The 288,358-nt window shown below is 42.8% G+C and overlaps 5 protein-coding genes, 2 non-coding genes and 5 pseudogenes across 10 annotated transcripts; 8 read left to right on the top strand and 4 right to left on the bottom strand.

The window, feature by feature from the left end:
* Positions 1–5,145: 5,145 nt before the first annotated feature.
* Positions 5,146–5,809, bottom strand: LOC135272307 (putative uncharacterized protein encoded by LINC01356; annotated as a pseudogene).
* Positions 5,810–54,385: 48,576 nt separating this feature from the next.
* Positions 54,386–92,833, bottom strand: SLC16A1 (solute carrier family 16 member 1). Of its 2 annotated transcripts, none has more exons than XM_012466606.2 (5): positions 91,909–92,833; positions 68,934–69,194; positions 61,586–61,729; positions 57,954–58,820; positions 54,386–56,331 (listed from the first exon to the last, which is right to left on the bottom strand). In XM_012466606.2, exons 2-5 carry the CDS (start codon positions 69,148–69,150, stop codon positions 56,057–56,059), a joined length of 1,503 nt encoding a protein of 500 aa, XP_012322029.2. In that variant the 5' UTR covers positions 69,151–69,194; positions 91,909–92,833; the 3' UTR covers positions 54,386–56,056. The 2 variants fall into 2 exon arrangements, with proteins under 2 accessions (XP_012322029.2, XP_012322028.2); XM_012466605.3 differs by having other exon boundaries at positions 92,671–92,833.
* On the top strand, positions 59,926–60,032 carry LOC135273447 (U6 spliceosomal RNA). The gene has a single exon (XR_010341251.1). It is a non-coding gene; the product is annotated as a U6 spliceosomal RNA (small nuclear RNA).
* Positions 79,065–79,641, top strand: LOC105726981 (small ribosomal subunit protein uS13-like). The gene has a single exon (XM_064371923.1). It carries the CDS (start codon positions 79,183–79,185, stop codon positions 79,639–79,641), a length of 459 nt encoding a protein of 152 aa, XP_064227993.1. The 5' UTR covers positions 79,065–79,182.
* LOC135273570 (U5 spliceosomal RNA) lies at positions 84,779–84,834 on the bottom strand (annotated as a pseudogene).
* A 3,530-nt stretch (positions 92,834–96,363) lies between the features above and the next one.
* On the top strand, positions 96,364–279,682 carry LRIG2 (leucine rich repeats and immunoglobulin like domains 2). Of its 3 annotated transcripts, XM_064372698.1 has the most exons (19): positions 219,369–219,815; positions 238,614–238,679; positions 241,477–241,551; positions 241,706–241,840; positions 242,397–242,540; positions 242,665–242,808; positions 243,606–243,749; positions 243,954–244,097; positions 247,454–247,534; positions 249,267–249,338; positions 249,476–249,544; positions 257,869–258,032; positions 261,477–261,797; positions 263,717–263,998; positions 265,878–266,327; positions 267,450–267,599; positions 270,334–270,624; positions 273,550–273,672; positions 274,917–274,985. In XM_064372698.1, the coding sequence occupies exons 1-18, from the start codon at positions 219,577–219,579 to the stop codon at positions 273,654–273,656; spliced, it is 3,078 nt and encodes a 1,025-aa protein (XP_064228768.1). In that variant the 5' UTR covers positions 219,369–219,576; the 3' UTR covers positions 273,657–273,672; positions 274,917–274,985. The 3 variants fall into 3 exon arrangements, with proteins under 3 accessions (XP_064228769.1, XP_064228768.1, XP_012322031.2); XM_064372699.1 differs by lacking the exons at positions 219,369–219,815; positions 273,550–273,672 and adding an exon at positions 96,364–96,377 and having other exon boundaries at positions 274,917–279,682; XM_012466608.2 differs by lacking the exon at positions 273,550–273,672 and having other exon boundaries at positions 274,917–279,682.
* On the top strand, positions 157,599–157,892 carry LOC105726982 (large ribosomal subunit protein eL37-like; annotated as a pseudogene).
* On the top strand, positions 158,216–158,336 carry LOC135273516 (small nucleolar RNA SNORA32). Its single transcript, XR_010341306.1, has one exon. It is a non-coding gene; the product is annotated as a small nucleolar RNA SNORA32 (small nucleolar RNA).
* On the top strand, positions 159,116–162,471 carry LOC105726959 (pyruvate kinase PKM-like; annotated as a pseudogene).
* LOC110568685 (large ribosomal subunit protein eL33-like) lies at positions 208,580–208,979 on the bottom strand. The gene has a single exon (XM_064371917.1). It carries the CDS (start codon positions 208,937–208,939, stop codon positions 208,607–208,609), a length of 333 nt encoding a protein of 110 aa, XP_064227987.1. The 5' UTR covers positions 208,940–208,979; the 3' UTR covers positions 208,580–208,606.
* On the top strand, positions 216,212–218,162 carry LOC105726983 (eukaryotic translation initiation factor 2A). Its single transcript, XM_012466607.3, is given in 2 exon segments — positions 216,212–216,599; positions 216,601–218,162. Coding segments are annotated over 2 exon segments (1,761 nt in total). The 5' UTR covers positions 216,212–216,221; the 3' UTR covers positions 217,984–218,162.
* A 92-nt stretch (positions 279,683–279,774) lies between the features above and the next one.
* Positions 279,775–284,308, top strand: LOC105726985 (ADP/ATP translocase 2-like; annotated as a pseudogene).
* Positions 284,309–288,358: the final 4,050 nt, after the last annotated feature.

Below are 288,358 nucleotides of genomic sequence, written 5' to 3'. Positions count from 1 at the left end.
CTTTCCATTTTGATTCAGTGACTCCATTGCTTCTGACTACTTTAACAAAGGTTGGCAAGTGACCAGAAATATAACTTGACCTGACTTGAATAAAAAGAAAATGCAGGCTGGGTACAGTGATTCACAGCTATAATCCCAAGGCCAAGGCAGGAGAATCACTTAGGCCAGGAGTTCAAGACCAGCCTGGGCAACACAGTGAGATACTGCTTCTACAGAAATAAATAAATAAATAAATAGCCAGGTATGGTGGCATGCCTGTAGTGCTAGCTGCTCAAGGTGGGAGGTGGGAGGGTGGCTTGAGCTTAGAAAGTTGTGGCTGCAGTAAGCTGTGATCATGCCACTGCCCTCCAGCCTGGGTAACAGAGTGAGACCTTGCCTCAAAAGGAAAAAGAAAATGCTTTTGGCTCACGTAACTGAGAAATCTAAAGTGAGGTTCTGGTTTTAGGCACAGCTGAATTCAAGGACCAAATAATATTGGTTTTACTTTCTTCTGAGTTGGCTCCACTTTCAGACATGCCCTCAATTCACTAGTGCAAGAATTGCTAGTTAACTCCAACTTACTCTCCTGTAACAATTCTAGCTTCTTTCCAGGCAACAGAATTCCCGGGATGAACATTCTGGGACTGTAATTAGTTTTGAGTAAGTGCTTCGTTCATTCAAGGCCAAGCTTTGACTGGCAGAATCTAATTCACATGCTTACTCCTGAAGCCTGGGGTCTAGTGGATAGAAAGTAAAGCCAAAGTTTTTTTTTTTTTTTTTTTGAGACGGAGTTTCGCTCTTGTTACCCAGGCTGGAGTGCAATGGCGCGATCTCGGCTCACCGCAACCTCTGCCTCCTGGGTTCAGGCAATTCTCCTGCCTCAGCCTCCTGAGTAGCTGGGATTACAGGCACGCGCCACCATGTCCAGCTAATTTTTTGTATTTTTAGTAGAGACAGGGTTTCACCATGCTGACCAGGATGGTCTCGATCTCTTGACCTCGTGATCCACCCACCTCGGCCTCCCAAAGTGCTGGGATTATAAGCGTGAGCCACCGTGCCCGGCCAAGCCAAAGTTTTAAAGTGCTACAAAGGGTCTACATAATTTGCCCTGACTTCATATCCTATTTTATCTCTCCTGGCTCATACTATTCCAAATACAATGACCTTCTTACAATTGTTCGAGGATGTCAAGCATGTTCTTTAGGATTTCTCAACCCTAAAGGAGTTATGTCTGCTTGGAATTTTTGTTTACCCAGGTATCACTTCAAGTCAAATGTCTACATATCAGGGAGGCTTTTCAGAACCATCCTGGATCCAATATCAGCCTTTGACTTTGCACTCCTTACCTTGCTTTATCTTTCTCCGTAGCACCTATCTAAAAGATTATCTAAATAAGAGTGAACACTCAGCCAGAGCGGTGGCTCATGCCTGTAATCCCAGCACTTTGAGAGGCCGAGGCAGTCAGATCACGAGATTGGAGTTCAAGACCAGCCTGACCAACAAGGTGAAACCCTGTCTCTACTAAAATACACAAATTAGCCGGCATAGTGTCGAGCGCCTGTAGTCCCAGCTACTCAGGAGACTGAAGTGGGAGAATCAGTTGAACCCAGGAGGCGAAGGTTGTAGTGAGCTGAGATCACGCCACTGATATCTCACCGCTGCACTCCAGCCTGGGTGGCAGAGCGAGACTCTGTCTCAAAAAAAAAAACCAAAAAAATAGAGTAAACACTCACATAGTGCTTTCTATGAGGCATGAATTAGATTAAGCACTTTACTTGATTAACTGATTTAATACTTTCAACAACCCTATAAAACAAGTACTATTACTCTTCCCAAATTAAGAGCTGGGGAGGCCAGTTGTGGTGGCTCATGCCTGTAATCCCAGCACTTTGGGAGGCTGAGGCAACTGGATCATGAGGTCAGGAGATCGAGACCATCCTAGCTAATACGGTGAAACCCCATCTCTACTAAAAATACAAAAAACTTCGCTGGGCATGCGATGCATGCCTGTAGTTCCAGCTACTCGGGTGGATGAGGCAGGAGAATCTCTTGAACCCGGGAGGCGGAGGTTACAGTGAGCTGAAATCATGCCACTGCACTCCAGTCTGGCGACAGAGCAAGACTTTGTCTCAAAAAAAAAAAAAAAAAAGAGTTGGGGAAATTGAGGAACAGAAAGGTTAAGCAGCTTTCTCAGGATGTGATAGAGCAGCAGTTCAAACATAATCAGAATGGTTCCCAAGTCTGTGCTCTTCAGCACTAGGCTATGTTGCCTTTTATTGTTCTCAGTCTCTCCCCACCAAAAAAATATGGTGCGTTAAAGCAGGAACTTGTTTGTTTTGAGACGGAGTTTCTCTCTTGTTGCCCAAGCTGGAGTGCAGTGGCACGATCTCGGCTCACCCTAACCTCTGCCTCCCGGGTTCAAGCGATTCTCCTGCCTCAGCCTCCTGAATAGCTGGGATTACAGGCACCTGCCACTATGCCCAGCTAATTTTTTGTATTTTTAGTAGACACGGGGTTTTACCATGTTGACTAGGCTGGTTTCAAACTCCTGACCATGTGATTTGCCTGCCTCGGCCTCCCAAAGTGCTGGGCTTACAGGCATGAGCCACCATACTCAGCCATACTATTCTATTGTCTTTTTTTTTTTTTTTTTTTTTTTTGAGATGGAGTTTTGCTCTTGTTACCCAGGCTGGAGTGCAATGGCCCGATCTCGGCTCACCGCAACCTCCGCCTCCTGGGTTCAGGCAATTCTCCTGCCTCGGCCTCCTGAGTAGCTGGGATTACAGGCACGCGCCACCATGCCCAGCTAATTTTTTGTATTAGTAGAGACGGGGTTTCACCATGTTGACCAGGATGGTCTCGATCTCTTGACCTCGTGATCCACCCACCTCGGCCTCCCAAAGTGCTGGGATTACAGGCTTGAGCCACCGCGCCCGGCTATTCTATTGTCTTTTAACCTAACATCTCAAGATTTACATTGAAGAGAACTAAATGTGTGTTAAAGTGACTCCCAAGTCCGTGGTCTTCAACTGTTTTGTCCCAAAAGAACTTTGGTATATATATCCACTTACACACTGCTTACTAAAATGTGCTGTTTAATAGTTGCAAAGATATAATTTCTGGCATATTGTATGTTGTGTTATAATTGCTTTAAATATATCTTTGTCAAGACCTTGGTGCTTTGCTCACTTGGTTTATGGAAAAGTGGCCAGTCTTCAAAAAGTCTAAGTGGCCAGTCTTCAAAAGGTCTGAACTCATTTGCATTCAAACCAGTAAGCTGATAAACATTTCTGTTATAACCATTACTCTTTCAAATTCTAAGCATGATAGAAGGCAATGACATACATACATGGCAGAAGTCTGATGCTTAGGTGAAATAAGGCTCTGTCTCCTTCAATATTTTTCTCTCCAGAGCTACACATTTTCTCCCCAAAGGTTTTGAGCTGGAATGAGTGACTTAGTCTTTCTTTTGTACGGAGAGAGAAGATTTGTATAACGAAGTCATGAGGCACCCATTCTTTTTTTTTTAGATGGAGTCTTGCTCTGTCAGCAGGCTGGAGTGCAGTGTTGCAATATCAGCTCACTGCAACCTCTGCCTCCCCGGTTCAAGCCAGTCTCCTGCGTCAGCCTCCAGAGTAGCTGGGATTATAGGCATACACCACCACGCCCAACTAATTTTTGTATTTTTAGTAGAGATGGAGTTTCACCATGTTGGCCAGGCTGATCTCGAACTGCTGACCTCAGTTGATCCACCCGCTTGGGCCTCCCAAAGTGCTGGTATTATAGGTGTGAGCCACCGTGCCCAGCCAGGCCTGCATCTTAAAGTTGAGTTACTGAAGACAACAAAGTTCGGCGCTCATTTAAGTAATGTGACTGATGCAACTGACTGAGACCACAACAGAAGGATACTCCACAGGTCACAATAATTACCCAAAAATTAACTGAAGATACCCACTGTTACTTCTATTTAACCATGTGTTAACCATGTAGTTATGGGAACTACAATGATAGTCACTACCTTAAAGAAACTTACCATCTTGGGCCAGGAGCAGTGGCTCACGCCTGTAATCCCAGAACTTTGGGAGGCCAAGGCGGGTGGGTCACCTGAGGTCAGGAGTTCGAGACCAGCCTGACCAATATGATGAAACCCCATCTCTACTAAAAATACAAAAATTAACTGGGCGTGGTGGCAGATGCCTGTAATCCCAGCTACTCGGGAGCCTGAGGCAGGAGAATTCGGGAGGCAGAGGGTGCAACTGAGGTTGCAGGGAGCCAAGATCCACCACTGCACTCCAGCCTGGGCAACAAGAATGAAACAAGAGCGAAACCCCATCTCAAAAAAAAAGAAAAGAAAGAAACTTACTAGAAACTTACTATCTGTTAGAGAAGACAGCAAACAAAAATAATACAAGGTTCACATACTACAAAGCAGAGAACAGGGACGGGAAGGAATGAGAATTTCTATGGGCAAAGCAAAGTCACGGAAATCACGAATTGGGGAGATTATTTGTCAGGTTAAATTAAAGGAAGAGGAACAAATAGAGTTCAAAGATTAGAAGGTGCTAGGTGGCCAGGCACAATCCCCAAAACAAACCCCACCTCGTCCTCCTCCCCCCCCCCCCCCCCCCGTCCCCCCATCACCTCCCAAGGGGTTATTTCCGGTCCGGAGAGCCTGGAAGGTAGGCGCATTTGTTTTTACAGCCCAGTCACTATTCTTCCAGACAAAAAAAGCATCTTCTGTGAGGACGAAGTGATTACCCCAGGTCACCTGGCCACATTCCTCTCCGGGAGCCCGTGGCCAAACACCTGGCCGCCCCTCCACCAACGCCGCACTCCGAGATAACACGCGGCCACGAAGCCCTCAGTGAGGCCGCCTACCACCCGCTGGAGACGTGGTATCCCCTCCCGCGAGGGTCCTTCCGATCCCACCCAAGCAGCTAGGGCACCGCGGGCAGTTACCCAACTAACGGTTCAGCGCGGCGCCGAGCGCGGGCCTGACGCGGCGGGTCGGGGAGGGGCTGCGCTCTTGGCACACGCGGCTCCCACGCCGTAGAGTTCACCTGACTCGGTTTGAAGGGACCTCTCCGAGGCCGGGCATGGTGGCTCAAGCCTGTAATCCCAGCACTTTGGGAGGCCGAAGCGGGTGGATCACCTGAGGTCAGGAGTTCAAGACCAGCCTGACCAACATAGTGAAACCCTGTCTCTTAAAAAAAAAAAAGAAGAAGAAGAAGGGACCTCTCCGCTGCGTAATAACGCGCCCCGGGCTGAGCCTGCGCACCGGGGGCGGAGTCGGCCCTCGCGCTCGCTTCTCAGGCAAACAAGCTCGCGGAAAGCTTGTTCGGGGGTTCTCAGAGCCGCGCGCACCGACTCGTTCTCCCCCCGCATGTCTCCCGGGATCGTCGCGGCCACCTGCCCTCGTTCGGGACACAAACGTCGCTCTCACCCCTCAGTTTCTGGCAGAGAAAAAGGAAGAGCCACCGAGAGGCCTGACCCTGAGGGGTGGGGGGCGATGCGCGCGCGGAGTAGCGGGAAGCGACTGAAGAGGGGGACTAGGCACCATCTGAATGGACGCGGGTGCCACTGGGACCCCGGAAGACGGCCGGGGGCCGGCGCTGTGGAGCCGGGCTTGGACTGGGATGTGTTTGGATTCCATTCCGGGCCCGACACCAGTTCAGTGACCTCGGGAAGTTCCCCGGCCCTCCGGGACTGTTTCGTACCCCTGAAGTGGCGACGGTAATAGAACCGACCTCGCAGGCTCATCAGGAGGTCCTGATGGGAGACTCCATGCAACTTGCTCACCACAGAGCCAGGCCCGCGGCCGTTGGCGCCTGGTGGGTATTAAAGACGAGTCGGGCCGGACGCGTTGGCCAACGCATGTAATCTCAGCACTTTGAGAAGCCGAGGCGGGCTTATCACCTGAGGTCGGGAGTTCGAGACCAGCTTGAGCAACATGGAGAAACCCTGTCTCTACTAAAAATACAAAATTAGCTGGGCGTGGTGGCGCATGCCTGTAATACCAGCTACTCAGAAGGCTGAAGCAGGAGAATCGCTTGAACCCGGGAAGCGGAGGTTGTAGTGAGCCGAGATCGTGTCATTGCACTCCAGCCTGGAAAACAGAGTGAGAGACTCTGTCTCAAAATAAATAAATAATAAATAAGTAAATACGAGTCAGGAAAGAAGAGCAGGTAAGAGGGTGGGGAGACTGGCCCGGTGGGGTGGCTTGTGTACGTCGGCCACGTGGAGAAGCGAGAATGCAGGGGCCGGAGGCTCATGGACGATGCCTGTGTGGGGCAGGATAGAATTGTAGCAGGCGGCGCTGGGGCTGATGCGTCTCACCCGGATTATCCTCTGTAATCCTCTGGCCCTGTGAAGTAAGCACTGCCATGAGCATTTTATGAATAAGGGACCAGAGACCCAGAGAGGTGAAGTAACTTTCCAGATGGCCCAGCTAGTTAGCGGCCGGCATTTGAAGTCAGACTCCAGAGCCTGTTTTTATCAGAGAAGCCGCTGTGACTGGATAAGCAACGTGTGTGTGTTGAAGTGATCAAATAACCATGGAATGTCTCTGATGTTCAGGACTTTGAGAAATACCGAAGAAGTATGAGTCAAGGCCCCTGCCTTCAAAGAGCTTGCAAGTTTTTGGGGAAGACTGGGTAAGGCACAAATTAAGGAACATCTATTGAGCACTTGCTGCTTGTCAGGACCCTGCCCTTCCCCTCCTGTCTTCCTTCCAGGATTCACTCCCTCCCTTACCCTCCCCCTCAATTCTCACAAGAGATTGAAGAAGGGTAGAGATTGGAGGATCAGGCTGGGGGCAGTGGCTCATGTCTGTAATCCCAGCACTTTGAGAGGCTGAGGTGGATGGTTCACCTGAAGTCAGGAGTTCAAGGCCTGCCTGGCCAACATGGTGAAACCCCCTCTCTACTAAAAATACAAAAATTAGTGAGGCGTGGTGGCACTCGCCTATAGTTCCAGCTACTCGGGAGTCTGAGGCAGGAGAATCACTTGAACCTGGGAGTTGGAGGTTGCCTTGAGCTGAGATTGTACCACTGAACTCCAGCCTGGGTGACAGAGCGAGACTCTGTCTCAAAAAGTTTTAAAAAAATTAAAAAAAAAAAAAAGGTGGTGGGACAATTGGGTATCCATATACAGAAGAATGAAGTTGCATGAAATTAACTCAAAATGTTGGCCAAATGCGGTGGCTCACTCCTGTAATCCCAGCACTTTGGGAGGCGGAGGCGGGCAGATCACGAGGTCAAGAGATCAGGACCATCCTGGCCAACACAGTGAAACCCCATCTCTACCAAAAATACAGAAATTAGCTGGGCGTGGTGTCACAAGCTTGTAGTCCCAGCTACTTGGAAGGCTGAGGCAGGAGAATCCCTTGAACCCGGTAGGCAGAGGTTGCAGTGAGTCGAGACTGCACCACTGCACTCCAGCCTGGCAACAGACTCTGTCTCAAAAAAAAAAAAAAAAAAAAAAAAAAACCCTCAAAATGCATCAATAACAGAGAGCTAAACTGTAAAACTCTTTTTTTTTAAGGGGCAGGGGATGGGAAAGGGGCACCCTCTTCACAGGACCCCCTACCGCTCTGCACCCACGTAAACTGTAAAACTCTTAGAAGAGAATACATAATCTTTATGATTCTTTTTTTTTTTTTTTTGAGACGGAGTTTCGCTCTTGTTACCCAGGCTGGAGTGCAATGGCGCGATCGGCTCACCGCAACCTCCGCCTCCTGGGTTCAGGCAATTCTTCTGCCTCAGCCTCCTGAGTAGCTGGGATTACAGGCATGCACCACCATGCCCAGCTAATTTTTTGTATTTTTAGTAGAGACGGAGTTTCACCATGTTGACCAGGATGGTCTCGATCTCTTGACCTTGTGATCCACCCACCTCAGCCTCCCAAAGTGCTGGGATTACAGGCGTGAGCCACCGCGCCCGGCTGACAGTAGATTCTTAGACACAGTATCAGGAAGCACACCAACAGAAAAAGTAAATAAATTAAACTTTATCAAGATTAAAGGCGTTTGTACATAGGCAGGTATGATCAACACTGAAAATACAAAGTACAGAACGGGACAAAGATTTGTAAACTATCTGATAAGGATGTAAAATTTTTAAAACTCAACAACAAAAAGACTACTCAATTTTTAAAATAGGCAAATGAGTTTAATAGACATTTCCCCAAAGAACATATACAAATAGATAACAAGCACATGAAAAGATGCTCAGAATCATTAGTCATTAGAGAAATGTAAATCAAAGCCACATTGAGATGTCACTTCATAGCCACCAGTGTAACTAAGTACCCCCATTTAGAGTTAATAGTCAATTTACAAACCAAAGCAGCCAGCTACAGAACTCACCTTCTAGGAGGTGAACTTGAGAGACAACAGCCTGCCCACAAAGCTGGCAGCAGTCACCAGCTCAACCGCCCTGTAAGGCACCCAGCTAGCACGCAGACCCCCACCTTGCTTGTTTCCTCTCCTGCCTTTTAAAAGTGCCGGCTTTCTGCCCCAAAAGGGAATAGCACATGTAAAGGCAGGATGTCTATGCCTCTTCCCCTAAGCTGGTTTTGGAATAAATCACTTTCTTTGTATCAGGTCTTGCTCTTGTTAGTTAGATTCAGCATGTAGGAGCAACTTACCCATATTTTGGTTACACTAGTGTGACTACAAAAACAAGTTTTTTTTAGACTTTTTTTTAGACTAGTCAAGTGCACTAGAAGGGGAGAAAGAGCAGAACAAGGAGTTGGATCTGTAACTGTGAACAATCAATTGAGATAACTCACTACCTTCAGATCAGTCCAAAAAAAATTTTTTTTTTAAGGAAAAAAGTATGGGTGAGAATGTGGAGAAATTCAAACTTCATACATTGCTGATGGGGATATAAAATAAGGCAGCTACTGTGGAAACAGTTTGGTGGTTCCTCAAAAAGTTAAAGAATTACCATATGACGCAGCAATTCTGCTACTGAAGCAGTGACGTTGTCTGGGGTAATTACATGAGGTTCCTCGTCTAGTGCCAAGCAAATTAAGGACACGAATACACACAAGGAGTGAGTTTAGGAGAGGAGGTTTAATTGGCAAGTGAAAGAGAAAGGGGAAGGACTCTCTCTCTTGTGAGAGAGAGGGGTGCTCTGGCCCACAGCAGAGTGCACCGGATTTTATAGACACGCTTGAGGAGGCAGCGTCTGATTTACACAGGGCCCAAAGATTGGTTGGACCCGGTGTGAGGTTTACATAACACGAGGAGAAGCTGGCTTCCCCACCCTAATCTTATTATGCAAATGAGGTCTTTGCCTGGTCAGCCCCATGTTGCCTGCTCTTTACGGCACACCTGGCTGGCAAAGAGAAGGGAAGATGGAGCCGCCATTTTGAACATGCCTAGTCCCAGATAGACTTTTCCTATTGGCACAACTGCTGGCATTCACCAGTGTAAGCTTCCAGCTTGCTTGTCTATGTTTGCAGCTTGATTTTACAGGCTGTTACAAAATAAAATGATTTGGGAGCTGTTTTTCATTAAAAGGAAAACCTTAGCAAGGACTCCTGTACCCTATCTGCCTAAATAATTTCTTCTTAACTCCTGTATCACTACTAGGTTTATTACCAAAATAAACAGATATTCAAACAAATGCTTGTACAGCAACACTATTTACAGTAGCCAAAAGCTGGAAACAATTCACATGTCCATCATTGGATGGATGGATAAACAAATGTGTTATTCAGTCATAAAAGGGAATGAAGTACTAATAAATGCTACGTGGATAAACCTTAAAATATGGTAAGTTGCAGGGCGCAGTGGCTTATACCTGTAATCCCAGCACTTTGGAGGCCAAGGCAGGTGGCTCATGAGGTCAAGAGATCGAGACCATCCTGGCCCAACATGGTGAAACCCCGTCTCTACTAAAAATACAAAAATTAGCTGGGCGTGGTGGCATGCTCCTGTAGTCCCAGCTACTCAGGAGGCTGAGGCAGGAGAATCTCTTGAACCCAGGAGATGGAAGTTGCAGTGAGCCCAGATCATGCCACTGCACTCCAGCCTGGGCGACAGTGCAAGAAAGTCTCAAAAAAAAAAGAAAAAAAGTAAAGAAATAAACGAATGGCTACTCCATAGACAGAGCCCTGAGGGCTGCTGGTTGCCCATTTTTGTGGTTATTTCTTGATTATATGCTAAACAAGGGGTAGATTATTCATGCTTCCCTTTTTTGGACCACATAGGGTAACTTCCTGAGGTTGCCATGGCATATGTAAATTGTCATGGCACCAGTGGGAGTGTAGTAGAGAGGACCAACCCCTGACCTTTTAATCTGCGGGCCTCAGCCACCCAAAGTGCTGGGATCACAGGCATGAGCCACCGCGCCGGCCCACTTACCAAATTGTTTTCTTTTTTGAGACGGAGTCTCGCTCTGTCTCCAGGCTGGAGTGCAGTGGTGCAATCTCAGCTCACTGCAACCTGCATCTCCTGGGTTTAAGCGATTCTCCTGCCTCAGCCTCCCGAGTAGCTGGGACTACAGGCACGCGCCACCACACCCAGCTAATTTTTGTATATATATTTTTTCTTTTTTTTTTTTAGAGACAGGGTTTCACCATGTTGGCCAGGCTAGTCTTGAACTCCTGACCTCAGGTGATCTGCCCGCCTTGGCCTTCCAAAGAGCTGGGATTACAGGCATGAGCACTACGCCCGGCCTAATTTTTGTATTTTTCACAGAGATGGGTTTTCACCATGTTAGCCAGGCGGGTCTCGATCTCCTGGCCTCGTGATCCACCCGCCTCAGGCTCCCAAAGTGCTGGGGTTACAGGCGTGAGCCACCGTGCCCCGCCAGCATTTCCTTCATCTGGCGTTCATCAGTATCATTTGTAATATCCTTTATAGTAAACCTGTAAATGTAAGTAAAGTGTTTTTCTGAGTTCTGGGAGCCACTTTAGCAAATTAGTTGAACCCAAGGAGAGGTTAGTGGGTATCTTGATTTATAGCTCGTTAGAAGCACAGGTAAAACTACTTGGGGCCTATGATTGGCATTGGAAATAGGGCCAAGCTTGTGGGACTGAGCCCTCACCTGTGGGATGGACGCTGTCTCCAGGTGGAAAGTGTGACAGTTGAGTTGAATCAGAGGACACCCAGCTAGTGTCCACTGCAGAATGGATTGGTTACTGCTGGGGAGAAATTCCCACACATGTTTTGGTTACCAAAAGTCATAGAATGGTCAATATACTAAATACCATTGAAATGTACACTTTAAAATGGTTGATTTTTTATGAATTCACCTGACTTTAAAAAACCAAATAAATACGAAGAAGCAGCTTTTCCATGAATCTCATGAAGCTCCTGGGAGGGACCCTAACAGTATGTTCATAGAATCGTATCTTATTTATTTATTTATTGAGATGGAGTTTCACTCTTGTTGCCCAGGCAGGAGTGCAATGGCGTGATCCCAGTTCACTGCAACCTCTGCCTCCCGGGTTCAAGCGATTCTCCTGCCTCAGCCTCCTTAGTAGATGGGATTACAGGCATGTGCCACCACACCTGGCTAACTTTTTGTGTTTTTAGTAGAGACAAGGGTTTCTCCATGTTGATCAGCTGGTCTTGAACTCACAACCTCAGGTGATCCACCCGCCTTGGCCTTCTAAAGTGCTGGGATTACAGGTGTGAGCCATTGTGCCTGGCTTTTATTTATTTATTTATTTTGGTGCTGTGACTCGGATTTTTTTTTTTAATGGAGTCCTGCTCTGTCACCCAGGTTGGAGTGCAGTGGCATGATCTCAGTTCACTACAGCCTCCACCTCCCAGGTTCAAGCAATTCTCCTGCCTCAGCCTCCTGAGTACCTGGGATTACAGGTGCTCGCCACCACGTCTAGCTAATTTTTGTATTTTTTTTTAGTAGAGATGGGGTTTCGCCATGCTGGCCGGGCTGTCCTCAAATGATCTTCCCAACTCCTGTCCTCAAGTGATCTTCCCAACTCAGCCTCCCAAAATTCTGGGATTACAGGTGTGAGCCAACACGCCCAGCTGGAGCATATTTAATTTTATAATTTTAACTCTTTATTTTCTTAAAGCGGGCCAGCGTGGTAGACGGTATAAGCACCCCTCCCAAAGATGTTTGTGTCCTAATCCTCGAAAGCTGTGAATATGTTATGTAATATAACAAAGGGGAATTAAGGTTACAGATAGAATTAAGGTTGCTAATCAGCTGGCCTTAAAATAGGGAGATTATCCTGGATCGTCTGGGTGAGCCCAGTGTAATCAAGAGTCCTTAAAATGGAAGAAGGTGACAGAGAGGAGGTCAGAGTGAAGCAATCTAAGAAGGACTTATCTGTTGTTGCTGGTTTTGAAGATGGAGGAAGGAGCCAAAACTCAAGGAATGCAGACGGCCTCTAAAGCGGGAAAAGACAAGGAAATGGATTTTTTCCCAGAGCCTCCAGAAAGGAGCACAGCCGTCTTGACACTTCAGTTTTAGCCAGTGAGTCCTGTCTGGACCTTCTAACTACAGAGCTATAAGAGAAATCTGTGTTGTCTAAAGCTACAAAGTATGTAGTAATTTGTTATAGCAGTGATAGAAAACTGATACAGCCACCATAGATGTGCATACTTCAGGCCCTGCAAGACTTTGTCTTCCACTGACAGGGAATATTGTTTTTATTTATTTATTTATTTATTTATTTATTTATTCATTGAGACAGAGTTTTGCTCTTGTTGCCCAGGCTGGAGTGCAATGGCACAATTTCAGCTCACCGCAAACTTTGCCTCCCGGGTTCAAGTGATTCTCCTGCCTCAGCCTCCCAAGTAGCTGGGATTACAGGCATGCACTACCACACCCAGCTAATTTTGTTTTGTTAGTAGAGACAGGGTTTCTCCATTTTGGTCAGGCTGGTCTCAAAATCTTGACCTCAGGTGATCCACCCACCTCAACCTCCCAAAGTGCTGAGGTTACAGGCGTGAGCCACCACACCCGGTCCCTGGGAATATTGTTATGAAGAGTACAGGCTTTGAAGTTGGAAGACCTGGTCTCGTAACTTACTTGCTGTGTGACTGTGGGCAAATCACTGAACTCTTCCAGGCCTTAGTTTATTCACAGGTACATTGGAGATAATACTTACAAACCTGATCTATTGTGAGGATCAAAGGAGAAGGTGATTTGTAAAACTTGGAAAGTGCTCTAAAAATGTTCATGTGTCATGTTATTTTAAGCTGTTAATAAAGAATATTAGAGTGACTAAGTGACTCCAAACTTATTAGCTGGAAAAATAGAAGTAGGAGAGCCAATTTTCTGGGACATGTCTGTAGTCCTAGTTACTCGGGAGGCTGAGGCAGGGAGAATTGCTTGAGAGTCCAGCCTGGATAACACTCAGACACCTGTCTCTAAAAAATGAAAAACAAGTAGGTATGTAATCCTAGAACTTTGGGAGGCCAAGGTGGGTGGATCACCTGAGGTCAGGAGTTCAAGACCAGCCTGGCCATCATTGTGAAACCCCATCTTTTAAAAAAAAAGTAAAAAAAAAAAAAGGAGGGTAAGATAAGGAAAACAGTTTTGATGAGCTAGCCAAGTTGATTGAAATAAAGCATATGTAATTCTTACTGTTTTTCCAGATGTCTTCCTGATTTTTTTTTTCTTTTTTCTTTTTTGAGACAGAGTTTCGCTCTTGTTGCCCAGGCTGGAGTGCATTGGCAAGATCTTGGCTCACTACAACCTGTGCCTCCCAGGTTCATGCAATTCTCCTGCCTCAGCCTCCTGAGTAGCTGGGATTACAGGAACGCGCCACCACGCCTGACTAATTTTGTATTTTTAGTAGAGATGGGGTTTCTCCATGTTGGTCAGGCTGGTCTTTCACTCCTGACCTCAGGTGATCCGCCCACCTCGGCCTCCCAAAGTGCTGGGATTATAGGAGTGAGTCACCTCATCTGCCCATTTTCCTGATTTTAAGCCAATGCAAAATAGGAATTTTAGAGCTGAAAGGGGCTTGAAAATTCTGTAACCAAATGCCCCTCCTTCCCCTATACATTTTGTAGATGTGGAAGCTGAAACCCAGACAGACTGAAAGATTTTATTAAGGCCACTCAGCTAATGAATGATTTGACCAGGTGAATAAACAACTTTCAGGGCTTCACTGTATGAAGCACAATCTTTAAAATAAAAAGTATTTCTTCACAGAAATCTTTACTGCAATCCAAAGAGTACAATGCCCTCTAGTGGCTTTCTATTTTCTCTTATAAATACCCATTATTTCACATTTCTGCTTTCAAGGTTGTATTTGGAGATGCTGCATTGGGGAAATACCCTACAATTATTTGCAAACCCCAGAGAGGAAGACTTATTAAGCTTTCAAGTAACTTAGAGTTTTTTTTTTTTTTGAGACGGAGTTTCGCTCTTATTACCCAGGCTGGAGTGCAATGGCGCGATCTCGGCTCACTGCAACCTCCGCCTCCTGGGTTCAGGCAATTCTCCTGCCTCAGTCTCTGGAGTAGCTGGGATTACAGGCACGGGCCACCATGCCCAGCTAATTTTTTGTATTTTTAGTAGAGACGGGGTTTCACCATGTTGACCAGGATGGTCTCGATCTCTTGACCTCGTGATCCACCCGCTTCAGTCTCCCAAAGTGCTGGGATTACACGGTGAGCCACCGTGCCCAGTGTAACTTAGAGTTTTAACAAAAAAAATTCAAAAAAAAAATCAGAGACAAGGATGAGAACCACATTAAAGATAAAAGGGGAGGGAGAATTTTATAAATCCAAAATTGGAAAGTTATGGTGAATACATTTCCCAAATATTTTATCAGGAAAATAAATTTCCACTGGATTTTTGCTGACAAATTCAGCTGTCTCACTTCCATACCCTCATTTAATTTTTCTCCCAACATTTCTCTGAGTTTGGAACTAGAAAGATGCTGTTAACCCTGTTTCACCAATAATAAAACAAAAAGTGATCTTTGTTTTTTTAGGCTCACACCTTTAATCCCAGCACTTTGGGAGACTGAATTGGGCAGATCACCAGAGGTTGGGAGCTCCAGAACAGCCTGACCAACATGGAGAAACCCTGTCTCTACTAAAAATACACAATTAGCCAGGCATGGTGGCACATGCCTGTAATCCCAGCTACTCGGGAGGCTGAGGCAGGAGAATCATTTGAACCCAGGAGGTGGAGGTTGCTGTGAGCTGAGATCGTGCCATTGCACTCCGGCCTGGGCAACGAGAGCAAAACTCTGTGTCAAAAAAAAGTAAATAAAAATAAATAAATAAATAAATCTAATGATCTGATTTTAAAATGTGAAAAACTCTGTCTCAAAAAAAAATATGGTTTATCTGCTTATAACTGTTATATGATCAACATTAGTATTTATGCTTGCAAAAATATGTATGTTATAGTATTACATTTATTATTTTTCCCTTTTAAAAATGTAAATAAAGGCCGGGCTTGGTGGCTCACACCTGTAATCCTAGCAGTTTGGGAGGCCGAGGTGGGTGGATCCCCTGAGGTCAGGCGTTCAAGACCAGTCTGGCCATCATGGTGAAACCCCATCTTTAAAAAAAAAATGTAAATAAATACCTTTTAAATACTTTTTAAATTTACTTTTTCTAGAATTATGATTTTGGGATTTTGAGCTTTTGGGATTTCAACACTCCAGATTATGCATTTTAGTATTATGATCAGCTTTCTGTCCCTTAAGAATGAAAACAAGCAAGCATGTACACTCCCAGCACTTTGACCCAAAATTTTAATGGAGATTCTCATGAGTTCAATAAAGAAAATTAATAATAATAATAATTTAAAGACATTAAGATTGGAGGCTGGGCACAGTGACTCATGCCTGTAATCCCAGCACTTTGGGAGGCCGAGGCAGGCAGATCACCTCAGGTCAGGAGTTTGAGACCAGCCTGGCCAACATGGTGAAACCTTGTCTCTGCTAAAAACACAATATTAGCCTGATGTGGTGGCAGGTGCCTGTTAATCCTAGCTACTTGGGAGGCTGAGGCAGGAGAATCCCTTGAACCCGGGAGGCAGAGGCTGAGGTGAGCCGAGATCACACCACCGCATTCCAGCCTGAGCAACAGAGTGAGGCTCCATCTCAAAAAAAAAAAGTTTTGGGCTGGGCGCTGTGGCTCACACCTGTAATTGCAGCACTTTGAAAGGCTGAGGCAGGCGGATCACCAGGTTGGCAGTTTGAGAACAGCCTGACCAACATGAAGAAACCCCATCTCTACTAAAAATACAAAACTAGGGCCGGGTGTGGTGGCTCACGCCTGTAATCCAAGCACTTTGGAGGCCAAGGCGGGCGGATCACCTGAGGTCGGGAGTTCAAGACCAGCCTGACCAACATGGTGAAACCCTGTCTTAATAAAAATAAAAATAAAAATAAAAATACAAAATTAGCCAAGTGTGGTGACACATGCCTGTAATCACAGCTACTCAGTAGGCTGAGGCAGGAGAATTGCTTGAACCTGGGAGGCAGAGGTTGCAGTGAGCTGAGATCACGCCATTGCACTCCAGCCTGGTGACAGAGCAAGACTCCATCTCAAAAAAAAAAAAAAAGTTCTACAGGAAAAATTGACAGGTTGCTTCTAAAGTTCATACGAGAGGGAAAAAAAAAACTTTTTTTTTTTTTGAGATGGAGTTTCACTCTTGTTGCCCTGGATGGAGTGCATGCCCTGGCTGGAGTGCAGTGGCATGATCTTGGCTCACCAAAACCAAAACTTAAAGTAGACAAAACAACCTGAAGAATATGAACCAGCTGGGCACAGTGGCTCGTGCCTGTCATCCCAGAACTTTGGTAGGCTGAGGCAGGCAGATCACTTGAGGTCAGGAGTTCAAGACCAGCCTAGCCAACATAGCAAAACCTTGTCTCTATTAAAAATACAAAAATGAGGTGGGTGTGGGGGCATATGCTGGTAATCCCACCTACTCGGGAGGCTGAGGCATGAGAATTGCTTGAACCCAGGAAGCGGAGGCTGCACTGAGCCAAGATCACACCACTGCACTCCAGCCTGGGTGGCAGCATGAGTCTCAAAACAAAACAAACAAAAAAACCCCACAAAGTTGTGGGGTGGGGTTTAACTACCTAATCTAAAAACCTATAAAGTTATATATAATGGAACAGAATGGTAGTGATGTAATGTAGCTAAACTAATCAATGAAATGGGAAAGACTCCAGACTTAGATTTGTAAAGTTAATTTTTGACAAAGGTACAAAGGCAGTTTTGTGGGAGAAAGGTAGTCTTTTCAAAAAATCATTCAGTAACAATTCAATATTCAGATGCAGAAAAGGAATTTCAGTCCATACCTCATATCATATGCAAAACTCAGCTCAAAATGGATCAGATACCTAAATATAAACCTAAAACTATAAAACTATTTTACCCCTGCGTATTTGCCAAAGAGAAATAAAAGCACATGTTCGTACAAAGATATGTACACAAATGTTCATAGCAACTTTATTTGTAATAGCCACAAACTGGAAACAACACGAATTCTATCAACATATGAATATATAAATAAATTCTGGTATAGCCATACACTGGAGTGCTACTCAGCAGCAAAAAGCAATGACTACTGATGCGTACAACAATGTGCACAAATCTCAGAATAATTATGCTGAAATGAAAGAAGACAGACAAGTACAACAAATATAATCTGTACTATTCCATTTATGTAGAATTTCAGAAAATATAAACTAACTTTTTTTATTTTTTGAAGATGAAGTCTTGCTTTGTCGCCCAGGTTGGAGTGCAGTGGCGCAATCTCGGCTCACTGCAACCTCCACCTCCTGGGTTCAAATGAAGCTCCTGCCTCAGCCTCCCGAGTAGCTGGGATTACAGATGCAGTCCACCACACCCGGCTAATGTGTGTGTGTGTGTGCGTGTGTGTGTGTTTTATTTGTTTTTCTGTTTTGAGACAGAATTTCTCTCTAGTTGTCCAGGCTCAAGTGCAATGGCACGATCTCAGCTCACCGCAAGCTCTGCCTCCCAGGTTCAAGTGATTCTCCTGCCTCAGCCTCCGGAGTAACTGGGATTATAGGCATGCACCACCACGCCCGGTGAATTTTGTATTTTTAGTGGAGCCAGAGTTTCTTCCTTTTGGTCAGGCTGGTCTAGAATGCCCGATCTCAGGTGCTCAACCCTCCTGGGCCTCCCTAAGTGCTGGGATTACAGGTGTGAGCCACTGCATCTGGCCAGTTTTTGTATTTTTAGTAGAGAGGGGATTTCACCATGTTGGCCAGGCTGGTCTTGAGCTCCTGACCTCGTGATCTGCCTGCCTTGGCTTCCCAAAGTGCTGGGATTACAGGCGTGAGCCACTGCGCCCCGCCAATATAAAATAATCTATAGTGACACGAAACAGAAGGGTAATTCCCCAGGAAAAGAGAAGGGCAATAAGGAGCAGCAGAAAGGATTACAGAAGGGCACATAGAGAATATCTGGAGTGTGACGGATATGTCCACTGTCTTGAATGTGGTGGTGGTTCGATTGGAATATACAGATGCAAAAACTTACATTGTATACTTTTTATTTATTTATTTATTTTTTCGAGATGGAGGCTCACTCTGTCGCCCAGGCTGGAGTGCAATGGCATGATCTTGGCTCATTGCAACCTCCACCTCCCAGGTTCAAGCAATTCTCCTGCCCCAGCCTCCTTGGTAGCTGGGATTACAAGCACGCGACACCATGCCTGGCTAATTTTTTGTATTTTTAGTAGAAACATGGTTTCACCATGTTGGTCAGGCTGGTCTCAAACTCCCTACCTCATGATCCGCCCACTTAGGCCTCCCAAAATATTGGGATTACAGGTGTGAGCCAGTGCCCAGCCTGTATACTTTAAATGACATCTATTATATGTCAATGAAGCTGTTTAAAAAATTAAAACCAAAGCCAGGCATGGTGGCTCATGCCTGTAATCCCAGCACTTTGGGAGGCCGAGGCTGGTGGACCATGAGGTCGGGAGTTCAAGACCAGCCAACATGGTGAATCCCCATCTCTACTAAAAAAAACAAAAAATTAGCCAGAGGTGGTGACGGGCGCCTGTAATCCCAGCTACTCGGGAGGCTGAGGCAGGAGAATCGATTGAACCCGGGAGGCAGAGGTTGCAGTGAGACAAGATTATGCCACTACACTCCAGCTTGGGCAACAGTGTGAGACTCTGTCTCAAAAAAAAAAAAAATTAAAACCAGGCTGGGCACAGTGGCTCATGTCCATGATACCAGCACTTTGGGAGCCAGAGATGTGAGGATCATTTGGGCCCACAGGTTCAAGACCAGCCTGGCCAACATAGTGAAACCCCATCTCTACTAAAAATACAAAAAAAAAAAAAATTAGCCAGGCATGATGATGGGCACCTGTAATCCTAGCCACTTGGGTGGCTGAGGCAGGAGAAATGCTTGAACCCCGGGGGCAGAAGCTGCAATGAGCCGACATCGCACCACTGACTGCACTCTAGCCTGAGTGAGACAGAGTGACACTCAAAAAAAAAAAAAAAAATTGGAGAAGTGGTTCGTTTCCTGCCCAGATCCTGACTGACAGTAGGTTTGAGGGCACAGGCCAAGGGAAGCAGTGCCAGAGGCTCAACGTGATGAAAACAGCTGTCCAGAAAGAGAGACTAGAGCTTGTTTTTTGTCATTATTTATTTATTTGAGACGGAATTTCACTCTTGATACCTAGGCTGGGGTGCAATGGTGCAATCTCGGCTCACTGCAACCTCCACCTCCCAGGTTCAAGCCATTCTCCTGCCTCAGCCTCCCGAGTAGCTGGGATTACAAGCATGTCCCACCATACCGGCTAATTTTATATATTTCATAGAGACGGTGTTTCTCCATGTTGGTCAGACTGATCTCAAACTCCTGACCTCAGGTGATCTGCCCACCTCAGCCTCCCAAAGTGCTGGGATTACAGGTGTGAGCCACCTCACTCGGCCTTGTTAATTTTTTTTTTTTTTTGAGATGGAGTCTCACTCTGTCACCCAGGTGCAATCTCAGCTCACTGCAACCTCTGCCTCCTGGGTTCAAGTGGTTCTCCTGCCTCAGCCTCCCGAGTGGCTGGGATTACAGGCGGGTGCCACCAGCCTGGCTAATTTTTTGCATTTTTAGTAGAGATGGGGTTTCACCATGTTGGCCAAGATGGTCTCAATCTCTTGACCTTGTGATCCACCTTGGCTTCCCAAAGCGCTGGGATTACAGGTGTGAGCCACCGTGCCCGGTCCCCTTTTTATTTTTTTGAGACAGAATCTCACTCTGTCGCTCAGGCTGGAATGCAGTGGTGCCATCTTGGCTCACTGCAACCTCCGCCTCCGGGGTTCGAGCAATTCTCTGCCTCAGCCTCCTGAGTAGTTGGGAATACAGGTGCCTGCCACCACGCCCAGCTAATTAGAGGCCTGAGCCACCTTGCCCAGCCAATCTTTTTTTTTTTTTTTTTTTTTTGAGACGGAGTTTCGCTCGTTACCCAGGCTGGAGTGCAATGGCGCGATCTCGGCTCACCGCAACCTCCGCCTCCTGGGTTCAGGCAATTCTCCTGCCTCAGCCTCCTGAGTAGCTGGGATTACAGGCACGCGCCACCATGCCCAGCTAATTTTCTTTTTGTTAATTTTTAAGACATGATGGCTGGGTGCGGTGGCTCATGCCTGTAATCCCAGCACTTTGGGAGGGCGAGGCAGATGGATGGATCATGAGGCCAGGAGATTGAGACCATCCTGGCCAACATGGTGAAACCCCGTCTCTACTAAAAAAATACAAAAAAATTAGCTGGTTGTGGTGGCAGGCACCTGTAATCCCAGCTACTTGGGAGGCTGAGGCTGGAGGATCGCTTGAGTCCAGGAGTTCTGAGCTGTAGTGCGCTATGCTGATCGGGTGTCTGCACTAAGTTCGGCATCAATATGGTGACCTCTCGGGAGCAGGGTACCACCAGGTTGCCTGAGGAGGGGTGAACCGGCCCAGGTCGGAAATGGAGCAGGTCAAAACTCCCGTGCTGATCAGTAGTGGGATGGTGCCTGTGAATAGCCACTGCACTCCAGCCTAGGCAACATAGCCAGACCCCATCTCTGTAAAAAATAAAATAAAATAAATTTAATTTAATTAAAAAAAAAAGAAATGTTGGTAAATAAATATACCATGGACTACTCAGCCATACAAAAGAATGAAATAGTGGAATTTGCAGCAACCTGGATGGAGTTGGAGACCATTATTCTAAGTGAAGTAACTCAGGAATGGAAAACCAAACATTGTATGTTGTCACTCACAAGTGGGAGCTAAGCTATGAGGATGCAAAGGCATAAGAATGATACAACGGGCTTTGGGAACTCGGAAAAAGAGTAAGAAGAGGGTGAGGGATAAAGACTACACATTGGGCACAGTGTATACTGCTTGAATGATGAGCGCACCAGCGTCTCAGAAATGACTACCGATGAACTTATTCATGTAACCAAACACCACCTGTTTCCCAAAACCTAATGAAATAAAAACAAATATACATATATTTTTTTGAGATGGTGTCTCGCTCTGTTGCCAGGCTGGAGTGCAGTGGTGTGATCTTGGCTCACTGCAATCTCCGCCTCCGGAGTTCAAACAATTCTCCTGCCTCAACCTCCCGAGTAGCTGGGACTACAGGCACATGCCACCACACTCAGCTAATTTTTGTAGTTTTAGTAGAGACAGAGTTTCACCAATGTTGGCCAGGATGGTCTTAATCTCTTGACCTCGTGATCCGACTGCCTCAGCCTCCCAAAGTGCTGGGATTATAGGCATGAGCCACCGTGCCCGGCAATTAAACTTTTTTAAAAAGTCTGAGCTGGGCGCGGTGGTGCATGCCTGTAGTCCCAGCTACCCGGGAGGCTGAAGTGGGAGGATGGCTTGAGCCCAGGAGTTCTGGGTTGTAGTGTGCTATGCTGATCGCGTGTCTGCACTAAGTTTGCCATCAATATGGTGACCTCCCAGGAGCGGGGGACCACCAGGTTGCCTAAGGAGGGGTGAACCGGCGCAGGTCGGAAATGGAGCAGGTCAACACGCCTGTGCTGATCAGTAGAGGGATCACGCCTGTGAATAGCCACTGCACTCCAGCCTGGGCAACATGGCGAGACCACGTCTCTTTAAAAAAAAAAAAAAAAGAGTTTGAGGCCTTGGATGCCTTGAGGCTTCTAAAAGACAACCTGGGATTCCAAATCTGACAGCTACAACTTTGCACAAAGCCTTCTTCAGTGTTCTCCACTCATCACCTCCTTCCTTTCTCCCTGCTTCCCTTGTCTTCTTCTCATCTCCTCTCCTGGCAAGTTGGTGTTGGTTGTTGGCAGGAAGCCTCAGCTCCTCACAATGGGAACTCTCCAGAGGGCTGCTTGAATGTCCTCTTGACATGGCAGCAGAGTTCCCCCAGAGTGAGAGATCCAGGACACAGTGAGAAGGAAGCCACCAAGCCTCTCATGTCCTAATCTCTAAAATCACTGTAGGGAGAAAATTAACATCTTTATCTAGCATCACCCTAGGTTTGTGGCAGAGACCTCTGTAACAAAATATAATACAAGAGAAAAACATACAAATATATTTAATAAGTTTTACATCATATGAGAGACTTAATAAGGAAATGAAGACCCAAAGAAACAAAAAACTGTATTTTTATGCTTAGGTTCGTGAAAAGTGGACTATCATATAGTGTGATTGGACAAAAGCGGGTATGATCTAATGGTAACAAACTGGAGAGAACTGAACAAGGCCTGTTTATTCTCAGCTTCTTGGCATCTCTGCATCTTCAGTCTTCTCTTATGGGCGTAGGAAGGAGGTCCTGGAAATAGGGTCTTACGAGCTTATTTTGTAGGAAGGTCAGAGAATTCTTTTAGGGCCTGCTTCAGGGGAGAAGGTCAGGGGAAAATCAGAGAAACCTTCCCTGTGACACCTTCCCCACAGTGTTAACAAGAATTACATTCTAGGCTTTAGGTAAAAGTACAGATAAGCTTTATTCAGCTCGCCCTATGACGCATTTCCCTGTAGCCTCTTATGGACCATGTTGGCCAGGATATAAACCATGAATTTCCTCATTGTTCTTGTAGATAGCATCTTTGACATTTGGAGCCTTACGACTTTTCATTTGAGGTGTTTTTCAGAACAACTAACGCCGATGAGTCCAAAGACCACACCAAGGAAGCAAGTCAGCCTGAGAAGCCAGTTTCTTCACCTCCACCCCGCGACATCACCCTTCACTCTTTGAGCAATCAATACCTTGGTCCACTCCCTGTCCAAACCCCTTAAGGTCCCCAGACCCAAACTCTTTGAAGAGGTGGTTTTGAGTTTTCTCATCTTCTCATTTGGTGGCCTTAGAATAAAACCTCCTTCTCTGCTGCAACACTGCGTCTCGGCGCATTGACTTGCTGCACATCAGGCAACACACCCGTGCTCATGCTGTTTCTCCATTCCTCCAGCTTGCATTCTTTCATATGTCAAGGCATCATATTTTGGGGTAGTGCATCCTGCACTCCATCTGGAACACATGCCACATCCCTTCTGCTACATTCTACTGGTCAAAGCATTCCTTCTGCTACATGCCACTGGTCAAAGCAAGTTACAAAAGCAGGCCAGATCCAAAGGTTGAGGAAACAGACCTTCCACCTCTGAGAAGCAGCAAATAATTTGTGGCCATGTTTAATCTACCACAAAGAGTTTGGCCAGGATCAGAGAAGGATGTCCACACATTTGTCCTTTATCTTACTGAACTGCAGTTTTGAAGGAGCCCCACACCGTCTACCCCCTTTAGAAGGAGATCGGCGAAAGCTTTAAATGTTCACCCTGAGCTCTCAGTTTCTCTTGTTCTTCCTTTTCCCATCTCTCTCTCTCCCCACCCTGCTCCCCCTGACCCCATCTTCTGTATTTCAGCTACAGCCAAGCTGTAGCTTCTCCTGTCTGGCCCTCCCAACTCAGGGACCCATTCTTCTCCCCACTTCAGGCCCCATAGGCCTCCTCAACTCCCCCACTGGGAAGGAGAAGCCAGCTCAAAGTGAGTTGAGTGGAGAATTAGGAAAGCTTCTGGAGTTCTCAGTAGCAAAACGAAATGGGATAACAAAACAGTCAGGGTGAAACCTGAATGATGGCATGGAGAGGCTGGTGGGGGCGCTCATGAGAAGTGGGATGGAAGACAACTGAAAATACAAAGTTGCCCTTACCTTCCCGGACTCGAGGGACCTGTGACTGTAGGCAATTGAGGTTAGTTTTCTTGCCAAGGTGATAGCATGTCATAGCCCATAATTACCCATAAAGACTTCAGGGAGGCTCAGCCTAGGTAGGAGCCCAGGCATTTCAAGATAATGTCTTTTCTTCCCTTTGTATTCTGAATGCGTTAGCTCCCTGCAAGGATTGAAAGGTGCTTATTAACGCAAGTGCCCTTGTTAATTAGGTTGGTTCTGACTTAGTGCTATTCATTAGATACTCAAGTTAATATGGATAAGAGTCCTGCTTCTGGGCCAGGAAGAGAGAAAGATCCAGAAAACCCACTTCTCCTAAAAAGGTATCTCTGGTGTCCAGAAAGGACAGAGGATGATTCGTTCTTTCTTTTTTTTTTTTTTCTGAGACAAAGTCTCTCTCTGTCACCCAGGCTGGAGTGCAATGGCACGATCTCGGCTCATTGCAACCTCTGCCTACCAGGTTCAAGTGATTCTCCTGCCTCAGTCTCCTGAGTACCTGGGATCACAGGCGCGCGCCACCATGCCGGGCTAATTTTTGTATTTTTAGTAGAGATGGGGTTTTACCATGTTGGTCAGGCTGGTCTTGAACTCCTGACTTCGTGATCCACCCACCTCAGCCTCCCAAAGTGCTGGGATTACAGGGGTGAGCCACCGCGCCCACCAAGGATGCTTCATTCTTTTTAAAATTTTTAAAATTATTATTTTATTTATTTATTTATTTATTTTTGAGACGGAGTTTCGCTCTTGTTACCCAGGCTGGAGTGCAATGTCGCGATCTCGGCTCACGGCAACCTCTGCCTCCTGGGTTCAGGCAATTCTCCTGCCTCAGCCTCCTGAGTAGCTGGGACTACAGGCACGCACCACCATGCCCAGCTAATTTTTTGTATTTTTAGTAGAGATGGGGTTTCACCATGTTGATCAGGATGGTCTCGATCTCTTGACCTTGTGATCTACCCGCCTCGGCCTCCCAAAGTGCTGGGATTACAGGCGTGAGCCTCCGCGCCTGGCTTATTTTATTTTTTTTATAGAGATGGGGTTTCACCATGTTGGCCAGGCTGGTCTCAAACTCCTGACCTCAGGTGATCCACTCACCTTGGCCTCCCAAAGTGCTGGGATTACAGGTGTGAGCCACCACGCCCAACCAAGGATGCTTCATTCTTAAGCTGCTGGAATAAACTGAGGGAAGGGGAGAAGCAGGAGGCAAACCCTGGTGGGAGGCTGCTGGAAGGAGACAGCTCCCAGGGCACCATTACCACAAGCTGAGCCTCCGCTTTCCCGTCTGTGATGTGGGGCTTCGAACCAGAGTATTGGCATGAGAAAGGATTAGAGATGAATGCCCACACTTTTGTCCTTGTAAGAAAAAACTGTGAGGCTTTGAAATTAAATAGGAGTCCTGGGCCAAGTGTGGTGGCTCACGCCTGTAATCCCAGCACTTTGGGAGGCTGAGGCGGGTGGATCACCAGGTCAGGAGTTCGAGACCGGCCTGACCAACACGGAGAAACCCTGTCTTTACTAAAAATACAACATTTGCTGGGTGTGGTGATGCATGCCTATCATCCCAGTTTGAACCCAGGAGGCGGAGGTTGCAGTGAGCCGAGATCGCGCCGTTGCACTCCAGCCTGGGCGACAGAGTGAGACTCCGTATCAAAAAAAAAAAAGGCCGGTTGTGGTGGCTCACCCCTGTAATCCCACTGCTCTACAGCCTGGGCGACAATGCGAGACGCTGTCTCGAAAAAAAAAAAAAAAAGTAGCTACTAAATTTAATCAGAGCTGAATTAACCCACCACCATAGCAGAAGGATCACCTGAGGTCAGGAATTTGAGACCGACCTGGCAACATGGTGAAACCCCGTCTCCACTAAAAATATAAGATTTAGCCGGACATGGTGGAGCGTGCCTGTAGTCCCAGCTACCTGCGTGGCTGAGCCAGGAGAATCTCTTGAACCCAGGAGGCAGAAGTTGCAGTGAGCCAAGATTGCACTACTCATTCCAGCCTGGGCAACAGAGCAAGACCCTGTCTCCAAAAGAAATAAATTTAGTGACTCACTTCTTACAAATAGAATAAAATAGAAGTGATGCTCTGTGTGTGTGTATGTGTGTTTTTGTGTGTGTGTGAGAGAGAGACAGAGACAGAGGAGAGGGAGAGAGACGGTCATAAAACAGCACTGTGGCTTCCATCTTGGTGATACTTTCTTGGATTTCTACTCTGGGAGAAGCCAATTGCTCTGAGGATACTCAGGCAGCCCTGTGGAGAGGGCCTTTGTGTGAGGAATCGAGGCCTCCAGCCAGTAGCCATGTGTAGTGAATTCCGGGGACTTCAGAGCTTTTTTTTTTAAGTGTCCCTGTCATGGCAGATTTCAGAGCTTATCAAGGAAAAAGATATACAGGCAATCAGCATATTAAAAAAGAAAGGCTTGGCCGGGTGTGGTAGCTCATGCCTGTAATCCCAGCACTTTGGGATGCCAAGGTGGGCCGATCACAAGTTCAGGAGATCAAGACTATCCTGGCCAGCATGGTAAATACAAAAAAATACAAAAAACAAACAAACAAACAAACAAAAAAAGCAGGCATGGTGGCTCGTGCCTGTAACCCCAGCTACTGTGGAAGCTGAGGCAGGGGAATCGCTTGAACCCAGGAGGCGGAGGTTGCTTTGACTCAAGATCATGCCACTGCACTCCAGCCTGGTGACAGAGAGGGTTTTTCGACATTCTGTCTCAGAAAAAAAACAAAAGGAAAAACAGAAAACCCTCAATACTACTGATCACTAGAGAAATGCAAATCAGAGTCACAATGAGATACCACCTCATACCAGTCAGAATGGCCACTATTAAAAGGTCAAAAAATAACAGATGCTGATGAGGTTGTAGAGAATAGGGCAGCCTTATACACTGTTGGTGGGAGTGTAAATTAGTTCAACCATTGTGGAAAGCAGTGTGGCGATTCCTCAGAAAGCTAAAAGCAGAACTACCATTCAACCCAGCAATCCCATTACTGGGTATATACCCAGAGGAAGATAAAGCATTCTACCATAAAGACACTTGCATGCGGATGTTCATTGCAGCACTGTTCACAATACCAAAGACATGGAACCAACCTAAATGCTCACCAATGACAGACTGGATAAAGAAAATGTAGTACATATATACCATGGAATACCATGCAGCCACAAAAAGGAACATGATAATGTTTTTTGTGGGAATATGAATGGAGCTGGAGGCTATTATTCTAGCAAATTTATGCAGGAACAGAAAACCAGATATCTCATGTTCTTACTGATAAGTGGGAGCTAAATGATGAGAACCTATGAACACAAGGAAACAACAGACACGCCTCTATTTTTTTTTTTTTAAGACGGAGTTTTGCTCTTGTAGCCCAGGCTGGAGTGCAATGGTACAGTCTTGGCTCACTGCAACCTCCGCCTCTGGCTTCAAGCGATTCTCCTGCCTTAGTCTCCCGAGTAGCCGGGATTACAGGCATGTGCCACCACGCCCAGCTAATTTTGTATTTTTAGTAGAGACGGGGTTTCTCCATGTTGGTCAGGCTGGTCTCAAACTCCTGACCTGAGGTGATCCGCTCACCTTGGCCTCCTAAAGTGCTGGGATTGCAGGTGTGAGCCACCGCGCCTGGTCAACACATGTCTATTGAGGAGGGAGGCTGGGAAGAAGAAGAGCGGAAAAGATAACTATTGGGTACTGGGGGTTAATACCTGGGTGATATATAATAATATGTACGACAAACCCCTGTGACACTCGTTTATCTATGTAACAAACCTTCACATGTACCCCAAAACCTAAAATAAAATTTTTTTTAAAAAATGAAAACTACATGACCATGAGGTGGCAATAACACACAACGAGTTTTATGTGGGCCGTGCTTTGACAGGTCGCCTACTGAGGAAGCCTTGAGACCTTCCGCAGGCAATGGCCGAGGCCACTGGGTAGAAGAGAAGCAAGGCGGGGGAGCTCCTGGGGGAGAGGGAGATTGGAGAGGATCCCTAGGTGTCTAGATAATGCCCTCAGCAGCAGGGTGTGGAGTTTCAGAGTCAGAGAGATCCAAAGGGCAGCTGTGGTTTGGGGCCCTTTTTAGCACCAGAGTTTATTGTATCTGTGGCCAGTAAATGTGGGATGCTGTTTTGTGGGGTGTGCAAAACTGGAAGGCTGTCAATGACTAACGATCTGTTTATTTGGACTATATTTAAAGCAATTGGGTGTATAAAAAATTTGACCTTGGCACTGGTAAACTTGTGAGGTGATAATCCCAATTTGCTGTGAAGCAATAAACAATATAGGGTTAGGCCAGGCGTGGTGGCTCACACCTGTAATCCTAGCACTTTGGGAGGCCAAGGTGGGTGGATCATCTGAGGTCAAGCGTTCAAGACCAGCCTGGCCATCATGGAGAAACCCCATCTTAGGAAAAAAAAAAAGAAAAAAAAATACATAGGGCCAATACACAGCTAATATACCTTTGGCTTATTACGTAACAGCATGCCAGTGTTAGATTCTTTTTTTTTTCCTTTTTTTTGTAGATGGGGTTTCACCATGTTAGCCAGGCTGGTCTCAAACTCCTGACCTCAGGTGATCCGCCCACCTTGGCCTCCCAAAGTGCTAGGATTACAGGCGTGAGCCACCACACCCAGCCATGGCATCTTTTTTTTTTTTTTTTTTGAGACAGAGTCTTGCTCTGTCGCCAGGAGCCAGGCTGGAGTGCAGTGGTGTGAGCTCAGCTCGCTGCAACCTCTGCCTCCTGGGTTCAAACAATGCTCCTGCCTCAGCCTCTCAAGTAGCTGGGAGTAACTACAGGTGCTTGCCACCATGCCCAGCTAATTTTTTTTTTTTTAGTAGAGACAGGGTTTCACCATGTTGGCCAGGGTGGTCTCGATCTCTTTAACTCATGATCCGCCCGCCTCCGCCTTCCAAAGTGCTGGGATTACAGGCGTGAGCCACCACTCCCGGCCAGTCTTAGATTCTTTAGGCTCAATCAAGCCTTCAATGACTGTGGCCTCGAAAGACAGCTTGATTGAAACCTCATAAGAGGTTCTGAGCCAGAAAACCCAGCAACTTAGAACCCAGGTATCTGACCGTCAGCCACTGTGTGAGATAATAAATGTTTGTTGTTTTAAGCTACTAGTAATATAAGTGTCTTGAGAAACAAAGCCAGTCAGGCTGCACTGAGGGCTGGCTTTGTGCTCCCTCCGGCCTCTGTCTGTCTTCCTCCATCATGACAATGTGTGCCCTTTCTCCCAGGAGACCAAGGATGCTGCTCCGAGACAGCCAGGCAAGAACCTCAGTTAGCATCAGCAACAGCTGATCCTCAATTTGCTTTCTGAATTATTTAGCCCTTCTTTGCTTCTATCTCAAACACAGACCTTTTAAAATATTAATCTTTTAAATAGGCCTGGGCCTTGGCTTGGAAGACTGTATTTCTCTCCTATCTCTGCCCAAGGCTAGAAGTCTTAGAGAAGAGTTATCTCTGCTCTGAATGATTCTCTCTTTGGCTCTGGCTCCTAGTAATTAAATCTGGCTGGGTCCTAACCAGGGAAAGGGAAACCATTTTCACAATGGAATCAAAAGAGTTTCTTTCCTACAAATGCAGGCTTTTACTTGCCCAAGCTCACAGGTCTTGTGCCACAGCTGGTAATCTGAGACCCAGACCCCTTCACCACCGCCCAGCCACCCCCATGCCAGAAGGAGCCAGATCTCACGCGCTGTGAGATGCGCTCTGCCTCCCGAGACTGCCGTGTCTTTTACTTATGTCTCCATTCTCCTGCCGCCCTGTGAAGTCCCTGAAAAGTCTGGGGATCCAGGATCCCCACGCAGCTGATAGACCAGGAGCCGGGTCCTGAGCTCCGCTGTTGTGCGGTGGCTCCCTGCTGGCCTCCATGTGCTCACCTGCAAGTTGAGAGGGTGGCACCATCTTTCAGGGCCACAGAAGTTTTGAGTCGGAGTCTCTCTCTGTCGCCAGGCTAGAGTGCAGTGGCGCGATCTCGGCTCACTGAAACCTCCACCAAGTTGGAGTTTTTGAGTCTGAAAACCCACTTGGCCATTAGAAAGCTGAGTCGCACAGGTTATAGTGCCCCTGGGACTGGCCCCCAGGACTTGATTTCTCACCCAGGGTTCAATCCCACAGCTGGGCTGTACCTCACTCGCCTCCCCAGACTTTACGCCAGGCATAGAGGGAAGTGGGACCGTTAGTCTGTGAGCTAAGGGAGGCTCCTTCCTGCTTCTCAGCCTTCTCAGGTGCCCTTCCCCAGACACCTCCGCCTGGTGAACTTGGACTTTCCTTCCTTCAGTGCAGGGCTGCCCCCTACCTCTTGCCTACCTGGCCTCTCAGAGCAGGGCAGGATGGCCTATCCAATATCCCCTCTCCCTCACTCTTGCGTCCTCTCCTAGTCCTTTGGGGCATTCCCCAGATGTGTGAACTTACTATTATTTCTGTCTCCCCTGTTAGTCTGTTACTTCCAGACAGGGCAGGAAACTATAACCTCCAGGCAGGGCTGTATCTGTGTTTCAACAATCCCTGATTTTCACAGCCTGAAGTTTCAGAACCCCTGGACTAATTCCCAAGCAAATCAGCAGCCTCTCCTTCCACTCAGGAGGCATCACAGCTCCAACTTAGCACAACCCCAGCTTGGGGGTTTGGAGTGCTGGAAGGGAGGCCACAGGGTCAAGATCAGGTTGGAGATGCCTCAGAAAGTACCTAGAGATGTCTGGTCTGACCAGGCTGCTATCAGAAAAGGAGTGTCCAGGCCACTGGGTGACGGTCCTACTGTGCCCCAATGGCTCCATCGTCCACAGAGCGGTGCTGAACTTTGAATGTGGGACGGATGCACGTCTCTAGGACTGTTGAGGTTGCTCACCTCCTCACTCTAGACCTGGTCTGTTCAGAAGGCAGGGACAGGGTCTGCACTGTCCTATCTTCCTCACAGCCTGGAACAGGCCTGGCACCCATAGGCCTTTGCTCTGTGGCTCTGCCTGGCAGAAGCTGACCAGTGTGAGAAGACCCTTCTAGCAGTTGGAGCTGCCTGGGCACCAAAAGGGCTGCTTGAGAGGGTGTGTCCCTGTCACTGTCAGTGCTCAGGCTAAGGCGGCATTAGCTGGGTCAGGTGCTAAGCTGGGAGTGCTGTATTGGGAGGGAATTGCCTTTTGTTAGTTGCTGATTGCTTAGCTTGATTCATTTTCCACAGCATTTCAATAGCTGGGTAAATCAAATCTCCCTAGTGGAATCTTAGATGATAGGTGAGGAGGGTGGTTTCGGGACATTGGATCCAGGCTAATGTTTCTGACGTCACCGCTCATGAGTAGCTCCCTATTCTTCTAGCTGAGGTCATCTCAGCTGACCAGCCACTGAGGGGTCGTAGCCAGAGTCCTGGTGGAAGTGTCTGCTCCTCCATACCTCTTCTCTGCCCTTTTCTGATCAAGAGCCCAGGCTGGGGGTGGCACACAGTGCGGGCGAGTAGGGAAGTGGAATCCTGGGTCAGAGGCTCTCGCTTATATTATAACAAGAAGTTCCAAGAGATATAAACTCATTTCCATTCCCACCATGCAGGGGCTCTAACTAAATTTTTCTTTTTTTGCATTTCCATGTGTCAAAAGACAAAATTACAACAAATTTAATCATAGATTGAATTGGCTTTTTTGTTGTTGTTGTTGTCGAGATGGACTCTCGCTGTTGCCCAGGCTGGAGTGCAGTGGTGCGATCTTGGCTCACTGCAACCTTCACCTCTCGGGTTCAAGCAATTCTCCTGCCTCAGCTTCCCAAGTAGCTGGGACTACAGGTGCACGCCACCACGCCAAGCTAATTTTTGTATTTTTAGTAGCCACCATGTTGGCCAGGACAGTCTCAATCTCTTGACCTTGTGATCTGCCCACCTGGGCCTCCAAAAGTGCTGAGATTACAGGCATGAGCCACTGCACCTGGCCCAAAATGGCTTTTATTAGCAATTCATGAATCAGGGAGCACCTCATTCTACAAAATAAAATGAATGTTCTGATGAGCTGAGCAAAGGAGTTTGGCTTTATAGTATGAAAAGAGCTGAGGAAAGCAGAAACAAAGAACAAAAAGCAGACTAGTTGTTCCTGAGTTACTTTCCTGTGAAGGTTAAAGCGGAGGGAACTTCTTCATGATGCCAGCTGAAACTGACCTGTCTAGGGGTTTGTCTCCTGATATCTTGCGAGGTCAGATAGGTAATTTAGTGTTGGCTTGGTGGTGTGGAAATTCAACATGAGTAATTCCATTTCGGTTTGGTCTGTCGGGCCTACTGCAGGAGCTCAGGTCAAACCAATGGCCTCCTACACATTTTATTCAATTCGTGGAAGGTAGTTCACATTCCCTACCTGTGGGTAAACAACTAATTAACGCTCTGTTACTTATTGGAGCTGAGGGAGATCAGAATTGTAATCCGCTTGGGAGCTTGGGTTTTCTTTTTCCCCATTGTCTTCCCCTTTCTAAAAGAAGCAGCTTCAGATTAGGGAGGGGGACGAGAAGAAAGGAAACCCATGTTTAGGGAACATCTGCTAAGTGCAGCAGGCTTCTTTGTCAGGGCTCTCAGGAAATCCTTACAACAATACAAACGAGGCCTGTTACTCTCATCTTTACTGAGGGAGGCCAGCTGGAGGTAAGGGGAATGGAGCCCTGACACGCGGTGGGCGGACAGCCTGGAGGAGGGATGCCCGGGCACCCCAGGGGAGCCAGGATCGGCCAACAGGCTGCAGGGCGGCTCTGGCCACACGAGGGCGCTCCACATGGCCATATATGGGCTTGGGGTGGTGGAATGAAGACACCAAGAGGCCTTCTGGGTTCGGAACGTCCTGTGTGCCCACACGCTGGCCCTTCTCTCCAGGTTTCTTTCTTTCTTTCTTTTCTTTGAGACGAAGTTTCGCTCTTGTTGCCCAGGCTGGAGTGCAATGGCGCGATCTCAGCTTACCGCAACCTGCGCCTCCCGGGTTCAAGCGATTCTCCTGTTGTTTTTTTTTTTTTTTGAGACCGAGTTTCGCTCTTGTTGCCCAGGCAGGAGTGCAATGGCGCGATCTCGATTTACCGCATTCCGCCTCTCGGGTTCAAGTGATTATCCTGCCTCAGCTTCCCGAGTAGCTGGAATTACAGGAATGAGCCATCATGCCCGGCTAATTTTGTATTTTTAGTAGAGATGGGGTTTCTCCATGTTGGTCAGGCTGGTCTCAAACTCCCGACCTGAGGTGATCCGCCTGACTCGGCCTCCCAGAGTGCTGGGATTACAGGCGTGAGCCATGTGCCCGGCCTCTCCAGGTTTCTTGAAGAAGGTCAGCATGAGATCCCTCTGGCACTGGAAACACAGCCAGCTTTAGGCCCTGCGGAATGCATGCCTCTGTAACTCAGGGCTGTCTGTGTCAGAGGAGGGAGGATATTTGTTGTTGATGAGGGTGTATGTAGTTTGTGTGTGCTGGGTTGGGAGTGACTGCATATAAATGTGTGGGTGTAAGTGTGTGGGCTTCTCCAGGATTATAGTGTAGTGTGGAAGGGGTGGTGGGGAAGGGCCTGTTCCTGGTTCCAGAGGGCGGGAGCTGCTGCTAAAAGGACGGAACCTGAAGCAAGATTCAGCTCAGAGCTCTTTCAGGTCTGGGACCGAAACCTGTCTAGTTTCCCCATCAGAGGCAGTCCCAGGTCTGGAAGAGGAGGGATGGATCTTTGCCTTGCTGCTACTGCTGGTGGCCACCTCCCCCTGCCCTGGACCAGCAGGACTTCATATTGGGGCCTTCTCCAAGGACCTGCCAAGTTCCAAGCCTTCCAGTAATACCTCTTTGCCCAGCAAAGGTTAGGACCCACAGCAGTGGCCAAGCCCTGGAGCTTGTCCAGTCTTGCCTCGAGGAGCTGGTGTCACCGAGATTTGCCTGGGGGCACAGCCGAAGTCTTGTGACCCAAGAAATACCATTGGTCTCAGTTTAGACCAGAACATTTTTTTTCCCCTAAAAGCTTCATGAGGGCAGTGGCAGGGAGCCCAGGTTTAGGGGTGGGAGGGGCAGTTGCTATGAGCCTGGAGGCTTCTCCCCGCTGGCACCATGGTCATCAGACAGCTGCTTCACATGAATAAGCTCTGCAGGCCGTACCCTGGCCTCGTGTCTCAGCCGGGGATTTGGAGGCATTAGGGTTGGTGGAAATTAAACCTAGGGTGGGAGCTTCAGGCCAGTAGGCTGACACCTTGGACAGTGTCCTGGAGCAAGAGGAAAAGGAAATCCTGAGGCTTCTCAGAGCCAGAGTGGGGAGGGGGGATAGCAAGCCCCAGGAATCCCTGGATTCTGAAACATGCTGGGGACAAGAGCAGGACTCTGCACTGCCCAGGAGACCCCTAGCTGGGGACAGGGAAGACGAGAAAAGATCCACGGGAGCTATGGACTCTCACAAGGTCTTGGTCGGTTTCTCTCTCTGTCCAGACTTTCCCTGCAGCACCTTCCCTGCAGCAGCCTGGCCTTGGTTCTGTGCTCCCTGTTCTTCCCAGGAGCTTCAATTCCTGGCCCCAGACAAACAACCATGAGAGAAAAATATCCTTCTGGGACTGATTATTCCAGGGAGTAGTGCGACCTGCAGGGAGCCAGAGATTCTCAGGGAACAAGGCTTAATGACCATGTAACCATTAAGAAAAAAGCACTGGGCCGGGCGTGGTGGCTCACGCCTATAATCCCAGCACTTTGGGAGGCCGAGGAGGGTGGATCACGAGGCCAAGAGATCGAGACCATCCTGGTCAGCGTGGTGAAACCCCATCTCTACTAAAAATACAAAAATTGGCTGGACATGGTGGCGTGTGCCTGTGGTCCCAGCTGCTTGGGAGGCTGAGGCAGGAGCATTGCTTGAACCCAGGAGGCCGAGGTCGCACCATTGCACTCCAGCCTGGGTAACAAGAGCGAAACTCCGTCTCAAAAAAAAAAAAAGAAACACAGTCCTATAATTTTCCTGCTCTAGTGTGATTATGAATTGGTAAACAGTTAACGTCACCCAGACAGTAATGGATTAATGTCTCCCTCTTAACAGGAGACCTCTGGGAAGATACCTTGATTCCAAAGAGTGAATTTATTGGATGGCAGGCAGTGAATCCTGTGGGTGAAGGACAAGGTGTGTCTCTCCTTTACTTCTGGATGTTACAGCAGTAGAAACACAGCACTTTCGACTTTCTGAGCAGAAAGAGACTGAGTTGGCTGCCTGTTTCAGTAGGAACTCAGAGGCTTTGTCTGAGGCCCTGGTGATGTCCCTTTCCTTTCATGGGGGTAAGAAGCCAGGAGTCGGCCTGGTGCAGTGGCTCATGCCTGTAATCCCAGCACTTTGGGAGGCTGACACAGGTGGATCACCTGAGGTCAAGAGTTCAAGACCAGCCTGGCCAACATGGTGAAATCCCATCTCTACTAAAAATACAAAAATTAGCCAGGTGTGGTGGTGGGTGCCTGTATAATTCCAGCTACTTGGGAGGCTGAGGCAGGAGAATCACTTGAACCCGGGAGGCGGAAGTTGCAGTGAGCCAAGATCATGCCACTGCACTCCAGCCTGGGTGAGAGGGTGACACTCCATCTCAAAAAAAAAAAAAAAAAAAAAAGAAGTCAGGAATACAGTTCCTCCAGCACTGGTGGAGGAGAGAAGGCATGAACATCGGCTAAGGGTCTACAAGCTTTTCCCCTCTTCCCTACTCACCCTCAACCTCCCATCTCTACTTCAGAGCCTCTCAGTAATCCAGGTAACTCCCTTAGGTGAGGCTGGGAGAAGCCTGATTCATGGCACATAATAGGTGCTTACTACTCCATGTAATAGGTGGAATGGAATTGAATGCAGGCCATAAAGGTGATGGGAGGGAAGGGGCTTTCTGTGAACTTAGTCCAGGAACAAGGAGACTGTGGGTGGGTACCGCCCCACTATCAAGTGCCAGGAGCTGATGCAGGCCCTGCCCTATTGGGTGAGCCTACTGCCGAAACCTGGCAGCCACTCAGGTTCCTCCCTGCCCCCACGCCCACACCCAACCTGCTCAATCAGCCTCCTCCTAAACTCCCTGAAATTGGCTCTGCCTATTTCCAGTCCTCCTCTAGGACAGTGTTCTTTCCAGCCCAGAAGGCTGAATTATAAATAAAATTCTTGCAGTCCTGCCCTCTTACAGACTGTTGCACAAATCCCATCGAAGTGCAATTTCAGAAACCAAAATGAAGACAATCCTTCTCTCTGCTTAAATATCTTCTATGGGCTGGGCGCAGTCGCTCACGCCTGTAATCCCAGCACTTTGGGAGGCCAAGGTGGGCGGATCACTTGAAGTCAGGAGTTCTAGACCAGCCTGGCCAACACTGTGAAACTCCATCTCTACTAAAAATACAAAAATTAGCCAGTCGTGGTGGCACTCTGTGTGGCAGTAAAATCTCACCAGCCATGGTGGCACATGCTGGTGGTCCCAGATACTCAGGAGGCTAAGGCACGAGAGCCTTTGGACTCCAGCTTGGGTGACAGAGCAAGACTCTGTCTGGAAAAAAAAAGAGAAACAAAAAAACCTTCTATGGCTCCCTGTTGCGCACATGCTAAAGCTCAAATTTTACTTTTTAAAAAAAAGACCACTATGGGGTGGGCACAGTGACTCACACCTGTAATCCCAGTACTTTGGGAGGCCGAGGCGGGTGGATCATCTGAGGTCAGGAGTTCAGAGTAGCCTGGCCAACATGATAAAACCCCGACCCTACTAAAAATACAAAAATTAGCTGGGCGTGCTGGTGGGCACCTGTAATACCAGCTACTCAGGAGGCTGAGGCAGGAGAATCGCTTGAACCCAGGAGGCAGAGGTTGCAGTGAGCCAAGATCGTGCCACTGCACTCCAGCCTGGGTGACAGAGGGAGACACTTCATCTCAAAAAAAAAAAGACCACTATGTACTGAAATCAAATTCTTTAAAATGGCCAGGCGCGGTGGTTTATGCCTGTAATCCCAGCACTTTGGGAGGCTGAAGTGGGTGGATCATGAGGTCAGGAGTTCAAGACCAGCCTGGGCAACACAGTGAAACCCTGTCTCTACTGAAATACAAAAAAATAGCTGGGCATGGTGGTGTGCGCCTATAATCCCAGCTACTTGGGAGGCTGAGGCAAGAGAATCACTTGGACCTGGGAGGCAGAGGCAGAGTTTGTAGTGAGCTGAGATTGCGCCGCTGCACTCTAGCCTGTGTGACAGAGCGAGACTCCATCTCCAAAAAAAAAACAACCACCAAATTCTTTAAAATGACACATAATGCCCGGAGACCTCCGACCTCCCTGACTCTACTTTCCTGTCCAGCTGCATCTCTTACCCACCATCCTCACCATCACTGTATGCACTGGTCAGACTGAACTGTCCACTCCTGGCAAATGCCACGCTCTCTCCGTCATCCAGGGCTTTGTATATGTGTATGACCCCTCAAGGTGGAAATGAGCATTGGTACACACACCTCTTGTTTCCCTCTGCTTAATTTGGTCAATTTCCAGTTGTCCTTCAAGCCTCATACTATACTTCCCTTCTACTGGAAAGCCTCCATTGACCTCTCCATCTTTGCATCCAAGATTGGCCTGGGTGCCCACCCGCCTCAGGCTCTCACAGCTCAAGTTTAGCGATTCTCTTGCCTCAGCCTCCCAATTACAGGCTTGAGCCACCATGCTCTACCGACTAGAAACCTTTTATTTTTGAGACAGAGTCTTGTTCCGTCACCAGGCGCCGGGCTGGAGTGCAGTGGGGTGATCTCGGCTCACTGCAACCTCGGCCTCCTGGGTTCAAGCAATTCTGCCTCAGTCTCCTGAGTAGCTGGGGCGACAGGCGCACGCCATCATGCCCAACTAATTTTTGTATTTTTAGTAGAGACAGGGTTTCACCGTGTTGGCCAGGATGGTCTCGATCTCTTGACCTCGTGATCCACCCGCCTTGGCCTCCCAAAGTGCTGGGATTACAGGCGTGAGCCACTGTGCTCCGCTAGAAACCTTTTTAAGCCAGGCTAGTTAGTTTGTTTTTTGTTTTGTTTTGAGATGGAGTTTTGCTCTTGTTGCCCAGGCTGGAGTACAGTGGCTCGATCTCGGCTCACCACCACCTCCTCCTCCCAGGTTCAAACGGATTCTCCTACCTGTCTCCCAGGTAGCTGGGATTACAGGCATGTGCCATTACGCCCGGCTAATATTTTGCATATTTAGCAGAGACAGGGTTTCTCTATGTTGGTCAGGCTGGTCTCAAATTCCCAACCTCAGGTGATCCACCCACCTCGACCTCCCAAAGTATTGGGATTACAGGTGTGAGCCACCGTGGCAGCCTAGAAAACAAATATTAAAGAACCAAAAATGTTTTAAACAAAAAGGCATAAAAATTGTCCTTGTCAGTTTATTCAATTTTATGTAATTAATTCTTGTCCTGCGTAGTGTTGGGTTAGCAGTTTCATGAACCCATCAGTTTCCTTAGAGTTCTGGAAATTCTTACCCACTCCAATGGCTTAATCTAATAGTTACCAGAAATCTATACTTGTCAGAATCCTTTTCATCAATCTCCTTCAAGATGAAACATTTTAGGATTATAGTTGTTTGCAAAAGCTTTCAGGAAAGTAAAAGCGTAAAGAGTAAAATAGTTAACTTTCTGAGGATAACAAGACTTAAAATGGCCATGGTTAAAAAACTTGTCTGGGTGCGGTGGCTCACGCCTGTAATCCCAGCACTTTGGGAGGCCGAGGTTAGCGGATCACCTGAGGTTGGGAGTTCGAGACTAGCCTGACCAACATGGAGAAACCCTGTCTCTTCTAAACATATAAAATTAGCTAGGCATGGTGGCACATGCCTGTAATCCCAGCTACTCAGTAGGCTGAGGCAGGAGAATCGCTTGAACCCGGGAGGCAGAGGTTGCGGAACCCCCGAGGGTGCACCACTGCACTCCAGCCTGGGCAACCCAGCGAGACTCCATCTCAAAAAAAAAAAAAAATCTTATGTGAGTTTATTATCATGTAATTGACAGAAATTCCATTATTTATGTCACATAATAATCTAGTGTCAAACTAACGTGCTGCATGACCAGCTTATCCTTTTAGTAGTCATGTATTTAGGTGATAGGTGCTCTAACAGCTTTTAGGTGCGCTTCTCATACTCATCAATTAAGTTGTGGTTTGGCACCAAGATTACTTGGCCAACATAGCCAATGATCTTTCCCCTCCTTAGTGTGTAAGAAAATGAAACAGAGGAGAGAACCCAAATCCCTGTAAATTTCTGAAAAATAACGTTTTAACATAATAATCAGAATTATGACTGATATTATACCAGGACATACTAGATTTTTAGAAATTTTGTACAATTTCTGGAATACTCATATCAATAACAAGTATAAGGTTTTAGCATCACTTATCATTTGAGAATGCTCCTCATATGATTTAATATCTAAAATAAGCCTAATCAGTTTAATATCTCTTTTTTTTTTTGACAGAGTCGCCCAGGCTGGAGTGCAGTGGTGCGATCTCAGCTCACTGCAACCTCTGCCCTCTAGGGTCAAGCAATTCTCCTGCCTCAGACTCCCAAATAGCTGGGATTACAGGCACCTGCCACCACGCACAGCTAATTTTTGTATTTTTAGTAGAGACAGGGTTTCGCCATATTGGCCAGGCTGGTCTTGAACTTCTAACCTCGTGATCCACCCGCCTCGGTGTCCCAAAGTGCTAGGATTACAGATGTGAGCCATTGTAATGGCCCAATGGGTTTACCTTGCTGGCTGCTTAGATAGAGCTGATTTATCAAAACAGAGGAATTGCAATAAAGAGTAATTCATGCAGAGCCAGCCTTGCTAAAGACTGGAGTTTTATTATTACTCAAATCAGTCTCCTCGATCATTCGGGGATCAGAGTTTTTTTTTTTTTTTTTTTTTTTTTGAGACGGAATTTTACTCTTGTTGCCCAGGCTGGAGAGTGCAATGGCTCGATTTCAGCTCACTGCAACCTCCACCTTCCAGGTTCAAGCAATTCTCTTGCCTCAGCCTTCCAAGTAGCTGGAATTACAGGCATGCGCCACCACGCCCGGCTAATTTTTTGTATTTTTAGTAGAGACAGAGTTTCACCATGTTGGCCAGGCTGATTTCCAACCCCTTACCTCAGGTGATCCACCCTCCTCGGCCTCCCAAAATGCTGGGATTACAAGTGTGAGCCACCACGCCCAGCCTCATTTGTCTTTTTAGAGGAGACTTTTAGAGAAGCAATTTTTTGAAACCTAAACTCTGGTTAGAGGCTTCTGCATATCGAAAATAGGCATCTCATCTGTTTGTCTAATTTGGGAGCCCTTACTTTCTTCTTTTTTTTTTTTTTTTTTTTTTTTGAGACAGAGTTTCGCTCTTGTTACCCAGGCTGGAGTGCAATGGCGCCATCTCGGCTCACCGCAACCTCCGCCTCCTGGGTTCAGGCAATTCTCCTGCCTCAGCCTCCTGAGTAGCTGGGATTACAGGCACGCGCCACCATGCCCAGCTAATTTTTTGTATTTTTAGTAGAGACGGGGTTTCACCATGTTGACCAGGGTGGTCTTGATCTCTTGACCTCGTGATCCACCCGCCTCGGTTTCCCAAAGTGCTGGGATTACAGGCGTGAGCCACCGCGCCCGGCCGCCCTTACTTTCAAATGTGCTACTTAGATGGATAATCTTGTCTATCTGGAATGTTCTCTATAATGTCCCCTGTAATTCTAAATTGTATTTGATAAAATTTCACTACTTTTCAGACAGGCACAGTCGTTCATGCCTGTGATCCCAGCACTTTGGGAGGGTGAGGCAGGATGATTGCTTGAGCCCAGGAGTTCGAGACCAGCCTGGGCAACACAGTGAGACTCCATCTCTACAAAAAATGTTTTAAAATTAGTCAGGTGTGATGGTGTGCGCTTGTGGTCCTAGCTACTCAGGAGTCTGAGGTGGAAGGATCATTTGAGCCTTGGAAGTCAAAGCTGCAGTGAGAGATTATCATGCCACTGCACTCCAGCTTGGGTGACAGAATGAGACTGTTAAAAAAAAAAATCACCATTTTTGTTATAATTTATAGCTTCCAGGGCTATAATTTTTGTACATAGAAAAGGCAGGCATACTGGAAAGTGGAGCACTCAGATGTTTAGCATGTTGGGTTTCTCAGATGAGATGCCTATTTTCTCAGTATGAGAGCTGAGATAAAAGCCTATGAGGAAAATGCCATGAGGTTGGGTCATGTGATGTTTTCCATGTTTCTTGTTGCAAGGAAATCTTCTTAAGACTCGTGGGTAATCTAGTGTCAAACTAACATGCTGCATGACCAGCTTATCCTTTTAGTAGTCATGTATTTAGGTGATAGGTGCTCTAACAGCTTTTAGGTGCGCTTCTCATACTCATCAATTAAGTTGTGGTTTGGCACCAAGATTACTTGGCCAACATAGCCAATGATCTTTCCCCTCCTTAGTGTGTAAGAAAATGAAACAGAGGAGAGAACCCAAATCCCTGTAAATTTCTGAAAAATAATGTCTAACACCCCCTGCAGTAACTGTCACTTGCTGCAATCACTGTCCGTTTTCTTTAAAACTGTGATTCTTTGGTAGCAATGCATCGATCACCAAAAGTCCCAGAGGTCATTTGCTCGGCCACAACACAACCCTTGATACCCTAAAGCCAAAATTATCAGGAGCTCAAATACAAAGAGCTGGCCCTGCTAGGAACTAACTCATGCCATTGGGAGCACTCTGAGGAAGGCAGGGGACTCTAAAGGAGGAAGGAGCACCTCATCTGCATCCTTCAAGAGCCTCAGGGTCATCAGTCTTCTTCAAGTCCCTTCATGGTCATCAGAACTGTCAAAACACAAAATTTCAACAAATTTACTCTAAAGATCGAGTTGGTTTTTATTAGCAATTCATAAATCAGACAGCATTTTATCTAAAGAATAGGTAAGCGCTCTGCTAGGATGGCAAAGCAGTTGGTTTTGGTCAGATAGCTAGAGCAGGAGTGAGGAAAACGCATAACACCAGAAGCAGGTTGTTAACATCAGGTTACTTTCCGTGTAAGGGTTAAAGCAGGAGACTTCCTTAGCATGCTGGTTCAGGTGGACTGGGCCTCTTCTGAATTGGTTGCTATGAATCTTCTGTTTTTAGGAAAAATTGGTCTAATGGAGAATTTTTCTGCTTCCTACAGTTTCGGCTTGATCGCATGACACTCAGCATAGTGACTCCATTTTGATTTGTTCTCTTGGGGCCTAGTGCAGGAGCTCAGTTCAAAACAACGGCTTCCCATACATTTCATGTAACGCCTTTATGATAAATGGGTAAATGTAAGTAAAGCGTTTCCCTTAATTCTGTGAGCCACTCTAGCAAGCGATTGAACCCAAGAAAGGGGTCATGAAAACCTCTAATCTGTAACTAAATTGGACAGAAGTTGTGAGTAATCTCAGGGTCTACTATTTGCAGTTGGCATGTGAACGTGTGGAACTGACTCCTTAATCTGTGTGATCTGACACTGTACCTAGTTACTTAGTATCAGAGTTGAGTTTAGTTGTAAGACTCTCAGTTGATGTCTTCAGAAAACTGGAGAATTGCTTGATGTGGAGAAAAATCCTTACACAGTCGATCACAGGAATATTTTATGTTGAGTATGAGTATAGAGAAAAATAATTTGCTTTTCCTATACAGTAGCCCACAGGCCCACTAAGATCTGTTTTCTGCCCTTCATCAGACCTGGGCGTGGAAAACACTCTGCCTTGGTTCACTTGAGTTTCCAAAATTTGGCCTGTGGACTTTTAGGGTCCCCATCACGCTATGTTGTAAGCACTTATTTCCTTTTCATGCCACCAACAGACTGAAAGCTTCTTAAAACTAGAAACCAGGCTTTATTCAGCTTTTTATCCTCTTAACCTAGCCCAGGGCCTGGCACACAGTCTGTGTTTAACAATGCTTGACTGTCAGTTCTACCATGGCGCCTACATAGCTCTCTCTGGATGCTTTTCTCCAGGAGAAACGCAGCATTACCTTTCTCTACCTGGTTGAAATGTCACCTCCTGCAGAAGCTTCCCCAGACCCTAAAATCAAATGGTATGTCTCACCTTGTGTGCGGTTCCCTCTCACCTCAAGAAGCTCACGGTTTGGTACGGATTTCAAAGAGCAAACATGTACAAGGCACTGCAGTGCTAGGAAAAATTGTAAGAGACTTTTAAATGGGCAAAGAATTACTGGTGTCCTTAAAATGGAATGGTGTGTGTTATTTAGAGTTCCAGGTTATCTGATTCTATGCTGCAAAAGTGCTGGACTGTTTCACAACTCTGGGGTAATGGGGAGGGCAGATGATGGACAGATGTTTTCTGTCTAGAGCCCAATGCAGGATATAAATAATGTCTCTTCATGGCAATCCAAATAAATTATTTTTGTCCAGTACAGAACAAATCTTTGTTAAGTGTAACTGCCAAAGGGGTTCACCTTGCCTGCTGCCTAGACAGAACCAATTCATCAAGACAGGGGAATTGAAATAGAGAAAGAGTAATTTACGCAGAGCTGGCTATGCTGGAGACTGGAGTTACATTATTACTCAAATCAGTCTCTCCAAGCATTCAGGAAGCAGAATTTTTATCTATTTATTTATTTATTGAGATGGAGTCTCACTCCGTTGCCCAGACCATAGTGCAGTGGTGCAATCTCAGCTCCCTGCAACCTCTGCCTCCTGGGTTCAAGTGATTCTCCTGCCTCAGCCTCCCTAGTAGCTGGGACTACAGGTGTGCACCACCACACCTGGCTAATTTTTGTATTTTTTATTTTTTATTTTTTATTTTTTATTTATTTATTTTTTTTGAGACGGAGTTTCGCTCTTGATACCCAGGCTGGAGCGCAATGGCGCGATCTCGGCTCACCGCAATCTCCGCCTCCTGGGTTCAGGCAATTCTCCTGCCTCAGCCTCCTGAGTAGCTGGGATTACAGGCACGCGCCACCGTGCCCAGCTAATTTTTTGTATTAGTAGAGACGGGGTTTCACCATGTTGACCAGGATGGTCTCGATCTCTTGACCTCGTGATCCACCCGCCTCGGCCTCCCAAAGTGCTGGGATTACAGGCTTGAGCCACCGCGCCCGGCAATTTTTGTATTTTTAGTAGAGATGAGGTTTCACCATATTGGTCAGGCTCGAACTCCTGACCTTGTAATCCACCCGCCTCGGCCTCCCAAAGTGTTGGGATTACAGGTGTGAGCCACCTCGCCCGGCCACAGAATAATTATTATTATTTGAGAGAGTTTCGCTCTTGTCACCCAGACTGGAGTGCGATGGCATGATCTCGGCTCACCACAAGCTCCACCTCCCAGGTTCAAGCCATTCTCCTGCCTTAGCCTCCCAAGTAGCTGTGATTACAGGCATGTGCCACCACACCTGGCTAATTTTGTAATTTTAGAAGAGACAAGGTTTCTTCATGTTGATCAGGCTGGTCTCGAACTCCTGACCTCAGGTGATCTGCTCACCTTGGCCTCCCCAAGTGCTGGGATTACAGGCATGAGCCACCGCACCAGCAGGGGAGCAGAATTTTGAAGGATAACTTGATGGGTGGGGGAAAGCCAGTGAGCCAGGAGTGCTCATTTGTCAGAGATTAAATTATAGGGAGTTGGAGCTGTCTTCTTGCACTAAGTCAGTTCCTGGGTAAGGGCTACAAGACCAGATGGGCCAGTTTATTGATCTGGGTGGTGCCAGCTGATCCATCAAGTGCAGGATCTGCAAAATGTCTCAAGCACTGATCTTAGGAGCAGTTTAGGGAGGGTCAGAATCTTGTAGCCTCCAGCTGCATGACTCCTAAACCATAATTTCTTTAATTTCTTTTTTTTTTGAAATGGAGTTTCTCTGTTGTTGCTCAGACTGGGGTGCAACGACGAGATCTCAGCTCACCACAATCTCTGCCTCCTGGGTTCAAGTGATTCTCCTGCCTCAGCCTCTGGAGTAGCTAGGATTACAGGCAAGTGCCACCATGCCTAGCTAATTTTGCATTTTTAGTAGAGATGGGGTTTCTCTATGTTGGTCAGGCTGGTCTCAAACTCCCGACCTCAGTTGATCTGCCCGCCTTGGCTTCCCAAAGTGCTGGGATTACAGGCATGAGCCACTGCGCCCGGCCCTCCTAAACTATGATTTCTAATCTTGTGGCTAATGTTAGTCCTACAAAGGCAATCTAGTCCCCAGGCAAGAAGGAGGTCCACTTTGGGAAAGGGCTGTCTTCGTTTAAACTATAAACTAAGTTTCTCCCAAAGTTAGTTTGACCTACACCCAGGAATGAACAAGGACAGCTTGGAGGTTAGAAGCAAAATGGAATCTGTTAAGTTAGATCTCTTTTACTGTCTCAGTCATAATTTTGCAAAGGCAGTTTTGTAAGTACAATTCCATTTGAAACAGTTAAAATCCTGCTAGTTTCCTCCTTAATTCATGATTTAAATAAACATATGTTCATTCTCTATCTGTATGAGTCATGCTTTTACCATTTTGAAAACTATGCTTTAACAGTAGTATCTATGAAAGAGAGAGCAATAATTAACACACAGTGAGCATTTATTCCATGTCAGGCACTATGCTAAGGGTTTTACAGACTTTATTTAATCCTTATGGTGACTCTGTAAATTAAGTTCTATTCTTAGTTCCATTTTACAGATGTGGAAACCAAGGCGTAGAGGCTAAGTAACTTGCCTAATGACTCAGAGCTAGTAAGTGGCTTATCTGAGATTCGAGACCTGAGATTTGAAAGATTTGCACTGTAACTGCACTTCAGCCATGAGGGCAATTGAAATAAAATTGTGGGGCTGGGCATTGTGGCTCACGCCTGTAAGCCCAGCACTTTGGGAGGTTGAGGCAGTCGGATCACAAGGTCAGGAGTTCAAGACCAGCCTGGCCAACATGGTGAAACGCCATCTCTACTAAAAATACAAAAAAATAAAAAAAATAGCCAAGGTGGTGGCTCACACCTGTAATCCCAACTACTCGGGAGGTCGAGGCAGGAGAATTGCTTGAACCAGGGAGGTAGCGGTTGCTCAGTGAGCCAAGATCTCGCTGCTGTACTCCAGCCTGAGCAACAGAGCAAGACTCTGTCTCGGGAAAAATAAAAAAGAAAGAAAGAAAGAAAGAACATTGTGGAATCAGATAAGCTTCCTGGAGGAGGAACAGGAACCAAATTTCAAAGGATAAGGAGTTGGTGCAGAGGGGAAAAAAGGAAGGGGCTTCCAGGTCAGATCAGCACTAAGAAATTCAGTTGGCCTGGAGAGCAGGGTATGGGCTGCAGACTGGTAAGAGATAAGGCTGAAGGGAACTGATCAAGGAGAGCCCTGTGAGTCCAGAAGTCCAGGAGTTTGAACTTTATTCTCAAACTACAGGATTTTAAGCAGAAAAAAATGGCATGATTAGATTGAGTTTTATTATTTTTATCTTTATTGCTTTTGTTTCTAGTTATAAAAGAGTACTGGCTTTTTTTTTTTTTTTGTAAATTAAAAAAAAAGCACGGAGAGATTTGGCCCTTAAAATTATTTTGGCAGCACTATTGATGCTGGATCCAAAGTGGTGAGTGGGAAGAGTTAGGGAGGGCCGGGTGAGGTGGCTTACGCCTGTAATCCCAGCACTTTGGGAGGCCAAGGCAGGCGGATCATGAGGTCAGGAGTCCAAGACCAGCCTGACCAACATGGTGAAACCCTGTCTCTACTAAAAGTTCAAAAATTAGCCGCTGGGCATGGTGGCACATGCCTGTAATCCCAGCTACTAGGGAGGCTGAGGCAGGAGAATCGCTTGAACCCGGGAGGCAGAGGTTGCAGTGAGGTGAGATTGCGACATTGCACTCTAGCCTGGATGACAGAGCAAGATTCCATCTCAAAAAAAAAAAAAAAAAAGGGTCAGGAAAGCTGTTGGAAACTAAGCCAACAGCAAGAAAAAAGAAGAGGAGATAGAAAGGAGAAACAGTAAACTAGTTGAATCTACAGGATTTGGCAACTGTGGCATGTAGCGGGGTAGGAGAGTGGGAAGAAGGGGCTGGTGCACAGGGAGAGCCCCCCTCAAAGTGCCTAGCTCAGAAAACCTTCTACTGCAGGCCTGGTTACTCATTCTTAGCATATAAGAAGTGAGACAGTCCTTGAAATTTAAAGTGAAAGGCGTTGATATCTAAAGTTTGTACAACTCCCATTCTAAAAGGCGTATACAAATAGAGCCTGAGAAAAAGCGCCCAGGCCCTTTTCTTTTGGCCTCAGGGTGGTTAAAAGAGAGAAAAAAAAAGCAGTGTGGAGAAAGGAAAAGAAAGATAAATCACAAAAACTACAATCATTATAAACCTTCTGTTGATAATTACGCACATACAGATTGTCAGCACACCAGGTGACTTTTAATCCCGGTCCAGTTCTCCTCCTGGCCCTCTTAATGGCTTCTGGCCACTTCCTCTTGGGATCTGGCCAGAGTAAGCTCAGGAAATGCAAAGTTTTAATTCTGGAATCAGTAAAGCATATTAGGAAAGGAAATCCACAAGTGAAAAAAAAACATGCATTTCAAAGCTAAGGGACAGAATTATAGATTGTGAATTTGTGGGGACAGGAACCATTTTACTCACTTTGGTGCAGAACTCAGGGATTGGTTTGGCTATTATTCACCCTCGGGTTCACTCGGGATTTGGTCTCTTCCATTCTTGTATGATTCCAAAGCTTCCATCCAGCACAACCTTCAGCTCTAGGAGCTAAGCTGTCTGTAGTCCCACTTTGTGCTTCCTGACAGCAGCGGGGGATGAGCCATCAAGATGAAGGCCCAGATAAAGAGTCAGTATTTTTAATTCTACTCACTTCCCTAGGATTTTGCAGGATCAGATGATAGAATATATTTGAAAGGCCTTTGTAAAATTGGATGAGCTATGCAATCACCAGCTGTTCTTTATTCATTGTTGTTCTGGTTGATGACCGGATACTTGCTATACTGCCTTGCAGAATGTTCAAGGAGATTCAGATTTTTACAATGACTATGCACTAATATATTAATATTCCTATGCACTCAGCAGTGTACTGTGTACTTCCACACTTAATCCTCACAATAATTTTATCATGTTTATCAGAGATCAGATAGATTAACTTGCTCAAAAATATACTTTTTGATCTTTTCGTGCTCTCTCAAGATTGGATTAGAGGTTTCTCCATGTATTACCCCACCACAGCAGTTACTACATATCTTCCCCACTAGACTAGGAGCTGTGGGTGCTAAGAACTATATTTCGTTCACTGCTATATGCCCTCTATCCAGCTAATGGAGCCAGGCACATAGAAGATGCTACAAAAAAAAAAAATAGTTTGGATGAATGAATGAAGGCTGATTTTATATCCATTGCTCTATTCTGAAAACTACTGTTTTCTTTATAACTTACTGTTCATCATCTATTTCCCCTACTAGAAGGTAAGATGCCTAGGTAAACATATCATTGCATTTTGTTCACTGCTGGATTCTCAAAGCCTGGGACAATGCCTGGGATATACTATGTGTCCAGTAAATACCTGTTGGTGAATGAACAAATGATAGCTATGTGGACAAGCAAATTACATCTCTTTTGTGCCCTCACTGTATTTCTTCTTTCTGATGTCGATCTCAGTAAGATAATGCTCAAGAACAATCCAACACTGTTATGTGGGTGAGTGGTTGAGAGCGGAACGCTCTGGCTTTCTGAGGTAAATATTCACTTGCAGCTGAATGCTTATCAGAGAACCACAGGAATGCTGTCTCCAACAGCACTGCCTGCAGGAAGGAGGCACTGGTGGCCCATGGACTCTACACTTCATAGCTTTGGTCCAGCACCAGCAAAATAGTGATGCAAGACCGTTGTGCTCTTGAGTTCTGTCATACTCATCTCTTTCACCAGGATGCAACTCTTGAGAAGCAGAAAAAGTAACTGGCTTGTAATAACCATTAGCTTGATTTTCTTAGGAATCAAGTGTCTCTTGCCAGAATTCTTCTAGATCAAATGCCTAGTTTTTGCTTTCTGTAAACCAGTATTATGTGGTCCATTGTTTTCTTTTCTTTTCTTTTCTTTTTGAAACAGAGTCTCACTTTGTAGCCAGGTGCCAGGCTGGAGTGCAGGGGCGAAATCTCGGCCTCCCAGGTTCAAGCAGTTCTCCTGCCTCAGCCTCCTGAGTAGCTGGGACTACAGGCGCCCGCCACCACACCCAGCTAATTTTTGTATTTTTAGTTGAGACAGGGTTTCACCGTGTTGGCCAGGATGGTCTTGATCTCTTGACCTCGTGCTCCACCCACCTCGGCCTCCGAAAGTGCTGGGATTACAGGTGTGAGCCACCACGCCCGGCCCATTGTTTTCTTTTAGTATAAAAGTAACCATCATATTAAGAAAATTTTGAATATGGAAAAAACATAGAAAAAAGTCACCTCTAATTTTACCACACTCACAAAATTATGATTGGTATCTATGTGCATTTTCTTTTTCCCTGTGCTTGTGTATATATGTATTAGGCATATTTATGTACACATATCATACCAGTTTTTTTTTTTTGAGATGGTGTTTTGATTTTGTTGCCCAGGCTGGAGTGCAATGGTGCGATCTTGGCTCACTGCAACCTCTGCCTCCCAGATTCAAGTGATTCTCCTGCCTCAGACTCCCAAGTAGCTGGGATGACAAGCATGCACCACCATGACCAGCTAATTCTGTATTTTTCATAGAGATGGGGTTTCTCCACGTTGGTCAGACTAGTCTCGAACTCCTGACTTCAGGTGATCTGCCTGTCTCAGCCTCCCAAAGTGCTGGGATAACAGGTGTGAGCCACCTTGTCCGGCCTAGTATATGTTTTTTCACTCAACATCATGCCATATTTGTATCACAGGGACTTCGTAACCATCCATCTAACTACTTATTGAGGCAAAGTGCAGTGGCTCATGCCTGCAATCCCAACACTTTGAAAGGTTCAGGCAAGAGGACGGCTTGAGCTCAAGAGTTGGAGACCAGCTTAAGCAACATAGTGAGATCCATCTATAAAAGTTATAGTTATGAGGTCAGGAGTTTGAAATCAGCCTGGCCAACATGGTGAAACCCATCTCTACTAAAAAAGTACAAAAATTACCTATGTGTGATGGTGTGTTCCTGTAATCCCAGCTACTCCAGAGGCTGAGGCAGGAGAATTGCTTGAACCCTGGAGGTGGGGGTTTTAGTCAGTTGAGATCGTACCACTGCACTCCAGCCTGGGCAACAGAGCAAGATACTGTCTCAAAAAAAACAAAAGCAAAAAAACAAAGTTATAGTTAGTCCCAACTACTCGGCTACTTGAGAGGCTGAGGTGGGTAGATCGCTTGACCCTGAAAGGTTGAGACTACAGTGAGAAGTGACTGATGGTACCACCTAACTCCAGCCTGGGCAACAGAGTGAGACTCTGTCTTAAAAAAAACAAAACAAAACACTAATAAACACTAATAACCAACGTAAGAATTTTTCAAAGAAATCAATAATTTCAAAGACAGGCAAAAACTTTCTTAGACAAATTTCAAAATCTTAAATATTTTAGGAAAAAGGAGTTCCTTGTGCTTGATACATATTACAATATTGTCTTCCCAAAATGGTATACTAATTTACTCAGCCACCAACTGGTAATAATTTATCATTTAAACTGTCATGATGTAGTAGGGAAAATAGATATTTCATCAACCTTTCCATTTGCATTTAAAGACATTGGCAGGGATAAAGAACTTTAGCCAAGATTGTTTACTAGTTTTATTTCTTCTCTTGCAGAATCATTAGTTTTTGAGGGGAAAAGTTTATCTGCTACTAGTACAGTATCTCTTCCCTATAGAGGGAGGGTAGTATTAGAGTAGAGAGACTAAGGACTTTGATATTCAAATCCATCTTATGCAAAAAGCTGCTATATATGCAGCAACCATTTGGTGAAGCGTTAGTTTCATCTATTCATTTACCAAAGACTAATACATTGGTAAGAATAAAAGAAGCTGGCCAGGTGTAGTGGCTCACACCTGTAATCCCAGCACTTTGGGAGGCCGAGGCAGGTGGATCATGAGGTCAAGAGATCAAGACCATCCTGGGCAACATGGTGAAACCCCATCTCTACTAAAAATACAAAAATTAGCTGGGCATGGTGGTGTGCACCTGTAGTACACAGTTCAAGAGGCAGGAGAATCACTTGAACATAGGACGCGGAGGTTGCAGTGAGCAGAGGTCATGCCGCTGCAGTCCAGCCTGGCAAGAGTGAGACTGTCTTAAAAAAAAAAAAAAAAAAAAAAAATAGGAGAACCTGATCAAAAAGGATTTAATTGTTTAGCTAATATTCTTAGGAGTCACTATGAAACCATCCTCTGCAAGTAAGAGTCCACTTTGGGAATTACCATAGCCTTTTTCTCCCCCTAAGCATGAACTTTTTATAGTCAAGTGCATGCACTTATTAACCTTCTCAACAACCCGAGCGGTTGGTACTAATTATTATTAACATGTTTTATTAGAAAAAAAACCCTGATGCTTAGGGAGGGTAATAACTTGTCTGAGCCTCAATTTGAACCCAGGGAGCACCCCTTGTTAACCAACCAGTAAGATGTGATTCCTTTTGCTATCTATCTCCTCTGGGCAAGTCAAGAGTAAAAGCAAAGAGTAAATATACTGATACTTTTCAGCTGAGGAGAAAGATATTCTGTGCCCTACTGCTCCCAGCTGCTCACATTTGAATGACTTTGCCACAGTGGCCCAGGGAGGAAAAAGGGTGACCGAATCTAAAACCCTAAAGCTAGAACACATTTCAGGTAGTGATGTATGTGAACTGCTACCCCTCCCCGCCCAGATTCTTTTAAAATCTGAAGCAACTTGGCTCGATTGTTCATTTAGGCAAGCCAGGCAAGCTTGGGTTGTCATGTCCCATCATGTGCTGAAAGAATGGTCATAGTTACACAAGTCTATCATTAACCTCTTTCATCATGTCTTCTAAGCAGTGCCAGATGTGATTATTAAAGCAAACCATGTTGGCCAGGCGATGTAGCTCATGCCTGTAATCCCAGCACTTTGGGAGGCTGAGGTGGGCGGATCACAAGGTCAGGAGATTGAGACCAGCCTGGTCAACAAGGCGAAATGCTATCTCTACTAAAAATACAAAAATTAGCCAGGCATGGTGGCAGGCACCTGTAATCCCAGCTACTCAGGAGGCTGAGGCACGAGAATCGCTTGAACCCAGGAGGTGGAGGTTGCGGTTAGCCAAGATTGCGCCACTGCACCCAGCCTGAGCAGCAGAGCAAGACTTTGTCTCAAGAAAAGAAAAAAAGATGAGGAAAGGTTAATAGTAAATGTTCATGTTTGCAGCATGGTTTTTGTTGTTTTCTTTTTCTTTTTGTTTTTTGAGTTGGAGTCTTGCTCTGTCACCCAGGTTGGAGTGCAATGGTGCCATTTCGGCTCACTTTAACCTCTGCCTCCCAGGTTCAAGTGATTCTCCTGCCTCAGCCTCCCGAGTAGCTGGGATTACAGGCACGTGCCACCACACCCAGCTAATTTTTGTATTTTTAGTAGAGACAGGGTTTCACCAACGTTGGCCAGGATAGTCTTGATCTCTTGACCTCATGATCAGCCCACCTCGGCCCCCCAAAATGCTGGGATTACAGGCGTGAGCCACTGCACCCGGCCGTCCTTTCTTCATCTAAGCAAAAGTGTGTGTGAGGGGATGGTGGTGAGGGGCATACCTGCACTGATAATTAGACTTAATATACTGTGAACCATTTCCCAGGGAAGGTAAAACCCAGACGTTTAGGTTTTTCATACAAACATGCAACAAATATCCAATGATTGTCTCTATTCTCGGTGTTGCAGAGAGTGTGGGACAGAGAAAGGAAAAGATAAGCAGGTGCTTTACGTATACATCTATTTTCCCAAAGCAGCCACTGAAACCATGTTAACTGAAATAAAACATCAAGTGCAGTCAGTCTACAAATGGAGTAAAGGACAACACACTAGATCAGAAAGCCCAGGTGCTTCCAGTGTTGACCTGCAACACAGAGATGCTAAGCTGATTGCTAATAAAGAGGAAATATACAGTGGTCTATTAAGTGTGCAATAGTATTATGTCTAAAGATACCTTTTTTTTTTTGAGACAGAGCCTCACTCTGTCATCCACGCTGGAGTGCAGCGGCACAATCTCGGCCCACTGCAATCTCTGCCTCCTGGGTTCGAGCAATGCTCCTGTCTCAGCCTACCAAGTAGCTGGGATTACAGAGGCCTGCCACCATGCCTGGCTACTTTTTGCATTTTTAGTAGAGATGGGTATTGCCATTTTGGCCAGGTTGGTCTCAAACTCCTGACCTCAAGCCATCTGCCCACCTTGGCCTCCCAAAGTGTTGGGATTACAGGCGTGAGCCACTGCACGTGGTTGAAAACTACTCATGTATATTCCTTAATTTAAAAATGTTTTATTGCTAAAAAATGCTAAAAAGTGAGCACATGCTGTTTGAAAAATTGTACCAAAACCAAATTAGTAAATTAAAAAAAAAAGTTTTAAAAAGCAGTATCTCTGAAGCCCAATAAAATGAGGAATGCCTGGTACTAACTTTTTTTTTTTTTGAGACGGGGTCTTGTTCTTTCGCCCAGGCTGGAATGCAGTTAACTTGGCTCACTGCAACCTCTGTCTCCTGGGTCCAAGTGATTCTCCTGCCTCAGCCTCCTGACTAGCTGGGACTATAGGCATGCACCATCATGCCTGTGTAATTTTTGTATTTTTAGTAGAGATGGGGTTTCACCATATTGGCTGAGCGGGTCTCGAACTCCTGACCTCAAGTGATCCACCCACCTTGGCCTCCCAAAGTGCTGGGATTACGGGCCATATTAACTTTTGCTTCTGAATACAGCAATTTCAGAACCCTTCTGATATGTGATGGTTAATCTGCATCACAAACCCTCACTCCACTAACAAGAGTTAAGTATTGAACAGAGATTAAACAGACAGTGTTGTGTGGACGTAACTGCAGCAATAAAGATGAGGGAAAATGATTCTTTACACTTGCTTTACTTTTATTTTTTAGATTTCCTTTACTTACATTCCTTATTCCCTCACCAACAGTAATCCTCATTTTTATAGAAGGGAAGAGAGGTACACAGAGGTTATAGACTTGGATCCAAAGAAAATGACAGAGTCCAAACTGGGCCAAGCCTGCCAACACTCTCAGCAGGAGTTTTCTCCTCTAACACTCTTCCTCTGTTTGCCATGATGCCCCATACAATGGGAGTTTTTCATTGTTTCCTTAAGGTTATCTGCTCTGGATGCTCTCAGTTCAAATAAGATCATTTTAAAATTCCCCTCCTCCTTGCATTACAGCAAAGAAGAGGAAAGGAGAAATTCAAATCAAAACAAATCATATATACAAATATCAAGGTTCATAAACTGGATGATTTAATTCAATCAATTTAACAAGGCCCAAAGTGAAACCTAGTAATGAAAATGAAGACACAGCAATATTTTCCTCAAGAAAATAGACATTTGGAAGAAAAAATATTTCTTAAAAAAAGTTTATTTGGAAAAGTCAGCCTCTTACACAAGGTTTTGTATCTATACTTTTACTCTGTCAATTACAGTGGTATTTTAAATGCATTGAATATAATTCATTGAATATATCTTTCTGCCTCGATTTAAGTGATATGAGTTAAAAAAATATTTACAGTTTTCATTCTGGTCCATCTTCCCTCCTTATCCTTATACTGAACCCATTTCTCTGCTTTTCAGGTAAATGAAAAGGGTCACAACATTTTTAGGTTTGTGTGGAGAGTAAGAATGCATCCAATAATTCTAAGCATAACAATTTTCTTTAAGGCCTTCTCTGAAAAAAGAGAAGGAATCACTTATTAAAACTAAGCACACTTAGCAACTTCTCTCCCAATTTTATCTTTATTGGTTTGCCTGGTGCCAAATTTTTCTGGCCCTTTTAAATTTGCAAACATAAAAAAGAAAAGAAAAAAAAAACCCAACACCAAACATATACACACCTATCTCACACACAGCTCTAAGCTAGAAGCAGATATAAATGGGACCACTGTGAATCAAAGGGGAAAAATTCCAGGAAAAAAAAATTCCAATAGTCTCACAGTTTAACTGAGGTTTTGGAAAAACCTAAGTGAATTCAGCTGATGTCTGAAATATCTGTCTACATTTAATTAGATGTGCTGTATTTACCAAGGAGGCACAAATATGTAGTTTTGTAGATTTTAATACTAACTTTTCCAGTGAGAAAAACGGTGATTTCAAAAAGAACAATGATCTATAATCACTCAAAATGCATTTTGAACAGGGGAGAAAAAGTAGCTAATTTAATGAAAACAACCTTTAAGCACTTTACTTGGCTTCTAATAAGCATCCTAAGAAAAGGTACCTGAGAGGGGTTGACAAGTAGACCATGTGTAGAACAGCCAAAATGTTTCCAAAGTTTTATGCTTTGAATTCCTAAATACATAGCTAGCAGAAACATATGCCAAAAATCTACTGATGCTAGGAAAATATTTTTGTCAGCATTTTATAAAATCTCTAACTTTCAACCAATATTTCTACTCATAAATCTTCCAGTGAAAATGTCTGAAATATATTACATATAACAACGAAGCAAGATTAACTTTAAATTTTAGATTCGCCTCAAACAAGTTAGTTGTTACTTTTCCTTTTAACACAACACTCAAAATAGATGAAGTCAGCAAAAATGGTTGAAGAAGTTAAGGCTCTCTAAAGACTAAAACTTAAGGCACATACTAAATCTTTATGACATTGTTAAAAGCTAAGACTAAAACAAAACAAAACAAAACAAAACAAAACAAAACCTACTTCTTTCCCGCATCCTTTGCCACCAACCACTCCCTCCTCAAAGCATATGGCATTTTAAATTCAGGCTGTTGGTAAGGAGTGAAACAAAAATCCCATAAATGAACAACTGGTATGATTTCCACACAAATGTCCACTATTTGCATTGAGCACCACTGGTAGATTACAGGCCAGTAGAATATTTTCAGATATCCTGGGTCATGAACTGTTCCATTTACCCTTCAGCTCCGTGGATTCAGACTGGACTTTCCTCCTCCTTGGGGCCTCCTTCTATACCTTTCTGGTCTGGAGATTCTGCTACTTTGGTAACTTCCTTTGGCTTCTCAGAAACATCTATACTGGTCTCTTCCTCTTTACTTTTCATTTTCTCCTTTTCTGCTTTCCGTTCTTTTGCCAAAAGTCGGTAATTGATGGACATGCCAATGAAGAGATAGATACCTGCAATAATCAGGACTATGCCACATGCCCAGTATGTGTATTTGTAGTCTCCATATTTGTCATTGAGCTTACCTAAACGTGTAAAACAACAAAAAAAGTTATGTTTCTAAGAGTAAACAGGTTTCCCCCCCGCCCAAGCAAAGCTTAAGGATCCATTCAGAAAGATGTCAATCCAATCTTTAAAGAGTCCCAAAATGATGAATTAGTATAAGGAATTGCTAAAAATTTTCTGATCCTGTTTATAATGTCTCATTGCTTTTAAGTGGCCTTTGCATGTTCCGTTATTTTTAGTAACTTGAAAATAGTTAACTCTTGGCAAACTGGAATTGGAAGAGACACAGGGATCACCTAGAGTCAATTCTTTTAATATACTGTAGAAATAACTGTTGCTAAAAAAGGCTTGCGAGTCTTGTCCAATGCCATAGTGCTGTTCCATTTACCCAGGCCAATGCTCTTTCTCTCTTAGCATTTCCCAGACTATTCCTGTGAACACTTGTCCAGTGCTAAAAATTTAACAGCAATATCTTATAGTCATTCTAAGTGCTTAATCCTTATAACAGGCAGATTCTACTATCATCCTCATTGGACAGATGTAAAAACTAAATTAGATACGTTAGCTAATTTGTCCATGGTCACAAAACTAATAAGTGAAATGACTTGGCTTTAAACCTAGAAAGTCTGACTGAAGTCTGCACCCTTAAGCATGTGCTACAAGGATACTGCTCTACTGTTTCAAAGGTCAAAGGAATTGGTAAATGGTGTGTTATTTTCTCACAAAGGCTTTGTGAGGTCTGGGAGTAAAGAACCCTATTTAACTTAATGTTTCCAAATTTTATTTTGGTCATGAAACTTTTATTGTAAAATTTATTAGCATCTCATTGAACTGCTATCTCTGGGAAAATCCTACCTTACACTTAAACAGGACTTAATACAACCAATTGAAATATGATTCCATATGGCTTTCTAACTCAGGGCATCATTCATTCAGCAATATTTATTGAACCTTTATCATATATCAGGCACGGGCTCAGCTAGGCCTTGAAGATAAGGGCTAGCAGAGTAGATAACATCCACGGATATACAAAACAATAAGGACAGTCGCTGGTACACTGTGAGCTTACATGGCAGTTATTATTATACTACTGCTACTGAAATACACTTTTTTTCCTTGCTTTTTGTGTGTTTTTCCAAAATTCATGGGCTAGGTGTGGTGGCTCATGCCTGTAATCCCAGCACTTTGGGAGGCCAAGGCAGGTGATCATCTGAGGTCAGGAGTTAGAGATCAGCCTGGGCAACACAGCAGAACCCATCTCTACTAAAAACATAAAAATCGGCTGGGCATGGTGTCACACACCTGTAATTTCAGCTACCGGGAGGCTGAGGTTGCAGTGAGCCGAAATTGTGCCACTGCACACTAGCCTGGGCGACAGAGCGAGACACTGTCTCAAAAAAAGAAAAAAACACTGACAATTCTAACAATATCTGATCCACCTTTTGGCTTGATGGTTTAATTTAATTAGATTCTGTATTTGAGCACTCATGCTGTGCCAAGCATTGTGCCAGCACCAAGGGTACAGAAATGAGAAAGACTTGCTCTTACTCAAATAGCTCACTAATGTTTGCTTTCTGTCAGTTTTCCCATCTTATGTGCTTGTTTTATAACAGAGCCGCATTAGTAAGGAGACATACTATACCTAAAAGTGGTGGCCCCAGGAGGACAGGACAGCATTCCACAATGGTCACCAATCCCACCGCGCTGGAGAACCTCTGGGGTCCGACAAGGTCCATCAGTGTTTCAAACAATACGGAGCTGAGCCACCCAAAGGCAAATCCAAAGAATCCCGCATAGACACATAATCCAACGTAGGTAGTGGATAAAGGTGCCAGCATATGACACACTCCATTTGCAACAATGGAAGCTGCAAAGAAATACTGAATTCGAGGTCTTACTAGCTTTGTGTTCGCTAAAAGTCCCATAGATGGTCTGGCTACCATGTCAACAAAAGCCAGAACGGGAAGAAGGAAGGCAGACTGTTCTCTAGAATAATGCTGACTCTTCCCATAACTATTAAGATAGACTAAAGGTGCAAAGAGTCCAAAAAACATGATCACATTTCCAGAGAGGTATAGCAAAAAGCCTCTGTGGGTGAATAGGGTTAAGTCCATGAACTGATTAATTGTTTGGAAGACAGATTGTTTCTCCTTTTTGGGGTGTCCTCCAATGAGATCTGTATTTGTATCACCCTGTTCTTTTTTAGCATCAGATTTTCCAGCTTTCTGGTGGGATTCTTTAGGCTTATCTTTCCCTGCCTTGGTTGGCTTGGGTCCGATTGGTCGCATGAGGGCTCCAGCTACACAGCAGTTTAGCAGTAAGCCCCCAAGAATCAGAAAGCTTCCTCTCCAGCCAAAGAGACCGAAGAAAACCTCATTGAGGGGGGCCAGGGTAGAGAGGAACACAGGGCTGCCTGCCATGGCCAGTCCGTTGGCTAACGGTCGCTTCTTGTAGAAATATTTCCCAATCATGGTCAGAGCTGGATTCAAGTTGAAGGCAAGCCCAAGACCTGTGTAAAGGAAAAATAAGTAAATACATAATAAGAGGTATAAATACTTGAACCCAGGAGACGGAGGTTGCAGTGAGCCGAGATCGTGCCATTGCACTCCAGCCTGGGTAATAAGAGCGAAACTCCGTCTCAAAAAAAAAAAAAAAGAGGTCTAAATAATGGAAAGGATAGGAGATAAAATCCTCATTACTAGAGGACATGTTATGTAGTGGTTTAACGTGAGCTCTAAAACAGACATGGGTTCAAATCTCACTATCAGTGCTTACTGGCTGCATAATCTCAGACATGATACCCTCCTATGACTGCTTCTTAATATGTAAAACGGGCACAGGGCATTGCCGTGAGGAAGAAAAGATTTGTTAAATACTTAGTACAGTGCCCAGCATGTAGTAAACACCCAATACATGTGATTTTTATTATTGTTGTTTTTATTATTTGAAGGTGAAAATTGTCTATTTTGTCAAATCTAACAAAATCACCCAAAGGATTATTATAACCATATAAGATCTTTAAATCTACAGTAGAGATAAAACAAATTTACACTAGAAATTGCAGTGGTTCATACCTATAATCCCAGTGCTTTGGGATGCTGAGGAGGGAGGACTGATTAAGGCCAAAAGTTCAAGACCAACCTGGGCAACATAGCAAGACCTGTCTCTAAAAAAGTAATTCAAAAATTAGCCGGGTGTGGCAGTGTGTGCCTGTAGTCCTAGCTACTTGGGCGGCTGAAGCTGGAGTATCACTTGAACCTAGGAGTTTGAGGCTACAGTGAGCTATGATCATATAACAGCACTCCAGCCTGGGCTACAGCACAAGAACCTGTCTCAAAAACAAAAAAGAAAGCAAGAACATAGAATGCAAAATGATCCCTTTCACTATAGCACCAAAAACTTAAAAACAGGCAATTTCTAATGCTCAAATTATGAAACTTTCCTAAGATATCAGAGACTTTAAAATACACACAAAGTTTTGGGAAAATAAAACACAACATTATTAAGATGTCAAAGTTCCTGAAATGAATATACTAATTTAATGCAATCCAATGAAAATGTGGGTGAATTTTATTGTTCAGATTAAAGTAAAATGACTATAAAAGATACTTAGAGTGCTCACTTTGGCAGCACATATATTAAAATTGGAACAATACAGAGAAGATTAGCATGGCCCCTACTCAAGGATGACACGCAAATTCATGAAGCGTTCCATATTAAAAAAAAAAAAAAAAGAGAAAAAAGATACTTAGAGAACATACACAGAGCTACTAGGAAATTTCTGGTGGTGCAGAGGAAAAAGTGGGACCAACCAGAATAAATTTTTTTTTTTTTTGAGACTGAGTTTCGTTCTTGTTACCCAGGCTGGAGTGCAATGGCGCCATCTCGGCTCACCGCAACCTCCGTCTCCTGGGTTCAGGCAATTCTCCTGCCTCAGCCTCCTGAGTAGCTGGGATTACAGGCACGCGCCACTATGCCCAGCTAATTTTTTGTATTTTCAGTAGAGACGGGGTTTCACCATGTTGACCAGGATGGTCTTGATCTCTTGACCTTGTGATCCACCCGCCTTGGCCTCCCAAAGTGCTGGGATTACAGGCTTGAGCCACCACGCCCGGCCCCAGAATAAATTTTTAAATGGCTTTACAAAACTACAATCATTAGAACAGTGTGGCCCTGTTTCAGGAATCAGTAAACACTTATCAGTGCAAGTGCAGAAACACTACAAAAAGTCCAGGAACAGAGTTGAAATATATATAAACATTTAATGTAAGATAATATATATATATATATATAATTCTTTTTGTTTTTGAGACAGAGTCTCACTCTGTCACCCAGCCTGGAGTGCAATGGTGCAATCTCAGCTCACTGCAATCTCTATCTCCCAGGTTTCAGTGATTCTGCCTCAGCCTCCTGAGTAGCTGGAATTACAGGTGCCTACCACTATACCTGGCCTCAGGTGATCCGCCCGCCTCAGCCTCCCAAAGTGTTGAGATTATAGGTGTGAGCCCCCTCATCTGGCCAATATATTGTTAAGTGCAAAAAAAACCTGGTTATAAAATATACATAATTTGATCCTTTTTTGCTCTAAAAAAAGGTGCATCTGTGCATAGAAAAACACATGGAAGGATATATATAGAAATGTTAATAGTGATATTCTTTGGATTGTGAGGTTATGGATAACTTTTTTTTTTCTTGTGGATAACTTTTATTCATCATGTTCATCAATAGTTCATTATCTTAATATACTGATTTTTTCTGTTGTTTTTTTTTCTTGCTTTGTTGCCCAGGCTGGAGTGCAGTGGCATGATCTCAACTCACTGCAACCTCTGCCTCTTGGGTTCAAGCAATTCTCCTGTCTCAGCCTCATGAGTAGCTGGAGATTATAGGTGCCCACCACCACGCCTGGCTAATTTTTGTATTTTTAATAGAGATGGTTTCACCATGATGCCAGGCTGGTCTTGAACTCTGGGCCTCAAGTGATCCACCCGCCTGGCCTCCCAAAGTGCTGGGATTACAAGCATAATCCACTGTGCCTAGCCAATTTAGTGATTTTTAAAATGGGGGAGGAATTATCAAGCGTATCCTCTAACCCTCAGAAATATCTACTAAACGTTTGTTTTTCTAGCACTCTTATCCATAGTTCTTCAAAATGATAATCAAGTAATTTCTATAAGAAAAGAATTCCACTCCAGAGATCTGAAAGATGAATGCAGATAAAAAATATAAAATAGCCAGGAATAAATTAATGTTTGAAATGAATCGGTAGTAACTCACCTCCAATGACTCCAATACAGAAGTACAGTTCCTCTACGGTGTTACAGAAAGAAGCTGCAATCAAGCCACAGCCTGACAAGCAGCCACCAATAATTATAACTGTACGACTTCCATATTTATTCACCAGGATACTGCTGATAGGACCTAAAAGATAACCAAAAATGTAGTAATATAAAGGAAACTGCTCCCTCACATCTATACAAGTATGAATGACAATGAATGACAAATCCTCCAAAATAAACAAGCAGCAATGATAATATTGTTGTCTATAATTATTTCTGAGCCATATGTACTAAAATAAAGATGCTAGAAAACATAATAAATGGTGCATGTTCTACATCTAAAAATACTGGATGGAATTTTCCTAAAATACAAAAGACCCAAAGTTATCCTTAATCGTTCTCTTTTAAGGCAGGGCAGGCTGAAAACATCTTGCCAATGGATGTTCACAAGGTTTTTGATGTATCTGGATATGATTAACATATATGTAGAAAATGGCCAGGAGCGGTGGCTCACACCTATAATCCCAACACTTTGGGAGGCTGAGGCAGGTGGATCACACAAGATCAGGAGTTCAAGACCAGTCTGGCCAATATAGTGAAACCTCGTCTCTACTAAAAATACAAAAATTAGCTGGGCATAGTGGTGCATTCCTGTAATCCTAGCTACTTGGGAGGCTGAGGCAGGAGAATGGCTTGAACCTGGGAGGCAGAGGTTTCAGTAAGCCAAGATCATGCCACTGCACTCCAGCCTGGGTGATAGATTGAGACTCTGTCTCAAAAAACAAACAAACAAGAAAACCAAAAACACCTATGTAGAAAGTATCTCTATTTTAAATTTCACACAGGCAGTGATAGGAGACATATAAACACATCTAAATAGGTTTTAGACTTGTATATTATCATAAATGTGGTTTGTGTTGTATTTTTTTTTTTAAAGAAAAAAGACAAAAATGTGGCCGGCCAAGGTGGCTCACACCTGTAATCTCAGCACTTTGGGAGGCCAAGGTGGGCGGATTGCCTGAGCTCAGGAGTTTGAGACCAGCCTGAGCAACATGGTGAAACCCCATCTCTATTAAAAAGAAAAAAGACAAAAATGCATGATCATTTTTTCCAAGTTTAAGTAGTTTTGCTTAGGTCATCTTGATTGAAAAGAAAGTTTCTAGTTTCTAGTTACATCTAAATTCAGATACTAAACCAGGTGTAGTGGTGCATGCCTGTAGTCCTAGCTACTCAGGAGGCTGAGGCAGAAGAAGCACTTGAACCCAGGAGGCAGAGGTTGCAGTGAGCCAAAATTGTGCCACTCCAGCCTGGGCAACAGAATGAGGCTCATGTCTCAAAAAACAAAACAAAACAAAACAAAAAATCCCCCCAAACATATCTTTCAGAATTACTTGGTTCTATGCCTATATTAAGTTTCATGGTAGTACAACTGTGAAAAAATACTTGCAGGATAAGATTAAATCAGATAACAGTCAACATAACCTTGGGTGTAACAACTCAAGAGAATAGGAAATAGAGTATTATCAAAGAAAACCAGTGTAAATTTCCTCAGCTAACTACATACACATAAAAATCAGCATTTCTTATATGTAAGAAAAGGAACCTAATGAAAAGCATGATAAGAAACAAGAAGACATTTTATGCATTTCATGTATCAGTTTTTTGTTTGTTTTTTGTGACCAGTCTCCCTCTGTGGCTAGCGTGCAGTGGTGCAATCACAGCTCACTGTAGCCTTAACCTCCTGGGCTCAAGTAATCCTGCTGCCTCTGCCTCCAAAAGTGCTGGGATTATAGGCATAAGCCACTATGCCCGACCCATGTATCAGTTTTTGAAAAGAGAAATCAAATGTCAAGTGGCCTCTTTTTTTTTTTTAATTTAAATTTCAATCAAGGTCTTCTTCTGTCACCCAGGCTAGAGGGCAGTGTTATGACCACGGCGCACTGTGCACTCAATTCAGTCTGCCTGCCCAGCCTCCCAAGTAGCTGAAACTTCAGGGAGCATGCCACCATGCTGGGTTAATTTTTGTATTTTCTTTTTTTTTGAGACGGAGTCTTGCTCTGTCGCCCGATCTCGGCTCACTGCAACCTCCGCCTCCTGGGTTCAAGTGATTCTTCTGCCTCAGCCTCCCAAGTAGCTGGGACTACAGGCACGTGTCACTAAACCTGGCTAATTTTTGCATTTTTAGTAGAGGTGCGGTTTCACCACATTGGCCAAGCTGGTCTCGAACTCCTGACCTCGTGATCCTACCACCTTGGCCTCCCAAAGTGCTGGAATTACATGTGTGAGCCACCATGCCAGCCAATTTTTGTACTTTCTTTCTTTATAGAGACAGGGTTTTACCATGTTGCCCAGGCTGGTCTTGTAATTCTGGGCTCAGGTGATCCACCTGCCTAGGCCTCTCAAAGTGCTGGGATTACAGATGTGAGCCACCGTGCCTGGCTTTCTCTTCTTACTTGCTATAAACAGGTATAATTTGTAATCTGCCTTTTCCAAATTTAGGAATCTTAATTACAAGAAAGTGTTATCCAAACCTAGAGTCTATTTCTAAAATTACATATTGAATATACATATTCAGAATATACTAATAAACACATATTGGCATATTCTAGTTCCATAAATACTATGAAAAATTCTTCAGTTATTTATAGTTTAGTATTACTATTCAGAGTTGTGGTACACTATACTAATATTAAAATGATAGGCTGTAGCCCCAGGGCATCCTAAGTTATGGTTCTACCATATTATTGTCTTTGTTTCTCAGAGGTTATTATTAAACTACTTTATAGGATTGTTGAAAGAATAAAAAATTAACTAATATATGTGAAGTGTTTCGTAGGTCCTCAATAAATATTGGCAGTGATCATGATACTACTACTGTACATGCTTATTTACGCTTTCACATGACACAGACAGAGGGTGCTCTCTATCTCCATCCATATATAGATGCATGTCTGTATATATACATGTGATAAGCATGTTAAGAAGGAATTAAAGCTTTTTTTTTTTTACTTTTTTTTTTTTTCCTCTAGAGGTTGCCCAAGGAATTAAAGTTTTTGATTATTCATGTGTTTCAGAGGACCAAGTCTCTCTAAGGTCCTAGATCAAGAACTGGCTGCCTCGGCCGGGCCCAATGGCTCACACCTGTAATCCCAGCACTTTGGGAGGCTGAGGTGGGCGGATCACCTGAGGTCAGGAGTTCGAGACAAGCCTGGCCAACATGGCAAAACCCCATCTCTACTAAAAACACAAAAATTAGCCAGCTGTGGTGGTGGGCACCTATAATTCCAGCTACTCAGGAGGCTGAGGGTGCAGTGAGCCAAGATCATGCCACCGCACTCCAGCCTGGGCACAAGTAAGGCTCTGTCTCAAAAAGAAAAAAAAACTGGCTGCCAGGAGAGATTTCAGGCTTAACCCAAGATGTGCTTAAAGCAGTTTTTACTGCTATCTTCTAAGTTCTTGCTATGGTCTGAATGTTGCTAACCCCCAAGAATTGGTATGCTGTCAGTGCCTTATAAAAAGTGGACTGAGGGAGTTTGTCTTCCCTTCTGTCACATGAGGACACAGTCAGAAGGCACCATCACTAGTTATCTAGTTTGCTGGCACTTTGATCTTGGACTTCCCAGCCTCCACTGTGAGCAATACATTTCTATTGTTTATAAATTATCCAGTCAAAGGTACTTTGTTACAGCAGCCTGGACAAACTAAGATAATCAATTCATGAAAACATTAGATCACAGATAATTTGAAAATAATTTGAGCCAGGCATTGTTGCTCACATCTGTAATCCCAGCACTTTGGGAGGCCAAGGCAAGACAGATCGATTTGAGTACAGGAGTTTGAAACCAGCCTCGGCAATGTGACAAAACCTCATCTCTACAAAAAATAAAAAAGTTAGCCAGGTGTGGTGGTACACACCAGTAGTCCTAGCTACTCAGAAGCTGAGGTAGGGGGATTGCTTGAGCGCAGGTGGCAGAGGTGGCAATGAGCAGAGATTGCACCATTGTATTCAGCCTGGGCGATATTCTGTCTCAAAAAGAAAAGAAAGAAAATAATTTGAATTTATAGCTTGTGTAAGATGAAAGAATTGCATATTGAAAGAATACTTATAAAATATTTTTAGGCCAGGTGCAGTGGCTCACACCTGTAATCCCAGCACTTTGGGAGGCTGAGGCAGGTGGATCACCTGAGGTCAGGAGTTTGAGACCAGCCTGGCCAACCTAGTGAAACACGGTCTCTACTAAAAATACAAAAATTAGGTGGGCGTAGTGGTGCACGCCTTAGTCCCAGCTACTTGGGAGGCTGAGAAGAATTGCTTGAACCAAGGGGGCGGAAGTTGCAGTGAGCAGAGATCATGCCACTGCAGTCCAACCTGGTCGACAGAGTGAGAGTCTGTCTCAAAAAAAAAAAAAAATGTTTAAGTTAGTCATAAGATTTTGTACAGTCAGAATTACAAAGATAAGTACCAGGACAGGCATGGTGACTCATGCCTGTAATCCCAGCTCTTTGGGAGGCCAAGGTGGGCAGATTGTTTGAGCCTAGGAGTTCAAGATCAGCCTGGGCAACATTGCAATACCCCATCTCTACAACAAAGTACAAAATACAAAAATTAGCCGGGCGTGGTGGTGCGAGCCTGTAGTCCCAGCTACTTGGCAAGGTGAGGTGGGAGGATCGATTGCCTGAGCCCAGGGAGGCTGAGGCCACAGTTGGCAGTGATTCTGGCACTGCACTCCAGGCTGGGTGAGAGAGAGAAACCCTGTCTGAGGAAACAAACAAAGATCGCTATCACGCTATCACCACACTGTTGACTCTGTGATAGAAGTTAATACCGTAGAAGTTTAAGTTTTTGAAATATTTAAAATTCCAAACCACAAGTGTTAAGATGACCATTGTGGAACTGAAAATATGTAAATTTATACTTTCAGGTTTTAAAAAAACGGAAAAACAAACCAAAAGTAGGCAGCTAAGATCTCTTTCCCCCAAAATATACTTTAACAACCACCATTGTATATCCCTGACCCAAAGCATTGAAAAAGAAAACAAAACCAACCATATCTCAAAACATATTAGTGTTCAGATTGTGGTCCAAGTGAACAAGTTAAAGGATTATGACAGTTGTCTAAAAGTGATGAAAACTATTAGGGGATACACTACTTAGAAGTCAAACAAAACAAAATAACCTATTTAGTAAAAATTCTGCAAGAAGGCTCATGATAGGCATTTTGTCCTTTAGTGTTATTTCAGGAAGGATGGCCCTAATTAGCTATCATTAAAAATAGGAAGGAGTACGGTTTACAGGCCTATTATAAACTCAAAAAAATGTGCTAGTTATCTCACTAATTGAGTAAGGACAAAGAAGGAACTGTTTCCTCAAAGAAAAGTGTCATGTGCAATTAATTAAACTGACATCATTTACTTTTGATGCAAAACACAAGTGGCTCTCTAGCTCTCTGGTAGCACAGAATTGCAACATGTAAACTTCTGGTTTGTAGTCAACTTAAGAACACACTGAACACCTGGAGTACCTCTGTATAATGTTTATACCAATTTCTTCAAGCCATCATAGTCAAAACCTGATTAAAATCCTGCCGGAATGGAGTTCTAAACCTGCAAAATTATTAGCTCTCAGAAGCTAATGCCCAAAGTACCTTTTGATTTCTCTGAACTTACAAAAAAACAAACAAACTACAATTTAGCAGTTAGGTCCTTTAATTTAATAGACAAAATAGGCCTAGGTTTAAAATGTAAAAGGCACAAAAAGATAAACAGTGGAAAAATGACTGGGTGCTGTGGCTCACACCTGTAATCCTAGCACTTTGGGAGGCTGAGGCAGGCGGATCATGAGGTCAAGAGATCAAGACCATACTGGTCAACATGGGGAGACCCCCCCATTTCTGCTAAAAATACAAAAATTAGCTGGGTGCGGTGGTACGCGCCTGTAGTCCCAGCTACTTGGGAGGCTAAGGCGGAAGAATCGAACCTGGGAGGCAGAGGCTGCAGTGAACTGAAATTGCATCACTGCACTCCAGCCTGGCGACAGAGCGAGACACTCCATCTCAAAACACCCAAAACCAAAAACAAAAAACAGTGGAAACATAAGCCTTTCTACTCCTGTTCCCAGCCACCCAGTTTCTCTCTCTCCATGGCAGCCAGTTACCTGTTTCTTCTGTACAATTTAATTATAGGTTTAATGAAATTATTATATTAACTGCTTATTCCTGTTTCATGATCACATATTGTCTCAAAAGGATTATAAACTTCTCAAAGGAAGGGATCAGTGTTTTCCGTCACTCACAACACCTAGCCCAGTGCTGAATATATTCATAGAACTTGATAAATATTGGTTGAATCTGCCACCACCTTAGCAGCCTAAGGCTAAGTTATTTATAGCTGAAACCTAGAATCCTTATATTGGCTAGAAACAGTATTTTATTTTATTTTTTTTTTTATTTTTTTTATTTTTTTTTTTTTTTGAGACGGAGTTTCGCTCTTGATACCCAGGCTGGAGCGCAATGGCGCGATCTCCGCTCACCGCAATCTCCGCCTCCTGGGTTCAGGCAATTCTCCTGCCTCAGCCTCCTGAGTAGCTGGGATTACAGGCACGCGCCACCGTGCCCAGCTAATTTTTTGTATTAGTAGAGACGGGGTTTCACTATGTTGACCAGGATGGTCTCGATCTCTTGACCTCGTGATCCACCCGCCTCGGCCTCCCAAAGTGCTGGGATTACAGGCTTGAGCCACCGCGCCCGGCCAGAAACAGTATTTTAAATCATGTTAAATAAGCAACTCACTCTCTACATTTCCTTTACAATATGCCAAAGGAAACAAAAGAAAAGGAAATGATAAAACTTAAGTTTAGGACGCAGCTGACATACTGTTAGGACTCATAACATCACAAGTAATACGGAGGAGGTTTTAGTCAGTTAATTCTAACATCATATAAAGATTTTACCTGAGACTTTGAACCATGCCATTCAGGCTAGTCTGATTTATTTTGATTCTCCCAACATCAGTTTTTTAAAATCTGTATTTGTTTACATTTCAAGAGTCTAGCAGAGACGACAACAACAAAAAAAAGTTGTGCATACATCATTTTAAGTTCAGTGATACTTCAGTTGAAGCAAATCAGGGTCCCTCACAATTTCTCATTTCTGTTTTGGAATACTACAGTATACTATAGCAAGAGTTGCAGTTGTTATCAGGAATGAAAAATATGATTCTAAACACCAAACTTTAAGAAATAACATTTCAAAACGTCTCATGGAATAAGTTTTTTTTTAAAGTTACCTAATACACAGACTTTGGCTGCTTCATGAAAATTAAAAGAGTAGGCCTTAATGGGTACTTACCTCCACCATACATGACAGCCAACATTATGGAGGATATCCATGACACTTGGCTGCTGGTAGCATGGAATAGACTTTCAATCTCTTTGAAGAAGACAGTAATAGATTTGGCAAATGCATAAGAGAAGCCGATGGAAATGAAAGCTCCAATTACCACTGCCCAGCCCCAGCCTCCATCTGGGGGAGTGTATCCAACTGGACCTCCAACTGCTGGTGGCATTTCAAGTGTAGATAAATTCCAAAATGGAGGTCAAATCCAAATATCTGAAAGATATAAAATTAAAATAATATGTCAATATAAGGTACACCTACAAAACTCTTTTGTGAAATAAGAAATATAGCCAGGTGTGGCCAATCATGCCTATAATCTCAGCTACTTGGGAGATTAAGGCAGGAGGATCATTTGAGGCCAGGAGTTCACGATGCCTGGGCCACACAGATCCTGTGTCTAAGAAGTTTTTTTTTTTTTTGAGACGGAGTCTCACACTGATCACCTGGGCTGGAGCGCAGTGGCGTGATCTCAGCTCACTGCAACCTCCGCCTCCCAGGTTAAAGAAATTCTCCTTGCCTTAGCCTCCCAAGTAGCTGGGATTACAGGTGCCCACCACCATGCCTGGCTAATTTTTTTTTTTTTTAGTATTTTTAGTAGAGACGAGGTTTCCCCATGTTGGCCAGGCTGGTCTCAAACTCCTGACCTCATGATCCGGCCACCTCAGCCTCCCAAAGTGCTGGGATTACAAGTGTGAGCCACTGTGCCTGGCCAGGAAATTTTTAAAAAATCTAGGTATGGTAGAGCATGCCTGTAGTCCTAGCTACTCAGGAGTCTGAGGCAGGAGGATCACTCGTATCCAGGAGTTTCAGACCAGCCTGGGCAACATAGGTAGATCCCAACTCTACAAAAAATATTTAAAAAGTTAGCTAGACATGGCGGTGCATGGTGCCTGTGGTCCCAGTTACTCAGGAGGCTGATGTGAGAGGATCACTTGAGCCTGGGAGATAATGGCTGCAGTGAGCTGTGATTGCACCACTGCACCGTGGCCTGGGTGAAAGAGCAAGAACCTGTCTCAATCAATCAACAGGTAAACAAGACCTGATGAACTTCCGGGTTGGTCAGTGCATCCATGTGCAGGGAGGATAGTATACCCCAACTCCACAGGGGAAAACGCTCCTGGACCTGGGGACCCTTCCAGACCTTGTCCTATGTACTTCCTCATCTGGCTGTTCACATGTATCCTTTACAGTATCCTTTATAATAAACTGGCAAACATATGTGTTTCCCTGAGTTCTGTGAGCCTTTCTAGCAAATTAAACCCAAGGAGAGGGTAGTGGTAACCGGATTCATAGCTGGTCAGTCACAAGTACAGTTGACAACCTACTACTTATGTATGATTGGTGTGTGAAGTGAAGGCCCCAGTCTTGTGCAACTGAGCCCTTAACCTGGTATCTAACTCCAGGTAGTTTAAGTCAAAATTGAATTGAATTATGGGACACCAAGTTGATGTATCCTACAGAATTGCTTGGTATATGCATGGGAAAAAAACCCCACACATCTGGTTAAGTAGTGTTCTGTGATGTGTTGAGGGTTGACCGTGTAAGGGAAAAAAAGTGTTTTTCTCCTTCAGATCTTTACAACTAGCTCTCAAGTAAATGAATTGTTTTTTTAATGTTACATGTCCAGTAGACATTATCTTCTTTTAAAGACATTATCAGAAAAAGTATTAGAGTCATAGTATTACCCTTAATTTTTTGTAGCTTAAAGGAAAATAGCTTCTCACCACTTAAATCATAATTGAAATAAATCCTTTTCAATAAATCTGTTAACATCGTAATTCCTTAAATTACTATAGATAATTAAATGCCCCATTTGACTTAACTGCAACCTGCTTGTAAAATTCACATAACACATAACGCACAAACACTTTAGGTTTTAATATAACCTGTGTAAGGTTTTTACCTTTTCTAAAATGTATTCTTCCATACTTAGTTTATTTGTACATTCTCTTATTCATGGCTGACTTAGTTACCAGGAAGTGAGTCCCTGACTCACGAGATATGTACCCACTTAAAAAAATGAGACAATTCTGAACACACAAAATTTTCACTTAACAGGCTGGGGAACGATCTGAAAAGTTTCCTTTTATCTAATAGCTTTGCTTCAAGGTATTTTTCCCCATTATATGACAAGAAACTCCTAAACAACAGCTAGTCAATACAGTTAAAATCAGAAATTGAAATACGATGTCAAAAGATGGCAGTTTTAGGCCGGGTACAGTGGCTCATGCCTGTAATCCCAGCACTTTGGGAGGCCAAGGTGGCTGGATCACCTGAGGTCTAGAGTTCGAGACCAGCCTGACCAATATGGTGAAACCCCATCTCTACTAAAATTACAAAAATTAGCAAGCCATGGTGGCATACGACTGTAGTCCCAGCTATGAGAGAAGCTGAGACAGGAGAATTGCTTGAACCTGGGAGGTAGAGGTTACAGTGAGCCGAGATCGTGCCACTGTACTCCAGCCTCAGAGAGAGCAAGACTCCGTCTCAAGAAAAAAAAAAAAAAAAGAAAAAAATGGTAGTTTTAAATCAAAGATAACCCCTTCTTGAATTCACTTAGTACTAATGAATAATGAATGGCATGGTTAGAAAATGTAATTTCCTGTTACATCTTCAGTCTATAACACAAACCCTTCTTCATAATATTAGTACTATGAAGGCGAAGATGTCTGAAGGAATATAAAGAAACAACTATAAACAGAGTTTAGGCTGGGCGCGGTGGCTCCTGCCTGTAATCCCAACACTTTGGGAGGCTGAGGCGAGTGGTCATGAGGTCAGGAGTTTGAGATCAGCCTGGCCAACACAGTGAAACCCTGTCTCTACCAAAAATACAAAAAAATACTTGACTAAGCGAGACGGAATTTTGCTCTTGTTGCCCAAGCTGGAAAATGGCATGATCTCGGCTCACCGCAACCTCAGCAAAAGATTTGAACAGATGCGATGCATGAATGACAAACAAGCACATGTAAAGATGCTCAACATCGTTGGTCATTTAAAATGCAAATTAAAATCACAATGAGATAGTAACACATACCTACTAAAATTAAGATCGATAATTCCAAGAATTTGTGGGAATATGAAGTCAATGGAACTCTCATATTGCTGATGTTACAGTCCCTTGGAACACATTTTGGCAGTTCCTTATAAAGTTATACATGCATTTAACGTGAGCCAGCCATTATGGCCTGAGGTATTACCCAGAAGTGAAAACATACATCCTCACAAAGATTTATATGAAAATTCTCTAGCAGCTTGATGCATAATAGCCAAAAACTGAAAACAACCCAATGTCCATCAACAAATGAATGGATAAACAATGGTATAGCCATATAACAGAATACTACTCAGCAATAAAAAGGAACAAACTACTGATGCATGCAATAACACGGATGAATTGCAAAAGCATTCTGTTAAGTAGAAAAAAAAGCATTGTATCCTATATGGTCACATTTATGTTAAATTGCAGAAAAGGCAAAATTCTAGCACAGGTTGTGCATCTCTAATCTGAAAATACAAAATTCTCCAAAATCTGAGATTTTCTGAACACCAGGCATGATGCTCAAAGAAAATGCTCATTTGAACATTTTCAATTTTGCATATTTGGATTAGGGATGTTTAACCGCATAAGTAACTGAAATATTCCAAAATCTGAAATCCAAAACATCTCATCCCAAGCATTTTAGATAAGGGATACTTGAACTGTGATAGAAAACAGATCAGTCGCCACCAGGGGTTGGGGAGAGGAGACTGACTGCAAAGGAGCATGAAATAACTTTTAGGGTAATGGAAATGCTTTATTATCATGATGGTGACAGTTACTCAAACTGTACATTTAAGTTAGTGAATTTTATTATGTCAATTATACCTCAATAAAGCTGATCAAAAATTAAAAAGTCCAAGGACAGTGACAACGGGGATAAAACTTGTTCTGTGGCACAGGGAGACAAAACAGAAGCCAAAGGAGAGGGCAGGCAAACTTCTTTGTCTTGGTTATCTGGATGGTTAAAAGAAAAAGAAGACAAAGATGAGGATCAAGAAAAGGAGACAAGAAGAGGACAGACAGAAGACTCTTTTCTGAGAATTCACAACTCAGGTCAGTGTGAGCTCATGCTTGGCAGGAAATTATCTGTAGGAAACCTTTGTTGTTCTTCCAGAGATACATTATATTTGATTTTGCTAGCAAAGATTTCCCACAAACAAAGGCCTGCCGAATATAAGCTCACAATTGTGAACATATCAAGAACCAATTAACCATGAGTAAAAGCAAAGCCAATTGAACACAGTCAGATTAGACACTCAGGAATTATAGGTATAGGAATATGAATATTTAAGTGACTACAGACATGAAACAGGCATTTAAAACATTAGAAAAAATTGTGTCTTTCTCTAAAAAAGATCCATCAAAGAAGATTAATTGATTTGAAATAGAACTAAAAATGGAAAGTAAAGTTGGACAGGCATGGTTGCTCGTGCCTGTAATCCCAGCACTTTGGGAGGCTGAAGTAGGTGGATCACCTGATGTCAGGAGTTCAAGACCATCCTGGCCAACATGGTGAAACTCCATCTCTATAAAAAGTACAAAAATTAGCCAGGCATGGTGGCTTGTGTCTGTAATTCCAGCTACTTGGCAGGCTGAGGCAGGATAATCTTTTGAAGCTGGGAGGTAGAGGTTCCAGTGAGCTGAGATTGCACCACTGCTCTCCAGCCTGGAGTGACAGAGCAAGACTCTGTCTCAAAAAATATATATAAATAAATAAATAAAGTCAATGAAATTAACAACAGGTTAGCTAGAAGACTGGATATAGCTATAAACGGAGTCAATAAACCTTAAGAAGAGGTTTGAAGAGATTAGTCAGAATTCAGAGGAGAGCTTCATTATAAAGCTATGAGAGAAAGGTTTTAGAATGGGAGGATCTGACATTTATCTAATGGCACTTCAGCCTGGGCGACAGAGTGAGACTGTATAAAAAAAAAAAATAGATTAAGCTGATTCAATTTATGGGAAATAGCTGGCCAGTCCTCATTTTCAAACCAATCAAGTAAAAGAGATCTCTCTCTCTCTCTCTCTCTCTTTCTCTGCTCCCCTACTTCTCTCTTTCTTTCTTTCGACAAGTCTTGCTCTGTACCCAGTCTGGAGTGCAAATCTTGGCTCACTCACTGCAACCTCTGCCTCCCAGTTTCAAGCAATTCTCCTGCCTCAGTCTCCTGAGCAGCTGGGACTACAGGCATGTGCCACAAAGCCCAACCAATTTTTTTATTTTTAGTAGAGATGGGGTTTCATCCTATTGGCCAGGCTGGTCTTGAACTCCTGACCTCGTGATCCACCCACCTCAGCCTCCCAAAGTGCTGAGATTACAGGCATGAGCCACCGCTCCCTGCCGCACACTTCATTTTAATTGAAATAAATGTGTTGATATACATCTCTGTGATAACTATCTCATTTTTCTAATAATGATTCTAACCTAGAAAATAGAGGCGACCGGGCATGATGGCTCACGCCTGTAATCCCAGCACTTTGGGAGGCCAAGGTGGGTGGATCACTTGAGATCAGGAGTTCGAGAGCAGCCTGGTCAACATGGTGAAAACCCATCTCTAAAAAAGTACAAAATTTAGCTGCGTATGGTGGTAGGCTCCTGTAATCTCTGCTATTTGGGAGGCTGAGGCAGGAGAATTGCTTGAACCTGGAAGACAGAGGTTGCAGTAAACAATGATTGCACCATTGCACTCCAGTCTGGGTGACAGAGGAAGACCCTGTCTCAAAAAGAGAGAAGGCAGTAGTTTGTTGTCCAGATGAAATAATTTTTCAATATTCTCCAGTATTTCTGACCTAATCCCTTTTTGGATTTCTATCATAGGATTCTTTCTAGGACTATGCATTCTGGAATTTTCCCTTCCTTTGAGATTTTTATTGCCTGGGACAGTGAACCACAGTAAGAAATGGGATGAATAAAAGATATACCTTTCTTTTGTAGTGGGGGGAAAGCCTTTTGGATAATTCAAGTTGGAAGAGAAAAAGTAGAGCTCAGGCATCCATTCTTAAGAGATAATTTTTAGTTAAGGCTGTATCTCAACCTGAGGATGTACAGAATAATTCCCTCAAAAACATAATCCAGTTTAAAAATTCAAGGTCTTTGTTCTAGGGCATTTCATCTACCTATGATTCAGGTGAGATAAAATATTTACAAGTTAGGATTTCCTAAAATTTCTACTGGAATGAATGATTAAAAGCTATTTAACAGGTCAGCTCTGCTAACAGAAACAGCCTGAATTCTACAATGATGTTAAATACAACTGCTGCTGGCGTTGATTTTATGAGTTTTTCTTCATCTAAGTATGAAAAAAGAGAATACTTGAAAAATTTCAAAGAACTACTAAAAAGATTAATTCATCTCAGAATATTTACACATATAGAACACTCGCACACAGAGAGTAAGGCTGTTTAACACATCAGGCTCTGACTGGAACAGCTAATACGTGCTGGACGTGATTAAACTTTGAGTTTAGCTGCCAGCTATGATTTGTCCCAATTAAGGCAGTTACAATTTTTAGTCACTAAGCTTGCCTCATCAAGTAAATACCTTATTCCATAGTGCCAAAATTAGATTTAAAGCTTCAAGAAGCTTTAAAATGATTTAAAAGGAAATAAGAAAGCATAAGAAATAAGAGTATCCAAAATCATTTTGAAAAACAGACCACATCAAAAAACCAGACACAGATTCAACACAATTCTGCCACCGCCTGACAAATGGCTATCCCTGTTAACTTAAAAATTCTGATGTTAACAGAAAAAAAGTCAGTTAATATCATTATCTAAGCATATTATTTCCTTTTAAACTGGCAACTCTCAGCTATAAACAGAAGGGCTCATTCAGAAAGTAAATTATGAGAGCAGGCCTCCTTGCAGAGTACTGAGTCCCCTTGAGAAAAGAGAGCACATGCATTCTTTGTATGCTAAAGTCCAGAGGCTAAAAGGGACTAAAGTTTAAGATTTTAATCCTTACAATGTGCACAGTAGCTTTCCTATCAGCTTAGCTATTATTGCCTAAGAGTGATGAGGAGGCTAAAAAACAAAGTGATAGGGTGATGAAAAAAATTCTTCATCAATTCATCTTGTCTAAAGGATGACAGAAAACAATAACTCTAACTTTTCTTGGCAATGATGGTGATAAGAATCATCTTCTAGATTTTCTGATCTTTGTTTCTTGTAACTCTTAGAAATTGTGCTAGTAAACTAATCTGGAAAGCTGAAGCTGTGCTCCATACCTGCCATGTCCTTGCCCCACTCCCAAAGAGAAGAGCTACAAAAGCCTTGGAAACAGTATTCATGGTGTTCTCTACACTTTAAACATTTAAAACAAAGCCACTGTCTCTTCCTAAAATGACAATGACCAGTTTGTAAATTTAAAAGCAGAAAGTATCTAAAACCAATAACCTTAAAATAATCTGTTACTAAGTGTAAACTAGATTTAGGTTTCAAATTCACATGGAAACATTCAAATCCAGAAACGCTGATTTACTGAAGCTTTTGCTGCTGAAGTAGATAACCTGCTGCTCTCTATAGCCGTAATTCAGCTTCATGGCTTACAGACCACCTGTCCCAAATTAACTTCCAAGATTCAAAGGCCAGGAAACCTGACTTTCATTTGCTTTCTCTTCCATTTTGAAAATGAATACACTGAAGAAACCAAAACAGTGAAGAAATCAAGGAGAAATCACTAAAGAAGAAATATAACCCAGTCTCCAAAAAAAAAGAAAGGAAAAGAAAAAATAAAGAAAATCCTGCCACTTGCCAAAGCATAGATGGACCTGGAGAAAATCTGTGAAACGTAATAAGCCAGACCCAGAAAGACAAACTCTGAATGATCTCACTTACATGTGGAGTCTAAAACAGTCATAGAAACAGAGAGTAAAATGGCAATTACCAGAGCCTGGGAAGGTATTGGTTAAAGGGTACAGAGTTTCCATAATACAACAAAACTAAGTTCTGGAGATATACTGTACAATATAAGGCTTATGATTAACATTACTGTATTGAATTCTTTAAAATTTGCTAAAAGTATAAACTTATGTTAAATCCTCTTAACACAACAGAAAAAAACCACCAAAGAGAACAAAGGGAGCAGGAGGACATTTTTGGAGGTGATTAAATTTATGGTACTGATGGTGATGGTTTCACAGTTGTACTTTTTTGAGTTCACTTTCTGTTGTTCATTGATATTTGCAAGGTTTCTTTTTTTTTGGAGAGGAAATTTTGCTCTTGTTGCCCAGGCTGGAGTGCAATGGTGCAATCTCGGCTCACTGTAACCTCCGTCTCCTGGGTTCAAGCGATTCTCCTGCTTCAGCCTCTCACATAGCTGGGATAATAGGCATGCACCATCATGCCTGGCTAAGTTTTGTATTAGTAGAGATGGGGTTTCACCTAGTTGGCCAGGTTAGTCTTGAACACCTGACCTCAGGTCATCTACCAGCCTCAGCATCCCAAAGTGCTGGAATTACAGGCATGAGCCACTGTGCCCCAAATCTGTTAGCTTTTTAAAATGAGCTATGTATTATTTCTTTCATCATTCTAAATAAAAACTCACCTTCATACTCCCTCCACTCCCTGCCCCTGCCCACCCCCTCTGCACAAAAAGACAACAAATCTCAAAGTTTTTGTTGCAAGGCAACCTTAAGCAAAAATGTAGTTGGAAAAGGGAATATTTTAATGGCATTTTCAGATAATTGAGGATATTCCTCTTTGATACTACACCAAAACTTGATAGGTGATTTTTTTTTTTTTAAGATGGGGTTTCACCGTGATGGCTAGGCTGGTCTTGAACTCCTGACCTCAGGTGATCCACTCACCTTGGCCTCCCAAAGTGCTAGGATTACAGGTGTGAGCCACTGTGCCTGGCTGGTGATTTTTTTTTTTTTTTGCAATAGTGTCTTGCTCTGTCAGCCAGGCTGGAGTGCAGTGGTGCAATCACTGCTCACTGTAGCCTCAACCTCCTGGGCTCAAGTAATCCTCCAACCTCAGCCTCCCAGTAGCTGGGATTACAGGCGCATGACACCATGCCTGGCTAATTTTTGTATTTTTTGTAGAGATGAAGTTTTGCCATGTTTCCCAGGCTGGTTTGAACTCTTGGGCTGGGCTCAAGTGATTCTCTGGCCTCAGCCTCCCGAAGTGCTGGGATTACAGGTGTGAGCCACTGCCCAGCTGATAGTTTCAAGATGATTAGTTACAAACAAAATCTAAAAACCTAAATCTTGAAAGAGTCTTGAGGTGCTTGAAGAGTCCAAAAAATCACACTTTGAGAATGGCTGTTTTTCTAAATCATTAATTCAATTTGAACAGGAAAAGTGACTAAATTGATACCTAATGGCTTATTCAGACTGCATATTACCTTGGTGCATTCAACTGAATCAGAATCAGGTTAGATAGTTCTTTTTCTCAGCACTACAGTATATTCTGATGTATAACAGGGATGTATTAATTATAGAAAAAAGCTGATATATACATACACAGGAAGGGATGGTCAGAGATGGTGCAGAATACACTACTATTTTTCACTGTACATCATTTAGGTTCTACTTAAATAATATGTATTTTCTACCTTGATAAAAATTATGGGCCAGGTGCAGTGGCTCATAATCACAGGCTCAGTGGCCTGTAATACCAGCACTTTGGGAGGCCAAGGCAGGCAGATCACAAGGTTGGAAGATTGAGACCATCCTGGCTAACACTGTGAAACTCCGTCTCTACTAAAAATACAAAAAAAAAAAAAAAAAAAAAATTAGCAAGGTGTGGTAGCAGGCGCCTGTAATCCCAGCTACTCTGGAGGCTGAGGCAGGAGATTTGCTTGAACCCGGGAGGCAGAGGTTGCAGGGAGCTTAAGATTGCACCACTCCACTCCAGCCTGGGTGACAGAGCAAGACTCTGTCTCAAAAAAAAAATCCCCTTTCCTTTACAAGTTCTTTGGACAAAATCATGTCCTTTGCAACAAGATGGATGCAGATAGAGGCCATTATCTTAAGCAAACTGACACAGTAAACTAAATACTGTTCTCACTTACAAGCGAGAACTAAACATTGGGCACACATGGACATAAAGATGGGAATAGATACTGGGAAATACAAGATGGGGTAGAAGGGCAAAGGGTTGAAAAACTACCTATTGGGCTCTTCCACAGGAGGCCTACACGCTGCTGCTTGTGCTGCCACTATGTCTCCAGTGATCCCTGAAAAGCTCCAGCATATTTTGCGAGTACTCAATACCAACATCGATGGGTGGCGGAAAATCACCTTTGCCGTCACTGCCATTAAGGGTGTGGGCCAAAGGTATGCTCATGTGGTGTTAAGGAAAGCAGACGTTGACCTCACCAAGAGGGCAGGAGAACTCACTGAGGATGAGGTGGAACATGTGATCACTATTATGCAGAATTCATGGCAGTACAAGATCCCAGACTGGTTCTTGAACAGACAGAAGGATGTAAAGGATGGAAAACATAGCCAGGTCTTAGCCAATGGTCTGTACAACAAGCTCTGTGAAGACCTGGAGCAACTGAAGAAGATTCAGGCCCACAGATGGCTGCGCCACTTCTGGGGCCTTCATGTCCAAGGCCAGCACATCAAGACCACTGGCTGCCGTGGCCACACCGTGGGTGTGTCCAAGAAGAAATAAGTCTGTAGGCCTTGTCTGTTAATAAATAGTTTATATACCAAAGGAAAAAAAAAACTACCTATTGGGTTCTATGCTCACTTCCTGTGTGATGGGTTCAACTGTATTCCAAATCTCAGCATCGTGCAATATACCTTTGTAAAAAACCTGCACATGTACCCCCAGAATCTAAAATAAAAGTTGAATAAATTAATAAATAATAATGTCATATAAAAAGAGTTCTTTGGCTTATCAAGTTTATTCCCTATAGACCTCTTCACATTTTCGTATAGTCCTAAATACCGTATGTATTCTTGGAGAGCATACATACAACAAATTTCTCCAAACCAGAAATTTGTTCAAAGTTTTTCCTAACAAGAATGCACACAGTGCATACTTGTCAGGAGCCTACAGGACCGTAAAACAGATGAAAGTTAACATTTCTAACTGTCCTCATCTCTACTGTGATCTAGAAAAGCCCTGTTTATTTCAAGTAAATATAGCACGTGCTAAATTTGTCATATGTGATGAAATGGAGACTGCTTGTTAGATATAAGGGCCCTTTCACCACCTAAAATAAGACAGAAGGAGGTGTTGGAGGTTGAGAGGGGGTTTCCCTAGCATAAACAATATCCCTTAACTTCTAGCCTTTCGGACACCTTTCTGTGGCCACTGCAGTCTTACGTACATAGTGTTCAAATATGACACTTTTTTTTGAGATGGAGTTTTACTCTGGTTGCCCAGGCTAGAGTGCAATGGCGTGACCTCAGCTCACTGCAACCTTTGCCTCCTGGTGCAAGTGATTCTCCTGCCTCGGTCTCCCAAGTAGCTGGGATTACAGGCACGCACCACCATGCCAGGTTAATTTTTGTATTTTTAATAGAGATGGGTTTTACCATGTTGTCCAGGCTGGTCTCAAATTTCTGACCACATGATCTGCCCGCCTCAGCCTCCCAAAGTGCTGGGATTACAGGTGTGAGCCACCATGCCTGGCCAGTATGACATTTTTCTACCTTGTAAATGACTTTTGATGAAGGATCTTTGCTAAATAGTAGTCCAACTAGAGTCAGCTGACCAAAGCCTCAATGCTGAACTTTTTTGAAAGGGCATAAACACGGCCAGGTGTGGTGGCTCAGGCCTGTAATCTTAGCACTTTGGGAAGTCAAGAAGGGTGGATCACCTGAAGTCAGGAGATCGAGACCATCCTGGCCAACATGGTGAAACCCCACCTCTATTAAAAATACAAAAATTAGCTGGGCGTGGTGGCACACACCTGCAGTCCCAGCTATTTGTGAGGCTGAGGCAGGAGAATTGCTTGAACCCAGGAGGCGGAGGTTGCAGTGAGCCGAGATCGCTCCACTGCACTCCAGCCTGGCAATAGAGCAAGACTTCATCTCAAAAAAAAGAAAAGGCATAAACAAAAGTTACAAGTAACATGAAGGCATGTGGACATAAAGAACCAGCCTTGCTGGGTGTGGTTGCGTGTGTCTATAGTCCCAGCTACTCCGGAGGCTGAGGCTGGAGGATCTCTTGAGTCCAGGAGTTCTGGGTTGTAGTGCGCTAGGCCGATCAGGTGTTCACACTAAGTTCGGCATCAATATGGTGACCTACCGGGAGCGGGGGACCACCAGGTTGCCTGAGGAGGGGAGAACCGGCCCACGTTGGAAATGGAGCAGGTCAAAACTCCCGTGCTGATGAGTAGTGGGATAGTGCCTGTGAATAGCCACTGAACTCCAGCCTGGGCAACCTATGGAGACCCTGTTTCTTTAAAAAACAAAAACAAAAACAAACAAAAAAAAACAGCCTTAAGAAATTTCCCAGAGAATGGGATTTAGTGCCACTACCAAATAACATGTATTTTAAATATTTCTGGCTTGTTAGGTGCAACGGGTTTAAGTTTTTCTAGACAACTTCCTGTCAATCAATGTTTCAGCTAACTAGCAGTTAGAGCTACTTTTGCTATATCATGAACAAAGCCAGTCAAGCTATTTCAATGAAAAAAAAAAAAAAAAAAAGGAAAGATTTAGCTTTCTATTTGCAACTTCAACTAAATTTCATTAAGAAGATACAATATGCCCAAGTAAAAAATCAATCTTCACTTGTATTTCCATTTTAATGGGCATATGTTGATATATATAATTCCAATTAATTTTACTTGACTTTAATATTCTACAACACCCTATGATGCTACTATTATGACCCCAATCTTAATCTTCTTGTACAGGAGTTGTTTTAGATATGAGGAGGATTAAAGTAGTATGGAGAACTGATGAAGCTGAACATATTTGTAAATGGGCAAACTAACATGCAAACTTAAACAAACTTGAAGGTAATGGACATATATATATATTATATATATATATGCACACATCTGTGTTTGTGTATTTACTTATTTAATCCTCTTTTGTCAGTCTCAGCCAGTGTCATCTTCAATAAACTGAATCTAGTAGCCAACATTCTTAATTTTCCTTGTAAGAAAATGACTTACATCATCTGTTCAACCAAATAAGCATGATTTTATTTAGGGAGAAGGGCTATTATATAAGAAAGGTCGGGGGTATAAAATGGATCACTTACTTTTGAAAGAAATTGTACTGATGTAGGGAGAAGTACCACATCAGTACAATTTCTTTCAAAAGTAAGTGACCCATTTGTAGACTTAAAGAATAGATAGGGATATTAGTATGTTAAATAATCTGCATTCTAAATTGAAAACAGGAATTTTCAAAATAAGAAAAAGAAACTTCTACTTAACTTTTGAAGTCTGATTTGCAAACTATAAGCACAAACAAATTCCAATAAAAATATTTTTCCCTTTAATAATTCAGCTTGAAGCTCAAGCCTGGATGAAAAATTATGAAATACCTGTAAAAATGTTTAGTATAAAAAGGTTTCCAGAAATTAGTAACTACTTTTACTTCAGCTGACAAACAGCAAAACATGCAAACAAAATAGAACAATGAAACCTAAGTTAGCATTTTTTTATTACTAGGGTTATAGCTCTAATTCTAGGAATAAGTAAACTTCTTTTAGAAAACCACAGCATAAAACAGTTCACATTGTTACTACTGAATTACTACCTCAAAAAAAAAAATAAATAAATAAAATAAATAAGTCCCACCAACAATTAAATGCACCATCTAAGGTGAAAAGTAATAATCTTATAATAGCAGATTCTCTATTCTTGTCCATTACAACTGCCTAAGCACCACACTGCATTCCTTGGCCATTTCACCTTTCGTGTATACTATCCAAGCACAAACTATGATATAAGTTTCTTTATGAACTCTACAATCGCAAAGAACAAGGTAGATCACCTGAGGTTGGGAGTTCGAGACCAGCCAGACCAACATGGAGAAATCGCATTTCTACCAAAACTACAAAATTAGCCAGGTGTGGTGGTGCATGCCTGTAATTCCAGCTACTTAGGAGGGGGAGGCAGGAGAATAGCTTGAATCCGGGAGGCAGAGGTTGCGGTGAGCTGAGATTGTGCCATTGCACTCTAGCCTGGGTGACAAGAGCGAAACTCTGTCTCAAATTAAAAAAAAAAAAAAAAAAAAAAAAAAAAAAAAGAGCCAGGCACGGTGTGACTCACACCTCTCATCCCAGCACTTTGGAAGGCCGAGGCGGGCTGATCACCTGACATTGGGAGTTCAAGACCAGCCTGGCCAAAATGATAAAAACCCCTCTCTACTAAATATACAAAAAATTAGCCAGGTGTGGTGGCAGGTGCCTGTAATCCCAGCTACTCAAGAGGCTGAGGTAGGAGAATTGCTTGAACCCAGGAGGCAGAGGTTGCAGTGAGCTGAGCTTGTGCCACTGCACTCCAGCCTGGGCAACAAGAGCGAAACTCCACCTCCAAAAAAAAAGAAAAATCCCTACATCCTGAACAAATATTAGCATTAGATGAACTTCAGGTGATCTAATTTTCCCAGTTTTTGAGAATTAGAGAAAAACATGAAACCAGAAAAAAAAAAAAACTTTTCAGTGATGTAATGCTTTCTGGATCTAGTGCCCTCTACAGTCAAAGCAGAAAAGTTTTCTTGTTTTGTTTTTTAAAGAAAAAAAAAAATTATAGAGCACAACTTTTGGCACAATGAACTTTTCAATCTTCTTTTCTGAGCTATTATTACATCAGCAAATTTTGCCTTCTTTAAAAATGCTTCATTTTTTCCTTCATCTGCTTGGGTAAAAAAAAAACCAAATGCTTCATTTTTGCCTTCTTCTCACAGACTGAAAAACTGGCTACTGCCAAAGTTGAGAGTCCTGTATCCCTTTCACATATTAATTTATTTCTTGGTTGGATAGGAATTTCCAAATATAGACCATTTCACATTTTATAAAACAACATGAAAAATCATGAAGAAAAGAAAGCTGGGGGATATGTCCATCAATTGTAGGTTTTGCTTGGAAAAATTCTAGATTATATTCTGAAATAAATAATTATGTGTTCTGTTTTCTATAGCAACCCAAAATATATTCAACAAATCAGTATCTAAGTAGGCCATTTAAATTTACTAACACACAACCTAACCTGTTCCAGAATCTGAATAAATGTACTGGCTGGATTAAAGTTACAAACAAGTGAGTTGTCAGATTACATCATTTATGTTACTTTGAATATAAATGAGCATTTGAATATATTAATAATAGATGGCATTTCTATTACAATGTACTTCACTTCCAGTATCAGATGCTTAATAAGGAGAGTAAGTGGATTATAATTCATTAAGAAAAAGATAAACAACAAAGAAAGCTTTTCCTTTTCCTGCAAAAGGCTAAACTGAATTATTCACTCACAGAAATAATTAACATTATACTTCGTTTTACATTAAAAAAAACTTTGAGGACTAGAGACAACAGAATAATAAAACATTTCATTTTAAAGTTTTATTCTCATTCTAAAAGTTTTTAAACAATACTTTAAATATATATTTAAATCTCTAATCTCGTCTAACAACTTCTTATATACAACAGTAACTGTTTAAAAATTCCTTGAATGAGTCTGAACTTCATGATGATGCTACCTTTGACCTCACCCATTATCTTCAATAAAGGACTAAGTTGTTTTGTTTTCTTGTTTGCTTCACCAGTGACAGACAAATCACGAAAGAGTATTAAATTGAGTACTGTTTGTCTGGCACTAAAACATTATTCACCATCCTCTCCATGGAAATCTTTAGTAAAAGGAGAAAAATTTATGTGATCTGAAGAGAAACCAGAGTATACCATTCTCAAATGTTTATTTGCAAAGCTTTTGGGGAAATTATCTGCAGACATTAAAGATGCATCAAAGTCAATATTATTACCTCAAAACAGCACAGCTAAATAGCCTTTTTAATTGCTAATAATATAAATCTTAAGACTATGCTGACATTAAGATAACTGTCAGTTCTTTTATGAGAAATACACAATTTTCAAATGAGTGTTTTATTTTCCTGGAACCTACAGTAATTGTTAAACCACTATCCTTCCCTCTACTCCATCAAATTTTCTAGGTGAAAGAGAGTATCAACAACAGCATCATACAACACAATAGAGTGAAGTAATAAATAAAAATTAAAAAAAAAAAAGAATGTACATTTCTAATTTCCAGGGCAGGTATTTAAAACTTTAGGTTCATCAACCTCTTTAAAGATTTTTCCAACTGAGGAAAATAAACGCCTACATTAACAGTGACCTGTTGAAGATAAGAAATGAAGCAACTTTAAGTACGTTTGAAGATGTGAACACACGAAGACACCCAATGTTCCATTAAACTTATGGCACTTAAGAGAGAATTCCTTTGGAAACATAAACATATACTTCTTGAATACAAAGAGAAACTATTATGCCTTAATTTGATTTTATTCTCTCTTAGCACATACACAAGCATTTTGTTCCCTCTCATTTGTAAGGTCAGAATTTAGGATGATTAGTAAACAAAACTAAGTCATAACCAAAGAATGACATCATGATTCTGTAAAATCCTGTGACATCGCCCTGTGCTGTGTTGCTTCACATGTTCTGGTTAACTTCATTCTACATTCTAACCTTGGAACAGAAGTAAAGAAGTTAGGAGCAGGGATCCTTAGACTCTTTGGTGCCATGGACTCCTTGGGCCATTTAGTAAAACGTATGGAACCTTGTCAAAATGTTTTTTTCTTAATATAAATAGGGTTTCACCACACTGCCCAGTCTGCTCTTGAACTCCTGGGCTCAAGTGATCCACTCACTACAGCCTCCCAGGATTACAGGCATGAGCCACCGTGACCAGCCAGAATAATGTTTTTAAATGCATAAAATAAAATGCAAAGATAGAAATGTCAAAACATTTTAATTGGAATTAAGAGCTTTTAAAAAAAGTATCATTTTCTTTCGTTATTTTATTATTTTTTTTAGTACAGAGTCTTGCTCTGTCGCCAGGCTAGAGTACAGTAATGCAATTTCGGCTCACTGCAACCTGTTCTGCCTCCCAGGTTGAAGTGATTCTCCTACTTCAGTCTCCTGAGGAGCTGGGACTACAGGCGCACACCACCATGCCCTGCTATTTGTATTTTTAATAGAAACAGGGTTTCACCATGTTGGCCAGGATGGTCTCGATCTCCTGACCTCGTGATCCACCCACCTCAGCCTCCCAAAGTGCTGGGATTACAGGTGTGAGCTACCGCGCCCGGCAACAATGTGTTTTTTTTTTTTTTAAAACAAATTAGGCTGGGTGTTAAGAGGTTAATGAAAAGATGTAATATTTTTCCCCCAAACTAGTTGACAGACAGACCCCCCCAAATTCAATAGACCTTGGGGGATCAATATGCAGACCCAGGATAAAAATCCCTCCATAGGGGAATAGAAGAGAAGGTCAGTAAAGTAAAAACATAAGCTTTGGTTCCCAAAGCTCAGTAAGACCAATTATAAAGGCCCTGTTACTCTCCAAAATAGTCTAACACACAAAAGCAGTGTATAGGCTTTCATTCTTCAATAGTCTTCAAAAGATTTGTGTAGAAAGAGCAAAATCAGAAGGAAGATATTTTTCAACCAATGATCAAATAGACAGCTTATAATATCAGTACATTTTGAGGAAATTCTCCTATACAAAGACTCATTGTAATTAACTCAGATTCAACAGCATCATGAACTGTGATTAGCAACATGGTAGTGTAGATAACCAACAGAGCTGGATCTTATTGTGCAGCACAAATGGTCAGTGACACCCTTCAATGGCTCAGCCCATGCAGCCACCTCACTGGTTTGGTGGATGTGAACCCTTCTTATCATTGTGTGTACTGTGATCCCAGAAGATTGTTATTGCTGAACAGGTGCAGTAGCTCATGCATGTAATCCCAGCACTTTGGGATGCCAAGGCAGGAGGATGGCTTGGGGCCAGGAGTTTGAGACCAGCCTGGGCAACATAGTGAGACCCTATCACTAAAAAAAATTTTTAAATAAATTAGTTGAGCATTATGGTCCATGCCGGTAGTCCTAGCTACTCAGGAGGCTGAGGTGGCTCTGCTTGAGCCCAGGAGTTAAGAGGCTGCAGTGAACCATGATGGTTTCATTGCACTCCAGCCTGGGCAACAGAGTGAGACCCTGTATTTAAAAAAAAAAAAAAATTGCCATTACATTTTAATCTCTTCTCAAAATGACACTAGGAACTAAACATGCCATCTATACTGGTCCTTCTTTTATTCATTGTAAAAATCTCCTATAACACTCCCTTCCTGGAAACAGAAAAAATATATAAACTAGGTAGCAGTATTACAAATGAAAAGGTGGGGGGTTGGACAAGAAATAACAAAAGGGACAAGGGATTGGCACCAACTGCATGTGGTAGGGCAGGGGCCTTCTAGAAGGAATATTATGATGATTCAGAGTTTTAAGCCTGGCTACCTTGAAGAATGGTAGAGTCAGAAGAAAAAAACTAGGCTTGGAGGATGAAGGAAAGTTGAGAACAGGGCAGAGATAATGAGCTTTAACTGACATATTAAGTTTGAAATGCCCAAGAAGCAACTGGAAAAGCAGATCATCAGTAAGAGTGTTCAACCTCTGTCCCTGAGGAACTTACAATCGGGAATCCTTTTGTAGTTAGAGATTTGGATTTAGTAGTGATTCTTCTAGGTATTCCCTACAAGCTGTTGGAACAGCTAAGTTCTCCAAGAAAGAGCACAAAAAACCAAAAGAAACGCCGTCAATTTAAGGACAAAAATTTTAAACATTCCAAATACTAAAAGCCATTTGAAATGTTAACATCGTGTGCTAAAAACACTTTTACAACTTAAAACAGTGGCCTTTTAAGAGGATATACCTCGATACATTTAAATACATTTATAGAAAAAGATAGTATCTGAATAACATACCACATTGCATTAAAATATAAACTTTGTACTGCTGATACTTAGAGATGAGGTCAAAAATATGTATACATATATATAAACTTTAATTTATCTTGTCCTTCCAAATTGGACCTCTCTTTATAGAGATATTCTAGTTAAATTAAAAAGAAATGGTAGAATTAAAGGCATAATTATTGGCAATTGCAAACCACTAGTGAAATAATGAAAAAAGGCTATTAATGTGGTAGAAAGAGGGATACCAAATATATGTCTCCTGAAGGAAGTACACACCAACACCTAGGAATTATACCTCCCCCTCCCCTGCAACTCCCACTTGGAAATCAAACCTGAACTAAATTTGCTCAGTCTTCACTCTACCTACCAATTTACAGGCAATACAAGGGATGATAGAGGGATATATTAAACTAGGACATGTTAAAACTATACCTGAGGGACATATTCATCAACATCCAGAATGAGACAAACTGGAGGAAAAATGGCCTGGTTCCTTCAAGAAATATTAGGTTAGTGCAAAGGTAATTATGGTTTTTAAATTGCCATTAAAAGTAATGGCAATTTAAAAAAAACCACAGTTATGTTTGCACCAATCTTAAAAGGAAAATACATTACGAGGCAAATAATTAACCAATTATTAAAAATAACCTAGGAATATCTGAATACTGACTGGATATTTGGTGATGTTCCTTTTTAAAGGTGGGATAATGGCATTGTGGTTATGATTTTCTCAAGAGTCATCTTTCAGATCTATACTGAAATAAAACAAATGAAATCATTTGTAGAATTTACTTCACAGTAATCCACTAGGGTCTGGGGAAAGTAGGTGGGGAAAGAGATAAATCGTGTCTCCTAACTGTTTGTGTTTTGAAATTTTCCATACTAACCTGTTCAAAAGGGAAAAAAGAAAAACGCCATTCTCAGGGTCACCAACAAAAAATGAAAACAAGAACAGTTTGAATTTTGTCTCCAAGCCTTATAAACTGAGCAGTCCTGGTCTCCTCACACAACTTCTTAGTGTCCCTATTGGTTAAATGGAGACAAACACCACCTAATAAACTCATATTTGTTCAAGCCAAAAGCCTGGGTTATATTCTTAACTTCTTTGACTTTGCTCGTCTCCCACATCTAGACTCCACCAAATCCTGTCTTTTCCATCACTGTGGTCTCATACCATTCCAACAGCCTCCTTTCAGCCTGTTCTCCACATTTGCATCCAGAGTGGTGTTACTACAATGCAAAATCCAATCAGGTTATCCTCAGCCCCACTGAAAATCCTTTTTTTTTTTTTTTTTTTTTTGAGACGGAGTTTCGTTCTTGTTACCCAGGCTGAAGTGCAATGGCACGATCTCAGCTCACCGCAACCTCCACCTCCTGGGTTCAGGCAATTCTCCTGCCTCAGCCTCCTGAGTAGTTGGGATTACAGGCACGTGCCACCATGCCCAGTGAATTTTTTGTATTTTTAGTAGAGACGGGGTTTCACCATGTTGACCAGGATGGTCTCGATCTCTTGACCTCGTGATCCACCCGCCTCAGCCTCCCAAAGTGCTGGGATTACAGGCGTGAGCCACCACGCCCAGCACTTTTTTTTTTTTTTTTTTAACAGAGTCTCACTTTTTACCCTCCTTGATTCCTTAAAATGGTTTACAAGGCCCTCCATTTTCTCATACTCTATCTCTTCAATTTCCATCTCTCCATGCTCTGAAGTACAGTGGTGTGATCTCAGCTTACTGCAGCCTCCACCCCCTCAGGGTTCCTGTGGTTCTCCTGCCTCAGCCTCCCAAGTAGCTGGGATTACAGAGGCATGCCATCACGCCCAGCTAATTTTTTGTATTTTTAGTAGAGACAGGGTTTTATCACGTTAGCCAGGCTGGTCTTGAACTCCTAACCTCAAGAGATCCACCCGCCTCAGCCTCCCCAAAGTGTTGCCATTACAGGCATGAGCCATCGTGCCCAGCCTGAAAAATGCTTAAACTGCTTTCAATCTGCTTCAAGATAAGAGTGCTCCTTTAAATTTTTTTACCCTTCTTGATTCCTTAAAATGGCGTACAAGGCCCTCCATTTTCTCATACTGTCTACCTCTTCAACTTTCATCTCTTCCCATTCTCTTTGATTCCTTTATGTTTTTTTAGCTTTGGTAAAATTCTTTCAGCTCTTTCATTATACCCTGTACTCTGAGTATAGCCTCAATGTTCATGCCTGGAATGTTCTTTCCACCCATCATCACTGCCTTGCCTGGCTAGCTCCTTCATCCTTCAGGTCCCAAGTTAAACAGTATTTCCTCAGAAAGATCTTCCCAGATTGCTTCTGTGCTAAGTTGGGTGTCTTCTCACACCTATATAATACAGTATTTGTTCCTACAGGATCTGTACTTACCCTATCATAACAGTCTCTACATGTTTGTAGAGTATTTGCTGTGGCAATTATAAATTTATCTGTTTTCCAGCTAGAGTATAACTCTAGGAGGGCAAGTGGTAAAATGTGTTCACTACTGAATCCTAAGTCTCTCATAGGGCCTCATAGTAACAAACTGAATATATAAAATTCACAACAATCTGGACTGTTTTCCTCATACCCAAGTTCTATCTTCCTAGTCCTCAACTGCAACAAAAACAAGACAGTCTCACACCTGTAATCACAGCATTTTGGGAGGCTGAGGTGGGTGGATCATGAGGTCAGGAGTTCAAGACCAACCTGGCCAAGATGGTGAAACCCCATCTCTACTAAAAATACAAAAATTAGCTGGGCATGGTGGCTGGTGCCTGTAATCCCAGCTACGGGGCAGGCTGAGGCAGAGAACTGCTTGAACCCAGGAGGCGGAGGCTGCAGTGGGCCAAGATCGTGCCACTGCACTCCAGCCAAGTAGGCATTTACAGAGATCTTAATCTTGCATAGGAGTGAGCATTATAAAGTGAATTGAAAACATGATGGGAATGCAGAACATAAGAAGTTGGGAAATCTATTTTCAGACTGAGATATTTTGTATCCAAATTTACAATCTTAAAGAAAACTCCAGAGTGTCAATCTAACAATCTATTTTTTTTCAACCTAACAATCTAATAAAAATGAGTCCAATGACACACACAGTTCCCACCAAACCATTAACAAATTTTCAGACCTAAGATGTTAGATCACTTAATCCCTCCAGCCTCAGTTTCCTTCTGTGTAAAACAAAGGATCCTGACCAGCTGGTCATTAGGATCCTTTGCAGAGCTAATCTATGCCCATATTAAGTGGCCAAAAGATGTAAACTTCGGAAACACTAATCAGTTACTTTCTTCCTATAGTGATTTTTTTTCCTCTTTAATCTGTTTTAAGGACATTACAGCCTATCCCATTACGCTTACAACTAAACCTTTAAATCTATTCAGCTATAAAAATCTCACAAAATGCTCCTCAGATCATTAACTTGCATATTTAGCAAGAGTAACTGCAATCTGATGAAACAGCGTCTACCTAAACCCAAAATGAATTACTGGAATACATTCAATTTCTGTATAAATACAAAATCTTACTACGTGTTTTAAGTGTTAGATATCTTGAATCTTGGTCGTTTCTATGGCAATCTGAAGATAAAATTGTACCTCAGGGTGTAAGACTTGAATTTATGGGTACTATTTAACATCTAACTAAAAAACTGAAGACACATAGTCTTTGCACCACCTCACTGGGATGGTGGTTAAGATAAAAATTGTTGACACCAGAGTAATTTTTGGAAAAAAAATTTTCAAAACAAGTTATAGTAACTTATGGTAAATAAAGTAGCTCGTAAACATTTTACTGTTATCAGTAGCAGCACAGTTTCTAATCAGCCACTGGAAACCCAAGGAAAGACTAAAGTAGTAACAAGTTTGTCTCCTGGTTTAGATTAATTACAAACTAGTTTTGGCAACTGCTTGTTGCATCAAATATGTCACAACAAAGTAATAAAATGTTAAAACGCATGTTGGAAAAAAAAGGGACGTACTTGGAACAAAAAGCTTGCATCGGACCAAGAGTAACGCTATTCTCCAGATTTCTCTCAAGAAGGCCGCCTTAAGTCCGTGAGTAGAAGGGCGCAGCGGCGGACGCCCGCAGCCACAGGTTGAATGACAAAGAGCCTCCGTCAGCACCACTCCTGGGAGTCTGAGGGCTGCCCTGTCCCCTCCGCAACGTCTACTCGAACCCTACAGTCACGCCTTGGCTGTAGGGGCTGCGGCTCTCTGTATCACTCTCGCAAGTCACCAGGTGGGGCAAAGATCGGCGGCGCCGAGAAGGTTGGGGCAGATAACGCTACGAATCAAAAATAACTCCTGCCCCGAGTCCCTTCCCTTGGAGCAGAAGCGGCCAGGGGAGTCTGGAGATACCACAGGAAGCAGCCTCATGTTATCCCTTTTACAAATCAAAGCATCTCTCAAGGAGCCTACTGAAGACTCTGTAGAGGTGAGGAGACTTCCCCAAGGTCACCAGGCACCACGACCCAACTCCTCGGCCAGGTCAGGGGCCGGCATCTCACCAGGGGGGCCGCGGCTGGGCTGAGATAGGCGCTGTCCTCAGCGCCTCAAGGTCTCCTTCACCAGCACTGCAGTCGAGGCCACGCGGCTGCCTGCGGCCACGATGCCCTCTGCTGGGCCGCCTCTCTCCCCCGGAGACAAAGTCTCCCAACCCCGGAGGTCCCCTCCGACCCCACCAGGGCAACGAGGGCACCGCGGGGTCCGTGCCGAGTGCCGCCGGCTGTTACCCAACTAACCGTTATATTCGCGGATCGCAGCGCCAAGCGTGTGCGTGACGTGGTGGCGCGGGCTGGAGTTCCCCGGGGCCCAGGGTCTGGCTCCTCTCCTTCGTTCGCTGCCTCGTTTGCTTGTTCGAGCACCCAGGCGGCCAAGCAGTCACGTCGCAGCCCTCCACTTTGTCTGGCCGGGCCGGCGCGGCTGCCTTATAACCCGCCAGGGCCCGAGCATGCGCACAGGGGGCGGAGTCGTCTCTCTGGGCCGCCGCCCCCTCCCCGCCATACTGACATCCGAACTGCAGCTAGAGCCTCCACATGCTCTCAGCCGCGCCGGCGCCCCCTCCCCACCAAGTGATCCAGGTCCCAGTCGGACCCGCGCGCCGCGCCCCTGCAGAGCGGCGCGGAGCCACTGCGCCCTGCCAGACTCGTCCCTTGGTCCCTGTTTGACGAGCTCTAGGCAACCTGCCCTCGTTCGGGACACAAACGTCGGTCTCACCCCTCAGTTTCTGGCAGAGAAAAAGGAAGAGCCACCGAGAGGCCTGACCCTGAGGGGTGGGGGGCGATGCGCGCGCGGAGTAGCGGGAAGCGACTGAAGAGGGGGACTAGGCAGCATTTGAATGGACGCGGGTGTCACTGGGACCCCGGAAGACGGCCGGGGGCCGGCGCTGTGGAGCCGGGCTTGGACTGGGATGTGTTTGGATTCCATTCCGGGCCTGACACCAGTTCACTGACCTCGGGAAGTTCCCCGGCCCTCCGGGACTGTTTCGTACCCCTGAAGTGGCGACGGTAATAGAACCGACCTCGCAGGCTCATCGGGAGGTCCTGATGGGAGACTCCATGCAACTTGCTCACCACAGAGCCAGGCCCGCGGCGGTTGGCGCCTGGTGGGTATTAAAGGCAAGTCGGGAAAGAAGAGCAGGTAAGAGGGTGGGGAGACTGGCCCGGTGGGGTGGGGTGTGCACGTCGGCCACGTGGAGAAGCGAGAATGCAGGGGCCGGAGGCTCATGGACGATGCCTGTGTGGGGCAGGATAGAATTGTAGCAGGCGGCGCTGGGGCTGATGCGTCTCACCCGGATTATCCTCTGTAATCCTCACAGCCCTGTGAAGTAAGCACTGCCGTGAACATTTTGTAAATAAGGGACCCGAGGCCCAGAGAGGTGAAGTAACTTTCCAGATGGCTCAGCTAGTTAGCGGCCAGCATTTGAAGTCAGACTCCAGAGCCTGTTTTTATCATAAGAGCCGCTGTGACTGGATAAGCAACGTGTGTGTGTTGAAGTGATCAAATAACCATGGAGTGTGTCTGATGTCCAGGACTTTTGAGAAATACCGAAAAAGTATGAGTCAAGGCCCCTGCCTGCAAAGAGCTTGCAAGTTTTGGGGGGAGACTGAGTCAGGCACAAATTAACGAACATCTGTTGAGCACTTGCTGCTTGCCAGAACCTGGGCCTTCCCCTCGAGTCTTCCTCCCTTACCCTCACCCTCAGTTCTCACAAAAACCCTGGGAGGTAGGCCTTAGTTTGCAAATGAAGAACCCGAGATTGAAGAAGAGTAGAGATTGGAGGATCAGGTCCTGAGAGGTCCCAGGTGCTTTCCAATAACAGTTCAGTATGTTAGAAGACAGTATGGCATTCATGGCCAAGTACTACTTGTGAGTAATACAGTAATTGCTTTTTACATTTGGTAAACACAGAGAAAGGAAGTCACTGGGGCAGCCAGGACTTCTAAGAGTAGTGCTAGGGTGGCAGCAGCATTCAGGTAGATGGCAAGGAGAATTAAGTTAAAGAGACTGGAGAGTCTGGTTCAGATGTAAACTTATAAGGGCGTGTTCTATACAAGTGAGAAGTGGTTAAATAAGGAACCTCAGAAGAAGGCTTATAGAGCCCCATAGTGTGGTGATTCACACTATAGACCTGGGAGCTGAATCTGTTGAGTTCCAAATTTGATTGTTGCACTTACTGGCTCTATGCCCTCAGGCAAGTCATTTTACGGTTCCAAGCCTCTCGACTCTGTAAAACAAGGATAATATCTACCTCAGGGTTATTATGATAATAAAATTAGTATTTATTTCAGCCCAGCACAGTGCTCAAGCCTCTAATCTCAGCACTTTGGGAGGCTGAGGCAGGTGAATCACTTGAGGCCAGGAGTTTGAGACCAGCCCGGACATGGTAAAACCCTGCCAATACTATAAATATAAAAATTAGCAAGGCATAATGGCACACGCCTGTAGCCCTAGCCACTCGGGAGGCTGAGACAGGTGAATTGCCTGAACCCGTGAGGCAGAGGTTGCAGTGAGTTGAGATCTCACCACTGCATTCCAGCCTGGGCAACAGAGCAAGACTCCATCTCAAATAAAAAAAAAATGTATTTATTTCAGTGTCTAGCATATAGAAAACACTACATGAAACCTAACCCTAAAGATTAACCCTAGAGGCCCTTTCCTTGAATAGACCCCAAGGAGGCCCTGAGAAGGGCCTTAATAGTATGTTCACAGGATCATACTTTGTGTTGTAGTGTAGTTTTGTACTCCTATCCTTGAAGATAGTCATCAAAATTATAGGTACCTCAGGCGCTACAAAACCTGGATCTGCCTTAATAAAAATTTCAGTGTTGTGAAAAGAAAACTTCAGAATCAGAAGACCTGGTCCCGATTGGGTGTGGTGGCTCATGCCTGTAATTCCAGCACTCTTGGAGGCCAGGGTGGATCACCTGAGGTCAGGAGTTCAAGACCAGCCTGGCCAACATGGCCAAATCGCGTCTCTACTAAAAAATGCAAAATTTAGCAGGGCATGGGGGCATGCACCTGTTATCCCAACTACTCAGGAGGCTGAAGTTAGAGAATCTCTTGAACCCAGGAGGTGGAGATTGCAGTGAGCCAAGATCGCATCACTGCACTCCAGCCTGGGAGACAGAGTGAGACTCTGTCTTACAAAAAAAAAAAAGAAGATGACCTGTCCCATGACTGCTATCTGTGTTATTCTGGGCAATTAATTCACTGAACTTTCCTGGGCTTTAGTTGCCTCACCAGGTAAATTAAAAATAATACCTACCAGTTTGAACTGTTGTGCTAATCAAATGACATAGTACCTGCAGAAGTTATGGGTAAAACTTGGAAAGTATTCTGTATTTATAATTAACGTCATAATTTGCCTAAAGTACATAAAAGGGAAAAACCAAAAGCAACTCCAAGGCTCTTACCTGGGAAAATAGAAACAGGGTGGTGGGTGAGCTGGTGAAAATAATAATACAAGTACAATTCTTGCTCTTCTGCCAGATTTTCTTCCTGATTTGAGGCACATGATTTTGAAGAAATGAACTAGGAAGCATAGGATGAGAAATCAGAGTGGAGACAAAATTGGAGATTATCTAAGGCACCTCAGACTTTTTACAGAGATGGAAATTAAGGCCCAGGGATGCTAAAAGACTTTTCTGAGGCCTCCTATCTAATGATTGGCATGATCAGAAACTCCAGGTTCTTTAAGTATAAAGAACAAGTACAGTCTTTAAGATAAAAGTATTTTGTCATGGGAGTCTTTCAGAATCATTACATCAGAACCAGAGAAGTCCTGGTGCTCTCTACTGGCTTTTAGCTTTATCACAAAATTCTTAGGATTCACCTTTCTGTTTTAAAGGTTGATAGACTGGATGATGCTATGGTAATCTGCCTCAGGAAAATGCCGGACAGTAGTTTGCAAGCTTGCTAAGTGAGCAAAACTTGGGAAGATTCCAAGGTAAGAGTTGTAACTTCAGAAATTAGTGATGAAATAAGAAATGCAAATGCAAACTTAGAAAATTATGATATAGGTACTCTTCAAGCTGAATAAGTTGTTCTATTGCTTTATCTGAAAAAAGAAACATAAAATTACACTGTGTTCTCTGGAACTCACCTACTTAACTTATATTCCCTTATTTACTCCATTATTTCTGTGATGTAGTAAATAGGAAGGTGCTATTTTGCCCATTTCAGTAATAATAAATACAGGAAAGGATTCTTTTTTATTTGACACATTGTAATTGTACACATTTCTGGGTTACAGTTTGGTGTTTCCATAATACAAATATTGTATACTGATCAAATCAGGGTACTTAGCATCTCTCTTACCTCATGTTATTTTGTAATATATAATACCTTATTATTAAGGGCAACTCTACTGTGCAGTAAAACACCAGAACTTGGCCGGGTCCGGTGACTCATGCCTGTAATCCCAGCACTTTGGGAGTCTGAGGCGGGTGGATCATCTGAGGTCAGGAGTTCCAGACCAGCCTGGCCAACATGGTGAAACCCCGTCTCTACTAAAAATACAAAAATTAGCCAGGCGTGGTGGCACGCACCTGTAGTCCCAGCTACTCGGAAGGCTGAGGCAGGAGAATTGCTTGAACTCTGGAGGCGAAGGTTGTAGTGTGCTGGGATTTTGTCACTGTACTCCAGCCTGGGTGACAGGAAGACTCTGTCCCCCAAAACAAAACAAAACAAAACAAAAAAGGCCAGGTGCGGTGGCTCATGCCTAAAATCCTAGCACTTTGGGAGGCTGAGGCAGGTGGATTACCTGAGGTCAGGAGTTCAAGACCAGCCTGACCAACATGGTGAAACCCCATCTCTACTAAAAAGACAAAAATTAGCCTGTAATCCCAGCTACTTGGGTACTTGGGAGGCTGAGGCAGGAGAATCGCTTGAACACAGGAGGCGGAGGTTGCAGTGAGCCAAGATCGCACCATTTCACTCCAGCCTGGTCAAGAAGAGCAAAACTTCATCTAAAAAAAAAAAAAAAAAAAAAAAAAAGCCTTGCCCAACCCAGTGTCGTAAAGCATTTCCCCTGTGTTTTCTTTTAGTAATTTCATAGTTCCAGGTTTTTATTGAAGTCTTTAATCCATTTTGAGTTGATTTGTGTATATAGTGGAGACAGGGTCTAGTCTTAGTCTTCTGCACATGACTTTCCATTTTTCCCAGCACTGTTTATTGAAGAGACTGTCTTTTTCCCAGAGTATGTTCTTGGCACTTTTGTTGAAAAACAGTTGGCCATAGATGCATGAATTTTTTTCTGGGTTCTGTTGTGTTCCATTGGTCTCTGTGTTTGTGTTTATGCCAATACCATGCTGTTTTGGTTACTATAACCTTGTTGTATATTTTGTAATCAAGTACTATGGTGCCTCAGCTTTGTTATTTTTGCTAAGGATTGGTTTGCCTTTAAGAGTCTTTTGTGGCCCCATATGAATTTAATGATTGTCTTTATTTCTGTGAAATATATCATTGGTATTTGATAGAGATTGTATTTAGTTTGTAGATTACTTTGGGTAGTATGGCTGTTTTAACAATATTAGTTCTCTCATGCACATGAGATGTCTTTTCATTCATTTGTGTCTTCTTCAATTTCTTTCATCAAGGTTTTATAGTTTTCAATTTAGAGATCTTTCACCTCTGTTTATTCCTAAGTATCTTATTTTTTTGGTAGCTATTGTAAATGGAATTATCTTCCTGATTTCTTTTAGAAATGACAATATTTCTTTTAAAATGACAATATTTTGTCATTAAGAACACTGCCCCCACTCATAATGTATAATAATTTAATAGGGAATATGGAAAATGTGATTTGCTTTTGAACCATGTATGAAGAAAGGGTTTGCTAAGCAAATACCTAGAATAAAGGAGATAATGCCAATCCTAAAAACATTCTTTCTTTCAAGTTGAGAGCCCTCTCATTCAGAACATTGTCATCTAACTTCATGTTATATGTCAAGTGTAGTCCTCTGCTTTCAAAGGCCTGCCTTTGGATCTAGGATGAATTTTACCATCCTTTAAAGAAAGACTAACTCAGTGTTGGTGAGATGCACTCTAAGCTTCTCCCTGACCTCTCTCCATTTCCCTTCAGCTCTCCTTGCTCTGTTTTGACCCATCACTTATCTTACCAGCCTGTATCAGTTATGCATCCTAATCAGTTACTTCTCTGGCACTCTACTGGCATGAGATGACTTGGTCAAAACAGTTTGCTACAAAGCAAAATGCTTGCAATAAAAATTTCTTCAACATGACAACTAAGTCAAAAATTATTCTTTCCAGTGCTGAGTTTTTATATGTTTAGTCATTCTAGTGGCCAGAGATTTGCTTAACTGCCTCTTTGGGTCTTTGAGAATTTTTTTTGTGCACACGCACACACACGTGCGTTTCTTAAGGAATCATATTGTACATAGTGTTTACTACTTTTTTTTGTTTTCTCTCAGAGACAGAGTCTCACTATGCTGTCCAGGCTGGAGTGCAATGGTGCAATCTCCGCTCACTGCAACCTCCACCTCCCAGGTTCAAGCAATTCTCATGCCTCAGCCTCCTGAGTAGCTGGGATTACAGGCATGCATCACCACGCCTGGCTAATTTTTGTATTTTTAGCAGATACAGGGTTTGACCGTGTTGGCCAGGCTGGTCTTGAACTCCTGACCTTGTCATCCACCCACCTCGGCCCCCCAAAGTGCTGGGATTACAGGCATGAACCACTGTGCCCGGCTGCTGTTTACTACTTTTTAAATATTTGCAATGGCTTCATAATATGAAACATGTACATTTTTTTCTTAATCATGTAAAAATTTATTTAGATTAAAAAGCACAAAAGTTGGAAACATACCTAAAAAATTATGATAAACTGACAGTACTGCTTTAAAACTTTAAAGGTAGCAAAACAACTTATATGGAAAACAAGCAGCTGAGAATATTTCTTTTTGACCTATTTATCTACAAATTTAATTTGTTTTCAACTGGATTGCCTGAGGCTCAATCTGTGTCAGTCTAATTCCTACTGTGGTCTGATATGGCTTGACTCCTGCTCCTTTTCTTTAGCAGCACAGTGGGGTAGTTTTGACCCATTCTCTTTGTAACCCACGTCATCACTGTTGAGGATTTTCTCTAGGAAGCATTTTTCCTAGAGATGGTCCTACCTATTTGCCAAACCTGTTTTCTTCCTTGACCCCTAGCTACTAAAAGTCCTAACCCTGAGTACTTTCCCCACCTCCCTCCTTTCCTCTCTCCATTCCCTCCTTTCTTCTTTCTATCTCTAGTAAATTATTTTAGACAAATGGGATGGGGAGTTCAATAATAACAATAATAAAGTAATGACAGCCAAGATTTATGGAATACTTACCATATGCCAGGCACGGCTCTAAGCACTTTGGATGTATTAACACTCATTAACTCCTCAAAAAAATGCTATAAACTAGGAACTGTTACAATCCCCATTTTACAGACATATACAGATACAGAGGTTAAGTAACTTGCCCAGGGTCACATAATCAATATTGTTTAGAGTCGTCAGAAAGTAGTCATCATGGCTGGGCGCAGTGGCTCACGCCTGTAATCCCAGTACTTTGGGAGGCCAAGGCAGGCCAATCACGAGGTCAGGAGTTCGAGACCAGCCTGGCCAACATAGTGAAACCCTGTCTACTAAAAATACAAAAATTAGCCGGGTGTGTGGTAGGCTCCTGTAGTCCCAGATACTTGAGAGGCAGGAGAATCCCTTGAACCTAGGAGGTGGAGGTTGCAGTGAGCTGAGACTGCACCATTGCACTCCAGTCTGGGCGACACAGTAAGACTCTGTCTCAAAAGAAAAAAAAAGTAGTCATCATTTAGTTTGCACCAACAATACACAAGTAGAAATTGTCACTGGTAACTGTGAATACCATAGGAGACTAATCCATAGAATTTAAGGCCATCTTGACTTAGAAAAACTCTGTTCTGGGTTCCTTTTATGTTGGTAGAGCTAAACAACCATTATGAAAGCATGTGCCATGAAAGCTGCCTTTGAGACCAGAAATACACCACAGAGAACTACACCCTGCTTATCTGAATTTGTGGTAGTTATCAGTCTCTAGTCAGCTAAGTTGGAGACAAAGAGGATGGGACATGTTTCTGCTAACAGCCTAATTTTTTTTTTTTTTTTTTTTTTTTTGAGATAGATTTTCACTCTCACACCCAGGCTGGAGTGAAGTGGTGCAATCCCGGATCACTGCAACCTCTACCCCCCAAGGTTCGAGTGATTCTCTTGCGTCAGGCTCCTGAGTAGCTGGGATTACAGGTATGTGCCACCATGCCTGGCTAATTTTTGTATTTTTAGTAGAAGTGGGGTTTTACCATGTTGGCCAGGCTGGTCTCGAACTCCTGACTTCAGGTGAGCCACCACACCCAGCCAACCAACAGCTTAATTTTAAGGTCACCTACTTCTAGGAAGTTCTGGGTGTCCTGGTGCCCATATTCCATGCTGTAAGATCATTCACTGTGAGAATCTAAACTTTATAGCCCTCACCCAAAGCAGCCGCAGATAGTTGGAATTACTGGACAGCTGCACTCAAGCCTACTGTGACTCCACAGAGGGGTTCATGCAGTGAAGGAGGCCTCTTACATCACAGTGACTGGCTTTATGTATCCATCTGCCTGGGGAGCCAGACCTGAGTGTTCTATCTGGACCTTCATACTGCTGTACTGGTGAGCAAGATGAGGCTTAAATAAAGCATCAAACTCAATTTGTGGTGATCTCTGAAAACCCCAAATCTGCCATGAAACCCTGCTCCACACAATACCTGTGACACCTGTGCTGAGGTAAGGTCCAGTAGCTACCAAACCTACTTTTGAGCTGCATATTAGAGTGAAGCCTTCCTCCCTACCCTCCCTCTGTCTTACCTTTTGCACAAGTCATGGGCTCAGACGTTATGCCTATTATTGTACTCTGATACGATTATTTTTTTTGCAGTCATGGAATAAGGCCATACCCTGTGGGTAAGGTATAAAGGTTTTCCTCTATATGGTAGATGTTCTCTTTATCAATCATTCAAAGAAAAAGAGAATCGTCACACAGAAACACTTAGAACATAGAACAGATGGAAGGTGGCACTTCTGGATATGCCTTTTATATCTGAACTTCGAGGAGTTAAGGATTGTTAAGGGCCCTTCTCACTGATTGGGGAAAATATCCTCTGCCATAGAGCTGCCTATTCCTGGAGAACAAAAAAATGAAAGTAGGGCTGGGCGCGGTGGCTCACGCCTGTAATTCCAGCACTTTGGGAGGCCGAGGTGGGTGGATCACAAGGTCAAGAGATCGAGACCATCCTGGTCAACATGGTGAAACCCCATCTCTACTAAAAATACAAAAAATTCACTGGGCATGGTGGTGCGTGCCTGTAGTCCCAGCTACTCAGGAGGCTGAGGCAGGAGAATTGCCTGAACCCAGGAGGCGGAGGTTGCAGTGAGCCGAGATCGCGCCATTGCACTCCAGCCTGGGTAACAAGAGTGAAATTCCGTCTCAAAAAAAAAAAAAAAAAAAAAAAAAAGAAAGTAAACACTCACATTTTGTGAGTCTCTTCCCTGAACTTCAGTCAGTCAAGTGTAATCTAAATCAAGGATTCAAACTGAGAAGCCTTTAAGGACTGGGAAAAAGTTAATTAGCCCAGTATAAGTCAATAAGAAGTGGTAAGTAGCATGGGGGAAAGGAGTCCCATACCCTTCTAGGCATCCAAGTTCAAGCATCTACAATGTACTGCATGAGGCACTACTCTATACAGCACTAATAACAGTCCAAACTTGCTGGACATTACTATGTAATATATTATTTATTAATTCAGAAGAAAAATAGAATTCTTTAAACTCCTAACTTTTGGCTGAGCACGGTCTCTCACGCCTGTAATCCTAGCACTTTGGGAGGTCAAGGCATGCAGATCACAAGGTCAGGAGTTCAAGAACAGCCTGGCCAATATGGTAAAACCCCGTCCCTACTAAAAATACAAAAATTAGCCTGGTGCCTTTAGTCCCAGCTACTTGGGAGGCTGAGGCAGCAGAATCGCTTGAACCCAGGAGGTGGAGATGACAATGAGCCAAGATCACGCCACTGCACTCCAGCCTAGGTGACAGAGCAAGACTTTGTCTAAAAAAAAATTCTCCTAACTTTATCTTTAATTATTATAAAAGAGGAACCAACAACAACAAAAAATTATGTGGGAGTTAGACAGTAAGGACCAGGCAGGCAGATGTGGGGTAGGGCAAACAAAACATGGCAGCCAGCAGACCCATCTGTTTCAGCATAGTCTCTGTTACAGTATTTAAGAAATAGGTAGAGCCAGGCACGGTGGCTCATGCCAGTAATCCCAGCACTTTGGGAGGCAAAGGCAGGCAGATATTTGAGATCAGGAGTTCGAGACCAGCCTGGCCAACATAGTGAAACTCCATCTCTACTAAAAAAAAAATACAAAAATTAGTTGGGCATGGTGGCAGGTACCTATAATCCCAACTACTTGGGAGGATGAGGCAAGAGAATCACTTGAACCCCTGAGGTGGAGGTTGCAGTGAGCCAAGATCGTGCCACTGCAGTCCAGCCTGGACAACAGAGTGAGACTCCATCTCAAAAAAAAAAAAAAAAGAAATAGGTAAAAAGCAGAATGCTTCCTCCCTGGTGCCAAGGGTGATTTATGAAAGATCCCCAAGGAAAAGTTGAATATCAGAATGAGGGTCATTTTGGCAGTCCCCTCCCTGTACGGAAATACTCCTTTCATTGTTACCTTTGGCAGATGAGGATTTGAGTTTAAGAGACCTAGTGGATTTATGTATAACTGCATAATTTTCACCTATCCAAGACCCATGGTTCCATTTTTGTCACCATGGCCACAGTGACTGAGATGACTCACTTCATCTTTTGCACTAAACAGCCTTCAGCCCCTCCCTGTACAGCTAAATGGACAAGTTCTTTTTTTCTCTAGTGTCTTAAATTCATGGCCTTAGTCTGAGGCCTTTAATTTTATACTGCTTTGGGAGAGTCCTCTTTAAAGTCTTAGAGATGTACATATACCTCTTACTGTTTACCACCTCTACTAGCAAGAAAGAATCTGGAAATCTTGTCATAGAGGAATACTCTTTGTTGTATGCCACCTAGCAGGACAGCTGGTCTACTCAGTTACCCCAAAACCAAAAGGCCAGTAACTCAACAAACTCAGAATACACCATTCTGCTTGCAGCCATTGTTTTCACCACTACCCCATTTTCCCCTGCACACACGGCTCATTATCTTGTCTCATGTACACCTGCTATAGTTACAACAGGAATTAGAATCTGGAGATGTTACATGCCAAACAAGAGGCCAAGAAGAAGCACAAAACCATACAAGGCAAATGGGTAACATACCAGTGTGGCCATCCAAGCAGAGGATTAGGCATGGCCTTCGTCTTATGTTCCCATTAGGCTCAAAAGGGCTAGATAATGGAGTTTTGCTCCTCCTGTTTCCAATTCAAAGATTAGTCAATCTGGGAGCTTTCTAACTCTATCATATGTATTTCATTTGTTTCACTAGTTACTCATTTGATCAACCCAGGGAAGATCATATTATGAATTAAACACAGCCCAAGGATGCTTTAATCATAACATGGGAGTGCATAATTCAGGCTACAGTGGCTCTACCAAGACCATTTAACAGAATCCAGTGGAATGAAGGAAGTGTAGACTATAGGAGTTAGTGGGGGAAATCTCAGTCACTGGAACCATGCTTCTAAACAAAGGCCTTCACCAAGAACCTAGGGCAATCTCATTCCATCTGCCAGAACTTAAAGGGGTATCAGTTAATGCTTAGTCAAAATTGGGTAATTTGTAGCTTATAAATACTATAAAACTGAGATTTCAATCTCGTTCTACTTAATTCCTAGCTTCTGTTCTTAAGTGCTGGATTATTTTCATTCATTTATTTTGTTGAAAATCTTGAGGTCATAAGGAAGGATGAGGATGAGGAGGATAATGAGGCAGGAAAATGCAGAACTGTTTCATCGTCCCAAACCCTGAACCTTTGTACATGCTGTTTCTTCCTAAAAAGCACTCTTGGCCAGGCGTGGTGGCTCACGCCTGTAATTCCAGAACTTTGGGAGGCCAAGGTGGGCGGATCACTTGAGGTCAGGAGTTTGAGATTAGCCTGGCCAACATGGTGAAACCCCATCTCTACTAAAAATACAAAAAATTTAGCCAGCTGTGGTAGCGTGCCTGTAGTCCCAGCTACTTGGAAGGCTGAGGCAGGAGAATCGTTTGAACCAGGGAGGCAGAGGTTGTAGTGAACAGAGATCGTGCACTCTCGCCTGGGTGACAAAGCAAGACTCCATCTCAAACACAATTAAAAAAAACACTTCTTTCTTCCACTTGGTAAACTGTGTACAGAATTAAATGGAGATGGAAGGGAGTTAGGTAGATTAACAAGGGAGCAGTTTTAGTAATTCTATTATATGATTCAGATCTCTTCTTAATTCAGTTTTCCTGATAATATAAATTAATAAGATTTAATGATTATTATATTTACCAACCAGGTTCTTTCTATATAATTATTGTTTAACTTCTAATAAATTGCTTAGGAAGCCTACCTACAAATTCAAATTATAGACAAAATTGTTTCATTTCCTATTTCCTTCCCAGAGATTCCTAATTATTTTGGAAAAATCATTGACAGCCAGGACCTGTGGCTCATGGCTGTAATCTCAGCACTCTGGGAGGCCAAGGCAGGTGGATCACCTGAGGTCAGGAGTTCAATACTAGCCTGGCCAACTTGGCAAAACCTGTCTCTACTAAAAATACAAAAATTAGCTGGGTGTTGCAGTGCACGCCTGTAGTCCCAGCTACTCAGGAGGCTGAGGCGATCACCTGAGGTCAGGAGTTCGAGACCAGCCCCACCAACATGGAGAAACCCCATCTCTACTAAGTACAAAATTAGCTGGGCATGGTGGCACATGCCTGTAATCCAGGCTACTCAGGAGCCTGAAGCAGGAGAATCACTTGAACCCAGGAGGCGGAGATTGCGGTGAGCCGAGATGGTACCACTGCACGCCAGCCTGAGTGACAGAGTGAGACTATGTCTCAGGAAAAAAAACAATCACTGGCTTGTAAATTGAAATCCTTATCTTGCTCTACCTTCTCTGGAATACCTACATCTTTTGTGTTTTTTTAAACATTACATATTCACAAACTTTACCACTCCATGGAAAGGATTCCTCTAGGATATTGGTGGATCTCTTGAAGCATTAAGAACCTCAAACAAAAATGGATGCCATCTTTGTACTTTAAAATTAAAGCATTTCACCCAGGAGCAGTGGCTCATGCCTGTAGCCCCAGTACTTTGGGAGGCCAAGGCAGTATAATTGCTTGAGTCCTGGAGTTCAAGACTAGTCTGGCCAACATAGCAAGACCCCATTTCTACAAAAAAATCAGTTAACTGGATGTGGTGGCATATACCTGTAATACCAGCTTTGGGAGGCTCAGATGGGAGGATTGCTTGAGCTTAGGGGGTTGAGGCTGCAACGAGCTATGATCATGCCACTGAATTCCAGCCTAGGTGACAGAGCAAGACCCTGTCTCCAAAACAAATTTTTTTATAAATAAAAATTTAGGCATTCCAAACTCCTAATATATTTTCTACGATTAATAATTCATGCTGGCCAAGGCAGGCGCTCACTTAAGGTCAGGAGTTCAAGACCAGCCTGGCCAACATGAAACCCCATCTCTACTAAAATATAAAAATTATCTGGGTGTGGTGGCGTGCACCTATAATTTCAGCTACTCGGGAGGCTGAGGCAGAGAATCTCTTGAACCCAGGAGGCAGAGGTTACAGTGAGCCGAGATCTCGCCACTGCACTCCAGTCTGGGCAACAGAGCGAGACTCTATCTCCAAAAAAAAGAAAAAAATCTATGGAATTTACATTCCTTTAAACTAAAAAATAAGAAAAAATAAATAAAGAAAAGAATGCATGCTGGGGTCTGCTCAGTGATTCACAAGGCAGGAGATCTCTTGAGCCAAGGAGTTTGAGATCAACCTGGGCAAGGTGGCAAGACCCTGTCTCTACAAAAAATTTAAAAATTAGCAGGGCATGGTGGCATACTTCTGTAATCCTAGCTACTTGGGAAGCTGAAGCAAGAGAATCACTTGAGCCCAGGAGTTTGAGCTTACACTGAGCTTTGATCACACCACTGCACTCCAGCCTGCGAGGCAGAGCAAGACCTTGTCTCAAGAAAACACATGAACAAAGAATTCAGGGCTGGGCGCAGTGGCTCACACCGGTAATCCCAGAACATTGGGAGGCCAATGCAGGCCATCACTTGAGGTTAGGAGTTCAAGACCAGCCTGTCCAACATGGTGAAACCCCGTCTCTACTAAAAATAGAAATATTAGCTGAGTGTGGTCACAGGTGCCTGTAATCCCAGATACTCGGGAGGCTGAGGCAAGAAAATCACTTAAACCCACGAGGTGGAGGTTGCAGTGAGCCAAGATCATGCTACTGCACTCTAGCCTGGACTATAGGGCAAGACTCCATCTGAAAAAAAAAAAATGCAAAAGCCATAGAACCTTTTCCTAGGAAAGAATGCTAGGAGGAAGGAGGGAAACGGTATATTTTAAGGCAAATAAGAAAAGCCTAATGCCCCATGGATATATTTTTCTAGCTACATATTGGAGATAAGTTTAAATTTTGTGTTAGTTTTTGGGTATGACTACCTGACAACGTGAAAAGTTAACCTTTCTAAGGCAATCTCTACTAGGAATTTGGACTTCTTTTTCAAGAATTTTGCCTACTCCCTTCAAAAAGATTGCAGAGCAATTTTAACTCACTAAAAAACATTTTCCACCTCTTGATTGTCCAGTACAAGTGTACTACAGTTCATTTTTATCTATCCTCCCTTTGTTTTTATAGACTGGAAGGTATCCAGAAATAAAGGCATTCGGAAATGGAGCCACACATAGATGAAGGCAAAGGACATTCCTATGAAGGGCAGTCTGTAGGCAGCTGGTTATTTGTTTTTCTCTTGGCCTCTCTTGGCATTCTACCTTCATCTGGAAAAAAATTTTACAAGAGTATACTTTATAGACCTGTCTGAAAGTACCTGACTTCCCTGGGAAATTTTATTCTCACATTCAAAATATATGGGGACTTTGGTTCAGTTAAATTTTTATTGCACCAGAATTGTTGAAAAGCAATAAATTATTACTGTGTAATTCGTGTCTGTTTGTTATCTTAGGTATTAGTGATTTGTGTTTTTAACTTGTTTGGAAAACCATAGACTATAAACTTTTCTCAATCTTCGATCCAGTGCTCCAGCTGAACTAGCAAAGGACATTGCCTCAAAGAAATGGAGTATTTTTCTGTAACAGTTTAACTTTCTTTTATTCTTCAAAATGTCTTACAAAAAGAGCTGTTTCTTCTCTTGGTATCATACAAATTGATTTGTACAAATGTATAAGTATGGCTGCTAAATATTTGTTGATACAAAGTGGCGAGTGTCAGTATAATAATGACGATAATAAATAGCAGCTAACTCTAGCACATACTCTGTGCCAGGCGCTGTTGTAAGCATTTTACATAGAGTTGCTCAATCTAAAACCATTTTTATCTCTTTGTCTATATTTATCTGGCAAAACTCTTAAGAATCTATGCTGCAACAAATTCCACAACTTAGCCTTCACCTCCCCAACAAAAATAACTAGAATTCCAGTGTTTTCTCTTTATCAGTTTGTCTCCAGGAAGCCCTCAACTTTTTAGAACCATGCTAGTCCCCAGGACTTGATCTGAATATTCAACAGGTAGCTGCATTGCTTATTTTAGGACATAGAGCAGTAAACAAAAACCTAAGGTAACTTTGCAATTAGTATAAGCCTTTGATGTTAGTTAGTTTCACTGAAGTATGACAGGCAATAAAAATGTTGAAGTCTACTCTACCTTTCACCATCTTTCAGAAAAATATTGATCAAAACTAGCCTCCCCAGCAAATACAGGCATATATAAAAATATACTTCTTTATCCTTTATGATGTAATAAAGACTAATGGCTTAGTTCAACTTAGAAATCTAACAAAGTGACAATAGGTTTTCTTCCCAATTCAGACATATTTCTTTCTTTTTTTTTTTTTTTGTGCTTTAAGTTCTGGGATACATGTGCAGATCTTGCAGGATTGTTGCATAGGTACACATATGTCATGGTGGTTTGCCGTCTCCATTCCCTCATCACCTACATCAGGCATTTCTCCCAATGTTATTCCTCCCCACCCCGCACTGTCCCTCCCCTAGTCCCACACCCCCCATATTTCTATTCTTAAAAAGGCATTTAGTCTCATACATTTATGAAATTTCACTATTCCAGAAGGCTTTAGTAATCAAAATGTAGGTTTAAGACACTTACTCAGTCATTTTACTTAATTTATCCATCCATTTATTCATTCCATATTTATTGAATACCTACTATGTGCAGTGCAGTTACTCCAATCTTATCCAACATTGGAGTACTAATTAGTAAGATTTTTGTAATTCTATTTTTGTATTATTCTTTTACATGGGACAAAATTCAAAAGGTACAATATACAATGAAAAGGAAATCTTGCATCCCAGTTCCCTAGCCATTCACCTCACCTCCTTAAACAAAAAACAAGAAAAAACAATTAAAAGAAAGTTAGCTCACGCCTATAATCCCAGCACTTTGGGAGGCTGAGGCGGGTGGATGACAAGGTCAGTAGTTTAAGACCTGCCTGGCCAATATTGTGAAGCCTCATCTCTACTAATAATACAAAAATTAGCTGGGCATGGTGGTGCACGCCTGTACTCCCGGCTACTCAGGAGGCCGAGGCAGGAGAATAGCTTGAACCCGAGAGGCGGAGGTTGCAGTGAACTGAGACCGCACCGTTGCACTCCAGCCTGGGCGACAGAGCAAGACTCTGTCACAAAAAAAAAAAAAAAAAAGCAAGTTTAATAGATACGGGTTTAGAAAAGAATAAGGTATCAGAAAAAGGTAAAAGGGCAATAAATAACCTGAAGATGTGCACTGTTATTTCACACATGGCTAGCACTTCACAAGTTGTTCTTTTGAATGGTCAACTATCAACCATAACCCCATAACCTGATTAGCCAGTAAGTCAGAGCCCAGCAAGGAGTTCTGTAGGTTTCTAAGTTTTCTGGATTAGTTTTGCTTCTACTAAAAAGTTCTAATGAAGGTAGCCACTTCCAAAGTATTTATCTTTTTTTTTTTTTTTTTGAGACAGATTTTCTCCCTTGTTTCCTAGGCTGGAGAGCAATGGCACGATCTCAGCTCACTGCAACCTCCACCTCCTGGGTTCAAGGGATTCTCCTGCTTCTGGCTCCCGAGTAGCCTGGATTACAGGCATGTGCCACTATGCCTGGCTAATTTTGTACTTTTAGTAGAGATGGGGTTTCTCCACTTTGGTGAGGCTGCTCTCAAACTCCTGACCTCAGGTGATCACCTGCCTCAGCCTCCCAAAGTGTTGGGATTACAGGCATGAGCCACAACGCTGGGCAGTATTTCCTTTTATTTACCTAGCTAGTATACCAACGTTATCTGATGAGTCAAATTCTAGGGTTATACCAGTGAATGTAAATTTTTTTTTCTGCCACCACAGTTTTGATATTCAAATCCTAGTAGGTTTTATATTTAAAAATGTAATATTGCCAGGTACAGTGGCTCACATCTGTAATTCCAGCACTTTGGGATGCTGAGGTGGGCTGATCACGAGGTCAAGAGATCAATACCATCCCGACCAACATGGTGAAACCCTGTTTCTACTAAAAATACAAAAATTAGCTGGGTTTGGTGGCAGGCACCTGTAATCCCAGCTACTCGGGAGGCTGAGGCACCAGAATCGCTTCAACCCAGAAGGTGGAGGTTGCATTGAGCCCACATTGTGCCACTGCATTCCAGCCTGGGCAACAGAGCGAGACTCTGTCTCAAAAAAAAAAAAAAAGGAATACTCACAATGTGCTAATGTTCTTCCGGTTTGTCCAATATTAACCTACCAACGTTTAAGATTTGTTGATGTTTCAATTCCTAAAATTAACCAACTATTAATCTTTTATTAAAAATACTTTATTGTGAAATTATTGATGGAAAAGGTGTGCTGTAGTTTGGTTGTTTATCCTCCCAAACCTCATGTTGAAATTTGACCCTTAGTTAGAGGCAGGGCCTAATGGGAGGTATTTAGGTCATAAGGGTGGATCTCTCATGAATGTCTTGGTGCTGTCCTCCTGGTATGAGTAGATTCTTTTTTTGAGATGCAGTCTTGCTCTGTCGCCCAGACTAGAGTGTAGTGGTGAGATCTCAGCTCACTGCAACCTCCACCTCCTGGGTTCAAGTGATTCTCCTGCCTCAGCCTCCTGAGTAGCTGAGATTAAAGGCATGTGCCACCATGCCCGGCTAATTTTTGTATTTTTAGTAAAGACAGGATTTCACCATGTTGACCAGGATGATCTCAATCTCTTGACCTCTTGATCTGCCTGCCTTGGCCTCCTAAAGTACTGTGATTACAGGCGTGAGCCACCATGCCTGGCATTTGTTTGTTTTTTGAGATGGAGTTTCCCTCTGTCACCCAGGCTGGAATGCAGTGGCAAGATCTTGGCTCATGGCAACCTCCGCCTGCTGGCCATTCTCCTGCCTCAGCCTCCCAAGTAGCTGGGATTACAGGGGCCTGCCACCACGCCTGGCTAATTTTTTTGTGTGTGTTTTTAGTAGAGACAGGGTTTCATCGTGTTGGCCAAGCTCGTCTTGAACTCCAACCTCAGGTGATCCTCCGGCCTCAGCCTCCTAAAGTGCTGGGATTACAGGCATGAGGCACTATGTCAGGCCTGAACATACATATTGACAAGGGTTTCTCTAAATTATAAAACCCAGTACCTCATGGGTTTTTCACATGATATACTGGCAACAATTTCTTTAAATTATAAAACCCATCATCTCAAAGTTGTCTGGAAACCATCACTCATACATGGTTAGTCAGATTAATTTTAGCTATGAGAATTTATGCTTAGGAAATAATCAGATATTTTTGTATACATTTGTTTACTGCAGTGTTGTTTATAATAAAGACTGTTAAGGAATCCAGATGGCAAACAATATGTGAGTTAATCAGTAATATTTTCAAATAATGGATTACAAATGTAGCCATGACAAAAAATGTGCTTTAAGTGAATATGGGGGAATGTTTACAATGTATAATTAAATAAAGATTTCTGCCCTGTATGACGGCTAACACCCATAATCTCTGCACTTTGTGAGGCTGAGGCAGGCAGGCAGATTGCTTGATACCAGGAATTCAAAACCAGTCTGGGCAACATAGTGAAACCTTGTCTCTATAGCAGATGCAAAAATTAGCCAGGCATGTTGGTGCATCCCTGTATTCCCAGTTACTTGGGAGATGGGAGGCTGAGGTTGGGGAGTCACCAGAACTTGGAGAGGTTGAAGCTGCAGTGCTCCCTGATTGCACCACTGCAGTCCAGCATAGGCAACAGAGTAAGACCTTGTCTCAAAACAAAAACAAAAACAGATTTCAAAACACTAAATAGGGCCGGGTGCAGTGGTTCATGCCTGTAATCCCAGCACTTTGGGAGGCTGAGGCGGGCAGATCACCTCAGGTTGGGAGTTTGAGACCAGCCTGAACCAAAAGGAGGAAACCCTGTCTCTACTAAAAAGTACAAAATTAGCTGGGTGTGGTGGCAAATGCCTGTAACCCCAGCTATTTGGGAGGCGGCGGCAGGAGAATCGCTTGAACCCAGGAGGCGGAGGTTTCGGTGAGCTGAGATCTCGTCCTTGCACTCCAGCCTGGACAACAAGAGCAAAAAACGCTGTCTAAAAAACAAACAAACAAATAAACAAAACTACTAAATAGAAAGTTATCACAATTTTATTTTTTAAGGAAATATGCATAAAATGGACACAAAGGCAATATTAGATTATAACAAAATCTTAAGGATGTTTATCCTTTGCTGATGGGATTATAGGGTGGTATTTACTTGCTTCTTTGTATCTTCATTTGGATTTTTAAAACGTCAACATGGTGCCATGACTACCTGGAGGAAAAAAGGCAGACATTCTATAGAAAGACAGCTATTTTATTTTAAGCATCTGTGGTGAGTGATTGAGCATCTGTGGTGAGTGATTGTGTGTGAGCATTTTACACACAACAAGGATGAAAAGAGGGAGAGTTTGTCTGATGAAATCATAGAATATTCAGACTGGAGGGTGGTTTAGAAATAATTTAATTAACTTCCTTTAGTTTACATATGAAAAGATATCAATTTATCCAAGGCCACACAGGTAATGTTTTAAATCCAAAACACTAATTGGATTTTCTACTTTCCAGGATCGTTAGCTCATCTTTCTTCCTACTTATGTATAATGCAGGAGCTAGCAAGCAGAGCTCTTTTAACTCTGAAAAAAGAGATAATTTTTTTTTTTTTTGAGATGGAGTCTTGCTCTTGTCATGCAGGCTGGAGTGCAGTGGTGTGCTCTCTTCTCACTGCAACCTCCACCTCCCTGGTTCAAGCGATTCTCCTTCTTCAGTCTCCCGAGTAGCTGGATTACAGGCATGTGCCACTACGCCCAGCTAATTTTGTATTTTTAGTAGAGATCGGGTTTCGCCATATTGGCCAGGCTGGTCTCCAACCCCCGACCTCAGGTGATCCGCCCACCTCGGCCTCCCAAAGTGCTGGGATTGCAGGCATGAGCCACCACGCCCAGCTGAGAAAAGCTATATCTTAAATAGCTTGGTGACATGGCTTTTCTTCTTCTTCTTTTTTTTTTTTTTTTTTAAGAAACAGGGTCTCACTCTGTCACTCAGGCTGGAGTGCAGTGGCATCATCATACTGCACTATAACCTCAAACTCCTAGGCTCAAGCAGTTCTCCCACTTCAGCCTCCTGAGGAGCTAGGACTACAGGAACATGGCACCATGCCCAGCTAATTTTTAAAAATTTTTGTAGATAAGGGGTTTCACTATGTTTCCCAAGCTGGTCTTGAACTGCTAACCTCAATCAATCCTCTTGCCTCGGCCTTCTGAAATGCTGCAATTACAGGCGGGAGGCAATCTGCCTAGAGCCTCTTCCTATTTTTGAATTGGCATTTGTCAAAAAGAGAAAAAAACTCACCATGCATACACTTCATAGTTATCTTCAGAATAACACATTTGAAATAAAACCTCTAAATAAAACTTCGTAGTGCTGATTTAAATATCCCTCCCTTTCAATCATCATCCTTTTTTTCACATCAGCTTTTTCTTCAAAGTGTTGTTAATTTCCCTGAAGGCCACAGACCTATTACAAGAAGTAAAAATTAAAATTAACTTCCCACAGGCATGGCTAGAATATGAGTTATTGATGGCTGATGTTAGAAATGTTTGATGTAATTTTGATTAACAAACAAAATGTCATTTGTCAAAAAATGGTATATACCTTTGTATTAGAAAGCTAACATCAGACTGGGTGTGGTAGCTCACGCCCGTAATCCTAGCACTTGGGGAGGCCAAGGCAGGCAGATCATCTGAGGTCAGGAGTTCAAGACCAGCCTGGCTAACGTGGTGAAACCCCATTTCTACTAAAAGTACCAAAAATTAGCCAGGCGTGGTGGTACGCACCTGTAATCCCAGCTACGCGGGAGGCTGAGGCCAGAGAATCACTTGAACCTGGGAGGCAGAGGTTGCAGTGAGCCGAGATTGTGCCATTGCACTCCAGCCTAAACAACAAGAGTGAAACTCGGTCTCAAAAAAAAAGAAAGAAAGATTCCCTGAGAACTATTATAATAAAGGAAAAAAAAGGAGTCTGGGTGCAGTGGCTCATGCCTATAATCCTAGCACTTTGGGAGGCTGAGGCAGGTGCATCACCTGAGGTCGAGAGTTCGAGACCAGCCTGGCCAACATAGTGAAACTCTGTCTCTACTAAGAATACAAAAATTAGCTGGGTGTGGTGGCAGGTGCCTGTAATCCCACCTACTTGGGAGGCTAAGGCAGGATAATCGCTTGAACCCAGGAGGTGGAGGTTGCAGTGAGCCAAGATCGCGCCACTGCACTCCAGCCTGGGTGACAAGAACAAGACTCCGTCTCAAAAAAAAAAAAAAAAGGCCGGGCGCGGTGGCTCATGCCTGTAATCTCAACACTTTGGGAGGCCGAGGCAGGCGGATCACCTGAGGTCAGGAGTTCAAGACCAGCCTGGCCAACATGGTGAAACCCTGTCTTAAAACATAAGAAAAAAAATATATATGTATATATATATGTATATATATAAAGAAAGAAAGCTAACATCATGTGCACTTTTGTTCATATATTTAGACATTCAACAAATTTTTTGGGGGGGCAATAGAGTGAGACTCGGTCTCAAAAAAATAAATAAAAACAAAGTGGTGCTTACCTAGGACCTCCAAAAGTTAGCCTCTATTGTGTCTTCCAAAGATAGGAGAGTAGGTTGTCCTCTAGATTGATATAAATGGGGAAGACAGTACTGTATGTTACCTTGTGTTCTGACATGATTCTGGCATCTGTGCAGAATCTTTTTGGTATCCTGCGCTTTGTCACTTTGTAGTAAGCAAGGAGACTAGGCAGGCACCTAGGGCCTGAGAGTCAACCAGTCCACAAGTTTCCAAAACTTGAGGGTAGGAGAAAGGGGTCCCAATATTCTCAGCATTTGGGTAGTTACTACTCTAAGATGGGTTTTAAAGTCAGTTAATGAAAAGGCACCATGCCACTGGAAGAGATATGTGAGCTGAGATCTCAAAGGGTGTGTACTCTGAAGGTGAAATCATAAACCAGAGCATCTGATGTGTGTCTCATACACAATGGGGGAGGAAGCACTGCTGATGGAAATGTCACACGCAGCTGCTTTTAGCGCTTGGCTCTCACTGACGAAGCTTCCCTCTCTGCCTCTACGCAATACCCTCTTCCTGCATGAGGCTCTTTAGTTCTCATCCTGAGAGCTGTGAGACAGATTGTAAATTGATATCTACTGTATCAGCATAGTTCGTGGTTGGTTGATGTGCCTGATGGGCTATAGGAGTGATTAACTCAGCTACTATTTTGGTCATGAAGGAGAGTCTTCCTTAGACAGAGAATTGTGTGCCCTGCCCTGAAAAGATTAGAAATGTGGCCTATGGCCATAATTAAGTGCCTTGTTAAACAATTCTACAACTTCTTCAGCTATATAATTAAGCATGTAATCCTGTGTGACTTCATAGTAGGGTTGTGAGGACAAGCTATTCCCACCATCTGGAGTTCTCTTTCTCTCACTTTTCCATTGCCAGATAAATCCTCCTTATCCTTTCAAGTTAAGTTGAAACATCCAATTTCATGAGATTGTTTCAGATCCTACTTTTCTACTGCCCAAAACCAGTAGTTCCCCAGTTTTGTCACTTTATAATACCTGGCTCTTCCCTTTTTGCAACCAATGTCACACTTATTGTAATAGTTATTCAATGTCCATCTTCCCTATTAGACTGTAAGTTCCATTAGCATAGAAATCCCATCTTTTGCACCTCGAATCTTAGCACAATCTTGAGCATTGTGCTTTGTACCTATTTGGATGATGAATGAATGATTACATCTCATAATCACTTAGAGATTTCTTTCTGAAAACTCCAATATTAAACTCTTTGTGCTTTTCTAAATATGCTGGTAAAACTGAGAACAGGTTTTTGAATTAAAGTGAAAAGGACTGCTGTTTATTGAATGGTTCCCCCTGACTCATTACTCCTTACCTTTTCCTATTATGACAATCTTAAATTCTTCTCACCATGGCAAACTATTCCCAACTCCCTAGCAGTCATTTCTAGGAAGACTGCAGGCTGTCCATTTTACCAAGCTGGCTTTTAGAGTTGACTGTTGTCTTTCTTCACATTTTAGTCAATTTAATAAACTGTTAAGCTCCTGTAAAAAAGATTTTATGTAATCTATAACTACATTTGAGAATGTTAGTCAACTTCAAATAAATTCTTACCAAAATACCTTTTTCTTGTTAACTCTACTTGTTTCTGAAATATTAGCCTGAACTTGCATATCATTCTATCTAGCAGCTTTTCAGAGTAGATTCATACCAGTTTCAGATGCCATTTATTAATTCATTAATTAATTGATTCAGTAATTATTAGTGAAGACTAAATGTCAGGCTCTTTTCTAGATGTTTGGGAATATCAGTAAATAAAACAGATTCTTGCCCTCAAGGAAATAATTAAAGGACTGCTGTGGTATAAACAGTACTCATCAAATATTCCACTGCTCGCCTGCTTTTCCCAGCATCCCTTACAGTTAGGTTTGGATCATGTGATTACAGCAAGCTAATGGCCTATGAAGGAAATAACATGTATCATTTTTAGGCTGAAGAAGGTATAAGCTAATGTGGTCACCCAACCCTGTTATTACCTGTCACAGCAACCTTAGAGGTTACATATTCCACATGGTTCAGCCACAAGATACAATTTCAGTCATTTTGGTTATTGAGTCTTACAGTGGGTTTGTGCTGCTAAAACAACATACCTGAGACTAGATAATTTACAAATAATAGGAATTCATTTCTCATAGCTCTGGAGTCTGCAAAGCCGGATATCAAGGCACTAGTATATAATGCCTTGTTGCTGCATTTTCAGAGGGGCTGAAAGCTCTGTCCTCACATGAAGGAAGGAACAGAAGGGCAAACCGACCCTCTCAAGTCCTCTTCTTTTTTTTTTCCTCAGCTCACTGCAACCTCCGCCTCCCAGGTTCAAATTATTCTGCTGCCTCAGCCTCCCGAGTAGCTGGGACTACAGGCACGTGCCACCATGCCCAGCTAATTTTTTGTATTTTTAGTAGAGACGGGGTTTCACTATGTTAGCCAGGATGGTCTCAATCTCCTGACCTTGTGATCCACTGGCCTCGGTGTCCCAAAGTACTGGGATTACAGATATGAGCAATCATGCCTTCAAGTCCTCTTGTAAGGCACTGATCCATTAATGATAGTGGAGCCCTCAGGGCCTACCGTCTGAAGGCCCCACCTCTTAAGAGTGTTGCATTGTAGATTAAATTTCAATATGAGTTTTGGAGGAGACACAAACCATAGCATTGCCCCCCTGGCCACCCAAAATATATGTCCTTCTTACATACAAAATATAATCATTCCATCCCAATAACATCAAAAGTCTTAACTTGTTCCAGCATCAACTTTAGAGTCTGACTCCAAAGTCTCATAAATATCATCTTCATCATATATGGATGTGACTCAAGGTACAATTCATCCTAAGGCAAACAATCATTGACTCTATGTCCTACCTTTTGGATACCCTGGGGTGAGGGTTGGGTCACCAAAGCCCTGAGCAGCTGCACTCCTATGGCATCACTGGGCACAGCCCACACTGCAGCTCTCCCTGACTGGTGCTGCACACTGGTGGCTCTACAGGTTTTGGGTTTTGCTGGGGGTTGAGGGAGTGGAGCTCACCCTTCCCCATGGCCCCACTAGATACTGCCCTTATCAGGGCTCTCTACAGCGGCCTTAACCAACAACTCCACTGGACATTGCCTGGTGGAGGTTTTCTGCAGCATCCCTGGCAGCTATCTGCACGGGCCCTGAGGCTTTCAGAGGGAGCCTTTGAAATCTAGGTGGAGGTAGCAAAGCCTCCACAAGTGTTGTACTCTGTATACCTGCAGATTTGGCACCACAAGGACACCACCGAGGTTTACCACTTGTGCTTCCTGGATCAGCAGCCAAAGCCTTACCTGGGCCCACCTGAACCACAGCTGGGGCAGCCAAGGAGTTCTGCACCAGAATGCAGGGAACAAACTTGAGGCAATATTGACAGCCCCAAGGTGGCTCCTTTGAAGCCTTTCTTCCCTCAAGGTGCTAGCACTCTCGGCCTGCAGCTCTCCCTGACTGGTGCTGCAGCTCTCCCTGACTGGCGGTGGGAGTGGCAGCCTCAAAGATCTCTGATACACCTTCAGGGTCATTCTTCATTGTCCTGAGAATAGGATCTGGCTTCCTTCTATCCATACTAATCTTATCAAATAGCCACTTGTGCACATCCTTAATATGCTTTCTGAAACACGCTTTTACAACCTGGCCAGTGTTAAAATTTAAATGGAGATCTGGCCTGAAAACTTCTTGAGCAGCAAAACCAAAGGCCTTAAAAATAACCTAAATATTGCTTGAACTGCAAAAACCTAAGTTGGGTCATTTCTAACAGTTCATGCTAGACAAAACTAAAACTTAACTCCAGCCATTATAAGTACAATTATGTAATTAGGGGCTTGCCAACAAGTGCCTAAATAAAGGAATTTTGTAATTGGAAGCCAGATAATTAATTTATTTTGCTTCTACATTTTCCCAATAAATACCTGACATTTTGTCACTGAAACACTAAACTTCTTTTAGTCTGGTGTTCCCCAATTCATGAATTGGATCTTACTCAAATAAACTCTTTAAAATTTTATTGTGTCTCAGATTTTTCTTTTTTCTTTTTTTGAGATGGAGTCTCCCTCTGTCTTCCAGTCTGGAGTACAGTGGCAAGATCTTGGCTGACTGCAATCTCCACTCCCAGGTTCAAGTGATTCTCCCGCCTCAGCCTCCCGAGTAGCTGGGACTACAGGTGTGCACCACCACGCTTGGCTAATTTTTTGTATTTTTAGTAAAGACAGGGTTTCACCACATTAGCCAGGATGGTCTCGAACTCCTGACCTTGTGATCCTCCCACCTCAGCCTCAGGGAAGCAGTGCTGGGATTACAGGCATAAGCCACCAAGCCAAGCCCATGCCTCCGATTTTTCTTAAACGATAGGCCAAGAAGTTTCCAAATCTTCTGCTTCCCTTTTAGTTCTGTCTTTAATTAATTTCTCCCTTCTTATATTTTACTATATGCAGTCAAAAGAAGCCATGCAGAGCCTTCAACACTTTGCTTAGATAATTCTGCCAAATATCTTAGTTCATCACTCAAAAGTTCTGCCTTTCACAAAACGTTAGGGCAGAGAAACAATTCAGTCAAGTTCTTTGCCACTTTATAAGAAGAATGGCTTTTTCTCCAGTTTCTAATACCATTTTCCTCATTTCCATCTGAGGAAGTATTGTATTTTAGTAGAGACAGGTTTTCACCATGTTGGCTAGGCTGGTCTTAAACTCCTGACCTCAGGTGATCCACCCATCTCAGCCTCCCAAAATGCATGGTGGTTTACAACTGTAATCCTAGCATTTTGGGATCCTAGCATTTGGGAGGCCACTGCACTCCAGTCTGAGTGACAAAGTGAGTCTATCTCAAAAACAAATTGACAGCCAGGCTTGGTGGCACCTGCCTGTAATCCCAGCTACTCTGGAGCCTGAGGCAGGAGAATCACTTGAACCTGGGAGGCAGAGGTTGTAGTGAGCCAGAGATGATGCCACTGCACTCCAGTCTGGGCAACAGAGCAAAACTCCATCTCAAAAATAAGTAAATAAATAAAATAAACTGTGAATGGGTAATGTATAAATGCTAGAAATGTGTTTCTTACAGTTCTGGAGGCTGAGATTTCCAAGGTGAAGGCACCAACAGGTCTGATATCTAGTCTAGTCTATTCTAGTCTGATGTCTGTGCTTCCAAAATGGTTCCTTGTCCTCACATGATAAAAGGGATTGAAGGGTAAAAAGAGAGAAATGCTGTGTAAAGCCTCCCTTGTAAAGCATTAATTCCATTCATGAGGGTGGAGCACTCATGACTTACTCACCTCATAAAGGCCCTACCTGCTAATAGTTACTGTAATTTTGGGCATTAAGTTCCTACATGAATTTTGGAGGGAACACAATCATTCAAACCACAGCACTGAGTGAAGGTGAGGAGTTGAGCAACACTGAGCTTTCACTGCTTGCCAACCTGTGCTAGATATATGACATATGTGATATATAAATGTTGTTTAAACCATTGAGGATAGTCAGTGTTAATTGCCCTGAGTAATACAACTCCTATTATTTATTTAGTAACTTTTATGTACTTTGCTAGGCAAAGTACTAGGCTGTGTGTAATAGTGATTTGTTGTTACAATTCTGATAACTGACTTCCCTTCCCACAAAGGAGTCATGTTCAATATTCATTCTGAATTATATTATCATCAATCTCACCAAATATGCTCCATTTTAAAAAAAAATGTGTCTCTCAGAAAGAAAGAAACAAACAGTGGCTCTAAGATTGATACAAGTCAGTCAGGTGCAGTGGCTCACGTCTGTAATCCCAGCACTTTGGGAGGCTGAGGTGAGCGGATCACGAGGTCAGGAGTTCAAGACCAGCCTGGCCCACATGGCAAAACCCTGTTTCTACTAAAAATATAAAAATTAGCTTGGCATGGTGGCATGTGCCTGTACTCCCAGCTACTTGGGAGGCTGAAGCAGGAGAATTGCTTGAACCAGGGAGTTGTGTAGTGAGCTGAGATTGAGATTGAGCCACTGCACTACAGCCTGGCAACAGAGCCAGAGACTCCATCACACATACACACACACATACACACACATACAAGATTGATACAAGTCTTGAAATTTTAGAGGGAAAAGAAGGATTTTAAGCTTATTCTAGAATACTTAATTAGGATTAGTTCTTATCCTGATTCTATGGTTGAGTATTTAATCTGCCTTATTTTTTCCAGAGGTAAAACTGGATATAATATTTTGCTTCTAATGTCACAGCATTATTGTAATGATCAAAATGAGTTGACTACATAAATTGTGAGGCATATATATACAAATATGACTATTCTCATTGAACCTGTACATTGATTTTTATCATATCACACTTATGGTTTAATAAAAAGAAAATATAATGAAAACTATTTAGGTAAGGTAGTCCAAAATGTCTTCACATTCAGAGTTTGTCTCTGAATCATCAATGTCTGTGTTTTCTTTCTTTCTTTCCTTTTTTTTTGAGACAGTTTTGTTCTTGTTGCCCAGGCTGGAGTGCAGTGGCATGATCTTGGCTCAATGCAACCTCCGCCTCCTGGGTTCAAGCGATTTTCCTGCCTCAACCTCCCAAGTAGCTGGAAATACAGGCATCTGCCACCATGCCTGGCTAATTTTCTGTGTTTTTAGTAGAGATGGGGTTTCACCATGTTGGCCAGGCTGGTCTCGAACTTCTGACCTCAGGTTATCCACCCACCTCAGCCTCCCAAAGTTCTGGGATTACAGACACGAGCCACCATGCCTAGCGAATGTCTGTATCTTCAACACAATATTACAAGTGTGGCATCACTTGTAACATGACGCAGCATTCCATAAACTCCTGACCTCAGGTGATCCACCCACCTCAGCCTCCCAAAGTGCTAGGATTACAGGCATGAGCCACAGCGCCCGGCCACCTTTTTTTTTTTTTTTTTAAGACAGTCTCGATTCGTCACACAGGCTGGAGTGCAGTGGCATGATCTTGGCTCACTGCAACCTCCGCCTCCCAGGTTCAAGCAATTCTCCTGCTTCAGCCTCCCAAGTAGCTGGGATTACAGGTGCCTGCCACCATGCCCAGCTAATTTTTTTTTTTTTTTTTTGTATTTTTAGTAGAGATGAAGTTTTGCCATATTGGCCAGCCTGGTGTCGAACCCCTGACCTCAGGTGATCCACCTGCCTTGGCCTCCCAAAGTGCTGGGATTATAGGTGTTACCCACCACACCCGGCCAGACTATTTTTATCTGAGTTTTTCTTTTTTTTTTTCTTTCTTTTTTTTTTAAAGATCGAGTTTCACCATGTTGGCCAGGGTGGTCTCAATCTCCTGACCTGGTGATCCACCCACCTAGGCCTCCCAAAGTACTGGGATTACAGGCATGAGCCACCACATCCAGCCTTATCTGAGTTTTTCTTCCAAGCCTCTGACATTCAGTCTGCAAGTTTTGATGCTGATACTTTCTTGATCTTACAGGAAGATGTCAATGGAAGGTTTTCAGGCAACACCTAGGATTTGTATAACTTGCTTAAATGGTACTTAAATGAACAAACCGAAAGGGTTATGAGTTTCAGTTTTCCAGTCGTACTGCCAGGATTAACAGTCAATCAAGTTTGGGCATGAATAGACAATGACAACTACAGCACAACTGCTGAGCAAAAGAAGAACTGCTCAGCACACTGAGGCCGGGCACGGTGGCCCACACCTGTAATCCCAGCACTTTGGGAGGCCGAGGTGGGCGGATCACGAGGTCAAGGGATGGAGACCATCCTGGCCAACATGGTGAAACCCTGTCTAACTAAACTGCAAAAATTAGTGGGGAGTGGTGATGCATGCCTGTAGTCCCAGGTACTCGGGAGACTGAGGTAGGAGAATTGCTTGAACCCGGGAGGCAGAGGTTGCAGTGAGCCAAGATTGTGCCACTACATTCCAGCCTGGTGCCTGGCAACAGAACAAGACTCTGTCTCAAAAAAAAAGAAACAACTGTAAAGCATCAGTTGTAAGACACATCTTGATTTCAGAGATATTACAATATAACTATATATTTCTTGGAATAAATAAAATGCAGTATTGCTATTTTATTATTACAAATAAAGGTATAATAAGGCCCTGCCTGACAATCTCAGCTACACAGGAACTCACAGATCATTGTTTCTTTTCCATCTCATTCTTAGCACTCTAATCCAAGCCTTTGCAGTCTTCAATCTAGGACAAAGCAATAGAAGGATCTGGGGTGTGGAGAAAAGAGAACTCATTTTGGTGTCTAAAGACCTGGATCTGACTCTCAGCCTTGCAGTTTTTTTAGATGTAGTACTTTTAGGAGGTGAAGTCACTACTCTCGGAGAAACATTTGATTCAGAAGGTTTTTGGGGGGGGATTTAATGTATGTGAAAACACTTTATAAACTGTAAAATCTCTGTACAAGAGGAAGAGAACTGGCTGCACTCCAGCCTGGGCGAAAGAGTGAGACTTCCGCCTCAAAAAAAAAAAAAAAAAAAAGCGGGAAAGAACTAATATTTGTTGAGTGCCAGGAACTGGGCTGGGTATTTGGGCATTATCTTATTTGATCTGATATAAATACTAAGGCATATAACGACTGGATAGTCACCTTGTTAGCTATTCCATCCTATGGTGGGGTTTTTTTTCTTCTTCTTCTTCCTTAAATAACCCTCTCATTCCCTTAAACATTAAAGCAGAAATCTTTTTTTTTTTTTTTTTTTTTGAGACGGAGTTTCACTCTTGTTGCTCAGGCTGGAGTGCAATGGTGCGATCTCAGCTCACTGCAACCTCTGCCTCCCAGGTTCAAGTGATTCTCTAAGTAGCTAGGATTACAGGCATGCACCACCACACCGGCTAATTTTTTGTATTTTTAGTAGAGATGGATTTCTCCATGTTGGTCAGGCTGATCTCGAACTCCCGACCTCAGGTGATCTGCCCGCCTCAGCCTCCCAAAGTGCTGGGATTACAGGCATGAGCCACCACACTGGCCTAGAAATCCTCTGTAGGTACCGTTCGTATCACAAACAAGTTGATGACTATTCGCTTATTACAAAGCTGTAGCCTCTCACTCACTCTTGCCTTGTAGCAAGACACATTTGAAATAAAAGACCCTTAGGCTACCAATGTGCTGCCTTCCTGTGATTCTTCTGCCAGAACTAGCTCCTGGAACCCTGACAGAAAATTTTTACTTACGATAAAAATTCCAAAAATAGGCTGGGCATGGTGGCTCACGCCTGTAATCCCAGCACTTTGGGAGGCTGAGGTGGGCAGATCCACTTGAGGTTAGGAGTTTGAGACCAGCCTGGGCAACATGGTGAAACCCTGTCTCTACTAAAAAATACAAAAATTAGCTGGGTGTGATGGCGGACATTTGTAATTACAGCTACTCAAGAGACTGAGGCAGGAGAATTGCTTTAATCACTTTAACCTGGGAGGCAGAGGTTGCAGTGAGCCAAGATAGCACCATTGCACTCCAGCCTGGGTGACAGAGTGAGACTCTGTCTCAAAATAAAAAAAAAAAAAATCAAAAATAATCCAACATGCATTAGACAATTATACAGATTCAGGATTCAGGTGCACAGGAAGTTGACATCCAAAATCCCCCAGCCATAGAAACCAGAAATCCCAGTAAGGAGACAATTTTGGGGGCTGTAACTCTGTTCATAGACAGAAAAGTTACTGGCAGGAAATTTAGTCCTAGGGAAGTATAAGGTAGGAACTCTTTTCCCACCCCCAAAGTCCTGATTACCGTTGAGACTTTTTTTTTTTTTGAGACAGGGTCTCACCCAGCTTTATTTATTTTTTGGTAGAAACAGGGTCTCACTTTGTTACCCAGTTTGGTCTCCAACTCCTGACCTCAAGTAATCCTCCCACCTCACCTCCAAAAGTGCTGGGATTACAGGCATGAGCCACCAAGCGCAGCTGAGACTGACTCTTTGAACTAAAGACCTTGTCTTCTCAAGATCTTCTAGCTGGAAGAATTGAGTCATTGAAATGAAGTGAAGCTTAATCTATAAATTGGTATTGTAGATCCTAGCTCAGAGGCTAGAGGGTATATGAAATGCATTACTGCACCAGGCAAATGAAATGCTATCTTGACCTATTAATAGGTGAGGGTAAAGTGGAGTGGTGAGGGAGTTGTTAAAGCAATAAACTTTATTATGTTTCACATGACCTCAGGATAGAGGGGCAAATACCTACAAAAATTTGAGGAGTCCCAAGACCCATCTCAATGCTACCATCTTAGGACAGTAATGTAATTTTTTTTTCTTTTCCTCACTCCAATATAAAGTGTCGTGCTAGTATATGTAATGTTTAATTTCTAACTCAATGTAACATTTATATCATTCTCTGATTATGTTATGTACATCTGCATTAACTTCTCACTAAGATTTTAAGCTTGAGGACAGTAACCACATCTTACTTTTAAAAATATTCTGCAGGTCAGGCACGGTGGCTCACGCCTATAATCCGAGCACTTTGGGAGGCCAAGGCTAGTGGACCACCTAATGTCAGGAGTTCAAGATCAGCCTGGCTAATATGGTGAAACCCCTCTTGATAAAAATACAAAAATTAGCCAGTTGTGGTGGCATGCACCTGTAGTCCCAGCTACTTGGGAGGCTGAGGCAGGAGAATTGATTGAACCCGGGAAGCAGAGGTTGCAGTGAGCCGAGATCACGCCACTGCACTCCAGGCTGGGCAACAGAGTGAGACTCTGTCTCAAAAAAAAAAAAATTGTATGTATAATACCTAGCATATTTCCATGTAAAACCCAGAAAAATTATTAATGTCACTGCTTCCTATTTGACTCTGTCAGAGATTATATCTTTCATGGTCTCTATAAAGGCGAGGACCCAAATTACTTTTTGCCATCAGCACGTGTTTTTCCAAGAACCTAGCCACTTCAGAAAATCTATGTTATTTGCAGAACTATTGCAAAATCTGACACTGCTCTTCACTTCGCTGGAATGCCCTTGTAATTGCCAAATGTTGTTTTGCCTCATGGAAATTCTTGGCCAGACCTATGGATTGCCAGACCTTGCAGCTGTTGACCCTTGAAGTTCAATTCTCCTATAATATTAAATCCAATGACATTTCTTAATGACCTAATATGAGTAGGCACTGAGCTAGTTGTCACTGAGGGTATGAAGACATAATTGCGCCCTTAAGTAGTTAAGAGTTTATATGAAGAGAAACATGAATATTTAAATAGCAGATACAGACTTATTTAGATAGACAGATAATTTAGATAGAAGAGAAACAAAGACATGAAACAGAAAAAAAAAAAAGCCTGTAAGGACTCACTGGAGGGAGAGACATCAATTCTACCCTGTTGTGTTGTGGGGTTTTTTGTTTGTTTGTTTGTTTTGAGACAGTCTCACTCTCTTCCCCAGGGTGGAGTGCAGTGACAGGATCTCAGCTCACTGCAACCTTGGCCTCCCAGGTTCAATCGATTCTCCTGCCTCAGCCTCCCAACTACCTGGGATTACAGGTGCGCGCCACCATACCTGGCTAATTTTTGCATTTTTAGTAGAGATGGGATTTCACCATGTTGGTCAGGCTGGTCTTGAATTCCTGACCTCAAGTGACCTGCCTGCCTCATCCTCCCTAAATGCTGGGATTACTGGTGTGAGCCACTGCGCCCAGCCATTTATCTCTTGACCTGAAATTACTCAGTGGCACCATTGAGATTTCTGCCTTGAAAATGGTCCACCTCTCTTTACTGCTAATTGTATGTATTGGAGCCTGTACTCTGTCCATTTTGCTTTTAAGTTTTCTAGACCTGGAAGGCATGGACTGGTACCAGGTCACAAAGATACTATTTGTGTTGTCAAAACTTTTTCTCTTCCTCTAGGATGTTGGGATGGAATATGTAGGATTTCTACTCATCCTCATCTTTCTACCTGGAATATGATCTTCGCAGAACAGACTTTTCTTCTGAGGTGAAGTAACTATCAAAAGCAGTCCAATTCAGTCTGGCCAAAATGGTGAAACCTCATCTCTACTAAAAAAAATACAAAAAATCAGCCAGTCTTGGTGGCATACACCTGTAATCCCAGCTACTGGGGAGGCTGAAACAGAAGAATCACTTGAACCTGGGAGGCAGAGGTTGTGGAGAACTGAGATGATGCCACTGCACTCCAGCATGGGCAACAGAGTGAGACCCTGTCTGAAAAATAAAGTCAGTCCAATAGCCACTGCCTTCTATTTCTTCACTTAATATTCCCTGCTCTCTTCTTAACATTTCTCCTTTGGTGACTTCATCTTTTTCCCTATGAGAATGAATGTCATCCTACTCCAAGTCTTCAATCAATGTGTTCTAAAAGGAGAGAAAGCCTAAGAGTATGAGTCAACTTTATTCCTGGTACTGAACCTTGTTTGTTCTCATGTTAGTTGCCCTAAGGAACAGGGAAGAGAAGCAAAAGGGAAGTGATTAACAGGTCAACCTATTTGACTAATTTAAGAGATCAATTTGAAAGAAAGTGAGAACATACCAGACTCCTCTTCTGTGCACATCAGGCATTACTAAATATTTATTTTTATGGTGCTTGACATATTACAATTGCCTTTTTCTTTCTTTCTTTTTTCTTTCTTTCTTTTTCTTTCTTTCTTTTCTTCTTTCTTTCTTTCCTTCCTTCCTTTCTTTCTTTCTCTTTCTTTCTTCTTTCTTTCTTTTTTTGAAAGAGTCACACTCTGTCACCCAGGCTGGAGTACAGTGGCATGATCTTGGCTCACTGCAGCCTCTACCTCCTGGGTTTAAGTGATTCTGGTGCCTCAGCCTCCTGAGTAGCTGGGACTACAGGCATCCGCCACAACGCGCCGCTAACTTTTGTTGTATTTTTTGTAGAGGCAGGGTTTTGCCATGTTGCCCAGGCTGGTCTTGAACTCCTGGCCTCAAGTGATCCACCCACCTCAGCCTCCCAAAGTGTTGGGATTACAGGCATGAGCCACCACGCCCGGCCACAATTGCCTTTTTTAACATTGATGTTGGCTTTTTTTTTTTTTCTCTTTTTTTGAGACGGAGTTTCTCTCTCGTTACCCAGGCTGGAGTGCAATGGCATGATCTCGGCTCACTGCAACCTCCGCCTCCTGGGTTCAGGCAATTCTCCTGCCTCAGCCTCCTGAGTAGCTGGGATTACAGGCACGCGCCACCATGCCCAGCTAATTTTTTGTATTTTTAGTAGAGACGGGGTTTCACCATGTTGATCAGGATGGTCTTAATCTCTTGACCTCGTGATCCACCCGCCTTGGCCTCCCAAAGTGCTGGGATTACAGGCGTGAGCCACCGTGCCCAGCCCCGACTTTTTTTTTTGAGATGGAGTCTTACTCTGTTGCCCAGGCTGGAGTGCAATGGCACCATCTCAGCTCACTGCAACCTCTGCCTCCCAGGTTCAAGCGATTCCCCTGCCTCAGCCTTCAGAGTAGCTGGGATTACAGATGCCCGCCACAACACCTGGGTAACTTTTTTTGGATTTTTAGTGGAGACAGGGTTTCACCATGTTTCCTAGGCTGGTCTTGAACTCCTGGCTTCAAAGGATCTACCCATCTTGGCCTTCCAAAGTGCTGGGATTACAGGTGTGAGTCACTGTGCCTGGCCAGATGTTGACTTCTTAAGCAAAAACAGAATCGGGATACCCCAGGAAGTCAACAGACATCTACCTGGTGGCCTCATAGGTGAAAATGCTCTCCTTCAACTTACCAGATATGAGCACTATAACTGTGACCTGTCCTTCTATCTGTACTCTATATTATAGTGATTTATGTCTGAATCTATGTTTCCATTAGAATGTAACCTCCTGGGCCAGGCACGGTGGCCCACGCCTGTAATCCCAGCACTTTGGGAGGCCGAGGTGGGAGGATCACGTGAGGTCGGGAGTTCAAGACCAGCCTGACCAACATGGAGAAACCACATCTCTACTAAAAAATACAAACTTAGCCAGGTGTGGTGGTACATGCCTGTAATCCCAGCTACTCAGGAGGCTGGAGCAGGAGAATCACTTGAACCTGGGAGGTGGAGATTGTGGTGAGCATAGATCATGCCATTGCACTCCAGTCTGGGTAACAAGAGCAAAAACTCCAACACCAAAAAAAAAAAAAGTAACCTTCTGGAAAAGAGAATTCATTTCCTTATTCATCTTTGTTTCCCTCTACATCATCAAATGGTGCATGTACATGCCAATGTTCAAAAAATTTTTTAATCAATCAATCAAATAAATTTTGCTAAAGTGGTAGCTTGTCACTATTGCCTGGGTTTGTTGAATTCTGCCACTCTGCGTGCCAGCTCTCTGTTAAGAATAATATCAACAGTATCAGTTACCTGTGAAAACCATCAACAGCAACTCCCCTGAGAGCCAATGACAACTAGAGATATGGCAAGGAATCATGTTGGAATACTCATTCAGACTCTAGCTGAAACAGACCCAGAGAATGGCTGTGAGGAATTACATCCAGAATGGAGCCTGCGGAGAACACCCATATTCAACAACAGTGACTGACTTTCAGCACCCAGCAGACAGCCTCTGAGGGACTTTGTTCTATGTCTCACCCTCCTCTTATGCAGTGAGTGAGGAAAGGGAGACTCTCCAGGCCAGGCAGTAACCCTGAGAGGTTCCCTGACAGAGAATTGCTGAGAGACTGAGCAGATGCAATAGGAATGCCTCTGTTCTTCTCTCACTGCCTATTTTGGCCATCTCCCTGCTTTTAGACTTTGCAGTGGAGGGGCCAGAGGCTTGAGCCAAGGCAAAGATATGGGAGAAGGATCTGGAATCCACCTCAGTGGGTAGGGCCAATTAAGACAAGAGGGGAGTGCACAGAGGGGAATGTTCAGAAAACAAACCTCTTACAAGAATCTGGAGGTAGAAGGGAGCCAAGTCTTCCTACTGAGTTAACCCCTGAATGCTGATGGGGGCTTCACTGTAATATGTGAATGTTGGAAAGAGGTTGGATGTGGAAAGAAATCACAATGCCTTGATCACCAGCTTCTACCAGTGGGATCTTGTCTCTTATTGCTGCTGTCAGGACTTTGGGGCCTCAGTAAGTGAACCTGGCCACCTAGAACCCTAGCTGGCCTTCAGTGAAGAAAATCAGTAACTGGTTTGACTCCTAACTGTAGTTTGATCTGTCCTACCCCGCTCTCCTAGCATCATCTAGAGACCTCTCTGTGGGGAGGCTGTGGGTATAACCGAGTGCATCCACCGTTCTGTGTCCATGTACCTGGAGCTCTGGGTCTACCTGAGATTCTTTCCATGTGACTGGAAAGAGTGGACCTTGATAGGCAGGGGCTTCAGTTCTCAATATGCTTTCCCAATGTGGCAGCTCCATAATGCTGGAAAAATTCTGTTTCCCCAGGACCCTCTTCCTCTTCCCTGTACCAGGAAGATGCAGAAGGAGAGGAGTTTGTCCAGACTATTCTTTTTCTGTGAGCTACTGTGCAAGGTGTCATGTAGCACATGCAGGCAGTAAGGCAGGCAAGGAACGTCGTTCTTTGACATTAAGCTCAGCAGTTACCCAGGGTCCAAAAGTTCTGGGGGCAACTGTCCTCCTTTAAGTCTTGGCTGCTCTACCTAGTAGAACTTCTACCTGTATCTTTCACAAGTTTTTATCATCAGGAAACTCCCAGGCATTCTGGAAGCTCTGCATGGGAGTAAAACACTGCTGTTGCTGTAGCTGCCTGAATCTATGGCAAAAAGCCCAGAGAAAAAAAAATGGCTTCACACCGTGTGTACTGACTCCCCTGGAGCTGGCACCACCAGGGTGTCTGCAGAGTCATGTAAATCTTTCTCTAGGCAGTCTGTCTCTTTGGTAGCTACAGAAACAGTGTTTGTTATCCTTTAGTTTTTGGTAGACAGGCAAAAATCTGATGGCGACAGTCTCTGTTTCTTAAGAGCCAATCAGCAAAACCTTCAGAAAGGAGAAGGCAGCTTCCACCAGAGGGATCTTGTCTCTTATTGCTGCTGTCAGTACTTTGGAGCCTCAGTGAGGGGACTCCCTATGAAACCATGGAACTAAATTTGCCCTTTCAGATTTTAACCCTGAGATCAATACACAGTGGGTCAAAGTATAGTTATTCAAAGTCTTAGTAAAGAGGTAAAGTGGCTCCCTGACAGGCAAGATTATGCTGTAACTTTAAAATAGAAAATTAATCCAGGCATGGTGGCTCACGCCTGTAATCCAAGCACTTTGGGCTGAGGCAGGCAGATCCCCTGAGGTTAGGAGTTCGAGACCACCCTGGTTAACATGGTGAAACGCCATCTCTACTAAAAATACAAAATTAGCCAGACATGGTGGCACACTCTTGTAACCCCAGCTACTTGGGAGGCTGAGGTGAAGAATAGCTTGAATCCGGGAGGTGGGGTTGCAGTAAGCCGGGATCATGCCACTGCACTCCAGCCTGGGTGACAGAATGAGACTCCATCTCAAAAAAAAATAAAAGAAAATTAAGCTAAATTCAACAAAGAACATACCAGTCAGAAGAAGGGCTAGTTTGTCTTAAAAGTTTAGGAAGAAGGCCGGGTGTGGTGGCTCATGCCTGTAATCCCAACACTTTGGGAGGCCGAGGCAGGCAGATCAACTGAGGTCAGAGTTAGAGACCTGCCTGACCAACATGGAGAAACCCTGTCTCTACTAAAAACACAAAATTAGCCAGGTGTGGTGGCACATGCCTGTAATCCCAGGAGGCTGAGGCAGGAGAATTGCTTGAACCCAGGAGGCAGAGATTGTGGTGAGCCGAAATTGTGCCATTGCACTCCAGGCTACAGTGAGCTGAGATCGCACCTGTACCACTGCACTTTATCCTGGGCAACAAGAGTGAAACTCTGCCTCAAAAAAAAAAAAAAGTTTAGGAAGATAGAGTGTCTCAGAGGCAAATCTGGTGGTGTTTATCTAAGTGTTTGTAGGTAAGAGGTTGCACTAGCCTGTCCCATTCTGGAAGTAGCTGCTTTGGAGTTGAATGGGTTTGAGTCTATCATGGCCTGTAAATATTTATTAAATAGGCTGGGCATAGTAGCTCATGCTTGTAATCCCAGCACTTTGGGAGGCCAAGGTGGGTGGATTACTTGAGGTCAGGAGTTCGAGACCAGCCTGGTCAACATGGTGAAACTCCATCTCTACCAAAAAAAAAAAAAAAATCACAGAAATTAGCGAGGCATGGTGGTGCGCACCTGTAATCCCATCTATTTGGGAGGCTGAGGCAGGAGAACTGCTTGAACCCTGGGGGTGGAGGCTGCAGTGAGCCAAGATCGCACCACTGCATTCCAGCCTGTCTCAAAAAAAAGGTTATTAAATAAAACAAACTCCCTTGTTTCTGAATGTATATTCTGTAAGCAACCTACTCTTACCATCTGACTTGCCAAATGCTGCTCACAGAAAATGAATGTTTTGACCCTCAGCCATTATATTTTTCTATTTCTATTCAAAATGATATGAATAAACTGGTATTCTGGTTTTGAATACCAGCCTCTGGAAGCTTGAGTCTGCTTTGGGAGATAAATTCATAACCTTTTGGATTTCTAAGCCTATAAAGCTGTGGACCAGACCCTCATCCTGGGTGAATCACCAAGGTAAGACCATGCCACAGAGGAATTTTTAGGGTCCATAACAGCTCCCTGACTGGCAGGTTGTCTGTATGCTTCCTACTGAGACTTCTAAAGTTATCAGGCCTCGTGAAGATTATATCTGTAATCGAGGAATAGGAGGATAAAATTATGTTTGGGATTTTGGTTTGGAGTCAGAGAGACTTGGTATACATCCTTCCATTTTTACCTTAAACAATTGTCCAATCTTTCTGTGCCTTAGTATTTTCATCTGTGAATTGAGATAACAAGAATGTCTACTTCTTAGAATTATTAGAGAAAAAAATGAAAGAGCATGTTAAGTACTTCATATAGTGCCTAACATAAATAGATGCTCAATAACCACTAATTTCTCCATGAGTAGAAGATCTCAAACTGGCTGGGTGCAGTGGCTCACGCCTGTAATCCCAGTACTTTGGGAGGCTGAGGCGGGAGGATCACAAAGTCAAGAGATCGAGATCATCCTGGCCAACATGATGAAACCCCATCTCTACTAAAAATATAAAAACTAGCTGGTCGTGATGGCAGACTCCTGTAATCCCAGCTACTTGAGAGGCTGAGGCAGAAGAATCACTTGAACCCAGGAGGTGGAGATTGTGGCGAGCCAAGATTGCATCATGGCATTCCAGTCTGGGTGATAGAGTGAGACTCTCTCAAAAAACAAAAAAAAAAAGAAACTATTTTTTCCTCTTCTCTCACACAACAATCAATACAGAAGACTTCAGTGACCAATTTGTGGGGGTTTTCCCCACAGACCCGATGCAGCAGACACCAGCTGAATGTGGATGTCCTCTAATTTAATTTAGTTCTGACACTACCTGGAGATAGCCTCAGAAACCACAGGTTGAGGACTGCCTTTCAGATTTAAACCTCAGTCCCTAAGACTGCCCCAACTTCTGACACCAATTGCAAGTTACAGGCTGTTTTACCTCTGCTTCTGACTGACCAACTATAAATCACAGATTCCATGACCACCTCCTTGAGTTCAATTAGTTTGCTAGAACAGCTCGCAGAACTCAGGGAAACATTTACTTATACTTACTGGTTTATTATAAAGGATATTATAGGCCAGGTGCAGTGGCTGAAGCCCATAATCCCAGCACTTTGGGAGGCCGAGGCAGGTGGATCACTTGAGGTTATGGTGAAATCCCGTCTCTACTAAAAATACAACAATTGGCCAGGTGTGGTGGCGTGTGCCTATAGTCCCAGCTACTCAGGAGGCTGAGGCAGGAGAATCACTTGAACCTGGGAGGCAGAGGTTGCAGTGAGCTGAGATTGTGCCACTGCACTCCAGCCTGGGTGACAGAGTGAGACTCTTGTGTTAAAAAAAAAAAAAAGGATTATTATAAAAGATACAGATGAAGAGATGCATAGGGGGAGGAAGACAGAAGGATACAGACATGGAACTTGCATGCCCTCCACAGGCTTGCCACCCTCTGAGAACCTTCATATGTTCAGTTATCTGGAAGTTCTCAGAAATCAGTTCTTTGAGTTTTGTTTGTTTGTTTTTTGAGATGAAGTCTCGCTCTGTCTCCCAGGCTGGCACAATCTCGGCTCACTGCAACCTCCACCTCCCTAGTTCAAGCAGCTCTCTGCCTCAGTCTCCCAAGTAGCTGGGATTACAGATGCCAGCTACCACATCCAGCTAATTTTTGTATTTTTAGTAGAGACGGGGTTTCACTATGTTGGCCAGACTGGTCTTGAACTCCTGACCTCGTGATCCACCCACCTCAGCCTCCCAAAGTACTAGGATTACAAGTATGAGCCACCTCGCCCGGCCTGATAGATTTATTTGAATATTTAATGTGTAATCACATGGGGAAATAATTCAGTTTATTCTGTATTGTAGCAAGGGATAGGATAAAAGAAAAGTGGGTATTGATATAGATTTTAGATCAGAATACAAAAGAACTGTGTAATAGTGACCAAAAACTAAAAGTCACATGAGGTTTCAGGAAAAAGAGATTCTCTATCACTTGAGGCATTCCTGCAGAAACAGAAACAAAAAGAAAGACAAAATAACTTCTTTTTCTCCAACTTATTCTTCCTCTCCAAGAGATAACTTAAGCCAAGACGGAGCTGATGGCTGGTGGAGCCTGTCAGATTCTATTTATCATCATTACCATCATCTGAAAGCAACCTTGAAGTACTCATAAGTGCTGTGAAGCTAGGGTGACTAATTTTCCCAGTTTGCCCAGGACAGAGGGATTTCCTGGTGTGGGGGATTTTTTTTTTTTTTTTTTTAAGTTTTAGCATTAGGAATGTCCCAGCAAACCGAGAAGAGTTGATTACCTCTGAGCTGAGGGAGTTTTAAATAAAATGAATCCATTAAGACATGATTGAGACAAACATAAAAGATATGTAGACAGTCAAACATTATTATTATTATCATTTTGAGACAGAGTTCTGCTCTTGTCACCCAGGCTGGAGTGAAATGGCATGATCTCGGCTCACCACAACCTCTCCCTCTCAGGTTCAAACAATTCTCCTGCCTCAGTCTCCTGAGTAGCTGGGATTACAGGCATGCACCACCATGCCTGGCTAATTTTTGTATTTTTAGTAGAGACGGGGTTTCTCCATGTTGGTCAGGCTGGTCTTGAACTCGTGACCTCAGGTGATCTGCCCATCTTGGCCTCCCAAAGTGCTGGGATTACAGGCACGAACCACCATGCCCGGCCAACCTTCTTTGTTTTTTTTTTTTTAGTTGGTTTTTGAGACAGGGTCTTGCTCTGTTGCCCAGGCTGGAGTACAGTGGCACAATCTCAGCTCACTACAGTCTCTGCCTCCCAGGTTCAAGCAATTCTTGTGTGTCAGCCTCCCGAGTAGCTGGGGGATTACAGGTGCACGCCATCACATCCAGCTAATTTTTGTATTTTTAGTAAAGATGGGGTTTCACCATTTTGGCCAGGCTGGTTTCAAACTCCTGACCTCAAGTGATCCACCTCCTTGGCTTCCTAAAGTGTTGGGATTACAGGCATGAGCCACCACACCCAGCCTGTCAAACCTTCTTTGAACCGACATATGAATGAATGAAGGCACTAACTTTTCTTTCCCATGTGAGTGAAATTTCTAGATATTTGAAGCTTACTCTTTAAATGCCAACAAATGTATACATACTAAATTTAAAATGTCCTAAGACATATTAAATATAGTTCCCTATGCTGTTTATCAAGGAATATGAAAAATAGATTTGCCTTTTTTTTGAGATGGAGTTTCGATCTTGTCACCCAGGCTGGAGTGCGGTGTCGAAATCTCGGCTCACTGCAACCTCTGCCTCCTGGGTTCAAGCAATTCTGCAGCCTCAGCCTCCAGAGTAGCTGGGATTACAGGTGCTTGCCACCACGCCCAGCTAATTTTTGTATTTTTAGTACAGACAGGGTTTTGTCATGTTGGCCAGGCTGGTGTCGAACTTCTGACCTCAGGTATCTACCCACCTCGGCCTCCCAAAGTGCTGGCATTACAGGCATGAGCCACCACGCCTGGCGATTTGCCTTTTTGATAATATATCAGGAAGTAATGAGAATCGGAATTTAGGGCAATAAAGCAAAATAATTCAGTTTTGAAATATGACAGAGCTTGTTTTGAGCTGGCTCTGTCAATTACTATACATGTGGCCTTTGGCAAGTTACTTTACCTGGGTCTTGGTTTTCTTAACTGTAAATTGGGAATAATATTTGTACTATTTTACATAGGATAGTGCCTAGTAGACCATAATAAGCACCCAGTAAATAATAAATGGTAGGAATTTTATCATTGTCGTTAATAACCTCCAGAATTATTGTCTGGGCTGAATAGCTGCAGTCTTGACCTCCCAGGCTCAAGCAGCAACCGATCCTCCCACCTCAGCTTCCCGCATGGGTGGGACTATTGGCAAATGCCACTATGTCCAGCTAATTTATTTTTTAGTTTTTGAGAGATAGGGTCTTACTGTGTTACACAGGCTGGTCTCAAACACCTGGGCTCAAAAAAGCCTCCTGCTTTGGCCTCCCAAAGTGCTGGGATTATAGGTGTGAGCCGTTGTGCCCTGCCACCTGTGCTTTTTAACGGCTCGTTTGTATCTAGGCCCTAGACTGTTCCAAATACTTGGGAGTTCTGGAAACATTACCTACCTCTAAGTGTGGTATTATAGAAATTGATTGATCTGACATTTTTACCGGCAGTTTCAAGTTAAAATGTTCATTTTCAAACATCATTTTGCAAAGGCTCTTCTCTTTGTTCTACAACTCATTTTGTCCAAAAATTTCTTATTCTTCTCTTAATGTTCGTCAAATACTGAAGGACCACTTGGACACCAAACTTTGCTTTCTCAAGGAAGCCTAGGAGAAGAAAATTCCTAAAGCACAAGAATGAGACTTATAAGACAGTAATTGCTTTTCCCCTTTAACGTTACCCTTGATCTAATACTGAAAAAGCAGTAGGTAAAGAGTCATGCATGATCCTCAAGGGGAAGGTGCTATGTGAATAAGGAACGTGAAGGCATATTTGACATGGCTTGCTGACTTTCCCTACCTGTCTCCCTCCTCCACTTACCTGCAGAACTAACGAAGTCACCTTAAATCTGTTGGTCACCATCCAGTCAACTACACTCCTCACTTAAGGACTGGACACAGAGTCCCCATTAAAGTCACTCTTTTAAATCCATAGTACTCCCCTAAGGTGTTCCCTGAGAGAAAGTAAATGCTTCAGGAAAACAGATAAAGTCAAGAATACTGACATCTTCATGTGTCTATTTGAAAGTTGTGGAATTTTTAAAAATCTCATCAGTCCAAAGTAAACCTATTTGAAAGTGACCACTGAGAGTTGGCCTCCTGTCTAAAGGTTTAGCTGTAAGTAAACAATCTAAAAAAAAAAAAAAAATTAAAGACCTTGTTTTTGTTTTTGATCAGACTGTTCAAAGAAGTCTTTTGTGGGTGAAAGTTCACTAGGCTGAAATAATAGAAACATTCGAGAGTGGAATACGACCTTTACCCTTGAAGCAGGGTGCCTTAGTTTATTTTTGCTAGCCTCCTTCATGGGAGAACGTGGGCACCGCTTGTCTCACTTCTCAGAATATTTTGCAAGTTGATAGTTCATATGAGGAGAACCAAGCAGAAGATAATATGTTAAGCAGTTGGGCATCTATCTAGGTCTAGGAAAACTGGGAACAAATTTCCTAAGGGATGGTCTTCAGTTGGCAAATAACCTCCCAAGTCATCTATAATGTTTAAAAAGCAAAAAGAGGCCAGGCGTGATGGCTTGTGCCTATAATCCCAGCACTTTGGGAGGCCGAGGTGGGCAGATCACCAGGTCAGGAGCTCAAGACCAGCCTGGCCAACATAGTGAAACCCCTTCTCTACTAAAAATAAAAAAATTAGGCCAGGTGCAGTGGCTCACGCTTGTAATCCCAGCAGTTTGGGAGGCTGAGGTGGGCAGATCACTTGAGGTCAGGAGTTTGAGACCAGCCTGGCCAACATGGTGAAACCTCATCTCTACTAAAAATGCAAAAAATTAGCCAGGCATAGTGGCGGGTGCCCCTAATCCCAGAAGAATCGTTTGAACCCGGAGGTGGAGGTTACAGTGAGCTGAGATCACACCATTGCACTCCAGCCTGGGTGACAAAAGTGAAACTTCATCTCAAAAAACAAAAATTAGCTGAGTGTGGTAGCACGCACCTATAGTCGCAGCTAATTGGGAGGCTGAGGCAGAAGAATTACTTGAACCCAGAGGCAGAGGTTGCGGTGAGCTGAGACCACGCCATTGCACTCCAGCTGGACGCAGTCGCTCATGCCTGTAATCCCAGAACTTTGGGAGGCTGAAGCAGGCGGATCACCTGAGGTTAGGAGTTCAAGACTATCCTGGCCAACATGGTGAAACCCCATCTCTACTAAAAATACAAAAATTAACTGGGCGCAGTGGCAGGCACCTATAATCCCAGCTACTTGGGAGGCTGAAGCAGGAGAATCACTTGAACCCAGGAGGCAGAGGTTGCAGTGAGCTGAGATGGCGCCATTGCACTCCAGCCTGGTCGACAAGGGTGAGACTTCATCTCAAAAAAAAAAAAAAAAGCAAAAGGAGGCCAGATGTGGTGGCCTACACCTGTAATCCCAACACTTTGGGAGGCCGAGGCGGGTGGATCACATGAGCTCAGTAGTTTGAGACCAGCCAGACCAACATGGTGAAACACCATCTCTACTAAAAATACAAAATTAGCTGGGTGTGGTGGCACATGCCTGTAATCCCAGATACTCAGGAGGCTGAAGCGGGAAAATCACTTGAACCCAGGAGGTAGAGGTTGCAGTGAGTCAAAATCGCGCCTTTGCACTCCAACCTGGGCAACAAAAGCAAAGCTCTGTCTCAAAAAATAATAATAATAAATAAATAAATAAATAAAAAGCAAAAGGAAAAAAAGTAGGAGGAATTTTCCAACTCCCATAGCTCTGTATGCATCTTGCTACACAAATTGCTATAAAAACCACCCAGAACTGAAAAAAAGAAGACAGCTATTCTGACCTATACCCTGATTTAAACCTTATTTTTGAACTTTATTCAAGAGATAGAAATATGAACTTAATTTTCATTAATGAACCTCTAAATTAAGAGAGGTCAAAACTACAATTTCAAGAGTGTAAAGGTAATTATTAATACGTGCCCATGAGTTTGCCATGTGTTTTGGTTGGGGCAATAGTTTGTCCTAAATTATCTGGAAAAGTCCAGATTTTATATTTTACCTCATAAGTCTTTTACTCCTCAGATCATAAAGATCAGAAATTTTTCAATTGGAAACTATGATTATTTTAATTATAGTTTATAAGCTCTGTTAGCAATAATGATAAACATGGCCAGACACGATGGCTCATGCCTGTAATCTCAGCACTTTGGGAGGCCAAGGCAGGGGGGTCACTTGAGGTCAGGAGTTCAAGACCAGCCTGGCCAACGTGGTGAAACCTCATCTCTACTAAAAATAAAAGAATCAACCAGGTGTGGTGCCATGCACCTGTAATCCCAGCTACTCTGGAGGCTGAGGCAGGAGAATCACTTGAATCTGGAAGGAGGAGGTTGCAGTGAGCTGAGATCATGCCACTGCACTCCAGCCTAGGTGACAGATCGAGACTCTATCTCAGAAAAAAAATAAAAAAAAATAATAATGATAAACAAAGCTGTTTTAAGCTAAGAAAAGACTGTTGAAGAACAAATAGTCATCTTGCATCCCCTTATAACATCTTACCAGTATAGTAACAGTCATACCCCATACGTGGTTTTAATGCACACTAAAAGAATAGGACTTATCATGACTACTGCTAGAATTAGTCTCTCTCCTTACTCTAGTGTAGTTGTAAAAAAAAAAGCAGGGGTATTGGCTTATGTCCCTTCTGAGTTATCACCCTACTTGGAAATTGCATGCTGTTTCTAGGTGCCCAATACATCATATGCTGTCACCCAATCATCTGCTCCATCATGGGTCCCCACTCAACTTAATTGCAGATCACTGCCCCAGACTCGTGAACACACTTCTTTTGTAGGATATTGTTCTCTGTGATGGGTGTAGCATACGAGTAAATGTGAGGAAAGGCACATTTTTCTATTTTTTAAAAATTTATTTATTTTTAATTTTTTTAGAAGTGAGGTTTCACCATATTGGCCAGGCTGGTCTCGAACTCCTGACCTTGTGATCCACCGGTCTTGGCCTCCCAAAGTGCTGGGATTACAGGGATAAGCCACCATGCCCGGCTGAAAGGCACATTTTTCTTTACTTCTTTATCCCCTTATTCTCCTCAGCGCCACCACACAAGATAGTAGTATAAGTCTAAAAGACTTAGTGAGTGGGTGAAGTAACTTAAATAAATCACACTGTAGGAAGAAGAGAAAATTAAACTTAACACAAAATCTGCTATATTTGCACAATTTTAGTGCATTTGATAGGTAGGAGCTCTATTTAAGCTGTCTTCCTAGAAGTCCCATAAATATTTTCACTTAATCTTATTCATTAGGAACTTAGACTCATGGCCACACAGATGCACTGCTTTAAGAATGAAGTCTGTCAGTTACCTTGGAAAAAAAAAAAAAATGAAGTCTGGCTGCGCCTGTAATCCCAGAACTTTGGGAAGCTGAGGCAGACGGATCATGAGGTCAGGAAATCGAGACCATCCTGGCTAACAAGGTGAAAATCCATCTCTACTAAAAATACAAAAAATTAGACAGGCATGGTGGCACCTGCCTGTAATCCCAGCCACTTGGGAGGCTGAGGCAGGAGAATCACTTGAACCCAGGAGGCAGAGGTTGCAGTGAGCCAAGATTGCACCACTACACTTCAGCTTGGGTGACGGAGTGAGACTCCATCTCAAAAAAAAAGAATGAAATTTATATTCCACTCCCAGATTTCTCATGTCACTATGGTTTTAGCTTAGTGAACTTTTGTTTTGAGACAGTCTCACTATGTCGCCCAGGCTGGAATGCAATGGCACAATCTCAGCTCTCTATAACCTCAGCCTCCTGGGTTCAAGCGATTCTCCTGCCTCAGCCTCCCGAGTAACTGGCGTTACAGGTACCCACCACCATAGCTGGCTAATTTTTTTTCTTTTTTTTCTTTCTTTTTTTTTTTTTAAAAGATGGGGTTTCACCATGATGGTCAGGCTGGTCTTGAACTCCAGACCTCAGGTGATCCACCCACCTCGGCCTCCCAAAGTGCTAGGATTACAGGCGTGAGCCACAGTGCCCGGCCCAATTTTTTGTATTTTAAGTAGAGACGAGGTTTCACTATGTTGGCCAGGCTGGTCTTGAACTCCTGACCTCATGATCCTCCTGCCTTGGCCTACCAAAGTGCTGAGATTATAGGCGTGAGCCACTGAGCTGGCTAACTTTTACCCCAAAAGACTCTACAAAGGAGGCCAGCAAAATGAGTTCCTTGCCTTGCTTCTACCACCATAAGAGGAAGTCAGGTGGTGGGAAACAAAATGAGATTTGTCATACTGATTGATCAAGTTATGGTTTTTTTGTATATCCAAGTTTTAGTGTATCAATGGTGGTCTTGCTAAATGACCTTTCTGATTACCCCAGGAAACCAAACAAGATATTACTTCCTTCCCAGGGGGTTGCCTTGTAGAAAACCTAATTTATAATCTTTTTACCCTACCCATAGGTCTGACAGCCCTGCCATTTCCTAACTTCTGCTGTGTGGATGTCCTCCTACCTTAGGAAGCTCCAGTCATGACCCACATAGTTGGTCTCATCCTGGGAACTCTCTCTTGCTTCTACCAGTGGTTCGTTCAAGTCTGAGTTATTCAGTCAAAAAAAAAAAAAAAAAAACCCCAAATGCTTCAGACAACTCTTGCAAACTAGTCCTGGCTTTTGGTGTTCCAGGCCACAGAAGAGCCCTGATGGCACATGGGTCCTCCAAGTGTTTGTTTCCTCACCACTGTGAGTGGCAAATATGCCTCTATCCTTAAAATTGTCCAGCCAGTAACTGCTGGAACACACTGACCATACAAACACACCTTTCAAGGGCAAATGTTAGTTCACAAAGACAATTGTAAAATCTAAATTAAAGCTCACAAATGAGAGCTGCCTCTGACGTGAATTCAGCCCACAGAATCTACTCCACCCTATTATATCTAATTGCTTCACCCATTTATAGTAATGGCCTGTCCTCTGAAATCATGGGAGTTTAAGATCCCTGAATCTAAACCTGTAAGTAGGAAGATAGACATTTTCCTAATGTCCTATAATATATGAACATATTTCCTTTTTCTCCTTCTGCTTTTATTTTTATTTTTATTTCTTTGAGATACAGTCTTGCTCTGTTGCCCAAGCTGGCATGATCTCAGCTCACTGCAACCTCCACCTCCTGGGGTCAGCCAGTTCTCCTGCCTCAACCTCCCAAATAGCTGGGACCACAGGAATGTGCCACCACACCTGGCTAGTTTTTTGTATTTTTAGTAGAGATGAGATTTCAACATGTTGGTCAGTTCTTAGCAAAACTTATCCCCTTCCCCAGCCTTTGAACTACCAGATATGGAGAGGAGGTTTGATTTTTCAGGCCACATATTAGTATTAATCATTTTCCACATTCATCCTTAACAGTTACACTTCCTGCCACTGTTTGGAATATTGATAATTGGGCAATAATTCCTTCAGGATTTAGTTTAATGAATTTTTATTTTCTTCTGTTATACCACCAGACATTTTCATTTGTTCAACAAATATTTATTGAGCACCTACTATGTTGTCAGGTGTATATTCAAGATACCCAGAGTAGAGCTATAAACAAAACAAAGCTACTTTCCTCATTAAACTTTTATTATTTTGGTAAAGGAAGCAATTTCAGTATCCAGAATAGACAGCCTATTTTCAATGTCTGTAATGCTGAAGATTGAATATACTCTGGCTTTAATTCAGAATTATCTGTCTTGCATGTAATCTCTCATGTACATCTTTTATGAAATCAGAAGCTTTTTATCTCAACTCAAATAAAGTAATTGTACATTATTAAGTATCTACTAAGTAATACAATGTTTAAATGTAACTAGTCCATTACTAGTTAGCTTAATAGATAGGGAAGGGTATTAGTGACATCAAGGTTATTAACTCTTGGGCTAATTCTATGTACAAACAAATTAATACCCTTCAGTCTCAGAGCCACAGACTACTTTGCTAACCCTGGCCAGTCCTCTTTCAGATGCATCAGATGGAAACAAGAGAAATCAAGGAATAAGTCGGGTACAGTGGCTCACGCCTGTAATCCCAGAACTTTGGAAGGCTGAGGCGGGTGGATCATGAGGTCAGGAGATCGAGACCCGCCTCACCATCATGGTGAAACTCTGTCTCTACCAAAAGTACAAAAATTAGCTGAGTGTGGTGGCTGTAATCCTGTAATCCCAGCTACTCAGGAGGCTGAGGCAGGAGAATGGCTTGAACCTGGGAGGCAGAGGGTGCAGTGAGCTGAGATCGCCACATTGCACTCCAGCCTGGGCGACAGAGTAAGACTCCATCTCAAAAAAAAAAAAAAAAAAATCAGAGAATATTAGGTGTCAGTATCATTGGAAAAACAACTTAACATCTAAATCCTGATTATGATTGTTTAAAGAAGCATCCTGGACAATGGTACCAAATGTGGCTCAGGGCAGTCTTCAAACTGAAAACTACAAGCACGCTTCTCTTTTCACCAGTCAGGAGAATCAGAAGTTCTTTTATTTGGAACAAATCCTTGGAATGAGATTGCAGTCCTGTGCTGCTGCTATAGTACAGTCCTCTGTCCTCAAGACAATTTGTGAATTAAACTATTAGTACAATAATTTAAGAGAATAACAGTGGCCAAGTGCTGTCGCTCACGCCTGTAATACCAGCACTTTGAGAGGCCAAGGTGGGCAGATCACAAGGTCAGGAGCTCAAGACCATCCTGGCAAATATGGTGAAATCCGGTCTCTACTAACAATACAAAAAAATTAGGCCAGGCGCAGTGGCTCACACCTGTAATCCCAGCACTTTGGGAGGCCAAGGCAAGTAGATCATGAGGTCAGGAGTTTGAAACTAGCCTGGTCAAAAAAATAAAATAAAATAAATAAAAATTTAAAAAATATTTAAAAAAAGGAAAAAAAAAAAAGAAACTAGCCTGGTCAATATGATGAAATCCTGTCTCTTCTAAAAATACAAAAAATAGCTGGTCGAGGTGGCTTGTGCCTGTAATCCCAGCTACTCAGGAGGCTGAGACAGAAGAATTGCTTGAATTCAGGAAGCAGAGGTTGCGGTTAGCCGAGATCGTACCATTGCATTCCAGCCTAGGCATCAAGAGTGAAACTCTGTCTCAAAAAAAAAAAAAAAAAAAAAAATTAACCAGCCATGGTGGCACATACCTGTAGTCCCAGCTACTCAGGAGGCTGAGGCAGGAGAATTGCTTTAATCCGGGAGGTGGAGGTGGCAGTGAACCAAGATCGCACCACTATACCCCGACCTGGGTGACAGAAGTAAGACTCTGTCTCAGAAAAAAAGAAAAAAGAGAGAATAACAAATGTCATGGGGGCATTTTGAGAATTAAAGCTGATACAATCTAATGTTCTGACATGCCCGAAGGACCTGCCTGCCAACATTCCACGTATATGAAGGATTAAGAAAGAGTTTATGGGAAGAGGACCACAAGACAGGGTTAGGAGAGAGAAGAAATACTAGGCACAAACCAGATTTATGTTTGAATCCTAGCAAATAGGAGCTAAAATAAGTAAAGGGTGTGTAAAATCTAAAAGAGTAATTTCCATAAAATCCTGTGAATAACAGGACTTTAAAGCAGCCCTTTCTGATTGGCTATGACTGTCAGATTGTCACTGTGTGGATTAGAGTTGGGGTGAAGAGTGCTTTGCTGGTTAGAATTGCTATTGAAGGGATCATAGGCTGAAACAGCCAACATAATGGCCCCCAAAGAAGCCAGGCAGCAGCATACCTGAGTGAGCGCTGACAATGTAACATGCATCAGTGGCTGCAGGTGTGTGTAGCACCAGTTTGTGTATCCAGGTTGGTAAAGGATGACAGGGGACTAAACTGAAGTGAATCAGAGGGGAAGGAAGGAACTTTTTTTTTTTTTTTGAGATGGAGTCTCATTCTTGTCCTCCATACCTGGGATTACAGGCATGAGCCACTGCACCCAGCAAGAAGGAACATTTATGGGTGGTTGAGTGTAGTAAAGAGTGGCTTCACAGAGTCCAGGTGCAGTGGCTCATGCCTGTAATCCCAGCACTTTGGGAGGCTGAGGTGGGCGGATCACCTAAGGTTAGGAGTTTGAGACCAGCCTGGCCAACATGGTGAAACCCCATCTCTACTAAAAATACAAAAATTAGTGGGGCGTGATGGCAGGCACCTGTAATCCCAACTACTCGGGAGGCTGAGGCAGGAGAATCACTTGAAGCTGGGAGGCAGAGGTCACAGTGAGCCAAGATCACACCATTGTACTCCAGCCTGGGTGACAGAGTGAGACTCTGTCTCAAAAAAATAGATAAATAAATAAACAAATATCGAAAGAGGGATGGCTAGAATGAACTCTGCAGTGCTGGATCAGAATTGAAAATATCAATATGAGCACATATTTTTATAAATTGGGTATGTGTGTGCATTTGTTTGTGTGCATTAGTGTGATAGTCTGCCCTCTGAAAGGACCTATAAGCCATGATACTCCAGTACAAATTAGTACACCTAGAATTCAGATTGTTCTAATTACTATTCTCCCTAAAGAAACCAGAGCTGGCCGAGTGCAGTGGCTCAAGCCTATAATCCCAGCACTTTGGGAGGCTGAGGCGGGTGGATCACGAGGTCAAGAGATCGAGACCATCCTGGTCGACATGGTGAAACCCCGTCTCTACTAAAAATACAAAAAAATTAGCTGGGCGTGGTGGCGCATGCCTGTAATCCCAGCTACTCAGGAGGCTGAGGCAGGAGAATTGCCTGAACCCAGGAGGCGGAGGCTGCGGTGAGCCGAGATCGTGCCATTGCACTCCAGCCTGGGTAACAAGAGCGAAACTCCATCTCAAAAAAAAAAAGAAACTAGAGCTGCCTTTTTTTTTTTTTTTTTTAAGACAGAGTGTCTCTTGTCACCCAGGCTGGAATGCAATGGCACGATCTTGGCTCATTGCAACCTCCACATCCGGGGTTCAAGCAGGTCTCCTACCTCAGCCTCCCAAGTAGCTGGGATTACAGGTGCCCGCCACCGTGCCTAGCTAATTTTTGTATTTTTAGTAGAGATGGGGTTTTACCATGTTGGCCAGGCTAGTCTTGAACTCCTGACCTCAGGTGATCCACCCCTCTAAGCCTCCCCAAGTGCTGTGATTGCATGTGTGAGCCACCACGCCTGGCCAGTGGAAGAGGATATTTACATAGTCTCAGAGTATCTCCCCATAAGATATTTGTAACTATAAAAGGAAAAATGGTCCTTTTCAAGTGAAGAAACCTGACGGATATCCCCTTAACCAAGTAATCAAAGTTAACTTCAACAGTAATGGAACAAGTCAACTCCTAATATTATGTATGGATCACAACATCACTTCTACGCTATTCCTGCTAAGAATGCATAACCTCAATATAATCATGAAGAAACACAGACAACCCAAGTTAGGGGATCTACAAAACAACCGGCCTATAACTCCTCAAACTTGTCAAGATTGTGAAGACAAAATTTGGAAATTCTATTCCAGATTAAAAGAGACTAGACACTTGACAACTGAACACAATGTATGATATGGGATTTATTTTACCATAATGGACATTATTGGAACATTTGAGCAAATTTGAATGAGGCCTGTAGGTTAGAAAATATTATTGAATCAATATTGATTTCTTAATTTTTATAATTGTGGTTATGAAAGAGAATATCCTTGTTTTTACAAAATATACAGTGTCGGGGCATGGTGACGCATGCCTGTAGTCCCAGCTACCTGGGAGGCTGAGGCAGAAGAATAGCTGGAACCTGGGAGGCAGAGGTTGCAGTGAGCTGAGATTGCACCACTGCACTCCAGCCTGGGTGACAGAGCAAGACTCTGTCTCAAAAAAAAAAAAAAAAAGAAAAGAAAATATACACTGACGTGCTTAAGGGAAAGGGGCATCCTGTCTATAACTTACTATAAAACAGAAGAAAGTTCAGAAAAAATTTACACCCATACATATGCACACAAATACAGTGAGAGAGAAAGAGCAAGTATGTAGTAGATATTACCCTAGGTTGCTAGGAGAATCAAAATTAACAAGTGATTAATTCATGACTAACATCAGAAACTTGGAGAAATTGTGCCCCAATGCCCTTTTATCGAGTTCCCAGTGCCAATTTATGATGTAACAAAAGGTAGCACTCCACATGGCAAAAAGGCTCAAATGCCAGCCAGTCACTCTGTATGTTTGGGACATCTATAGAACACTTATTTTTTGAGACAGAGTTTAGCTCTTGTTGCCCAGGCTGATGTGCAATGGCACGATCTTGGCTCACTACAACCTCTGCCTCTTGGGTTCAAGCGATTTTCCTGCCTCAGTCTCCCAATTAGCTGGGATTACAAGCATGTGCTACCACGCCTGGCTAATTTTGTGTATTTAGCAGAGATGGGGTTTCACCATGTTGGTCAGGCTGGTCTCGAACTCCTGACCTCAGGTGATCCACTGCCTAGGCCTCCCAAAGTGCTGAGATTACAAGCGTGAGCCACCACGTCCGGCCTTATAGAACACTTAGACACTCTTCTAGCAAAAAAAATTTTAAACTGTCATCTTCACATTGAGTGATTGCAGTCACAAATTTCACACAGCTCTCCTGCTTGTATCATAGAATAATCCATTTTCTGATGAACAGATTGAATCCAAATAAATTCCAAACACTTGTATAATGTGGAGATAAAACATTTTAGGTTCAAAGCTCAAAGCCAATTAAAAACTGGCATGGGCTACGGTTTGAACCATCACCAACTTGTCTTTACTCTGTTATTTGTCTGCTGTCTTTGTCTGCTATTCCATATCACTTGCTGGAAGGAAGCAGCCATATTGAAATACAAATTGTGCTTGTTTCTTTTTTAAAAAAGGAAAACAAATAGATGGTTTATTCTAAGAATGTACAGGAACTTATATTCTAAACGTCCATAAATGCATATTCTAGGGACTCTTATCTCAGAAGCCTACTACGGTTTCTCTTTAATCTTTTTAAACATCCTGTTACATAAATTGCAGCTGTATCTATAGCAGGAAGAATAATAAGATAATAATTGGTCAAACATCAAAAGCACTTGGGTGGGTCTTCCACAAACCTTTAGTTTTCTCTCCCACCAACACCATGTTCTTGGCTTTTTGTTTCCAACCGCATTAATGTATTTTTTGTTTGTTTGTTTCTTCTTTTTCCTTTCCCCTGAGTAATTACTATGAATTTTTGCCAGGTCAAGAATTCTTCCCAAGAACAAACCTGAAGTATGAAAAAAATCAAACAAATTGTACCTGACAATAAGATGTACTCTTTCCAGGCCCACCCCCTCCCTTTGATTTCTTTCTCCAGATTGAGTGGGTTTAATTGGTGGAATTGCACGTCCTCAGTGTTTCATGAAGGAGAGATCCCCTACCTGACCTATGACCTGCTAGGAATTTCCTATTAACTTTCATGGGATGAATTTGGAATTGTCTTTACCACCCAGTATTTACTAAGTAAGAATCACACAAATTGTCTTATGCAGGCTGTGAATCTAATATATGTATACATATAACAAGTATTTCTTGATGATAAAATGTTAGAGTTGGTTGGGAGTTGCTGGAAGTTGGAGAAAAAAAAGAGGGAGACAAAGAAAAATGTTTGAGTTATGGCCGGACATGGTGGCTCATGCCTGTAATCCCAGCACTTTGGGAGGCCGAGGCGGGTGGATCACTTGAGGTCAGGAGTTTAAGACTAGCCTGGCCAATATGATGAAACCTCATCTCTACTAAAAATACAAAAAGTAGCTGGGAGTGGTGGTGTGCACCTGTAATCCCCAGCTACTCAGGAGGCTGAGGCGGGAGAATGGCTCAAACCCAGAAGGCAGAGGTTATGGTAAGCCAACGCCACTGTATTCCAGCCTAGGTGATAGGGCGAGACTCAGTCTCAAAAAAAAAAAAAAAGTTAGGAAGAGTTTTGAGGTCATTCAACTTGACGTCTTTTCCATAACATTTTATCAAATGGTTGCAAGCCAAAAACTCAGTTGTTACAACAAGGAGCTCCGTATGGTGTTGGGCAGCTTAATCCATTGCTGGGCAGCTCTCATCTTAACCCTTGCTTCTTGTTGTGGGTTTTGGAGCCTCACAGAATATATCTACCTCTCTCCATATGACAACCCTTCACACACTGGGTAGCTGCTAATTTGTGCCAATTAAGCTATCACCAGGTCTCTTAATGATTTTTCTGATCACATTGGGTAAATGCATGAACATCAGAAAGTTAATGTTTAACTCTGGAAGGTAAGATTATGGTTATACTTTTATTTTCTTGTTTATATGTAAATTCTAATTTTCACAATAAATATTTACTTTAATAATGAAAACATTTGGCCAGGTATGGTGGCTCACGCCTGTAATCCCAGCACTTTGGGAGGCCAAGGCGAGTGGATCACTAGGTCAGGCGTTTGAGACCAGCGTGGCCAACAAGGCAAAACCCCATTTCTACTAAAAATACAAAAATTAGGTCGGGCTCGGTGGCTCACACCTATAATCCCAGCACTTTGGGAGGCCTAGGCGGGCTGATCACCAGGTCAGGAGTCCAAGATCAGCCCGACCAACATGGTGAAACCCTATCTCTACTAAAAATACAAAAATTAGCTGGGCGTGGTGATGCACACCTATAATCCCAGCTACTCAGGAGACTGAGGCAGGAGAATCGCTTGAACCCAGGAGGCAGAGGTTGCAGTGAGCAGAGATCGTGCCACTGTACTCCAGCCTGGGCAACAGAGCTAGACTCTGTCTCCAAAAAAAAAAAAAGAAAGAAAATACAAAAATTAGCTGGGTGTGTTGGTGGGTGTAGTCCCAGCTACTCAAGAGACTGAGGCAGGAGAATCACCTGAACCTGGGAGGCGGAGGTGGCAGTGAGTGGAGATCGTGCTGCTGCGCTTCAGCCTGGGCAACAGAGCGAGACTTGGTCTCAAAAATGATAATAATAATGAAAACATTTTTGTTGAGTTTCTTCTAGATGCAGTTCTTGGCAGGTATATCTAATTACACTACAATAACCTTGAGGGATAGGCATTGTAATTATTCCCATTGTACAGATGAGGAAACTGGGGCATGGAGGGATTAAATAATTTGCCCAAGGCCGCAGAGCTAAGTAAGTGGCTGATACAATATTGGAACCCAGGTTTGCCTGATTTTTAAGTATTCCTCTTTTTCTTCTTTTTTTGAGACTGAGCCTTGCTCTGTCGCCAGGCTGGAGTGCAGTGGCACAATCTCAGCTCACTCAACCTCCTCCTCAGGTGTTCAAGCCATTCTGCTGCCTCAGCCTCCCAAGTAGCTGGGACTACAATCGCACACAACCAAGCTCGGCTAATTTTTTGTATTTTAGTAGAGACAAGGTTTCACCGTATTGGCCAGGATGGTCTCAATCTCCTGACCTTGTGATTCACCCGCCTCAGCCTCACAAAGTGCTGGGATTACAGGAGTGAGCCACTGCCTCTTTTTGTTTTTTTGTTATTTTTGGGGTTTTTTTGAGACAAGGTCTTACTTCGTCACCGAGGCTGGAGTGGGGTGGTGTGATCACTGCTCTCTGCAGCCTAGATCTCCTGGGCTCACGCAGTCCTCCCACTTCAACTTCCCAAGTAGCTGGGACCACAGGCACGAGCCACCATGCCCAGCTAATTTTTTTTCTTTTTTAGGGACGGGATCTCCCTATGTTGCCCAAGCTGCTATCAAACTCCTGGGCTCAAACCATCCTCCCACTTCAGCCTCCCAAAGTGTTGGAGCCACCGTGCCTGGTGGACAGTTCCTTTTATAAGAAAAACAATTTATTTCTTTTGGCAGTGACAAGTAGGGCGTTATTTGTTTTGTTTGTAGTGTGTGTCCAGAAATTAGTACAAGATGCTGGATTTGATGTAAAGACCATAAAGCACACTGGGATTATTACGTCTTTTGATTTGGTCACAGTATAATATATCAATCCCCCTAAGACTGCGTTTGATTTTTTAACTGTAATACAAGATTACTGGTTCATATAGGAATTATAAAAAATCCTCTGGTTCTTATTTTATTTTTTCTTTCTCCCTTGACTCTACCATCCCCCACCATCTGCTAGCCCATCAACTCTCCCCTCCACCCCCATAACCAATGTAACAACCTAATTGTTAACATTTTTCTCTATACTCGTATAATCACATATAGACAAATACAAATGTACACATATTCAATGCAGTTTTTTTGTCATTTAAAAAGTGACTACTTTTTTGTCTCTTTTACTAAAAACATTTTTGTGTGTAAAATCCCTCTAAATCAACTGGTAGAGTATACATTCATTCCTTTTTATGGATGTTCCAAAATGTGAATGTACTATAATTTTTGCAACCATCACTCTATTGATGGACATCCATAGTATTTACAATGTGTGTGTGTGTGTGTGTGTGTGTGTTGCCACTTAAAATGCTGCAACAAATGTCCTTGGACATATGTCCTATAGTGTTTTTACTCCAATAGTTTTATTGAAACTAATGGTTTTATTTCAGAGGATAGATTCCCAGGACTGCAACTGCTGGGTCAAAAGGTATATGTATTTTATTTTATTTTTGAGACCAAGTCTCAATCTACCACCCAGGCTGCAGTGCAGTGGTGCAATCTTGGCTCACTGCAACCTCTGCTTCCTGGGTTCAAGTGATTCTCCTGCCTCTGCCTTCTGAGTAGCTGGGATTACAGGCATATGCTATCATGCCTGGCTAATTTTTGTATTTTTAGTAGACACAGGGTTTCACCATGTTGGCCAGGAGGGTCTCGATCTCCTGTCCTCGTGATCCACCCACCTTAGCCTCCCAAAGTGCTGGGATTACAGGCATGAGCCACCGCGCCCGGCCAAAAGATATATGTATTTTAAAAATAATAGCTGTTGTGATAGAATATTGTTTGCTAGGAAAGAAAAAGAAAAAGAAAAGAAAAAGTAAAATAATAGCTGTTGCCAGATTGGTTTCCAAAAAGACTGTAACACTCTAGATTTCAGTAGCAGCACATGAAAATACCCCTTGCCCCCCATCCCTGCAGCAATAGGTATTATAGTGTATTCAGTAGACATTATAATAAAAACCGTGAAATAAAATCAAAAGAAACTACTTCAACATATAAAGACACCCCAAATGACAAGGAACTATGATACTAACTGGCAAAATGTGAAAATTATTTTATTGAAAATCAGCAACTACACATGAGTTTTTAGTTAAATAAATCTCTCAAGTTTATTTCACTCTTAACTTTAAAATTAACACATAATAGACCAGGTATGGTGGCTCACACCTATAATCCCAGTACTTTGGGCAACCAAGGTGGGTGGATCACCTGAAGTCAGGATTTCAAGACCAGTCTGGACAACGTGATGAAACTCCATCTCTATTAAAATACAAAATTAGCTGGCCATGGTGGTGCATCCTGTAATTACAGCTACTTGGGAGGCTGAAGTAAGAGAATCACTTGGACCTGGGAGGCAGAGGTTGCAGTGAGCTGAGATCATGCCATTGCACTCCAGCCTGGGCAACAAGAGTAAAACTCCATCTCAAAAAAAATTAACATATAATATACACATAAAATGTACACAGATCATAAGTGCACACATCAATGATCAATGAATTATTGCAAAGTAAACACATTTGTATAACCACCACACAGGTCAAGAAAGCTATTACCAGCACTTCAGAAGCCTACCTCACGCCCCCTTCCTCCTTCCTATAGAGAACCAGTCCTGACATTTAATACCACCAAATAGTTTTGGCTAGTTTGGAAATATACATACAAGTGGCATCATGCAATCTGTACTCTTTTGTGTGTGTTTGGTTTATTTCTTTCAACATTATCTTTGTGAAGTTTCTTCATGTTTCTGATAGCAGTAGTTCACTCACTCTCATTGCTGTACAATAGTTCATTACTTGAATAATAAACCACAATTCGGCTGGGTGTGGTGGCCCATACCTGTAATCCCAGCACTTTGGGAGGCAGAGGCAGGTGGATCACCTGAGGTCAGGAGTTCGAGACCAGCCTGACCAACATGGAGAAACCCTGTCTCTACTAAAAATACAAAATTAGCCAGGCATGGTGGCGCATGCCTGTAATCCCAGCTACTCGGGAGACTGAGGCAGAAGAATTGCTTGAACCCAGGAAGCGGAGGTTGCAGTGAGCCGAGATGGCGCCACTGCACTCCAGCCTGGGCAACAAGAGAGAAACTCTGACTTAAAAAAAAAAAGAGGCTGGGCTCCGTGGCTCACGCCTATAATCCCAACACTTTGGGAGGCCGAGGTGGGCGGATCACCTGAGGTCAAGAGTTTGAGACCACCTTGACCAACATGGAAAACCCCTTCTCTACTAAAATACAAAATTAGCAGGGCATGATGGCTCATGCCTGTAATCCCAGCTACTCAGGATGCTGAGGCAGGAGAATCGCTTGAACCCAGGAGGTGAGCCAAGATGGCACCATTGCACTCCAGCCTAAGCAACAAGAACAAAACTTCATCTCCCCCCCCCAAAAAAAATTAGCCAGGTGTTGTGGTAAATGCCTGTAGTCTTAACTACTTGGGAGGCTGTGGCAGGAGATCACTTGAGCCCAGAAATTTGAGGCTGCAGTGAGCTATGATCACACCTCTGCATTCCAGCCTGGGCACAGAGCAAGATCTCATCTTTAAAACAAAACAAAACAATATAAATATTTGTGGTCTACTGTGTTCTAGGTACTGAGTGGGGTTAGAACAGTTAAAAAAAAAAAATAGACCATACCCAGACTGTCATGAAATTTACATTCTACTTGATGAGATAGATGTGAATAAAAATTCAGATCATTTAATGAGGAAAGTGAAATGGAGCAACACTAAATGAGGAGGAAGCACATAACTTGAGAAGGCACTAACCATGTGAAGACTGGGAGTGTACTATTCCAGGCAAGGGGAACAGCAAGCACAGAGGCCTTGAGGAAGGGATGGGCTTCGAGAAACAAGGAGAGCAGTGTACCTAGAGCAGAATGTGAACAAAGGCAAGTAGAGGAAAGGTAGACAGAAACTATATTCTGTTAAGGTCTTAAAATTTCTTCTATTTACTTACTTATTTTTTTAGAGATGGGAATCTCCCTGTGTCGCCTGGGGTAAGGTACAGTGGCTATTCACAGGAGCAGTGATAGCATACTGCGGCCTGGAACTCTGGGGCTCAAACAGTCCTCACCCTCAGCTTCCCAGTAGCTGAGACTACAGACTCACGCAACGTGCTTGGCAACGCCTTTTATTCTAAGTGCAGTGGCGAGATGGACAAGAGATGTACCATCCACATCTTCCTTTAAGGCAGGACTTGATGCCCAGATGTGAAGCATGTAGTCAGCAAACAGCTCTTTCAGGATCTACCTCAGACACAGACAGCCTCACTGCTTAAGAATATACCCTTCTTGGAGCAGACCACATCTAGAGACTAAGTGAGCAGGGTTATAAAGCCCCAGTCATTTTAATCGAACAATTCTAATGGACAATTCTTGTTTCAGAGCTCCCTGATGGGTGGACCAAAGCTATTTTGGGTCTGCATCACTTATTTCTTCCTCTAATTCAGATTTCTCTTTCTTCCTTTCACAGATGTTAAACCTTAATAACATCTTGAATCGAAAACTCAATCTCTGCATCTGTGATAAACTCAATCTGTGACAAATGGGAAGCCATTGAAAGATTTTTGAGCAAAGAATTGAAGTGGTCCGATTTAGGTTTTAGATCACTCTAGCTACTGTATAGAGGATGGACTGTGGGAAGTAAAAGTGAAAACAAGACCAGTAGCAGTGGCCCAGGGGAGAGATGGTGGTGATTTGATCTAGGGAGGAGAAAGGGGGAAGTGGATGGATTTGGGATATAATTTGGTTGTAGAAGTGATAACTGGTTTGCCGGGCCTGGTGGCTTATGCCTGTAATCCCAGCACTTTTGGAGACCAAGGTGGGTGGATCACAAGGTCAGGATCTCAAGACCAGTCTGGCCAACATGGTGAAACGCCGTCTCTACTAAAAATACAAAAATTAGCCAGGCATGGTGGCTTGAGCCTGTGGTCCCAGCTACTCAGGAGGCTGAGGTGGGAGAATCACTTGAGGTTGCAGTGAGCTGAGATCGCACCACTGCACTCCAGCCTGGGTAACAGAGCAAGACTCCATCTCAAAAAAAGAAAGAAAGAAAGAAAGAAAAATGATAACTTGTTCATCTCAAGCATTTTGATCAATTACTTTGCAGAAAACAAATTTAATGTGTCGAAGGAAACCAAAATATTTCTCTCTAAAATACTAGGGATTTTAGTTAAAATTAAAAGGTTAAAACACATGGCTTCGGGCACAGTGGCTCACGCCTGTAATCCCAGCACTTTGGGAGGCCGAGGTGGGTGGATCACGAGGTCAAGAGATCGAGACCATCTTGGTCAACATGGTGAAACCCCGTCTCTACTAAAAATACAAAAATTAGCTGGGCATGGTGGCGCATGCTTGTAGTCCCAGCTACTTGGGAGGCTGAGGCAGGAGAATTGCTTGAACCCAGAAGGTGGAGGTTGCCGTGAGCCGAGATCGAGCCTGGGTAACAAGAGCGAAACTCTGTCTCAAAAAAAATAAAAAATAAAAAATAAAACACATGGGCGCACTGCCCTTCCTAACTCTGTCTTCATCAACTCAGAAACAGCTCAGACACAGCAGTGCTAGAGGATCCAGGAGCAGACTTTACTCTTCCCATTAATTTACCTTCCCACATTTTCCTGCCTTTTGGAAGCCTAACATACTCTTCTTTGTTTCATCACTATGTAAGATTCATGGCTCTGGCTGAGTGCAATGGCTCACGCCTGTAATCCCAGCACTTTGGGAGGCTGAGGCAGGTGGATTGCTTGAGGCCAGGAGTTCGAAACCAGCCTGGTCAACATGGTGTCACCCTGTCTCTACTAAAAATACAAAAATTAGCTGGGCATGGTGGCACATGCCTATAATTCCAACTACTCGGAAGGCTGAGGCACGAGAATCTCCTGAACCCAGGTGGTGGAGGTTGCATGAGTCGAGAGCATGCCACTGCACTCAAGCCTGGGTGACAGAACAAGACTCTGTCTCAAAAAAAAAAAAAAATTCATGGCTCTTTGTTTAAAATAATATTTAAACAAGGTCCCTAAGCCACTGCCTGGAGAGAGAAATACTTTTGAACTGAGACCTCTCCCATTTGGGTACAGCATGTTAATAAACTTGTTTTTCTTTTGTTAATCTGACTTGTTTTCAAGTGTCTCAACTAAGAACCTTTTTACCCTTAAAAAGGGTAAAAAAAGAAATGATGTTTGATGTATTCTCCCCAACAGCGTGTTTTCATTTCTTTCATCTACTGTCCAGTAATCATTTCAAAAAAGAAAAGAGCATTAGTTACTGCCCGTGTGATGTGGCCCCTGCTTACCTGCACTCTCCCTCCTGTTTCCTGTTCCAGCCACCTCAGCTTTTTCACTGTTCCTCCAGCGTGGCAGGTTTATTCCTGCCACATGACTCTTTCACATGGTGTTTTCAGATTTTCTCTGTGGCACTCCGCACACATTGCCCACCTAAATTCTATTCATCCCTCAGGTAGTAGTTTAAATACTGTGTCCTCACAGGATTTCTCTAGCACTGCCTCCTCTCCCAGTGAAGCTAGTTCCTGTAATTACGGGCTCACATAAATCCCTAGGTTTCTTTCCTTCCTTCCTCCCTCTCCTCCCTCCCTCCTTCCCTCCTTCCTTCCTTCCTTCCTTTTCCTTCCTTCCTTCTTTTTTTTGAGATGGAGTTTCGGAGTTTTGCTTTTGTTGCCCAGGCTGGAGTGCAATGGCGCGATCTTGGCTCACTGCAAGCTCCGCCTCCCAGGTTCAAGTGATTCTCCTGCCTCAGCCTCCAGAGTAGCTGGAATTACAGGCATGTGCCACCACGCCCGGCTAATTTTGTATTTTTAGTAGAGATAGCATTTCTCCATGTTGGTCAGGTTGGTCTCGAACTCCCGACCTCAGGTGGTCCACCCGCCTCAGCCTCCAAAAGTGCTGGGATCACAGGCATGGGCCACCAGACCTGCCCAAAAAGTTATGCTTATAGGACACTAGCTCAGTACATTATAGTTCATCCTGTGGAATGTTATGCAATATCTGAAAACAATGTGATAGATTTATAACAATATGCATAATACAATACCTTGGATAAAAATATAATTTTATACAAATTTGTGTTTTTGTACAAATGGTATCTTTGTATTTTTATACAATTGGTATTGTATCATGATAGAGTATGAATGTAGATTTTCTGGACAGATGAACAAGACACTGTCAATGGTGGTTGCTTCTAAACTCTGGAGTAAGGGATGGCTGATAGAAAGAATTTACTTTTCTATTTATACTTTACCGGATTGATTGATTGATTTGTTTACTATGTGAATATACTGTTTAACTTTTTAAACACTTCTGAGATCCCTTTGAAGTGAAAAAAAAATTTAATACTAACATTAAAACAAAAGTTATGTTTATGCACAATTAATTTTCTGAAATAAATAAAGCTCTTAATTATATGTCTACACATGGAGCATGAGTTTATTCATTATGAAATTAATATCCAGCTCTCTGGTCTCGGCCGCAGAAGCAAGATGACGAAGGGAACGTCATCGTTTGGAAAGCATCGCCGTAAGACGTACACGCTGTGCCGCCGCTGTGGCTCTAAGGCCTACCACCTTCAAAAGTCGACCTGTGGCAAATGTGGCTACCCTGCCAAGAACAAGAGAAAGTATAACTGAAGTGCCAAGGCTAAAAGACGAAATACCACCAGGACTGGTCGAATGAGGCACCTAAAAATTGTATACCGCAGATTCAGGCATGGATTCCGTGAAGGAACGACGCCTAAACCCAAGAGGGCAGCTGTTGCAGCATCCAGTTCATCTTAAGAATTTCAACGATTAGTAATGCAATAAATGTCCTGGTTTTAAAAAATACAAATAAATAAAATAATTAATATCCAGAAGAGTTTATTATATTTGTAAAGGATTTGAAAGTTAGATTTTTATTTCATTCTATATAAATTCCCAAGATGGAATAATTTTGGGGAATAACCAAATATAAATTAAACATTATGCCAAGCACGGTGGCTTATGCCTGTGATCCCAGCACTTTGGTAGGCTGAGGCGTGCTGATCACCTAAAGTTGGGAGTTCGAGACCAGCCTGACCAACATGGAGAAACCCCATCTCTACTAAAAATACAAAATTAGCTGGGCATTACCAAGGCTTTTAGAATGCTTTTTCTCATTTGCTGTGGACACGACCATAAGAAAATTTCCCAGTAGGTTTTCTATCTGCTACCTTGCTAGCAATCAGCCTATTGAGAATATTTGATTAACTGTATTAGAAATGCAATACAAATATAATGTGAGCCACATGTGAATTTTCTTTTTTTTCTAATAGCTGTTTCATCAGTAATCAATGAGATTTTAAAGTTGTCTTTTGGGCAGTGTAGCCTAGATCTCTTGAATCATGCAAATGTGCTTTGCCTTTGTCTTGTAACCCTTGTGCATTATAACCCTTGTGGGTTGCAGTTTGTGTGTAGCAGTTAACTCAGGCTGGTTCTAGGACTCATTCATGTTCACTCACTGTACAATCATCTCTGGAAATGTAAAATTTACTTTTATATTATTGTTATGTAGGGCTGGCTGACAGGACAAGTAGATTAAAATAAGCATCAGTTTCATTAAAAAGGGCCAACCTGAAGATAAATCTTTTCACTCCAACTCTTATTTTTTTTACTTTTTTTTTTTAAACCTTTCTGCAAGTCTGACACTCCAACTCTTTAGAGAATCTAAAGTGACTTTGATGGACAGTGGAAGAAATCACAACATGGAATTCCTTGAATAAAAATTTATTGACTTAAAAAAAAAAAAGCCAGGCGTGGTGGCTCATGCCTGTAATCCTAGCACTTCGGGAGGCCTAGGTGGGTGGATCACCTGAGGTCAGGAGTTCAAGACCAGCCTAGCCATCATGGTGAAACCTCATCTTTTAAACTTTTTTTTAAAAAAACTGTATTGACTTAAAAAAAATTGGCACAGCTTCGCATCCCGGGGCTACAGACCTCCTCACGTTTGCAGCGTAGCCCGAGTCCATCAGCACCCGAGGACCTCAGCAGCCATGTCGAAGCCCCATAGTGAAGCCGGGACTGCCTTCATTCAGACCCAACAGCTACATGCAGCCATGGCTGACACATTCCTGGAGCACATGTGCCGCCTGGACATTGACTCACCACCCATCACAGCCTGGAACACTGGCATCATCTGTACCATTGGCCCAGCTTCCTGATTGGTGGAGACGCTGAAGGAGATGATTAAGTCTGGAATGAATGTGGCTCGTCTGAACTTCTCTCGTGGAACTCATGAGTACCACGCGGAGACCATCAAGAATGTGCGCGCAGCCATGGAAAGCTTTGCTTCTGACCCCATCCTCTACCGGCCCATTGCTGTGGCTCTGGACACTAAAGGACCTGAGATCCGAACTGGCCTCATCAAGGGCAGCGGCACCACAGAGGTAGAGCTGAAGAAGGGAGCCACTCTAAAAATCACGCTGGATAACGCCTACATAGAAAAGTGTGACGAGAACATCCTATGGCTGGACTACAAGAACATCTGCAAGGTGGTGGAAGTGGGCAGCAAGATCTACGTGGATGATGGGCTTATTTTTCTCCAGGTGAAGCAGAAAGGTGCTGACTTCCCGGTGACAGAGGTGGAAAATGGTGGCTCCTTGGGCAGCAAGAAAGGTGTGAACCTTCCTGGGGCTGCTGTGGACTTGCCTGCTGTGTCAGAGAAGGACATCCAGGACCTGAAGTTTGGGGTTGAGCAGGATGTCGATATGGTGTTTGCGTCATTCATCCGCAAGGCAGCTGATGTCCATGAAGTGAGGAAGGTCCTGGGAGAGAAGGGGAAGAACATCAAGATAATCAGCAAAATCGAGAATCATGAGGGGGTTTGGAGGTTTTATGAAATCCTGGAGGCCAATGATGGGATCATGGTGGCTCGTGGTGATCTAGGCATTGAAATTCCTGCAGAGAAGGTCTTCCTTGCTCAGAAGATGATGATTGGGCGGTGCAGCCGAGCTGAGAAGCCTGTCATCTGTGCCACTCAGATGCTGGAGAGCATGATCAAGAAGCCCCTCCCCACCCGGGCTGAGGGCAGTGATGTGGCCAATGCAGTCCTGGATGGAGCTGACTGTATCATGCTGTCTGGAGAGACAGCCAAAGGGGACTATCCTCTGGAGGCCGTGCGCATGCAGCACCTGATTGCCCATGAGGCAGAGGCCGCCATCTACCACTTACAATTATTTGAGAAACTCCACCGCCTGGCGCCCATTACCAGCGACTCCACAGAAGCCACCGCCGTGGGTGCCATGGAGGCCTCCTTCAAGTGCTGCAGGGGGGCCATAATCGTCCTCACCAAGTCTGGCAGCTCTGCTCACCAGGTGGCCAGATACCACCCACGTGCTCCCATCATTGCTGTGACATGGTATCCCCAGACAGCTCGTCAGGCCCACCTGTACCGTGGCATCTTACCTGGGCTGTGTAAGGACCCCGTCCAGGATAAGGCCGTGGACCTCCAGGTGAACTTGGCCGTGAATGTTGGCAAGGCCTGAGGCTTCTTCAAGAAGGGAGATGTGGTCATCGTGCTGACATGGTGGCGCCCTGGTTCCGGCTTCATCAACACCATACGTGCTGTTTCTGTGCCGTGATGGACCCCAGAGCCCCTCCTCCAGTCCCTGTCCCACTCCCTTCCCCCAACCCATCCATTAGGCCAGCAATGCTTGTAGAGCTCACTCTGGGCTGTAATGCGGCACTGGTGGGTTGGGACAGCAGAGAAGATAAACGCCTCGCTGAAACATGGCTGTGTTTACAGCCTGCTCTGGTAGGACCGCCCAGAGCCTGGCTGCCCATCATGCGGCCCCACCCAATCAAGGGAGGAAGGAGGAATGCCGGACTGGAGGCCCCAGGAGCCAGATGGCAAGAGGGCGACAGCTTCCTTTCCTGTGTGTACTCTGTTCAGTTCCTTTAGAAAATGGATGCCCAGAGGATTCCCAACCCTGGTCTGGGGGCAGGAAATAGCCAGCAAGAGTTAGGGGCCTTAGTGCACAGGGCACTTGTTCCATTTAAGCCGACTCTGGCCCTGGCCCTTACTTGCTTCCCCAACCCCCTGGGCCTCCCCAGTTTGCACCTGTCCCAACCCTCCACTCAGCTGTCCTGCAGCAAACACTCCACCTTCCATTTTCCCCCACTACTGCAGCGCCTCCAGGCCTGTTGCTATAGAGCCTACCTGTATGTCAATAAACAACAGCTGAAGCACCAAAAAAAAAATTAGCCGGGTATGGTGGTGGGCACCTGTAGTCCCAGCTACTCCGGAGGCTGAGGCAGGAGAATCACTTGAACCCAGGAAGCCGAGGTTGCAGTGAGCCAAGATCACACCACTGCACTCCAGCCTCGGCAACAGAGCAAGACTCCATCTCAAAAAAATGAATAAATAAACATTACTTGCTCACAGTTTAATTTTTGATTTGTCTCGTTTGCAGTGAGGTCTTGCTGTGTTGCTCAGGCTGGCTCAAACTCCTGGGCTCAAGCAGTCTCTTACCTCAGCCTCGAAAGGGCTGGGATTACAAGTGAGCACCACTCCACCTGGCCCAAATAATTTTTTAAAAAATTATACAAAATTCCATCACAATTTTATAGCAAAATATGACCTTTGATTTAGAATATGATTATATTTTAATTGTATGTATGATACGAATTATATCCAAAGATAACAATGCCTAAAACACAAGAGACTCTTAAGATGGGCCTGAGCAGCATAACTCTAAACTACATAAAAAATAAATTTGTGGGCCGGCACAGTGGCTCACACCTGCAATCCCAGCACTTAGAAAGGCCGAGGCAGACAGATCACAAGGTCAGGAGATCACGATCATCCTGGCTAACACAGTGAAACCCTGTCTCTACTAAAAGTACGAAAAATTAGCCAGGCGTGGTGGCGGGGGCCTGTAGTCCCAGCTACTCAGGAGGCTGAGGCAGGAGAATTGCTTGAACCTGGGAGGCGGAGGTTGCAGTGAGCCAAGATCACACCATGGCACTCTAGACTAGGTGACAGAGTGAGAGAGACTCAGTCTCAATAAATAAATAAATAAATAAATTTGTATCTAATTCAGCCTATGGTATTTGAAAAAAATCACTTAATGTGAATAAGGAATGACAAGCTAGTCAGAAGAGGAAATAGTTGAAAAGGATTAACTACTCCTTTCTGATTAGGCAAAGCCTGTGCCTTGCACTCCCCTGCCTCTGTCTTTCTGCTGTGACTGTTGCTCTCCCTCTTTACCATGACTTTGGAACCCTTGCCATCCTTCAAGAAGGGCAAGAGGCCATTGCTTTTAGAAAGCAGTATCATGATTGCTGATGAACTATATAAGGTCTATTTATCTTTCTTTCACTAAGAAAGATAATTTTTTAAAAGGTGGATTTTATAATTCACATACCATAAAATCCACCTCAGATTTTATTCCCATCTGAGGTGGGTTTTATGGTATGTGAATTATATCTCAATGGAAAAAAAGAGAAAGACAGTTTTCATGCTGGAAGACAAAGAACAAAGATAGGTAAGAAATTTGATCGGCCTGGGCAACATGGTGAGACCCTGTCTCTACAAAGTATCAGCCGAACATGGTGGCTCATGCCTGTGATCCCAATACTTTGGGAGGCTGAGGCAAATGGATTGCTTGAGCTCAGCAGTTCAAGATCAGCCTGGGCAACATGGAAAAAATCAGTTTCAGCCAGGTGTTGTGGTGCATGCCTGCAGTCCTAGCTACTCAAGGAGAGGCTGAGGCAGGAGGATCACCTGAACCCAGGAGGTGGAGGTTGCAGTGAGCCGTGATCCCACCACTGCACTCTAGCCTGGGTGACAGAGTGAGACCTAATCTCAAAAAAAAAAAAAAAAAAAAAAAAAAAAAAAAAAAAACTCAAAGTGGAAGGATAAAGATTTTGTTCAGGATTAGAAAGACAGACCAAATCGGTGTGAGCTCTGCCTCGTTAGCAATTTCTGTTGTGAAGCTAGAGAAGACCTGCTAAACAGTGGAGAATTGGTAACATCCCTAGAAAATCTCTTCACCTTCTTTCTGTTATTTCACTTTGTATAAAATGAGTAGGGGCAGCCAGGAGCGGTGGCTCATGCCTGTAATCCCAGCACTTTGGGAGGCCTACGTGGGTGGATCATCTGAGGTCAGGAGTTCCAGACCAGCCTGGCCAACATTGTGAAACCCCATCTCTACTAAAAATACAAAATTAGCCAAGCATGGTGGTGTGTGCCTGTAGTCCCAGCTGCTCAGGAGGCTGAGACAGGAGAATTGCTTGAACCCTGGAGATGGAGTTTGCAGTGAGCTGAGATCACGCCATTGCACTCCAGCCTGGTCAACAAGAACGAAACTCCACCTCAAAACAAACAAACAAGAAAAAAAAAAAGAATAGGGGCAAAGTGTCTTCCTAAATTTTTTTGTTTTTGAGAAGGAATCTTGCTCTGTTGTCCAGGCTGGAGTGCAGTGGCTCAATCTGGGTTCATTGCAACCTCTGCCTCCTGGGTTCAAGCGACTCTCCTGCCTCAGCCTCCCGAGTAGCTGAGATCACAGGCACACGCCACCATGCCCAGCTAATTTTTTTGCATTTTTAGTAGTGACGGGGTTTCATTATGTTGGTCAGGTTGGTCTCAACTCCTGACCTCAAGTGGTCCACCCCCTCAGCCTCCTAAAGTGCTGGGATTATAGGCGTGAGCCACTGAGCCCAGAGGGTCTTCCTAAATTATGTTCTTGAGGGATCAGTGGCAGGGCACTGGGGAAGGGAGAAAGCGACTTGATTATAAATTCTTCATATTTCACCCATGAGCAAAATCTAGTTTGTCAAGCTAGCCCTTCTGGAAAATGTGGGGCTTCTGAGGAAATGTGTTATATTTAATATCCTGCAATCAGGCCAGGCCCGGCAGCTCATGCTCAGGTGGGTGGACCACCTGAGGTTAGGAGTTTGAGACCAGCCTGACCAACATAGTGAAACCCCACAAAAATTAGCCAGGCATAGTGGCAGGAGCCTGTAATCCCAACTACTCGGGAGGCTGAGGCAGGAGAATCATTTGAACCAGAGAGACAGAAGTTGCAGTGAGCCGAGATTGTGCCATTGCACTCTAGCCTGGGTGACAGAGCAAGACTCTGTCTCAAAAAAAAACCAAAAAAACAAAAAAAGAAAGAAAAAGAAATTAGCCAAGTGTGGTGGCACATGCCTGTAATCTCAGCTATTTGGGAGGCTAAGGCAGGAAACTCGCTTGAACCCAGGAGGCAGAGGTTGCAGTGAGCTGAGATTGTGCCATTGCACTACAGCCTGGGCAACAAGAGTGAGGCTGTGTCTCAAAATAAATGAAATAAATAAATAAATAAATAAAATCCTTAAATCAGTTAAGCCTTAGTGAGAGTCCCTTAGGGCCTCCCCATATGGGTATATGTTTTGAAGAAGAGAGTAGAGAGAACAAAAATGACAAGGGGGCCAGGCAAGGCATGGTGGCTCATGCCTATGATCCTAGCACTTTGAGAGGCAGAGATGGGTGGATCACCTGAGGTCAGGAGTTCCAGACCACTCTGGCCAACATGGTGAAATGCTGTCTCTACTAAAAATACAAAAATTGGCACTGGCGTTCCCAACAGTTTGGAAGGCTGAGGCCGGCAGATCACCTGAGGTTGGGAGTTCGAGACCAGCCTGACCAACATGGAGAAACCCTGTCTCTACAAAAAAACAAAAATTTGCTGGGCGTGGTGGTGCGTGCCTGTAATACCAGCTACTTGGGAGCCTGAGGCAGGAGACTCGCTTGAACCCGGGAGGCAGAGGTTGCAGTGAGCCGAGATCACGCCATTGCACTCCAGCCTGGGCAACAAGAGCGAAACTCCGTCTCAAAAAAATTTTTTTTTAATCTAAAAATTAGCTGGGGATGGTGGCTCGCACCTGTAATCCCATCTACTCGGGAGGGTGAGGCACGAGGATTGCCTGAACCCAGGAGGCTGAGGTTGCAGTGAACCGAGATGCACCATTGCACTCCAGCCTGGGCAACAGAGTGAGACTCTGTCTCAAAAAAAAAAAAAAAAAAAGAAAGACCAGATAAAATAATGATTGGGTTGATGAAAAGGCGAACAGAAAGGCCCTTAGACAAAATTATGCTTTTCCTATGTAGTTCTGGAAGTAATGTCCTCCTCTTTGTTTAGCAGAAAGAATTACCTCTCACGGGGAGAGGGTAGGGGGAGGGGAATTTCTTGCTAGGTAGAAAGGGAAGGTAGAACCAAGCCAGCAGAGATGTATTTTTACAAAGCATTGGATCTTTCTACACTTCTCAGGTCACATCATGTAAAGAGTAGCCTCTTTTAATACCTAGAACCCTCTTTATTTAGGTCAAATCAAGGTTTCTGGGTACTCTATAGTGGTCAAGCTGGGTAAAGGGTTAAGGAGGGAAGGAGAGGGACTTTTCACATCATATCTGTTGTATTTTTAAATTTTGTATTAAGAACATGTGTCATTTGTTGATAAAGTAAGTTGTTATTTTAAAGGCTTAATTAAGGCTGAGTAGTGAAATTTAAGATTTAGTTCTTTGCTCAGCATAGCCTCCAGTATTTATTTCTTTTCATACCCAACATGTTCATTTGCTTTGTGATTTTGTACTGTGGACTTTCAGTTTAGGGACCTCTCCCTGCAAGTGACACCCCCCACCGAAGTTATCTAATCTAATCTAAACAGATCAATTTATGCATGACATCTCATTTTCTTCCCTAAGCTCTGTTTCCCACCAGCAAACAAAACATCTTGTTAAAACAGAGACTGTCCACTTCAAGCTTCAGATCAGAATTTACAGTCAGATTCCAGGCCTGCTATTTACTAGCTACGTGACCTTCTGCAGGGCATGTTACCGCTCTGGGATTGGGTTTCCTCATGTGGGGCTGTAGAATCTGCACTCAATTTACTTGATAGAGGTCAAAGGATGTACTTCAGCTTCTGGCTCTGCCACTTTGTTGCTGTGTGACTTGGACACTCCGCCTGTCCTGTAAGCTTCCGTTTCTATAAAATGGGAACAATACTTCCTTCCAGGGAGGTTTTGAGAGTGGAATGAGGGATCTAAGATTCCTGGGGTCTAGGCCACTCGAGTGCTTAAACCATGTTAGTGTCTTCTCCTTTCTCTTCACCTGTTTCTTTCTGGGTTGTTTTTGTTTGCTTTTACTTTATAAAATAAGAATGGTGAACTACCTATTATGCAGATCTCCTGCCTCTCACAGTGCTTTATAAACTGTGAGGCAGAAAGCCAGAATGTATGGTTGTTTTGGCACCAGGAGGGCAAAGGGCCCCAGGCTCTGAATTTCTCTGACCTCTCTAAATTGTGTTTGAATTCCAGAGAAGAGCTCTGTTTTTCTAGGTAGGAATTAGGCAAGCTATTCCTGGAGCTCACCCCAGGCAGCACCGTGAGGGCTTGGGGCTTCCCTTCCACCAGACCTCCCTGTCTTTGAGAGCCTCAGCATCACAAAGCCACCTGGGGAGCCATGGGTAGGTATTGTTCTTCAGAGACACCTGGATGCTGGCTCACTCCCTCAGGAGGAGGGAAGCCATTGAGGCCTTTGAAACATTGTATTGAAAACTCACTCCTACACAGAAGCCAAAACTGACAAGGATGATAAGCTAATCATAATAATGAACTACTCCTGCTCTTCACTTACTGTGCTCTGAGACAGGTCAGAATGCTTTTAGCCCAGTACTTTGATTTTTTTTTTTTTGAGATGAAGTCTATCTCTGTCACCCACCAGACCTGTAATCCCAGCACTTTGGGAGGCCAAGGTGGATCTGAGGTCAGGAGTTTGAGACTAGACTGACCAACATGGCGCAAACCTGTCTCTACTAAAAATACAAAAATTAGCTGGGCGTGGTAGTGTGTGCCTGTAGTCCTAGCTGTTCCGGAGGCTGAGGTAGGAGAATCGCTTGAACCTGGGAGGTGGAGGCTGCAGTGATCTGAGATCATGCCATGGCACTCTGGCCTGGATGACAAAGAGAGACTCGTTCTCAAAAATAGAAAAAATAAACTGTGAAAAGGGTAAGGAGAAAGTGAGATTCAGTAACCTACAAACTATTTTAGGCAGGACACTTTTCAAAATGCAGTTGGCAGCACTGGAAGTTGAACTGAGTGTGGTTTCCAGTGCAGGGCATCTGGCCACCTTAGTAAATACTGCTGATCAACTCTCTCTGGCTCTGGCCGGCCTGCCAGACACCAAAACACAGGAGACATGACAAATTACTAGCATCTTTTGCTTTTTTATTTTTATTCCTTTTTAAATTTTATTCTATTTTATTTTTTGTGGAGAACAGGGTCTTGCTCTATTGCCCAGCCTAATCTCGAACTCCTGGGCTCAAGCTGTTCTCCTGCCTCTGCCTACCTGAGTGCTGGGGTTACAGGTGTGAGCCACTGCACTCGACCTTTGTTTTTGTTCTGTGTGCTTATGATAATGGCTGGAAATAGGAGTTTCTCTTACACACAGTAGCAGGGACACAGTTTCTCTCCTCTTTCCTTTCTAAAGGACAGTGTCAATGACATGTCCAGGACAGGTCAGAGAACGTTACATCAGAGATACTGCTGCTATATTTACCCTCTAGTTGCTTTTCAAGCAAAGCAATTTATATGATAAAAAGCAGCAGAGACAAACTATCCTGGGTATCTTCAGAGAAGAAAAACATTGAATTTTAAAGCTCTACATTTTACTTTGCAGTCAATTTTTTCTGGGGGCTAAATTTCCTTTTTCTCTTTCTTTTTACCTTTTTAAATTCTCTGAGAGAGTTAAAGAGATGTATTGGCCAGGCAGCAGTGACTCATGCCTGTAATCCCAGCACTGTGGGAGGCTGAGGCGGGTGGACCACCCGAGGTCAGGAGTTTGAGACCAGCCTGGCCAACATGGTGAAACCCCATCTTTACTAAAAATACAAAAATTAGCCTGGTATGGTGGCTTATGCCTGTAATCCTATCTACTTGGGAGGCTGAGGCAGGAGGATTGCTTGAATCGGGGAGGCGGATGTTACAGTGAGCCAAGATCGTGCCACTGGACTCCAGCCCGGGTGACACAGCAAGACTCCATCTCAAAAAAAAAAACAAACTGTAATTCCAGCCAGGAAATGATAAGAGTCCCAAATTTTAAATAGAGAATGCTGAGAGAATTAGGAAGGTGTTAAGAGAAGCTTTAAAGGAGAGAGTTGTATTTGAGATGGGAGGGGACGAGAGGACATTACAGATAGAAAAAAGAAAGGTGTAGAAGAGCAGAGGTTCAAGATGTGCTAAGGGAACAATCGCTACAGCAGTCTGACACTTGGCAGGGAACAATGGGTGATAAGTTGGGCTCGCATTTGGAGAGGTTAAGAAGTCTGTACTTAATTTCACAGATAATGGAGTGGCTGATATTCTTGTTGAGAAATGACAATGATTAAAATAGTGCTTTAGGGCAATTCATATAGCAGCTGCCCTGGGTGGTGGGGACAGACTGGAGGGATAAAAGATCTCGGTGCTTCAGTGAGGCATACTGATAGCAGAACATAATAAAGTCCTCCTTGACCAGTTAGTCACCCACAATGAACCTCTGCATCAAATGCTGCTCAAGGGAGAACTTCCCACCTAGCACTTACATATTCACTATTTATACTTAACCAATTATGTTTTTAGCTGGTTTTCTTTCTTTTGCAAGTCTGATTGTGACTCCCCTAATATTAGAGGGTGAGCTTCCTGAGAACCGGGCCTTTATTAGTTCTTTTCCTCTTCCTCCCTTTGTTGCAGAGGCCCAAATTCCCTCAACTCCGTGTCCAGCCTAGTAGTGGACCTCACTCAGGAGGAACAAGCTGACACTCAACTTCTGGGTGGGCCCAGCCTACATTTTCCTTCCGCTTTGGTTTCAGGTATTTTTGACAACATCTAAAACACCCAATTAATTCAGAGGGCGAAAAAAGGGATTAATTGGCAGGCAGGTGGGGATGAAGAGATGTGGTTGTGTCATAGTGAAAGACAGAACTGAGTTATGGTCCTTTAAAAACAATTTATACCTCCAGGGGCGGTGGCTCATGCCTGTAATCTTAGCACTTTGGGAGGCCGAGGTGGGTGGATTACCTGAGGTCAGGAGTTAGAAACCAGCCTGGCCAACATGGCAAAACCCCGTCTCCACTAAAAATACAAAAATTAGATGGGAATGGTGGCGTACGCCTATAATCCCAGCTACTCAGGAGGCTGAGGCAGGAGAATCGCTTGAGCTCAGGAAGCGGAGGTTGCAGTGAGCTGAGATCGAGCCACTGTACTCCAGTCTGGGTGACAAAGTGAGACTCTGTCTCAAAAAAAGAAAAAAGTCCATTATTTTAACCACTGTAGACTACTGATTCTACATTAGGGACCTAGATATCAAGGCCAATATATCTTCAATTCTGTAATCCACACCCTTCTCTTGAAACACAAAAGCACCTTCGCCTGAGTGTTTGTTGAAGGTTTAAGACTTTGTTCCCAGAGATTAAATTGCAGATCCCTAACCTTTTCACTACTAAGTAGCTCTTAGGAGTGGATCTCAAAGAATTCAAAAGATTTTAGCCTGCCAGACAAATATCATTCATTAATTAATTCCTTTTCACTTAAGACAACCAGGTCTACCACACTGCCTTAATGGGTTTCTGGACAAAAAAAAAGCAAAGGAATTTGGGTAGCATGAATAACATTGATGGTTTCTATTAGACTTATTTGAAATGGAGAAAACCGCTCTTACACCTTCATTAACACCTCCATTGAGCCTCCAGGATAGTGGTGGTGGGGTGGTTAAGGACTCACGTTAGAAATCCCTGTTCTGACCTTTTCTGTTAGAATGCTTGACTACCTGGTATTTGCCTATTAATACCAGGAATTTTTTTTTAACATATCCTATCTCATATATAACAATCTAAGAAATATTAATAGCTATGAGCTAGAAAATGTTTTAAAAAACACTTCTGCCAGGTATGGTGGCTCACGCCTGTAATCCTAGCACTTTGGGAGGCTGAGGTAGATGGATCACCTGAGGTCAGGAGTTCAAGACCAGCCTGGCCAACACAGTGAAACCCCGTCTCTACTACAATACAAAAATTAGCTGGGCACGATGGCAGGTGCCTGTAATCCCAGCTACTCAGGAGACTGACACAGAGAATCACTGGAACCTGGGAGGCAGTGGTTGCAGTGAGCTGAGATTGTGCCACTGCACTCCAGCCTGGGCAATTGAGTGAGACTCTGTCTCTCTCTCTCTCTCTCTCTCTCACACACACACACACACACACACGCAAAACTAAAAAAAAAAAACTAAAAACACACTTCCAACATTAATAGGCATTGAATAAAGGTTACTTACTAAAAGTCTTGAGAGCTACCATTTTGCACTGATTTAAAAAGCCTCAGAATTAGGGGCTGGGTGCGGTGGTTGACGCCTGTAATCCCAGCACTTTGGAATACTGAAATGGGTGAATCACCTGAGGTCAAGGGTTCCAGACTAGCCTGGCCAACATGGCAAAAACCCCATCTCTACTAAAAAATACAAAAAGTAGCTGGGCATGGTGGTGCCCACCTGTAATCCCAGCTTCTTGGGAGGGTAGTGAGGCAGGAGAACTGCTTGAACCTGGAAGGTGGAGGTTGCAGTGGGCTGAGATCATACTACTCAGCCTTGGTGACAGAGCGAGACTCCATCTCAAAAAAAAAAAAAAAGTTTGGGAGTCAGGCATGTTGGCTCACGCCTGTAATCCCAGCACTTTGGAAGGCCAAGGTGGGCAAATCACCAGAGGTTGGGAGTTGGAGACCAGCCTGACCAACATGGAGAAACCCCGTCTCTACTAAAAATACAAATATTAGCCAGATGTGGTGGCACACACCTGTAATTCCAGCTACTCAGGAGGCTGAGGCAGGAGAATCACTTGAACCTGGGAAGTGGAGGTTGCAGTGAGCTGAGATCGTGCCACTGTACTACAGCCTGGGAGACAGAGCAAGACTCTCACAAAAAAAAAAAGAAAGAGAAAGGGATAGAGAGAGAGAAGGAGGGAGGGAGGAAGGAAGGAAGGGAGGGAGAGAGGGAGGGAGGAAGAGAAAACTGAGACACAGGTTCAGTACCTTGAGAAAGAAAGAATGAAAGAAAGAAAGGACACGAGAGGGAGAGAGAGAGAGAGAGAGAGAGAGTCAGAGAGAGAGAGAGAAAGAAAGAAAAACTGAGACACAGAGAGGTTCACTACCTTGCCCAAGAGTGCCCAAGTATTTGTGTACATGACTGAGTCAGGCTGTGACTCCAAGGTGAGTAACCTGTGTCAGTTACTGGGAATGGGGTGGAAGGGATTGTAAAGGAAGCTAAAGACCATTCTCACCCTGCCCTGGGGGAATCATGGAACGGTGCTGAATAGAAAAGGCAAGTTTAGGCTGTTCTTGGTTGCCCCTTCCAGAAATGATGTTGGCCTAAAACCATAGTCATCAAAGGTTTTTGCTTATATTTTGTAAGAGTTTTGAAAAACCATGTACCCCCTTGTACATTTAAAGTCAGCAACTAACATTTTTCATTGTAAGTTTAAAGATCTGTAAAATAGAATTACTAGCTTTTTGTGATTAATATAATAAAACTATGAAAGCACCTTTTTTTTTTTTTTTTTTTTTTTGAGATAGAGTCTTGCTCTGTTGCCCAGGCTGGAGTGCAATGGCATGATCTTGGCTCACTGCAACCTCCACCTCCTGGGTTCAAGCGATTCTCCTGCCTCAGCTTCCCAAGTAGCTGAGATTACAGACGCCTGCCACCACGCCCGGCTAATTTTTGTATTTTTAGTAGAGATGAGGTTTCACCATGCTGGCCAGGCTGGTCTTGAATTCCCAATCTCAGGCAATCCACTTGCCTCAACCTCCCAAAGTACTGGGATTACAGGCATGAGCCACAGAGCCTGGCCAAAAGCACCCTTTTAAAGGAATCTACAGGAATATAAATATAGTAATTTGATATTACCATCATGAACCTATAAAAGTCATGACTACACTCTTGTTTTTAATTTTTATCTTTATTTTATTTTTTTGAGACAAGGTCTTTCTCCGTTGTCCTGACTAGAGAGCAGTGACGTATCACAGCTCACTGCAGTCTCGAACTTCTGGGCTCAGGCCATCCTCCTGCTTCTCATGACTACATTCTTTAAGTTAGAAATTTTACATTTTTTCTGTTTTTCTTTGAAATCATATTTTGATTCCATTTCTATGTAATCTTGTCCTAATATAATTTACTGATTAAAAACACTTTACAGCCAGGTGTGGTGGCTCACGCCTATAATCCCACAGCACTTTGGGAGGCTGAGGCAGGTGGATCACCCAAGGTCAGGAGTTTGAGACCAGCCTGACCAACATGGTGAAACCCTGTCTCTCCTAAAAATACAAAATCATCCAGGCGTGGTGGCGCATGCCTGTAATCCCAGCTCCGTGGGAGGCTGGGGCGGGAGAATCGCTTGAACCCGGAGGCGGAAGTTGCGCTGCTCTTTGTTCCTTACCCCACCAGATTTACACAACCCGTAACCCTTTCAGTGATCTTCTGAGTCATTCTGGAGTCCCTGGGGGTGGCTTTCATATGCTCACGAATTGGTCTTCTTGGCCCCTTTGTGGTTTTGGCTCATTTCATTCATCTCCTATAGCTTGGCACAGCAGAACTGCTAGCCCCTTAGCTGCCAGAGCCAAACAGACTGTTCCACATGAGAAAACCAACCTCCAGACTCCTGGGGCTTTTCTGGTGTAGTGATCTCCCAGAGGGAAATCTACCCCTCCTCCTATCCTGTACTCTTCCCTGCAATGAGGGAATTTAGAAGGGAAAGCGCCTCCTGCTGACAGTTCTTACAGGGGTTTTTGAAACAAATCCCATTTGGTCGCCGTTTTGGTTGAGAAGTGGTGATTGCTCAAAGTGGTCTGAAATACCAGTTGCTATAAAAGGACAGAAGGGGGTCTCAGATCCCTGACTGCACTTTATATTTCAGCATTACCCACAGTTTTTTTTCATACCCCACGTCTCAAAAGATTCCCTCTCAAGCCTTTGCTCTTTGGTCTCCTTGGTGAAGTCATATTCACCCTTCAAATCTCAGTTCAAGGACTGGGTGTGGTGGCTCACACTTGTAATCCCAGCACTTTGGGAGGCCGAGGAGTGCAGATCACCTGAAGTCAGGAGTTCGAGAACAGCCTGACCAAGATGGAGAAACTCTGTCTTTAAAAACAAAAAAATTGGTCGGGCGCGGTGGCTCACGGCTATAATCCCAGCACTTTGGGAGGCCGAGGCGGGTGGATCACGAGGTCAAGAGATTGAGACCATCCTAGTCAACAAAGTGAAACCCTGTCTCTACTAAAAATACAAAAATTAGCTGGGCACGGTGGCGCGCGCCTGTAGTCCCAGCTACTCGGGAGGCTGAGGCAGGAGAATTGCTTGAACCCAGGAGGTGGAGGTTGCGGTGAGCCGAGATCGCGCCATTGCACTCCAGACTGGGTAACAAGAGCGAAACTCCATCTCAAAAAAAAAAAAAAATATATATATATATATATATATATATATATATATACACACACACATATAAAAATCTCAGTTCAATCCCTTCTTTCAGGATTCGTTCCCATTCCTCTAATGGCCTTGAGGGTTTTCTGCTATCTCCATGCTTTTACTACATTTTGGTTTATTTGCTCTTACTATATATCTGCTTGTTAGTCTTTGTATCCAGTTAGGCTCTGGGATCGTTGAGGGTGTTGGGACTCAGGAGACACCACCTGTAAGTATGACTGTAAGAGACCAGAATATGTCACTTCAAAACATGCCTTTTTGGCATATTGATTATTTCCAGCTGGTTATATTGAGAAATTGTTCAAGTGTCACAATTATTCAATTGTCCTGTGTCTACAGGACTAACTTTGGAAAGTTACTCTGGTAAGAGATGTGCAGTTGACCCTTGAACAACGTGGGTTTGAACTGCACAGGTCCACTTACACTCAGATTTTTAAATTTTTTCCTTTTGTTTTTGAGACAGTCTCACTCTGACACCCAGACTGGAGTACAGTAGCATGATCTTGGCTCACTGCAACCTCTGCTTCCTGGATTCAAGCAATTCTCCTGCCTCAGCCTCCTGAGTAGCTGAGATTACTGGCATGCACCACCATGCCTGGCTAGTTTTTTTTTTTTTTTTTTTTTTGAGATCGAGTCTTGCTCTGTTGCCCAGGCTGGAGTGCAATGTCATGCTCTTGGCTCACCGCAACATCCGCCTCCTGGGTTCAAGCAATTCTCCTGCCTCAGCCTCCCAAGTAGCTGGGATTACAGGTGTGAGCCACCACACCCGGCTAATTTTTGTATTTTTAAGTAGAGATGGGGTTTCACCATATTGGTCAGGCTGGTCTCGAATCTCTGACTTCATGATCCACTCACCTCAGCCTTCCAATATGCTGGGATTACAGGCGTGAGCCACCACGCCAGGCTTAATTTTTTTTTTTTTTTTGAGACAGAATTTCATTCTTGTTGCCTAGGCTGGGGTGCAATGGCGAGATCTCAGCTCACTGCAACCTCCGCTTCCTGGGTTCAAGCAATTCTGCTGCCTCAGCTTCCTGAGTAGCTGGGATTACAGGCATGTGCCGCCATGCCTGGCTAATTTTGTATTTTTAGTAGAGACGGGGTTTCTCCATGTTGGGCAGGCTGGTCTCAAACTCCTGACCTCAGGTGATCTGCCCGCCTCGGCCTCCCAAAGTGCTGAGATTATAGGCCTGAGCCACTGTGCCCCGCCTAATTTTTGTATTTTCAGTAGAGATGGGGTTTTGCCATACTGGCCAGGCTAGTCTCAAACTCCTGACCTCAGGTGATCCACTCTTCTCGGCGTCCTAAAGTGCTAGGATTACAGGCAGGAGCCACCATGCCCAACCTAGAAATATTTTTTAAGTTAAGAAAAAGTTGAGTGTGTCATAAATGCATAAAATATATGTAGATACTAGTCTATTTTATTATTTACTGCCATAAAAGATGCATAAATCTGTTATAAAAAGTTAAAATTTATCAGAGGTCGGGCATGGTGGCTCATGCCTGTAATCCCAGCACTTTGGGAGGCCAAGGTGGGTGGATCTGATCTGAGGTCAGGAGTTCAAGACCAGGCTGGCCAACATGGTGAAACTGGGTCTCTACTAAAAATTCAAAAGATTAGCCAGGTATGATGGCACACCTCTGTAATCCCAGCTACTTGGGAGGCTGAGGCAGGAGAATTGCCTGAACCCAGGAGGCAAGGTTGCAGGGAGCTGAGATTGTACTGCTGCACTCCAGCCTGGGCGACAGAGTGAGACTCTGTCTTAAAATATATATGTGTGTGTGTGTGTGTGTGTGTGTGTGTGTGTGTATAAAACTTACACATAAATACACTTACAAACACTTGCACCACTCACAGTGGAAATAAATGCAAACAAACATGGAGATGCAGTATTAAATCATAACTGCTGCTGGGTGTGGTCGCTCACACCTATAATCTCAGCACTTTTGGAGGCCGAGGTGGGTGGATCACCTGAGGTCAGGAGTTTGAGACCAGCCTGGCCAACATGGTGAAACCTTGCCTCTACTAAAAATACAAAAATTAGTTGGGAGTGGTGGTGCATGCCTGTAATCCCAGCTACTGGGGAGGCTGAGACAGGAGTATTGCTTGAACCTAGGAGGCAGAGGTTGCAGTGGGCCGAGATCACACCATTGCACTCCAGCCTGGGCGACAGAGCAAGACTCCGTCTCAAAAAAAAAAAAAAATCATAACTGCATAAAATTATCTGTAGTAGGAAGGGTGAGGTGGCTCATGCCTGTAATCCCAGCACTTTGGGAGGCCACGGTGGGCTGATCACAAGGTCAGGAATTCGAGACAAGCCTGGCCAATATGGTGAAAACCCGTATCTATTAAATATACAACAACAAAAAAAATTAGCTAGGCATGGTGACGCAAAACTGTAAATCCCAGCTACTCGGGAGGCTGAGGCAGGAGAATCACTTGAACCTGGGAGGTGGAGGTTGCAGTGAGCCAAGATATTGTACTGCACTCCAGCCTGGGCAACAAGAGCGAAACTCCGTCTCAAAACAAAAACAAAAACAAAAACAAAAAAACCCTGAATCTCTCTGGGTGCAGTAGCTCATGCCTGTAATCCCAGCACTTTGGGAGGCTGAGGCAGGCAGATCACCTGAGGTCAGGAGTTCGAGTCCAGACTGACCAACATGGAGAAACCCCGTCTCTACTAAAAATACAAAATTAGCCAGACCTGGTGGCACATGCCTGTAATCCCAGCTACTTGGGAGGCTGAGGCAGGAGAATTGCATGAACCCTGGAGGCAGAGGTTGCGGGGAGCTGAGATCTCATCATGGCACCCCAGCCTGGGCAACAAGAGTGAAACTGTCGCAAAAAAAAAAAAAAGTGATCTTTCAGTTCTCACATAGTTTTCATCATGTTTAGTGCCATACCATAAACCTTGAATAACACCTTGGACCATATGAAGTGCCACTAGTGATGCTGGAAGTGCTCCCATGAAGCACAGAAAAGTTATATCATTGCAAGAAAAAGTTGAATTGCTTGATATTTTCATAGACTGAGGTCTGCAGCTTGTAGTTGCCTGCCATTTAAGATAAATGAACCCAGCATAAGAATCACTTAAAAAAAAAAAAGGCCAGATGTGGTGGCTCACATCTGTAATCCCAGCACTTTGGCAGGCCGAGGCAGGCGGATCACCTGAGGTCAGGAGTTCAAGACCAGCCTGGCCCATATGGTGAAGCCCCATCTTTAAAAAAATAAAATATAAAATAAAATAAAGGAAATTTGTGAAGCTGTCACTGCAGCTACACCAGCAGGCACAAAAACCTTACACTTTTGTAAACTACCTTTGTATCTTGTATTGAAAATTCAACTTTCATATTGGCGCAGCATTGCTGTAAGAAATTCATACCTGTATACTCTAACATGATTCCAGAAACAGCAAAGTCATTATATGACAACTTGAAGCAAAAAGAAGATGAAAAATCTAAAGCTAGAGAATTTAATGCTAGCAAAGGATTGTTTGGAAATTTTAGAAAGAGATTTGGGTTTAAAAATGAAATAGGAACACTTTTACACTGTTGGTGGGAGTGTAAATTAGTTCAACCATTGTGGAAGACAGTGTGACGATTCCTCAAGGACCTAGAAATAGAAATTCCATTTGACCCAGCAATCCCATTACTGGATATATATCCAGAGGATTATAAATCGTTCTATTGTAAGGACACATGCACAAGAATGTTCACTGCAGCACTGTTTACAATAGCAAAGACCTGGAACCAACCCAAATGCCCATCGATGATGATAGACTGGACAGGGAAAATGTGGCACATATACACCATGGAATACTATGCAGCCATCAAAACGATGAGTTTGTGTCCTTTTTAGGGACATGGATGAACCTGGAAACCATCATTCTCAGCAAACTGACACAAGAACAGAAAATCAAACACCACGTGTTCTCACTCATAGGCAGGTGTTGAACAATGAGAACACAAGGACCCAGGGAGGGGAGCATCACACACTGGGGTCTGTGGAGGGGAACTAAGGGAGGGACAGTCGGGGGTGGGGAGTTGGGGAGGAATAACATGGCGAGAAATGCCAGATATAGGTGATGGGGAGGAAGGCAGCAAACCACATTGCCATGTATGTACCTATGCAACAATCCTGCTTGTTCTTCACATGTACCCCAAAACCTAAAATGCAATAAAATATATATATATATTTTTAAATGTCAAGATAACAAGAGAATTAGCTTCTGTCAACTAAAAGGCAGCAGGTGATTTTCCAGACCTCATGAAAATCATTGAGGAAAAGGGATATCTACCTGAATAGGTTTTTAATGCAGATGAAAGTGCTTGGTTCTGGGGAAAAAATGCCACAAAGGACATCTATTAGTAGGGAAGAGAAGCGAGCACCAGGATTTAAGGCAGGAAGAGATAGGCTAACTACTGTTTGTACAAATGCAGTCAGGTTTAGATTAAGACTGCCCTTGTCTGTAAAGCTGTTAACTCTCAAGCTTTGCAGGGAAAAGAGAAATAGCAGCTGCCAGTCTTTTGGTTGTGCACCAAGGTAATGAGAATCCTTTTTTCTGGATTGGTCCCACTGATGCTTTGTCCCTGAAGTCAGGAAGTACCTTGCCAGTAAGGGACTGCCTTTTAAAGTTCTTTTGGTATTGGACAATGCCCCTGGCCACCCAGAACCCCATGAGTTCAACACTGAAGGTGTCAAAGTGGTTTGTACTTTGCCCCTAAATGTCTTTAATTCAGCCTCAGATGTGGGGCTCATAAGGACATTTAAGGCCCATTATACATGATACTCTAGGGAAAGGATTGGCAACAGTATGGAAGATAACCCTGATAGAGAGGAACACCATGACAGTCTGGAAGCGTTACACCATTGAAGAGGTCATCATTGTTACAGAAAAAATCTATGAGGCTGGGTGCGGGGGCTCACGCTTGTAATCCCAGCACTTTGCGGGGCTGAGGCGGGCTAATTGCGAGGTCAGGAGTTTGAGACCAGCCTGACCAACATGGTGAAACCTCATCTCTACTAAAAATACAAAAATTAGCTGGGCATGGTGCCACAAGCCTGTAATCCCAGCGACTCAGGAGGCTGAGGCAGGAGGATCGCTAGAACCTGGGAGGCGGAGGTTGCGGTGAGCTGAGAGTGCACCATTGCACTCCAGCCTGGGCGACAGAGTGAGACTCTGTCTCAAAAAAAAAAAAAAAACTATGAAAGCCATCAAGCCCAAAACATAAATTCCTGCTGGAGAAAACTGTGCCCAGCTATGTGCATGATTTATCAGGATATATGATAGAGTCAATCAGGGAAATTATGAAAGAGATTGTGGATGTGGCAAAAAAAGAAAAAAACAAAACAAAACATGGGAGGTGAAGGGTTTCAAGATACAGATCTTGGAGAAATTCAGAAGCTAATCGACACCACACCTGAGGAATTAACAGAAGATGATTTCATGGAGACAAGTGCTTCTAAACCAGAGCCAGATTATGAGGAAGAAGATGTAGAAGCAGTAGTTCTGGAAAAAAAATTGACCTTAGACAGTCTGGCAGAAGGCTGCTTTTGACTTCTTTTACGACATGAGCCCTTCTGGGATATGGGCACTAGAACTAAAGAAGGATTGGGTCCATATATGGAGGCTGGGAATTCCCAAGATCAAGGTGCCAACAGATGTGGAGCCTGAAGAGGGCTAGGTCCTCATAAATTATGCTTTCTGTGTGTCTCACAGTCTCCCTCCAGCCTCTCTTTTTTTTTTGAGATGGAGTCTCGCTCTGCTGCCCGGCTGGAGTGTAGTGTTGCCATCTCAGCTCACTGCAACCTCCACCTCCTGGGTTCGAGCCAGTCTCCTCCCTCGGCCTCCTGAGTAGCTGGAACTACAGGCATGCACCACCACGTCCAGCTAATTTTTTTTTGGAAACAGAGTTTTGCTTTCATTGCCCAGGCTGGAATGCAATGGCATGATCTCGGCTGACCACAACCTCTGCCTCCTGGGTTCGAGCTATTCTCCTGCCTCAGTCTCCCAAGTAGCTGGGATTACAGGCATGCACCACACTGCCTGGCTAATTTTTTGTATTTTTAGTAGACACAGAGTTTCTCCATGTTGGTCAGGCTGGTCTTGAACTCCCGACCTCAGCCTCCCAAAGTGCTGGGGTATAGGCATGAGCCACCGAGCCTGGCCCTCCAGACTCTTTTTAAGGGCACTAATCCCTTATAGGAGGGCTGTAGCCTTCTGACCTAATCACTTCCCAAAGGCCCATCTCTCTCTTTTTTTTCTGAGGTAGAGTTTTTGCTCTTGTTGCCCAGGCTGGAGTGCAGTGGCATGATCTCTGCTCACTGCAACCTCCACCTCCCAGGTTCAAGTGATTCTCCTGCCTCAGCATCCTGAGTAGCTGGGATTACAGGCATTCGCCCCCATGCCCGGCTAATTTTTTGTATTTTTAGTAGAGATGGGGTTTTACCATGTTGGCCAGGCTGGTCTCAAACTCCTGACCTCAGGTAATCCACCTGCCTTGGATTCCCAATGTGCAAGGATTGCAGGTGTGAGCCACCTTGCCCAGCCAGCTTCATTTCTCTCTATTTTTTTTCTTTTTCATAGAGAACAATTTTTTTTTTTTTTTTTTTTGCCATCTCTTAATTGGTATCACAACAGGAACTAAATTCCAGCAGATGAATTTGTGGGGACATCAACATTCAGACCGTAGCAACACTTTTGTCCGCCTTGTTTCCTCTGCTGCATAAACAGAAGGGAGTGGTGCTCTTTACATCAGCCCAGGCACCTCTGAATATCTTGAGGATAACCAGCTCATTCCACAAGCCTTTGTGACTCTGGAGGTTCTCAGGTCTGGAGGGTGCTGAGGAGACAGGTCAGAGGCTTCTGGGCATGAGTCGTTGAATACAGCCAAGATAACAATTCTTGATTTGTGTAGGTACAGCAACCATCCCCGCTGGAGGGTAAAGGAAGGGCCTTCTGTGATTCTTCTGCCAGTTGAGATGAAAGGAACAGTCAATGGAGAACCAGCCTATTATCTGAATTCAGCCCTCTCCAAACAATGCTTTTGTTGATACATTCTCTGCTCCTCTTCCAAGGGGAGGGAACAGCTGTAGACTGATCTGTGAAATCCTCTGGCCTGAATCTTCTGGGGGAGGCCATTGTATCAGGATTTTATCCAAGCAAGCCCCTGACTTACATCTATACGTTCTATTTCACTGCATTTGTGTACAGCAGTGCTGCTCAAAATGTGGTCAGTCTTCGACTGGCATCATTAAAATACCTTCGGAGTGTTAAGAATGCAAATTCTTGGGCCCCACTGCAGACCTGCTAAATTGGAATTCCTGGGGAAGGGCCAGGAAGTGGTGTTTTCACAAGCTCTCCAGGTGATTTTTATGTTATGCTAAAATATGAAAAGTACTGCTATGTGGGATTCTCTCTGTCTCTTTCACACATACACACGCCCACACACCACACAGCTACCTAAAACTCCTGCAGCTGCTAATGCCACTTGGTCATTTTCCTGTGGTTTTCCTCAGCAGGGCCCTGGGATTTGTTTTTCTCCACTGTGGACCTTGTTCATTTCCTGCTGCTTCCAAGAGGTTGGGAGAGGAAAGAGAGCAGGAATGAAGGAGGGAGGGGGAAGGGGTTAGCTAAGGCAGCGGAGCTTTCAAGAATGAAAAGGAAAAAGCTTAGTGACAATGTTCCTTTGTGAAGAGTTCAGCTTTATGTTGATGGAGCTGCAAGTCATTAGTCACCCAGGCATCAGGCCCAAGCTGACCGGGTCATTCTCCGGGGACAGATCGCCCTCTGCTGCCGACTGATCAATAACACTCTGGGACTCGAACTGCCCAAGAAAAGAGGAAGAGTCTCTGGGACTGCGATGGGAGAGAGGACATGACCAAGGCCAAGAGATCACAAAGTCACCAGGCTGTAGAAGAATCTTGTTAAATTTCTGTGTGCAGGAAAGGAAGAAGAAGCCAAATCAGCAGGCATTTCCAGAACTCATTTAACAAACAGTAGGATTCAGCCAAGATCTCCACCAGCTCCCGTGATCTTAGCACCCAGTTTGATGAGGCTCTGCCCTTTTATTGCCCGCCTTTACCTCACTTGGAATATAAAGAGTGTTTAAAATGGGAAGACAGACCGGGGGTGGTGGCTCATGCCTGTAATCCCAGCACTTTGGGATGCTGAGGTGGGTGGATCACCTGAGGTCAGAAGTTCGAGGCCAGCCTGACCAACATGGTGAAACCCTGTTTCTACTAAAAATGCAAAAATTAGCTGGGCCTGGTGGTACACCACTATAATCCCAGCTACTGGGAAGGCTGAGGCAGGAGAATTACTTGAATCAGGGAGGTGGAGGTTGCAGTGAGCCAAGATTGCACCATTGTACTCCAGCCTGGGCAACAAGAGTGAGATTCCGTCTCAAAAATAAAGTAAGAGGCCAGGTGTAGTGGCTCACACCTGTAATCCCAGCACTTTGGGAGGCTGAGGCAGGTGGATTACCTGAGGTTGAGAGTTCGAGACCAGCCTGACCAACATGGAGAAACCCTTTCTCTACTAAAAATACAAAATTATCTGGGCATGGTGGCACATGCCTATAATCCTGGTTACTAGGGAGACGGAGGCAAAAGAATCGCTTGAACCAGGGCGGCAGAGATTGTAGTGAGCCAAGATCGTGCCATTGCACTCCAGCCTGGGCAACAAGAGTGAAACTCCATCTCAAAAAAAAAAGATAAAATGAGAAGAAAGTCATATAAAAGAAAAAAATGGAAGATGGCCGATTAGGAGCAGCTCAGGATTACAGCTCCCAGTGAAAGCACAGAGGGTGAGTGGACACCACATTTCCAGACAGATTTTTATTGCTCACAGACCAGGAGATTCCCAGGTGGAGGAGCCCCATGGGTCGCCAGCACAGCTGTTTTGGCCGGCGCGGCTGTTTTGGCCGGCACGGCTGTTTTGCTGGTGCCCCGGCACAGTGGTTCTCCATACAAAATACACGGATCTGGGCACCATTTTAGCTGGTGATTGGAACTCCGGGAAGGCAGAGTCACTGATTCATCTGATTAAAAAGGGAACTGAAACAGGGAGCCAAACCAGGAGATTCCTGGGCAAAAAAAGCACCACAAATCTCAGCGCTGCTGTTTCAGCCAGCACAGTGAATCACCACTTGGGAAATCACACAGATCCTGGCACCTTTTCAACAGGTGACTGGAACACCTGGGAGAGAGTTCAACTAAAAAAAAGGCTCTGAGGCAGGGAGCCAGGTGATCAGGCTCGGCTGGTCCCACCCCCACAAAAAAACAGCAATTGGAAATGCTCTGGGTTGAGAGTTTCACAGCAAGCACAGCTGAACCCCGGAAGGTCCAGCTTTGTGGGGGAGGGGCATCCACCATCACCAAGGCACTCCACCACTACAGAGGTAGTCTGCCATTGCCGAGGCAACTCACAATTACAGAGAGAATCCACCATTACAGAGATGGGCCAACATTGCCGAGGCAGTTCTAACTACACTCGTATAAAGAGGACTGCAGGGAAGTTCACACAGCAGCTGGGTGGAGCCCACAGCAGCTCAGCAAAGCCTCTGCAGGCATACAGTGACTAGGCTGCCTCCTCGCTGGGCAGGGCAGCCCTGAAAAAAAGGCAGCAGCACAACAGAAACTCATAAATAAAGCCCTATCTCCCTGGGACAGAGCACCTGGGAAAAAAGGGGGTTTATGAGTTCTGCTGCCGCAGACTTAAATGTACCTGCCCAGCAGTTCTAAATGAACAACGGAGCTCACAGCTCAGCACTTGAGCTCCTATAAAGGACAGACTGTCTCCTCAAGCAGCTCCCTGACCCCCATATATCCAAAGAGTCACCTAATAAAGGAGAGCTCAGACTGACATTTGGTGGGTATCCTTCTGGGACAAAGATAGCAGAAGAAGAAACTGGCAGCAACCCTTACTGTTCTGCAGCCGCTGCAGGTGATCCCCAGGCAAGCAGAGCCTGGAGTGGACCTCAGCAGTCCTACAGCAGAGGGGCCAGACTGTTAGAAGGAAAACTAAGAAACAGAAATAAATAACTTCATCATCAACAAACTGGACGTCCACTCAGAGACCCAATCTGAAAGTCAACAACTACAAAGATGACAGGTGGATAAATCCACAAAGATGGGAAGAAACCAGTGCAAAAAAGATGAAAACACCTGAAACTAGAACACCTCTCCTCCTACAAGGGATCACAACTCTCACCAGCAAGGGAACAAAGCTGGATGGGAATGAGTGTGATGAATTGACAGATTCGGGCTTCAGAAGGTGAGTAATAAGAAACTTCTGTGAGCTAAAAAAACATGTTCTAACCCAATGCAAAGAAACTAAGAACCTTGAAAAAAGATTTCACGAAATGCTAACGAGAATAGACAACTTAGAGAGGAATATAAGTGAATTGATGGAGCTGAAAAGCACAATACAAAAACTTCGTGAAGCATACACAAGTTTCAACAGCCGAATTGACCAAGCAGAAGAAAGGATATCAGAGGTCAAAGATCAACTCAATGAAATAAAATGAGAAGGCAAGATTAAAGAAAACAGGGTAAAAAGGAATGAACAAAGTCAACAAGAAATATGGGACTGTGTGAAAAGACCTAATCTACGTTTGATAGGTGTACCTGAATGTGATAGAGAGAATGAATCCAAGCTGGAAAATACTCTTCAGGATATTATCCAGGAAAACTTCCCCAACCTAGCAAGGCAGGCCAATATTAAATATAGAGAATACCACAAAGATATTCCTCAAGAAGAGCAACCCCAAGGCACATATTGTCAGATTCACCAGTGTTGAAATGAAGGAGAAAATGCTAAGGGCAGCCAAAGAGAAAGGTCGGGTTACCCACAAAGGGAAGCCCATCAGACTCACAGCAGATCTCTCAGCAGAAACCCTACCAACCAGAAAAGAGTGGGGGTCAATATTCAACATCCTTAAAGAAAAGAACTTTCAACCCAGAATTTAATATCCAGCCAAACTAAGCTTCATAAGTGAAGGAAAAATAAAATCCTTTGCAAATAAGCAAGTACTCAGATATCTCATCACCACCAGGCCTACTTTACAAGAGCTCCTGAAAGAGGCACTAAACATAGAAAGGAACAACCACTACCAGCCACTCCAAAAGCATACTAAATGGTAAAGAGCATCAACACAATGGAGAAACTGCATCAACTAATGGGCAAAACAGCCAGCTAGCATCAAAATGGCAGCATCAAATTCACACATAACAATATTAACGCTAAATGTAAATGGGCTAAATGCCCCAATCAAAAGACACAGACTGGCAAATTGGATAAAAAGCCAAAACCCATCGGTGTGCTGTATCCAGGAAACCCATCTCACATGCAAGGATACACCAAGGCTCAAAATAAAGGGATGGAGGAAGATTTACCAAGTAAATGGAGAGCAAAAAGAAAGCAGGAGTTGCAATTCCTGTCTCTGATAAAATAGACTTTAAACCAACAAAGAGCAAAAGAGACAAAGGAGGACATTACATAATGGTAAAAGGATCAATGCAACAAGAAGAGCTAACGATCCTAAATATATATGCACCTAATACAGGAGCACCCAGATACATAAGGCAAGTTCTTAATGACTTACAAAGAGACTTAGACTCCCACACAATAATAGTGGGAGACTTCAACACCCCATTGTCAATATTAGACAGATCAACGAGACAGAAAATTAACAAGGATATCCAGGACTTGAACTCAGACCTGGACCAAGCAAACCTAATAGACATTTACAGAACTCTCCAGCCCAAATCCAGAGAATATACATTCTTCTCAGCACCACATCACACCTACTCTAAAATTGACCACATAATTGGAAGTAAATCACTCCTCAGCAAATGCAAAAGAATGGAAATGATAACAAACAGTCCCTTAGACCACAGTGCAATCAAGTTAGAACACAGAATTCAGAAACTAACTCAGAACTGCACAGCTTCATGGAAACTGAACAACTGGCTCTTGAATGTTGACTGGATAAACAACAAAATGAAGGCAGAAATAAAGATGGTCTTTGAAACCAACGAGAATGAAGACACAACATACCAGAATCTCTGAGACACATTTAGCAGTGTCTAGAGGAAAATATATAGCAATAAATGCCCACATGAGAAGCAAGGAGAGATCTAAAATTGACACCGTATTGTCAAAATTGAAAGAGCTAGAGGAGCAAGATCAAAAAAACTCAAAAGCTAGCAGAAGACAAGAAATAACTAAGATCAGAGCAGAACTGAAGGAGATAGAGACACAAAAAACCCTTCAAAAAATCAATAAATCCAGGAGCTGGTTTTTCGAAAAGGTCAACAGATAGACCACTAGCCAGATTAATAAAAAAGAAAAGAGAGAATAATCAAATAGATGCAATAAAAAACGATAAAGCAGATATCACCACAGATTCCACAGAAATTCAAACTATCATCAGAGATTATTACAAACAACTCTATGCACATAAACTAGTAAACCTGGAATAAATGGATAAATTCCTGGACACTTGCATCCTCCCAAGCCTAAAGCAAGAAGAAGTCAAAAACCTGAATAGGCCAATAACAAGGTCTGAAGTTGAGGCAGCAATTAAGAGCCTACCACCCAAAAACAGCCCAGGTCCAGATGGATTCACAGCCGAATTCTACCAGACATACAAAGAGGAGCTGGTACCATTCCTTCTGAAACTATGCCAAACAATCCAAAAAGAGGGAATCCTTCCCAAATCATTTTATGAGACCAACATCATCCTGATACCAAAACCCGGCAGAGACTCAGCAAGAAAAGAAAACTTCAGGCCAATATCCACGATGAACATAGATGCAAAAATCTCCAATAAAATACTGGCAAGCCGATTGCAACAGCACATCCAAAAGCTTATCCACCATGATCAAGTAGGATTCATCCCGGGGATGCAAGGCTGGTTCAACATACGCAAGTCTATAAACGTAATTCACCACATAAACAGAACCAAAGACAAAAACCACATGATTATCTCAATTGATGCAGAGAAGGCCTTCGACAAAATTCAACAGCCCTTTATGCTAAAAACCCTCAATAAACTAGGTATTGACAGAACGTATCTCAAAATAATGAAAGCTATTTATGACAAACCAACAGCCAACATCATACTGAATGGGCAAAAACTGGAAGCATTCCCTTTGAAATCTGGTGCTAGACAAGGATGCCCTCTCTCACCGCTCCTATTCAATATAGCACTGGAAGTTCTAGCCAGAGCAATCAGGCAAGAAAAAGAAATAAAGGGTATTCAAATAGGAAAGGAGGAAGTCAAATTGTCTCTATTCGCAGACGACATGATTGTATATCTAGAAGACCCCATCGTCTCAGCCCAAAATCTCCTGAAACTGATAAGCAACTTCAGCAAAGTCTCAGGATACAAAATCAATGTCCAAAAATCAAAAGCATTCCTATACACCAATAACAGACTTAAAGAGAGCCAAATCAAGAACGAACTGCCATTCACAATTGCTACAAAGAGAATAAAATACCTAGGAATACAACTAACAAGGAACGTCAAGGACCTCTTCAAGGAGAACTACAAACCACTGTTCAACGAAATAAGAGAGGACACAAACAGATGGAGAAACATTCCATGTTCATGGTTAGGAAGAATCAATATTGTGAAAATGGCCATACTGACCAACGTAATGTACAGATTCAATGCTATCCCCATTAAGCTATCAATGACCTTCTTCACAGAACTGGAAAAAACCACCTTAAACTTCATATGGAATCAAAAGAGAGCCCGCATAGCCAAATCAATTCTAAGCAAAAAGAACAAAGCAGGAGGCATCACACTATGGGACTTCAAACTATACTACAAGGCTACAGTAATCAAAACAGCATGGTACTGGTACCAAAACAGAGATATAGACCAATGGAACAGAACAGAGGCCTTGGATGCAACACAACATATCTACAACCATCCGATTTTTGACAAACCTGACAAAAAAAAGCAATGGGGAAAGGATTGCCTGTTTAATAAATGGTGTTGGGAAAACTGGCTAGCCATGTGCAGAAAGCAGAAACTGGACCCCTTCCTGACACCTTACACTAAAATTAACTCCAGATGGATTAAAGACTTAAACATAAGACCTAACACCATAAAAACCCTAGAAGAAAATCTAGGCAAAACCATTCAGGACATAGGCATAGGCAAGGACTTCATGACCAAAACACCAAAAGCATTGGCAACAAAAGCCAAAATAGACAACTTGGACCTAATCAAACTCCACAGCTTCTGCATGGCAAAAGAAACAGTCATTAGAGTGAATCGGCAACCAACAGAATGGGAAAAAATTTTTGCAGCCTACCCATCTGACAAAGGACTGATACCCAGAATCTACGAAGAACTAAAACAGATTTACAAGAAAAAAACAAACAAGCCCATTCAAAAGTGGGCAAAGGATATGAACAGACACTTTACAAAAGAAGATATACATGAGGCCAACCAACATATGAAAAAGTGCTCATCATCACGGGTCATTAGAGAAATGCAAATCAAAACTACATTGAGATACCATCTCACGCCAGTTAGAATGGCGATCATTAAAAAATCTGGAGTCAACAGATGCTGGAAAGGATGTGGAGAAATAGGAACACTTTTACACTGTTGGTGGGAGTATAAATTAGTTCAACCATTGTGGAAGACAGTGTGGCAATTCCTCAAGGACCTAAATTACTGGGTATATATCCAAAGGATTATAAATCGTTCTATTGTAAGGACACATGCACATGAATGTTCATTGCAGTACAGTTTACAATAGCAAAGACCTGGAACCAACCCAAATGCCCATCAATGATAGACTGGACAGGGAAAATGTGGCACATATACACCATGGAATATTATGCAGCCATCAAAAACGATGAGTTTCTGTCCTTTTTAGGGACATGGATGAACCTGGAAACCATCATTCTCAGCAAACTGACACAAGAACAGAAAATCAAACACCACATGTTCTCACTCACAGGCAGGTGTTGAACAATGAGAACATATGGATACAGGGAGGGGAGCATCACACACTGGGGTCTGTCGGTGGGGAAATAGGGGAGGGACAGCAGGGGGTGGGGAATTAGGGGAGGGACAGCAGGGGGTGGGGAATTGGGGAGAGATAGCATGGGGAGAAATGCCAGATATAGGTGAAGGGGAGGAAGGCAGCAAATCACACTGCCACATGTGTACCCATGCAACAATATTCCATGTTCTTCACATGTACCCCAAAACCTCAGATGCAATTTAAAAAAATGAAAAAAATGACAAAGTTTTAGTGTCGAGGTAATTAGGCTTTTTAGAGGTTTTTGTTTTTTTGTTTCTTAATCTTTGTTTCTTTTGCCTCCCTGAAACCACTATGTCTTTCAGTCTTTCTTCTTCTGCCAGGGAACTCAGCCCACACACAGCTGTGGAGTCAGCCCTTCTCAGCCCTTGCCCCACTTTATTGCAGTTGAGAATGACAGTTCATGTGGGTCAGTGGTGAAGAGAGCAAAGATTTCTTCGAAGAATAAAAGCTCAGGCACAGCAGCTGCTCTGCCAGCCATGGGCAGTGACCCTTTTCCTCCTTCTTGCCTTTGTCCCTTCCCAGTTCAGACTATAGCTGGTCACTGAGGGTCTTCACCCCTCTACCACCCACCCTTGGGAGTCCTGCTGGGGAGATATCTTCAGAGTCAGGTCTGGAAAATTACTTAAATCGCCCTAAGGGGCTAAGGTAGGGTAGGGGGAGGGGTGTGAGAGGGGGAGAGGTGGAGAGTTGGGGGTGGAGATGAGAGTGCAGGTGCACAGGAGATGAGTGTAGTAGCCAAATTCTTCAGAATGTTTTTGTGTTCGTGGTGGCGCATGCCTGTAATCCCAGCACTTTGGGAAGTTGAGGCAGGTGGATTACCTGAGGTCAGGAGTTTGAGACTAGCCTGGCCAACATGGTGAAACCCCATCTCTACTAAAAATACAAAAATTTAGCTAGGCATGGTGACGGTCACCTGTAATCCCAGCTACTTGGGAGGCTGAGGCAGGAGAATCACTTGAACCCAGGAGGTGGAGGTTGAACTGAGCCGAGATCGTGACACTGCACTCCATCCTGGGTGTGACAGAGCGAGATTCCGTCTCAAAATAAAATAAAATAAATAGAATGTTTTTGTTGCACGAAACACTCTAGCCTCTCCCCGCAAGCACCCTCATGTACAGGGTGAGTCCATCTAAGTGACGCTAAGCCTTTTAACCAAAACAAACATCTCTAAATAAAAATTTATTTGCTTGGTTTTTGGTTTACATGGGACCAATTATCTGGATCTTTAAATAACCACATTTGGATAATTTTGTCATCATTACCCCTAATGTATGCTGGTTATCTGTTTGTATTAAAATCAAAGCACTTTATACACTACCTTGTGGTTATGGTTCTTGAAGGACAATTTCATCTTAAGTCTTCATTGTGAGCAAGGATTTTTGCATCTCTGGAGCAGTACTGTGCCTGAGTTGACTATAATCATGGAGGCTTTTGTTGGCAAGAGGTGGGACTGGTATCTGCACACACAAGCAGGTAGGGGGGTTAAAGAGAAGAAAGGTTACTAAAAGGCATGAACCACCACGTAATTTACAGGGCTAAGTGCAGAATGAAAATTCAGAATATCAGGCGGGGCGCGGTGGCTCACGCCAGCACTTTAGGAGGCCGAGGTGGGTGGATTACGAGGTCAAGAGATCGAGACCATCCTGGCCAACATGGTGAAACCCCATCTCTACTAAAAATACAAAAATTAGCTGAGTGTGGTGGTGGGTGTCTATAGTCCCAGCTACTCGGGAGGCTGAGGCAGGAGAATTGCTTGAAGCCGGGAGGTGGAGGTTGCAGTGAGCCGAGATCGCACCACTGCACTCCAGCCTGGCACCTGGCGACAGAGTGAGACTCTGTCTCAAAAAAAAAGAAAGAAAATTCAGAATATCTTTTATTCAAAAATTGTTAAGAATTTCAAGTGATATCTGATAGCAGAACGCTAAGCATGAAGCCCCTTCTTTTTTTTTTTTAAAGATGGGGTTTCACCATGTTTGTCAGGCTGGTCTTGAACTCCTGACCTCAGGTGATCCGCCCACCTTGGCCTCCAAAGTGCTTGGATTACAGTCGTGAGCCACCACACTCAGCCGCATGAAGCTCCTTCTAAGACTGGAGACCTGTGTGATGGCGTAGGTCACAGGCCCACGAAGACAGCCCAGGTAGAGGGTGCCAAGGGAGGCTGTGGGCTAAAGACTCAAAGAGCAGTGGGACATCCCCTCGTGTTTAGATTTGCCTCCATTTTAGTGTCATTCCCTTCTGTGGTCCTCAAAACTTCTGTCAGGGTTTTTTTTTCTGGCATTTACTTGTTGGTTTTAGGTATTCTTTGGGGAGTAAAGGGTAGAGCCTGTGTCCAGGCTTGGGGAAACATCTAGGGGAGAGAGAAGCCAGTTCCTCCATGGTATCAGGTGACCTGAGAGCTATGGAGCACAGTAAGGGTGGCAGGTGTCCTTAGGGAGGAAACCTGCAAATGCCAGGGTCACATTGACTTTCTCCCAGTATTCCTGCCACAAACAAACAAACAATTAAGAAAAGGGAAGTCGAGCCGGGCGCGGTGGCTCAAGCCTGTAATCCCAGCACTCTGGGAGGCCGAGGCGGGTGGATCACGAGGTCAAGAGATCGAGACCATCCTGGTCAACATGGTGAAACCTCGTCTCTACTAAAAATACAAAAAGTTAGCTGGGCATAGTGGCGCGTGCCTGTAATCCCAGCTACTCAGGAGGCTGAGGCAGGAGAATTGCCTGAACCCAGGAGGCGGAGGTTGTGGTGAGCCGAGATCGCGCCATTGCACTCCAGCCTGGGTAACAAGAGCGAAACTCCGTCTCAAAAAAAAAAAAAGAGAGAGAGAAAGAAAGAAAAGGGAAGTCGAATAAGAATTAGCCTCTTAGGCTGGGTGCGGTGGCTCATGCTCTGTAATCCTAGCACTTTGGAAGGCCGAGGTGGGCGGATTGCCTGAGCTCAGGAGTTTGAAACCAGCATGGGGAACATGATGAAACTGCGTCTCTAATAAAAACACGAAAAATCAGCCGAGTGTGGAGTGTGGTACGTGCCTGTAATCCCAGCTACTCGGGAGGCTGAGGCAGGAGAATCGCTTGAACCCAGGAGGCAGAGGTTGCAGTGAGCCGAGTTTGCACCGTTGCACGCCAACATGGGTGACGGAGCAAAACTCTGACTCAAAAGAAAAAACCAGTAGCCTCTCATATTCCAGAGAAGAAGATGGGAATCATTGAAATTTGTATATTAAAGAAAATGTGACTTGATTCTGTAGTCTCAGGCTGATGAGGTTTTGGAACACTTAGCAGTATAATCAGGTGCAACTGGTATGATACGCTCCACAGTTTGGGATATAAATATAGTCTCCTATTTTACTTTTCCATTAATCACTTGAAACCCCAACTGCATTTAGTGGCAAGAGGTCCAGTATCTCCCTGGAGACCTTCCTGCCAGCCCTCTGAATCGTTCAAGAACAAGCCTTCTGCATCTGCTCAGGTCCTCAGGAGAGATAATGTTCTGGTGTTAACTGAGACTGAGAAAGCAGCACTGCTCACGTTTTGCTTTATTTTCTTCCTCTCCTAGGCAGAGTCAGTGCTGTATTTGTGGTCAAATGAACTGACTACGTCCTTCCTGACTTCTTTCTCAGATTTAGGAAACACTGATTAGCATTTAGAACCTAATTTTCATAGACTCCACTCATTAAAACATCAAGACCTAGGCACTGCACCAGTGGAATTTCATAATACGGAGGATAAAATAGATTTAAATATGTTTAAAATATGTATTTTAAAATGTGTTTAAAATGTTTATGAGTCAAAATAATTAAAATTGCCATTTAACATAAGGATTGATTGTTGCTTTTCCTTTTTTTTTTTTTTTAAGAGACGGGGTTTCACCACGTTGGCCAGGATGGTCTCGATCTCTTTTTTTTTTTTTTTTTTTTTTTTTGAGACGGAGTTTCGCTCTTGTTACCCAGGCTGGAGTGCAATGGCGCGATCTCGGCTCACTGCAACCTCCACCTCCTGGGTTCAGGCAATTCTCCTGCCTCAGCCTCCTGGGTAGCTGGGATTACAGGCACGCGCCACCATGCCCAGCTAATTTTTTGTATTAGTAGAGACGGGGTTTCACCATGTTGACCAGGATGGTCTCGATCTCTTGACCTCGTGATCCACCCGCCTCGGCCTCCCAAAGTGCTGGGATTACAGGCTTGAGCCACCACACCAGGCCTCGTTGTTGTTTTTTAAGACGGTGTTTCACCATGTTGGTCAGGCTGGTCTTGAACTTCCGACCTCAGGTGATCCGCCCGCCTTGGCCTCCAAAGTGCTTGGATTACAGGCGTGACCCACTACGCCCAGGCTGCTATTGTTAACAGTTATTCAAATCAGATTGGTTTGCATGTGTACACAGACTTGTACATAAACATTCAGAGCAGTTTTATTTGTTGTAAACAAAAACTGGAAATGACTCAAATGTCCATCAATAATGCATCGATAGACAACTTGAGGTACATCCATACCATGGAAATACAAAAGAATGAAAATGAATCAACTATTGATACACATAACAATGTAGACAGACCTCAAAAAAAGTATACTGTGTGGAAGAAACCATGAAAAAAGGGTACATGCTGTACTATTTTATTTATATACAAGTCTAGTGGCTGGGCGCAGTGGCTCACACCTGTAATCTCAGCACTTTGGGAGGCCGAGGCGGGAGGATCATGAGGTCAGGAGTTCGAGACCAGCCTGACCAACATGGTGAAACTAAAAATACAAAAAGTTAGCTGGGCGTGGTGGTGCGTGCCTATAATCCCAGCTACTTGGGAGGCTGAGGCAGGAGAATCACTTGAACCCGAGAGGCAGAGGTTTGCAGTGAGCCGAGATCACACCTCTGCACTCCAGCCTGGCGACAGAGCAAGATTCCATCTTAAAAACAACAAAAGTTTAATGTGTAAACTAATCTATAGTGACATAAGGCAGGTCAGTGGTTGCCGCAGACAGGGAGATAGGGTTGGTGGGTAGGGGAGTGAGGGATGCATTACAGAGGAGCGTGAGGAATGATGGGTGATGGATAGTGGTGGTTTTTCTTTTTTTTTTGAGACGGAGTCTGGCTCTGTTGCCCAGGCTGTGGTGCGATCTTGGCTTACTGTAACCTCCGCCTCCTGGATTAAAGTGATTCTCCTGCCTCAGCTAGGATTACAGGCGCACACTACCATGCCTGGCTAATTTTTGTATTTTTAGTAGAGATCAGGTTTCACCATGTTGGTTAGGCTGGTCTCCAACTCCTGACCTCATGATCCACCCACCTCGGCCTCCCAAAGTGTTGGGATTACAGGTGTGAGCCGCCGTGGCAGCCGGATAGTGCATTTTAAATCTTGACTGTAGTTATGTTTTCACAGGTAAATACGTATGTTGAAACTCACCAAGTTGTACACTTTAAATATAGGCAGTTTATGGTATGTCAATTATACTTCAATAAAGCTGAAATTAAAGAAAAAGAAAAGGTGTGAAAGGGAATACAGGAAATTATAAGCAGTAACCTTTGAAGTTAGGACTGTAGAAGGCATGACTTAGTTTTCTTTTTTTGTGCTGTTTAAATCTTTTATAGAAAATGATAAGCTGGGTGTGGTTGCTCACGCCTGTCATCCCAGTACTTTGGGAGACCAAAGCGGACAGATTACTTGAGGTCAGGAGTTTGAGACCATCCTGGCTAACATGGCAAAAACCCTGTCTCTACTAAAAACACAAAAATTAGCTGGGCGTGATGGTGCACACCTGTAGTCCGAGCTACTCAAGAGGCTGAAGCAGGAGAATTACTTGAGCCCAGGAGGTAGAGGGTGCAGTGAGTCTGGATGATGCCACTGCACTTCAGCCTGGGCAACCAAGCAAGACTCCATCTCAAAAAAGAAAAAAGAAATCTGGTCTTTGTTCCTTTTCAACAACATGTGCTTAGCTTAGAACATGCAAGGCGCTAGAATGGAAATGAACTATTGTCTTCATAGTAATTGTCATTGTAATCATCATCATCATAGTTAACCTGTACAAGGCACTCAGAGGTCTTTAGATGGAGTATATTGTTTGTTTAATCCTAACAGTCATGTACGCTATTATTATTATTTTTGAGACGGACTTTTGCTCTTGTTCCCCAGGCTGGAGTGCAATGGCGTAATCTCGGCTCACCACAACCTCTGCCTCTTGGGCTCAAGCGATTCTCCTGCCTCAGCCTCCCAAGTAGCTGGGATTATAGGCATGCACCACCATGCCCAGCTAATTTTGTATTTTTAGTAGAGATGGGGTTTCTCTATGTTGGTCAGGCTGGTCTTGAACTCCTAACCTCAGGTGATCCACCCGCCTCGGCCTCCTAAAGTGCTGAGATTACAGGCATGAGCCACCATGCCCTAAAGAAATTGAGGCAAAGAGAATTTAAGCATTTTACCTTAAGTTACAAAGCTAATAAGTGATAGAGCTGGAATTTTATTCTAGGCTCTTCCAGAACCAGTTTACTTAACCATCACTTTATACTGCCTCCCTAGGGTATTGAAATGAAAAAGACAGAGGCCCTGCTGCTGAGGCACTCATGGTCTGGTGGGGAGTTGACTACCAAAACACATTGACCCTACCACAAGATGTGTACAAAGTACCATGAAAGGATCAAAGAGGCCGGGTGCTGTGGCTCACACTTATAATCCTGGCACTTTGGGAGTTGGAGGTGGATGGATCGCTTGAGCCCTGGAGTTTGAGACCAGCCTGGGCAACATACTGAACATATGGAAACCCTGTCTCTACAAAAAAAAAAAAAAAAAAAAAGATTAGCTGGGCATGGTGGTGTGCACCTGTAGTCCCCGCTACTCAGGAGGCTGAGGTGGGAGTGTCTTCTGAGCCTGGGGAGGTTGAGGCTGCAGTGAGCCTGATCACACTAATGTACCTCAGCCTCGGCAACAGAGTGAGACTCCATCTGAAAAAAGAAAAAAGAAAGGACCAAGGAAGGCCCCCTAGCCCTGCCTGGGAAAACAGAGAAAGTGGCATTTGGGCTGGACCTTGCGGGACAGATGAGACTGCCACTTAGAGAAGGGGGAAAGGACATAGCAGGCAAAGGGAACTGCATGTACAAAGGGCGCTGGAGAATGGAACGGGAAAGCATGTCAGATTTTGGAGAAAAGCAAATCATGTGAAGAGAGAATAGGGTGGTACAGTGGGAGGTGAGGATAGAGCCAGATTGTGAGAGGCCTTGATGGCTGTTCAAGAGCCATGGAAAGTGTGTGAGCAGAATGACAGGGTCAGAGCTGTGGTGAGGATGCTGGTGTGACTCCACCTCATCAACTTAACATGGAGAACCTGAGACTTTCACCACAAGTCAAGGGATCCCGAGCTCAAACTGGTTATGACTTTGAAAGAAGAGGAGTTATAGGGGAGGGATAGAATTAGGAGAAATGCCTAATGTAGATGACGGGGTGATGGATGCAGCAAACCATCATGGTACGTGTATACCTATGTAACAAACCTGTATGTTCTGCACATGTACCCTAGCACTTAAAGTATAATAAAATAAAATAAAAAATAATCATCAACTGAAAAAAAAAAGAAAGAAGAGGAGTTACTGCTGTTTTTTGTTTATTTGCTTTTGCTTAGGGAAGTCAACCTTGGGCTATTAGTTTTAGAAAGGGCAGGAAGAGGCTCCAGCAAAATGCTTGCTATTTTCTTGTAAAATAGAAAGAAACACCAGGCATGCTTCCCTCTTCATTGTTCTCACAACCTACATAAGGAAAGTTATTCTATTTGGATGCTTTCAGTTTCAACTAACAGAAAAATAGATTTGAATAAAGAATTTATCACCTCATTATGCTGGAAAGTCCAGAGGCAGCTAACTTTAGATGAGACTTGATATAGCCCCAAAACAAAGTCTTTCTTTCTTCTCTACTATCTTCATACTAAAACTGACCCCCTTTGGAGTCCCAAGATGGGCTACCTACCTGTCTTCTCTTTATGCTCAGCAAGAAAGATGGCATTTTTGTCCCACTGTTTCTACCAGTCCCAAGAATCACCCTGATTACAACAGCTTTGGCCATATGCACCAATCATACTGGCAGTGGATAAAATGCAATGTCACCTTTGCCTTTAGGGATTTCTTGCCTGACCCCTGAAGTCAGGGAAAGAATTAACTTTTCCAGGATTCTTGATGTCCAAATGTAAAACAGGACTCCTGGGAAAGTGGAAAGGGCTCGACCAACAACCATCCTCTACATTCATAACAAAAATTCAGAGGACTCACTAAAAGCCTTGATTTTCACATAATCTTACTCACTGATTTTTAGTAGCCCTGAAAACTTCACACTCAAAGCCTCTGTTTAATCCATTGATTCTCAGAACCTTCAGAGATTCTGATTTCATTGACCTAGATAGAAGCATTTTGTTTTGAGCTCGCCAGGGCTCAAAATGGGCAGACAGAGCTGAGAACCACTGCATTAATCTTTCATGATTGCCACTACTGCAGTCATATGCTTAGTTTTATGTGCAGCTGAACTACGTTGAAACTAAACAATAAGAATGATATAGTAAATCATATAATACAAATAATAATAACTTATTGAGAATTGTGTGTTTCAAGCACATTGTGAGATGTTTTGCATACATTGTCTCGTTTCATAATAAAGAGAATATTATTTCTTCTTACAAATGAAAAAAACTGGCCGGGCGTCGTGGCTCACGCCTGTAATCCAAGCACTTTGGAGGCCAAGGCAGGTGGATCACCTGAGGTTGGGAGTTCAAGACCGGCCTGACCAACACGGTGAAACCCGTCTTAAAAAAAATAATTAAAAAATGAAAAAGGAAAAAGAAAAAAACTGAAGCCCAGAGAACTTAACTTAGTTGTCCAAGATCACGCATCTAGTACGTGGCTAAGACGGGACTTCAACCCACATATACCTGACTTCAAAACTCCGTGCACTTGACCCCTGTTATACATTGTTTGCTCCAGAACCATGACTACAAGAGATCTCTTTTAGAATTCAACATTTCCCAATGCTCTTTAGTCCCTGACACATCTGTGTATTTGTCAGGGCCTGCCAGGTCACATTTAGGTGGGGCTTTTTTTAACTACCTCTTAGTGCCTCCTGCACCATCTTCCATGTTTTATATACATTGTATCGCACACACTCAGATTACGTTTAGTATATAGCCACAGGTATAAAATAGGGTGGATAAATGTACTTATAGATTACATATTGTGCACTTTAGAGTTTATATACACACTTATATTTTACACACATATAAAAATGGTGAATATAATGCAGGGAAGAGATAATTGACTCAGAATTCCATATTTGACTAGCACTGTGATCTTACGTGCAAATTGGTTGAATTTCCTTTTAATCATCTGTAAAACGGGGAGACACTGCGTGCTTTTCCTAATTGCACTATTATCTGAGGATCAAATGAGATCCCACACCTTACAAGGAGTCTTGCTTGTACATTCTTTTGCCAGCTAATGAGCTGTACCTATGAACTCTTGTAAATGTATGTGTAAAAACTGGTATCACCTTTTACAGAGTAATATTGCACCTTTGCGTATCTTTGTTGGTTAGCCATAAACTCTCCCTCCCCTGTTTCTCACCTACTGACAAATTTCTGGAATTCTGTGTAATAAGCATGGGTCAGAGGTTGTAAATTTGATAAAAAACAGAGGAAAAGACTAAGGAAAGGGAGTGAGAGAAATATTTGTACAATTGACATACCAGCATGTTTTGTTTTTAACTACCAAACAAGTCATTGCTGGCTAGGTTTATACACTATTGTTGGAAGTGTAAATTGCTAAAAATTTTGGAGAGGGGCTGGGTGACATGGCTTATGCCTGTAATTCCAGCACTTTGAGATGCTGAGGTGGGAGGATCACTTAAAGCCAGAAGTTCAAGACCAGCCTGGGCAATAAAGCAAGACCAGCAAAACTCTACTAAAAATTAAAAAAAAAAAAAGCAAGATTCTACTAAAAATTAAAAAAAAAAACATTATCCAGGTGAGTGAGATGCACCTGTAGTCTCAGGCCTGTAGTCCCCACTACTCGGGAAGCTGAGGTGGAAGAATCACTTGAACCCTGGAGGTTGAGGCTGCAATGAGCTATGATCATGCCACTGCACTCCAGCCTAGGTGGCAGGGCAAGACCCTATCTCAAAAAAAAAAAAAAAAAAAAAAAATTAAGAGCTAGTTATCAAATTGAAGATCAACATATAACTCCTACTATGTATTACATAATAAAAAAACAAAAAATTAAGCTCACATATGTACCAAGATTTACACAGAAAAGGTACAAAAAGATAAACAACAACAAAGGTTAAATTAACCATGGCTATCCCTTGTGGGTGGAGTGTCTGGGACGGCAAGCTTCACTTTTTATTTAATATTCTTCTGTGTAGTTTTTTTAATAAGCATTTATTATTATTTTTTCTTTTTTCCTATGGCATTCAGTAATAGCATTTATTATTTTTTGCAAAAATGAAATAAGCCCAGGGCAGAGAATAGCTAGATATGCATACATCAGCTGTGCTCCTCTGTCCTTCATCCTTGGCTCTTCTCTGCAAGGACAGTTTAATGTCCCGGGAGGGTGCTGACCCCTGCCTGCCTGGCTGTTCTTGTTCTGTTTTGCAGTTCATTACCAGCTGCTTAAGCAGCAGGTTCCCAGTGGCTGGTCAGCTGGAACTGCTTCAGGAGGACAAACAGGAGGGATGTAGCTGCCAGTGCAGATTGCCCTGTTAGCCTCATTGACAGGAAAAAAAAATTTAAACCTTAAAATGTTGAGGAAAATTCATGCTATTGACAACTCCCTCATGCCTCTGCCTAGATCAGGCAGTGAACTGGATTTGGGTTGCTCTGGAGGAATCCTTGCAGTTGCGTGTAACAAACTTCCAGCTCCACGTCCTAGCAACTTGCCCCCAACACTTGGTTAGGGCTTACATTCCACAGGCTAAATCCCGTGGCAATCCTGATCCCCCTATGTCAAACTAAAGCTTTCTCCATGGAAAGATAAAATGTCTTACCATTCCTGCAGCCAGGCTTCTCTTATGCAGGATACCTGCAGGAGCTCAGGATAAAGGGAAATTCCTCATAAAAGAGTCAAGGTAAGAAGTGCAGCTGTGGAGTCAGGTAGATGGATATCATATCTCTGCTCCAATACTTCCTAGTCATGTGGCTTTAGGCAAATGACTTCACTTCTCTGAGCCTAAGTTTTCTCATGGGTAAAATAGGGAAAATAAGGCCGGACGCTGTGGCTCATGCCTGTAATCCCAGCACTTTGGGAGGCCGAGGCAGACAGATCACCAGGTCAGGAGTTCCAGACCAGCCTGGCCAAAATGGTGAAACCATATCTCTACTAAAAATGCAAAATATTAGCCAGGTGTGGGGGCAGGCGTCTGTAATTCCAGCTACTCAGGAGGCTGAGGCAGGAGAATCGCTTGAATTTGGGAAGTAGAGGTTGCAGGGAGATGAGACCACGCCACTGCGCTCCAGCCTGGGTGACAGAGTGAGATTCCATCTCAAAAAAAAAAGAAAGAAATAGGGAAAATAAACATACCACCTGCCTCATAGGGTTGGACATAGAGGAACAGAAGTGCTATATTTATTTATGCATTGAGTCTCATTTCCTATAACTCCCCCAATGGCAGTGGTTTAAGAGTTTGGGCTCTGGAATCAGATTATCTAGGTTCAAATCCTACCTCTATTAGTTATTATGATTTTGGGCAAACCTCTTCGGGCCTCAGCTTTTTCATCAGTAAAATGAATATTCTCATCTCATAGGAATCTTATGAAGATTAAATGAGTTAGTGCATGTAAAACAGTAAAGTGTCTGGAACACAAGCAATCAGGAAATGAGGCTGTTATAATTTGCTGCTGATGAAAAAATAACATGGTCTGGGTATGGTGGCTCATGCCTGTAATCCCAACACTTTGGGAGGCTGAGGCTGGCGGATCACGAGGTCAGGAGTTCGAGACCAGCCTGGCTAAAATGGTGAAACACCATCTCTATTGGTATAAAATAGGGTGTGATAAAGTGCTTACAGATTACATATTGTGCACTTTAGAGTTTATATACACATTTATATCTTACACACATATAAAAATGGTGAATATAATGCAGGGAAGAGAATATTGACTCAGAGTTCCATATTTGACTAGCACTGTGTTCTTACATGCAAATTTGTTGAATTTCCTTTTAATCATCTGTAAAATGGGGAGATAATGCGTACTAGAAATACAAAAATTAGCCAGGCGTGGTGGTGGGTGCCTGTAATCCCAGCTATTCAGGAGGCTGAGGCAGGAGAATAGTTTTAACCCAGGAGACGGAGGTTGCAGTGAGCCAAGATCGCGCCATTGCACTCCAGCCAGGGCAACAGGGCGACTCCGTATCAAAAAAAAAAAAAAAAAAAAAAAAAGCATGTCTCCCATCAGAATATGAAGTTTGTAAAACCATCTTCTAAATCCCTCCCTGTCCACTCCCCAAAGACTCAGAAAGTGAGCTGCTGGCTTGTCTTAAATCTAGTCCCGTCTTCCTGTGCTGTAGGAGGTTCCTCTCTTTAACCCCTTCCTCCTCACTCTTCCGGCTTCTCTTTCTCTCCCTGCCCAGGCCTCTCATTAGTCCAATTAATAAACTGTTGCTGTCATTTCAGTTCAGCTCCATGATCAGGGTCCCTTGGGGATAGGCATTATTCTGGGGAAATGAGATGCTGGGGGAGCTGCAGGGACATCGTTTCCACAGTGGAGTGGAACTCGGAACCACGGTTGGCAGCAGATGAATCTCCCTGGGCCCAGGTCGCCTGGGGCATCATCAGGATAATCAGTGAGAACTTCATTATATATAGAGAGAGTCTGGCTGTTTGGCAGAGTGCCAGGGTCCCATTTAGGGACAGGAAGGTTCTGGCTTGGAGATAATGACCAGCCTGAGGCCTCTGGCCTTCTGTGCACTGGCCTTTAGCTCCCCCTTGGGCATGTACACATACGCATTCATGCAGGCACGCACGCAAGTTCCCTGGGCTTTCAGTCAGCTCAAGGGTTTGTGGGTACATTCGCAGCCTGGAAAGCTGGTGAACAGAGGGAGGCTGGAGGGCCCAGAAACGCATGACTGCCCCTGCTGATTGCTGAGAATAATCAAACTCTGAGGTTCCCAAGAGACCATTAAACCAACACAAGTGTCTCATCCAGAGTGAGAGCAAGGTTTCCTCCCAAGCTTGAAAGGATAAAGGGGCAGGTCTGGGGAGTAGCCCAGCTGGCTGAAAACACAAAAATGGGACTCACTGCAGGTTAGTTCAGAAGATCAAGCAGCCCCGGGACAGGTTGGTTTGCTGGGTATGGGATGGAGGTCAGCATTTTCAATCCCTTCCTCCCCACACCTTCAGGATATGAAACAAGTCTGTGCTGAGGATGGGGATTGGGGTGGGAACATGAGGGGCATGATTTGATTTTTCAGCCAGTTACATTGTACTTACCTCTTCAGGCATGTATTTGGAAGAAAAGGGGTTCATATCACACTAATTCTCCTGACATCTGGCTCCTACCTGCTGCACTGTCAACACTCCTATTCACCACCTACAATTACAAGCTTCTGTGCCGGCCTCAGCCCAGACAGAATGTAGAAAATGGCACACTTTCTTTCAGTGTTTTGCCCCTTAATTCCTCACAACCACGAAAACACCTGTGTTACATAGATAGACTTTACTGTAGGTCTCAAAGTGTGGTTTTCAACTATAATCCATGGACCAGCCACTTCAGCATCACCTGGGAACTTGTAAGAAATGCAAATTCTCAGGTCCCACTCTAGACTTACCGAATCAGAAAGTCTGGGGGCCGGTCTAACAATCTGTAGGTTAACAAGCCCTCCCAGTGATTCTTTTTTCTTTTTTTGAGAGAGTCTGGCTCTATCGCCCAGACTGGAGTGCAGTGGTGCGATCTTGGCTCATTGCAACCTCCGCCTCCCAGGTTCAAGTGATTCTCTTGCCTCAGCCTCCTGAGTAGCTGGGACTACAGGCATGCACCAACACACTTGGCTAATTTTCTGTATTTTAGTAGAGACAGGTTTCATCATGTTGCCCTGGCTGGTCTTGAACTCCTGAGCTCAAGTGATCTACCCACCTCAACCTCCCAAAGTGCTGGGATTACAGGTGTGAGCCATTGCCCCCGGCACAAGCCCTCCAAATGATTCTGATACTTGATGAAGTTTCAGAACTTACTGCTGTATGTTTAAGGGTTACTTGAAAAAATCTTACAATGTAAGGAAGGAGACTTAAAACTGATTTTTCTTTTCTTTTCTTTTCTTTTTTTGAGATGGAATTTCACTCTTGTTGCTCAGGCTGGAGTACAATGGCGCAATCTTGGCTCATTGCAATCTTTGCCACCTGAGTTCAAGAGATTCTCCTGCCTCGCCCTCCCAAGTAGGTGGGATTACAGGCATGGGCCACTACATCCTGCTAATTTTTTGTATTTAGTAGAGATGGGGTTTCACCATGTTGGTCATGCTGGTCTCAAACTCCTGATCTCAAGTGATCCACCCGCCTCAGCCTCCTAAAGTGCTGGGATTATAGGCATGAGCCACGGCGCCTGGCCAAAACTGAATTGTAAATAGGACCATTTAAAAGCCTACAGGAACATATAAAGGGTCTTTCATGGGGTTTTGCTTCTCTCTCTGGAGGCCCACATGTAGAGGCTGATTTCTTCTTCTACTAAGACAGTAGAAAGCATGTACCCACACGTTCACACATAAACTCATTCCTCATCTTTTCTCCAGAGGTCACAACATTTTTGAATTGGGTATTTGTCATTCCTGTGCATGTTTTACTACATGTTTCCTACCCAGTATTTTCCGCATATTTTGAACTTCATGTATTTTGGGATGTATTATACATACCTGTTAGCAGTTTGCTTTTTTACATTTGCCATTGTTTTTAGATTTATCTGTGATGCTACTACATCTACCTGTTTTCTTTTCTTTTCTTTTTTTTTTTTTTTTTGCCCACGCTAGAGTGTAGTTGCACACTCTCAGCTCACTGCAAACTCTGCCTCCCAATTTCAAGCAATCCTCCCGCCTCAACCTCCCAAGTAGCTGGGATTACAAGTGTGTGCCGCTACACCTTTTTTTTTTTTGTATTTTTAGTAGAGATGGGGTTTCACCACGTTGGCCAGGCTGGTGTAGAACTCTTGACCTCAAGTGATCCGCCCGCCTTGGCCTCCCAACGTGCTGGGATTACAGGTATGAACCACCGCACCTGGCCAGGTTGAGCATTTTAAATGTTTATTTGGTCATTCAGGTTCCTTCTGTAATTTCATGTTTATTCTGTTAGTCTATTTTTCCATTGGGTTATCTTTTCTCCATTAATTTGAGGAGTTTTAAAAAATATATTCTGAATAGGCATTATACACATTTTCTTTTGATCCTGGCTTGTATTTTCAAATTATTTATGTTGTTTCATGGTATTGTGGTACTAATATTTTTCTTTTTTCCTTTTGTTGGTAGATAGGGTCTCACTTTGTTGTCCAGACTGGAGTGCAGTGGTGTGATCACGGCTCCCTGCAGCCTCAACCTCCTGGGGTTCAGGTGATCCTTCCACCTCAGCCGCCCGAGAAGCTGGGACTACACGCACAGCCACTAAACCCAGCTAATTTTTTTTTTTTTTTTTGGTAGAGATGGGGTTTCACCATGCTGCCCAGGCTGGTCTCAAACTCCTGGGCTTAAGCTATCCTCCTGCCTCAGCCTCCCAAAGTGTTGGGATTACAGGCATGAATCACTGTGCCCAGCCAGTGCTGATGTTTTTAATTTTTCTATTTTTTTTTAAGATGGGGTTTCACCATGATGGCCAGGCTGTTCTTGAACTCCTGACCTCAGGTGATCCACCCTCCTCGGCCTCCCAAAGTGCTAGGATTACAGGCTTGAGCCACCGCGCCTGGCCAATTTTTCTTTTTCTTTCTTTCTTTCTTTTTTTTTTTTTTTGAGACAGAGTCTTGCTCTGTCACTCAGGCTGGAGTGCAGTGGTATGATCTCGGCTCACCACAACCTCCACCTCTTGGGTTCAAGTGATTCTCCTGCCTCAGCCTTCCTATTAGCTGGGATTACAGGTGCCCATCGCCATGCCTGGCTAATATTTGTATTTTTTTAGTAGAGACAGGGCTTCACCATGTTGGCCAGGCTAGTCTTGAACTCCTGACCTCAGGTGATCCACCTGCCTCGGCCTCCCAGTGTTGAGATTACAGGGGTGAGCCACTGCACCCAGCCTCATTTTAATGTATTTGATTTATCAACATTTATCATCGAATTGGTGCTCTTTGAATCATCATGGTTACAAAATATTTCAGTGTTAGTGAAGACTGAGATGCTGTAACAAAGAGACAGCAAAATACAGTGGCTTAAAGCACAAAGACATTTCATTCTCTCTCACAAAACCATCACTAGATGGGCAGTCCAGGTTGCTGAGGTGGCTTTGCTGTACATAGGCATTCTGGGACTCAGGTTCATGCATCTCGTGGGTCTGCCATCCCCTTGGCATGTCACCACATTGCATAGTCAAATCACTGCCGTATTCAGATTCCAACCGGCAAGAGAGAGAAAGAGACCACAGAAGAAACATACCTAATGTCTTAAGTCCCAGAGCTGCAAGTGGCACACATTTCTGCTCATGTCTCATTGTGAGAACTTAATTTCATTACCACACTTATCTGCAGAGGAGGCTGGGAAATGTGCCCCATTATAACATGATTATTATAGAAGAATGAAAGAATGGATTTTGTGGACAAGGAATACTCTGTCACATCTTCTCTATCCTTAGGGCATAAAGAAATTCTCAATATTTTTCTTCTAAGTTTTGCTTTTGACATTTGGGTCTTTATTAGGGGTTGGTGTCATTACAGTGTGAATTAGGAGTCTATTTTTATTTGTATGAATAACCAATTGTTCTAGCGTATTTGTTGATTAATCTACCCCTTTCTTATTGCTTTGTTATGTGATCTTTGTCTTATATCCAGTTTATTGGTGTACATGATTGTATTTCTGGACTCTATTACGTTCTGTTCTCTTTGATTATTTGTCTATCTCTGTACCTCTTCCTCATTTTCTTTTTTTTTTTTTTTTTTTTGAGTTTCTCTCTCTTTTGCCCAGGCTGGAGTGCAATGGCGATATCTCGGCTAACTGCAACCTCCATCTCCTGGGTTCAAGTGATTCTCCTGCCTCAGTCTCCTGAGTAGCTAAGATTACAGGCGAATGCCACCATGCCTGGCTAATTTTGTGTTTTTAATAGAGATGGGGTTTCACCATGTTGCCTAGGCTGGTCTCGAACTCCTGACCTCAGGTGATCAGCCCTCCTCAGCCTCCCAAAGTGCTGGGATTACAGATGTGAGCCACTGCAATCTACTACCTTGAGTTGACTTTGTATATGGTGTGAGAAAGGGTTTCACACCGATTTCATTTTTTTCATATGATTATCTAATGACCCCAGGCCTGCTTGTTAATTGAGGAGTCTATCCTTTCTCAGCTGCTCTGAAGGTCTACCTGTGTCATAAATCAAGTGTTCTAATCAAGTCCCTTATATGTACCAAAAGTTTATATAACTTTCTCTGTGACATAATTATACCTTTTAATTACAGTAGCTTTAAAACACATCTTGATACCTGGTAGAGCAAGTTCTTCTACATTTTTAAAACTGAGAGTGTCTTTGTGATTATTTTTACCTTAGAATACTATGCACATTTGGGATTTTTATTGGGATTGCATTAAATCTATAAATCAGCCTGAGAGAATTGACATCTTTTATTTATTTATTTATTTATTTATTTATTTATTTATTTTTTAGACGGAGTCTCACACTGTTGCCAGGCGGGAGTGCAATGGACACCATCTCGGCTCATTGCAACCTCCACTTCCCGGGTTCAAGCGATTCTCCTGCCTCAGCCTCCTGTGTAGCTGGGACTACAGGTGCACGCTACCATGCCCAGCTAATTTTTGTATTTTTAGTAGAGACGGGGTTTCACCATGTTGGCCAGGATGGTCTTGATCTCTTGACCTTGTGATCTGCCTGCCTCAGCCTCCCAAAGTGCTGGGATTATAGGCATGAGCCACTGTGCTGGCACTGGCGGTATTTGTTTGTTTTTAATTTATCTTTATTTTTAGAGAAAGGGTCTTGCAAACTTTCTCTCTGACATAATTACATCTTTAAATTACAATAGCTTTAAAACACATCTTGATACCTGGTAGAGCAAGTTCTTCTACATTTTTAACCCTGAGAGCCTCTTTGTGATTATTTTCACTTTAGAATACCATGCACATTTGGGATTTTTTTTTTTTTAAACTGGGTTTCACTATGTTGGTCAGGCCGGTCTTCAACTCCTGACCTCAGGTGATCCGCCCGCCTTGGCCTCCAAAGTGTTTGGATTACAGGCGTGAGCCACCACACCTGGACTGCACATTTGGGATTTTTATTGGGATTGAATTAAATCTATAAATCAGCCTGAGAAAATTGACATCTTTTATTTTTTGTTTGTTTTTTATTTTTATTTTTAAAGAAAGGGCCTTGCTGTGTTGCTTAGGCTGGCCTTGAACTCCTGGGCTCAAGCAATCCCTCTGCCTCAGCCTTCCAAGTAATTGATATTATAGGCTCACACCACCACACCTGCTCATCATCTTTATAATAGTGATTTTTTTTTTTTTTTTGAGACAGGGTATTGTTTTGTTGCCCACGCTGGAGTGCAGTGGCACAATCTCGGCTCACTGCAACATCTGCCTCCGGGATGTAATTGATTTTCCTGTCTCAGCCTCCAGAGTAGCTGGGAATTCAGACACCTGCCACCCTACCCAGCTAATTTTTGTATTTGTAGTAGAGACGGGGTCTCACCATGTTCACCAGGCTGGTATTGTTCTCCTGACCTCAAGTGACCCACTCACCTCAGCCTCCCAAAGTGCTGGGATCACAGGCATGAGCCACCGCGTCCAGATTATAATATTGATTCTTTCAGTCTGAGAGCATAGTATTTCTCTTTATCTATTTAGATCCTCTTTTATACTTTCCAACAACATTTTATAATGTTCTCTATATATTTTTTCTCTTGTATTTATTTGTTTGTTCTAGGTATCTTTTAGTTTTTATTGCTATTGCATGTACCATCTAAAAAATATTTTATAATTGCTGATTTATTATTATAAAATTGATTTTAGTATATTGATCTTGTAGTTACATCCTTGTTGAAATTTTTTATTAGTTTAAATAGTTGACTTAAAGATTCTTTTGGATTTTTTCTGCAGAGAATCATATCCTGTATAAGTAAGGGCAGTTTTGTTTGTTTCCTTATGATTCTGTATCTTTAATATCTTTGTCTTGTCTTGTACTGGTTGGGACCTCTGGAATAGTGTCCAGTAGAAACAATGATAGGCATCATTGTTTTGATCCTAATGTGAAAGGAATATATATGTATATATATATTTTTTAGATGGAATTTCGCTCTTGTTACCCAGGCTGGAGCGCAATGGCGTGATCTCAGCTCACTGCAACCTCCGCCTCAGGGGTTCAAGCAATTCTCTTGCCTTAGCCTCCCGAGTAGCTGGGACTACAGGTGCGCACCACTATGCCCATCTAATTTTTGCATTTTTAGTAGAGATTGGGTTTTGCCATGTTGGCCAGGATGGTCTTGATCTCTTGACCTCATGATCCATCCACCTCAGCCTCCCAAAGTTCTGGGATTACGGGTGTGAGCCATTGTGCCCAGACTGTAAAAGGAATTTTTTTTTTTTAGATGAAGTTTCACTCTTGTTGCCCAGACTGGAGTGCAACGGTGCAATTTTGGCTCACCACAACCTCTGCCTCTCAGGTTCAAGCGATTCTCATGCCTCAGCCTCCTGAGGAACTGGGATTACAGGCATGCACTACCATGCCCGGCTAATTTTGTATTTTTTTTTTTTTTTTTCAAATCCACATTTATTTATTGATTTTCATTAGTTTAAATCCTTGAGGGGTACAGCATCACTCGGATTCTGTGTCCAATGGCCTTAGCAGGAAGGTTGCTTCGGAATTTGGCACGAACCATGCCACTGTTTCCATGGGCCCGAGTTACCTTTCCCCAGATTACTATGGTTTTGTTTGGTTTGCCACCAGGAGTCACTGTGTTGTTCTTTGCTTTGTATACATAAGCACATCTCTTGCCCAAATAGAATTCTGTTTCATCTCGGGCATAAACACCTTCAATTTTAAGAAGCGCTGTGTGCTCCCTTTGGTTCCGGAGACCCCGCTTATAGCCGGCAAAAATAGCCTCGGACCATAGCCTTCCGGACATAGTTCTTTTTGTAAGTCCTGTTCCCAGCAGGCTCCAGTTATTTACCTCCCTAATTTTGTATTTTTAGTAGTGATGGGGTTTCTCCATGTTGGTCAGGCTGGCCTCAAACTCCCAATTTCAGGTGATCCGCCCGCCTCGGCCTCCCAAAGTGCTGGGATTACAGGTGTGAGCTACTGTGCCTGGCAAAAGGAATATTTTTATTTTTATTTATTTATGTTTTTTAATTTGGAAACAGAGTTTCACTCTTGTCGCCCAGGTTAGAGTACAGTGGCACGATCTTGGCTCACTGCAACCTCTGCCTCCTGTGTTCAAGTGATTCTCCAGCCTCAACCTCCTGAGTAGTTGGGATTACAGGCTCTTGCCACAATGCCCAGCTAATTTTTTGTATTTTTGGTAGAGATGGGGTTTCACCATGTTGGCCAGGCTGGTCTCAAACTCCTGACTCAGGTGATCCACCTGCTTTGGCCTCCCAAAGTGCTGGGGTTATAGGCGTGAGTCACTCACTGCGCCTGGCCAAAGGAATATATATATATAATATGTATATATATTTTTTGAGATAGAGTTTCGCTCTTGTTGCCCAGGCCAGATATGCAATGCCACAATATTGGCTTACTACAACCTCTGCTTCCCGGGTTCAAGCAATTCTTCTGCCTTAGCCTCCCAAGTAGCTGGGATTATAAACATGCGCCACCACCACGCCCAGCTAATCTTGTATTTTTAGTAGAGATGGAGTTTCTCCATGTTGGTCAGGCTGGTCTCGAACTCCTGACCCTGGATGATTCACCTGCCTTGGCCTCCCAAAGTGCTCGGATTACAGGTGTGAGCCACTGCACTCGGGCAGGAATATTTTTAATGTTTCACTGTTAAGTATGAGGTTTGCTACAGGTTTTGGTAAACACCCTTTATTAGCAAGAGAAAGTTCATTCTATTCCAGGTTGGCTAAGAGTTTTTATAACAGATGTCTTGAATATTATTATATTTTGCACATATATATTATACATACTTGGTATATGTGTATACATATACATATACATATATATATTTTGAGAAGGAGTCTGGCACTGTCACCAAAGCTGGAGTGCAATGGGGCAATCTCTGCTCACTGCAACCTCTGCCTCCCAAATTCATGTGAATCTCCTGCCTCAGCCTCCAGAGTAGCTGGAATTACAGGTGGACACCACTACACTCGGCTAATTTTTTGTATTTTTAGTAGAGATAGGGTTTCACTATGTTGGCCAGACTGGTCTCAAATTCCTGACCTGGTGATCTGCCTGCCTCAGTCTCCCAAAGTGCTGGGATTACAGGTGTGAGCCACAGTGGCTGGCCAAATCTTGTTGGTATACTTCATACAGTATATATTTATATATTTTCTATGATATGTATGTGATATATATTACATATCAAATAGCATATATGTGTAAAAGATGAAAAGCTATAATATTTCAGGATGTACAAATATATGCTATATCTATGACATATCACATATATCATATAAAAAGTCACATTTTTTCATATACTAAAATAGTTATGTTTTTCTCCTTTACTCTGATAATGTAATGGATTGCTGAGACTCTCTGGTTTACCTATGAAAGAGGCCATTTATAGGCCTGTTTGTTGTGTGGGTGGTTTTTGATGGGAACAAGATGGAAAGAAGGGTTCAGTTACGATGCTACTAAGGTGGTATAGTTGAGAGATTATTGTGTCTTGGATTGGTGTGGTGGTAAGAGAGATGGAAAGAAATAGTCAGTTTTAAAACATATTTTGGGTTTGCCGATGGATTGGATGTCAGGTAAGGAGTAGATGGTGAATAAAGGGAAAGGAAAGAAAAGACTCAAAGATGAGTTCCAAATTTCTGGCTTTAGATTTTTTTTTTTGAAAAATTGTGGTAAAGAGAGGGGCAGATAGTTAAAAAAAAAAAAGACAAAAAATTGTGGTAAAAAATACATAACATAAAATGTAACCATTTGGAACTATTTTGAAGTACACAGTTCTGCGGTAATAAGTACATTCACATTGTTGTACAACCACTGCCACCATCGATCTCCAGAACTTTTTGCATTATCCCAAACTGAAACTCAGTATATATTAAACAATAACTCCCCATTCTCTCATCCTCCTAGCCTAGACAACCACCAACTATTTTCTGTCTGTATGAATTTGACTACTCTAAGTACCTCATATAAGTGCAATCATACACTATTTATCCTTTTGTAACTGATTTATTTCACTTAGCATAACGTTTTCAAGGTTTATTTATGTTGTAGCAAGTATCAGGATTCCTTTCCTTTTTTTTTTTTGAGACAGAGTTTCATTCTTGTTACCCAGGCTGGAGTGCAGTAGCACCATCTTGGCTCACTGCAACCTCTGCCTCCAGGGTTCAAGTGATTCTCCTGCCACAGCCTCCTGAGTAGCTGGGATTACAGGCGTGTACCACTATGCCCAGATAATTTTTTGTATTTTTAGTAGAGATGGGGTTTCACCAGGTTGGCCATGGTGGTCTCGAACTCCTGCCTCAGCCTCCCAAAGTGCTAGAATTACAGGTGTGAGCCACCATACTCAGCCAGGATTTCCTTCCTTTTTAAGGCTGAATCATCTTCCATTGTGTGTGTGTGTGTGTGTGTGTGTGTGTATACAAAATTTTGTTTCTTCATTCACCCATTGATAAGACACTTGGGCTGCTTCCACGTTTTGGCTACTGTGACTAATACGGCTATGGAACATGGGTATACCCATTTTCCTTAAAGTCCTTTCAATGATTTAAAATATATATCCCAAATGGTAATTCTATGTTTAATTTTTTGAGGAAATGCTTTACCATTTTCCACAGCAACTACACCATTTTATTTTTTTGAGACGGCGTCTCATTCTGTTGCTTAGGCTGGAGTGCAATGGCACAATCTTGGCTCAATGCAACCTCTGCCTCCTGGGTTAAAGGGATTCTCTTGCCTCAGCCTCCTGAGTAGCTGGGATTATAGGCTTGCACCACCACACCCAGCTAATTTTTGAATTTTTAGTAGAGATGGGATTTCACCATGTTGACCAGGCTGGTCTCAAACTCCTGACCTCAGGTGATCCGCCTGCTTTGGCCTCCCAAATGCTGGGGTTACAGGTGTGAGCGACCGTACCTGGCCAGATACACCATTTTATATTCCCTCTAGCAATGTACAAGAGTTACAGTTTCTCCATATCTTCACCAAACTTGTTATTTTCTGGGTTTTTATTATTTATTATTTTTGTTTTTATTTTTTTAGAGATGGGGTCTCGCTATGTTGCCCAGGCTGGAGTGCAGTGGCTATTCACAGGCGCGATCCCACTACTGATCAGCACGGGAGTTTTGACCTGCTCCGTTTCCGACCTGGGCTGGTTCACCCCTCCTTAGGCAACCTGGTGGTCCCCTGCTCCCGGGAGGTCACCATTTTGATGCTGAACTTAGTGCGGACACCCGATCAGCATAGCGCACTACAGCCCAGAACTCCTGGACTCAAGCGATCCTCCCACCTCAGTCTCTCAAGTAGCTGGGACTACAGGCACCCACCACTGTGCCCAGCTATTTTCTGGTTTTTAAATACATATATAATAGCCATCCTAACAGATGTGAAGTAGTAGTTCATTGTGGTTTTAATATGGATTTCCTTAATCACTAGCGATCTTGAGCATCTTTTACTTGTGCTTATTGGTCATTTGTGTATCTATCTTTGGAGGAATTCAAGTCCTTTGCCTATTTTTAAATTGGGTTGCTTTTTAGTTGTTGAGTTGTAGAAGTTCTTTATGCTTTTCTGGATATGAATCCCTTATCTGATACATGATTTGCAAATTTTCTCTTCCATTATATGGGGTACCTTTTCACTCTATAGATAGTGTCCTTCAATGAACTAATATTTTTAATTTGTTTTTCTTTCTTTTTTTTTTTTTTGAGATAGAGTCTTGCTCTGTCACCTAGGCTGGAGTGCAGTGGCGTGATCTCAGCTCACTGCAACTTCTGCTTCCCATGTTCAAGCGATTCTCCTGCCTCAGCCTCCCGAGTAGTTGGAACTACAGGCGCATGCCACCACAGCCAGCTAATATTTATATTTTTAGTAGAGACGGGGTTTCACCACGTTAGCCAGGATGGTCTCGATCTCCTGACCTCATGATATGCCTGTTGGCCTCCCAAAGTGCTGGGATTACAGGAGTGAGCCACTGTGACCAGCCATGTTTTTAATTTTGATGAGGTGCAATTTATCTATTTTTTCTGGCTTTAGGTTTCACTTCAATAAATAGTAGTTACAATTGTTATCATTATTCCTTCTTTGCTTTAGTGGGAAAAGGAGATAAGGGAAGGAAGAGATGGAAGGAGACAAAAATGCATTCTCACTAGATTTGGGCCTATTTACAGAGAAGCAGTGAAATTAACAGCAATTTTTTCTTTTTTTTGAGACAAAGTCACTCTGTTGCCCATGCTGGAGTGCAATAATGTGATCTTGGCTCACTGCAACCTTCACCTCCCAGGTTCAAGCAATCCTCGTGCCTAAGCCTCCCCAGTAGCTGGGATGACAGGTATGGGCCACTAAGCCTGGCTAATTTTTGTATTTTTAGTAGAGACGGGATTTTGCCATGTTGGCTAGGCTGGTCTCAAACTCCTGACTTCAAGTAATCTGCCTGCCTCGGCTTTCCAAAGTGCTGGAATTACAGGCATGAGCCACCATACCTGGTTAAATTAACAGTAATTTAGTCTGCAATAAATATTTATTCAGCATTGTATTCCAGACATTGCTCTTAGCAATGGAGATATAAAATGAGAAAACATACCTATAACAATATGCTTTGGAAAGGTAATTCTAGTGACAGCTTAGAGACTTGGAGACAGGAGAGACTGGAGGACAGGAGGTGGGTTCAGAGGTTATTGCAATAGTAGTCATGTGAGATGAAGGTCTGAACTAAGTAGCAGTGGGGATGGAGAGCTGGGAAAAGATCTGAAACATTCCTGAGGGGAAATCAAGAGAGTCTAGTGATTGGATGTGACAGGAAAGAACTCTGGGAAAGCACAGGCAATCCTGAGACTTCTAGTTTGAAAGAATAGAACTGATCAGGTTAGTTAGCTATGACTTTGCAAAGAGTAAAGTTCTGAGGTAATGTGATATAGGGCAGCTAAGTTGTAAGGGGTTGGGGTTTATGCTAAGGTGTGGAACAAGGGATCCAAAGTCAGTAGTTTTGTTGTTGTTGTTGTTTTAGTAACCTGGAGCTGGGGTATTCTGTGCTTATGGATTCCACCAAACTCTAAAATCTTGGCCCAGGTAATTTAGCACCCACGGATTAATTAGACAATTTAAAGCAATGAATATAAAAACCCTATATTACATTGTTAGTCAGAGGTGAATCTCTAAATTCTGTTAAAAATATGTAATTGCGGCCAGGCATGGTGGCTCATGCCTGTAATCCCAGCACTTTGAGAGGCCGAGGTGGGTGGATCACCTGAGGTCAGGAGTTCGAGACTAGCTTGGTCAACATGGTGAAACCCTGTCTCTACTAAAAATACAAAAATTAGCTGGGCATGGTGGTGCATGCCTGTAGTTCCATCTACTCGGGAGGCTGAGACACAAGAATTGCTTGAATCCAGGAGGCAGAGGTTGCAGTGAGCCAAGATTGCGCCACTGCACTCCAGCCCGGGCAATAGAGCAAGACTTCATCTCCCCCTCCCCCTGCCCAAAAAAAAAAACAACTGGCCGGTCGAGGTGGCTCACTCCTGTAATCCCAGCACATTGGGAGGCTGAGGCGGGCGGATTACGAGGTCAGGAGATCAAGACCATCCTGGCTAACATGGTGAAACCTCTATCTACTAAAACTACAAAAAATTAGCCAGGTGTGGTGGCACGCACCTGTAGTCCCACCCAGCTACTCCAGAGACTAAGGCAGGAGAATCACTTGAACTTGGGAGGTGGAGGTTGCAGTGAGCCGAGATGGTGCCACTGCACTCCAGCCTGGGCGACAGAGGGAGACTCCGTCTCAAAATAAATAAATAAATAAAAACAAAACATATATTTGCTAAATCTGGTTACATACATGGGGGCTTATTCTATGATTTTCTTTATTGTTAGGTATACTGTCATTTTTCATAATAAAATCTTAAATAAAAATATTTAGGCAATTTTAAATAGGTATTGTAGGATATAAGATAATCTCATCTATGCATTTATCAAACATTTATTGAGTGTCTATTATGTGTCAGGCACTGTGCTAGCCAACTGAGAAATACAATGATATATAAATTGCATATAAGTGCTGTCAGAGTGGTAAAAATAATGTGCAGTAGAATTAGGAGCTGGAGGGACTCCTAACTGGGGTAACGTGTACCACGTATTGGGGAGGATACAGGTTAGAAGAGCATTCATTTCTAATGGCCCCATTTGGTGTAGTTTCATAGGAGAGCTCTGAAACTATAATGCAGAAAGAAACTAAACTGCCTCCTTTCTTTGTTTGGTGGGGCTCCTGCGTATGCCATATTTCTTACCAGAGTTTGTTATGTCTGCTCAACAACTAAGGGAAGAAGGTTAAGAGTAAGTTTCATTCTGCTGTCTTGGTTTTAAAAGTTTTGCTTGGACTGGAGCATTGGATATGGCCCTGATTCCAACAGATACTTCAATATTTAAAAAAAAAACAGAAAAGGGTTTTTAAAAACATAATTATGGCTGGGCGCGGTGGCTCAAGCCTGTAATCCCAGCACTTTGGGAGGCTGAGGTGGGCGAATCACCTGATGTGGAGAGTTTGAGACCAACCTGGCCAACATGGAGAAACCCCGTCTCCACTAAAAATACAGAAATTGGCCAGGCCTGGTAGTGCATGCCTGTAATCCCAGCTACTCGGGAGGCTGAGGCAGGAGAATCGCTTGAACTGGAGAGGCGGAGGTTGCGGTGACCGAAGATCGTGCCATTGCACTCCAGCCTGGGCAACAAGAGCAAGACTCTGTCTCAAAAAACAAACAAACAAACAAACAGCCGGTCGCGGTGGCTGATGACTGTAATCCCAGCATTGTGGGAGGCGGAGGTGGGCGGATCACCTGAGGTCAGATGTTAGAGACCAGCCTGACCAACATGGAGAAACCCCATCTCCTAAAAATACAAAATTAGCTGGGCGTGATGGTGCATGCCTGTAATCCCAGCTACTCGGGTGGCTGAGGCAGGAGAATCGCTTGAACCCAGGAGGCGGAGGTTGTGGTGAGCTGAGGTCATGCCATTGCAATCCATTCTGGGTAACAAGAACGAAACTCCGTCTCAAAAAACAAAACAAACGCTCTTTCCGGGACAATATGGCGCCGTCCACGCTGCTCTTGACAGTCCGGGGATCAGAAGGACTGTACATGGGGAATGGACCACCACATTTTACAGAAAGCACAGTGTTTCCAAGGGAATCTGGGAAGAATTGCAAAGTCTATACCTTTAGTAAGGATGGAACCTTGTTTGCCTGGGGCAACGGAGAAAAAGTAAATATTATCAATGATGTCACTAACGAGGGACTACTACACTCCTTGGACCTCCCAAAGGCAGTTTGCCTTGAATTCTCGCCAAAAAACACTGTCCTGGCAATTTGGCAGCCTTATACCACTTCTAAAGATGGCACAGCTGGGATACCCAACCTACAACTTTATGATGTGAAAACTGGGACATGTTTGAAATCTTTCATCCAAAAAAAAAAGGCAAAATTGGTGTCCATCCTGGTCAGAAGATGAAACTCTTTGTGCCCGAAATGTTAACAATGAAGTTCACTTCTTTGAAAACAACAATTTTAACACAATTGCAAATAAATTGCATTTGCAAAAAATTAATGATTTTGTATTATCACCTGGACCACAACCATACAAGGTGGCTGTCTATGTTCCAGGAAGTAAAGGTGCACCTTCATTTGTTAGATTATATCAGTACCCCAACTTTGCTGGACCTCATGCAGCTTTAGCTAATAAAAGTTTCTTTAAGGCTGATAAGGTTACAATGCTGTGGAATAAAAAAGCTACTGCTGTGTTGGTGATAGCTAGCACAGATGTTGACAAAACAGGAGCTTCCTACTATGGAGAACAAACTCTGCACTACATTGCAACAAATGGAGAAAGTGCTGTAGTACAATTACCAAAAAATGGCTCCATTTATGATGTAGTTTGGAATTCTAGTTCTACTGAGTTTTGTGCTGTTTATGGTTTTATGCCTGCCAAAGCAACAATTTTCAACTTGAAATGTGATCCTGTATTTGACTTTGGAACTGGTCCTCGTAATGCAGCCTACTATAGCCCTCATGGACATATATTAGTATTAGCTGGATTTGGAAATCTGAGAGGACAAATGGAAGTGTGGGATGTGAAAAACTACAAACTTATTTCTAAACCAGTGGCTTCTGATTCTACATATTTTGCTTGGTGCCCGGATGGTGAGCATATTTTAACAGCCACATGTGCTCCCAGATTATGGGTTAATAATGGATACAAAATTTGGCATTATACTGGCGCTATCTTGCACAAGTATGATGTGCCATCAAATGCAGAATTATGGCAGGTTCCTTGGCAGCCATTTTTGGATGGAATATTTCCAGCAAAAACAATAACTTAATAAGCAGTTCCAAGTGAAGTACCCAGCGAGGAACCTAAAGTTGCAACAGCTTATAGACCTCCAGCTTTAAGAAATAAACCAATCACCAACTCCAAACTGCATGAAGAGGAACCACCTCAGAATATGAAACCACAATCAGGAAATGATAACCTGTTGTCAAAAACAGCTCTTAAAAATCAAAGGAAGCATGAAGCTAAGAAAGCTGCAAAGCAGGAAGCAAGAAGTGACAAGAGTCCAGATTTGGCACCTACTCCTGCCCCACAGAGCACACCACGAAGCACTATCTCTCAGTCAATTTCTGGGGATCCTGAGATAGACAAAAAAATCAAGAACCTAAAGAAGAAACTGAAAGCAATCGAACAACTGAAAGAACAAGCAGCAACTGGAAAACAGCTCGAAAAAAATCAGTTGGAGAAAATTCAAAAAGAAACAGCCCTTCTCCAGGAGCTGGAAGATTTGGAACTCGGTATTTAAAGATTCACAGAAAGCAAGTTGATGACCAGAAATCAGTGCAGACACATCTGTTAAACCCATTGGTGTACACAGAATGTTCCTGTGCCCACACTTAATGTCAATCTCTAATTTTAACCATTTATCTAAGATTTTCCAAAGTGTAAAATTATTTAATAGTCTATTAAATTGATATTTATATCTTAAAACAAAAACAAAAACAAAACAAAACAAAACAAACAAAACAACAGAAAACATAATTACGACTCCAAATCTGCCATGGGAAAGATTGATTTCAGTTACTTTGTAAGACAACCCTAACCTAGGCATTATTATTCTTTTTAACCTGCTCAGATTTTCAATTTATGTCAGAAAACTCATGTTAATGTCGAACCTGCCCCTGTCTCAGAGTAACCTGGTTTAACCTCTTTGGGCTTGTTTCATCATCAGCAATAATTGTCTTGCCAATGTCACGGTCACTGAAGGAGCAAACAAGGTAACAGATGCAAACGCCCTTTGAAAAGTTCACTACACGTAAGTGAACCATCCTATCATTCTCAAAGTTTTATACAACCTTGGATGGTTGAATAAGCATAAGGTGGCCAAATATCACTGTTCCTAGTAAGTTTTCCATAGCCTTTTGCTTTAGGAGAAATAAATTTCCTCACATCCAGTCTTTGCTTTGTGGACTGCTTAACACTCTCTTTACTTGTCTCGCTTGCTTTTCTGAGAGTGACCAGGACAGCATCCCTCCAAACAGAAGGGTATTTCTCTTATATAGACATGCAGATGCAGTCCCACCAAAATTTATTGAACTCCAAGCTAGAACAAAAGGTGGAGGTGCACCGATGAAGAAACAAGGCCTCTGTCTCCAGGAGCTTACAAGGCCATTAACAGAGAGTGATATTGATCATAAGCAAGCGGGAGTTGCCGCCTACTTGCAGAAGAGCAGGGGCTACAGTCAAGCAGCAGGGGGCAGAAGAGGTTCGAGTTTGGCTCTGGAGGCCGATCTGGCCAAAGCCAGGATAGAAGCTCCCGCGACCCATTCGTGACTGCGACTTGGAAGGCAGCCCTTCTGCCACTCCCCTTTCTTAGAGCCCAGAGCAAATAAAAGATCGTTTTCTACGACTACGGTAGATATACCTGTAGTCAGGACTTTGAACTCACAGCGATTCGCTGTACCATTCCCTCTTAAGGAACTACTGCACCCTCCAGCGAAAGAACAGAGGCGGAACTCCATAGCGGCACCTAAAGTCCCTGAATGCCTTAAAATCCTCCTCCTAAAGGAACGCGGCAGCCTCTTGCCCCGCCTCCTCACTGAGTTCCGCCCCCGACGCAACCTCGTCCTGTGGCACCGATTGGCTGGTCCCTGTGCGTGAGGACGTTGCGTCGTGGGGCGGGGCGGATGAGCAGTGTCCGTCAGGCCTCAGCGGTGTGTCCTCAGCGGTCGCCTCCGGTGTCGCGCACGTCTGCTTCTTGCATGCCTTTAGATGGTACAGCCTACAGCTGGGGCTTCGAGAGACAGTGCAGCCGCTGTGCATCTCTGCTGAGCTTCTCTGCCTATCCTCCTTTTCTAGCAGGCAGCTCTTCTAGGCCAGGTCCAGGTCGAGGGGGAAAATGGCGCCGGCGCCCCTAGGCGTCCTGGAGGTGAAGTTGCTGGGGTGTCGGTCCGGATTGCTTTCCCGGTTCATCTTCCTTGCCCAGACCGCTCTCCTCCTGTTGCCCGCCGCTGGAGCAGGTCTCTGCCCCGCGCTCTGCTCCTGCCGCCTTCCTCTACTGGACTGCAGTCGCAGGAAACTGGCCGCACCGAGCTGGAGGGCGCTGTCGGGCCTGCTGCCCCCCGACACCGCTATTCTGTGAGTAGAGTGGCCAGGCCGAGTGACCAAAAGGAGGGGGAGCTTTCCCTCCACAGGGGGCAGGCAGGAGGGGGACAGGCCTGGTCGGAGGGCGTGGTCGAGAGCCTAAGCTCTGAAGGAAAGTGCCATCAGGATGCTGTGAACTTTGTATTAGGTGGTGGGAACCTGAGAAAGCCGGTGTTAAGGTTCCTGGAGACTTGTATGAAGACGGGGTTAAGATTCTTGGGGCCAAAGGGTCTGTGATTTCCTGAACTGGGGAGGAATGGGGCGGAGATAGTTAATGATAAGGACTCACGGGTCCTGGGCACCAGCATTGACTTTGGATGGTTACAGGGCGGGTCGAGCGTGGAGCAGTGCTCTCTGCTTACTTGGAGCTGCATTATTTGGTGTGTACCTCAGACTTAGTGGTTTTATAACCACGATAGCAAAAAACCAATGAACTATCTTTTGTCCCTAGTTCGCATGTTGGCTGATTTTGTGCTGCAGTTTTCGTACTTAACAGGTTTGAAAAGTTCAATATGTTGAATCAGGAGATCCTGTACTAATTCAGAACATCTCTGTAAATAGCATTTTTATATATATATATATTTTTTATTTTGAGACGGAGTTTCGCTCTTGTTGCCCAGGCTGGAGTGCAATAGCATGATCTCTGCTCACCACAACCTCCGCCTCTCGGGTTAAAGCGATTCTCCTGCCTCAGCCTCCCGAGTAGCTGGGATTGCAGGCGGGCACCACCACGCCCGGCTAATTTTTTGCATTTTTTTTAGTAGAGATGGGGTTCTCCCTGTTGGTAAGACTGGTTTTGAACTCCTGACCTCAGGTGATCTGCCTGCCTTGGCCTCCCAAAGTGCTGGGATTACAGACTTGAGCCACTGCGCCGGCTTGTGAGTAGCATTCTTGATCTAATTTAAACTTCACTGTAAAGAAGGGAAGGAGTGTTTTTTCCAAAATCATTTGATGCTTTGTTTTCAGTGCATCTTCTTGTGGCAAATAACCCAAAAATCAGTTCTGTTTATTTATGTATGAAAAGCAGGTACAATGGTTTGAATGAATTCTGGAGCCTCCACTGTTGAGTTTTCACTTTGACAGGTCTTTATTAGACAGTGGAACTTGGAGGGCTTATTAGTCTGAGTCAGCCTGGTGGTATTAGGAATAACAGTAGGTATTAAATGCTGCAATCATGGGCTTCTCAACCACTAACATACAGTTATTTCTTGTCCACTAACCGAGCAATACGTTTATTAACTGACAGACTTCTGATGGAGTCGTTGTTAAGAAAGAGTCATCATGGCTGGGCGTGGTGACTCATACCTATAATCCCGCACTTTGGGAGGCCGAGGTGGGCGAATCATGAGGCCAGGAGTTCGAGACCAGCCTGGCCAATATGGTGAAACCCCGTCTCTACTAAAAAAACAAAAATTAGCTGGGCATGGTGGCATGCATCTGTAGTCCCAGCTACTCGGGAGGCAGAAGAATCACTTGAACCTGGGAGGTGGATATTGCAGTGAGCTGAGATCGCATCACTGCACTCCAGCCTGGACAACAGAGCAAGACTCCTTCTCAAAAAAAAAAAAAAAAAAGCGTCATCACTAAAAAAAGAGCTTGAAGTACAATTAAAATATGAGGGTTTGCTTGGATTTTTACTGGAAATAAACTACAGATAAGAGGTCTGTGTTTCGGAGGTTAAGAGGTGTGTGTGTATGTGTGTGTGTATATATATATATATGTGTGTATATATATATATATGTGTGTGTGTATATATATATATATGTGTGTATATATATATATGTGTGTGTGTATATATATATATGTGTGTGTGTATATATATATATATATATATATATATACACGCATTTGCAAATAGGTTAGCATAGATAGGAAAGAAAGCTTCCTCATGTAGTCATTGAGAAAATTAACATAACCAAATGTTTTAGTAAACAGAACTGCAGTGTAATAAGATGCTTTCTGTTTTATGGTAGTGACACCTGTAGCCAATTCTGGTTTTATTGACTCAAATTTAAAAATTCTTATCAGTGTGCAGTATAGTCTGAGTTAAACCTAGCACAGCATCTTTGTTACGCAGCAAGCGCCTTTTTCTACGACATTCTTGACAGCTACCTGATTATAACAGTAAATCCAGCACAATTTGACAAAACAACTTCATTTAGCTGTAATTGAAATGAATGTGGCCTAGATTTTTTTTTTTTTTTTTTTTTTTTTGAGACGGAGTCTCGCTCTTGTTGCCCAGGCTGGAGTGCAATGGTGGGACCTCGGCTCACTGCAACCTCCACCTCCTGTGTTCAAGCAATTCTCTTGCCTCAGCCTCCCAAGTAGCTGGGATTACAGGTATCTGCCACTATGCTCCACTAATTTTTTGTATTTTTAGTAGAGATGGGGTTTCACCATGTTGGCCCGGCTGGTCTTGAACTCCTGACGTCAAGTGATCCACCCACCTCAGCTTCTCAAAGTGTTGGGATTACAGGCGTGAGCCACCACATCTGGCCTGGCCTACTTATTTATTTTTTTATTTTTTCAGTCTCGATGTGTCACCCAGGCTGTAGTGCAGTGGTTCGATCTCGGCTTATTTCAGCCTCTGCCTCCCAGGTTCCAGTGTTCTCCTGCCTCAGCCTCCCAGGTAGCTGGGATTACAGGCATGAGCCACTACACCGTACTAATTTTTGTATGTTTAGTAGAGACGGGGTTTCACAATGTTGGCCAGGCTAGTCTCAAACTCCTGACCTCAGGTGATCTGCCTGCCTCAGCCTCCCAAAGTGCTAGGATTACAGTCATGAGCCACCATGCCTGGCCACGGCCTAGTGGCCTACTTTTTAAGATTCTCCAGGTAAACATTTAGAAGTAATTTCATGTATGATATATTTTTGTGTTAAGATTTGATTTTTGTTTAATCAAGACCAATTGCCTAGAGCCAAGTGACATTCAGAATTTTTAATGTCCTATAATGAAATTGACATTTTCAGTTGAAGTGAAATACCTTAGAGAGCAATTCTGTTGTAGAAATGTAATTGGATGGAAGTCTTACATTGGTAGAACTCTTAGAATATTAAAAGATAGGACTGTAAATTGAGAAATGAAACCTTCTTCAGCAGTTGCCTTCAGCTGTAAAACCACCAAGTACACTTGGGTTTCTTTATGTAATTTTGAGTGTTGAAAATACACGTAATGCTTTAAATATATTAGTGATTCAAACTCACATGCTCAAACTTGTTGCCATCAAATTATTATGGACAAGACTCATTAATCCTGGTTTTTGGAAACCTATTCAGATACTGTCTTTATGCTTCCGTGTATGAGAAACTCTCTAGAATACTATTTGATCATTCAGAGCTTGACTGGATTCTCTTTGGGTGGATTCTCTGTATCACATTGTTCTGATTACACACACATACACAGCATTGGAAGACTAGGTATATCAGTCAACTTATTGTTTTGCAAAGTAAGTGTGTTAGAACCCCTTTTCCCCAGTGATTTGTTGTCTTGGTCATTTCATGATAGTATCAAAACATTAAGAGGTACGTATTTTTAGGGTTAAGGACAGTTCTATAGCTTATATAGATTTAGCTTTATGAAAAATTGGTAGCCTTTTCCTTACTATTTTATTTCACTGTAGACTGCTAAATGAGTTTCCCACTTTCACTCAGGCTGGAGTGAAGTGGCATGATCTCCGCTCACTGCAACCTCTGCTGCACCCCCCACCCTGGGTTCAAGTGATTCTCCTGCCTCAGCCTCAGCCTCCCAAGTAGGGATTATAGGTGCCCTCCACCATGCCTGGATAATTTTTGTATTTTTAATGGAATGTATTTGTATTTTTAATGGGGTTCCGCCATGTTGGCCAGGCTGGTCTTGAACTCTAACCTCAGGTAATCGTCCCACTTCAGCCTCCCAAAGTCCTAGGATAAACCACCATGCCTGCCAACTGCTAAAAGTTTTATCGTGGATCAATATTGGGAACTGCTGCTGACTTGATTCATTTATTGGGTTATATATGTACTTAGTTACCTATACTTTTTTAGTTCTTTCTGTTTTCATTATAATTGTTTAAAGTTTGTTTACATTTGTTTCTTTATAATAGTTGTGAACATCCTAGCACTTTGGGAGGCTGAGGTGGGCAGATCACGAGGTCAAGAGATTGAGACCGTTCTGGCCAACATGGTGAAACCCCGTCTCTACTAAAAATACAGAAATTAGCTGGATGTGGTGGTGTCTGTAGTCCCAGATCCTCAGGAGGCTGAGGCAGGAGAATCCCTTGAACCCGGGAGGCAGAGGTTGCAGTGAGCCGAGATCAGGCCACTGCACTCCATCCTGGCAACAGAGTGAGACTCCGTCTCAGAAAGAAAAAATATTTTGAACAGATTAGTTTTTTTAGTGTACAGAGAAGACATAAGCTTATGTTGAATATCTCTAGGGAAGTCTTTCCATGTGTGACTTGAGCTTCAACCTCTGTAGCTATTTTAGTAACCCTGGCAAAATGTTTTCACTATTAACATGTGGATTTAGTGTTTTTTTTTGAGATGGAGTCTGGCTCTGTCACCAGGCTGGAATGTAGTGGCATGATCTCTGCTCACAGCTACCTCTGCCTCCCACATTCAGGCGATTCTCCTGCCTCAGCCTCCTGAGTAGCTGGGGCTATAGGTGTGCGCCACTATGCCCAACTAATTTTTGTTTTTTTTTTTCTTTTTAATTCTAGGCTCTCAGATATAATAATTTTTGTATTTTTAGTAGAGACCATACTGGCCAGGCTGGTTTCAAACTCCTGACCTCGTGATTGGGCCACCTCAAAGTGCTGGGATTACAGGTGTGAGTTACTGTGCCCAGCCCTGGAAAACATTTTTAGGTTTTAGAAAGGTAGAGGAGTTGATTTGAGACCTTTTAAAGTTCATTCCAGTTTTTGTTTCTTTCTCTTTTTTTCTGAAAATGAAGTCTTCCAACCTTCTGTTACATGTAGAGCATAAAAATTATAAAGAAAACTGAGAGGAGGCAATATTTTTGGTATAACTTTATAACTTGAAGTTGTCTAATCCAGCTGAAATGTGAAAATAATCTAATTGCTTTAAACCACAAGGTGGTAAATTAAAAATGAGCCTGTGATCTGCTGCGGTGGCTCATGCCTGTAATCCCAGCTCCTTGGGAGGCTGAGGCAGCCAGATTGCTTGAGCCCAGGAGTTCAAGACTAGCCTGGACAACGTGGCAAAACCCGCTCTTTACCAAAAAAAAAGTGCAAAAATTAGCCAGGTGTGCTGGTACACACCTCTAGTCCCAGTTACTTGGGAGGCTGAGGTAGGAGGATTGCTTGAGCCTGGGAAGCAGAGGTTGCAATGAACTGAAATTGTGCCGCTGCATTGCAGCCTGGGAGACAGATCGAGATCCTGTCTAAAAAAAAAAGAAAGAAAAGAAAAAGAAAATGAGTCCATTTTAAAAAGGTACAGATTAAGTTTCCCTTCTATCAGAGTCTCTCACATTTACCTCAGTTGTTACTTTTTAGTTCCTCTTTCTATTTTGAGTCTATGATGTTTTTCATAATGCTTTTCACAGAAAAGTGAGATAGATGCTGGAGCTGACTATTGAGTGGATTTAGCAATCTAGTTTACTCTTGTGATCAAGCCCAAATAGGACTTCCTCTCTGGTGGCCTCTAGGCTTCCATAAGCAGGAATCAAGAGGAAACGCTTATTGTGTGGATAGTATCACCTCTCTCCAGGTCTGCAATCAAGAGTGAAGAACTGTGCTTGTTCCTGGAAAGATTCTGCATCTGTTACTTCCCCCCAATGCTTAACAATTTCAACACAAACCAGTATCTGCCTTGAGACTTTGAGCACCATTCTCACTGTGTCTTTTAGTCTACATCAGTCTCAAGAAGCCCAGGAATTCTTTAGGTTATCTCTCTTCTAGAAACATCCTGATGCCCTGCTTGGCTTTCTTTTTGTCTTTAGCAGGTATCATCATCTGACATGCTACGTATTTTGCCTTCCTTTCAGTAGAATGTAAACCTCATAAGGGCAAAGTTTTATTTTATTTTATTATTATTATTTTTGAGACGGAGTTTCGCTCTTGTTACCCAGGCTGGAGTGCAATGGCTCAATCTCGGCTCACCACAACCTCCGCCTCCTGGGTTCAGGCAATTCTCCTGCCTCAGCCTCCTGAGTAGCTGGGATTACAGGCATGCGCCACTATGCCCAGCTAATTTTTTGTATTTTTAGTAGAGACGGGGTTTCACCATGTTGATCAGGATGGTCTCGATCTCTTGAGCTCGTGATCCACCCGCCTCGGCCTCCCAAAGTGCTGGGATTACAGGCTTGAGCCACCACGCCCGGCCTTTATTTTATTTTTTAAGACCAAGTCTCGGTTCATCGCCCAGGTGAGAGTGCAGTGGCGTGATTCTCCTGGCTAATTTTTGTATTTTTAGTAGAGACGGGGTTTCACCATATTGGCCAGGCTGGTCTCGAACTCATGACCTCAGGTGCTCCGGCCACTGCAGCCTCCCAAAGCTGGGATTACAGGCGGGAGCCACCTCACCTGTCTTCCAGCCACCAATTTCTAAAGTTGAGATACTCCAAAAGTGTTATGTAATAGAAAGATTGTCTGTCTTTTTTAGACAATAGCAGAAACATCAATTTGAGTTTGCAAAAGAAACACTTTAACTGGGAATTAGTGCCAAGTAAAAAAATTAAGTAAATAAAAGACCTTGTAAATTCCTAAACGGATAGGGGATGAGGTGTGGGAAAAGCTGCTATGTTTCCAGAATCCAAAATACTTTGCCCCTGGCTTGCGTGCTACTGTTATAATGAACTGTTTCACTTTCAACAGTCATCTCAAAGCATACATGATGGTTTCACTGCATTAAGGATTTTAGCATATTTTATTTTTATCCTGGTATATCTGGGAAAGTGGTAAACAGAAGATGTGAGCCCACAAAATCTAGTGCAATCTTCAAGGCGTTTTTGTTTGTTTATAAGATACCTGAACAAGAAAACCTGCAATAAGAGAGCCTTAATAAATCTAATACAGATCTGATACAGGTCACTTGGGGTTGGTTGTTACACAGATATACCCTGGTGTATTAGTCTGTTGCATTGCTGTATAGAATTAACTGAGACTGGGTAACTTATAAAGGAAAGAAGTTTAATTGGCTTACAGTTCTGTAGGCTGTACAGGAAGTGTGGCACTGGCATCAGCTTGGCTTCCGGTGAGGCCTCAGGGAGCTTTTACTCATGGCAAAAGGTGAAGCAGGAGCAGGCACTTCACGTGGTGAAAAGAGGAGTGAGAGAGAGTCATGTAGGGGAGGTGTTCACATTATTTATTTATTTAGAGACATTCTCGCTCTATTATTTATTTTTTTGAGACAGAGTCTCCTTCTGTTGCCCAGGCTGGAGTGCAGTGGCGCGATCTCGGCTCACTGCAACCTCTGCCTCCCGGATTCAAACAATTCTCCTGCTTCAGCCTCCTAAGTAGCTGGGATTACAGGAACGTGCCACCACACCCAGCTAATTTTTGTATTTTTAGTAGAGACGGGATTTCACCATGTTGGCCAGGCTTGCCTCAAACTCCTGACCTCAGGTGATCCACCTGCTTCAGCCTCCCAAAGTGCTGGGGTTATAGGCATGAGCCATCGTGCCCAGCCAGCTGCACACTTTTAAGCCACCAGATCTCATGTGAACTCAGAACATCCTCTGCCCATCAGACTTTGGTTTATTAGATGGATTTCTGGACTGGTAATGTCTTCAGCCCCACCTGTATATTAGACTGTTGCTTGGAGAGCTTTTACAAAATACCATTGTTTTGGCCTTACCCTGGTGATTCTCTCGTTTGTTTGTTCTGGGGCGGGACTTCAGTATCAATATTTTAAAATCTTCCCTAGTGAGGCTAATGTGTAGCCATGATGGAGAACCACTAAACCATAAGCAATTGTTGCTTATTGAATGTTAGTTGAGGAAATCTGTGCTTTGCTTAATTCTTTAAAATTATTATCTACTTTGGAGGACCTGTTTATTTTTATAGAGATTAATGTCCTAATTATATTTTATTATATTAAAAATGTTTTACATTTTCTAATGTAAAACATACATAATCAGCACGAGTGATCAAAGGATTACTTGTGTATTAAGATAATCACTTGATTTCCTAATGCTAGAAAATACGTTTCCCTTATCTTTAGATCCATGACATTTTATATGCTTTATTCTTTAAAGGTTTTTCAGTCCTAATGGAAAACTGGCATTTAACCAGTTGAGAAAAGATCACATCATATTAAGTAAAGGCTTAGCAAAACATTTTTAAAAAATACTCTGAAAGCATTCTTATGTCATATTTTCTGTGCCAGAGAAAATGACTCAACATATTTATTCTGTATTATTTCAGTCATGAAAAACATTACAATATTCAGTTGGTGCAAATAAGAAATAAAAGCAATTTAAGTAATTATACTCTATCCAAATTATTGATTTCAAGTTTGAGAGAAAAACCTGAAGAACAGGAGAGTTAATTGAGCTTTACTTTGTTGTAAACCAGCTTTTTAAGGTATTTATATTCTTTTTTTTTTGAGACCAAGTCTCGCTCTGTCGCCCAGGCTAAAGTGCAGTGGCGAAATCTTGGCTCACTGCAACCTCCTTATCCTGGGTTCAAGCAATTCTCCTGCCTCAGCCTCCCGAGTAGCTGGGATTACAGGCGACTGCCACCACGGCTGGCTAATTTTTGTATTTTTAGTAGAGATGGGGTTTCACCATGTTGGTCAGGCTGGTCTCGAACTCCTGACCTTGTGATCTGCCCACCTCAGCCTCCCAAAGTGCTGGGATTACAGGTGTGAGCCACCGAGCCTGGCCTGGTATTTGTATTCCTTTTTTTTATTTACTTATTTTTTCCTTTTTAAAAAATTATTTTTTCTTCCCTTAAAGTCCAAAGCAATCTTTTTTCTTTTATTTGTTAAAAAAATTTTTTTGTTTTTACAAAATTGAAAAAATAACATTTTTGGAGTATAGGTATTTGTATTCTTTTTTTTTTTTTTTTTTTTTTTTGAGACGGAGTTTTGCTCTCGTTACCCAGGCTGGAGTGCAATGGCGCGATCTCGGCTCACCGCAACCTCTGCCTCCTGGGTTCAGGCAATTCTCCTGCCTCAGCCTCCTGAGTAGCTGGAATTACAGGCACGCGCCACCATGCCCAGCTAATTTTTTTGTATTAGTACAGACAGGGTTTCACAATGTTGACCAGGATGGTCTCGATCTCTCGACCTCGTGATCCACCCGCCTCGGCCTCCCAAAGTGCTGGGATTACAGGCTTGAGCCACCGCGCCCGGCTGGTATTTGTATTCTTTATCTCTCCTCCTTTTGCCCTTCCTCAGCTTTTCCCAAAAAAAGACTGTAATTATGGGCAGGACTTGGTGGCTCACGCCTGTAGTCCTAGCTCTTAGGGAGGCGGAGGCGGGAGGATACCTTGAGCCCAGGAGTTTGAGACCTGCCTGGGCAATGTAGTGAGACCCTGTTCTCCACAAAAAGGAAAAAAAAAAGCCTGTAATTATGTTATTAGGATACCTTGAGCCTAGGAGTTTGAGACCTGCCTGGGCAATATAGTGAGACCCCGTTCTCCACAAAAAGTAAAAAAAAAAAAGCCTGTAATTATGTTATCTGTAGCAGATAACTGACAGAATAATTGCCAGAATAACTAGCGGTGATTAGCAGTTTTAAAGGTAAACCATTAACAGAGCAATAATAGCAAAGTGTTGTATAAATCAACTTGTAACTAAATGCTTCTTTGTTTTTGTTTGTTTTGTTTTGTTTTTTGGTTTTTTTTTTTTGAGACGAGTTTTGCTGTTGTTGCCCACGCTGGAGTGCAGTGGCGCAGTCTCTGCTCGCTGCAACCTCTGCCTCTTGGGTTCAAGCCATTCTCCTGCCTTAGCCTCCTGAGTAGCTGGGATTACAGGCGTATGCCACCATGCCCAGCTAGTTTTGTATTTTTGTTGTTTTGAGACAGGGTCTCACTCTGTCACCCAGACTGGAGTGCAGTGGCATGATAGCTCACTGCCATGTCTGTCTGATGGGTTCAAGTTGTTCTCCTGCCCCATACTCCCAAGTGGCTGGGATTATAGGTGTGTGCACTATGCCAGGCTGGTTTTTGTATTTTTTATTTATTTATATTTATTTAATTTTTAAAAATTTATTTTTTTCATCTCTTTTTTTTTTTTTTTTTTTTTTTAAATTTCTTTAGTTCTTGTATTTTTAGTAGAGACGAGGTTTCACCATGTTGGCCAGGCTGGTCTCAAACTCCGACCTCAGGTGATCTGCCCGCCTTGGCCTCCCAAACTGCTGGGATTACAGACGTGAGCCACCTCACCTGGCCAATTAAACCTTCTTAACCAATAATGTAAATGATAAGTCGTTTTATCTCAATTAACTTTTAAAAATCTTTAGAATGGGCCAGGCACAGTGGCTTATGCCTGTAGTCCCAGCACTTTGGGAGGCCGAGGCGGGTGGATCACCAGAGTTTGGGAGTCTACTTAAAAAAAAAATTAGCTGGGTGTGGTGGCGGGCGCCTGTAATCCCATCTCCTCCGGAGGCTGAGGCAGGAGAATCACTTGAACCCGGGAAGTGGAGGTTTCAGTGAGCTGAGATCTCGCCACTGCACTCCAATCTGGTGACAGAGCGAGACTTCATCTAAAAAAAAAATTCTTTGCAGTAGCTTAATAATTATAAGATCTGATACAAAGATACGAACCAGAAAATGCTGGTACCTAAAAAATGCTCACTAATAGTTAAAATGCCATAGCTTTCTGCATATTTTCATATATAAGCAGGAACCTTTGTTCCACTATTACTGAACTATTATTCTAAATGAGGGCAGGAAAGATACTAAAAACATGGATAGGAGTGATATTCCATGATTTTGTACTGCTCACTAAGAAATTCAGCTCTGTTTATTTGAAATTTGAAGGCCAGACACTGGGTTCTAAAGTGGAATTTACTATTTTATACATCAGTCCAAAAAAAAAAAAAACACCAGTCTAGTATATTTGTATTTTTCACTATTTTTCTGAGGTATCTTACTGATTAGGAAGACAAAAGAACATGGAGTTAATAAGTTTTTCTTGTTCCTTTTCAGGTGTCATAATTAACCTGATTTGGTCAATTTATGGTATTTTGAAAACATTAGGAAGAATTCTAATCTCAGAAAAGTAACAAAATTAAAATCTTATTTCGGGCTATGTGTGGTGGTTCATGCCTGTAATCCCAGCACTTTGGGATGCTGAATTGGAGGAAGGAGGATTGCTAGAGTCCAGGAGTTTGGAACCAGCCTGGGCAACATAACGAGACCCTATCTGTACAAAAAATAAAAATTAGTTGGGTGCAGTGGCAGATGCCTGTAGTCCCAGGTATTTGGGAAGTTGAGATAGCAGAATTGTTTGAGCCTGGGAGTTGCAGTGAGCCATGATCAAGCCACTGCACTTAGCCTGGGCAACAGAGTGAGACCCTGTCTCAAAAAATAAAATCTTATTTCCTATTATATTAGGTTAAAGATATTTTTAAATAATACCCATGGTAAACTTTTTTTGTTTTTGAGATGGAGTCTCGCTCAGTCACCCAGGCTGGAGTGCAGTGGCCTGATCTCAGCTCACTGAAACCGCTGCCTCCCAGGTTCAAGCAGTTCTCCTGCCTCAGCCTCCCAAGTACCTGGGGTTGTAGAAGTGTGCCACCACGCCAGCTAATTTTTGTATTTTCAGCAGAGACAGGGTTTCACTGTGTTGGCCAGGCTGGAGCCCATGGTAAACTATTAAAATGGTACAAAAACATTTAAAGTGGAACAATAACAAGTTCCTTCATCTCACTTAAAGAAAATTAACTGTTGTTTCCTGGGTGCATCCAAAGTTTTACACACACATCTATCTTTTTTCCTTTTCTTTAAAAATATGTAAAACCATACTATGTGTAAAATTCTCTATATTACCGTTTTTATTGACTGCGGAGAATTCCATTGTATAGGTCTTGCATAAGTGATTTAGCTGGTCTCATCTTGATAAGAATATAGGTTTCTTTTTATGATTTTGTTATAACAGTAACTTCCTGGTAGATATCTTTTCGTAATTATAGGTAGATATGCAGAGTAGATTCTTTGAAATGGTGTCACTAGGTAGTTCTAAAACATGAAATCTTGTGATATATATACACATACTCCAGTTATTTGACCAAATCTTTGGTGAACTGACTTGTTACTGGCATCTCTCATAAAATTGGAATTCAAAAGCAATATTTAGATTACTACTTCAATAAATTAGGGAGTAGTCCCAATTAGTTAAGGTTTTTTATATATATATATATATATATATATATATATATGTTCTTTTAATCTTCTAAGCAATCTGATAAGGTTGGTACTAAGACTCTTATTTTACTGTAGATGAGACTAAAGTTTAGTTTCAGTGACTTGCCGAATGTCCCAGAACTGGGCGTGCTAAGATTGTATTTTTAACTCATCACTATACTAACGAGGAGATTGTATTCTTAAATGTGTCTGTAGAATTTATATTTTCTGTTTTTTTATTGTTGTTGTTACATACCCTGGTGAGACAATATTTTTAATTATTATCAACTCAAGGAAAGATAATGGAAGAAAATAAAACATGCCCCTTATTCTTGAAATGAATGTTCCTATCTTCATATTACCTCTAACTTTTTTTCTCTTTTTTTTTGTTTTTTTTTGGATACAGGGTCTTGCTCTGTCACCCAGGCTGGTGTGCATAGCTCACTATAATCTGAAACTCCTGGGCTCAAGTGATCCTCCGCTCTCAGCCTCCAGAGTAGCTGGGACTACAGGTGTAGGCCACCATGCCCACCTAAATTTTACTTTTTTTTTTTTTTTTTTTTTGAGATGGAGTCTTGCTCTGCTGTCAGGCTGGAGTGCAGTGGCTCAATCTTGGCTGACTGCAACCCCCACCTCCTGGGTTCAAGTGATTCTTCCGCCTCTGCCTCCCGAGTAGCCAGGATGACAGGTGCATGCCACCACGCCTGGGTAATTTTTGTATTTTTAGTAGAAATGGGGTTTCACCATGTTGGCCAGGATGCTCTCGATCTCTTGACCTCATGATCCGCCCACCTGAGCCTCCCAAAGTGCTGGGATTACAGGTGCGAGCCACCGTGCCCAGCTAAATTTTACTTTTTATTTTTTTCTTCATTTATTTATTTTTTTACTTTTATTTTTTATTGAAATGGGATCTTGCTATGTTGCCTAGGCTGGCCTTGAACTCCTGGCCTCAAGTGATCCTCCCACCTTGGTCTCCCAAAGTGCTGGGATTACAGGCATGTGCCACTGTCTCTGGCACCTCTGACTTTTAAAATTCACCTAAAAAGTATTGTGTGATGTATTACAGATAAGCAGTGCAAATGAAGGATAGAAAGTTTAATTTGGAACAGCTTTATGCTTCAAGCTATAATAAAATTTTATTTATCCTGAACACATTTACCCGATGTTTATCCAATATGGCTAGCCATTTCTAGTTCAACCACAAAGCAAAAATGCTTCCAGGAAGCATTTATTTACAGAAGAGACTCTCAGATCTCATTTACTCCTAATTCAGATAGTTCAAACAGGCTCTGGGATCTCCTAGCCTATGACAATTGATTAGAAACAAATTTTGAAAAAAGTTAAGTAGCCCATTATAGAAAGGAAGGCTGACAGTTCCAGGAAGTGAGAGCTTTTAGTGTAAGGCGTGGTAGAGGAAAAGCCAACTTAAAAGAGCAGACAATTTTCAGAGTTGTTTTAGAATTCTTGTGTTTAGTTCTGTTTACTCCAAGAATACTCAAGATCATCAGCATGTTAAATCACAATATGGTAATTGATTATAATAGTAACCATGAGTATTTTTATTTATTTATTTATTTTGAGACAGTTTCACCCTTGTTGCCCAAGCTGGAGTGCAGTGGCACCATCTTGGCTCACTGCATCTCCCCAGGTTCAAGCGATTCTCCAGTCTCAGCCTCTTGAGTAGCTGAGATTACAGGTACATGCCACCAGGCCTGGCTAATTTTTTGTATTTTTCCTTTTTTTTTTTTTTGAGATGGAGTTTTGCTCTTGTTGCCCAGGCTGGAGTGAAATGGCACAATCTCTTCTCACTGCAACCTCTGCCTCTTGGGTTCAAGCGATTCTCCTGCCTCAGCCTCCTGAGTAGCTGGGATTACAGGCATGCACCACCACACCCAGCTAATTTTGTATTTTTAGTGGAGATGGAGTTTCTCATGTTGGTGAGGCTGTTCTCAAACTCCTGATCTCAGGTGATCTGCCCGCCTCGGCCTCCCAAAGTGCTAGGATTACAGGTGTGAGCCACCATGCCAGCCGAGTATTATTTTTAAAACTAAATTATGCTAGGTACACTCTAACAAGATAAGGGTTTCCATTCACAAAAGAAAGGTTGAATTATGCTGGCTAAATGAAGCACTGTCATACCCAAAATATTAGACACAGTATTTTCTTATCCTCTAACTTTTACAAAGGGCCTCTTTGTCAGATGTTTTGTTGCTGAAGTTCCTGGTTCATCCTGTTATTGCTGCATATTCTCGAAAACAAAATTGTTGATGATTCAGATGTATAAGTGGTGTGCAGAAGAAAACCCCTCTGTTTCAGTTGCTGTAGAACTTTGTTGCAATTAGTTTGCTGAACCTGATTTTTTCTTCTAACTGTTGTGATTGCTTTGTACATCCTATAAATAATTTACTCCTGATGGTACTAAATGACTACATTAATGGCACCTCTGGCTCCACATGATATCAAGGACATTAATAATTCATCATTTATTACAGCTACATCCCTGTAGATTAGCATGAGTGGGAACTGAGTTTACAACATCCTAACCTCAGGTGATCCACCTGCCTTAGCCTCCCAAAGTGCTGGGATTACAGGTGTGAGCCACTGCACCTGGCCCTGAAGTCTACATATTTTAGTCTTCTGTCTTTTGAGGGGGTACTTTTTTTTTTTGAGTCGGAGTTTCGCTCTTGTTACCCAGGCTGGAGTGCAATGGCGCGATCTCGGCTCACCGCAACCTCCACCTCCTGGGTTCAAGCAATTCTCCTGCCTCAGCCTCCTGAGTAGCTGGGACTACAGGCGCACGCCACCGTGCCCAGCTAATTTTTTTTTTTTTTTGTATTTTTAGTAGAGATGGGGTTTCACCATGTTGACCAGGATGGTCTCGATCTCTTGACCTCGTGATCCACTCGCCTCGGCCTCCCAAAGTGCTGGGATTATAGGCGCGAGCCACCACGCCCGGCCTCGGGGGATACTTTTAAAAAAAGAAATAGGAAACGAGCAAGAGTATGTCTGTGGGCTCCTGTGTGTACTCGTCATTTGATTAAATTCGAGAGTGAAATTAGGTGTAAAAGCTAATTTAACCATTTGCAGTAAAGGAAAATAGTAGAATTGATGTTGAATTTGTTTACAGTTTGGCATGACTGCACCTCTGACAATTGTTAAGTGTTGCTTTCGGAAAGAGAAAAAGGTTACTAAAGTTGACAGTGCTTATAATCCTGGCACTTAGTGCAGTTCCTGGCACATGGTCCAATAAATGTTTATTGTATGAATGATCAGATCAATCCATATAATTCTAGTTAGGCACTTGATAACTTAAAACAGCTGTACTGATCTTATATATTAGTTGCTTTCTATAATAGTACTGCTTTGGGAATATATTTCAATTTACCTTTAGTATTTTTTAATCTTATTAAATGTAGGTTTGTTTTAGAAGGGTCTAGAGAGCCTCATTATATAGGGTTCTGACCTATAAGGCTGTTTGAAAGCATATATCCTTTCAACAACATTATCTGGTACAGAGGCTACAAAGTATTTCAGGTATCCTTTGGGTTGCATTGAAAAGCCCATAGGTTTTTCAAAGATAAAAGAAAATTACTTTTTCCCAAAACAGAGACACTGGACAGTTTTCACTAATACTGAATACTAAGTTTTGTTTTGTTTTGTGTGTGTTTTTTTTTTTTTAGACAGAGTCTCACTCTGTCACCCAGGCTGGAGTGCAGTGGCATGATTTTGGCTGACTGCAACCTCTGCCTCCTGGGTTCAAGCGATTCTCCTGCCTCAGCCTCCCAAGTAACTGGGACTACAGGCGCCCACCACCACACCCAGATAATTTTTTTTTTTTTTTTTTTTTGTATTTTTAGTAGAGATGGGGTTTCACTATATTGAGCAGGCTGGTCTTGAACTTCTGACCTTGTTATCCACCTGCCTCGGCCTCCCAAAGTGCTGTGATTACAGGAGTGAGCCACCGTGCCCAGTTTACTAAGTTATTTATAACGTCTAAATTGAGTTTAATTTTATTGCTTCAGATTTCTTTTTTTTTAAAATTTCTTTAATATTTTCTTTAAAAATGATTCTATGGGTCAATGATTATTGACTTTCATAGGAAATTCTAGGGGATGAATACAGTCAAGAGTTACATTGCCAGGAAGATTTAGGTTTGGGAAAGGCATTATGAACACTGTTATGATTAAAACGAAGGCCCTTAATCTGGAAGGGGAAAACTGCTAAGCTATAGTAGTCACAAGATACAGAATTAGATCATACTATGCTGGCTTTTTATTTGCCAGACCAACCAGCTTGGAGTAGAATATAGAATATCTGACTTAAATTAGAACAGTTGAATTTCTCCTTGAGTCAAAACACCACAAAACAACAACAAAAAACATCTTTTCACATATATTTTTATACAAGTGTATGTGTTTGTTGTTTAGTAGCAAGTATGAATTGGATGAAGTATCTGAATATGAGATTTTTATGTGTAATGAATTCATATTTTTATCTTACATTTTCTTACACCCTCCTCCATTCATGAGTGTCCTTGAGCTGATACCTTTTGCCAGACATCTTGGAATGAAGACTTTAGAACTGTTGTGGAAAAGTGATGGTTTAACACACAGCTTTAGTTATGTCATGGTGTAAATTAAGCTCTTAAATGAAAGTGGCTAGCTTTTACAGATGGGCAGGCATGAATCTAGCTGAGAACAAATTGTTCTGCTGTGATTGAGACATTATTCAAACCTGCATGCATCTGTCAACTGCCTGTGGTGGCACAGTGAGATAAAGTGATCTGTAATGTTTCTCTAGTATGTCCCTGTTGCTAGCCATATTGAAACATATAGTACATCTTTTAGGCAGACAGCTTGTGTGGGCTGGATTCCACCTCAGCCTTATAAAGATGCCAGAAGCGTCAAGGTGAATTTTTAGAGCCTATTTAACTATTTAGACTTGACTAATTTCAGTGAAATCTCTACTGTATCTAATAAAGTACTTGCTAGAAGTGAGATGAAATTTCAAATTTATAACTTTTATTAGTTGTATGACCTTAGATTGACCAATTAGTAATCTTTCTTTGCCTGTTTTCATATTAGTGAAGTATTTGCCTCATAAGGTTGCTGTGTGGATTTAGCCAGTTAATATGTGTAAAGTGCATAGAAGAATGCCTGGCACTTAATAAATACTAGCTATCAATGCCATCATCATTATTAATGTAATTTGGGGCAAGATTAATTGCCTTTTCCTAAAGGTGAATTGCTTTTTTTTTTTTTGAGATACAGTCTTGCTTTGTCACCCAGGCTGGAGTGCAGTAGTGCCATCGTGGCTCACTGCAACCTCTGCCTCAAGGGTTCAAGCCATTCTCCTGCCTCAGCCTCCTGAGTAGCTGGGATTACAGGTGTGTGCCCCCACTTTTTTGTATTTTTAGTAGAGATGGGGTTTCACCACGTTGGCCAGGCTGGCTTTAGGTGATCCACCTGTCTTGGACTCTTAAAGTGCTGGGATTACAGGTGTGAGCCACCATGCCTGGCCCCTGCTGCCTTTTTTTTTTTTTTTTGAAGGAAGACCACATCCCTACCCTATCATGGATGTGGTCAACTTCAGTTTTAATACAGAAGCTTACCATCTTGACTTGTGAAATGTATCTTCAAATATACTTACAGTTTAGATATAATACAGAATCACTACAGGGAAGAAAGACACTCTTTAAATACTGCTATGGAATGATCTAAGATGTATTATTGAGTGAAAAAAGCAAGGGGCAAAGTAATGTGTAAATTGTTCTATCATTTTTGTAAAAATTTGCTGTACATGCATATATCCAGAAGTCTGCACAAGAAATGGCATATTTTCATTTGTTGTTATTGGGAAGGGGAATTGGGTGGCCGGAGACAAAAGCAGAAGACTTTTTACCATATACTCTTACACTTTTTGGTTATTGGACCATGTAAATGTGTTCCCAAACTCAGAAGCTACACACACACACACACACACACACACACAGAGTAAAATAGCTATTTTGAAATTTAGATAAATTTTTATTCATCCTTTATGCACATTCTTGTTTGTCTATACTACTCATATTCACATTTAAGAGGGCTTTTATTTTTATTTTTTTTTTATTAAAAAAATTTTTTTTTCAGTTGGAGTCTTGCTCTGTCACCCAGGCTGGAGTGCAGTGGCACAGTCTCGGCTCACAGCAACCTCCACCTTCCAGGTTCAATCAGTTCTCCTGTCTCAGCCTCCCGAGTAGCTGGGATTACAGGTGTGTGCCACCACACTTGGCTAATGTTTGTATTTTTAGTAGAGATGGGGTTTCACCATGTTCACCAGGCGAGTCTTGAACTCCTGACCACGAGTGACCCATTCGCCTCAGCCTTTCAAAGTGTTAGAATTATAGGCATGAGCCACCATGCCTGGCCAAGAGGACTTTTAGTATTTCTATTTGTTTTTTTTTTCTTTAGGTCTACCTTCCAACACTATACTAAGAATGATATTTTGTCCTCTTTCAGGGATTTGAGTCATAATCGGTTGTCTAACTGGAACATCAGCTTGGAATCACAAACATTACAGGAAGTGTAAGTTATTTTTATTTATTTAAAGTTATGTTAAATTCCTACAGGAACTTAATAAATTGTGACTTGGGGGGAATGTTCAATCCAGAGATGCCATAAAAAAAATTGAAGGAAAAAATTAGTTAATTAAAAGAAATTATTTAAAAACCTAAAATGTTGTCTTTGGCTTTGTTATTATCACAGATTCTCTTGGCATTGGTTTGGTGATGTCAAGTTGGAGGCTGTGGGAAAATATTTTATTTTCCTGGGGCTAAAAGTAAGATTTACCTGTCTCCAGAGTAAATATGTTTTGATTTTGGCCAAGTTTTCAGCCTGCTGTATAACCCCCCCGGCTTTTTTTTTTTTTGAGATGAAGTTTCGCTCTTGTCGCCCAGGCTGGAGTCCAGTGGCTGGATCTTGGCTCACTGCGACCTTCGCCTCTTGTGTTCAAGCGATTCTCCTGCCTCAACTTCCAGAGTAGCTGGGATTACAGGTGCCTGCCACCGCACCCAGCTAATTTTTGTGTTTTTGATAGAGACAGGGTTTTACCACGTTAGCCAGATTGGTCTCGAACTCCTGACCTCAGGTGATCTGCCCACCTTGGCCTCCCAAAGTGCTGGGATTACAGGTGCGAGCCACTGCGCCTGGCCTGTATAACCTTTTAAAATGTCTTGACATGTTATCTAAGACTGGGAGCATCGTGTCTAAAGTAGATTTATATGAAATAGAGTATTCTCGATATCATTTGAGAATGTGATGGTTGATATAATTCAATTTTTCTCTTAACTGAAGTTTTTCCTTTAATACTGAGATATATTATGTAATTTTGGAGGGAGTTTTCTAAGATATTATTAATATTAGTTTTTGCATTGTTAACATTCCTAGAGGCACAACTGTTAAGGTATATAGGCCTATTTGCCTCTACACTTAACACCCTCGGAACCCTGAGATTTACTTTCCTTTTTTTTTTTTTTGAGGCAGACTCTCGCTCTTGTTTCTTAGGATGGAGTGCAATGGCATGATCTTGGCTCACTGCAACCTTGGCCTCCCAGGTTCAAGCGATTCTCCTGCCTCAGCCTCCTGAGTAGCTGGGATTGTAGGCACCTGCTACCATGCCCAGCTAATTTTTTGTATTTTATTAGAGATTGGGTTTCACTCTGTTGGCCAGGCTGGTCTGGAACTCCTGACCTCAGGTGATCCACCCGCCTCGGCCTCCCAAAGTGGCTGTGATTACAGGCGTGAGCCACAGAGCCCAGCTGAGATTTACTTTTCTTTTTAATTCTTTGCTGACAGGGGTAACTTCTTCATGCTCATTGGTCTCTGCATTCTCTCCTCCTGGCCCCAGATTTACTGCTTCTAAAATGTTGTGGGTGAATAAACAGTTGACAAGTTAGTTAGCTGAAAGAGCAGGCACTGAGGAAAGGCCTGAAAATGCTTTAGTGGGAAGTGCATGACGTTTATTGCATGGACTTTGTAACTTTGGTTAGTTTTCACGAGAGGCGGAGGTTGTAGTTTCCAACCAAAGTTACAAAGTCCATGCAATAAACGTCTTTACTTCTGGTTTCTTTTCTGTATTCTAGATTGAGGTTGTTCAGTGTCTAAAATCCAGATTAATGAAATGTGATTGTATAAGAAGCTACTAAAACCTTTGAGACAATCTGTTTAAAAGGCTGCTGGGATCAGATGCAACATGTTATGTTACCTGTAAAATTCATCATATATTCCATTTCTGGGTGGGCTGATAAATTTCATCTGTGGTCTCAAGTGACACTCTCTAACTTTGTATAGCTTTAGAAAAAATATATATACATTTGTATGTGTATGTTTATGTATATTTGGAGAAAGAGAGATCTGGATGGACTGATTATGCCTTCTTTGTTTAACAACTCAGATCAGCTGTCATAAACCCAACTTATTTGAACAACTTTGCTTGAGCTAGCAATGTTTAATGTGCAAAAATACTTCATAACCTTTCTGATATTAATATCAGTAGTAGATCAACACTATAAAAACACATTTCTTGGCTTGGCGTGGTGACTCATGCCTGTAATCCCAGCACTTTGGGAGGCCGAGGTGGGCAGATCAGCTGAGGTCACGAGTTTGAAACCAGCTCGGCCAACATGGTGAAACCCTGTCTCTACTGAAAATACAAAATTAGCTGGAGGTGGTGGCGCATGCCTGTAGTCCCAGAGCCTCAGGAGGCTGAGGCAGGAGAATCACTTGAACTTGGGAGGCAGTAGTTGCAGTGAGCCCAAATGCACCATTGCACTCCAGCCTGGGCAAAAAGAATGAAACTCTGTCTCTAAAAGAAAAAAAAGAAAAGAAAAGAAAATACATTTCTCATCAAAACCTCTAATTTCTTAAAAAATACATTTTTATTTTATTTATTTTTGATACGGAGTTTTGCTCTTGTAGCCCAGGCTGGAGTACAATGGCGCAATCTCAGTTCACTGCAACCTCCACCTTCTAGGTTCAAGCGATTCTCCTGCCTCAGCCTCCCAAGTAGCTGGGATTACAGGCATGCCCCACCACGCCCAGCTAATTTCGTAGTTTTAGAGAGATGGGGTTTCTCCATGTTGGTCAGGCTGGTGTCAAACTCCTGACCTCAGGTGATCTGCCTGCTTCCGCTTCCCAAATTGCTGGGATTACAGGCATGAACCAGCGTACCCAGCCGTTTTTATTTTAGTCTAACTCATTCTGAATCATAAGTCTTTTTCAAATTTGGCACCTATTCTAAAGAGTATGTATTAACCAGAAGGTAGAATTCAAGAGGTAATATTTCCCTCACTAAACATTTAAATCTGTTTTTCTTCTTGCCTAGGAAAATGAATTACAATGAACTAACAGAAATCCCATATTTTGGAGAACCAACATCTAATATTACTCTACTTTCATTGTAAGTTAAGAAGTTTTCAGATCTTTTACTTAAATTATGAATAGTAAACAGTCTTTTTTTTAAAGTACATATATTGTTGATTCTAATTATTTAACATTTTTATGGCCTGGGGTAGATTAGTGGCAGCAGCTTCAATATAATCTTTGTTTTATAGAATCCATAATATAATCCCAGAAATAAATGCACAGGCGCTTCAGTTTTACCCTGCTCTGGAGAGTTTAGACCTCAGCTCAAATATAATATCAGAAATCAAGACATCTTCATTTCCTCGAATGCAGCTTAAATACTTGTAAGTAACATAGATTAAATTAGATTTACTTTAAAGCACATGTTTTTTATTCATCAGTACCTATCTTTTCAAAAATATTTGGTTAATATTTTGCTTTTGATATGCATATGTGAAACAAACCTAGGGTTGGTGTATTGGCTTTGCCCACTCATCCCACAAACCCCCAAAAGAAAGAATTGCACTATTGTCAGAAAATATTGGCAGATGTCCAGGGTAATTTTTGAGATTCAGTTTTGTTTTTTTTTAAACCAAGTTTTCTAAAAGGTAAATAGAGATTTGTTAAACAATGGCTTACCATATATAATGATGATAATTAGCATGTATGCCAGTGTTTTCCAGTTTACAAAGCATATTCACACATGCTGTTTTGTAACAACTTAAATGAAGTAGATAGCCTTCTAATTTTGTAGATGAAGAAACAAAGCAGTTAAATGATTTGTAAAGTTATGGATAGTCATTAAGTGATAAAGCTGGGGGCTCAGACATAGATTTTTGGCAGCTTTCTAGTGGTAGAATTTTTTATTTTACTAAATTTTTTCTTTTGCTGTTATTTTAGGAATTTAAGTAATAACAGGATAACCACCTTGGAGGCTGGTTGCTTTGATAATTTATCGAGTTCCTTATTAGTGGTAAAGTTAAATTGTAACCGAATTAGCATGATTCCACCGAAGATCTTCAAGCTGCCTCACCTCCAATTCTTGTGAGTAATGAAATAGATGGATTATAAGAAGATAGTTTTTTCTTACAGGGTCTTTTTCTTTTTAATTACTGTTAGAGCATTTCAGCAAAACAATTTCCTGACTATAAAACTGTTTTTGTTAAAGGGAACTTAAAAGAAACAGAATTAAAATTGTGGAAGGTCTTACATTCCAAGGGCTTGACTCCTTAAGATCTTTGAAAATGCAGCGGAATGGAATTAGCAAACTTAAGGATGGAGCATTTTTTGGCTTGAATAACATGGAAGAACTGTAAGTACTTGGGACTAGAAGTGATTATTAGGAAAGAAGTCTGTCTGGGACTTTTTTTTTCTTTTCTTTCCTTTTCTTTTTTTTTTTTTTGAGATAGTCTAGCTCCATTGCCCAGGCTAGAGTGCAGTGGTGTAATCTTTGCTCACTGCAACCTCCACCACCTGGGTTCAGGCGATTCTCCCACCTCAGCCTCATGAGTAGCTGGGATTACAGGCATATGCCACTATGACCAGCTAATTTTTGTATTTTTAGTAGAGATGGGGTTTCCTCATGTTGGTCAGGCTGGTCTTGAACTCCTGACCTTCCAAAGTGCTGGAATTATAGGCATGAGCCACCATGCTCCTGCCTGTCTGAGGTTTTCAATGCCAAATAGCTAGGATAGTTGTTCTGATTATACAGAGATACATTCATTCTCTTCCTCCTCACTGATGTGAAATAAGTATGCACAAAACCTTTAAAGTTTTGCTGGCTGATAATTTTTGAAATAATTCTTACAAACTTCTCATCTAAAGAGTTTATATTCTCTTAATGTTTGGCTAATGAAAATTACAGAATTTATCCAAACAGGTATACTGTAGCACTTGGCCTGCTGGTTTTGTACAGCTGATATTTTAGACAGTCTTACTACCTTTTAGCACTAAATCTTAAGTAAGTTACACATTTTTATTGAATAGAATTGGTCAGCTCGGTTGGGTTAAACAAAGATATATGCTTCTCTGGGAAAAACTTAAGATTTAAAACTATAATTATTGAACTGCCTTGTTTTGGAATGTATTTTCTTCTCTTTAATTCTGCAGAGAACTGGAACACAATAACCTTACACGAGTGAACAAGGGATGGTTGTATGGCTTGCGAATGTTACAACAGCTTTATGTGAGCCAGAATGCTATTGAAAGAATCAGCCCTGATGCATGGGAGTTCTGCCAAAGACTATCTGAACTGTAAGTGTTGGATAGCATTTCAGTTGAGGCTGTGAGACTAGAGCAGATTGGAATAAATCATTCCCATGGCCAGTAATGAGATGTAACATCCCTCTTGACTAGAAATTTGTAGAAAGCTCTAAATTTACCACATAGATATAATAAGAATTTTAAGTTGAACCAAAATACAACGAATTCCTTACTTTCCATATTTCCTGTTTTCAGTGATTTGTCCTATAACCAGCTGACCCACCTGGATGAATCTGCCTTTGTGGGTCTGAGCTTATTGGAGAGATTGAATTTAGGAGACAACAGAGTCACTCATATTGCTGATGGTGTATTTAGGTTTCTTTCCAATCTTCAGACATTGTAAGTATATCCATTCTCTTTTTTGGTTGTTGCTACTGATTTTTTTTTAGCACAGTAAAGCAAATTAATTAAAACAACTAATCAGTCTGCAAATTATGTATGCTGATATTTTGTGGTTCTTCTGTCCTATGCCTCAGAGCAAGACAGTCTTATTTGTCTCCATCCTCATAAAAATCCCAAGCCTGTAGTAGGCAATTCAGTTCATAGTTTAATTCTGAGTGAATCCCCTAAACCCCAAAGCATGTCTTATTGTGTTAGTTGCTATGGAATAAAACACAGTTGCTAGTGTCAGGAATGCAGTCATATTCTTGTTCCTTTGACCTTGACAATACACCAGAACTACTAGTTCTTATTCAGAAGGATGCAGGATGTGTAGTGGGAACTGCCACGGTAGGAGACCAGTTCACTGTTACTGGTTTGCTACCTGACTTTGGACAAAAGAAACTATTAATTGATATGTGCCAGGTGCTTTCAAATAGTAGGATAATACTGCTTTTTTCCATATTAGGATGCTGAGGTTCAGAGAAATTTAAATGATTTGTTCAAAGTCACATAGCTTATAAATGTTGGGCCTGAATCAGAACCCAGGTCTGTTTGATGCTAAAGCTCATGTCCATTTTATCATACCATCAGAGAAACCAAATCACTTAGCTTTTCCTGGGCATCATTTTCTTTTCTCTTTTTCTTTTTTTTTTTTTTTTTTTGAGACGGAGTTTCACTCTCGTTACCCAGGCTGGAGTGCAATGGCACGATCTCGGCTCACCGCAACCTCTGCCTCCTGGGTTCAGGCGATTCTCCTGCCTCAGCTTCCTGAGTAGCTGGGATTACAGGCACGCGCCACCATGCCCAGCTAATTTTTTTGTATTAGTAGAGACGGGGTTTCACAATGTTGACCAGGATGGTCTCGATCTCTTGACCTCGTGATCCACCCGCCTCGGCCTCCCAAAGTGCTGGGATTACAGGCTTGAGCCACCGCGCCCGGCCTTTTTTTTTTTTTTTTTTTTTTTTTTTTTTTTTTTTTTAATAAAGACGGGGTTTCACCATGTTGGTCAGGCTGGTCTTGAACTCCCGACCTTAGGTGATCCTCCCGCCTTGGCCTCCCAAGTGCTTGGATTGCAGGCGTGAGTCACTACGCCCGGCCTTTTTTTAATCTTTCATACAGTGAAGGAAGGATATAGAATTAGATGGTTGCTAAAGGCAATTTCAACTGTAAATTTCCGTGGTTCTGTAAGTTATTCAATTTACAGAATATAAGAATGTGTTTTTATGAACTCTATATACATATATATATCTAATTTTGGAATATTTTATTAAATGAAGAGATATTTTAATGAAATATAGTAATCTCAAACACAGAGCAGAATAAAACAAAATTAGTAGAATGTGTAGATTCTTAAGTTTCCTGAACAGGGGACTTGGTGTTCATTAGGTTTCAAGTTGAAATGATTCAGAGAAGAGGCAGGTTCCCAACTTGGAGACCAACCATCAATGAGAGGGAAAGCATGATAATTTTGTGAAGGTTATTTACATGCACAGGTGTGTATTTGACTTTTTTTTTTTTTAACTTCCTTTAGATTTGGCCTTGAAAAATTTAAAGCAATTGTATTTTTTCTTATGTTATCAGAAGCGAAACTAGATCAATGCAAACGCAGAAACTTAGATGCAGCTGCAGCCTTTTGGCAATTGAAGGGATGGCAAACAGGTTATTTGAGTATACCACTGATTTTTACTTTTAGAATTAAAGTTTAGGAAAGTAATAGCAGAAGTAAATGATTGAGTAATGCCACAGAGATTGTTAAGGCAGAGTTAGGATCAAATCTGGGAAATTCTGGCTTTAGCCTCTTGCCAGGGTAGATATAGTTCTTAATTTGTTGAATGTTTTCTATTTATGCTGTGCTATGGAGGAGGGGGAAAGTCATGAAGAGTTGAGCCATTGATTCTTTCATTATTTATTCCTTAACAGAATAAAATGAGCTTTATTTAGCTTTTTGCTTAAAGATACCTAATGAAAAGAGGGATCTCCTCTTTACTGCTGATCACACAACTCAACATGTGCCTTATAAAGTAGAAAGCTTTGTGCTTTATTTTATTATGAGATGACTTAAGGAAGCAAAAGTGATTAAATATTTTTAATTCTATGGAAATAATTCTTCTATCGGAACATGATGTGGAACAATTACATTTCCTCTGAGAATGGAACAGTGAATTTTAGAAGATCCATACTTTTCCTTTTAGAGAAAATCTGGTAACACTCTAACACATGAGTATATCATTTTTGCTTCCCATGGGGCATCTTTAATTGCTCTTGAGAGTGAAGCTCTGTATTGATACTACTTTTTGTCAGCCATTGTAAGTTTAAGGTCCCAGGGGAAGGTTTGGGGCACCCAGAAATCCCATTAGTCTGATATCAGATTTATGAGCCATATACCCTGCATCTTGAAAGCCTCCTGCTCTTTTCAGGACCCTGTCTGTAACTTTTTTTTTTTTTTTTTGAGATGGAGTCTTGCTCTGTCACCCAGGCAGGAGTGCAATGGTGTGATCACTGCTTACTGCAACCTCCGTCTCCTGGGTGCAAGCAATTCTCCTGCCTCAGCCTCCAGAGCAGCTGGGATCACAGGTGTGCGCCACCATGCCTGGCTAATTTTTTGTATTTTTAGTAGAGAAAGGGTTTCACCATATTGGCCGGGCTGCTCTTGAACTCCCGACCTTGTGATCCACCTGCCTCGGCCTTCCAAAGTGCCAGGACCATAGGCATGGGCCACTGCACCCTATAATTTTTAATATGCTAACATAATGAGGGGCTGTTAGCTTGAAGAGTAATACTTTTAGCAGGTTGCTTTATCAAGGCCAGCTTAATTCTTAGCTTATAAGAATCAGTTCTTGGCCAGGTGTGGTGGCTCATGCCTGTAATCCCAGCACTTTGGGAGGCTGAGGCAGGCGGATTGCCTGAGGTCAGGAGTTCGAAACCAGCCTGACCAACATGGTGAAACCCCGTCTCTGCTAAAAATACAAAAATTAACTGGGCATCGTGGCATCTGCCTGTAATCACAGGAGATTGAGGCAGGAGAATTGCTTGAACTCTCAAGGCTGAGATTGCAGTGGGCCAAGATTTCGCCGTTGTACTCCAGCCTGGTTAACAATAGCGAAACTCTGTCTCAAAAAAAAAAAGAATCAGTTCTTAGATGTTTATTACAGATACTCCTTAAGAAGCAGAGTTGAGCCTTCATCATAAATAACTGTTAAAGTAAGGATCAGAATTAGCATGTGCACCTTGACATCATCATGCCAGGATGCTACTCAATGTTCCAATGGTTGTGTTGACTAACATAACCTGTCTTTCTCTGACATTTCTGTAGAGACTTAAGAAACAATGAAATTTCGTGGGCTATAGAAGATGCTAGTGAAGCTTTTGCTGGACTCACAAGTCTCACTAAATTGTATGTATTTATAATATTTGTGTGTGTCTACAAAGGTATATTTTCAAGAACCAGCTGTAAACATGATTGAATTATGTTTATTTGATATGACTAGAAAGTTTGAGCTTTCTGATACTCTGGGAGCTTTGTGGGGGTTTTTTTGTTTGTTTTTTTGAGACAGAGTCTCACTCTGCATCCCATGCTGGAGTGCAATGGCAAGATCTCGGCTCACTGCAACCTCCACCTCCCAGGTCCCGGTTCAAGCAATTCTCCTGCCTCAGCCTCCCAAGTAACTGGGATTACACGCATGTGCCACTATGCCCAGCTAATTTTTGTATTTTTAGTAGAGGCGGGGTTTCACCATGTTGTACAGGCTGGTCTTGAACTCCTGACCTCATGATCTGCCTGCCTTGGCCTTGCAAAGTGCTGGGATTACAGGATTGTGCCACCACACTTGGCTGGGTTTTTTTTTTTTTTTTTGAGACAGGGTCTTGCTCTGTCACCTAGGCTGGAGTACTGTGGTCACAGCTCACAACAGCCTCACTTCCTGGGCTCAAGTGATCTCCTGCCTGCCTTGGCCTCCTAAGAAGCTAGGACTAAAAGTGTATATCACCATGCCCAGCTAATTAAAAAAAAATTTTTTTTTGTAGAGACAGAGTCTCACTATATTGCCCAGGCTGGTGTTTCCTGGGCTTAAGTGATCTTCCCACTTTGGCCTCCCCAAGTGCTGGGATTATAGGCATGAGCCACCATGCCCAGCTAGTTTTTTTGTTTTTGTGTTTTTTGTTGTTGTTGGGGAAATTTTTGTTGAAAAAGCATTCCTGTGGACACTTAAAGAGAAATTATTTATGGAAGTAGAATTTCTATTCAAGTAATAGGAATGCATTGAGAAAGTAGAATAATCTCTTGGTAGTGTATGTTTTTGTTTTGTTTTGTTTTATTTTTGAGATGGAGTCTTGCTCTGTTGACCAGTCTGGAATGCAGTGGAGCACTCTCAGTGGTACTGCAACCTCTGTCTCCTGGGTTCAAGAGATTCTCCTGCCTCAGCCTCCTGAGTAGCTGGGATTACAGGCACATGGCACCACACCAGGCTGATTTTTGTATTTTTAGTAGAGACGGGCTTTCACCATGTTGGTCAGGCTGGTCTCAAACTCCTGCCCTGTAATCTGCCTGCCTTGGCCTCCCAAAGTGCTGGGATTACAGGTGTGAGTCACTGCACCTGGCCAGTAATCTGTTTAATTTGTAATTTGTTTAATTGTATTAGATTTATGAGTAATTTATCTAGCAGAAGTAGAGAATTCTCTTACATAAGATTTTAGTTCTTCTCCCATGAGAAGAATTTCTCCAAAGGTTCACACTTATCTTAATTTCTTTGTTCTGACAATCTTTTGCTAAGAAGGAAGACATGAGGGATATAATCAAATTTAGCATCTGAAAATTATCAGTTTATCAGTGGTCAGGATAGTTGTTCATAGGTACCTCGTTGAGCTCTAACATCTTAATAGATGACTTTATGCTATGTTTTGCATTGATTAATAGTTAAATTTTATAACTTTCTAAAAAAATGCATGTTCTCATCAAATTGTACACATTAAATATGTGTAATTTTTTGTATATCACTTGTACCCCAGTAAAGCTGTTAAATATACAAAAAAGCACATTAAGCTTATTTTCACTTTTTATAACTAAATGTTTAATGAATTTAATTTTGTTTAGTGGAGAGTTTTCTTAGAAAGATCTGTTTGTATTTCAGAATCTTACAAGGAAACCAGATTAAGTCAATTACAAAGAAAGCATTCATTGGTCTTGAATCCCTGGAGCATCTGTAAGTATTTTGCATATATTTTTCTTACTCTATAAAAATCTTTGCTATTAGCAGAGGTTTCCATGATCATGTAAAGTGTTTATGTAACTTGACTGGAGAAATGGTGACTAATAATGTTTCATTTCTCTTTATTTCAGAGATTTGAACAATAATGCTATAATGTCTATCCAAGAAAATGCTTTTTCTCAGACTCATTTGAAAGAACTGTAAGTAACTTGTCTTTTTTAAATCACCAATTGGATCAGCGTTCCTGCTGGTTGTGTTGAAGGTGTGATGGGAGTTACCCAAGTTATTTCCAAAAGCACCACAGTTCAGGCAGGAAAAAAGAAAGTATTAATACTCAGTTATTTTAGTGGCTAGAGGTAATTTTAAAATATCCAACATTGAAAAGCTCAGAATGTTTGGCACCAAGACCTTCTGTTTTGCCTGTTCTACCAATGCTTATAATTAGGAGACCTTAGCACTGCTCCTTGTGCTTTATGTATACCCTACTGTTCCTTTTTGGATTATCAGAAGCATTTTACCAGTTCTTAACACCTTGTGTGGGTTACAATAAAGGTATTAGGTGATTTAACAGTATGATTGTCAGAGAAGATGTCTCTAACCTATTCAAAGTACTAAAATGTCAAAATAGACAAATGTGTGTGTATGTATCATTTTATACCCTTTTTCATTCATGAGTTTTAAAATTGCTGTTACAGCTGGGCATGGTGGCTCACGCTTGTAATCCCAGCACTTTGGGAGGCTGAGGCGGGCTGATCACGAGGTCAGGGGTTTCAGACCAGCCTGACCAATGTGGTGAAACCCCATCTCTACTTAAAAATACAAAAATAAGCTGGGCATGGTGGTGCGCACCTGTAATCCTAGCTACTTGGGAGGCTGAGGCTGGAGAATTGCTTGAACCTGGGAGGCAGAGGTTGCGGTGAGCTGAAAGCGCACCATTGTACTCCAGCTTGGGCAACAGAGTGAGACCCCGTCTCAAAAAAAAAATTGCTGTTACTGGTTTAGCAATTGGGGTTAGCTGGCCATTGGTATGTATTATTTTTTATTTTTTATTTTTGGAGATAGAGTCTTGCTCTATCTCCCAGGCTGGAGTGCAGTAGCATGATCTCGGCTTACTGCAACCTTTGTCTCCTAGGTTCAAGCAATTCTCCTGCCTCAGCCTCCCCAATAGCTGGGATTACGGGCGCCTGCCACCATGCCTGGTTAATTTTTGTATTTTTTAGTAGAGACAGGTTTCGCCTTGTTGGCCAGGCTGGTCTTAAATGTCTGACCTTAGGTGATCTGCCTGCCTCAGCCTCCCAAAGTGCTGGGATTATAGGCATGAGCCACTGCGCCTGCCCTGGTATTACTTTTAAACTCTATTGATTCAGATATGCAGTTAGGGTTAAGAACCACTAGACTATAGAAATTATTTTGCTTTGCCTGGGAAGCTTCTCAAAGGATACTCTGTGGAACAGAATTGGTTGATGACAAGATAAGGACAGAAATGCAGAATAAGCATTAAGAAACTTTTAGAACAATTTGACATTACTGTGACACTTTGTTGTAGTTTATAAAAGTATTGGTCTGTAGTGGGTTGGAAATTTAAAAGACTGGTCCTTACCATGGATAATTTGAGATGCACCGGAAATGTGTGAGTTTTCAAACTGCCTAGGGTTCAAATCCTTACTCCATTCCTTGCAACTGTGTGATACTGACAAATTGTTTAGCCTAAGACTCAGTTTCTGTTCCCAGAATGGGAATAGCACCTCCCTCAGGGTTATGTGAAGATAAAATGAGATAACTTGTTTACTCAAATATTTATTTATCATCTGCTATGTTGGGTACTCTTTTGGATGCTGAAAACAGTAGTGAACAAGAGAGTCTCTGTACTCATAGCATATTGCAATACTAGTGAGGAAGATAAATAGTAGACCAGTAGATACATAATATCTCATCAGGTAACGCATTCTAAAGAAAAATAAAACTAGGTTAAAGGTATGGAGAGTGATAGGAATTGCTATTTTAGATAAAGTAGTGAGGGGAAAGTCTTCTGAAGATACAGCATTTGAACCAGGACCTTAATGAAATGGCACACCATGTGAACACTGAGTGAATGGCTTCCCAGGCGCAAGGAAGAGCAAGTAAAATGAGATGAGAGAGTTAAACAGAGTAGAGTAATTAAATAGCTATAACTTTTTTGATATTAATCGTATTATTTCTCATTAGTTGTTCTCTTTGTTCCATAGAAATCAATTTATTATCAAGAGTTTTTTTTTATCCCAAACTGCTTTGTTCTAACTTACCTTTTTTTATTTTTGAGACTGAGTCTCGCTCTGTCACCCGGGCTGGAGTGCAGTGGTGCCATCTTGGCTCACTGCAACCACTGCCTCCCAGGTTCAAGTGATTCTCTTGTCTCAGCCTCCCCAGTAGCTGGGATTACAGGCACCCACCACCACGCCCAGCTGATTTTTGTATTTTTAGTAGAGACGGGGTTTCACCATGTTGGCCAGGCTGGTCTCGAACTCCTGACCTCAGGTGATCCACACGCCTTAGCCTCCCAAAGTGCTGGGATTACAGGTGTGAGCCACTGCACTGGACACCTTTTTTGTTGTTATTGAAAAGCATATGGAATTTACAGTTCTAATAGGTCCAACAATAAAATTATATTCTTTTTTTTTTTTTTAAAGAGAGAGTTAAGAGGCAGATTATAATAAACCATTAGGAATTAGGATTTTTGCTTTCTTAAATGCACTTGGAAACTGGAAGGTTTTGAGAAAATGCTCAGCACAGATCTTGGCACAGAGTAGAAGTTGAATAATATTAACAATAAAAATTAAAATGTTATGAAAATCATCATTAGTTATTTTCTGCCAGATTTTTAAAGTGGACTTTTTGATCTGTTGAGATATTTTGAGTTATTTCTCCTAGGCTTAGTTTAATTATAAGTTGTAACTTGCTATAAATCAGTATACCCCCCCTCCGCCTTTTTTTTTTTTTTGCCAGTGATAACCTGAGGGCCAGCAAGAAAGTTTTAACTGTTGTTACGAGAACTCAGCTTAACATAAAATTTAAACAGTAGGTAAAAGCAAATATTGTAGTTTCAATCTTCAGAGAGTCATTTAGTAATTTGGGAGTTGTGACAAAGATTCTGCGTGTAACCAAACTTTAGGCAAGCCCTTAAACCTCCTAGACCTAACTGTGTAAAATCCAGTTTTAGCACAAACCCTGTAAAACCACTTTAGCAAGAACCCTTCCTCATTGTAGATCATTCCCAGGTGAGGTCTGATCACCCTGGCCTGTCTTCATCAAGAATCCTGTTAGGGTTTAGCCAGAGCCCCAGTACTCTGGATGTTATTTCTTAGTAATTTCACATCCACTGATGAAAGCAAACCCACCTTGCTCCTTGACTATACCTGCCCATGCTGTTTCCCTACTGTCTCTCCCTCACTGAGTTGAGCCCAGTCTCTCTCCCCAGCTGCAATATCACTTTACCATGGTCCCTGTATCTATTGAGATGATCCTGAATAAAGTCTACCTTACCATGCTTTAACAGGAATCACTGAGTAATTTTTTATTTAACAGCTGTGGTGCTGTGACTCCGATAGGATCAGATTCATCATTGGACCCCCAGACCTCTCACCCAGGACTCCAAGTGTGCGCCTTTGAAGCCTTTGTCTTCACTCCTGACTGATAGATCGGGGATCCAATGGTGAGTCAGACTAATGAACCATTGCTCCGGACAAACATCCGTTGAAGCTGGTAAGGAAAGATTTCGATTCTCGATTGTGAATATATTCTCTGAAGTTGGGGTAGAGGCCAGACTTCTTTTGAAAGACCTCCTGGGCTTGAAGGCTTCTTCCTGGCTCTCTTTCTGGAGTGGGGTTTATTTCCTGATTCCCTGGACTAAAAGTCCTTGGAACTCTGTGAGGCTACTCTGTTCTCTAATGGATCCTTCTCCCATAACAACTTCTCTGGCATCTGAATCCCCTCTTTTTGAACCCCTGCTGACTATATTGCTCCACCACTTGTTCTGTCCATCTTCTCCTCGTTGGACCTTTATTGGCCTCTTTGGGATACTTAACATCTCCCCAGACTGGATCCTGTAAGCTCTCTTTCTTCCCATTGCTACTGCTCCTTTTTCCTCCTCTTACCACTTTTAATGTTCCCTCTGGTTCCCTTGAGCCCTTTGATATGACTCCCTTCAAATCCTTACATCCTCCATCCATCTGTCCACCCACTGCTAGACTTTTTCCTTCCCACTCTGGACTCTTAGTCACTTGGACTTTAGGCCCCCTACCCTGCCTTGGGATCTCTCAGGGGGACTCAGGTACTCCCAAACGTAATGACTTGAGGTTGAAAAGGAAAAAGAATAATTGGAAATAGACTAAGCATTTTATCTACACTCAGATGGGCTTTGGAGATATCCAAACAGCCCCGAGCTGTCTCTTCAGCCTCCATAAATTACACATCAGGGCAAAAGAAAAGTCTTTTTTTTTTTTTTTGAGATAGAGTCTCCCTCTGTCACCCAGGCTGGAGTGCAGTGGCACGATCTCGGCTCACTGCAACCTCAGCCTCCTGAGTTTAAGCAGTTCTCCTGCCTCAGCCTCCTAGAGTAGCTGGGATTACTGGCACCCAGCACCACGCCCAGTTAATTTTTCTGTCTTTTGAAAAGAAGAGTGACCTCATCCAATTCATGTTTTCTTAGGTGTAATATAAGCTGGACTCATAAGACTTGGGCTCATATCCTAACTCTACTATTTATTTTAGACATGATACTGAATGCCTTTAAAATCTCAGTTTCTTCTTTGGAAAGACAAAAAAAAAATCTCAGTTTCCATTTATAGAAAATGGAATTGAAAATGAATGCCTACCTCACTGGCCGGGCATGGGGGTTCACACCTGTAAACCCAGCACTTTGGGAGGCCGAGGTAGGTGGATCACAAGGTTAGGGGTTCGAGATCAATCTGGCCAACATGGTGAAACCCCATCTCTATTAAAAATACAAAAATTAGCTGGATGTAGTGGCAGGCGCCTGTAGTCCCAGCTACTTGGGAGGCTGAGTCAGGAGAATCGCTTGAACCCAGGAGGTGGAGGTTGCAGTGAGCCAAGATTGCATCACTGCACTCCAGCCTAGGTGAAAGTGTGAGACTCTGTCTCAAAAAAGAAAATACCTAGCTCAACTGGGCGTGGTGGCTCACACCTGTAATCCCAGCACTTTGGGAGGCTGGGGCAGATGGATCACAAAGTCAGGAGTTTGAGACCAGCCTGGCCAATATGGAGAAACCCCATCTCTACTAAAAATACAAAAATTAGCCAGGCATGGTGGTGTGTGCCTGTAGTCCCAGCTACTCACGAGGCTGAGGTAGGAGAATCACTTGAACCTGGGAGGTTGTGGTGAGCCGAGATCGTGCCACTGCACTCCAGCCTGGGTGACAGAGTGAGACTCGGTTTCAAAAAGAAAATGCCTACCTTAAAAAAAATTTTAAAATAAAGTATTTAGGCCAGGCGCAGTGGCTTATGCCTGTAACCCTAGCACTTTGGGAGGCCAAGGCAGGTGGATTACTTGAGGTCAAGAGTTTGAGACCAGCCTGGCCAACATGGGGAAACCCTGTCTCTATTAAAAATGCAAAAATTAGCTGGTGGTACATGCCTATAATCCCAGCTACTTGGGAGACTGAAGCATGAGAATTGCTTGAACCTGGGGGGCTGAGGCTGCAGTGAGCCGAGATTGTGCTGCCACTGTACTCTGGCCTGGGTGACAGAGTGAGACTCCATCTCAAAAAAAAAAAAAAAAAATGTTTAACACAATGTCTGGCCACAGACAACACTTAATTCACAGTAGCTACAATACTTCTATTTCTTTTACTTCTTTCTATTCTTGACGTACTAACCAACCCTGACCACAAATACTTAACACAGTATATGGTGTTCTCTCAAGAAGTATGTGGATAGATTATACCAAAATATTACTAGTGGTTGTCTTTGAGTAGCGAGGATTTGGAGGGCTTTCTCTCCCTCTTGGTTTAATGGTACTTTCTATTTTCTACTGTAATTATATAATTTTAATGGAAAATATTTTAAAATTTATATGCAGCTTTTTCATACAGCTCCTATTATTGATGCAAAGCCCTATTGGGAATATCAAAAAGTACAAAGGAGATTTTAATAAATGTTGACCCAAAAAGTATTACAAATAGGACTTTTAAAGTAACCAAAAGCAGCCAGGTATGTTGGCTCACACCTGTAATCCCAGCACTTTGGGAGGCCGAGGTGGGTGGATCAGGAGGTCAGGAGAAGGAGACAACCCTGGCTAACACGGTGTAACCCCATCTCTTCTGAAAATACGAAAAATTACCCAGACGTGGTGGCACGCATCTATAGTCCCAGCTACTTGGGAGGCTGAGGCAGGAGAATCACTTGAACCCAGGAGGTGGAGTTGCCGTGAGGAGAGATCAAGCCACTGTACCCCAGCCTGGGAGACAGAGCGAGACTCCGTCTCAAAAAAAAAAAAAAAAAAAGTAATCAGAAGCAACCAACAATTCTCAGTGAAAAAGTTGCATTAGAGCCAGGCATGGTAGCTCATACTTGTAATCCCAGATACTCAGGAGGCTCAGGTGAGAGGATTTTCTGAGTCCAGGGAGACCAGTCTCGGCAACACAGCAAATTCCTGTCTCAAAACACAGTTGCATTAAAGTTCCTGCAATAGCAGTTTGTTCAAACCAACTGTTAGGAAAAAATTACTCAATGAAACTTGTTAAAGCATTATAAAAGCATAATAATCTTTGCCAGTGCCTCCTTTTGTTCAGTAACAATATAAGTCAACTTTGAACAATCGAACAGTATAAGTCAATTTTCTCATTTTTAGAAATTGAAACTTTTGTGGAATCAGATCTTAGATACTTTATGCCGAACATTAAAACTTGATGAGGATTTGATCATGTACATAAAGAAAGTTCTCAAAATCATTTACTTTCCCTCCTAAGTGGATGGGACATTTAAAGGGTCATTGAGAGAAAATACTGATTTTTCAGATATGTTCTATAGGCTTATAAACCACAGATACTTTTTCAGTGTTCTTAAGTTTAGACTGCATTACACATTGTCATAGTGCTGAAGTTTTTTTTTTTTTTTAAGACAGAGTCTAACTCTTGTCGCCCAGGCTGGAGTACAGTGTTGTTGTGATCTTGGCTCACTGCAGCCTCTGCCTCCTGGGTTCAAGTGTTTCTCCCGCCTCGGCCTCCCGAGTAGCTGGGATTACAGGGACCTGCCACTACACCCAGCTAATTTTTCTATTTTTAGTAAAGATGAGGCTTTACCATGTTGGCCAGGCTGGTCTCAAACTCCTGACCTCAGGTAATCCGCCCACCTCAGCCTCCCAAAGTGCTGGGATTACAGGTATGAGCCCCCATGCTCAGCCTAGTGCTGAAGTGTTTTTAGTCTTGATGCAATTATTTGAGAATAATTATATGCTGTCTACAACAAAGATCTCTCAATGCTCCAATATATGTAGTAAGTGTTTCTCCATAGTTTTATGGGAAAACATTTAAACCCAAAAAATTTAAAAGAGGGTACAGTTAATACCATATACCCTTTATCTAGATTCACCAATTGTTAACTTGCTAAATTTGTTATCTATTTCCCGTCCTCCTCCTCTCTCATTTTAGCTTTTGCTCTCTCCACGTACACACACACACACACACACAATTTTTTTTTGCTGACCATTTAAAAGTTGCAGCCGTGATGACACTTCATGCCTAAATATCCCAGCATGCATTTTTTTTGTTATTTTTTCCAGCATGCATTTTTTTAAGAACAAATACATTTTCTAATGAAGACATCACCATTATCACACCCGAGGAAATTAACATTGATAAGATAATATTAACTAATACACAGCCCATAGTCAAATTTCCCCAATGTTAAAATAAAAGTCCTTCGTAGATGTTTTTTTTTTAAATCAAGAATCACATATTTCATTTGATTGTGATGACTCTTTGATCATCTTCAAAATAGATCCCTGTTCCCCTTGTTCCTGCCTTTTTTTAGTGTCTTTCATGAGATTTGATATATTTAAAGAATTGCAGCTGACAGTCTCTGTTTTCTTATGATAAGATTTATGTTAAACGTTTTTGGCAAGAACAATGGATAGATGTGTGGTAAGGTCTCTTTTTTTTTTTTTTCTTGAGACAGAGTTTTGCTCTTGTTGCCCAGGCTGGAGTGCAATGGCGCAATCTCAGCTTACCGCAGTCTCTGCCTCCTGGCTTCAAGCAGTTCTCCTGCCTCAGCCTCCCAAGTAGCTGGGATGTTGGGAATACACCACCACGCATGGGTAATTTTTGTATTTTTAATAGAGACTGGGTTTCTCCACGTTGGTCAGGCTGTTCTCGAACTCCTGCCCTCAGGTGATCCTCCCGCCTTGGCCTTCCAAAGTGCTGAAATTACAAGGATGAGCCACCGTGTCTGGCCTGCGGTAAGGTTTTAATACTGAAGACGTTTAGAATGAAAAGTAAAACAAAGGACGCTTTTCCTCTTTTCTTTCCTGCAGGATTCTGAACACAAGCAGTTTGCTCTGTGACTGCCATTTGAAGTGGTTGCTTCAATGGCTGGTTGATAATAACTTTCAGCATTCTGTGAATGTAAGCTGTGCACACCCTGAATGGCTAGCAGGGCAAAGCATCCTGAATGTGGATCTGAAGGATTTTGTCTGTGGTTTGTATTTTTGTTTTAAAATTTTATTATCTTAACAGAATTAAAAAATTAAACCAAAGTGGTTTTCCACTAGCAATTTTTATCATCTTACAGTTTTAATTGTCATTAAAAATGATCACAGGTATTTTAATGAATGAAGGCTTTTCTCTTTTAGGGGGATTGTTAACCTTAGGATAAGTATTTGGTAGTCAGATTCCTGAATCAAGCAATATGAGTTTTTTTTATATGAACATTTTTAGTAGATGTTGAAAAGTGCCACCAGGTACTTTCCAAAAAGATAGCACTAGTTTAAAGTTGTCACCATCAACTTAAGAATATACTGATTCTGTGTGGTTCATATTTTTTATGCAGTTTTATAACATTAAAGTGGCAGAGTTTTTTTTTTTTTTCCTTGAGGAGAGAGAGAGTCATAGGCAAGTTGTCCTGATTCTAGCACTTAAAATTTCAAGTATACTTTCTATTTTATTTTTTGAGATGAAGTCTTGCTGTGTCACCCAGGCTGGAGTGCGGTGGTCTGATCTCGGCTCACTGCAACTTCCGCCTCCTGGGTTCAAGGTCTTTTCCTGTCTCAGCCTCCTGAGTAGCTGGGATTACAGGCGTGTGCCACCACACCTGGCTAATTTTTTTTTTTTTTGAGATGGACTTTTGCTTTTGTTGCCTAGGCTGCAGTGCAATGGCCTGATCTCAGCTTACCACAACCTCCGCCTCCTGTGTTCAAGCAATTTTCCTGCCTCAGCCTCTTGAATAGCTGGGTTTACAGGCATGCGCCACCATGCCCGGCTAATTTTGTATTTTTAGTAGAGATGGGGTTTCTCCATATTCGTCAGACTGGTCTCTAACTCCCGACCTCAGGTGATCCGCCCACCTTGGCCTCCCAAAGTGCTGGGATTACAGGCATAAGCCAACGCACCTGGCCTATTTTTGTATTTGTAGTAGAGACAGGGTTTTGCCATGTTGGCCAGGCTGGTCTTGAACTCCTGACCTCAGGTGATCTGCCTGCTGTGGCCTCCCACAGTGCTGGGATTATAGGTGTGAGCCACCATGCCCAGCCAGTTTCAAGTATACTTCTATATTGTTCTTACTCAATTTAGAAAATTTTCCTTTACACTTATATTTCCTTTAGGCCGGGCACGGTGGCTCACACCTGTAATTCCAGCACTTTCGGAGGTCAAGGGGGGCAGGTCACTTGGGATCAGGATTTTGAGACCAGCCTGGCCGACATGGTTAAACCCCAACTCTATTAAAAATATAAAAGTTAGCTGGGCATGGTGGCACGTGCCTGTAATCTCACCTTCTTGGGAGGCTGAGGCAGGAGAATTGCTTCAATTGGGAGGCAGAGGTTGCAGTGAGGCAAGATCGTGCCACTGAACTCTAGTCTGGGTGACAGTGAGACTCCATCTCAAAAACAACAAAAAAATGTTCTTTAAAGTGGAATGACTGATTTTTAGCTTTACATAGTAGACCTTTTAGATCAGTGTATCTATGTAGCATATCCCTAGTATCTCTGATCGTTTGATGACCTGTATGTTGCCAAATCTGTTTTCACAATGTACTTAAAGATGCTTAAAACACTTGGAAGTTCAGGCTGACAAAATACATCCATTGTTTTTACAAATTTTAAAGAAGAAAACAGAATCTAGTAAAGGTTAAATTCTACTGACATTGCCACACACTCCCTTTTTACTTAGTTTTAAATATAGACATACTGTGTATTTTTTCCTCCTTTTCCACTTAATTGCTTATATGGCACAATGACATGTTGTCCAGTGGAGATATTTATATACCAGGCCGGTATATAAATATATTTATATGGTATGTATCCAGTTAAGAATTTATATACCAGGCCAGGTTCAGTGGCTCACGCCTGTAATCCCAGCACTTTGGGAGGCCAAGGTGGGCAGATCACCTGAGATTTGGAATTCGAGGCCAGCCCGACCAACATGGAGAAACCCCGTTTTTACTAAAAATACAAATTTTTTTTTTTTTTGAGATGGAGTCTCACACTGTTGCCCGGGCTGGAGTGCAATGGTGTGATCTCAGCTCACTACATCCTCAGCCTCCCGGGTTCATGCAATTCTCCTGCCTCAGCTTCCCAAGTAGCTGGGATTACAGGTGCATACCACCATACCGGCTCATTTTTTGTATTTTTAGTAGAGATGAGGTTTCACTATGTTGACCAGACTGGTCCTGAACTCCTGAGCTTGTGATCTGCCTGCCTCGGCCTCCCAAAGTGCTGGGATTACAGGCATGAACCACTGCGCTCAGCCTAAAGATACAAAATTAGCCAGGTGTGGTGGTACATGCCTGTGATCCCAGCTATTCAGGAGGCTGAGGCAGGAGAATCTTTTGAATCCCGGAGGCAAAGGTTATGGTGAGCAGAGATTGCACCATCACACTGCAGCCTGGGCAACAAGAGCGAAACTCTGTCTCAACAACAAGAACAAGAAACAAAAAATAATTTATATACCTGCTTCTCTGAATCAGTCCAATAACATTATTAATTATGAATCTAGGCTGGACATGGTGGCTCACACCTGTAATATCAGCACTTTGGGAAGCCGAGGTGGGTGGATCATGAGGTCAGGAGTTCAAGACCAGCCTGGCCAAGATGGTGAAACCCTGTTTCTACTAAAAGTGCCAAAAAAATTAGCTGGGCGTGGTGGTGGGCGCCTGTAATCTCAGCTACTCGGGAGGCTCAGGCAGAGAATTGCTTGAACCCAGGAGATGAAGGTTGCAGTGAGCCAAGATCATGACACTGCACTTCAGCCAGGACAACAGAGCCAGACTCTGTATCAAAAAAAAGAAAATTATAAATCTAAATTTTATTAGCCAGTCCTAAGCCAATCTTCTGTTGGACAATTGACGTGTTTGGAATTTTTGACTACTTTTAAGTGAAACTTGTGTACATACAAAATGCTTTCAAATAATCTGTTTTATTAATAGGTATTCTCTGTGAAATATAAATCATTCATAATCCCCCCATTTTATATTGGCACAGAAAGAATAATGGTTATATACATGTTTTATCTATCACATACATATATATACAAGGGGTAACAGAAGTAGAACTTATCTTGAAATCCTAATATAAGGTTTCTGTTTTTCCCCAATAACTGATAATGCATGAGAAATACATTCTAAGCACACAGGTGACAGTAAGGGGTAGTAGAAAAGTGCTGGATCCTGAAGTCAGGAAACCTGAGTTCCAATCCAGGCTCTACCACTGACTGACATGTCTTTGAGCAAGTCATTTTTAATTTTCTAGGCCTCATTTCCCCCATCTTTAAACAAGGGAATTGGACTCTAGCTCTGTAGTCTCTTTCAATCTTAATAAGCCACTTTGTAAACAGACACATAATTTTATAGTATTTGTTTTAAAATTGAATCTAAAGAAGCAAAAATAAATAACTGACATGGCTACGGATGCATTTTTTGTTCCCTTAGATGATTTTCTCAAGCCACAGATAAGGACACATCCTGAAACCATAGATGCTCTAAGAGGCATGAATGTGACTCTGACGTGCACTGCAGTGAGCAGCAGTGATTCACCCATGTCCACTGTGTGGCGCAAAGACAGTGAAATCCTGTATGACGTGGATATTGAGAATTTTGTTCGTTATCGGCAGCAAGCTGGAGAAGCTCTGGAATATACTAGTATCTTACATCTTTTCAATGTGAATTTCACAGATGAAGGAAAATACCAGTGTATTGTTACTAATCACTTTGGTTCTAATTATTCTCAGAAAGCCAAACTGACTGTAAATGGTAAGGAATTATGCTCCTTGTTTTTTTGTTTTTGTTTTTGTTTTTTTTTTACGTTTAGAAGGATTTTTCATGTTCAGTTTTGAATCACTTGACAGAATTAGGTTAAATGTGACGTTTAAGTAGGACTCTTACTGTTGTTGTCTTTTGAGTTGTGATAATGTATCAAACGGATGGGATTTTTGGATTAGTCGGTCTGCATACTTACGTTCTCTAATTGATCTTTGGTTGGAGCGTAAATGCTATGGTCCTAGGAGATGTGCTACTTTTCACTGTTGTTTATGCTTTTGGAGACAGTCTTATGAAATTCTTAGTTTTTATTCCAGAACCGTAAATCTCTCTTGAAAACTATGAAATTTATTCCTCATGGGCCTTCTAATAACTGGGAATATTTAGGACATTTTTGGGTCTAATTCATTATCTGAATATAGTTACACAGAATTGTGTGTGTGTGTGTATTTATTTATTTTTATTTCTGTCTCTCTCTTTTTTTTTTTGAGACTGAGTCTTGCTTTGTCACCCAGGATGGAGTGCAGTGGTGTGATCTCGGCTCACTGCAACTTCTGCCTCCCAGGTTCAAGTGATTCTCCTATCTCCTATAATTCCAAGTAGCTGGAATTACAGATGTGCACCACCATGCCCATCTAATTTTTGTATTTTTAATAGAGACAGGGTTTTACCATGTTGGCCAGGCTGGTCTCAAACTCCTGAGCTCAAGTGATCTGCCCACCGTGGCCTCCCAAAGTGTTGGGATTACAGGTGTGAGCCACTGCATCCAGCCTTATTTCAGTAGCTTTTGGGGTACAAGTGGGTTTGTTTCCCATGGATGAATTATAGCGGTGAATTTTGAGTATTTAGTGCACCCATCACTGAGTAGTGTATGTTGTATCTAAAGTGTAGTTTTTTTTATCCCTAGCCTCCTCTCACCCTCTCCATTTGGAATCTCTAAAGTCCATTATTCCACTCTGTATGCCTTTGTGTACTCATACTTAGCTCTCACTTATAAGTGAGAACATACGGTGTTTGGTTTTCCACTCCACACGGGATCATTTTAAAAATGAATACTCTTCTTTCCTGCAAAAGCTTCTCCAGAATACATTGATTTATCTATTGCCTATCAACTTGAATAACTACAATACTTTAGGCTTTGTGCAACCAAAAGATGTACTTATGTTTTGCTTCTATGTTTTTTAATGATACTTTTGAAAGCAAAAGTATTTTTTTTAGCATGCAGTTTCTTTGATAGCTTTGTAGATGATGGTTTGGGAAGCATCATTTTTTTTTTTTTTTTTGAGGCAGAGTCTCGCTCTGTCACGCAGGCTGGAGTGCAGTGGCATGATCACTGCAACCTCTGCCTGCTGGGTTTAAGCAATTCTCCTGCCTCAGCCTCCCGGGGAAGCATCATTTAGCTTCATAAGTGAGGGGGTCATAATAAATATCAGGTTCTGAAATATAAAGTTCAAGAAGATTTGTGGCCTTCTGCTTTCCCTAGTTTCAGCTGATGATTAAATGTATCATGCATCCTAGAAGAGACAGTCATCAGTGTGCTCCAAATACTCTGAGGTTCTGGAAGAAAACATGGCCTCAAAACCATATTCACTCTTGGTGAGGTACTGTGGCTCAGGCTTGTAGTCCCAGCACTTTGGGAACCCAAGGTGGAAGGATAGCTTGAGGCCAGGAATTTGAAGCTGCAGTGAACTGATTGCGCCACTGTTCTCCCGCCTGGACAGCAGAGCAAGACCCTATCTCTAAAGTTTTGTTTTGTTTTGATTTGTTTTTTATAAAACTATATTCACTGTCAGTCTAGAGAAATGGAACATTAGGGGGTGATCTGCCTACTAGACTCTTTGATGCCTATTTGTATGCATATATGTGTCTTTGTTCCCCTGTCCACTTTTTCTTGGTGATCTTTCTGGAAACAGAGATGCCATCTTTTCTGAAAACGCCAATGGATCTGACTATTCGCACTGGTGCCATGGCCAGATTAGAATGTGCTGCAGAAGGACACCCTGCACCTCAGATTTCCTGGCAGAAAGATGGTGGTACTGACTTTCCTGCAGCTCGAGAAAGGCGCATGCACGTCATGCCAGAGGATGACGTCTTCTTTATTGCCAATGTGAAAATAGAAGACATGGGAATCTATAGCTGCATGGCACGAAATATAGCAGGAGGTCTCTCAGCAAATGCCTCACTAACAGTGTTAGGTACGTTTACTGCTCCATTGGTCCCTGCTTTTGTTGGAGTCTTTGGGAACTACTCTTGGTCTGAATAAGCAAGAAAAATAAGTTTGAGAGTTACCTCTGTGATTCTTAGATCTTTATTTTGTTTCACAATTTTATGTAGGGTTATGTCAGTCTAGGAATTAGTGGGTCAGATAACTGAAATGTGGGAATATACATAGGGCAAAATTAGGTAGTATCTATATCACATAATTGAAAGTTCAAATTCCGTTATCATCTTATCTTTTTAAGTCTCTGTAAGGTTTCTATTTCATGTAGGTGTTTTTACTATTCAGTGAGTTTGCACTGGGAATTCCACTGTTCTTTTAGGAGTATCCCAGCCATTTGATACTGCTTCACTTATTGCTTGATAGAAACCTAAGACAAATTAACTGTTTGCTTCTTGTTCATTTTCAAAAAAAAATTTAATACAAAAAAAAAAAAAAAAGGCCGGGCCCAGTGGCTAATGCCTGTAATCCCAGCACTTTGGGAGGCTGAGATAGGCAGATCATGAGGTCAGGAGATGGAGACCATCCTGGCTAACACGGTGAAAACCCATTTCTACTAAACTGTAGTCCCAGCTACTCAGGAGGCTGAGGCAGGAGAATCGCTTGAACCTGGAAAGCAAATGTTGCAGTGAGCTGAGATCACGCCACTGCACTCCAGCCTGGGCAACAGAGCGAGACTCTGTCTCAAAAAAGACCTGTTTCCTGGTTAGAGTTTCTGCTTTCCTTTTCAGTGTGTTCTTCTTAACCATAGTTCTGGTAAGATGCCTTTTTTTTCCCTAAACACTTCCCCTGGCTAGCCTGGGGTTTTTTTGTCATTGTTGTTGTTGTTTTGATTTTTCTTCCTTATTAGAATACTTTTCTTCATGAAAATCAAATCCAATGCAAATTCTACTTTCTAGTTCTCTATTTTCCTAGACGTCAGTGTTTTTTTTTTAAAACACTTAAGGATTTTAGCATATTTATTCAGACTCTCCCCTGAAAGTCTTTTTCTTTCCTGCAAAGGCTTTTCCAAAATAGCTTGATTTATGTAGGTAGCTAAATAGACCTACATTTTTTTCATTTAATATTGTACCACAAGTTACCCTGTCATTAAATAAAGTCTTTGTAAAACATCATGTGACTATACTATAATTTACTTAATCATTTTTTCTGCTAGATTTTTAAATATTTTTCTTTATTCTTTAAAATTACAACAAATTTTGTAATAAACATCTTTGAATATAAACCTTTGAATTTCTTTTTTTTAAGTTATTATTATTTTGAGATGGAGTTTCGCTCTTGTTGCCCAGGATGGAGTGCAATGTCGCGATCTCGGCTCACTGCAAACTCTGCCTCCCAGGTTCAAGTGATTCTCCTGCCTCAGCCTCCCAAGTAGCTGGGATTATAGGCACTGGCCACCACGCCCAGCTAATTTTTTGTATTTTTTTTAGTAGTGATAGAGTTTCACCATGTTGGCCAGGCTGGTCTTGAACTTCTGACTCATGATCCGCCTGCCTTGGTCTCCCAAAGTGCTGGGATTACAGGCGTGAACCACCTTGACTAGCCTTTAAAGTTATTTTTAACCTTTTTTTTTTTTTTAAAGGTTATACTTGAATTGATTTTATTAACCTTTTTTAATGAGTCACCCCTGCTGATCTTCTCTAGCTATTGCAGCTGCCCTGAACTTCTTACTTAGGATAATACTGAGAAAAGATTTAGGCTTTTTTTGGGATTTTGTTCTGAAACATTGACCTCTAATCCTCCCATCAGTATATAAACTTACTCATTTTATTATGCTCTCATTGGTATAATTCAGTAGGAATTAGGGAATAAAATTGCCTAACTTTTCTTTCCTTTTTTTAACATTTTCCTGTTAGAGACACCCTCATTTATTAGACCCCTGGAGGATAAGACAGTAACCCGAGGTGAAACTGCAGTGTTACAGTGCATAGCTGGAGGGAGTCCTGCCCCTCGCCTCAACTGGACCAAAGATGATGGACCTTTGCTGGTGACAGAGCGACACTTCTTTGCTGCAGCCAATCAGCTTCTCATCATTGTAGATGCTGGGCTAGATGATGCTGGGAAATATACCTGCATTATGTCTAACACCCTTGGGACAGAACGTGGCCACATTTACCTAAATGTCATTTCATCCCCCAATTGTGACTCTTCCCAGAGTAGCATTGGGCATGAAGATGATGGCTGGACCACAATTGGCATTGTCATCATTGTTGTGGTCTGCTGTGTTGTGGGTACCTCTTTGATCTGGGTCATTGTTATTTACCACATGAGAAGGAAAAATGAAGACTATAGTATCACAAACACAGGTGAGTAGTACCCAGATGACACCTGTGGTTGTACTTGAGTCAATAATGTAGTATAGGATTAATTGTACAATACAGAAAACTGAGCTGGTCATAGTAGTACATGCCTGTAGTCCTAGTTACTTGAGGATGAGGTGGGAGGACTGCTTGAGCCCAGGAGTTCAAGGCTAACCAATCAACCTAGCAAGGCCTCATCTTTTCCTCAGAAAACTGAAGAGCTGTGATACATTACCTGATAATGTGATAGAAGGGAGTTTTTGTTGTTAAAATGTTCAACTTCTTTGATATAACAGAAACTCTTTGAGGAATAGGTTCATAACAGAACCTCTTTGAGGAAAGAATTTTGTTTATTTGAGATAGGTGTTACTCTGTCGCCCAGGTCAGAGTGTATTGGTGCATTCATGGCTCACTACAGCCTCGACTTCCCAGACTCAGGTGATTCTCTCATCTTGGCCTTCTGAGAAGCAGGGATTGTAGGCATATGCCATTGCGCCTGACTAATTTTTTATATTTTTAGTAGAGTTGGGTTTTGCCATGTTGTCCAAGCTGGCCTTAAACTCCTGGGCTTAAGCAATTTGTCTGCCTTGGCCTCCGAAAGCGCTGGGATTATAGGCACGAGCCACCGTGTCTTATCAATTTTAAGAATTTATAAATACTACCCTAAAACTTTACTCTTAAAAACGCATTACAGATGCATTCTCTTTAATGTCTGAGGCTCCTTTCATCATAATTTTGCTGTAAGGAAGAGTGGATCCCTCGTGATTGAGATCAGGCTCTCTTTTCTTTTCCTTGAATATCAAGCTGGATCATTGAGTTCAGTTTTTTATACCTCTCACCCAGAAATCCTGCAAGAGAAGAAATCTAGTCAGATAGACTGTGAAACTGTGGCTATAGATAAGATTTAAACTTTTATGTTTTGTTTCTTTCTGTGAAACTTTTAAAGTGAAGCTTTGAGAAGAATTCTAGTGAGAAATAGTTTTAGGGGAAGTACCAAGAGCTGTTGGTGTCCTAGGTACATAAAGTTTTTCTGGCCAATGTTATCAAAGTGAACATATTTGCAAAATAGTCTTCTGAGTGTTGGCTTCAACTGCCTACCTTTGGGAGTTAAAGATGTCTCTTTTACAGAGGAGCTCAACCTGCCTGCAGACATTCCTAGCTACTTGTCTTCCCAAGGAACGCTGTCTGAGCCACAGGAAGGCTATAGCAACTCTGAGGCAGGAAGTCATCAGCAACTTATGCCTCCTACCAATGGATATCCACACAAAGGCAGTGATGGTAATGACTCTTGTTTATGGTTACGATTTCAGCCTGTTCTATTGAGTTTATTTTTCAGTGTGTAGTTTTCTCCATTAATCTGAAGCAATATTTTAAAGATATCCAATGAAAACATTTAACCACATGCAAAATAGGCTGAAAATTGACTACTAAAGTCTTAAGAGGAGAAGAAAATCACCTTACAGAATGGAGAAACACATTAAACAAGGGGTCAGAGTACACAGCAGAGGCTCCCAAACTTGTGTAATTATAGGAAAGGGATGTTTTGGAAACCTTTTTTAGCTATCTCTTTCTTACCCTTTTCAGGCATGGGCATCCTTCAGACCACATTCAAGGAAGGCTGGTTTCTCTTCCTGACAAGTAGACATTCAGTAAAGTTTAAAGGGTAGCTAGGAGCCAGGTATGGTGGCACATCTGTAGTCCCGTCTACTTATGAGGCTGAAGCAGAAGGATCGCTTGAGGCCAGGAGTTCAAAGCTGTATTGTGCTGTGAGTGCACCTATGAACGTGCTACTACGCTCCAGCCTGGACAACATAGTGAGACTCTCCATCTCGAAAAAAATCAACAAAGGGTAGCAATGGTTCTCAACATATACTGGAGAACATCAGAGAGATGTAAAGTGTTCCCTAATTAAATGAACCTGACATCTCAACATGTGAGATGCGTACCCATACACTAGCTCTTCTCCCTCCACTCCACCCTTTTCGTGCCCTGGCTCCGATATGTAGTGACAGAACTGAATGAATTAAGGGACAGAGAATTGGGTTTGATTGATAGTTCTTCCTCTTTCCAGCTCTGTGACCATGAACTAGTTACTTAAGATCTGAGCTTTACTTTTCTATTTTTTTTTTTTTTTTTTTTTTTTTGAGACAGAGTTTTGCTCTGTCGTCAGGCAGAGGTGCGATCTTGGCTCACTGCAACCTCTGCCTCCTGGGTTCAAGTGATTTTCCTGCCTTGGCCTCCTGCACAGCTGGGAGTACAGGCATGTGCTACCACGCCCAGCTAATTTTTGTATTTTTAGCAGAGTTGGGGTTTTGCCATGTTGGCCAGGATGGTCTCGATCTCCTGACCTTGTGATCTACTTGCCTTGGCCTCCCAAAGTGCTGGGATTATAGGTGTGAACCACTATGCCTGGCTTACTTTTCTAATTTTTAAATTAAAAAAAAACAACAATTTGTAAAGCACTTCCTGCAAGATTCTCACAGATCCTTTCAACAAATCTGTGTGGTACTTAAAATACCATAGAAGTGAAAGATTTATTCCATTTCTTCAGAGACTGTTTTAGGCTGGACGTCAATGGAACTTCTTTATCTAATTGATAAATTGGATTTTATTTTGGCTTTTCATGGAAAATATGGTATTTCTGACTTTTTTTTTTTTTGAGACAGTCTCTCTCTCGATTGCCTAGTCTAGAGTACAGTGTCGTGATCTTGGCTCACTGCAACCTCCACCTCCTGCCTCAGCCTCCTTAGTAGCTGGTATTACAGGAGTGCGCCACCACACGTGGCTAATTTTTGTATTTTTAGAAGAGATGAGGTTTCACTGTGTTGGTCAGGCTGGTCTCGAACCCCTGACCTCGTGATCTGCCCACCTCAGCCTCCCAAAGTGCTGGGATTACAGGTGTGAGCCACTGTGCCTGGCCAGTATTTCTGACTTTTAAGAGAATACTTAAAAGTCTGTTCTTTGAAATATGTGGGAAATAACACTGCTTTCAGGGTTAAACTAAATTACTTCTCACTCTCTTCCAGTTCTTATATTCTATTCTGTGATTTTTTTGTCTTGTTTTGTTTTTTTGAGACAGAATTTCACTCTTGTTGCCCAGGCTGGAGTGCAATGGTGCGATCTCAGCTCACTGTAACCTTTGCCTCCTGGGTTTAAGTGATTCTCCTGCCTCAGCCTCCCAAGTAGCTGGGATTACAGCACCCGCCACCATGCCCAGCTGATTTTTGTATTTTTAGAAGAGACAGGGTTTCACCATGTTGGCCAGGCTGGTCTCAAACTCAGGACCTCAGGTGATCCACCTGCCTCGGCCTCCCATAGTGCTGGGATTACAGGCGTGAGCCACTGCTCTTGGCTTGTTGCATGATTTTGAATAAGTAACTCACTCTTTATTTCTCACTCTTCTCTCCTTCATCATTCAGTTTTCAAAGCACTTAATGATCCAGGGAGCTCATTGTTAAACCTGTACTTCTGTCAATCATGTACTTGTAAGGCAAGACTCTTCATTGTTAGAAGCTTTTTCTAGGGATACCTGTAGCAATTGGTGTTACTTAACCTCTTGACTGATGAAAGTAACATGGGTTTTCATAAAGTGAAGTCATAACTCCTTATTCTCTTATTTTGTTTGCTTAACCCAAGCATGTGTCTTATAGCACAGCACCAGTCTTTTCTTGCTTCCTTAATTTGGGCATGATCTATCTATGATAGACAGAGATGGTTCAGTGTAATTTTAAAGAGCATGGGCTCTGGAGCCAGAATGTCTGTTTCTGCTCCTCCTCTGGCAGTATGGCTTTGGTTAAGTTACTTAACTTCTCTGTGCTGTAGTTTACCCTGTCTGTAAAGTGGGGATAATAATGAACCGATTCACAGAAAGAGCTTGAAACTTCACCTACTTTATAAAGTAAGTGCTTGATACATGCTAGCAATGATGATGACAACTGTTGAAGAAAACTGATGATTGGCAAAAAATAATTCCTTAACAGAAAGATATTTAGATTATTTTTCTTGTTATTAGGTGGCACTAGTACCCGGGTGATCTGCTCAGATTGTTATGACAATGCCAACATCTACTCCAGGACCCGAGAATACTGTCCATACACATATATTGCTGAGGAGGATGTTCTTGATCAGACACTGTCCAGCCTCATGGTCCAGATGCCTAAAGAGACATATTTAGCACATCCTCCCCAGGATACTACTGCTCTAGAGAGCCTGATATCATCAGCCGACAGAGAGCCATCTGCCTTTCCCACCAACCATGAGAGGATAAATGAGAAGAAACTTTCCTCCACACAGTTGAGCAGTGGTAAGGGATGCATTTTTGTTGTTGTTATTTTGTTTTTACTTTCATCTAATTGACTCTTCCTTCTATCATATAGGTAGTGCTCTCATTTGACAGGAAGCAAACAGCTTGGTATATAGGAGTAACTGGCCATTGTTAAATGGTGTAAACTATAGCTAGAGATTTCTACATATCAGAGTTACAAAGAAGTCTTCATATATAGGATGGAAAAAACTTTTGTGGGAGGGGTAACAAGATCACATTACTGAAAATTCGGAGGCCATACATAATGAGCTTTTAGGCCCAGTGCAGTGGCTCATGCCTGCAATCCCAGCACTTTGGGAGGTCAAGGTGGATGGATCACGAGGTCAGGAGTTTGAGACCAGCCTGGCCAATACTGTGAAACCCTATCTCTGCTAAAACTGAAAAAATTAGCTGGGCATGGTAGTGGGTACCTGTAATCCCAGCTAGTTGGGAGGCTGAGGCAGGAGAATCCAGGAGGTGGAGGTTGCAGTGAGCCGAGACCGTGCCATTGCATTCCAGCCTGGGTGACAGAGTGAGACTCTGTCTCCAAATAAAAAAAGAAAAAAAAAAGCTCTTAAAAGGTTTCATTTGGGTATTTTATCTTTTTTTTTTTTTTTTTTTTGAGATAGTCTCACTGTGTTGTCCAGTCTGGAATGCAGTGGCCACAATCTCAGCTTACTGCAACCTCTGTCTCCTGAGTTCAAGCGATTCTCGTGCCTCAGCCTCCTGAGTAGCTGGGATTACAGGCTTGCACCACCACACCCAGCTAATTTTTGTATTTTTAGTAGAGACGGGGTTTCACCATGTTGGCCAGGCTGGTCATGAACTCCTGACCTCATGTGATCTGCCCACTTTGGCCTCCCAAAGTGCTGGGATTACAGGTGTGAGCCACTGCATCTGGTCTCATATGGGGTATTAATAATTTTTCTCCTCTCTTTATTTAAATAAGGAATAAAATTTGGGTGGCCTGGCACGGTGGCTTACACCTGTAATCTCAGCACTTTGGGAAGCCAAAGCAGGTGGATCATTTGAGGTCAGGAGTTTGAGACTAGCCTGGCCAACATAGTGAAACCCCATCTCTACTAAAAATATAAAAATTAGCCAGACGTGGTGGTTAATTTTTCTACTTGGGAAGCTGAGGCACGAGATTTACTTAGGCTCAAGAGATGGAGGTTGCAGTGAGCTGAAATCATGCCACTGTATTCTAGTCTGGGCAACAGAGCAAGACTCTGTCTCAAAATAAACTAATAAAATTTGGGCATAATTTGGTGAAGGTTTTTACTGAAAGATTTTTTTTTGAGACAGAGTTTTGCTCTTGTTGCCCAGGCTGGAGTGCAATGGTGCAATCTTGGCTCATTGCAACCTCCACCTTCTGGGTTCGAGCAATTCTCCTGCCTCAGCCTCTCAAGTAGCTGGGATTACAGGCATGCGCCACTACATCCAGCTAATTTTGTATTTTTAGTAGAGATGGGGTTTCTCCATGTTGGTCCAGCTGGTCTCTAACTCCCTACCTCAGGTGATCTGCCCACCTCAGCCTCCCAAAGTGCTGGGATTACAGGCGTGAGCCACCATGCCTGACCTACTGAGAAGAATTTTTTTTTTTTTTTTTGAGATGGAGTCTCACCCTGTTACCCAGGCTGGAGTGCAGTGGCATGATCTCGGCTCACTGCAGCTTCCACCTCTCAGGTTCAAGTGCTTTTCCTGCCTTAGCCTCCAGAGTAGGTGGGATGGCAGGCACGCGCTTCCACGCCCAACTAATTTGTTGAATTTTTAAAGTAGAGACAGGGTTTCACTGTGTTTGCTAGGCTGGTCTCAAACTCCTGACCTCATGATCTACCTACCTCAGCCTCCCAGAGTGCTGGGATTACAGGCGTGAGCCACCACGCCTGGCTGAGAAGATTTTTAAATGTTTTGTTTGGTTGCAGGTAAACATTTAATCTCAGCTTCACTTGGCGGGTGTTTTCTTTTATGAGGTATGATCAAGGTCACAAGTGGGAATGCAGTTTTGGTCTTGTGTCCTCTGTTCCACATGGCCCAGGAAAAGAAATATACATTATATTGTATAGATTAGGCATTTGATAACCACTTGGCATTTGAGACAAAACTCTTTCTAGACCATAAAGGGTAATGCTAAGCATGTCTTCCTGTCCACCAAGCTTTTCATCAGCATTCATCTTCCTGTCAGCCTGACATGGAAGAGCACTGGAAATAGTGTAGGAGGTGAGAACTATAGGTTTACAGAGGAAGACAAAGTATACAGTTACACTCTCGGGGATGGTTCTGGCAGGAATAAATGATCTAATGTCCCACAGGTTACAGGATCCTGCTTTTGATTTTAGTAGGACTTGGAACATTCAAGATGGTAATGAGGACACATGAAACTCACTTCTGGGCAGCGATTTATTAGTTAATTTTGCATTTACTACTTCATGTCCCACATTAGATCATTTAATCCTGCCAGAACCATCCTTGGAAATATCTTAGGTATGCTTTGTTTTTTCTTTTTTGTTTGTTTGTTTGTTTGTTTGTTGAGACAGCTCACACTGTCGCCCAGGCTGGAGTGCAGTGGCATGATCTCGGCTCACTGCAACTTCCACCTCCCAGATTCAAGTGATTCTCCTGCCTCAGCCTCCTAAGTAGCTGGGATTACCGGTGCCCACCACCATGCCTGGCTAATTTTTTGTATTTTTTTTTTTTTTAAGTAGAGACGGGGTTTCCCATGTTGGCCAGGCTGGTCTTGAACTCCTGACTGACCTCAGGTTATCCACCTACCTTGGCCTCCAAGTGTTGAGATATAGGCATGAGCCACTGCACCCGGCCTCTGTTGTTTTTAAGAGATTAAAGACTTCTAAAGAAGTTAGAGGTCAGAGGAAAGCACTGTTATTGAAGTTAGTCTCTCTCTCTCTCTTTTTTTTTTTTTTTGAGATGGAGTTCCACTCTTGTTGCCCAGGCTGGAGTGCAGTGGCATGATCTTGTCTCGCTGGAACCTCCGCCTCCCGGGTTCAAGTGATTCTTCTGCCTCAGCCTCCTGAGTAGCTGAGATTACAGGCATGTGCCACTACGCATGACTAATTTTGTATTTTTAGTAGAGTCAGGGTTTCTCCATATTGGTCAGGCTGGTCTAGAACTCCTGACCTCAGGTGATCCACCCACCTCGGCCTCCCAAAGTGTTGGGATTACAGACATCAGCCGCTGCACCCGGCCTGAAGTTAGTCTCTTATCTTTACATTAAGTGTTCATAAAAGAAATGCACCAACAGTAGATCCACTTTTACTGTTCGATGTCTTAGCAGAGTTAAAACAAAAAGGGTTTAAGAAGGACCAGAAGTGTAGTCCATCTTTTTTCTAACTTTGGGGATTTATTTTTAATTTGGTTCATAAGTAAGGAAATCAACAAATGAGAATGCTTTGGCGCATTGGCCATTCTTTACATAGGATATTCTAGCTTCTTCTTACTCAAAGTCTAGTCTATAGACTATTAGCACCACCATTACCTAAGAGCTTGTTAGAAATGCAGAGTCATGATTCCAACGCAGACCTAGCAAATCAGAGTCTACATTTTAACAAGATCCTCAAGTTATTTGTGTGCATATTAAAACTTGAGAAACCCTGCTCTAGCTTACTTTTCACATGGATTTTATTTTTATTTCTGGGTATTTGTTTTTATAATGTTTGGCTAGCTTTTTCCAAAATGCACCCTATGAAGTTAATATAACTTTCAGTGAATAGTCTTTGGGAAAATAGTTCACCATTTGTGGTAAAGAAGAATGAGAAATGCATGTTTGAAACCAATGTGCCAATAATCTGATTTAATATAGCTTCTTTTGGCTATCATTTGTTGTTTGGAAGGGAATTGCTGTTTATTTTTAAAACAGTTTTGTGAGATATTTAAAGACGTAATGGCTGCACTGAATCAATGATTATTATCTATCGTGAAACTTTCATTACAATATGGATACCATTTGTCTTTTAGTTCTTTTCTATGTGTCTAAAGAGTTTTATTTAAAAATTTTGTAGCGACAGAACCACTAAAATAACAGGTGAAAGTAAATGATACTTAGTATGATCTCAGTAAATAATTGGTTAGGTTTGTGAAGTAGAGGGAATTGAAAGACCATGTTCTGGTGTTTTTTGTTTTGTTTGTTTTTTTGTGGCTAAGAAGATGGCAAGTATGTGTTTGATATTAGTGCCCTTGTTCAGGAATGTTGAACATCTTTATTTCTTTGAGGATTTGGTTAAAAGGATATTAAGTTTTACCAGTCCCTACTGATAATTCTTGTCTTTCATTCTCAGAAACACTGGAGCGGCCTCTGTGGACCATAAACAGAGAATTAGGCCTGCCTCATCCTCCCTTTTCCCAGCAGCCAGCTCATGAGTCACCACAGCTTCATCAAAATGAGGGCCAGGCAGGGCGGGATCCAGACTGTTCCACTTCTCCCATGTCCTGCCACAGGTTACAGGATCATGCTTTTGATTTTAGTAGGACTCAGAACGTTCAAGATGGTAGTGAGGGCACGTGAAATTCACTTTAGGATGAAATCTGGGCAGAGACTCATTACTTAATTTTGCATTTACTACCTCAGAGTTCAGAAGAAACTCCGAAGTCAGCATTTGCTTTACTCTTTCTTTATGATTGCATCTGACTGCACCAAGGTGGGCCATGCATTGTTTGGTCTTATACCTGATGAGGAAATGGTAACAGCTGACAGAAATGGGTACATCTCATCAAAAATGTGCAGCACTGGCAGAGGGAAGATACGGGACAAATGTGCTTCCTGATGGTTCCATGGCGATGTGCTCCGGTATGCATCTGTCTGTCAGGAAGAGTCACATTGCTGCTTAACATGCTGGATTGCCCTAGTCTTCAGAATGATCCTGAGAAAACATCACATCGCTACTTTGATGTTCTACTTTGCAAGGAGCAAAAATAACTTTGGAGCCTTCTGGGAAGTGTGCCCGGGAGTCTTCAGTGGTTGCAGGCAGATAGTTGAGACTGGGGCTTTGATATTCAAGGTCTTTAGCAAGAATCACAGGCTTGACCAACTGGTACCAGGTCAAAGGTTTTTGTATTCTTGTGAATTTTTTTTTTTGTCCCTATTGCCCAGGGATATCATTGTAAATATATGTGCATTTATAAATAATTTTTGTATTCATTGACCATATGTGTTGGCTGCAATGTAAATATTTTTGATATGCCCAAATTATATATAATACCCAGTTATAATATTGACAGGTAGCTTCTCAGATCACAGATTTTAAATAACTTGATTTAGTGAGATCTAAAAACTTTATTTAAGGTATAAAAACTGTGACTCACACCTGTAATCCCAGCACATTGAGAGGCTAAGGTGGGAGGATTGCTTGAAGCCAGGAATTTGAGACCAGGCTGGGCAACATGGTGAGACCCTGTCTCTGCAAAAAATAAATTTTAAAAATTAGTTACCTGTTGTGGCATGCTGCTGTAGTCCTAGCTACTCAGAGGCTGAGGTAGGAGGGTCCCTTGAGCCCGGGCAGACAAGGCTGCAGTGAGCTGTGTGAAGCCACTGCACCCCAGCCTGGATGACAGAGCAAGACCCTGTTTCAAAAATAAATAAAAAGTTTAAAAAATTTACCTGTTAAGAAGTGTATCTATAGAGGCAGCTACTTAGTGATTGCATATACTTAAACACAGTCTTGGTATAATCAACCACTTTCTTCATGCATAGAGGTTCATACTTCTGGTCATTTGCCATCTGTTTAAAAGTGCTAGGTGATACTCCCTTTCTAACATAAAAAAGCTTGTTTTTTCTGAGCCTGGCAGTCCTGTCACAGCTCTATGCACCTAAAGGAAAACTTGTTTTGAAATTCCTCTCATTTCTTCCTTCTCTCCCTCCTTTCCCTTCCCTCTTTTTTACTGAAACAGAAATTGATGGAGGAAAGTTCAGTCATTCCTTCAGGAACCAGTGAGTTAGATCAGGTATAATAAAGTACATTATACTTTATGTGTAATGAACGCTTCAAAAACTGGAGGCTGATTTAAAGATTGCAGAACTTGGGTCGGAATCATAAGCAGTACTGTGACATGAATGGGAGCCAGAACAGTTGCTGATATCAGAACCATCTCTTTCGTTCTGTGACCTTGCTCTTGCCATGTTTTGATGTGGGTGAGCCACTAGGATATCTGTCACTATCACTGTCCTTACCTGAGTCTACAAATCTTGTCATTATCTGCTTTAATGCTCTTTGAGTTGCAACAGGTGTATTATTTAAATGGATATTTCAAATTCTGTGAACAGGAATTCTGTTGGTACTGAAATAAGTTCTCACACCTGCTTGCTTAGAATGTGAAAACTATTTCTGAGTTCTCCTTTTTCACTTTCTAAAGTGACTGTTGTTTGGTGTTTGAGATATTAACTGAGTTCTATTAGGTATGCTATCTCTTGGCAAATATTCTCCGTGATGAACTTGGCAAATATTCTCCATGATGAACTCTTCCTACTATGACAGCCAGGACTATGACGGATTTCTCAGTCTGAGTGCCCCAGATTTATCATTTCTGATTGTGTCTGGAGAACATTCTCCTGGAAAGGCATTCCATGTTCCAAAAGCTGCAAAAAGATGACCACTTCGCAACTATGGGTCAGTTATTTGCTCCCTCAATGTCTCTTGTTGCTGAGTTCTAGAAAACCTCTCAGTCTGATTTACCAGGGGCTGTTGAAAAGTCTGAGATGGTGTAGTATCATGAAATATTTGTGAAATTTCTCACCATGAATTTGGAGGTAACCTACTTTCAATTCTCGCTCTGGTTCTCCTTTGGTCTGGGCTCCTGCTTCTCAGTCTTCTCTGACCTCTGGTAGGTAGAACTTTCATCAATACTTCTGTTGCACTTTGTACCTGACCTAGGTGGCCTTGATAATGTTGACACAGATTGTGGATTTTCCACTTTTCTCTGGCTGTTTTCCTTATTTTCTCCCCTGGGAAGTCTTGCAGATGATGCATATTCATGTTCTATATTCAGCCTTCCTTTTTTTTCTTTTTGCTGGCATAACAAAATATAGCCTTCCATTATTAAGGATAAAATTGATCTCTACATTGAATCTGAAGTTACAACTATAGGGATTACTCTGGCTCCCTGCTGTCCAAGCTTGGTTTTCTCTTTGCGCACTTCCTGTCATATTTTGAGTTTGTCCAAAAGAGGTTAAGTCACTCTATTACAGACTCATTACTACTACTAGACATCATCCACCTCTATTTTCATCTGATTCTTGTGGGAAATCCTCTTTAATTTGTTGTAACCTTCTCAGCAACTCTTCTATACTTTCACCTACAGTGCCTAGCAAATTGTTATCACTCATAAGCCTGTAATCTTCATCACTCAGGTTATTTACAAATAGAAATCTTCTGGAAACAATTGGTCCATGCAACTTCTGCACTGGGCCACATCCATGTTCTTCATTGTCAGATTCTGAGTTTTCTGTCTTAAAGAACAGCTGGACAGTTGTCTGGCTTGTTATGACACAGTATTGAAATACCAGACTGAGTTTTAGTTGTTTCTAGTTGTGTTCACGTTGTGCTTTCTCTGAATGGGAATCTCTTTGTTCAGCAAAGCTTCATTGACCAGGAAACCAAAGATTGTTTCTTTTCTGAGTTTGATTTGTTTTTAATCTTTTACCAATGCGCAGTATATCTTAAGAAGCGAAGAGTGCTCTTGAGGGTAGAAGAACGTGCAAAAATTATTTTTTTTTTGAGATGAAGGACCTGTCTGTTACCCAGGCTGGAGTCCAGTGGTATGATCTTGGCTCACTGCAACCTCTGCCTCCCAGAGGCATCAGCCTCCTGCGTAACTGGGATTACAGGCACACCACCATTTCCAGCTTTTTTTTTTTTTTCTTTGTATTTTTAGTAGAGAGAGAGTTTCATAATGTTGGCCAGGTTGGTCTCGAACTCCTGACCTCAAGTGATCTGCCTTCCTTGGCCTCCCAATGTGCTGGGATTACAGGCATGAGCCACCGCACCAGGCCCCAAAATTCTTACACTGTAAAGTCTTGGAGTGGTCTTTGTTTTGTACAAGTGATTATTTAAGCCAAAAAGTTTTCTTGCATTTCCGATAGCAAAGAGCTTTAGGTAAATGAAGAACTTCACACTTTAATATAATGTAATTCTTTTTTGTGTTTTCAGTTTTCCTTGTATAAGCTGTTCTGTTCTCTCCTCTAAATCCAATGTTACTCACTAGAAAATTTCAGTCACTTAAATAAAAATATCTATTTTTAAGTCCTTGTTCAAGGGTTCTAAACTCACATAATTTCTCAACATTTTGCCAGAAAGTTCAGCATTTATTCATACTTTTTTTTTCGAGATGGAGTCTTGCTCTGTCACCCAGGCTGGAGTGCAGTGGGATGATCTTGGCTCACTCTAACTTCAGCCTCCCAGGTTGAAGCAATTCTCCTGCCTCAGCCTCCTGAGTAGCTGGGGTTATAGGCATGTGCCACCAGGCCTGGCTAGTTTTTCTGTATTTTTATTAGAGATGGAGTTTCAGCATATTGGCCAGGTTGGGCTCAAACTCCTGACTTTGTGATCCACCCGCCTCGGCCTCCCAAAGTGCTGGGATTACAGGCGTGAACCACTGCGCCCAGCCTATTCATACTTGTTTTCAGTCCTATGTTTTCTCCTATGGGCAGCAGCACTTCTTTAGCTGTTTAGTAGTGCCACACTTTTTTTCTTTCCTTTCACCTGTCAGCCTCTGATCATTTTCACTTTGAACTTTTTAAAGATCACAATTTCCTGTCCCTTCAATCTGCGATTCCTCTTCTTTCTTACTAGATTATGATGTAGTTTGTACTAGACTGGCTCAGAATTTAAGAGACCTCATTCGCTTCCTGACTCTGCTTGTTACTGGCTTTGTAATCAAGGGTGAGTCTTTTTACTTCTCTAGGCTAGATTTTCTCATTTGTGAAACAAGGATATTTTCCTAGATGCTCTAAAGCCCTTTCCAGCTGTAACATTCTATTCTAGGAATCTGTAATTCCCTCCAGGAACTAAGGAGGATTATGCTACTTTAATAAAAAGCTGCTTTCATGACATGTTTGTTGGAGTACAAGAGTGATACTGCTCATTCTGACTTGAGCCAGATTTATTTCCTTTATAGCAGGAGTAATGGTCTAAGAAATACTCATTAGGAGAAAAAAAATTCTGCTTCTAAACAATATTAGTAAACAATAGAATCTTGACTCAGTTGAAAAACCACTCATTGCTCTTTAGAGCAGCATGTCTGAATGCTGGTTTTATAGCACACTAGAGTATCAGAATGAGTTGACAGGTAGGTGTATCACAACTAATTTGTAACTAGTTTGTGACTCACCTTTCTAATGTATTCAAAGTTATCCCTATAATTATAGTACTCTCACTCAAATTCTGATAGAATTCCTGAGTGGAAAAGGTGGAGTTAGCGCTAGGCTGCCAGAGACTGTGCAAATGAGCATCAGCTGTCCCTGTGAGACGGCAGAAGATAGCCTATGAGCTAGTGCTCTAGAAAACTTTTCGTGTAGGTGTGCTGCCTCTCTGCTCTAGCAGTGGTCCTTCTACTGACAGTGCTGTCAAAGTCTGGTCTCCTGGAGAGCCAGGTTGTTTTCCATCATGTCAACTCAGATGATTGAGATGTTTTTCTTAGATGTTCCTAGCTTGCCTAAATAATCAGGAATCTATTTAAATGTGAAGAGCCTATCTCTGGTCTTTAAATAGACACACACACACACACACACACACACACACACACACACACACACAAATCCTAGGAAAAGGAATTTGTGAAACTTCATTATTGCATATATTTTTGATCAAGCAATGCATTAACTCTCTAAGCAGTATTAGTGTCCCATGAGTGTTTCTTCCAGCAGTATAATGTCTGCCTAATGCTAATTTAATCAGGAATGTTGCAAAGCAAGGCAAACTGAAATGTTGAAATACCTCCTTTCCCCACTGCCCCCTAGTGACCACTTTATTTCAGTAGGAATATATAAATTCTCTTGATTTGTTTGTCCCCTTTCAGGCTGAGTCTCCAAGTCTACCTGGAAGAAAAGACAGTATCCCTTGAGCTTCATGCCCTACTGGCACAGGGTCTATGCTTATACCATTGTTTTTCTGTCAGTCAGCAACTTCTAAAGTACTTTCTTTTTTTGAGACAGCCTGTCACCCAGGCTGGAGTGCCATGGTGTGATCATGGCTCACTGTAGTCACTGCAGCCTCCATATCTCAGGCGCAAGTGACCCACCTCAGCCACCCGAGCAGCTGTGCCAATCACACCTGGTTAATTTTTGTATTTTTTGTAGAGATGGGGTTTCACCTTGTGGCCCAGGCTTATCATAAACTCCTGGGCTCAAGCAATCTCCCCACCTCAGCCTCCCAAAGTGCAGAGATTATAGGCATGAGCCACCGCACCTGCAGTACTTTCCCTGGTATACAAGCTACTCTGTCTTGAAAAAAATAGCAGGAACCCATTCCAATGTGCACATTCCCCTAAAGTGCCACCTCAGAATAACTTTCATGTTTAAAAACAGCTGCCTTCACATTACCCATTGTGAGGCTATAAAAGGAACATTAAGATGTCAAGCAATTTAGATTCTGTTATCCATTTCTCTATGAAAAGAGAGATGTGCTAAAAGTCTTTAGCTACTGAAGGGTTGTCGTGAAAAATAAGAATTTTATTCCAGAGGACAGGAGTTATACATAGGGAGGTGTATTATATACTTGCTGATAAATTTTATGCAGGCTGTTTAATAAATTTATCTGGTAATGGAATAATCAGGCTTTTTGGTGGAAAGGTACATGCAGAAGCTAAATCATCATCTGTTAATAGTGTTTAAGAAATTTCTTCAGTCCTGCAGCAGCCTGTCTTTCCATTCAGCATGACAGATGCCTTTGTGTCCTTCGCCAAGGACTTCTGGCAGGTGGAGCAGCCACAGCCATCTCCAAGATGGCGATAGCTCCCATTGAGCCGGTCTAGCTGCTGCTGCAGGTGCAGCATGCCAGCAAGCAGATCAACGCAGATAAGCAATACAAGGGCATTATAGACTGTGTGGTCCGTATTCCCAAGGCGAAGGGAGTCCTGTCCTGGTGCAGAAACCTGGCCAGTGTCATCAGATACTTCCCCACCTAGGCCCTCAACTTTGCCTTCAAAGATAAATACAAGCATATCTTCCTGGGTGGCATGGACAAGAGGACCCAGTTTGGCTCTACTTTGCAGGGAATCTGGCATCAGGTGGTGTTGCTGGGGCCACATCCTTGTGTTTTGTGTACCCTCTTGATTTTGCCCATACCCATCTAGCAGCTGATGTGGGTAAAGCTAGAGCTGAAAGAGAGTTCCGCGGCCTCGGTGACTCTCTGGTTAAGATCAACAAATCTGATGAGATTAAAAGCCTTTACCAAGGCTTTAACGTGACTGTGCAGGGTATTATCCTCTACCAAGCTGCCTACTTCGGTATCTATGACACTGCAAAGGGAATGCTTCTGGATCCCAAGAACACTCAACATCGTCATCAGCTGGATGATCACACAGACTGTCACTGCTGTTGCTGGGTTGACTTCCTATCCATTTGACACCATTCGCTGCCACATGATGATGCAGTCAGGGCACAAAGGAACTGACATCATGTACACAGGCACGCTTGACTGCTGGAGGAAGATTGCTTGTGATGAAGGAGGCAAAGCTTTTTTCAAGGGTGCATGGTCCAGTGTTCTCAGAGGCACGGGTGGTGCTTTTGTGCTTGTCTTGTATGATGAAATCAAGAAGTGCATATAAGTTATAGGATGTTTTCCCCCTGTGAACAGGCATTCTTGACAGACTCCTGGCAGTCAGTTTATCAGTGGCAACTATTTTTTTTTTTTTATTGCATTTTAGGTTTTGGGGTACATGTGAAGAACGTGCCAGTGGCAACTATTTACTGGTTGAAGATGGGAAGCAATAACATTCATCTGACCAGTTTTCTCATAAAGTCATTTCCATGGTGATGATAATGGCAGTCAATTACATTTTTTATTTTAGTCACTTCTGATAATTTGGAGAAATAAAGATATCTAAAATTAAAAATTCTTCATTGAGATAGAATATGGGCAAGATGACCTTTAAGGTCCTTTTCAGTTTTTTCATTGGAAATCCCCAGAAGCAATCTGATAGTCTTAAAACTTTGTCCTTTCGAAGTCCTTTGTATTCATTTAGAGCTCTTCAGGAAATCAGAGAATTTTGGGCTTTGGTTGACAAAAGGGGTCTGACCTGTGTTCGTAGCTGGAAACATGAAACATGAAATTCTGGGCTTAATTCTTCTGAAGAAATCTATAAGTAGTTACTAACATAAATGACATTACTAACAAATTTAAAAGCCCATGATGTATTAAAACTTTTACTCTTTATTATTATTATAAGACAGTCTCACTCTATTGCCTAGGTTGGAGTGCAGTGGCACGGTCTCAGCTCACTGCAACCTCTGCCTCCCAGGTTCAAGTGATTCTCCTGCCTCAGCCTCCAAAGTAGCTGGAATTGATTACAGATGTCCGCCACCATGCCCAGCTCATTTATGTATTTTTAGTAGCAAGGTTTCACCATGTTACCCAGGCTGGTCTCGAACTCCTGACCTCAAGCGATCCGCCCATCTTGGCCTCCCAGAGTGCTCGGATTATAGTTGTGATCCCCTGTGCCCAACCCTGTTGATAATTTTTATTTTTGTTTCTTCTTATCTGTGGGACTGCAGTTCGAATGGGGTTGGAATTGTGGTGTTCAGTTTTATTCTAATATTTTACCCAAGTGTGTCATGGCTTTTTCTAATCATTTTAATATCCACAGAAATGCTAGAAGGGTAATGGAATAACAGGTAAATTTGCTGTCATTTTATGCCACATCCTCCTCTCTACTTTGCTCCTTGATACGGATTATAAAGGTAATTGTGAAAACAGCTGGACCTTAGAAGGTTGAGCTAAGATTCCTTTTTTGGCAACCTGCAAGTAATGTTTCATTTTTTTTATTACATGATCTCTTTCCCCATATAGTTGGCAGATGTTTTTTTCCATTTTCCTACCTTAAACTTTTTTGTTTGGAGTACAGTCTAAAACCAACATCCGTTAGCCTTGATTTTCTTTCTTTTAATTTTTTTTTTGGACAACCGCCTGGTTCATTGATAAAAGTAACAAGTTCGGAACTAAGAGGTATGTTACAAGCTGCACTTAACAACACCTGAAAACCCGAGTCATCCGGAGGCTTTGTCAGTAGTAAGGTAGGTTGTGTGTGTGTGTGTGTGTGTGTGTGAGAGAGAGAGAGAGAGAAGATGGAATAGGGTGAAGGTGAAGAAACAGCTTGACTTGTGCCTGTTTTCAGATAAAGGAGTAAAATGATGTTTTATGAACTGTAACTGTCTTGAAAGAGAAATTGATCATCAGGTGGTCAAGTACTCTTGGAATGTCTCTTGGCTGTTTACTGTGGCCTCTTTACAATGGTAAGACTATTTCTACCCTCTACTTTCCACTATTGGATAATGCCAGTCTAAACAGCCCTAATACTAGATGTACCTAAAAAGAGGTATAAGCCGAGTCATTGTTCAGTGTAGTCATTTCCAAGTATCTGTTTATATTTTGTCACACATCAGAATGTATATTTTATAGAGCATGTGTTCGTCTACTTGTCTACTATAATATGTCTTTAATAAAGCTAAAATGCATTATGATTTTCTGGTCATCTTTTGCCTAATGTACAGCAGTGAAATGGTACATTTTTGAGTTTGTATCCTTTTGAGGGGGTCTTCCAGTAGCTGTACAAGTGATAACAGGGCAGAGTTGTTGTCCTTTTAGTTCTTGCCGAGTCACATACTGCCTTGAGCCTGCCCCTGGCTGCCCCTGCAGCTGTGAGTTGTGAGGACAGGTACTGGGTGCTTTCCTGCTTCCTCCCTGGTCGTATCTACCCTGGGGCTAGATGTCTGGCAGGTGTGCAAACAAATACACTTAATAATTCATGAGAAAATAAGAGTGCTTTCTGCACAAGGAAGGATATGAAGGCACCATTTTCTAATTTGGTAAATCTTTGATTAACAGGATATTTGAAGAATGTTAGTATTCTGGTCAACTTTGTTACTATACTATATCATAGGGGCCATTTTCTTTGAGGCTAGCAACTCTTTGAAAGCTGGGTTCATAATATTTACCCCATTGTGTACTTCTTTTTTTCTTCCCAGCTAATTTTTGCATTTTTAGTAGAGATGGGGCCCATCGTGTACTTCTACTGCACTTTATTCTTTAGGAGGCACTTTGCACAGACATCTCACTTGAATCTCCCAACACTCATGATACAGATTGGGCAGACAATTTTACTTTCCACATTTTATAGTTACGAAAACTGGCTTGGTGAGATTATCACTTACCCAATATCAAAAGCTTTTGTTTCACCTCGCCCACTTCCTCCTTTTCTTTGTTTACAAACTTTTGATATTAGGTAAGTGATGATTTCACCAAGTCCTGGGCATCCCATCCCTGAGAGCACTGGCCAGAAAGACAGCAGAATTTGAATCCAGGTTTTCTGATTCAGAGTTTTCCCCACTACGATACCTTCCAATTCAAGCATAGTATCTTCTCTGTAGTTTGCATAAACACTTGGATAAAACTTTCTGGACATTGATCACTTCCAGTGTGAAAGCTTGGACTGAAATATAACCTGGAAACTGCTTTTTACTAAATTTCTCATAGAAAAATTAGACTTTTTTTTTTCTCTTTTAAGGTGACATGCAAAAAACAGATGCCATGTTTTTTATTGTTAATTGTCTTTTGGAGTGGGACATGCTAGTGGGAGCATCTTGCTGAGTTATGAAAGATATTTGTTCATACTTGTAGATATTTAGTGGTTTGTGACAGTGCTTAAGCAATCTGTGTTGAAGGACTAGTTGCCATGGATCAATACTTTTGTAAAATACAATAAGAATTTCTAGAAAAATTAAGTTAAAATACAGGCATAAAATTTTTATTACAGATTCAACAAACATAAAATTACTGTCAAACTGCAATTAACATTTCTAAATGCTTATTCTCAGATTCTAGAGTTTATCGTGGACAAATAGCAAATAGTTTGTGGACTGGCACAAGTCTGCCGATCAGTTCTGTAGAATTGCTGTAACTGTATAACAGTGCATTTATATATCAGGGTGGGAATCAGTTTAACTTATTTTGGGGGATCCTTTTAATCTTGCTGGTATGATATGATTGAACTGAGGACTGGACTTTTGTCCAGAGGCCTCCCTGACTAGAAGTAGCAATTAAAACACCTTTTCAGCTCCCCAAATTCCTCCTGTTCTTTGGCTCCTCACTTGCTGGGTAGAGTCATTCGTAGCATGCTATTTGTTTTCCAGGTCTGCTGTCTTTCTGGCCAGTGCTGTCAGGGATGGGCTGCCTGTGACTTGCTATAAAGGAAATTGTATCACAAGAGAGGGAAAGGGAAGAGGAAGTACATGGGTCATTATTCTGGGAGGAAGGTGGTCTGATGCTATGGAGTCTGCTGTGGGCTTGTGGGTGATCACTAGAGTAATGCTTCATCTGGGCTGTTTCATTCACCACCTCTACTGCTTTGTTCAATCAGTCAAGAAATATTTCTTGAAATCTCTAGGCTAGAGATTTGTCCCTGTTCATTTAGTTCTCAGACCTTCCCCAAAGACCAGTCATCAAAGCACTGGCAAAAAGAGGTAAATAGGAAGTTTTAATCACAATTACTGCTGGGAAGAAATGACGCAACTAATAGCAAATACATTCTGCTTTCCCCTTTCAAATACTGTGAAGCATTTTACATACTTAACATTTATTTATAACAATCCCTTTGAGGGAGATATTCTTATCTCCTGTATTAGGTTGTTCTTGCATTGCTATGAAGAAATACTTGCGACTGAGTAATTTATTAAAAAAAAGAGGTTTAATCAGCTCACAGTTCTGCAGGTTTTATAGGGAGCATGGTGCCAACATCTACTCAGCTTCTGGGGAGGCCTCAGGAAGTTTAAAATCATGGAAGGCGAAGGAGGAGCAGGCACGTCACATGGCAAAAGCAGGAACAAGACAAATTTGTGGTGAGGTTCCACACAACTTTTAAACAACCAGATCTTGGGAGAACTCACTCAATTCATGAGCACTCTACCCCCAAGATGCAATCACCTCCCACCAGGCCCCACCCACAGCACTGGGGATTACATTTCAACACGAGATTTGAGTGATGACAAATACCCAAACTCATCCCCATTGTACAGATGATGATCCTGGGTAAGCAAGTTGCCCAAATTAACATAATTAGCAGGCAGTACAACTAGGAGTTGGAAATTATGTCTTCCTTATTTCAAAGCACACATTCTTTCCCTGTGCCAAACAAAGGGAAAAAGCGAGCTTTTATGAAACTCCTGCTTTGTCATTTAGTCTTTGTTGTTGGCTAAACTGTTGTCCTCCCAACCCTCTGAAATTCAATACATCGATGTCCTACCCCTCGGTACCTCAGAGTATAATCATATTCTCAGATAAGATCTTTAAAGAGGTAATTACGTTAAAATGAGCACAGAGCAAAGACCAAGACCACGTATGGACTCATCAAGAAGGAAGCCACAGAGAGAGCTCTCAGAAGAAACCAAGCTTGCTGACATATTGATCTTGGATGTCTAGCTTCCAGAGCAGTGAGTAAATCAATTGTTTAAAGTCATCTGGTCTGTGGAATTTTGTTATGGTAGCCCAGGCAAATACGGTCTTTCAGCAACACAGCCCGGCTGGTAGGATTTTCTGCAATTTTGAAAATTAAAATTGTCTCAAGCTATATGATTTGCCAGAGGTCATGTGCTCCAAAGCCCCTCATCCTTCTACTGAGCCACCCTGTCCTCTGACCCCATCTGGTTCTTTGTATACTGAAATCCGCTGTAGAGACTTAATATTCATATGGACATTCTGAGGAGAAACTGGAGGTGAACCTGATGAACGCACTGGCTAGTGTGCTTGCAGTTCTGATGCACTGCACATCCCCAGCCTCACAGAAGTTCAAGCAAAAGGCGTCTGCAGCACTGAACTATACTTGCCACAAAACAAGAAACTGGAATGTCTTTATGACATAAACGAGTGCATCTGGGGACAAATAAGCAAGTTATTTGGAGCTTTCAAGAGTAAATACTTTTAAACGCCTGTCTTATTCTTTCCTCCCAAGGACAAACCAGATTTTGAAATCAATATGTAGGATCTCATATGTGGAATGACTGGCTGCTCTTGAGTTTACTCAAAATCAAGTAGTGTAATTTTGCCTCCTTTCTAAATGCTCCATCAAAGCCAATGTGAATTTCTCTGTCTTGCAAACAGTAGGTATGTGGTTTAAGGTCAGCAGTTATAGAGGCTAGTTTGAATTATTTATTCTGGGCAAGCTCCAGAGGCAAGCACACGGGTATATGCTCCATGCCAGAAACAGCTAGTGCAGAGAAGAAACAATTGTCATCAGTGAATTATTGCCACCTCCATGGTTCTGTTCTTTATACACGTAACCTGGAGGTGGCTCAGGGACTACCCAGATAGGCTCTTACTAAAAAGGAACTTAAGGTTAAGATTCAGGTGTGTGAGGTTGAGTGTTTTGACTTTTGGAGAAGCACGAAATCATCATAAATTGCAGGTCTGGGGAAAAGCGGTGCATCATGTTGGTAGGAGTGTTACTTTTTGGGCCCCACTCCTCCATGTGCACCAGCTTTCTCACGCCTTTTCCAGACCTCAGTCACTTGTCTCACCTG

The sequence above is a fragment of the Aotus nancymaae genome, unplaced genomic scaffold (genome assembly GCF_030222135.1).
Source record: "Aotus nancymaae isolate 86718 unplaced genomic scaffold, 86718_ANA_hifiasm-v0.15.2.pri h1tg000007l, whole genome shotgun sequence".
NCBI lineage: Eukaryota > Metazoa > Chordata > Mammalia > Primates > Aotidae > Aotus > Aotus nancymaae.
This window is presented reverse-complemented; position numbering and strand designations above follow the sequence as displayed.

Coding starts and splice junctions, on each gene's coding strand:
- LOC110568685 (XM_064371917.1), bottom strand. CDS start 208,939: ATGTCCGGAAGGCTATGGTCCGAGGCTATTTTTGCCGGCTATAAGCGG.
- SLC16A1 (XM_012466606.2), bottom strand. CDS start 69,150: ATGCCACCAGCAGTTGGAGGTCCAGTTGGATACACTCCCCCAGATGGA. Junction 61,730..68,933: donor GGCTGTCATGTATGGTGGAG/GTAAGTACCCAT, acceptor GTTATCTTTTAG/GTCCTATCAGCAGTATCCTG. Junction 58,821..61,585: donor CTGTATTGGAGTCATTGGAG/GTGAGTTACTAC, acceptor TCCTTTACACAG/GTCTTGGGCTTGCCTTCAAC.
- LOC105726981 (XM_064371923.1), top strand. CDS start 79,183: ATGTCTCCAGTGATCCCTGAAAAGCTCCAGCATATTTTGCGAGTACTC.
- LRIG2 (XM_012466608.2), top strand. CDS start 219,577: ATGGCGCCGGCGCCCCTAGGCGTCCTGGAGGTGAAGTTGCTGGGGTGT. Junction 241,552..241,705: donor AATATTACTCTACTTTCATT/GTAAGTTAAGAA, acceptor TTTGTTTTATAG/AATCCATAATATAATCCCAG. Junction 249,339..249,475: donor CTTGAATCCCTGGAGCATCT/GTAAGTATTTTG, acceptor TCTTTATTTCAG/AGATTTGAACAATAATGCTA.